Here is a 288,358-nt window from a genome sequence, read left to right on the forward strand (position 1 = left end):
ATTGGTCTACAGACTAGTCTGGAACATTTTCTTAATTAGCCACTAATGTGGGAGGACCCAGCCCATTGTGGGTGGGGCCTCCTCTGAGCAGGTGGTCCTGGGTTGTATAGGAAAGCTGGCTGAACAGGCCATGAGGAGCACGCCAGTAAGCAGTGTTCCTCCATGGTCTCTGCTTCAGTTCCTGCCTCCAGGTTCCTGCCTTTAATTCCTGTCCTGACTTCCCTCAGTTATTTTAACATGAAGTAAACCCTTTGTCCCCAAGTTGTTTTTGGTCAGCGTTTATCATAATGACAAAGAGACCTGACTAGGATACACATCATAATGGAGTTTGGAAAGAATTTTTAATATTAGCATTAATAATACTGAATCTTAAGCAGAGAATTCAAGCCATGTTTAGTGGCTTGAAAGGATCACACCAGCAGTTGTGTAGAGACTGGCCCAATGGGGAGCTGGAAAATCACAGAAGGCCTGTCAAGGGGTTAATGACCCAGGGTGGGTGGCAGCAGCTTGGGCTGGGATGAGAGCAGTGACAATGGGGAACAATAAGAAAACTCTACCTGTGTTGTGTAGGTTAGACATGCCAGGATGCACCAAGGAGATAGACACAGAGTCAGAGAAAAAGACAAGCCCCAGAGAATGCACAATTTCCTTGGTGTTGAAACATTACATCCTTGGGGAAAGCTCCTTAAGACTCAGGAAGGAATAAACAACTCAAAAGTCTCAGGAAGTCCCTGACACTTATCAGAGGTGTAAAGCTCCTCCCTCCACATCATTCTATAAACAGTGAGTACCATAGAGGAGAGAAGGTGCTCCAAACCATTGATCTGCCTGCATGTCGTGCAGAGAGCGCTAGTGTGACAACTTTCATGAGGCAGCACCCAGGCTGGAGTGGGTTTTAATGCAGCTGCCTTTATGTAACCCATGCTCCTGTAGATATGCTCACCCATGCTCCTGTGGATATGCTCACCCATGCTCCTATAGGTATGCTCACCCATACTCCTGTAACTAATGCCCAGCTAACTCACTGGCTCACCAAATTGCACATTGGTGGTATGGTTATTTTGATCTGTTGTCAGTCATCTATCTGGGGTGACAAGATATTTGTTTATATCTCCCCCAGAAATAGTGTCATACAACAGAGCCTCCTGGGTCTGTGATCAGAATGATTCTATAGATGGCTGAGACCATTTTGCCAAGATATCCAAGGTCAGGAACAAATGAAGGAGGACGACTGTTCGTAGAGAGAAAGGGCACATCCCCTGGAACGTTCCAGAGAGCTAGAATTGTGCTTTATGATTAAGTCAGTTTTCAAGAGATGCATCCCAATCCAAAACAAATTCTTCTGCACAGTTCATCAGAGTTAATTGGCTGGAATTTCATTGTAACAGAGGCTTGTCCTCACACTCACAAATGATGACATTTGAACTAAAGCTCATGCTGGAATGACTGTGTCATCAGCCATGGATCGGGAACAGAAGGCTAAATCAATAGGCAGTAAAATGAGAATGAGCCCCTGGTGAAAACGTGATGCTTCCTGCAAGGGACTCTCTAATTGTTAATCAATTGCAATAAACCTTCTGGTCAACCTCCAAGGATAAGTTGTGTGTCCCGCCTGAGACTATGCTGACAGCATGGCCATTTGGCTAATGCTGCTGAGGATTCTGAATAAAAGTCACATTGCCCATCCTTTCAAAGAGCTGCCCTGTTGCAGGAAAGACCCCAAACAAAGGAGATAGGGGCCCTCGGATTATGTCAATCACCATCTCAATGGATATTATAGATTTCTCTCTGAACTAGGATGAGATACAGCAAGCTAAATGGCCAAAGGAACATGATGGCCACAAACCCATCATCCTTAGAAGATAGACCTTGACCAGCTAGTATTCGGGGTCACAGCATGTATGCAGTACTTTTCTCATGTCTGTGATAAAATATTTGACAAAAGCAACTTAGAGAAGGGTTTGTTTTGCCTCATAATCTAAGGGTACTGTCCAGCATGGCAAGGGTGTCATGGCGGCAGGTCACGTTGCATCTACAGTCAGGGAATAGAGAGATGAATGTTGATGCTCAGCTCATTTCTTTGTCTTTCCATTTCATTCAGTCTGGGACCTCCATCCCATAGAATGGCACTGCCCCATTCAGAATGTGTCTTCCCTCAGTTAACCCTCTCTGGATATGTCATCATGGGTGTGCCCTAAAGAGTCTTCTAACTGGTTCTAAACTCAGTCAAGTTGACAGTGGAAATGATCCACTACATAGCCCAAACCAAACATGATCTGTGAGGCTGCAGGAAGAAAACAACTGAGAGAGAGAGAGAGAGAGAGAGAGAGAGAGAGAGAGAGAGAGCCTAATGGCTGACAGAAGCCTGTCTGGTGGAGGTGGAGGGCATCCATACAGGAGACGAGAGAAAGCATACCAGTTCCTTCATATCCTTCATACAGGCAGGTCACTCAACTGTAAACAGAAGTTTTTCTGCCCCACCCCAGCCCACAGGTGCTTCCAAATAATCACTCTGAGGCTTATATTATTGTAAATGTTGGGCCAGTAGCTCAGGCTTATTACTAGCTAGCTCTTACACTTAAAATTAACCCGTATATTTCATCTATACTCTTCCACATGGTGTGGTACTTTTTCTCAGTAAGACATGCCCATCTTGCTCTCCCTGCATCTGCCGGTGACTCACTGTCTATCTTTCCCTGTCTCTAGGTCTGGCTTTCCCGCCCAGCCTTATTCTGCCTGGCTACAGGCCAAATCAGCTTTTGTTATCAACCAATGAGAGCAACATACATTCACAGTGTACAGAAGGGTCCTCCCACAGCACTTAACCTCTCTGTAACTCATCTATTAAATAAGGTATTTTCAGTCCCTATCTCATGAGTTGTTTTGCATTCTAAATGTTCAACAAGTGTCTCTGTTGTGTATCTCTGACCATATAACCAAAGAGCACATATCTGGTCTAGGTTGAAAGCACCATCTTAACTCTTGATTCCAGCAGGGTTCTTCACTGCTAAGTTTCTCCATGTTCAAATATCTCAGGTCAGAAATCTTACTGTCAAATGAAATCCCTCGAAAATAAAATGCCTCATATGTAAAATATGTGCTGGATGGGTCAAATAAAACACAGGGACAGGCCAAGGCTGTGATTTCACTTGTCATTTGGGTGAGGCAAGCATGTAATCTGTGTGCTTAGTTGGAGGATCAGCAGAGTTCCTTTTCTGTTCATTGCACACCAAGAACACTGACATGTCCTCAGGGACAGATAGCTATGACATATCACAAATGGGAAAGTCAGAATCAGAAATGGGCAGCGACTTGCTCAGTTACCTGTAAATGGCAAGACAGGGGTTTAAAGTCAGGATTCTCTGAATCCAGATACAATTTTCCTAACTTTGATGTGTATTAGTTACTTTGATGGGGCTGAAATAAAGCATCATGACCAGAAACAACTAAAGGAAGACAAGTTTATTTCGACTTACATTTCCAGAGGGAGAGAAGCATGCCAGCGGGTAGCAGGTAGCAGGAGCAGGAAACTGAGAGGTCATGCCTTCAACCAGACACAGAAAGCAGAGTGAGTAAACTAGAAGTGGGGCCAGACTAGAAAACCAGAAAGGCCACCTTCAAAGCCTATCTCCAACTGTGTATTTCTTCCATCAAGGCTCCACCTCCTAGAGGTTCCACAGCCTACAGAAACTATGTCACCACCTGGGGAAGTAAAGATTCTAACAGATGAACCTATGGAGGACATTGCTTATTCAAACTATCACATTATGTTGCATGCCACCTGCTGCTTCTCAAGCAAACTTACTGCTCACCCTACCATCCTATCAGCCAGTGGGCAACTGGACTTGCTGCCCCTATGCAGTTCTGCAGTCTAACTGTCCTGCCTCTGCTTCTGGTGCAGGCAGTGATGAAATGCCTTAGCTTGCTGTCATTCATGCTGGCCACATGCCTGCTGTGGTAGTTTGAAAGAAAATGTCCCCCATAGGTCCATAGAGAGTGGCACCATTAAGAGGTATGGCCTTGTTAAAGTAGGTGTGGCCTTACTGAAAGAAGTGTGTCACTGTAGTGGCAGGTTTTGAGGTCTCATATGCTCAAGCCATGCCCAGTATGACAGTTTACTTCCTGTTGCCTGAGGATCAAGGTGCAGAACTCTCAGCACCTTGTCTAACTGCATGCCACCATGTCTAATAATGGACTAAACCTCTGAAACTGTAAGCCACCCCCAATTAAATGATTTACTTTATAAGAGCTGTCATGGTCATGGTGTCTCTTCACAGAAATCCTAACTAAGACACCTTCTAAGTATTAAGTAGAAGCTGCTGTGCCCTTCTGGACATTTCTGTTTGCATTTATATACATCAAAGTGCTGCATATAGAAAACAAATTTAATTAAACATTGTAAGCTGGTTAGAAATATCCAAGCAGCTATGGTGTTATTCCCCTCTCCTTACCAAGCTTCCTGCTAGAATTGTGCAGGGATGTGCTACCCAGATATATTACCCTACCCCAGTCTGATGATGCTGTTAATTTCTGAGGATACAGGGCATCATCTCATACTCTATCCATTATCTACCCATGCTTCCTTAACTGAACTGAAAATAATGACTACAGAAAGTGTTTCTAACTATTGGCTAAAAACATCATAAGGCTTATGGTCATGTACTGGCACAGCCAAGTATCAGTGAAAGGTGCCATTCCATGGCAAGGGCTATATCATAGTTTGATTCCTATTTCTGTGATAAACACCATCATCAAAAGCAATTTGGGGAGGAAATGGTATATTTCAGCTTACATCTCACAATCTATCATCAAGGAAAGTCAAGACAGGAACTCAAGGTGGGAACTTGGATGCAGGGACTGAAGCAGAGGCCATGGATGAACACTGCTTACTAGCTTACTCCCCATGGCTTGCTCAGCCTGCTTTCTTAAAAACTCCAGGACTACCAGCCCAAAGGTGGCACCACCCATGGTGGACTAGACCTTCTCACATCAATCATCAACCATGAAAATTCACCACAGGTTTGCCCACAGACTGATATGGTACAGACATTTTCTCAAGTGCAATTTCTTCTTCTCAGATGACCCAGGCTTGTATCAAGTTGACAAAAGTCCAGCCAGTCCAGGCAAGCTATCAAGAGGGACTCCAGCACACAGAAGGACACATGAATCATACAGAGGTGAGGTATGAGGAATCATACAGAGCTGTGGATAGAGCTGATGTGGAGCTAGAGATACTGGTCCAATTTATTTCTCTGCCATGGTGTTTTCTTGAGAAAAATTGTGTGGATTCAGATTTCTGTTATAGTTCCCTTTTAAAGGATTTATTCTGTTCGGATGTCAACTGGAGATTTTCTTAATAGCAAACTCCTTTTCTTATGGTAATATCCACAGGTGATGAATAGATTCAAAGAGTAGTTAAATGTTCCTGGCATAAGCTGTGCTCACATAGGCTGGAGGGAATAATAACGAAGAAAATACCTGTGTATGCTCAGCATAGATTAAGAAGGATAGGCATAAGCAAGTGTTTATCTCTTTAAACACCATGCCACATTTGCAATTACTTCTTGGGTTTCTCCCCACACTCTCCTTTCTCCCTCTTCCTCTTTCTACAGATAAATAAATGCCAGAAAACATGCTTTTATTTTGAGAGACAGGGTCTTGCTATGTAGCCTAAGCTGGTTTCAAACTCTTAGAAATCCATCTTGCCTTAGCCTCCTAATATCCTGGTATTATAACCATGAGACAAGATGCCTAACTTGAAAAAAATAAAAAAAAGAAAGAACAAAAAAATAGTAGTACTTGTGTGGGGCTGGAGAGATAGTTCAACAAGTGGATATACTTGCTGCCAAGCCTGACAACCTTAGTGGATCCCCAGAACCCATGTGATGGAAGGAGAGAACCAACTCCTGCAGCTTGTCTTCTGACATCCAAACTCACCTTGTGAATCATGAGCATGTGCTAAAGAACACACACACATACAATAAAGTGACTAAAATATTTTGAAAACATATATCAATGCATTGCTTTATGACACATTACATGTTAGGAAAGTGTTCGTCACCACAGCCATTGCTCATTGATGTCAGGTGAATGTGGGTCCACCCAGGCTCCCTGTTTCAATGTCTCCATCAATGATGAGTCTCAGGTCTCATCTCTATGGGATCTAAGTAATCATGTGACACATCTATTAACATTTTTGGAGCTCTTCCAACCACCCAGGGGAGACCTCTAAACACTTACTGCTCCCTCAAACTGAGTATCATCATAGTGGCCCTGGGATACCCAAGGATGGAGAAAAACACAGTTTAAGCTTTCCAAGAAGGACACTGTCACCTAACAACCACCCACAAGCATTGTAGACATACTCTTCTGTCTTTCAAATTTGTTCACTTTGTTTCTTAAATGAATTTATTAATGTTTGTTGTGGAATGCTGTCCTCGGGGCATGGCACACTCGCTTCTATCAAAGAAATCAAATCAATTGCCATTGCCCACGGGAAAGCCTCATGAGATTGGGCCCACCAACAGGCTAAGTGGAGAAGACAGAAGGGACCAAGAGTACTAGACACATAAGGCTCTGCCTCCCTGTGGGATATATAACTATTTAGTTGTTGTGCGGGATGAAGGAGCAACATTTTCTTCAGGGTTGTAGCTGCCCATAAGTTGCCTATGTTCCTAGAAGCCCTCCCCCACACATACTCCTGCAAGTAACCTTCCATTATGCTTTATCTTACTTGTTTTTAGGTTTAGGATTTTTTAAATCTATATGTGTGTTTTACCTGCATGTGTGTATATACATCACACATATGCAGTTCCTGCAGAGGCCAGAAAAGGGTGGCAAATGCCCTAAAAGTAGATTTGTAAACAGTTGTTAGTCACCTTGAGGGTGCTGGGAACAGTGCCTGGGTCCTTTTTAAGAGCAGCTAGTATTTCCTAATTGGTGAGCCATCTTTCTACCCTGAAGATTTTATGTATGTATGTGTGTGGTGTGTGTGTGTGTGTGTGTGTGTGTGTGTGTGTGTGTGTGTGTGTGTGTGTGTGCATCTGTGTGGGGGTATATGCACATGAATACAGGTGCTCATGGAGATCAGAAGAGAGCACTGGATCCTCTGGAACTGGAGTTATAGGCAGCTGTGAGCCTCAAAACATGGAAACTGCGAACCAAATTTGGGTCCTCTGATAGAGCATCAAGCACTGTTAGCCACAGAGCCAATAGCCACCATCTGAAAAACCCTGGTGGCTCTGATCAGTCAGAGTACCAGTCCCACACAGAAACATTTTGGAAGCAGTACCCACACAATGTCCACACAGGAAAGTGCTCTGGGGCTCTCTGTCCTCTGTCTCCCCTGACTTCCCTCCCACCTGCCCCATTCCACTTATCTGTGTTACATGCCTGCTCTCTGACCAACTTTTATCTAATTATTTTGGACTATATGTGAGGCCCCTCAAGAATTTCATAGACATTTAGACACAGACACACCCTCGGGAGCACATGGGACATAATCAAAACCAGAACACCAGAAGTAACCACAGAGCAGAATGCTTCCCTAGAAGAATGGCCATGCCCATTGCAATTTGGAAATTAAGAATCAGGAGTCCTATCTGGGAAAACTATCTTACAAATTAATACAAGCTTCACCTGCCAAAGACATTACAGTAGTTTGTACTGTTTATTAACGCCTGGTTCTCAAGTCAAAACCCTACCCAACCAAATAGCAACATGGCTGACCAACTGAATTGGATCTTTAGATCCCATGTTAAGTTTGGAGAGAACTTTCTCTACAAAGCTGTTCTCTGATCCCCACGTGTACACTGTGACATTCACATCCATATTCATACACTCAATGCATGCACTACCATGCTTCTGCATATAATAACAAATACAATTCCTTTTATAAAAACCTGATACAGTCATTGTTGAGGGTCATGCAACCAGACCCTACTCCTCAGACCTTGACCAGACAAAGGAATAGAAAGGTCAAATCCAAAGCTAGATGTCTATCTAACTGTGGAGGCAGCCTAGTCAAAGCCACACTCCAAATGCATCACACTGATTTTACATGGATGCATCTGAAATGTAACAATTAAAGAGAAACTCTAGTGTGAACATAAAATCACAACAAAGAGACAGAGTACACTTCTGAGATGTCAGACCATATCATGTCACATGAAGCTCCTACACCTTGGCAGCTGGTAGCATTAATGTACTGCTTCCATCTGCAAGCTCTCCTCCTTGGAGGAAACGTAGGGTCTCTTAATCATTACTCATGAGTGATTTACTTCATTAGCCAAGGGTGGAACAGTCTATAATCAGAGGCAATTCTGAGGAAATCAGAAGGGTTGACAAATCTGCCTGGAACTCCACAGAGTTCTCTGCCTAAAATTCTTAGAAATGCTGTTAACTCCATTCATCACAGAAATCCTCAACACACAATAATAGTATAGGGTCTAGAAAAGAATGCACTGCTGCTGGCGAGGATGTCTGTGAACATCACACTGAAAGATGAAGTTCAGTGGCCGGGTATTGGGGATGTGGCTCAGGTGACAAAGCCCTCCTCTGGCATGTACCATGTCCTGGGTTCAATCCCTGGGGCTACATGAACTAGGCACAGTGATGTACATGGGCAATCCCAACATTCAAGAGGTAGAAGCATGAAGATTAGAGGCTCAAGGTGAGTGTGATACACACACACACACACACACACACACACACACACACACACACACACAACGTATATCAAATCCTGAGGTCATCTGAAACTACAGGAGTCCATGACCAGACAGACAGATAGATAGACTAAATGATAGACAGATGATAGATAGATTAGATGACGTATAGATAGATTAGATAGGCAGATAGATAGATAGATAGATAGATAGATAGATAGATAGATAGTAAGATAGGTAGATAGGTAGGTTAGGTAGGTTAGGTAGGTAGGTAGGTAGGTAGATGGTTGGATCCCTCCAAAGTAGGTACACAGAAGCAGGTATATCTGGCTGGAGTCTGTAGAAAGATTTCTCAACTTTTAAAATATTTTTAATTTACTCTGACAATTCCATAATTGATACAATATGTTTTGATTCTATTTATCTACTACCACCTCCCTCCAAATTTCTCTAGTGCCCCCACATCCTTCCCAACTTAATGTCCTTTTTTACTGTTATAGAAAATCCCAAGGTCCAATTAGTCTTTTCCATTTGTGCACAGGTTTGGGGCCATACAGTGGGGCATGGGCAACCTAACAGTGGTCACATCTCCCAAGGAAAGAGTTTCTTTCCTCCCTCCGAAGCCATCAATTTCCAGTAGTGCCACAGCAAGGGGTGGCACCTCGGGAGTCCCTCCCCTAGCCACACTGAAATTGTGATTGGTTTGGTCTTGTGCAGGTAACCATGACTGCTGTGAGTTAATGTGTGCATCATCCACATCGTGTCCCGAGGCCAGCATTTCACAGCTCTCCTGACTATCCACTGGCTCCTTCTTCATGCACCCTTTTCCCTGTAGAAAGATTTCTCCAAGCCCAAGGAGTTTGTGAGCCTGCTCAGGTAGAATATTCAGTCTTTATTTTGCTGAACTCTACTTGAGATTGAGTGCTCTCTTTCAGTGATGAGTGGAGGCACATCGAGCCTCGGTGGGAAGGTAACAACAGTAACCATACCACATCAGGGAGCAAATGACCTATGTCTTAGTTTGCTTTTCTGTTACAGGGATCAAATACTGACCTGAAGTAACTTAAGGAAGGCTCACACTTCCATGTCACAGTCCATTATCAAGAGATGTCAGGACACGGACTCGAGGCAAGAATCTGGAGGCAGGAACTGAAGCAGAAACCATGCTCACCAATGACTTGCTCAGCCTGAACCACTAGCCCCAGTCTGGCACCACCCACAATGGGTGGAGCTCTCCCACATCAACCATCAACCAAGAAGATGCCCCCACAGACTTATCCACAGGCCAGTCTAATGTAGGTGATTCCTCATGCATGGTTTCCTCTTCCCAGGTGACTCTAGTTTGTGTAATGATCCCCATCTATAATCTTTTTCTCCTCTCTGCGATAAAACACCTTAATAAAAGCAACTTAAGAAAATGTATTTCTGTTTTTGTTTGTTGTTGTTGTTTTGGGCTCAAAGTTCAAGAGTACGGTCCATCATGATGAGGAAGGCAAGGAAGCAGGAACATGATGCATTTGGCCACAGTGTGCCTGCAAGTCAGGAGACAGAGAAATGAATACTATTGCTTAGCTCAAGTTCTCATTAAATTCCCTTACATTAATGAGTTCCCTCATTAAATTCATTTGTATTCATCCTAGAACCCCAGAATATGGGATGTTGCTACCCATAGTTAGGGTAGGCTTTCCCACCTCAGGTAATCTGATCTAGAAAGTCCCTCACAGATGTACCCAGACGTGTGTCTCCTGGGTGATTCTAGACCCTGTCAAGTTGAGAATCAACAATGACCATCTGGAGCCATCTGAGGATGCTGTCAGGGCTCAAAGAGGAGAGCCCATTGCTGTAGGCAGTGATAACTGCTGTTTCATAACCATTGTCTCCTCCTTGCTCACCAAATGCCCGCTCTGCAGCCTCTCAGGAACACAACACCTGTTGAAAAGAGGCCACAGGCCAGTGTGAGCATGCAATCCAGTGGTGCCAAGGAGAAGCCAGGGGACATCCCTAAGAGTCTCCTGGAGTGCCCCTGCTTTATGAAAGCAACACTTACAGGTACTACCACTCCATCTCCCCTTCCTTAATCCAACTACTGCTGTGTGAGGAAATGCTGAACACCATCTTGCAGCATGAAGTAGCAATCCTGTCGACAAAAGAAAAAGTCCTGAACATGTAGGAGGAAGGGAAAACAGACATGCCCTCCTCCTCTTCTTTTCGCACAGTGGTAGAAGCAGCTAACCTTGGGGAAATCTCACAATGTTAAGTTCCCAGGAGCCCACTCACTGAAAGGTTCACTTCTAACTACAGAAAAGATCCAGGTGAGACATTGACTGGCATGTCAACAACCCAGTGTTCTCTTTGCTATGTTTTCAGTTGTGTAGGTGGGTAATCAGAGAGTATTTTTCCCAGATACTTCAAAAGGTGCTGCTAGTGGGCTGGCATAGAACGGTATTTCTATTACTGTACTGTTTCAAATAAAATAACTGTTTAAAGACTAAAGATTTAGCTTAACACCTAGGCTTTCCAGTTCTGGATGCTCAAAAAATGACTATGTGAGCAATATTTGAAGCCGAGTTTCAGAGTGGGACATCTTCCTCTAAGAACAGATGGACTTTAAGAAATAAGTAGAATGACTTAGGGGCTTTGAGGACAGCTAAGACGGCCGATAAGAAAATAACTCAAAATCAACAAAACATCACCAGAACCATGAACCTTCACCAACCAAGACACATGCTCTTAAAATAATCCCAGAGCCAATTTTCTAGGTAAACTGAGCGGGGCATCAAAACAAACAGGTACCATTCCCAGCTTCCTCAAATGATAATTAAGGTCATTAACCAATTTTCTAACTCTGTTTCTAGTTTCTCAGTTTGGGTAAGAGGTGTTCTAACAACCATGGAGATTAGAAGTGTTAGGCAGGTAAATCCTGTGGTAAATGTCTCTGTAAATCTGATTTTATGAAGAGGCTAGTAATGGTCTCCATGTCCACATCTACCTGGTCAGTCACCATTTGGTCTCCTCGACTTTAGCAATACCTTCTAGAACAATCTCCCAGCTTCTACTTTTGCCCCAATCTCAGCATTGTCTCTTGATGCAGAAGCCAATGACCCTGTTAAAATCTGTTATGTGGATGAGGCTGGGAAAATGGTCATTCAGTTAAGTGCTGGCTGTGCCAAAATAAGAACCAGAGGATGCACCTGTCATCTTAATGGTGGGGAGGGTGCCTGGAACTCACTGGCCAACTTAATCACTGAGCTCCAGGTTCAATAAGAGATCCTGCCTCAAAAGTAAGGTGAAAACGTATGAAAAAGACATCTGATGTCCACCTCTGCCTACTCTGATCCAGATACTCTGTCCTTTCTACTCCCCTGGCACCAGGCAGACTTGGCCATAAGTATTAACACTGCTTAGCCCCAGGGTGGATCACTTTCCTATCTATATACTTGCCCCAATGAACCACTCTTCTGTTTGATACTCTGTTACTTTCCTCTCTGGGCAACATTAATGTGATTCCCTCTTCCATAGGCCACTCTCCTCTAAGATTTCTTCTCCAGTAGCCCATGTTCTCTATAATACTCTGATATCTTTGACCATAGGCCATTATCCTCTAGCATACTCTCTACCATGGGTCACTCTTCACTAAGAAACTATGATATTTCTGCACCATGAGCACTCTGCTTTAAGGTATGATACTATCTTCTCCCACCGATGAAACTTCTCTGTGACACCTTCCTTTGTGGACCACTATTGTCTATGATACTTCCCCCACAGAGGACCATTCTTCTCAATGATTTGTGCTACCTCATTTCAGACACCACTTTTCTTTTGATAACTTTCCTGTTGTGTTTTCTCCCTTCCTTCAGCTTCTATGCATACCGTCCTTCCTAAGTGAATCTTGCTTAACATCTTCCCTTAAAGCCATGCCGGACAGTCCCTGTGTTCTCTACTTTCTCTTATTTTTTTTTCCCATAGAACTTGACATCTAACACAAGATATATCTTACTAGTTTTGCTATGTGTCTGCCTCCTAGGTACACAGTTTCATAAGGATGAGTGGTTCATCTATGCTTGCTATTGTTTCCCAATAGTCACTAGTGTGAAGTCAGTATTATAGAAATATAATGGATGGATGCATGTATGCATGAAGTAAGGGATGGATGAATGCATGCATGGATGAATGGATGGATGGATGGATGGAAGCATGGGTTAGTAGAAAGATGGATGAATAGACGGGTGAATGAAAGCAGGGTGGATGGATGCATGGATGGAATAATGGATGGATGCATGCATGAATAGATGGGTGGATGGAAGCATGGATGGATGGGTGGATGAATGAAAGCATAGGTGGGATGGATGAATAGATGGATGAATAAAAGCATGGATGAAACAATGGATGGATGGATGCATGGATAGATGGGTAGATGGAAGCATGAATGGAAAGCATAATTGTAGACAACAGTTGCCTCTTCATGTGACCTTCTTGTCTTCAAGTGAACTGATTTCTCGACTCTTCTGCACAGTTCTTTCTGGTTTCCAGCCCTTATGCAAGATTCTTCATCCTTATCTTCTTCTCATGGCTCCCTCATGACCTTCCCAGATTTCTCTGAATTTTCAGGACTTGGCAGTCAGTTCTCATCCCCACTGAGTTCCACATTCCTTCCAATAGGGGCAGAGATTTGCTTTGCCCAGGAGAAGTGTTGGGTGGCAGAGTCAGGTTACACTGGAATCTCAAATAGTCAAATATAGGTTTCTGCCACTGTTCTTCATTCCTCTCCATGCACCTGACTCAACAGTCTTCTCAGGAGGCAGTTAATAAGCACCTGCAGAGCACCACACTATCATTTTTCTTCTTGAATCAACTTGCTTTAGCATGTAATGTTTGAAACACCATGAGACCCAAGTTGACTGAGGTTGTATGTTCAATTGAGAAGCAAAGACTACATCTGGTTTAATCACTGAACTCCCGCAAGTTTTGTGATAGAATTGTGCTTATGAAATCATGGTTAAGTTCAAAATTAGATTGCTCCATTAATATAGCCATACTGGAAGAATTCTTATGAACAAAGGAAATGGCTTAAAAATCAATGCCCATCAGTGAGGCAGACCAAAAAGTGCCATTTCAAAAGGACTTGTAGACTAAGTACTCACAAAGAGAATGACGGTGACCTGGGTACCAAAAATAGCAGGGGCCACCAGCTTTTCCAGGAAATAAGAGCTCATAGCAACTTAGAAACACTCATAATTGGGCTAGGGAGATGGTTTCAGCTTGTAGTGTGCATGCATGCAAGCATTAGGGCATGAGTTCAATCCCCAGAACCTACGTTTTTAAAAAGCTGGATGTGGTGGAACGTGCTTGTCATCTCAACACTGGTGCGGTGGAGACAAGGGGAATACCTGGGGACCAGCAGCCAGCCAGTCTAGCCTAACTCAGTGAATTCCAGACTCATGAGAAACCCTGTCTCCAAAACTAAAGTGGAAAGCATCCTCAGAAACTGTGCCCAAGGCTAACCTCTGTCCTCCACATGAACACACAAGCATGCAACCTGCATACACACCTACATACACAAGCATGCAAACCCAGCTCCACACTGCACACACAAAATAATGGAAGCACTAGTAATCACCAGAGATCGAATTCCAATAAAGTAATGAAATGTTAGTCCAAGAGGAAAAGGTAACATGAGTATATATACACATATACACATGCACTCTTTTCTTTTAAGATTTATTTATGTGTGTGTGTGCTTTGCTGTGCACCACCTGCATGCAATGACCATAGAGGCCAGAAGAGAGCATAAAGGGCTTCCCTAGAGCTAGAGTCACAGAGAGCTGTGAGCCTCCATGTGGGTGCTAGGATTTGAACCTGGGTCCTCTGCAGGAGTATCACATATTCTTACCTGCTGAGCCATCTCTCCCACCCCTACACATATGCTCTTAGAAACATATGCCCTTCTTCGGGAGCAAGAGCACAAGTGAACTATTCAAAGCATATGTTTTGACCGACCTCCAGGTGCAAGGACTGTGGGGTTACACCAACATGCCTTGGAACTGACTCCAACCCCCAGAAGCTGGGGACGTTAGTGAAGGAGATGCAGTTGGGTCATAAGCGAGACAGTGCACTGAATGCCATTTGAGTCAAAAAACCAAATCAGACTCCTTATAATGTTCAATTAACCCGAGGTCTCTCCAACACTTCTCATCTGGGCAGTAATTCAATGGAAGGGATTTGCCGGCTCTTACAATCTTGAAGTGTGTAAATATCCCTAAGTGAGGGACTCTTCTTGGAGAGACGATCAGGCTCCAATTAATGGGAATCCAATAATTCAGCCATATCTCCTACTCGACTCACTGTTAATTACAAAAGATTCAAACTTTTCCTTTCAGGATAAGGGTCTTCAGTCTGAGTACTGACAGTTTAGGTCAGATGCCTCTCTCTATCTCTGTCTCTGTGTCTGTCTGTCTGTCTGTCTGTCTGTCTGTCTGTCTCTCTCTCTCTCTCTCTCTCTCTCTCTCTCTCTCTCTCTCTCCCCGTGTGTGTGTGTGTGTGTGTGTGTGTGTGTGTGTGTGTGTGTGTGTAGCCCAGAGGACAACCTTGGGCTTTATTCCTCAAACACACTTTTTTTTTTTTGCAGTGTCTTTCACTGGCCTGAAACTCACCGAATAAGCTAAGTTGACCAGTGAGCCCCAGAGATTTGCCTGACTCTGCCTCCCCAGCACTGGAATCACAAGCATGTTTGTTTCCAGACAGGGTATCATGTAGCCCAGAGTAGCCTCCAACCTTCTGTAAAGTCGAAGGTGACCTTGAATTTCTGATCCTCCTGCCTTCATCTCCTGAGCTGGGTTTACAACTGTGTGCCACCATGTCCTGTTAATTCGGTACTAGGGGTTGAACCCAGGGCTTTACACAGCTAGTCAGGTTCTACAAACTGGGCTACAACCCCAGCCACAGATAGCCCTTTTTTGTAAAGAGATTGTCCCTAGGCATGTACCTTTTTAGCATCCCCTTTAGCACCTTGTCACTAGATGCTGTAACACAGCAGTTTCTCAGTAGCCCATGGAGACAACATGCTCCTGTCTAAAATCACTGGTCTAGGAAAATTATCTAAGGTATTCAATCTGACCCCTCAGTTCTTTCCATAAATGTGATTTCTCTTTCTTTTGCTCATGGTACCCATTCAAGTGCTCCTGGAATCCTGAGTAGAAAGTTGTGCCCATTTCTCCACCTGCAATAGACTGAGGAGAATATATATGAACTGACTCCGAGTCATTATGTACAGAAATGCTTGTAGGAAGCCTCTTTTCTGGGGTCTGCAACTAAACTGCCTTACCCAGCTGTAACACCTATGAACCATGACCATTGCCAGCATGTCAAGATATGCATAACGGTGCAAGAAGTGGTACTCACATGCCAGTGGCAGCCAACAACTGTCTAATAGGACTTAAGGCCGACTCAGCAGGAGAGAAATCATGTCTGGTACTGGAACCCTGGCCAGTTTCCCAGGGCTAGTGGCATCATGGACCTTAGAAAAGAATCTACTATGGTCACTTTGCTAGACTGGCATAATTCCTTACTACATTCTAACTCTTATCCTGACACCCACAGATAAGTATAGGCTCCCACCCCCTCATCAGAGAAGCTTCTCTCCTACAGCAGATGAGGACTCTCATGGAAAGCCCCAGCAGAGCACAATACAGAGATCAACAGATCATGGGGAGTTCAGCCCCAGTGGACACACCTACACCACAGTTCCTGCAACTGGAGCTCAAGGAATCAATGGAAGAGTGGGCAGAAAGCCTGTAAGAGCCAAAATCTGTGTTGAGACAGTCTTTTCCAGAAGTGGCGGGATGAACAAGACTGGAGGAGTGGCAATATCAATAGAGATATTAATATATTAACGTTAACATATTAAACTTCCATGGGATCCCACCCTAGACAAAGAACTATAGGTAATAATGACTGCTGGGAGAAGAACTCATCTCTCCTGTAGAAAAGTCCTCTTATTGGTTGTCCAATGCACGGCAGTCAGTCCTGAAATTGTAGACACAGAAACAACAAAAGCAGACTCAGCAGGTTGTATGTATATATTTATGCCCACACTTACATATATATCCAGAGATGTGTACATAACAATAATAAAGAAAAGGAAGCCATCAACTTGAGGGTAGGGGGCATGTATAGGAGGACAGAGATGAGGGAAAGTGATCTAATACTGTTGCAACTAAAAATAACAGTTTAAGAAGTAGCCCATGTTGGGGAATGGACTTCATGTTTGTTATCTGAACACTTACCTCTCTGACCGGGACAGTGTAATGAATCCAGAACTTAGCTAGAGTTATCTGTGAAGACATCCTGGGGTACAAAAACCAAATAGCTTGGAAGTCACATCCCTCTGGGTAGCTAGTCCTCTTTCTCCCATCCCAAATCCTGCCACTCTTGGTCCTCCCATGGGTGGGCAACACAAATAAAAGCCAAGGGACTTAATCCAGCCTGAATACATTTATTTGCCCTTGTTTTGTACAAACTAGAAAGGATCTCAATCCCCAAAAAAGGCAAGTAATAGAGAGGCAGGAGTGTGTACCTCCCAATGTCCACAATGTGTCTTCAAGGCCCCAAAGCCAAAGACACCGTTCACCTTCCCAGGACCTTGGCTAAGGAACTAGTCTTTTGTCCCAACAAGAATGGACTCAGAGCATCAGGATGAGACGTCAAAGTCTAGTAGCACCTGTGAGCTTTAGAGTAATCAGGAATGAGCAACTGCCTAGGGCTTGTTTCTCTCTCCTCAGGAAATCACACCTTAGTGACTGGAGTCCTTCTGAATCCCAAGTGGTACCCTCAGGGCTCCCCTACCCCAGGATTAGCCAGACTGATTTTTAAATCACAGCAGATGGCTTGATCTCATGCATTTCTCTGCTGGAATGCCAAGCCACTTATCTCTAATACATGCTGGGAATCACATTCAAAATGTGATTAAACGCCACCAGCCAAGAATGGCTATTATGTTTAACAGACTGATTATCAAGGGAGGGTGGCTGTGAACTGCACTCGGGGTAAATGGAATGTTTTAAATGATGCTAGCTGGTCTATCTCCACTTCATTTTTAGGGCAATGGTTTGTTACACGTATAACTAATAATGCCAAATAATGGAACGAGGAGCTTCAAGTCTTAATGGGCTCATTTAAATTAAATTTGTATTTATCGTCATTCTAATTATTTTCCCAGCATCTGGGCAAGACCCTTAGATATGCCATGGTGAATGGCCATCTCCCTACCGCAGGGCTGGTAACAGCAGACACCAGTTCTTTGAGAAGTCAAAAATGGTGGCTGTAGGGAACTTGGCTAGACACTTTCGGTTAAAAACCATTTTTCCTAAGACCAGATTCTGAAAATAGCTTAGATATTTCAAACCACTCATTTCAAATACCTCTTACATAGTTGTTGGGGTTTTTTGCAGTATTACAGAAGGCTGTTTTCTTGCAAATATATATACTGCTCTTGTTGCATACACCCATACCTCAATATCCTCCTCTTTTTCCTCCTTTTCCTCACTTAGTGCCCCTTGTTCCCCTAGACGGTCTTCTTTCTACTTGATGTCATAAAATCATATGTATTCAAGTATCTATATATGTATCTATGAAATCTGGGACCTACAAATGAGAGAAAACGGTGATACATGTCTTTTTGAGACTGACCCAAATTGCTTAACATGGCAATGTCCAATTGTATCTTTTCCTGTAAGCAACATGACCTCACTCTTCTCTATGGCTGAAAAACCCATTGTGTTCATGAGCCACCAATTCTATATCTCTTCTTCCATGTGCCCCAGATAGATAGAGAATATATATTTTAATGATGAGCATAATCACCTCCAGCAGACCTCACTGATGGGTCCTCCTTCCCTGTTTCTGTCCAGATTCACATAAGTGCTCCCTGTGGTCTTGACACCAGCAGGTACCGTAAATAATGCACTTTACAATGCAAGTCTGGTTGTTACAGGTTGCTTCAGTGTGCCCATGCTGGTTTCTGACTGCTTCTAAGCACAATGATGCTCTCAGCCCACTTAGCATAGATGTAGCTGTCTATAATCCCCAGAGACAAGAGGGAACAGCATCATTTGTGGTTCCTCCAATAAAAATGTTCCAACCAGGGCAAAACTGTGCCTGATCCGGGGTGGGAACAGAGTATCACCTACAGTATGATAGCATGGGAAACTAAACAAAAGCACCCTAGTCTTCTTGAGTTCAGAGACACAGGGAAGAGAGCTGGGAAATGACTGGGGTTGGCTGCATGCAGACACTGTTGGAAAATGAATCTAGTACAGAGGGAAGGAGCTGGGCCAGAGCCAGGCAGTGATGGATAGCCGGGACTTGTTTGTGACTCTGAAACTAGCTAACATGCTCATTTTTGTTTATTTGCTTAATGTCGCCTTTGTTTCCTAGACTGGTTTTAAGATCATAGAAACAGAAGGTAGGAAGTACAGAGTTCCCACATGTGCCCTCCCCTCCCACCTTACACACACAGTGCCTACTCTCTGCTAACAATCAGAGCCACAGTGGTATACCTGTTACAGTCAGTGGACCCATGCTAACACACCATTATCACACAAAGCACAGTCTCCATAGGGACCTCTCTTAATGATGTAAGCCATGGGTTTTGCCAAATGTGTAAAGGCTGTGGTATAACACCAATAATTATTGCTGTAGAAGACTTCTCCACTTACTGTTCATTTTCTCTCCTTCCAACTGGTCCCTAGAAACCACTGATTTCATGATCTCCCCAGTTTTGCCTTCTCCGGAATGGCATGTAATTAGGAACATAGTATGCCATTTTATTTTCTATGTATTGGTGTTTTGCTCACATGAATACATGTACACGTGTGTGCAGTACCTGTGGAGGCCAAAAGAGGGCATTGAATTCCTTCAATCAGAAGTTACAGGTGGTTGTGAGCCACCTTATGAGTGCTGGAGACAAACCCAGGTCCTCTGCGAAAGTATCCAGTAAGTGCTTTTAACAGCTAAACCACTTCTCCAGACCCATTTGGCTTTACTGATTTTTTTTTTAATTTGAGATGGAGTCTCCCAGTGTTTCTGAGGCTGAACTGGAACTCACTATGTAGTCCATCTGGTCTTACACTCATGATCTTCCTGTCTCAGCTTTCTGAGCTGGAATTACAGGTGTATGTATCCACACCTAGACATTATTAAATGGTTTCTTCCACCTTAAAAATCTCTGATGGATGAGTTAAATTCACTTCGATTTTGTTTAGGTTTTGATAAAATTGTTATTTATGTTTACCATTTAACTACTTGCTCTGTTGCCCTTAGATTTTTTTTGTGTTTGTTTTGTAATTTAGGGCATTTATGGGCCTGGGGAGATGACTCAATGGGTTCAGAGCATGGGCTGCTCTTGCAGAAGACCCAGGTTAAATTCCCATATTTGCAACCGTCTGTAACTCTCCAGTCCTAGGGAATTATGTGCCCTTTTCTGACCTCTGTGGGCACCAAGCACCCATGTGGTGCATATACATACATACATACATACATACATACATACATACATACATACATATATACATATATATATGCAGGCAAAACACATACATAAAAATGAAGTGAACAAATCTAACAATAGAACAATTACTTAAGAAAATTAAGACAAAATGAAATATTGCCATTCAACTCAGGTGTAGAGAGGAAGACACTGTTGCTCCACTGTGCTCCCCATACACCTCCTAAGCTCCTCTATCACTCCCTTCTTCCTTGCTCTGCTCAAAGAGTAGAGCAAAGGTCAAGAAAGAGAGCAAAGGTACTTCTGCTTCCGCAGTCTCAGACTCTGCAAGGACAAAGTCGTTAATACTTGCCTCACTCTGTTAGACAATGCATGAAGCAAAGCTGGACCCAAAGTCAAAGCTCTTGCCTGTGTCCCTCACTTTTAGCTGCAAGAGCTGAGGGGACAAGTGACAATTGTCAGCAGATCTGTCAACCACAGCTTATTAACCAAATAACCACATAGACTGGACACAGAGTTGATATCCCATAACTATGAATTACAGATGGAACCACAAACGTTGGACTAAAGTCATACTGAGCACACAGCTCCAAATCTGATCCAAAATAAAATATTATATATTATCATTTTTCAGTAGCATCCATCAAAATCAATAGTGGCCATCTTTAGAAGAAACACAGAATGTTCACTATATATCTTTCTTGACTATAAGAATTATGAAGCTATTTTCTTACACAAGGGACAAGCATTGATATAAATATCTACTGGAGTATGCTAAGCACTGTAGCACCCACAAGTCCTGTGTAGATATTTAAATGTAAATTAATTAAACAAGATGAAACAAATATTAAGTTCAGAATGTATCAGCCACATTCAGTTGTCCATCAGTCATGGATGGCTCTTGGCTACTGTGCTAGATGGCACAGATATTGAATGTTTACATCATAGTACAAAGTGACCTGACCCCAGGCATCACAGTTTATGGTGACTGGCTTCTCTCCCATCATCTCCCTGCACTTGTAGGGATAAAGGTTATTGTAAAACTCAGCACTGCCTCTTAGGCTAACAGTTTGGCTTCAGTTGCTAAGACATTACAGTCTATCACACATCTCATAATTAGCTTGTAGTGTGTTTTAGTTAATACTTAGGGGTGCTGCAGAGATGAGTCATTAGTGAAGTACTTGCTGTAAAAGTGTGAGGCCTGAGTTCAGATTCCCCAGAACCCACATAAAAGCAGAGTGTGGCGGCATACATCTCTCTCTAATCCCACTGCTCATAAGACAAGACCAAAGGCCGGGACAGGAAAATCCCAGCATCTCTCAAGCCAGCCAGAGATGTATGGTGTATGCACTGGTAACCAACAAAGAGATCTGCCTCAAAAAAGATGGAGGATGGGGACCAATATCTGATGCTGTCTTCTGACCTCCACATGCACACAGTGACATGAGAGCAAGCACATGTGCATACACACACACACACACACACACACACACACACACACACACACACACACGAGAGAGAGAGAGAGAGAGAGAGAGAGAGAGAGAGAGAGAGAGAGAGAGGAAAGAGAAGGGGGGACACAGATGCACACAAATAGACATTAAAATAAGTCTTTTAAAAAAGAGAAAGCAATGGGGGAGAAATAATGGCCATAAAAGGCAGATCGAAAACAATATAATGTATATTGTAAAGGGGTGAAAGAAATAGAAGTAGCATTTAAACTAGTAACCAAGTAGCAGAAGGCTGGAAACATATCAGAGCATACCCACCTCCTAGGACTTGCTGCTGTCTAAAACTTGATTGTCTCATGCCTGTCATTCTGTGGAAAAGAATCTGGCAATCTTCTCTAATGCTGTGTATCTATATCATGTAGGGATTTGGTCAAAATGGCAAAGCATAATTTGTGTGGAGCATCATAAAACCAATCTTTCTCATCACACACACACACATATTCATTTGTGGGTAGATGGGAGTTTGCTATGCGGAGGGAATGAAGGGTGTTTGAGAGAAGCCTCCACACTTAAAATCAGACCCTGGGAACATGGCTCTAATTCTGATTGAATACCAGCTCCATCAAAAGCAAGCTCACATCTACACTGCACAAATGATAATGTATGTCTTAATGGCCTAAGCATTTTACCTCCCTGTGGTTTTTTTTAAATCAAATTCAACTCCATGTCTTGCTTTTTTAGACTACTATATATTTTAGTTTCACTTATGGGCAGCTGCATGAATTAGAAAAAGCCTCCAACTCAAAAGGAATCCTATCTTAATTTTTAAATTTTATTAGGGAAAAAATAAATGAGCTGTCCGGCTGCAAAGTGGTGCCGTTATTCTGATGTGCACTGCACATTCTGTCTCATTTAGCCCACCCTCCTGCCTTGCAGAGAAGAGAGAAGTCAGCTGAATTCCCCAGGGGAGGTCATTTTTCCTCACCTTTCTCTTTCTTGGTGAAGCACTTAATTTGGGGGTGTTAATTATACTTCTCATTGAAATTAATTTTTATTTTACTTAAGGTCTTCTGGTTCCCGTTAATATTAATCAGCTATTGGGGCATTTGGTAAAAGATAATTAACTGATTTTTAGGGCTTTAATTTGCTTCTCTTTGATGTGGATATGGTGGGTTTGCTTTTGTATGGTTCATGGTTCATAGGTCAGAACATCTGAACCTAACAGCATGAGAGGTATAAAGAAACCAGAGGACATACTGGAAACATGCAGAACTCAGTTATGGAATCCACAGTGGTTGTAATAATGACTGAGGTAGTTCATATAAATGATCAACTTGACAGGTTCTAAATCACCTAGGAGATAACCTCCAGGCACATCTATGAGGAATTATCTTGATTCAGTTCATTGGGTTGGGAAGACTCATTCTAACTACGGCTTGCACCGTTCTTTGGACTTGGGTTCTAGGCTGTGTAAGACAGGGGGCGGGGCTGAGGGGCTGCAGAAAGGGCTCAGTGGTTAAGAGCACTCTCTGTTCTTGCAGAAGACTGGAGTTCAGTTTCCAGCACCATCACTGGTGGCTCCAAAGCTTTCTAACTGCAGATGTAGGGGATCTGACTCCCCCTTCTGGGCTCTGTACACACCTGCGTGCACATACACATATAACACATAAATAAAAATAAATTTCTTTTTTTTTTTTTTTTTTTTTTTTACAAAAGATAAAAAGAGCAAGCTAGCCAAGAGCAAGGATTCATCATTTTATTTTTCCTAAGCTACAGATGCCATGTAACCAGCTGCCTCCTCCAGCCATCTTGGCTTCTCTGCCATGATGGGCTGTACCCCTGTACTTTGAACAAAAAAAGAAAGAAAGGAAGGAAGGAAGGAAGGAAGGAAGGAAGGAAGGAAGGAAGGAAGGAAGAAAGAAAGAAAGAAGAAACCTTCATTTTTGAAGCTGCTTTTTCTCAGGAAAGGTAACAAAGCGAATGCTCCAAGTAAGCCTGGCTTTGGAGACCTGAGAGGAAGGAATTCTAGGAGCTCATAGAACATCCAATGCTCTCTTCTCCTGAGGCCATTCTGGCCAAAATAGATGCAACAGCCAGAGAAGATATCTTTTAATCTCCTAAAATGCTAAGTTCTTTCCCAGCTACAAGGAAAACTCTAATCCAGCTATGGTAAGAACAGTGAAGCCACATCATGTGGGAAAGTTACAAGCAGCTGAAAATTAAGCAAGGAAGCACAGTCATATTTTCTTCGGGTTCCTGTAATATCCCTTTCTCTACATGTCTCTCCATACCTCCTACCACAGAACTGTAGGGTGGCGCTCTCTCTCTCTCTCTCTCTCTCTCTCTCTCTCTCTCTCTCTCTCTCACATCTGCTGTGCTGCACTTTGGACCATTAAGATGCTGTGATGACAGCAATAACTGCTTTGTAAACTTTGGTCAGCTTCCGATGTTGACCCTTCAAATGTCACTTCAGAACACTGTCTTCGGAATACAACATGGCCTCTGAGCTCACGAACTCACACCAGATGTAGTTACCATCACAAGACCCGCACAAGATTGAACTAACCAAAATTCCAGCACAGCTTGGGAAAGAGACCCACCCCTGACTTAGGAGCTATTGGCATTTGATAGCTTCCGAGAGAGGAAGGATAATTCTTCCTTAGGAGTACAGATACTGGTAGTTTCCCACCTATGGATGGACCCAGACCCAGGTACCCATGGGCAATGCTACATGGACTTGGTAGGTTGTTGAACAACAAGAAGAACACCATCGGCAACATGAGGAAGACATGGTGATGAAGTTGGGAGGTGGACATGAGGGAAGATGTGGAGAAATTAGAAATGGGTGTGAGCGGTGGATATGATTGCATTTCATTGTCTCCATGGATGAAATTCTCAAAGAATTTTTAAAGCACTTCCTGCTTGTAGAGCAGGAATCAGGCTCGTTTCCTGTCTGGCAGAAGGCATGCCACTGTAACTCCTCGGTCTTGACACTTGCCTTTGGGTGGAAGCCTGGACTTCAGGGGGTGCTGAAGAAATGTGGAGGGTGTGGCATATGTTGGACTCTACTGGTGTTCCTCAGTTGCTATAGAACACAGCACTGACTATGTACACCTGAGGAGCTCCTGCTGTTCCAATACAGAGATGGCACCAATAGACCAGAAAGCATCTCCAGGGGCAGAACTGAGCACCAGGCCATCCATGCTGAAATGACAGGAGACGTGGCTGGATATGAGCAAATATCTAAAGAGAGTATGAATGTTCCCTTTTTTGTTTTTGGTGTTACATAAATATATCATTTATCAAAATTAATTGGACTGAATGGTCAAGAAAGAGGAGGGACTGCAAGAGCATGAATTGTTGAATCCAAGATTGCAAAAAGCACAGGACAAATAGCCAATTGAAAGAAAGCACATGAATTATGAACCAACGGCTGTGGAGCCCCTAGCTAGATCAGGCCCTCTGGATAAGTGAGACAATTGAATAGCTTGATCTGTTTGGGAGGCACCCAGGCTGTGGGACCAGGACCTGTCCTTAGTGCATGAGCTGGCTGTTTGGAACCTTGGCTTACACAGGGACACATGCTCAGCCTGGAAGGAGGGGACAGGACCTGCCTGTACTGAATCCACCAGGTTTAAATGAATCCCCAGGGGTGTCTTGGTCCTGGAGGACATGGGAATGGAGGGGAGGGGCTGGGGGAAGGTGGGGGTGGGGGCAGGAGGGGGGAGGACAGGGGAACCCATGGCTGATGTATAAAATTAAAACACATAATAAAAATTAATTAATTAATTAATTGGACTGACCACCAAATATGAGTGGATTTTTCTGCATATAATTTTTTGTTTTGTTTTTATTTTTTGTTTTTTGTTTCTTGTCCGTTTGAGCCAGAATTTCACTATATAAGCCTGCCTGGCCTGGAACCTCCTATATAAACCAGGCTGGCACAGATTTCTAGAGATCTGCCTGGCCCTGCCTTCCAGGTGCTGGGATTAAAAGTGTGCCCCACCATGCCCAACCTCCATATGTAATTTGTAACCGAACAAATTATAATAAATTATGTAATAAACAAAAATGGATGAAATAGACAATCAGCCCCATGATTCTGATATATTTAGTGAGACTTTCAGGTGTCCAAAAATACTGTTGTAAAGGGAGAGGCAGCCTCGGATTACACTGTGCTCTTGTTCCTATTCATGCAGACTGAGAACCTCACAGCTCTGCAGCTACAACAGGCCACCAATCAGCTACATGTTGGTGGATTTGTGCCTTCTATGGATGTGCAGCATGCAACCAGCAGGACTGTAGTGGGTGGTCCTGCATAGAGTCCTTTATTGGAAGGAAAAAGAAGAGAGACTGTATTTCTAAAGCCATCCTCCTAGGTTAGAGACCCAGATGAACTTTGCCGGACAACAATATTTGTCTGAGTTCCACCAAAAAGAAGGCTTGAAGGCTCACAGGGTTACACTGTAGCTTAAGGTACCTTCTGCAAGCAGCACCCGGCATCAATATAAAATGGAATCCAAAACAAATGAGACCTACTTGAGATTGTAGATCCTGTAGGAAACAGTACTCCTTTGAGCCTACGACTGCTTTTGTTCCTTTTTTTTTTTTTTTTTTTTTTTTCCCTTTCTGGCACACTACTGAGAAAATGGAGAGACCCACTTCCATTCTTTGGACCTCAATTGTGCTATCAATAAAGATGAAGGGGGCAGAGTAAATGGAGTCTGTGGCCCCTGGGAGCCCAGCTTGTCTTTGGAGGCAGAAAATTGAAGACTCTGCAGTGAGACTTAGGAACCACATCCCAGCATGCCAGCATCTTCCCAAGACAGCTGTGTACCAGACATTGCTGACTGCCCACAGCCAATCAGGGACAGAGTGAAGAAGCATCATGGGCCACTGTGTATAGTCATGGAGGTAAAAGGGGGTGGTTTTCTCTAGAGTCCCCAGACTCCCGTTGCACATATAACCACAAAGGTCACCAAGGAGAGATTCTGCTCATGACATCTGAGAGATTAGCTGGCCACAAGGTTAAATTATAACTCTGCCTACAAGCTATTCCTGACAGCAAGTGTTTAATGTGCCCAGTAAAAGTCATGAAAGGTCATATGGTTACTCTCTGGTTCGGGTACCTTCTCTAAGTAGGTGCCCAAGATCAAATATAAAATGATATGTAAAACAAATGGGAGGCATTTGTTCATTGGATGACAGTTGCTTGGAGATCTTCCCCCTCCAATGGGCGGAGGAAGTGGAAAACCCCAGTGTCAGGGTTTTAAGAAGCAGAAAATTCAGAGATAGGGGTAACACTAATGTCATCTTGACATCTTCCATCAAGACAAGCCATGTGAATATATACTGAACCCCTAGGACTATAGTTCCCCAGACTGGTTAATGCTTAGATAACATCTTATCACCTACTTAGTAGAAAGATTCTCTAAGAATCTCTCTCTCTCTCTCTCTCTCTCTCTCTCTCTCTCTCTCTCTCTCTCTCTGTGTGTGTGTGTGTGTGTGTGTGTGTGTGTGTACTCTACTAAATCCATTTAACGTTGCTCATATGTTCATGTGTTTAATATAGGGCTGATTCCTCGTGGTTGAATAACCCATCAAAGAGCTCATCCCAAGGAAAACTGATTCTCCTTCTCTCGGCAACCATTGATTGTCTATCTGAAAAAAAAATTGTATCTAAACTATCAAAAACAAAAAACAAAAAACAGTCAACGCAGAGAGGGAGCAAGTGTGAATCCACTAGGATGTCCATTGCCTCTCTTGTGATTGGCAGGTCAGTGGCTACCATCTTTTCCTTGCAGCTCCTCCCAGCCAGCTCTTGCTCTCCAGTCTCCACTAAGACCTAAAGATGCTGTGCATAGGGGACCCTGGCACAGTAGCTCTCACCCAGAGGCTAGAGGAGAAACAAAGACGTCTATTTGCATTTCAGATCTGTTTACACAGCACGTTCTACTGGAGTCTAACTCCACTCCAGGGGCAGGCTCACCATTTAACTTAAGCATGCCTACCAGAGATGGTGGTTGAGAGAGACGTAAGAGGATGTTTCAGTGCTGGGGACTTGCAAAACCATGCCTGTTTGGGTTACTAAACACTGCTAGAAAGTGCTTCCCGGAGTATTTTTGGTTTCATCAACTGAACAAAGATCTTAGGGGACCTATGGATGAAAGCTCACGGCTGTACCGCGTGGTGAATGATACCGAGCCGCTCAAAACAGCACAGGAGCCAGCAATTCCCAGAAAGAATTAAAAGAAAAGATAATGTGCCTTTCACGTCTGCACAAACTCCCCCAAATTCTAGACAGCTGTTTTATTAATCAGGAACCGTTAAAGGGATGCTATGAAAAGATGAGTTGAATTAAAACCAAAAGTAAAATATATATATATATATATATATATATATATATATATATATATATATATATATATATATATATATATATATCATGATTTGGAAGTACAAGTGTCATGGGGGAGAAAGAGAGGTCCTGCAGTGCTTGGTACACTCTGATTTTTGTTACTTTTGTTCAAGCCATTATGTTCAGCCCTGGCTTCGTATGTGAAGTCCTGTCACTCTGGCAATTGGAATCGAGGCTCTCCAAGAGGGGAAGGCAAGGCCCAGGATTGTATTAAAAAAAAGAAGGGGGTAGTTTCAAGATTAATGACCTTCCTCCTCACCCTTCAAGACTCAGTGTAAGACTGTAAAATCCAAGTGTGCCACCAAGCTGTGAGGACACCAAGAATGCAGACCCTGCCGTGCACAGTTGTAGCCATATCACCATTTAGCTTTTTCAAATACTCTGTTCCATGTTTCATGCGGCTGCCATTTTGCAGAAGCCCCTCCCTCCACAGGACAGTGGACAGTATGGTTTAGCATGAATAGAGATAGGGTGCCTTGCAGCCCCCTCCCCAAACACAGCAGAAAACTCACCAGAATCCAGGAACCAGGGATCCAAACAGCCATAACTGCACTTCTCCTCAAAGTGGTTCAATCAGATAATTCTTAAACCAAAAATCTTATTTGGAATTAATTATTTTGAAGGCTAGGTCCCCTGTGGGTGGGTTATTCTGTGATTCAGGGATGGGAGAAAAAGTTAATAGCTTTCTAATTATATCAAGTTTCCATTTTAAAAATCTGGTTCGCATTTATGAGTCTGTCAGGGGATTGTCAAGCTAGTTGGTCTTTGCTCTTAATTCATAGAACAAGAATAAATTAATGTGGAGAATAAGGTCTTACTCCCTTAAATTACTACCTTGTAAGTTGAAGCAGTTAAGCTCATTTACTTTTATTGAAATTGTTAATAAACCCATTTATCAGAAATCTAACTATCTATGAAGGATTCAGTAGTTTTCACAAAATAACCTAATGAAGATTGGGCACCTAACTTACTTTATCAGCTACACATGAGATTAAAAACAAAAATGAATACATTCATCACAAAGTATTCCAAGTTTAAATTCATAGCCAGTTTGTTCTTGAATTCAGCAAATCTTTGCAGATTTATTTTTATTTTATGTGTATAACTGTTTTCCCTGCATGTATGTGCATCATGTGTGTTCAGTGCCCACAAAAGCCAGAAGAGGGCATCAGATCCTCTAAAACAGGAGTTACAGAATGTTGTGGGCCACCATGTGGGTGCTGGGAACTGAACCCAGGTCCTCAGAAAGAGCAGCCGATGCTCCCTACCACCAAGCAGTCTCTCCAGCTCCAAATCTTTATTTTTCACGTTTTTAAAATGTCAACCAATCACCACTCTGTGGATGGATATCATGGGGAAAGCTCTGCTGTCCCCAATCATCATTACTTGTCTATCCAACATGGAGTAGGGCATGCTATGCTATGTTGGAGGGAGGGGTTTCCCATGGCTTGGAAGAGATGACCGATGGTCTCTCAAATCCTAGCTCAACTATACCTGTAGCTGTTAGGGGTTAAAGCCAGCCTCCTAGGGAATGAGCAAAGGGGATGAATACCTGTCTGCACACACCTACCTGTGTAAGGATTTGATATTCTCCTCACTGCTATGACAAGATGCCTGGCAGAAGTAGCTTTTTAAAAGAAGGGTTTATTTTAGGCTCGTGGTTTAAGAAGTCATACTGTCCTTCGTTGAGGAAGGAATGAGGATGGGAGCTTGAAGTAGCTCATCACATTGCACCCATAGTCAGAAAGTAGAAATATTTACCACTAGTTCCCTTCTGGATCCTTCCTTTCTTCTCCTTTTTTGTTCAATCCAGGGACCCCCAGACCATGAAACAGTGCCATGCAAATTCAAGTTGAATCTTCCCTCATAAGTGAATCTTCTCTCGGGGGACATCCTCATAGACATGCCTAGACATGAGACTCCTTGATGATTCTAATCCACTCAAGTTGGCAGTTAAGTTTAACATTCATAGGATGCATCATTGTATTGTATGTGCCTTCAACTGTGTACATGTGAACGGAGGGATTATACAGATGGGAATAGAAAGGAAATGTAGCGTGAATTGCTAAATGGTCTTATAAATGAAATTAAACCTGAAGCCAGGTATTGGGGTGAATGCTAGAAGATCAGAGAATCAGAACAAGCCACAGCCACCTCTCTTCACCAGTTAGTTCCTCAGCTGATCCCGTTTCCTCAGATTGGAAGCCTCTGACCTTCTGCTTCCTTCCTTCTCATTGGCTCTAAGCCCAGCCATATGTCTGCCTGTCTATACAGGCCTCCAGGTCACTATGTTTGGTACTGGGATTAAAGGCTGGTGTCACCACACCTGGCAATTTCCAGTGTAACTTTGAACTCACGGAGATCTGCATGGATCTCTGCCTCCGGAATGCTAGGATTAAAGGCGTGTGTGCCACCATTTTCTAGCCTCTGTATCTAGTGGCTGTTCTGTTCTCTGACCCCAGATAAGTTTATTAGGGTGCACAATATATTGGGGAACACAGTATCACCACAAGGAAAAACACGGCTGTTGCTCTAGTTTCTACTGCTGTGATAAAATATCCTGACAAAAAGCAATTTGGGGAGACACGTGTTTGCTTTGGCTACAGTTCCAGGGCTGTATCCCGTCATTAGACAGTAAAGTCAAACAGCTACATCACATCCACAATCAAGAGGAGAGAGAAACAAACTCAGGCATGCTCATGTGCTTGCTTGTGCTGAACCTAGTTTCTTTACTCTTCTCCAGTTCAGGATCCTCTCTGCCTAAGGAAGGGTGCTACCCAGGGTGGACTGAATCTTCCCACAACAACCAACTTAATCACAACAGTCCCCCCAAAGACGTGCCCACAGACCAACCCAATGTAGATAATCCCTTGTTTTAGACTCTAGATTTAGAAAGGTCAGCAATTAAAGGTAACCAGTACAGCTCAATATCTGAAGAATCCTGGGGTGGGGGTGTTGTTGTTTGTTTTGTTTTCAAGCTGAGCATAAGCCTTACCTGAGAAGCATCCCTCTCAACTTTTGCTCTGACTTATTATTCGCCTCTCTTGACTCTTCCACATAGTCGCCTCAGCACTGACACAATGAAACGTGATGGGAAACAGTGGCATGTCTCACACATCCAACAAATACTGATTGAGACCCGATGCTGCCCAAACACTCTTCGAGATTTGGGAGGTGTCAATGAATCAAACAGCTCTGCTGTCAGTGGACGTTGCTTTATCACAGAATGGGCCGCCGCAGTCTGCACAATAAACAGATGGGTGTGTATCAGGCCTGGAGGCGGTACATGCCATGAAGAAGGATTGCACTGTCAGTAGCTGAGGGTCTTTCTGAAGAGCAACTAGCATTGGTGGAGTGGCATGTTGGTCAGGGTTCTCTAAGGAACAGAAACAGTAGAAGGAACATATATGGCAAAGGAAATTATAAGACTGGCTTACGCTGAGTAGTCCAGCAGTGGCTTTCTGCATAAGAGGAGCTGAGAACCCAGCAGTTGTTCTATGTATATAGCTGGATGCCTCAGCCATTCCTACGTGGGTGCTGAGGCTTGGAGGATTCCTGGAGAGATACTGGTCTTCAGTCCACAACAGTCACACTCACCAGAAGGATGCAAAGGTGAGCGAGCAGCACCAATTTCTCCTCTGACTTCGTTCCTAGGCTGCTTCTAGACAGTGCCAGAAGGTCTTTCTCTGCAGGGAGGTCCTCCTTCCCACAATTAATCCATCCTGGAAATGCCATCACAGAGATGTCAAGAGGCCTGTGTCTCAGCTGATTCCAGACCCAATCAACTTGACAACATTCACCACCACCACAGGTAGTCAAAAAAGAAAGGAGGGAGGGAAAGAGTGTGACGTCATTTCTGGGAGCAGATAGTGTGGCCTGCATCCTGTCATTGACCCAGCAGCAGCCACTCAGTGAGACAGACTTGTCCTCTTCCCTTCTGCAAGGCTACAGAAGGAGGAGAGACAGATTAGGGGCTTACAGGATTATAGTTTGGGGCTGTTCCTACCAGAGAGGACTCATGGGTCAAATACATGAGCCTAAGGGGACATTTTTTATTCCAAGCACCACAGAGAGTTCTTGAGTGTCAACCTTGCAGAAAACGATGTTCATGTCAGAATGTCAAACAGTAGACACGCCCAGTCAATGCATCACAGTTGATCTATCCAAGGATATCTTGGTCGCTACCAAATATTGGCAGTTGTGGATGAAACTGAGATATATGACTTTCTCAAGGAGAGGTTCTTCTTCCTGAATTAATTCATCCTGGAAATGCCCTCACAGAGATGTCAAGATGTGTTTGTCTCAGCTGATTCCAGACAAACATACACACAGGGGGTAGAGGGTGGGGGTTACAGGTAGAGATTTTGTATAGACATACATGCATACATATATACATGCATGCATATCTTGGGGTATCTGTGTGGATATGAGTTTTCAACTCTTACTTATGTGTCAGAGGACCCAACTGCTGGAATGTTTAATAAGTTTATAGTTAGTTTTGTGAGGAAACAAAGTATTTGGACCACTTTTTCATTTCCATCCTCAGCAAACAAGAATTGTTGCTACCCTACATCCTCGTCAGCATTTGAAAACTACCACAAAAATTTTAAATGCCATAAATACTTTCATTATCTGATACATCTCTCAGTACAATTGTTTCTCAATATGGTCTTCATCCTTCATCTGGATACTGATTTTTTTCCACACCAAAACAAATTTATAATACGATTTTCTGTGAAAAAGGAAAACAAGCCAATTTGGCTTACTGTAGTGTGACTTGTGGAAATTTGAGCATGTGTGTGTTTGCTTGGGGGCATTGTTGTTAATCTAGACAGGATCCATCTGCCAAACCCATGATTTGAACTATCATAGGATTATTGTCAAATCAAGGCAAAGCACTCTCAAGTCAATTCAAGTTTTTCCAATAGATTTGAAAGACACGGAAGAATTTGTTTTCTACATAGGGCTGCTGGCTTCATTCATTGCTAGTCTCACGCACTGTTCTCACTACCCTTATTGCAGAAGTGGGGAGGTGGGGATAAGGCTGAAGCATCGAAGTAAAGAGAACATCTTAACTCAGAGCAAAGAAATGAACCCCGGGTGAACACTGACTGACTTTAGAAGAAATGAATTTTATCACTTGGTGGCACATGAAGAGACCACTGAGCTATACTATTGCCTCTGTCAGGAGTGTCCCTCATCCCAAATTTCTAAAGCTGGCTCCTTATTATTAAAATTTGTGCCCATATCTGGAGCAGGAGTCCTTGCCATCTTCCTTACAATAGCTGCTCCCAAGAATTTCTCAATTAAATTACATGATTTCAATAGCCTGATAAAAGCATAGCTAGCCTGAGATGTCCCCAGGACACATGCTGCTTGTCTGTCTTTTTTTTCTTGTATACACAATATGTGTATTTTCATGTATGTCTGTGTGTGTGTGTGTGTGCGTGCGTGCGTGCACACACACGCATGTACAACTATGTGTGCACTTTTCTCAGTGAGCCAATGCCGTTTGTGATAGAACATGGGCTGGGATTGCAATGACCTTGCTCAGGTCACATAATCAGAGCCACTACACAAAATACAACATTTGATCATTACTGTATTGGGTTCATGAAATTCTGCTGTATAGCATTAACACGTGGGTTCTTATTGTTTGATTAAAACTTAAATATGGATCATGTGTACACAGAGAAACACCAAAAATACATTTGCCCACGACCGCCAGGCCATTGAGTCTTGCACCCAGGAAAAAAAAATTAACATTAAGAATTTTCCGAAGCATGAATGTTTTTCCTCCACAGAAAGAGTGGGGACTTTTCTCTCCCACAAATGACACGAGCAATTTAGAAAATGATTTAAAAAGAAAAGGGGCATCTTACAATATTGCCAATAACAGTTAGCAAATCTCATTAATGAGATACACTGATGGGGAAATCACTACAATTCTACTTTGCAGCAAAATACTGTAATTAAGCCATTGTGTGTCTGTGTTATTTAGCAAATGAATAATTGTACCGTGCCCCTGAGACTTACTGCTACTTCGGAGCATCAGGCTAATATCCTCGCCGTCTTGTCTGCAGCTCACTTAATGAGCAATATATTCTGAGCCATGTCCAAGCCAATTGACTACTTTATACGGGCAAATACCCCAGCAACAGAAAAGACCCAGTGTGCTGAAAGCTATAAAACACTGATATAGATTTAAATTACATTTAACTCTGAAAAAGGGATGTTGTTAGTTTGGAAAGGGTCACTGGGCATCTTGTATCTGCCAGGATTCATGCTGAATGATAAGGGTCTAAATACTGCAGTCCTGAGGCTGGGAAACTACAAAGACATCATAAAATCAACTTGGACAAAGGACAGTGTTGGTGTCTGGCAATGTCTGCCCATCGTGCATAACTTCTGTTCTTTCCACATGCCAAAATGACTCTATCAGGGACATATCTGACATGCTGGGCTTCCTTTAAAAAAAAAATGGAGGAAGCAAGTACCTAGTTCTTGGGAAGTTCAAGAGCTAGGATTGAAAACTCGGAACCAACTAGTAGCATGCGGGGGTGGTTCAGAAGGCAAAGGCATTTGCTACCAAGCTAACAACCTGAGCTCTCGTCTCCGAGAGTAGACTCACAACAGAGAGAGAACTGACTCCCCAAATGCATCTTCTATGCATCATGGCATGCACATGGGCATGTAGGTTCACACACAATAAAAAAAAAATGAATGTCTTTTCAAAAATTATTCATCTTGTTGTTTTAATTATGTGTAGATGTGTGTGTGTGCGCGCGCGCACACGCCTGTTGGTATATGCATGTGAATGCAGGTATCCATGGAGGCCAGAGGCATCAGAACTCCTGGCACTGGAATTATGGGTGGTCTTTTTGTTAAATTTATTTATGGGGCTGGAGAGATGGTTCAGCAGTTAAGAATACACACTATCTTCACAAAAAGAAAGGGAGGGAGACAGAGATAGAGACAAAGACAGAGACAGAGACCAGCTAGGCAGCAGTGAATTCCAGGCTAGCCTGGGCTGCACACTGAAACCCAAGAGAGAAAGTGAGAGAGGAGGTACGGGGGTGGGACATCTTTGCAGCTAACCATGGTTCTTCTTCCTTTGTGTTGACCCAGAAGATCCTGAGGTCAGAATGAGGGCAAATAGCTTGGGGCTCTGCTTCGTCAGTGGAGGCATGGTAGTCTGATCTTCTAATAAAGTCAAGGTTGGATTTCACTTTCCAACTCTTTACTGAACTACCTAAGGCTGAGCACCAGGTAGCGTGGCCTGGAAAGAAAGAGTTTCCTTCAAAGTCCATGTATGGTAACTCCAGCCCCTAGCTGGATCATCTCAGGCTCCTTCCTCTGTTGACTTGTGACTCTCATATGGAGAAGTCAAAATGCAGAAAGGGTTGTACAGAATTTTCCAGGAATGACTTATATTAGAGAAAGATGATGTCAGTAAGGAATAAAAAATAATGTGCTGGTCTGTTTGGCAGACTTCCTCCTGGGGATCAAAGCGAGCACAGAAACCTTATCAAGCACATGCTATGGGGTTTTGAACCCCTGACTTCCATTTCCAGTGCTTTGAGCCAAGAGCAGGGTTCTTACCTCAGCAAGTGCAGGAGGTCTGGCTAGATTTGGACCACAGTTACCCACATCAAGTACCCAAGACTGAAATACTGTTTCCTTACAATGCTGCTTCACTATGTGGTTATATCTAAAATAAGAAGCTAAGCATGGAGCCCTGAAAGCTTTAGCTACCCTCATAAAAGCCCAGGACTAACACAGAGGCATAGAAGGCAGGCATGCAGTCAAGGGGTGGGACTGTTTGAAATAAGGGGAGCCTTATAGCTGGGTAGTGATGAGGCACACTTTTAATCCCAATACTCCAGAGGCAGAGGCAGGTAGATCTGTGTGAGTTTGAGGTCACCCTGGTCTATGGAATGAGTTCCAGGACATCCAGAGCTGTTATACAGAGAAACCCTGTCTAGGAAATAAAAAAACAGGGGCCTTATAAGACTTCCATTCTTTGATTCAGATTCTACCCTTGTTGTGAGTTTAAGGATCTGCAAGCAATGGCTAAGTGAAATCTATAGCACTGGTTTGGGGAGGCTTCTGATTAGCTTTTATGGGGTTGTGCTTGCAGAGAGCTGATGCACAGAGTTCTGGGTTTCACAATGCCATCCAGAGGCTATGGGGCAGAGGTCTTGACCTAAAAAATAAAGAAATCAAGGCAGGCTCCTGGAAGAGATAAGACCTACCCATGCATGACACATCCTTGTCACACAAGGGGACTCTTATCCAGAGAGTTCCAAAGTGCTTAGGCCACTGGGGTCTTTTTATGGCCAGAGTTAATCTTGTGCATGACAAGCACATACTGAGCCTAGCTTTAAAGGGTGCACAAAGCAGGACGGTCCTACCTAGCTGAAGATCTGTTTAGTTTGAGTTTCTATTTAACATTTGTATTGGAAACCAAAGAAACTTAAGTTTGGCACCAACAAGGCTAGGCTCAGCCTACTGTGAAATAAGCAGCCAAGGGATAACAGACAGGACTTCCTTGTGTAGGGGTCCTTACCATGGTTCCTTGTGATTGTCCACCTGACCACAATCTAGAATCACCTCGAAGGGAGTCTCCATAAGGGATTGTCTGGATCAGGTTGGCCTGGAGGCATGTGTGTAGGAGGTCATTTTGATTGAGTCCATTGGGGTTAGAAGACTTGCCTACTGGGAGTGGTACCAAGCCCCAGGTGCAGAAAGTGAGCTGAGCATTGCCGTGCACACATTAATTCATCCCTCTCTCATCTGGATAGTGGATGTCATGGAGCCAGTTCTCTCAAGCTCCTGATGCTATAATTCCTCTGCTCTGATAAAATATAACCTGGAATTGTGAACGGAAATAAACGCGGCCCCCTCTTCCCTTTTCTTTTTTACTTGCATTGCTTTGGTCAGGGTGTTTTATCCTAGCACCAGTGAACAAAACCAAGACACTCCCCTAAACTGCATGTCCATGACTGTTCATTGTCTCGTCTCTTCCATCTGAGGTCTTGGGGAATGAAATTGAAAACCATCCTATGAGACAGATAGCAGGGTGTATTCACCTGGCGCACTTCCTGCTACCCTGCACACCCTGCCACGATGGCCTCAACCCTCTGAAACGTGGAGCCAAACTAAACTCTTTTCCTATACATCACCTTGGTCCTGGTGTCTTATCACGGCAGCAGAAAATAACAAACGTGGTGCATTATGGGAAACCTGTAACTCTATGCGTCCCAGTCTATTAAATACCATCACTTCCAAGTCTTTAAAAATAGGCTCTGTTCCTAGGTCTCCCTAAAGCACTCAGAATGGAATTGAATCTTGAGGAAGAGTTTACCTCCCTCAGTGTACATAAGGCAACAATAAAACAGCCTATTATTAAATCTACCTTTGAATATACCCTAAGTCAGAAGTAAATTATATAATGCACACCAAAGGATAATGCCTCCTTGCCATAAGGAGAGAGTAAGTAGCTAGCTTGTTTGCAAAACTCACTGTGTGCTAAGCAAAGAGAATCTGAAAGCCCAGCTGTGGATAAGAGATGGATGGTTCTCACCTGCCTCCAGCCACAGAGACAATGAGTTTGAAATGCAGAAGGAGATTTTAGCTGACATATTAAAAACCAGGGTTGATGTCCACAATGGTGACTTACAGAGAGCCCGTCATCTCAAGTGGCAGGGTGAATTTTACAGACTCAGAGTCTTGTATGCCAACTAAAGAAAGGAAGTCTTCATGGCTCCCTATTGCCCCCAAGGACTGGGGAGACACCTTTGAAAAATGTAACAGCGGGTTAAAAAGCATATCACTCACTAGGAAGATGCCATAGGCTGTGACACATTGACACCTAAGATATGGGACACCAGATTGTTAACTTACACACATAGGGATTCTCTGGGTTAGTAGAAGCTAGAGAGATGGTTCAGTGGTTAAAATGCTTGCTACACAAGAATGGGATCTGAATTTCAGATCCCCAGAAACTGTAAATATGGGGTGTGCATCTTAGCCTATGTAATTCCAGTCTTAGAAGATGGAGATGGTATTCCCAAGGCAAGCTAGCTAGAGTTTAACCATATCGGCATGTTCTTGGTTTGATTGAGAGACCCTGCCTGGAAGAGTGGTCAAGGAGATTCCCAGCATCAACTTTGGGCCACACACACACACACACACACACACACACACACACACACGCATACACGCATACACACATATACACACACATACACACACACCACTCCTTCACACACACACACACACACACCATCACACACGCACACACACACACACACACACACATGCATACACAAAAAATGTGTGTGGGGGGTGTAGAATGTGTTTCTGGATATAGGGGTTTCTCTGTGCTTTTAGCCTCTGTCTTACCTCACCCTTCAGTTCTCAAAGCAAGTAAAGGGGATAAAATAAAAGAACAAGGAGTTTCATTTTGTTTGTAATTGGTGTACATTCACTGTGCGTGATCCTGGGTTTCACGTGGACATTTTCATATGCATATGTAATGTAGTTTGACCGTATTTCCCCAACCCCCATCTCCCTTTTTATTTCACTTAGTATAATAATCTCCAAATGCATCTATTTCCCTGTATATGACATAATTTTACTCTCCTTACTAGCTGAATAAAATTCTGCCATCTAGCTAGACCACATTTTCTTTATAGGGTAGTCTATTGACGGACACCTAGGTTGAGTCTTTAGCTTGACTTTTGAGGATATTACTGCAAGAAGCATGAAACAGGAAGTATCTCCAGTATGTAGAGTTGGAGTCCTTTAGGTAAATTACAAGGAAAGAGATTGCTGAGTCATGTGGTCTATTTTCAGTTTTCTGAGAACCCTCCACAATGATTTCTGTAATGTCTAGGAAGTCCTCACTCCAGTCCTCCACACAGAGCTGGCGCCGGCAGGCTGTATTGCACTGGGTGACTTGTCTCAGCTTCTGATTCTTGGAACCCACCAAGTCTTGAAATTCTACTTTTCACCCAGCTAGATACTTAGAAGGATTCAAATGTATACATGTTTCTCAAGAGACAGAAGTAAACATCCTTCCGGCACGCAACAAGCCTAGGTGTTCTGGTTTTCTTTCTGTTGCTAAGACAAACATCATGACCAAAAACAACTTTGGGGAAGGAAGGATTTTCTTTCATATCACAGTCATCACTGGGGCAAGCCAGGGCAGGAACCCAAATAGGAACTTGAAGCAGAAACCGTGGAGGAATGCTGCTTGCTGACTTGCTCAAATGTTCGTGTTTACCTAGGGTCTTAGTTAGGGTTTTATTGCTGTGAAAAGATACCATGGCCACAGCAACTCTTATAAAGGAAAACATTTAGTTGGGGTGGCTTACATTTTCAGAGGTTTAGGCCATTATCATTATGGCATGACATGGTGGTTTACAGGCAGACATGGTTCTGGAAAAGGAACTGAGAGTTCTAAATCTTGATCCTCAGGCAGCAGCAGGAGTCTGTCCCACTGAGTGTGGATGAGTATGTATGAGACCTCAAAGCTACCCTCCACAGTGACATGCTTCCTCCAACAAGGCCGCACCTACACCATCAAGGCCACACCTCCTAACAGTACCACTCTCTATGGCCAAGCACTCAAACACACTAGTCTATGGGGCCCCTATCTATTCAAACCACCACACCTAGCTTTCTTATTCAGCACAGGACAACCCGCCTAGGGAATGCTACTTCCCACAGTGGGCTGGGTCTTCCCACATTAATTAACAACCAAGACAATCCCCCACAGACATACCCACAAGGCAATCTGAGGCGGACAATTCCTCCATTGAGGCTCTCCTCTCAGAGGATCTAGGCTGTGTCAAGCTGACATCAGGTGCATTTAAATTCCATCCACAAGCTCTCAGCTTCCAAATCACACGTCCAAATCCGACCTTCACAATGGACTCTGGATTGATATGCCCACCTGTCTTCCTAACATTTTTATCCAGATGTCTTGACAGCCTCTCAAGGTAATGATCTTAAATGGACTTCTGGGTTTCCTTCCCTAAACAAGATGATTTCCTCCTTTACAAACGAGCTTCCCCTTCTTCCCGTCATACTGATCAAGGTCATGGCGCCACATCTAAGCCCTTCCCTCTGCCACCCTCCATGGCTAATAAGCTGTTGTTCCTGGCAGCTCTTTGCATGGTGGCATTCATATTCTGACCACACCCCTTCACTCAAATCACCAGTGCACTCTTCCAGGTGGGCAATTTGGAAGAAAGGAGATTTGAAACCCAACATGTGAGCAGAGCTTTGGACAAAAGGACTCCATTTCCCTCTGCTTTATGCTATTTCCTGTGTCAGAAATGAAATCTGCACACTGCAAGAAAGGGCATGTCCACATCGAGATCGCACTAAGAGTTAGAAGAGAAAGTAAATTGCCTATGCCTTTGTTTCATTAACGACCAAGGACAACATTTGAGACTGACATTGGCATTTTCCTATTAACGATGAGCCCCCAGGGACTGTGGGATGTAACCTGGAAAACCTGAGGGACAGTCAGAAACAGCCAAGGAGTAGACCTTAAATGGGCTTGCTTGGCACCATCCCCTTCTCTTTGGGAAGAAATGAAGATGTGATGACAAGCATGTCAGAGAAACACACGGGGAATATGTAATGTTTACCATGTGCCTTCTCCACAGCAGGAGCTATTCTGGAGCTGTGAAGTCATGTTCAAATGCAGACTTAGCCTCTTGTGCATCTCTGATCCTCTACCTTTCTCCTCTGTAGCCATAGCTGATGTTGTTGGCTTCACGTGTGTGTGTGTGTGTGTGTGTGTGTGTGTGTGTGTGTGTGTGTGTGTGTGTGGTGTGTGTGTGTGTGTTTTGTTTGGCTTTGCATGGCTTTGGGAATAAAAAGGGTCAAACATGAGGACAGCTGGAATACTGTCACTGATGGGCCGGACCTGCCTGCCACCTGTTAGAGTAAATAAAGTTAAGCTAGTATGGTTATGCCTGTTGATTTTCTTCTTACATCAGTGCACTTACTCACACTGGGGTGGCAGAGTTACAACAGACAGGGACATGTTATTGAAGCTTATAATATTTACTCTCTAGCCTCTAAAATAGGAACTCTCTCAACCCCTGATGTCTAGCATGGGACGTGCTGCCCACAAAGGGCTCAGCCTCTCAGCTGGGACTTGAAGGATGAACAGCTTATCTTTGGGCTTAGATACTGTTTGTCTATGACTCTCTTGTTTTTTTGTTTGTTTGTTTGTTTGTTTGTTTTTCCTTTTTTTTTTTTGATTTTTGGGTTTAGTGTGTTTGCTTGTTTGTTTTAGCTTTATCTGCAAAAGTCTTCAGAGTAAACCATCCAAAGAGATGCAATGGATGAAAGCAGCAGGCAGACTCTGCCAATCAAAATGCCAGTTTCATGCCCCTCTAATACAAAGAACAAGAAGTACGTAGATCACAACACCAATGCCCTTCACAAGGCTCCTCAACAACATGTTCAGGTATAGGTCATTAGTCACACAAGGAACCAAACTCAAAATGCATTCACCCCCACTCATCCACAGTCTCCACAAGATCTGCCCTTTGGGGTATTCCTGGTAACCCCACAGGGCTAAGCCTAGGTGATTATCATCTGCAACCCTTCTTTCCAAATTCATATGTTAAAGCCTTGTTCCCAGTGTATTTGGCGGGACCTGGGGAAAGTAGTTGAGTCACAAAGTCAAAACCTTCGTGAACAGGATTAGGATTAGGTCTTGTGGTGGTCTGAGTAGGAATGGCCCCCATAGACTCATGTGTTTGTGCTTGGTTCACAGAGAGTTGCCCTAGCAGGAAGTGTGGCCTTGTTGGAGAAAGTGTGTAACTAGGGGGTGGTGTTTGAGCCACAGAAGCCTAAACCAGTTCACTTCCTGCTGCCTATGGATCCAGTTGTCTCAGCTCCTTCTCCAGGACCACATCTGCCTGCATGCTGCCATGCTTCACATCATGACAATAATGGACTCAACCTCTGACCCTGTAAGCCAGTCCAATTAAATGTTTTCCTTTATAAGAGTTACCACTGTCATGGTGTCTCTTCACAGCAATAAAACCCTAACTAGGACAGGGTTTTATGAAAGGCACCCCCAGAGAGTTCCCTGGTCCCTTCTGCCATGTGGAAGCACAGATGACAATCTATGATCCAGGAAGCAGATCTTCAACAGACACCAAGTACACTGGCATTTTGGCCTTGAACTTCCCAGCTATGGGGGTGAAGTATAGATTCCATTGACTCTAAAATACTTAGGGATTTGGATTCTGGAATAGAGTCCAAAAGAACTCAAATGGGATGTATACCACTGTTAAATATTTCAAAAGAAGAGGCTGGACCTGGGGAGATGGCCCAGTGGTTAAGAGCACTTGTTGCTCTTGCAAAGGACCTGAGTTCAGTTCCCAGCATTTACATCAGGCAGCTCACAACAGTCTGTAATATCAGCTTCAGTGGATCTGGTACCCTCTTCTGGTCTCTGTGGGCACTATAGGCACACACATGCAACACAAACACACACACACACACACACACACACACACACACACACACACACGTACAAAATTTTAAAAAAAGAAAGTGTTGCCCTGCCATTGAGAGTAACTCAGGAATAACATCCCAGGTGAGTTCACAAAGGATGATATTCACTGAGTTCCTAAGTTCCTAAAAGAACAACCCTTAAATGTTGACAGCTATAAAACATTCCTACGACAATGACAGTAAGAAAGGGAACTGGTCATGAAGAAGCATCAAGTTGCAGACTTTCGTGGCTCAAGACTATGAAGGAACCAGCCAACTCCGAGATAGACCAGCAACTGCAGAGGAAGCTGGAACAAGGACACAGAACAGAAGGCAGCATCACGGCATGTCACCACTCCCACGGAGAGAATGGGGCAGGTCAGGAATGAACAGGCTAAGCAGATTAGCTACGCCCCGTCCCATGCTCATCGACTTCCCAATCTCCCCTGCCTAAAAGAAAATAAAAATTTGCTTTGATTCCTTGACAAACAGCAAAGAAACCAAAGTGTGGTAAGTGTAGACAATCCTAATGAGATTTTTTTTAAGGGTTAAAAACCCAAAGGTGCTAAAACAAAATCCCACTACATATGAAGTAAATGTAAATAATGACAGACCTCCCCCCAACCTCAGATTTCACCCACGTAATTCTGTCTGTCTCTGTGTCTTAGTTTCATTAATGCTGCTTTGGGTATAGATGTTAAACCTCATCAGAAATTTAATAGAAGCAAATAATGAGAGATTGGGTCTGTTTAGTTATCGTCTATGTAATTATGCCTGTCTCGGAATCTTACTTTCACTAGACATTTTTTTTTGTATAGTGTTCAAATTTTAATTGCATAAGAAGCGATGTGTCTCAAATCAATCAACGGCATAATCACAGCCTCCCCTCAATTGCTTAGGATCTCTCCTGGATTAATTAATGCATGTAAATAGAAATTCCCAAGAGATTGGGTTCAGATTTCTGAATGCAACAGCACCCCCAAGCAGAACTTGGTAATCTTAATTGCATCTTCAGGGGGTGGTTTGGACAAGAGGAAGTGTGTGGTCTCCTTGAGGAGTTTGTATTAAGGTTTTGATATTCTTCTACACTATTAAAAAAAAACAAGCTTTTCTCTGTGGCTGTCCTCTGTACTTTTCATTCAGTCTCTGTTCCCTTTTCTGGGTCAGGACTGACTCTGTATGAAGGATTTTGGTCCCATGAGGAGATACGATTTGTTTTCTCAAGAAAATGGTTTTCAGGGACACAGACAAAATCACCAAGGGAACAAGAACCACCCATGAGGTCTAGCTATCTTCTGGGTGGATATGATTCCTCAGGCCCTGGGTGCCTGGGAGAACCCTGCCAACCTTGTTAGGAAGATCTGCTCTTCTTTTTCTTCTTGCCACACAACTCTACTGCACAGCGTAGACCTTAGTCATCTCTACTTTTCCATGATGACAACGCTTCCAAATATTCAAAGTGAAGAGGTCTTTTCTGTCTTCTCCACAGAACCCATTCAGACCCTCCATGACATTTTTGTAATTAAGAAACTATTTTTCCTCTTTGGTTTATTTTTAGTTTAAGTGATTGTATGTGCTTTTTTTCTTTTTCTTTGTTTTTTGTTATTTCTTCTATTCTCTGACATTATAATATGATTATCTCATCCCCCCCACCATGCTTCCCTGTCTCCCACCAAATTCTCTCCTATGCCCCCTTGCTCTCTTTCAAATTTATGGCCTCCATTCCATTGTTATTGCATTCATATCTACCTAAATACATAAGTACATCATGCTTAGTTTGTATAACACTACATGTGTATATGTTTACAGCTATGGCATCTATGAACCACAGCAATGACCAACATGGCCAGATAACCCTGAAGGCACAGTAGTGGCACCCATATCTTGTTGCTATCCAGCAGCTCTCTAGCTGGGTTTATGACCTATTCAAAAAGAGGGAAATCATGCTTGGTACTGGAAAACTAACCAAGTGCCAAAAGCTGGTGAAATCATGGATCTTGGTGGACAACTTATAACTACCACTTTAATGAACCAGAATGATTCCTAATTATACTCTAAATATCTGTCCTTATGCCCACAGATAAGTGTAGTCTTTGCCCTTTATCAAGGAAACTTCTTTCTGCAATAGACAGAAACCATTACAGAGGACTACAATCAATCAAGACGCAGAGATATGGAGCCCAGTACCAATTGACACATCTACAAAACACTCCAGCATCTAAGGCACAGGGAACATGGGGAAGGAGGGTATGGGAAGATGGTAAGACCCGGAGAGTAGGGGGATTTGCTTGAGACTGTGTCTTCAGGAATGTCAGAATTTACACCTGTAAAGTCTTACCAATATGACTGCCTAAATGTGAATTGAACAAGAACAATCGTATTTGTTTTTTATTTTCATTGCATACATTCATTTCACAAAATACCAAAATTATATGATGGCATTTTGTATGAGTATATATTAAATGATGAGCATATTCATCCCAAACCTCCTCCCCTCTCCCTACCATTAGTTTTTGTTCACCTAGACAATATATGTCTATTTTTATGTCATATATAGATATATGGTTTTATATATCAATTTAAAATCCAGGAATCATATATAAAGGAAAATACTCAATATCTGGCTTTCTGAAACTGGTTTGATTCACTTAATTATAATATCATTCACATCCTTTTTTGGGCAAATGACATAATCTCATCCTCCCTTTAAATTGATTTTTAGATTTACTTATTTTATTTTTTTAATGTATTTATTATTTATACAGTGTTCTGCCTGCATATATGGCTGCAGGCCAGAAGAGGGCACCAGATCTCTTTACAGATGGTTGTGAGCCACCATGTGGTTGCTGGGAATTGAACTCAGGACCTTTGGAAGAGCAGCCAGTACTCTTAACCACTGAGCTATCTCTCCAGCCCCAACTTATTTTATTTTATGTATGGGTGTTTTGCCTCTGTGTGTGTGTGTGTGTGTGTGTGTGTGTGTGTGTGTGTGTGTGTGTGTATACCATGTGCATGCAGTGCCTGATGAGGCCAGAAGAGGGCCACGGATCCCAGGAACTGGAGTTACAGTTTTGAGCTGCTGTGTGGATGCTTGGAGTCTTTTGGATAAATACTCAGTAGTATAATTCTGATTTATCTAAATAAATGGTCAGAAACGGAGCATTCTTATATTTCAAAACTTAGACATTTGGGGGTGGGGTGGGAAATAGTCCTCCCAGATACACTTTGCACATTGTATTAAAACTCTAATCTTCTCACAAGGGACAGAAGTCAGGCTCTGTGGCCTGTGTGGTGCTTAGCAGGGGACATTCTGTCAAGCACATGTTGTTGTTCTATGGGCCTCCCATCCCTCCTCTCACTTGACAATCCAACCCAAGGAAAACCAATCTGCAGGTAATTATTTATTCAGTTTTAGTGTGAGTTTTATAAGAATATTGGACAAAAGAGAAGTAATTCAACAGGAAAATTGTGCTTTTGACCACATAAGCCCAGTAGGAAAAAATATTTTTTTTAATTTAATTTTCTGTGTATGGGTGTTTTATCTGAGTGTATGTCTGTGCTGCATGCCTGGTTCCCCCAGAGGCCAGAAAGGGGTATTAATCAGATCCTTGTAACAGAAATTACAAACTTTTATCAGCCACCATGTGAGTTCTGGGAATTGAACAAGGGTCCTCTGTGCTCTTAACTACTGAGACATCTCTCTAGTCCCCAAATAACTATTTAGGAAAAAATAAAGATTATCCCATATTTTGGCATGTCAGTAGGGTACTCCTCCCCTCCCCTTCAGAGGGTTAAGCCCCTACAAGACGATAGAGCCCCCCACAAGACAGTAGAGCCTGCCAGCATCTTCCTCCCAAACTTTCCATCTTCCAGAATTATGGGAAAACAAAGGTCTCTTCTTTGCAAATTACCCAACCTGGGGTTTTCTGAGCGTCACTGATAGAACTAAGACCATCTCTTAATGGCACTGCTGTGTTGCTAAAATAACTAACCAGGGAGAAGCCCTGCCTTTGTATATTGCAAAGGAGAGATGCCCAGAAGCAAGGCAGGTCACACACATAAAGACACAGGTACAATGGATGCTGAACAGAGATCCCAGCCTACACAGGGACCACTTCCTTGTCCAGTTTCTCCCTCTGAAATAAAACTTCAAGTGGAAACAGAAGAACTCTCAAGAGGGTCAGGTTCCCTGCAGAAGAAAAATGGGAAAGGAGATCTCCTGAGTGCTGTGCAATTTCTTATTTATTTACTCATTCATCCATTCATGCATGCATGCACGGAAGGTTCATTAAGTATCTATTTTGTTTCCGACTGTGAAGCTCAAAAAAAATGTATGGTCTAGAGAAAAGAGAAAGACAAGAAAGCAAATAAATCACCTGGTGCTGACATCAGGCCCCAAATAGTGAGTGAGCAGGGGTTGGGAGCTGGAAAGGACCACACTAGGGCAGTCAGTGGGCCTACGGATTATAGCAGTGCCCAGAAGACACCTGCTCAGAGGAGACAACAAGGATAAAACAATCCTGCCCCCCCCCACCAAGGCTAATGACGGCGTTCTGCCTGATAGATGTCCTCACGCAATTATGTCAAGTTTTTCTGCTTTCCAATGGGTTCAAAGTCCACAAACTCCAGGAGTGACCTTCAAGACAGCAGAGAGAGGATGCCAGCCAACCAAGCAAACCTTGTCTGGCTGATCCTTGGAGTCCTGAGATAGGTCAGTCTCAACACAGGATGGGCATCTAGTCCAGTTGTTAACATCTGTAAAATGAGCAGATTTAAGCACAAAGGACCAAGCACCCAACAGCCCACCCTATGATGGTGTTTGCTTTTGTTTCTGTTTTGAGATGAGATGCACATCTTGTACTTGACTGTTCGATCATTTCTCTTTACTTTTCCATTTCGGTCCTTGACTCTGTGCTGCAAAAGATAATCACAGCAACAATACTTTAAATATATTCTTGTCTGAACTTCTCTGTGACAAATGCTGAGAAGGGGGATAACTTTGGTCACCTTAAATCTAATTAGGTCATTAGCCAATGAGAGGCTCACTCAGGCAGCCTGCGATGCCTCCCCATGATGGGGCCATTCAAAGCCTTTCAAGCTGAGCTCTGATGAGGAGCTAAAAGAAAGACACATCACCAAGAAATTGAGAAGCAATGCTTTATAAATGTGTGAGGGCTCATTATTCCCCTGCTAGGGTTTGCAGGTAACCCTGTGGCCTCAAAGATTCCAGCACTCTCTTTTTCTGTTTTGATAAGAAAGGGGAGGTGATGGTCCCCATGGAGGAGTGTGGCATTGTTTAAACCCAGCTAATTGCTGCTTCCTCAGGCACTTCCTGTGGTTCCTTATTGCTGACTTTACTGTCATTGTCTTAGTGCATGCCGCTGTCTCCACTGCATCGATTGGCAGCGGCCTCTGTGAAACCGTTTGGATCCAAACCGGTGGCTGAATGCGGAATGCAGACTGGTCCCCAATGAAAAGTGGCCTTGATGTCTGCCCTTTCTCTAGAGGTGAGGAGCTGTGCAGTGGACAGCTAGTGACTTTGCCTGTGAAAACTAAGCTGGCCTTGGGTTTTGAAGCACCCTGCCCAAGGAGACCCAACACGTTGCTGTTTTGAGAAGTCTTCCCCTGGGAAGACATAAACAGTGTTTACTGCCTCCTCATAAGACCTCAATGACAAACCAAAGTATGAAGCCACCACAATTCAACCTGGGGAACAAATGAGTTTGTTGAGCTTACCTAAGAGAGTAAGGATAAGGGGTTGCCAGTGGGAGCATTGGTGACCCCATAGCAGCCACTCTAGAAAGCTTCACCTAGCCTGGATGATGGATGGCACCCCTTCTGTTAACCTTCCCCATCCTGTATTCTTCCAGCACCTATATGGTGGCACCAAGGACATGTACAGTTAGGACAGAATTGCATACAAAATTTTGGAAGTATTGGCTGGAATATGAGGTGAGGGTCCAAGGACCCTACCCACTCCCTCCTTCTTTGAGGGAATGTCAACAATCAATAAGTCATTAAGAGGGTAGTTGTAGAGTCTTGTGAACAGGCAACAGCTGACCCCATGAAGATGGTGTCTGTTTTGCTCAGAGGGCCTCATTCTATAACTTTTGAGATAGGTGATTGATTGATAGACAGATGATTGATAGATAGATAGATAGATAGATAGATAGATAGATGATAGATATTTAATCTATGTATTGAGACCTGACTCACTTCCTACTACTGAGCCTGGTGTGATGTAATAAGATAGACAGATCTTGAAGAACTTAGAATCTTCCAAAATGCTCCTTGCCTAGGGCAGAGAAGGGTCCCCACAGGGTAAAAGACAACTGTGAAGAGCTGAAGGGCTGTGTAAGCTCAGGAATCACTATATCCAGGAAGCCTCTGCAGGGACTCAGCATGAGAAGAAAAGGATAGAGACGCCTGGCCCTCAGGTGTTTGAAAAAGCAAGCACCACTCTGGTCTCTCAAAAGAACCAAGATCTGGTGTTCCACCTTGAGAAAAAGCCAGGAATACTCACCAGGCTGATCAGGCCCCTTGTTTTCAAACTAATCCTACCCAGAATGTCTCCCGTGTGACAGAAAGGATGCCTCCAGCTACCTCCTCTAAGATCAGCCCCTGGATTTGCCTCAGTGGAGCAGATAGGTGAGGAGACCATTGGTAGGTAGCCATGGCCATGGAGTGCCCTCTGCCTGGTGAGCCTTAATCAGATACCCCAAGAAAAATGCAGCCGCGCTTGGTGAGAAGTTTCAAAACAGACTAGCTTTTCCCTGGTGGCATGGAAGGGCTCTCCCTTCACATCTTCATCCGCATTAGTGTTGCAGAAGGCTACTCCCTTGGTTCTTTGGTCCTAAGCACATATTGGGAATCTTGAACTTGACTGTTGACAAAGAGAATGCAGAACAGTCTTAGACATTCCTAGTGGGAATGAGTGCAGGTATCTCACTGGCTCCTGTTAGTGCCTGGATTCCTGTCCAGAATGTGACAGGAAAAGTGTTAGGGTGCGAGCCCAGTTTCTTCCCAGCTCCAAAATGAGGTTATGCGTGGGAGCAAACGCTGACCCTGATCCCACCCATCCTTCCCAACCATGTCATGTTGCACAGAGCAACACTTTCAGTCTTGAATGTGAAGTCATCAGTCATGGTGGAGAAGGCATGGAAGAGTCCATGGCAGTGGGATCAAATGGCTGGAGGTTATTCACATCATATCAATGCTGGGTTAGTTTATATCAACTTGACACAAGCTAAAGCACCTGGGAAGAGAGAATCCTAGTTGAGGACTTGCCTCCATCAGATTGACCTGAAGCCTTGTCTGTGGGGGCATTTTCTTAATTATTAATTGATGTAGGAGGGCCCCAACCACTGTGTGTTGGGCCACTCCTGGGCCAGTAATTTGAGGTTGCATAAGAAAATAAGTACCGTCCCTCCAGTCTTTGCTTCAGTTCCTGCCTCCAGGTTCCTGCTCTGGCTTCACTTGCTGATGGCCTGTTACCTGTATGCTAAAGAAGGTCTTCCCAGCCCAAACTATTTTGGGTCAGTGTTTTATCACAGCCACAAAAAGCAAAGTAAGACAGCCTGCCTCTGTTGATCTACTTCCTCCAACCAGGCTCCACCTCCTCAAGGCTCTAGGGAGCCTCCTGTAGTAGCATCACTCACTGGGAAATATGCGTATGGAGGTGCAAGCCTGGGGAACATTCCTAATTCAAACCAGAGAAATATCTTTAGATCCAAAACAAAGTCCTTTTTACACATGTTGGACTCAGATTCCATTCATTCCCATGGTTTGCCATTGGACAGTTAAGTGACAATTAAGCAACACAAGCTCCAATGCCATTAAGCTTTAAATGTGTATTCTGCATCATCCTTAAAGTTTCCCATTTGTTTTCCCATTTAACCCTCTTAGATATGGTGACAGAGATGTGATTATTACTCATAGCCTCCAGATGAAGACACTCACTTGAAATGCCACCCTGTAAACAGAGCAGACGACGCTGAGGAAAAGGGGTGGGATCCCCTGCATAGGGCTTATATCCATTACTGTTCTGTTTCTATGATAAAACACATGACCAGAAGCGACCTAGGGAAGAGTTTACTTGGGCTTATGGTTCCAGAGGTCGAAGAGTCCATCATGGTGGGCAGGAATGGCAGCAAGCTGCAGGCAGAGAGGTAGGAGCCGAAAGCTGAGGAATCACATCTTAAACCATAAGCATGAAGAACAGAGAGAAGTCCTGAAATGGAGTATGACTATGAGCTCTCAAAGTCCATCAGCAGTGATGTAATTCCTCCAGCAAGGCCACACCCATATACCCTCCCAAACGGCATCACCAACCAACCGGAAATCAAGTGTTCAAAGGCATGAGGCTATGAAAGAAATTTCTCATTCAAACCACTACAGTACTGTAATACTTTATGAACCTATTATTAGATTTATTTTCTGAATAACAATAGGTATTTTTGAATATGTGTTTGATGAAATATGCAGATGGGCCAGCCAAAATGTTCCACTTTATCCCACATATTCTGCCTTCAAACCTAATAAATTTCTTCACCATTATGAATCACTTTCAGGAAAAAAAAATAATAATGGCAATGACTGATATACACCACTAAAAGCAAAATATGCACAGCCTTTTGAAAGGAGGGCAATGCTGCCCCAATGGTCAGTTTTGCATACTGAGAATCTCACATTCTATTTGTCCCTCTGGAAGATCTCCATTATCCAAGGATTTTCTTTTCTGACCCCCCTCAAGCCACCAGGCTCCCTGAGATGGAAAAGTCAGTGCAAGAAACATCCATTTTGATCTGACCACTAATAAATTTGTTCCAGGAGAAAGAGAGTCACTTAAAAGGCCTCTGATATCTTCACAGGGCAGGCTCCATCTAGCTGTCAGCCTCAAGCAGGGCCGATCGATCACAACACACCTGGTACAGCATGTGGGATCTCATAAGGTCAGTAAAAGAATATCGAAAACCCCTGAGAAGCTATTGCAATGGGACCCAGCAGGATTCCGTCCATTATATAACACGCCTACATGAACCGTTAGCCAAGCAGAGAACAAAGGAGTCAACAAAAGTGACTGCTGAGCACAAAACCTTCACTGGAATGTCAGGACATGTTGTCCCATCCCACTCCCGAACCCCAAACCCCATTCTAGCTCCTTATAACACGGGAGACCAAGATGCATCAGGACATTTCAGTGTGGGTGGATCTGGGCTGCAGTTCAGTGTTGCTGGAGAAAAGATGCTCCTTCCACGGTATAGCTTGTCCTCATTCACCTAGTTGCTCCTTGACTCTTTCGGTAGCCTATTTTCTTTTTCTTTTGAATTTTTGATGGCTTCACTCTTTCTGCTCAAATTCTTCTCCCTCATCCTTAAGCACTCCATTCTAGGCCTGCTCCCAAGGCGAAGGTGTCTTCACGCACGGAGAGTTTAGAGCTACCTCTCTTTCACGCCCCACCATAGCAAATTATAATTAGATAATTAGCGATTTAGTTGTTGGTTGAACACTCACTTCGCACCAAGGCTATGTTTTCTGTAGCACCCAGAACCACATTGGCCTAGACCATTGTTATGTGTCTCCTTTTATATTCAATGTAGGCTTAATGGCAGTAGAAACAGACCAGATGGAGCGCTGTGGATCAAAGCCTGAAGGATGGTGGGTACCACACAAAACCGAATCCATCCTAACTCCTCAGTGCTTTCTCTGATGCTACCCTAGAGGCTGGTGTGATGTACACTAAATTAACACATTGCCATTTGTTGTTTGAACTCATTGACTCTGAAAGTGGGGTTTCCCTCTGTCCCATCTGAGATCCAAACATACTTGGTCCGAAGTGTCTTCTGAGGTCACTTGTCTGGGAATGGATGGGTCCCCAACTCTGTAAGAGGGAGGAAAAGAGGACGGCAAATGGACCAACAGTGAAGTGACTGTGCCTTTGAGAACAGCCAGAAGGCATTTCCTACAGAGGTCACGAGTGCTCACGCCATGATATAAAAGTGTCTACAGTGGGAAAGGGCAGCTGGAGGTTCAGCTGTGGGGAGCCCAGCAGTGGAGAAAGAGTTCAATAGAAAGCTCCAACTGGTAGCCCCAGCTTCCTGTCAGTTTCTGTTAGATATTGGGAACCTCCCTCCCCAACCCCACCTCCAATTTGAGGACCCCACCTCTCTCCACTGCCTTTTGTTCTTTCACTTGGTAATCTCACAGAGGGAACATCTGCTCTGCCTGGGACTCTCTGTTGGGGACTCAAGCAGGCTGCCTTCAAGGGGCTTCCTTGGTTTGACTCTGTTGAGTGTTTTGAGCATCTGATTTGACAATGCTTTATGCCTCCCATTTGTTATGTAATAAACTCACCCATTCAAATCCAAAGCTGTGCCTATCCTACACAGTTCTCCATACAGAACAGCTGGATATATAGATGCTCCTTTTCCAGGTACTTCCAATGAGTTTCTAGAATCACTTCGCTCTCCTGATAAACACAAAGACTACCATGGATGTCATTCCCTTCCACACCATTTCTACTTGGATGTGGCCACACTTCTGAGGACAGCAGAGGCCCAGGGATCCTGGAGAAGATTTTGAGTCAGTCTCAGTGACTTCAGAGCTATTTTTTTCCCAGGGCTGCCAGCAGCCATTTCTCCAGGTATCTTGCTGAGTGAAATGGTAAAGGCTTTTTGTTTAAGGTGCTGGTGTTTTCTGTTCTTTGCAGGCACAGCATTTTAACATAGAAGCAGAGCATGTTGCGTAGACACATCCCCGTGCCCTGTGTCCCCATTTCTTCATCTGGGAAATTGGAAAACAATCAGGCATCACTCACATCCCAGGACACCAAAGTGGGTGCTAAGGCAATTTATACACTAGAATCTGTTAGCTTGAAGAGGGAGGAGAAGGAGGAGGAGGGTGGAGAGAACAAGAGATGAAAACACAGTGGCCCAAAGGGCACTCTAGTTTGTGTGCTGGCCTCAGCAGAAACAAGCCTGTCAGTCTCTTGTTCTCCATCGACATCCCTGAATAGATCTGCAACAGGTAAAACCTGATGAGGTGCCACAGGGTGTGAGCCAGGCTTCTTCCACAGCTGTTCCAACCCTGACATTAATTATGGAACTCACTGAGCCCTGAGCTTTTGATTCAGTGTCAATTCATTTTCTTTAGACTCTTTTATCATAAAGCAAAGTACATTTCTTTATTCTATGAGAACATATAATTAGCTCCCAAAATATCCTTTATCCATATACAAGGCTTTTTATAGTCTTTGGGGACATCAATGGCGGAACGCAACACACCTTGGCATGGGGTTCTAAAAGTTGCTACTAAAATTGGGGCATTGCCTGTCAGTTCTCTCCTGAAACTCATTCCTACTTCCCAGGCTTGGAGTAACTGCTCCATTTTCCAGACAAGCTCAACCTCTGGCTGACAGATCTTATTTGGATTCTGAAGCCAAGGTCTTACAGACATCGAGAACGCTCTTAGGTATTTAGGATCTACACATGCACACAGGACAACCTTTGTTTATATCATAACCCAAACATCACAGTGCATGATGCACTAACGGCAACCAGCTTCCTATTGTGTGAAATTCACAGACAAATAACAGACACGCAAAGCTTCACTTCTGCATCGTGGTCTACAGTTCTTATGGTCAGCAAATCCAATCAGGTTTTATCAGCCTGCTCAGTGGAGGCAGGTAAACACAGGGAGGGCTTATCCACCTAGCACTTCAGTATCAGTCACAGATGCTACATAATTAAGAATGCAGAACTCACTGGTGAGAAGGTGTTAGCACAGATGCCATGGAATTGCCTTCAAGAAAAAGAGCAAAATATGTAAAGAGGGGACATGCCTGGTGATGTTGAGAACTCACAGAAGGTCCATGGTATCAGGACACAGGAGCAAGGAGGGATGACTTCAAGAAGTCGGAATGGGAATAGTGCCATGGAGACACTGCAGAATGTTGGCCACACCCACTCCAACAAAGCCATGCCTCCTAATAGTCCCACACCACACCCACCATGACTTCCAAATTCACAATCAAGTCTTCCTCAGATATGTAGAGGGAAATCTTAAAGCCTTTCTTATTTACACCAAATGAAAACTCCAAATATCAAGAGCATTAGGAAATCACTACCAGGGATGGCTTTCCTGGATCTTAAGGTAGGACCTGTTTCTTGTTTACTGAGAAATGTACATGACTGTTTTCTAAAATGGCCATAGTAATTCATTTTCCCACCAACATAGTGAAGACGGTATAGACATGATGTAAAGTTTCTTCTTGGTATCTCCAGCAACACTGGCCACCTTTCCTGTTTTGGTTAACAGAAATAAGAAGTCTGGGAGCTGACAGATGTTAATTGGGCTTATTATTTCTTCCCACGGTCTATCTATGATACACTAGATAAACATCAAATTACGATTCTCCATCTAAATCCTTAAGGCCAAGAGTCCCATGCTCTACAGAAGGAGCTAGTCAGATAACTGAATCTTTATGATTTAAAAAAAAAAAAGGATATTAAACAATTCCAGATGACTGCATTTTTTTCTTCCAGATAGTACTTCCTGACGTGGTTGCTAATATCCTAAGCCACGGACAGATGAAAAGTGCGTCCAGCTAAAGTCGGGGGAGTATAAACACTCAATCAACATTGCAATGTCTACTGAAAGGGGAAGCTCTGATACAGTGTTTTTACTTTAACTGAATATTTTTCATACAATATATTCCGATGACGCTTTTCCCTCCCCCAAACTCTTCCCAGAACCTCCCCAACCACCCAACTCCGCGCCCTTTCACTCTCTCCCATTAAAAAACAAACAACAAAATACCAAGAAACATACATATACACACAAAAAAGAACACACACACACACACACACACACACACACACACACACACACACACACATGCAAAAGACAAAAAATGACTAAACAAAGCAAAATGAGACAAGACGTCTACAAAATACTATTGAGTTTGTTTTGTTTTGTTTTGGTCAGCTACTACTGGGCATGGAGTCTACCCTGAAGTGTTCTTAATATACCAAATAAGACTCCATTGGAGAAAACTAATTTTTCCTTTACCAGCAGATATCAGATAGCTTCTTGGTTGGGGTGGGGACCCATGTCTATCCCACCTCTCAGTGCTGGGTCCATGTCTGGCTTGAACCCATGCTACCAGAGGAAAAAGGCAATCATCAACCCAGCTACAAACACTGTGATTGATCTGTTTAATAACAGAAAGCGAGTGCCCTTCCACCATGAGGACAGAAATCCCAACTCAGAACCCTGAGGTAGGTGGAAAAGTTTTAACACAGTATTTCAAATTTAATTCAAATCATCTACTATTTAATGAAGTCTAGCAAGCTGTCAGTCCTGTGCAGAGGAGGCAGGGACAGTCATTTGCTGACTGTCTTCCAAAGGCTCATAATCAAAGTGACAGATATTGCTTTAAGTAAAGTGTGAAGAGAGCGAGAGAGCGAGAGAGCGAGAGAGAGAGAGAGAGAGAGAGAGAGAGAGAGAGAGAGAGAAGATGAGGCACACACAGTTATCTGAAAGAGCTCTGCCAATTGAGGTCAAGAAAAACACATGATTTTATGAAATTAAAGTAATGTAATTTAATATTTATGAGCCACAAATTATAACAGGACAGGGCATGTGTTCATCTTGCTTATTATTCTCCTGAAGTACAGTTTGAAGTCTTCTGTCTAAAAGACAGTGGGCTTCAGTAAACCCCAAACACTGCATAAATATACTTTTAATGGAATTAATCAAAGGAAAGGGTGTACTCCATTGGCAGAAGAAATCCGAGGGAAGTGTTGCTAAGCCACCCCACTCCTGTGAGGGTAAAAAGGCTGTGGAGATCCACTGGGCTCTAGCTCAATGTAGTAGGCCTGTGGAAGAGCTGATGCTGCAGTCCATTGCTAAGCAACCAAACCTTCAAAAAGTGGGAGAGGCGATTCAACCAGGAATCTGCAAATGAGGAAGATGAAAGACCCACTCAGAAGACTACTACTTTAAAAACAGTGAAATCTTCTAAGGTGACTGGCACTTTTGCTAACTCCTCAGCACAAGCGTGAAGACTCGATAGCAGGTCTTCCCTGACCCCAGAAGTCAGCTTGTCCTGTGCTTCCTGGAAATCCACATAGGAAGCCAGTTATTTCTCTCAAATCCTCAGAAAGAAAATGTGTCTGTATCCCCAACCTCACACCATAACCCTGCTCCAAGACCCTGGAGTTCAGAGTCACTTCTGCCTTTATACAGGGTTGGGATGCTACCAGCCCTTCTAAACAAGGAAAACTCTGACTTACACTTGAAGCCCCTCTTGGATTGTAGGTTGCTTCCTTTAGTTTTTCGAAACCAGTAAGCAGTGATCCTCATCAGTTTCTACCTATGCTCCCACATGAGTTCCTGCCCTGACTTCCCTCAATGATCAACTGTAACCAGGATGTATAAGCCAAATAAACACTTTCTTCCCCCAAGCTGCTTTCCAGCATGGGGTTTAACACAACAGACAGCAAACTGGAGCAGATGGACCATCCCCAAGCCTGGCTCCCTCTCTCTTCCCCTTCCATCTTCTACCAAGGACCACCTCGCCTACATTTTATCTTCTGACCAGCTCCAAGACCACCTGAGCCCTGCCAAGCCTCCTTCATGAGTCTCCAGGGCTTCCTGCAATTAGGTATTAGCTTTGTAAATTTATTCATAATTCTGCTCACATCCTGAGTTTCACATGACAGTTGGTTAGGTAGATCTTGAAAAGAGGATGTTGCCAGCTGGCCAACAGGGGGTGACTTCTGTATACCCCACACAAAATCAGACCTTGCTCAAAGTGCATTGCTGGTCACTTACCAATATGCTGCTGCCATTGAACTGTCCCAGGCTGCTGATGAGGAAACTGAGACTATGAACAGTCAGCTGACTTGTCCATAATTATTCTCAACTCAAAACAGAGCCAAAGACAGAGCCTCCCTGTTCTTTGAAGTTGCAGCACACATCGGAAACTTGTATCCCTCTCTCTAACAATTTCTTGAAAGATGACCAATTCTCTCAGGCCCCGAAGAAGTTGCCCTATGTGAATTCACAAAATCTTTACTAAATTTACATTTTCATCTTCACCTACCCAAGGCTCTCATTGTCTAGAATTGCAGAGAATCCTTATCCCTAGGCTGCGCTGCCCCTTCCCTCACACACGTAGGGAAGTTGAAGTTCAGGGAGCTACTGGGTGGCTTGTGGGGACCTTGTCACCTGTAGGATAGGGGCTGGAAATATACCTGCTCTGGGGCTTGCAAGATTGTTCAGTAGGTAGAGTCACCCACCCACCGCTCTGCCTGATGACCTGGGATTGATTGTTGAGATGTTTATGGATCAAGGAGAAAATTAATCCTGTAAGTTGTCCTCTGATTTCTACACATAGGCCATGACACACACGCACCCATGTATGCAAGCACACCATGAATAAATAAATAATAATCTTAATTTTTTTTAAATGACCTACTCTGTTAGCAGCAGTCTACCAGCACAAGGTCAGTGACCTCCAATGTCCACCCCAGTACTGATCACCCACCTGTCTTGGCATCCTAATAAGTTTGGATGGTAGGTATCATCCCCACCTCTTAAGTCTCTGAGAGCCACAGATGTGTCATTTGTATAACAAAAGGAACTTGGCAGCTGGGATTGAGATGGAGGGAGCCTCCTACATCATCTCCACAGATATCACCACAGAAAACCATCAAGGAGAAAAGGAAGGACATAGGGTAGGGCATGGTGATTGAGTAATGATTAGACAAGATGCAAAAGAGACAGGAAGTGTGGCAGGCACTCTGGCCACCCCTCCTGGCTTGTAAGGGTGAAGAGGGGCTGGCAAGATGACTCCTTGGGTTGAGCACTTACTGAGTTTTGATACCCAGAACCCAAAGGAGGTGAGACATGATCATACACATCTGTAATCTCAGTGCTCCGAAGGGGTGTACATGGAAATAAGCAAGAAGAGACCTAGCTTCAGACAAGGTAGATGAAGTCTGATATGAGATTGTCCTCTGACCTCCATATGTGTGCAGTGTGCACTGATAAATACATGTATATATACATGCTTATGCACAAATTTTTTAGATTTATTTATTATGTTTACAATGTTCTGCCTGCATGTATGCCTGCAGGCCAAAAGAGAGCACCAGATCTCATTACAGATGGTTGTGAGCCACCATGTGGTTGCTGGAAATTAAACTCAGGACCTTTGGAAGAGCAGCCAGTGCTCTTAACTACTGAGTCATCTCTCCAGTCCCCTAGCCCTTTTTTTTTTTTTAAGATGAATTTTTTTTTTAAAAAGAAGATCACAGTAGGACAGGAGAGGTGATTTAATCTGTAAAGTGTTTGCCTCATGAGCATAGAGATCTGAGCTTAATCCCAGATTTTAAAAACATTTTTAAAGTATCAGACATGGTCTCGAATGCTTGTGATTCCAGCTCTGGCATGGGGGAGGCAGTAGGATCCCAGTTGAATTTAACTAATGAGCTCCAGGTAATGACAGATCATGTCTCAAAGGAAAAAATGGCATTCCTGAAAATAACGCCTGGGTTTGTCTTCTGGTCTCTACTTGCATGTATACACACATCCACCCCCACATACAGCAATGTGCACACATAATAGAAAAAGAAAGAGGAAGGAGAGCCTGAGACCAGGGCTATGGGCATCCTCTAGAATCTAAGTGTGGCCTCAATGACCACAAGCAAACAAGGACCTGAGCCTAAAAGCCAGTTTTCGCAGAAAGCCTCTGGAAAGGAACACAGCCATGCTGACATCTGGATTTTAGCCTGGTAAAATTCATAGTGGTCATAAACCTGTGAGGCAATAAATGTGTGTTTCCAGGCTCCGTGTTTATGGTAATCTGTTATGACAGGGATAGAAAAGTAATTCCGATTAGACAGAAAATAATGCTTTGCCCAAATGACAGCTCTTGTCAGTTTTAGGGGTATCTGATGAGTGGCTAAGTTTATATCTGTGACGAGTCCCCAGGGATGGTAGCAGGTGCCTTCATCAATCAGACACTACTTGATTGGCAAGAGCATGAAAAATAGACAAGGCATGGGCTTCTGCATCATCTTAGTTCACGGCAACAGATGTGATTGTCCACCTTGGAGAAATAAGCTGGGCACGAGTGCATGTGAAGGCAGTCATTGAGTTGAACAAAACCACTGGACAAACTTGAGAAGGAGCCTTCTATTTCCCTTGAGAATCTAGGCCTGAGGCAGAGGAGAAAGGCTGGGGTCACCTCTGAGGAGTGAGGAACAGCTTGAAGATCCACTACAACGCCACCTAACACCTAGTACCTACCTCCACCCTCATTGGTAGAAAGTCCCCCGTATTTTTGTGCTAAGAAACTGCCTTGATTCAAGTCAGCCCATGTGGTTTGAGAGAAGATCATGACATCATGGCTGTGTTCAGCCAACCAGAATGACTTCTGTGTTTCATCAGTTGGTCCAGGAATGAGCAACACTCTTAGGAGGTTCCATATGTCATCTGCATGGTGTTACTCTGCCAGGACATGCAAGGGCTGGATCTTTAGGGGGACTCTGTCTACAGAACCCCACTGAAACTCCTTCTCTAGTCTCACTTGTGCTGAGAATCATCTGTATCATGTCCATCTCTTTCACTGGGCATCTTTGTGACCTCTTCCAGCTATCCCTTCAAGAGCATCCTTCTGCATCAGGTATGGCTTTCTGGGCCTTTCCACCATGAGCAGAAAAATGAGAACACTTATTCTATATGCTGTTAGGTTTTCTATATGCCAGTTTCAAAGCAGCTCACCCTCCCTCCACCCACCTCAGTACAGACTCTCTTGAAACCTGTTTCCCCAAATTCAATGACAAAACTCATGTGCAGTAACCCTGATAGGATTTGCATCTTTGTTTTTCATAACCAAGACTTTGTAAATATTTACTGCCTGATCATTCTTGAGCATTTTTTGGATAAATGACATAAAGATGCAAATGATATAGATTGTGTGTGCACACATAATCTGTGTGTGTAGACTTAATTATGACTGTTCTATGAATGGGCAGCTCCTTAAAGCATTTGAGCAGCAGGTAACGTAATTTTACTTGAAGTTTCTATTTTCTATAAGCAGACTGTGCAGGTGTTATCAAAACAGTATAAGACACAATTGCAAAGACTGCTGCAAGTTTTGTAGAAGTCTTCCCAGGGTGCTTTGTGTAACTCTTTGTTACCTAGAAAATATGGCATCTCATCATGTCCAAGTATCTCTAGGCACAGGAGTATACACAGGTGGCCATTCATGGTAATAAGCTGACTGTTAGTGAAACATTAAGACACATAGTCAAGTTTCATGAGATGGCTCAGCAGGTAGGAAAAGGTGATTGCTGCCAAACCTGAGAACCTGAGTTCAATTCACAGAATGCACACAGTAGAAAGAGAAAACTTACTCCCTCAAGTTGTTGGCCCCCACAGGTGCACCATGACAGACACACACTGACACACATATCCACACAAGCATGTGTGCACACAAAATCAGTAAATAAATATAAAGCTATTAATTGACTTTGGGTGATTTTAATGGAGATACTTGGGAGTTGTGAGTTTTAAAAGAAGAGGAGGGGTAGGAAAAAGGGAGAGGAGGAGGAAAGAGAGGGGAGGGGAGAAGGAAGGGAGAGAGGAGAAGGAGAAAGAGGGAGATAGGAAGAAGGGGAGGAAGGAGAGGGAGAGGGCCAGCCTAAAGTTAGCGTTGTAGCCATGGCAGCCTCATGGTGACTTTAGCAAGGATAAGGGACAAAGGTAGCTTTTGTGCTCTGAGATCACATTGTCAGCTGCTATCCAATGCCTGCCTCTGCCATCCTAGTCTCTGCTTGAAACACAGACCTTGGCTGTACAGATCCATTGACTTCTTCCATGCTGGGCTCAAGACCGAGAAACCACCTGCTTACTGTCCCAATTGGCATAAATAGAGCTCCAACTCCCCTACAAACAGAATTAACTCATCTTACAGAGATATCCCTTCTATCTAATTTGAACGCCGTGTCCAGTAAGAGCTAACTCACAAGTGGTCCTTCTTCTGAGATGGTTTTACATCTGTTAATTCACTAAATCTTCCAGGCACCCCTCCTCGCAAGGAGGTTCCAATTTTTCTAAAGTTGGGGAATCTACTGTGAAAATGTTAATTTTCCATAAACCAGTAACTGGGATACACAATTTGAAGTCTGAGAACTTGGCTGCGGAGTCTATCCTTCAAACAGTAGACCTCAGCCTCTCTCCAGCCTTCCTCAGAGATACAGCCTTTAATCTGAACTCATGCCAGGATGCTCCTTTTTGGTAAACCCTCCTCTCTGACAACCATGTATGGCTATCTTCTCCCAACGGGATCACAGAGGCCTTGCTAATGTGGGTTGGAAGTGTGTGTGTGCGTGCGCGCACGCACACAAGTACACACACACACACACACACACACACAGAGAGAGAGAGAGAGAGAGAGAGAGAGAGAGAGAGAGAGAGTCTTATCATGAAGAAATGAATTAACCTCAAGTGCAGCAGGAAGAATAATGCCTTACCTGATACCCACATGCTAATCTCCAGACCCAGTGAATAACGGCATTGTTCTCAAAACCCAATGATAAACTGAGGAAGTGGTAGGTGATAGGCTCATTTGTAAAAAGACCTCAATCCAACACAGTAGCCCCAAGTATTATAAATTCTATGTCACAGATCTTAAAGCCAAGGAAGGCTCAGAGAGGTCCAGTTACTCCCCCAAGATTACCCAGCCGGTGACAAAGCAGGACTCAGACCCTGGGTCTACTTCTTTGAGGACGAGGCAAGATGATCTGCTCTTTTCTATGACCTCATTGAAATAGGATTTTATACACCACAGGCATTTCCATATTTACCACATGTTTTTACTATAGTTTCCTGTCCAGACATCACAGTTAAGCCAAAACATGTGGAGTGAACAGAATTCAAAGCCTGCAGAGCCTTTGACATCTGGTAGAGCTCCTGGTCCCATGGGACATCCATACTCTCGCAAGAATCAGACGACATCATTATGACAAAAGCCAATACCGGCAGCCTATGCAATCCCCACTCCCCACCAACGGGTTGATATGTAACAATTTCCCATCAGCACAAACTCAGTCTGGACTTTCAGCTGCCAGATCAATATTGGGAAGTGGAGCTATGAAGCTGTGACTCAGGACTGCATTGATTTAATCGGGTGAATCAATTATACTTTACTGGTGCCATTGTATATGGGACTCATTGAGTCTGGCTTTTCACAACAGAAGGAAAACCAGCTCTGGTATGAGCATCAAAAGTCATTGTAATATGTCTTTAAACCTCAGAATCTTAAATTCAATCACAGGAAATTTTTCTTGTTCGCGTGTACTGGTTACTGTAAGCCACAAATGTCACCTGGATCCCAAAGGACCTGAAGCTGCCAACAGAGGTGAGGTCTCCGGCAACCTTGGGCCTTGCTTCTGGGATCTGTCAGCTTAAAATCCAGCTCCTGTTCCAAAGGGAATAAATAAGAGATAGTCTGTTCTGAGCGGAACGTGAGTGAGCCTGGGCCAGGAGCAGGCATTCAGATGACCCCACATGCTGGCCAGCAACTTTACAGCTGACACCCCAGCTACTAAATGAAGGAATTTTAATAAAGGCTTCAGCCCAAGGAATAAAAGAATGTCATGTGCTTAGAAGAAAGCAAGACATACCCAGGTGTATGGATGTGGGCTTCTCAAGGGAAAGTCATGATTAATTGTCTCATCATTAACCAGATACACCATTTTTGGTGGCTCTTAAATTACATCTCAAGAGACTACTCAGATCTCTCTCTCTCTCTCTCTCTCTCTCTCTCTCTCTCTCTCTCTCTCTCTCTCCCTCTCTCTCCCTCTCTCTCCCTCCCTCCCTCTTTCCTTCCCTCCCTCTCTCTCTCTCTCTTTCTCCCTCCCTCTCCCTCCCTCCGTCCCTGTCTCTCTCTCTCTCTCTCTCTCTCTCTCTCTCTCTCTCTCTCTCTCTCTCTTTCTCCCTCCCTCTCCCTCCCTCCGTCCCTCCGTCTTTCCTTCCCTCCCTCTCTCTCTCTCTTTCTCTGTGTTTCTTTATCTCTCTCTCCATCTCTCCCTCCCTCTCTTTCTCTCTCTCTGTTCTTCTTTCTCTGTTTCTTTCTCTGTGCCTCTCTGTCTCTGTCTCTGTCTCTCTGATAGTGAACAGAACTATAATCTGACAAAGTATAACCAGGAGCCACTAGGGCTACACAGGGGGAGCTAGTACATGCTTTCCCCGTGACTATGGTATCTGGTGACATTTCTAGAAAACTACAGGTTTACAACTAGGAAAGGAGAAAGGCCTTAGGCAGCTGTTAATTGTGCTGGGGTTCTCACTTCTCTGCTGCCCACAGACTTCAACTGCATTTCTAGATAAGGTGCCCCAATCCCATCGTGTGACCCTAAAACTTTCCCTGTCTTAGGCACTTTTTTTTTTCTGTGAAGAGACACCATGACCATGGCAATAGTTATAAAAGAAAGCATTTAATTAGAGGCTTGCTTACAGTTTTAGAGGGTTAGTCTATGATCATCATGGTGGGAAGCAGATTGGCATAGTGCTGTAGCTGTAGCTGAGGGCTTTACATCCTAATCCACAGACAGCAGGCAGAGAGACAGAGAGGAGAGAGAGGAGAGAGAGAGAGAAGAGAGAGAGAAAGAGAGAGAGAGAGAGAGAGAGAGAGAGAGAGAGAGAGAGAGAGGGAGAGAGAGAGACTGGGTCTGATGTAGGTTTTTGAAACTGCAAGCCCCACCCCCAGAGACACACCTCCTCCACCAAGGCACACTGAATCCTCTCCAAGCAGTTCATCAACTGGATACCTAGCATGCAAATATAAGAACCTATAGGAGCCATTCTTGTTCAAACCTCCACACTGTCTTTCTATCCTGCCTCACCCATGTCAATCCTCACCAGACCCACCACTGGGCAAGTGACCACATTTCACCACAAGTCTGTGCACCTGGAACTCAGAACCTTCATCCAGTGGCCACTATCATCACAGCTGTCATGGTGACAGCCAAGGTAGCTCCCATGGTCTCTCTTGTGACAACCTGAGCATTGCACATTTTCTACACTCATTTTCTCAGTCTCTTAGGCTTTGATGTCTCCTCTCATTGCCAACCCTAGACCATCCTGGCCCTGGATCATCGTTAGTGCTGGACCATCCCCAGTCCTAGACCATCCCAGCCCTGGACCATCCTTAGTCCTGGACCATCCCCAGTCCTGGACCATCCCAGCCCTGGACCATCCTTAGTCCTGGACCATCCCCAGTCCTGGACCATCCCAGCCCTGAATCATCCTTAGTCCTGGACCATCCCTAATCCTGGACCATCCCAGCCCTGAATCATCCTTAGTGCTGGACCATCCCCAGTCCTGGACCATCCCAGCCCTGGACCATCCTTACTCCTGGACCATTCCCCAGTCCTGGACCATCCCAGCCCTGGGTCATCCTTAGTGCTGGACCATCCCCAGTCCTGGACCATCCCAGCCCTGGATCATCCTTAGTGCTGGACCATCCCCAGTCCTGGACCATCCCAACCCTGGATCATCCTTAGTGCTGGACCATCCCCAGTCCTGGACCATCCCAGCCCTGGATCATCCTTAGTGCTGGGCCATCCCCAGACCTGGACCATCCCATTCCTATCCCCAGATAATCTTCAATCCCATCCACATCCCAGACCTTTCCCAGCCCTGAACTATCCCCATCCCAGACCATTGCCAAGACTGGACCATCCTCATCCCTGTACCATCCCCATCCTTGTAACATTATCATCCCTGGGCCATCCTTAACCTTGGACCATACTCATCCCTGGACCATATTCATGCCTAGACCATACTCATCCCTGGACCATATTCAACTCTGGACTGTACTCATCCCTGATCATTCCAGTACATACTCTCCTTCCACCATGGTGTGTGGCTGCTATGAGCAAGGATCTGAGTCTCTTAGGGGTATCAGGTGAAGTTTCCAAACTCTAGTGTCTTGGGCAAAAAAAATGGACCCGAGACACATGGTTAAAAATATGAATAGAGACAGCTTATTAGGGAGGGGGTGCCAGGAGGCTCATGGCCCTTTATAGGTTGTTTACATAATATCAGCCTTTCTGGTGTTTACATATTAGTCTTATAGATGTGAGGAGAAAGATAACCAATCCAAATCATCATGGCCAAATTAATTAAAGCAAACTTTTTCATTCATGCACACAGGTTGTCTCTCCCTAAAGTTGAGGTTCACGAGGTTTAACATTGGACATAGGGAAGATCAGGGTTTTTATAGTTTTGGAGTAAGGGGTTTCCAAATGGGGGAATTGGCAGGCAAATAAGCAGGGTTGCCAAAGCTGAACGTAAGCCTAACAAGTTGGTCATAACAGCCTCTGGAAACAAAGGCGTGGTTGCTGTTTCCTGGAACAGGCAGTACGGAATGAACCCTTTGTAGTTAAGATTACAGGTGGGGCACAGCCCCGTCCTTGAGAAACAGATTTAAACATAAACAGGACTGAACCCAGTTTGTCTTTACTGCAAGATGGCTTTCTAGCCCAAGATGAAGGCAGGCTGGTTCATCATGTACAGCACAGGCTTTTCTCTTTGTCTTAAGAAGCCCAGATGGGGAAGAGCTTTCAATCTTCCTCTGCTACCCGGCTTCTTCCGTTTGTCGACCTTGCTGTTACTGTCTCCCCCGACCCGACCCTCCTTCTTCATATGTCTACACATCCATCCCACTGTGTTCTTTTGGTCCGAAGCCTCCAGAGACACTTTCTGCTGCTTGGAACCAGGGTTGTCAAATTTGCACCAACCTGGGAGAAACAGACAGATGGGGGTTGTCCTCTAGACTTTTCCTACAGGAAGGGAAGGGAAGCCGGACTCAGACTGAGGTCAGCTCTACTGTAACAAAGGCTGGAGGAGTCTTTGAAAGCTAAGACTGGGGATTGGGGCAGGGGTTTCCCGGACCGTGTCTTTACTCATTGGCCGTGTTTGATTTTGCTTAACAGACCAAAATAAAATGAGTTTCAAGTTTCATTGTGATATTTGCAAACATACCATTAAACAACTGTTCTTATTTGCCGCTCCCAGGCCTCGTGTCTTCCAGGTCTTTTTCCTCCCCTAAATACCCTCCCCTTCTGCTTTCATGGTGTATTTCTGTTGATCTGTCCTGTGCCTCTATTTGTTTGTCCTTTCATTGCATGTGTGTGGATGTGCACATGTGCAGGGTGAGGTGGGGGGGGGGGGGGATCTAGATTCTGCATATGTGAGAAAGCATACAGTATTTCTTTTTCTGACTCTGGCTTATTGCTTTTAGCCTTCTAACCTAACAACGTCCAATTCCATCCATTTATCTGAGACTCTCATAATCTTGATCTTTAGAGCTAAATGTGCTTTCAGGCTTTGAAGGTAAATGTCTCCTGTCCTGTGATTCAGAGAGAGGCCTCTGTACCCAGGGTGGTCTCCTTTTTTCCCACAGGGGCTTTACTTTCTTAGATGGGTCCCTCTCTGCAGGATAGCTCCAGGTCCTTAAGAAGAATCTTAGGTTGTAAAAAGGAAAAGAGGCTTTTAACCGTATATTTGCATCTCAAAGGCACAGGGGAGGTGAACAATGACAGACTTTCTAGAGTAAAAGCTGCTGGTTAAATGTTCTAATGCTCCTAAGGCCAGGGTGAGAAGGGTGAAGGTGTGGTTACAGCTTTGTTAAAGAGAAGGAGTGGGATTGAGCGGGGAAGCAGCTGTAGACACTATAGCCCTGTAAATCTGCCCTGGCTGACCTTCATTCCCACATGGGGCTGTCTGCACCCTCTGTGACAGTCAGCTTTACAACGCTGTAAGAAACATCTGAGAGAAATAAACTTCAGAGTTCACAAATGTGTCCAGCTGTCTGTCTTGTTTCAGAGCTGTGGCGAGGCAGGTCAGGGTTGGGGCAAATCAACTTGCCCCCATGCAGCCAGCAATGCTAGAGAGAGACAGGGGTGAGGGTGGAGAAAGAAACCATGATAGGATGTAGCCCCAAACACCTACTTCTGCTGTGGATATTGCTCTGTGTAAATAAAGTTCTGATTGGCCAGTGGCCAGGCAGGGAGTATAGGCGGGACAAGAGAGTAGAAAATTCTGGGAAGTAGAAGACTGGAGGGAGACACCGCCAGCTGCCGCCATGAGAACCAACATGTAAAGACACTGGTAAGCCACAAGCCATGTGGCAAAGTATAGATAAGCAGAAATGGGTTAATTTAAGATAGAAAAAGTAGATAACAAGAAGCCTGCCACAGCCATACAGTTTGTAAACAATGTAAGTTTCTGTGTGCTTTCTTGGTTGGGTCTGAGTGACTGTGGGACTGGTGGGTAAGAGAGATTTGTCCTGACTGGGCCAGGCAGAAAAACTCTAACTACATACTTCCTTCAGCAGGGCCTCACCTCCTTTCTCTGTCTCCTTCCAGTAGCCCATCAAATTAGACATAGGTCCTGGTCAGAGTCCTTATGACTCAATCACATCCCCAAATCCCATCTCTGAACACTACTGTGATTGAGACCAAGCCTTTGTCAGGGGTATTTCAGGTCCAAACTGTGACACCCTCTAAAACAATGATTCTTGACCTCCCTAATGCTGAGACCCTTTAATACAGCTCCTTACATTGTGGTGACCCCCAACTATAAAGTTATTTCATTGTTACTTCATAACTGTAAATCTGCTACTGCTATCAATCATTATGTAAATACCCGATATGCAGGATATCTGATATGTGGCATGCCCCAAAGGGGTTGCAAGCCACAGGTTGAAAACCACTGATCTATAGCATGATGCTAAAATCTTGGATGCTTCAGCGCTTTGTTGGCTGTATGTTATTGATGATGTATTACCTCCTGAAAGCTCGTGTGATTACATCGCATCTCCAACTGATTGCAGAATTGTCCCTGTAGGAGACGTGGCTATTTGTGGACGTTCCTCTCAGTTGTTAGATTTTTGAAACACATAAAGCCAGGGGTGAGATGCCATCTTCTTACTGTCTGCGCCGCTGGTTAGTTTTACATCAGCTTGACACAAGATAGAGTCAGCTGGGAAGACTGGAGGCCTCAGCTAAGAAGAGGCCAGATTGGTCTGTGGGACATTTTCTTGATTAATGGTTGATGTGGGAAGACCCGGTTCACTGTGGATGGTACTACCCCTGGGAAGGTGGTGCTGGGTGCTATAAGAAATCAGGTTGTGTAAGCCATGAGGATCAAGCCAGTAAGCAGCATTCCTCCAATGGCCTCTACTTCAGCTCCTACCTCCAGGTTCATGCCTCGGCATCCCCTAATGAAGGACTGCAAGCTGTAAGCTGAAATAAACAGTTTCTTCCCCCGAGTTGCTTTTGGTCATAGTGTTTTATCACAAAAACAGGAACCCTAACTAAGACATCATACGTACCCAGCATACAAAGTTCAAACACATGCAGAAGAGTCAACACTCCTGAACATAACAAAGGACAATGAGATCTATAAGGAATCGCTACCCCACAGATACTCTGAAGTAGAGCTAGGACTGTAAAGGAAGACCCTTTATTAAGACTGAAGACTGGGATGCTGAGAGGGTCTTGCTTTGCAAGCTTGAGGACCTGAGTTCAAATCCCCAGCTCTCATGTAAAATGCAGGCAAGGCTACATGTGCCGGTAACCCCAGCGTTGGTGGAGCTGAGACAGGGAGATCCCAAGAGCTCACTAGCCGGCTAGCCTAGCCAAACAACAAGCTCTGGTTCAGTAAAAGACACTGTCTCAGAGGTAGCAATGCAGAGTTATTGGGGAATATATCTGACATCCTGTGCATGTACATGCATGCAATATGCACAACACACAACACACAACACACACACACACACACACACACACACACACACACACACACACACCAACAGACCCAGAGATAATTCCCAGTGGCTCTCAGTTCTACATTTCAGAGTGGAGAAGGCATTAAAAAACCAAAACATATTCCTACAGCTGAGTTGCTTTCCCATCTGGACAATTTGGAGATGCAAACACTGTATTTGATTCCATGTTGGTTTCTCTCTTTAGATTCAGTATAACAGTGTGGCTGTTGATATAGTTATCTCCAGGTCTCAACACCACTGGTGTTCACTCCATTACACAGAAGGCAGAAGCATCAATAATATCTCTTACAGGAGACAGAGCCTCATGGGCTCTGTAGAAGCCCCCTGGTTTAGGAGATAGATTCTAAATCTCCTGAATGGACCTTGTGTAGCTGACCAATCATCCACAACACTACATTTGAGTTCTGTGGGGCCCTACCAAATGTTCTAACAGCCAAACCAGCCCTCCAGTTCTATCTCAACCCAGCATTTTCCTGGTCACATGCTGCTTCTTTGCTTGGGAACCATTTCAATGTTAACACAGAGGTCAGTCAAAAGAGAGGCAGAGAACCAGAGTCCTGGCTTCCTTTCCCAACACTTTGCCCTCATTTGACTCTTTTCTCCAGTAAACCTCACAGCACCTTGTTTGCATGAGAATGGCTCCGGCTGGATTGCCAACTGTACACCCACCTCGCTTCCCACACGCCTGCAGATGGGACAGGATGCTGAATTCCCGTAGGTTTGTAGTGAGGCTCCCCCTTCTCTGTTCCTGATCATTTCACCTCACTCGCCCCCGAACTCTCTATGCCAGATGTCAATGATAGTGCATTCAAGGGGGCCTCAGCATCCCACACACCATTCAGAGTCTTTCCAGTCTCTGCTTCCACTTCTCCAAGCCAACTCCCAAATTCTTAGTTTTCTCTACCAATAGCACCCCACTTTCTTGTGCTAAATTATTTGGGTTTTTTTTTATTGCTCCTCAATAATCCTCCTGAAGCAGATGAAACCCTAACTGCACCATGCCATCATTTCTAGAACACCTTCGTTAGGTGCTTGTCTGTAGCTCGGGGTCTTCTGTGGCGTGGTTGTACACAGCTGAAGTCATCTAAGTTTTACCAGCAGGTTTGAGATCTCACCTACCTGCACTGGAAAGAACAAGCTGCCGTGTTCTTGGCTTCCCTGGGAAGAACTCTGCGAATGTCACAAGGCAATGAGATCTATGGCCACAGCCAGGGAGGACTTTGCCCACAGCATTCTCAGTTCAGACCTGGCTGGGAGCAGAGCTGGGGAGTTGATGCCTGGGGGATGGAGGTGGGGGGAGATGTGTCAGTTGGGGCATCTGCTGCCTGAGGGTCTGCGGTGAATAAAAAGCAAACAAAAGAACTCCTTAGAATGAAAGGAAAGCATCACCAAGGGGTAACTAGGTCTTCAGGCAGGTTCCCACCGGAGCTATCTGCAGAGCTTCCCCTTCCTTCGTGCTGGCCAGGGAAGGTGTTGCTCCTGTGTTATGGAAAGGCATGGAGTGTAAAGGCAGCTTTTCCTAAGGTACCATCACCAAGGCTTTCAGGAGGAAACAGATACCCACGCAGATTGGGCAATTAGAAGACAGTTAAGTAAGGGAGCCCTTTGCAAGGCAGAGATATTTAATATGGCCAATAGAAAGAGACAGACAGATGGGAGGGGAGGGGAGAGGAGGGGAGGGGTGAAGGGAGGACAGAGGAGGAGAAGGGGGGAGGGTAAGGGAGGGGAGAGAGGACCAGGGAATAGGGATTAACAGTAGAACACAAGCTAAGTGCACACATAATCTAAAAATCCTAATATTCACACACACACAGAAAAAAAAACAGCAATTTTTAAATTTCATTTTAAGTTATGGTCTCAGAGTATTTAATGTGGATTATAACAGCTAGCATGGCTCATACCACAGTGCTAAAGATTCTTTAAAAAACTGATATTCAAAATAACGAATTTGACTCACAATAAAGACTCAACAGGGTATTCTTAAGAAGGAAGAATATACATACATTTTGTGTGTGTGTGTGTGTGTTTTGGGTTTGTTTTTTGTTTTGTTTTGTTTTGTTTTGTTTTTCGAGGCAGGGTTTCTCTGTGTAGCTTTGTGCCTTTCCTGGAACTCACTTGGTAGCCCAGGCTGGCCTCGAACTCACAGAGATCTGCCTGCCTCTGCCTTCCGAGTGCTGGGATTAAAGCTGTGCGCCACCACTGCCCGGCATACATACATTTTTAAAGGAACTTATTCTTAAAATACTTTCCCCACCCCATCCCAGACCCATCCTGCTTCAGTGAGCAATATCTCAGTGGTCCATGTGAATCAGTTGTCTGGATGGTGAAGACCTTAGGCATCTCTTGAGCATTGAGAGGAAAGGCAGAGCAAGTTTCTAGAATTAGAACAGGATGGCTGCATGAAGAGGGTGTCTATCAGAAGCTGTGACCTTTGGTGGGGAAACAGTGTTTCCAGTGAGTCTAAGACAGGGAACTGTGGATCGCAGCACCCAGCTCCAGGTTTCCTACCATCCTTTCTCTCAGCTGTGTCTCTTCTGGGCAGGAACCAAACAGGAACCCAGAGGACAGGACCGGGAAGTAGCGTCTAGTGCACGAAGACCAGCCTCTCAGTACACAGAGAGCATGCAGAGGGAAACTGATCCAAAGGGCAAGTGGAAGATGCTTAGCACTCCCTCGGAGTGGAGAGACCACTCCCCACACAAGAAATAAGCACAGTGGCCAGAAAGGTAGAAATGACTCTAGCTGGATCCTTAGCAGCAGGATGTGCATATGGCCAGCCATCCTAAGAGCTCTTCCCACCCAGGCCTGTGGCCTCTCCCCGTGGACGCAGGCCATTCCTGTCCTCTACCCCATACAGATGAGAAGAGCACAGAACCCTGGATGGCAGAGCTGCAACTACTAATGACTAATTCTAATTTCACTGTCAGCTAAATCCCTCTATAAGGTGAGGGGGTGAGGGCTGGGAGGAGAGGGAAACCACCCATTAGCTTCTCAGGATGGATGGGGAAGGTGTTCACTCCAGAAAACAAAACAAAGCATCAAGATCAATACTGACTCTGAAAATCGCATTTGTTTGTTTTCAAGACAGGGTTTCTCTGTCTAGCCCTGGCTGTCCTGGAACTCACTCTGTTGACCAGGCTGACCTCGAACTCACAGAGATCTGCCTGCCTCTGTCTCCCATGTGCTGGAATTAAAGGTATGTGCCATCACCCACTACCCAGCAAATTATGTGTGTTTCTATTCTTGTGAGGGAATGTGCTTGTTGCTGTGGTCAGCTCACACCATGGGACGCCTTCAGGAATTCATACCACTGGGGAGAACACCGACACTCCTGACAGCTTGTCTGTTCACACTCTGGACCATTTATAAATATCTAGTGGGAGTAGTGATGGAACTGCTCCCCATACACACACACACACACACACACACACACACACACACACACACACACACATTTCTCAGTTGAAAAAATAAAAATAAAATTTACTAAATTACATATCACATCATACAGCATAGAGAAAAAAGTATTTCTATTTTCAAAATAAACATCCATAGAAAAGGTCACAAAAATAACAATAACTTGTACAGAAATGGGGCAATGAGCGGATATGTTTTCTTCTTCTTCCTTGGATACCACAGTTAAACATTCTGAAAGAACTTTCACTTTCAGTTGTGTGTACTTGTGGGTGTCGGTGTGTACTGGAGTCCAGATGCCTGCAGAGGTTGGCGCAGGCAGATCCTCCTGGAACTGGAGTTACGGGTGGGAATGAACCACCAGACAGCTTCTAGGAACTGAACCCGGGTCTTCCGGAAGAGCAGCCAGGGCTCTCAACTGCTGAGCTGTTTCTCCAGCCCGGAGACTAAACATTTTTGACAGTGAACATACCTTGATTTTTACAACTTGAAGCAAACACACAAACAAACAAAACTCTGATAGTTCTCACTTCACTTAAGATGGCTTACCATGTGGTAATCTTAATACAGTGTCTGCCAACACCAGATCTGACATCCAGGTCTCCCCAAATGCCGAGGGCACTCCTCCTAAACCCCTGAATTCCAGGCAGGGTTTTGACTAGGATAATGCCCTTTATTGTTCATGGCATGGCTTGGCAGTGTTTCTTCCCTCCAACCAAGAGGGATCTCAAACTGACTGTTTTGACAACCGCCACCCCAAAACATTTGATCATTTTCAAAGGTGCTAAGAATCCAGCTCACATACACCGAGTTTTGAGCAATTACATTTGTTAATATGCAATAACAACTTCAGCCAGGCGTGACCTTAACTGCTAAGCATTCTATCACCCCAATCAAGATAATTATTCTCTCACTCAATGAAAGGCTCAAATTACCCAAACACTTTAGAAGTGAAACACAGAAGTGGAAATGGAGGAGAGAGATGTACCACTTCCTTCCTGATAGGTTCTTTCTGTTAGGGTGCCTTGTGCCAGAGCCAATGGCTACACTGTTTCTAAGGAGACTGTCTAGTTTTGTGTTTTATTTAGATTTATTTGTTTTAATCTTATGTGTATGGGTGTTTTGCCTGCATGTATGTATGTACATCACATGTGTGCAGTTCTCTCAGAGGCCAGAAGAGGGTGTCAAGTCCCCTGGAACTGGAGTTACAGGTGGTTGTGAGCTCCCCAGCTCCTGGATTTGTGTTATATTAGAGAGTTATGGAAAGGACTTAGGATATTGCTGTCAGCATTTAAAAAAAAATGAAATGGTCTTATTCTAGCTGTGATGTGTAAATAAGTTGCTAATCTTACATCTGGGCTATCATACTTGGGGAAATTGTTCTAAATCTCAGAATGTTCCACAATTCCATGGCTTAGATGCTGGATCAGGATCCTCCCTGGGTTTTTTTTTTTTTTTTCAAAAGAAATTATCACTCCATCAACTTGGAGGCCCTCAAGCCTTTGGATATGTTTTTCCTATATTCTACTTGACTATGAGAGATGTGCAGTATCCAGTGTTCAACTATAAACACCCTTATGTTACGGATATTGTTTTACCTGGACAGAACTGAGATTCTGTGTCATGTAACAACTAATTCCTCAGTTCAATCTGTTTGGAGAATTAATAAACAAAGTGAAAGTTATTCATAGTCCACTGGAGGTAATCTTTCTTTAAATGTTAGCTCTCATGGTCCAAGGCCATGGACTGTCAACATTGAGCCCAATGCCGGCTCTTAGCATAGAGTTGAGGGGGATTTAAAAGCTGAGTTGTACAAGCGCGAGAAATGTAAAGCCAAAATGTTAGATTTGCTTTACAGATTAGGAAGGAAGTGGCATTTCCTGTGCTTTCGGAAAGAAGGGCTTAGTAAATGGAGTCCCCAGGCTAGAGAATGTGTCTGCTCTTTGCATTCATAACAATCATCATCCTGAAAGCATTCTCTTTTCTTGGAAGAGGGTGTCAGGAAAGACAAGGGGTGGGCAAGGAATTTAGAAAGTTGCACACGACTACATAGAAGTCACAGACAATGAGCAGGATCTTCTCCAAGTGGCTTCCTTCACATTTGTCCTCCCCAATTCCCTGCTGCCCCCCTCCTTTACTTCCTGCCTTCTTCCTCCTCTACTTCCTGCCCTCCTCTGTAGCAGGAATCTTAATAGGTCTTTTTAATAAAATCAAACCTGAGGCCAGTTATTTGGGTGAACACTGGAAGATCAGAGAGAACAAGCCACAGCTTTCTCGCCTCGCCAGTTCCTCAGTTGATCCTGTTTCCTCAGACTGGATGCCTCTCAGCTGAACTACTGCTCCAAAGCCTAAAAGCTTAACCAGCCAAATGCTTCTAGTTTCTGGCCCTCACACCTTATATAACTTTTTGCTTTCTACCGTCACTCCCTGGGATTAAAGGCGTGAGTCACCAAGCTTGGCTGTGTCCTTGAATGGATGGATTTCTGCCTCTGGAATGCTAGGATTCAAGGCGTGTGCTACCACTGCCTATCCTCTATGTTTAATATTGTGGTTGTTCTGTCTCTGATCCCAGATAAGTTTATTTGGGTGCACAATATTTCGGGGAACACAATACCACCACATTCCTCTTTTACTTCCTGCCCTCCTCTGACTTCTTGACTTCCTCTTCTTCCCATCCTCTTCCTTTACTTCCACCCTCCACTACTTCCTGTCGTCTTCCTCCTCCTCCTCCTCCTCTTCCCCCTCCTCTACTTCCTGCAGAATTTATTGTACATTTGGCACCCTGCCATCCTACCTTTCAGCAACTTGGTGGCAGCAGCGGTGGTAGCAGCATGCATCAGCAGTGCAGCACATTTCCGTTGTCACTACCAGTTGCATAGAATTGTGTAGCAGCATGTGCACCCCCTTTAAAGGTCCGGGCCAACCCAGATCACTCTCTACATCTAGTTCCTTCTCTCTGCCTCCCAGCCTCTCTGTCTCTCTGTCTCTTTGTCTCTCTATCTCTCTCTGTCTCTCTCTCTCTCATGTCCCCACTCTGAGATGTGACTTCTTCCTGTCTTGATTGTTGCCCAAGCATTATGTTACCTACCTTCTATAAACCGTAAGTAACAAATACCAGCTGGTTGTGTGAACAGCCCTTGCAAGAGAGGCCAAGAGCTGTACTAGTGAATGAGCTCCTGAGCTAACAGGGTCTGAGATGTGTTTTCTTCATTTATAAAATGAAGTTGGGTGAATGATGACCAAGATGACTTCCAACACGGGAAGTCTCTGACTCTCATGTTCACATCTGGGGTTTGGGTCAAGGCAACTAGGCATGGGATACAGTGTAAAGTAAGAACAAAGTGTCATTTGCTATATCTTCCAATACACAGAAAAGATTACCTGGAATCAAGTTTTAAATATTAAGCTGCCTGATGTAGGATACTATCTCAAGTTGTTCATACTCTTCTTATCATTACATGTAGGAAAAGGGCTAAATAGGTGTCTTAGTCAGTGTTCCATTACTGTGAAGCAACTCCATGACCAAGGCTAAAAGAAAGCATTTAATTGGGTGCTTGCTTACAGTTTTAGAGGTTTAGTCTCTTATCACTATGGTAGGAAACAGGTTGGCACATGTGACACTGGATCAATAGCTGAGAAATACATCCTAAGGTAGAGAGAAAGAGAGAGACTTTTGAAACCTCAAAGCCCACCCTCAGCCCACATTTCCTCTACAACCAAGCTATTCCTCTTAATTCTTTCAAAGAGTTCTGTAGCAGGAAGTTTCTCCCATCCCACCTGGCCTTGTGGCCCCATGTTCCTCTGGCCCTGCCTGGCCCCACGATCTCTCAGCCATTTATAAAATAGTCATTCAGAGGCTTACTATTATTTACAACTGTATGGCCTATGGCAGGCTTCTTGCTAGCTAGCTCTTTCATCTTGCCACACGACCATAGTGTTACCAGTTTGCTGGCATCTTGCTGCTTCTCCTTCGGTGGCAACTGGCGTCTCTCCCTCCTCTCCTTTCTTCTCTCCGAATATCTGCTTGGAGAGCCTGCCTGCCTCTAAGCTGCCTTGCCATAGGCCAATGCAGCTTTCTTTATCAACCAATCAGAGCAACGCATATTCACAGCGTTCAGAAAGACATCAGGCAACAGAGTTCCACTCCCTGGTGACCATTCAAATGTATGAGCCTATAGGAGCCCTTCTTATTTAAACTGCCCCAGTAGTCTACGCAAAAAGAAAGCCCTGTGGGCTGGCATCACGAATGGCCACTTGAGAATGGGGGTAATACTTCAATGATTCTAAACTTCAAAAAAGGAAAGTAACTTTATAGTAAGATATCTCACGTGGTATTTTCAATCTGCTAGACAAATAGCCTTGTTTATCTGAAATTCACATTTAACTGGTGTCCTACATTTTATTGTCAACCGTGCTCAAAGTCGAAATGAGAAAAGTTGCAAAGATGCTGTGCTTGGTAAATGCTGCTTTTCTCTCACTCTTTGGGTCTCCCTTTTCAGAACAACCCAGTAGTTTAATTTCTTAATCCATGTGACATAAGACAGCACAGAGCACACTTCCAGTTCTCTAACAAAGTATTTGCAGGGGCTGGGAAGATGGCTCAGCTGGTAGGTAGGACTTGCTGCCACATCGGACGACCAAAGTTCAGCCCTCAGAACCCGCATAATAGAACCAATTCCAGGATTATCCTCTGACTCCTACACAGGCACTATGGTACACTGTAGCAGGAATCGTGGAAGGACTTATTAGTAAAAACAAACCTGGAGCTGGGAGTTGGGGTGAATGCAGGAAGATCAGAGAAGCAGAACAAGCCACAGTTACCTCACCTTGCCAATTCCTCAGCTGATCCTGTTTCCTCAGACTGGAAACCTCTGAGTCCTCCTCCAGAATGGGTCTCAGCTGAACTGTGCTGCTCAAAGCCTAAAAGCTTAACCAGCTCTAGTTCCTGTTCCTCATGCCTTATATACCTTTCTGTTTTCTACCATCAAATCCCTGGGATTAAAGGCGTGAGGCACCATGCCTGGCTGTTTCCAGTGTGGCTTTGAACTCACAGAGATCCAAATGGACCTCTGCTTCTGGAATGCTAGGATGAAAGGTATGCGCTACCACTGCCTAACCTCTATGTTTAATATTGTGGCCGTTCTGTTCTCTGACCCCCAGATAAGTTTATTGGGGTGCACAATATATCAACCACAGTGTGTGTGTGCGTGCACACACACACATCCTATGCCCCCTAATAAATAAATCACTGTAGTAGAAAATATTAGCAAAAGAAAATCTCTCTTTACATCATTCACACATGAGAAATTATTTTAAAGCAGTTTTCTAGGGAAATGATTTAATGCAGTGGATACAAATATAAGATGCTAATAAATAAATACACACACACACACATGCAATACACATGAAAGTGGTTCTGGATTAGAAGTAATAGTCAACTGGTATTGACAAACTTTAAATTCACATAGATAAAAGAAATATGACAGGTCCAGTAAGTAGTGGAGCATCATAAGGGACAGACCACCAATGTGTTAGCAAACAACCAGCTCCATATCATTATGAAAATAAATGTCCACACAGTAACATAGCATGTTGGTGAAAAAGGCAAGGTGCATATAAAACAGGTGGCATTAGCCTCCTACATGCACAGGAAGAGTGTATCAGGCAACATAATATAAATATATATAAACAATTATAGATAGATGGATAGATATGAATTATGAACCAATTCCCTACCACGTAATGAGATAAGATACATTCATGGATTGCATCTAGAGAAAATGACACTTCAGTAAAACTCAGTAGAGATCGGTGGATGGAAATAACTCTAACAAGATCCCAAGTTGATGAGAACATGGGCTTGAGGGTAGGGAGGTGGAGGTAAGTAAGATCTCCCCAACACAAGCTCAGGTGTAGGAACATGTGGTCCCCAGCAGGTGGCACTGTTTGGGGAGATTATGGAATCTTATGGAGGTGGAGCCTTGTTGGAAGAAATGCATCACTGGGGGCGGGCTCTGAGAGTTTGCCAGTCCTCACTTCCGGTTCTCTTTCTGCTTCCTGTGTGAGGATGAAAATGTGATCAACTAACTTCCTGTTCCTGCCACCATGCTGTGCCCTCCCCACCAGGAAATGAATCCTTTCTTCCTTAAGCTTCCTTTGTCGTGGCTTTTCATCACAGCAACAGAAAAGTAACTAATGCTTGTGCAGAAACAAAAAACAAAAACATGTCATTAACAGTTAGTATAGACCACAGCTGGGCAATGGTGGCGCACGCCTTTAATCCCCAGCACTTGGGATGCAGAGCCAGGGAATCTCTGTGAGTTCAAGGCCAGCCTGCTCCACAGAGCGAGATCCAAAACAGGCATGAAAGCTACACAGAGAAACCCTGTCTCAAAAAACAAACAAACAAAAAAATAGTGTAGACGAAATAAGGAAGAAAATGGAAATAATTTTGGAAAAATCAGCCTACTGAAGAAGTTATCAGAATTTCTATTAGTGTCTAGAGCCAAAGAACACTGTGGAATTAAGAAATATAAATAAAACCTGTAAAGAAAACAGAATAAACTCTATATAAAAAACTTTGGGGCTTTGTGTTTTTGCTATTTGTGTTGAGAAAAACACCAGAATGGAAGGTTTACATCTATTCCTTTACTTCAATGCCTTTGTTTGTATTTATTTGGTTGCCTGAAGCTAACAACACTAGCCCCCTCCTGAGACTCACTATTTCTAGCTCACACTGAAGGTGAGAAGGGACTGCTTGCTTTAAAATTGGAATTTGGCTTGCACAGATCTATAAGAATAATTTCTAATTCTTTTTTCTTAATTAGTTGGAGAATGGCTTGCTTGTGACGGCGTGAGTGAAGAGGTCAGGAGATAACTTGTAGGATCAAGTCTGGTCATCAGGCTTGGCAGCAAGTGCCAGCAAACCATGTCACCAGACACAAGAATTTTAAAGCAAGTTGCTTTTAGGAAACGTTGGCAGGCATGGCTCAGCTTGATGAGGCAGATGCTGACAATATTTGATAAGGCAGATCGATCGGAAGCAAGATGTAAACATTATGATGGCAATATATAACATTGCTGTATATTTCTCATTCCAGCCTTGTGTGTCTCCCTCTCCTTCCCTCCCTCCATTTCCCTACACTACCCCGCCACCACCACCACCACCCCCACTTTCTTTCTCTCCATCCTCACAGCAACCCTGGCCTCTAGGGATGTACTTTATTCAGAAAATGCCATTTAATCTAAAGCCCCAGCCCTGGCGTTGCCAGGCTTGTTTCTGAAATGTCTAACACGAGGTCATGAAAAGATCCCTCCTCCTGCAAAAGTGGGCTTTGCAAGACGTTTCTTGCCTCAGCTCTGACATGTGCCCTTGAACTGGTTTCTTTCTTTCTCTCTTTAATCACTGTCATTTAGGGGACAGACAACCATTACCTCGAAGACTCAGACTCTGGCAAGCTGGAGCTCGCCACAGAGTCACCCTGAGTGGGATTCTCCGTGTGTGATGTCCCCCCTCACCCTCTGCCGTTACCATGGGGGCAACTCCCACCCACTGTTTCCAAGATGACAGAGTTCTTGGCCCATTTTGAAACATGCTCTAGATTCTCTCCTCTCGACCCTGCTTCTGCTCCCCCCTCCCCGTCTCCCTCCCTACCCCCTCTCCCTTCCCTTTTCCTTTACTTGGCTCTCCTCTCTCTCTCCCTCTCCTCCCCCTCTCTCCGAGTAGTTGAAAACAATGGTGTGAGTAACCAGGTAGATCATGACCCTATAACCCTGGAGTGAATGGAGCTGATATCATCGTCCTAGGACAGCAAGAAGGACATCCACAGGAGCTCCTCGAGTTACCTGTTCCTCTATGCTCAGCAGGACTGACACCTATATCATCCAGATCCAGTGCCACCTTTTCCAAGAAGACTTCCTGCCCTGGTTAGCCTGGGTCCAGTCATTTATAGTCTTTAATTTGCTTCACCTTTCCTTTCTTATACTATTAACATCAGTGTTGGCCTACCAACTTCAGCTACAGAAAATGAACTGAAAATAAAGAACACCAAAAGAAATAAGCACGTGATATTAGTGAGTTGCATGTCTGAAAAGCGTAGTGTGTTGGTCACAGGTTGTGCTTGACCGAGGTGTCACTGGGGGACTCAAGGTCCCTTTTACAGGTTCTTGTCCTTTATACATAAAAGAACAGACTCCAGACTCGGTAGCTCAGTAGGGAATTCAAAGATGACTTATTTGGAGTTACAAAAAACAAAACAAAACAGGAGTTGGTGAGATGGCTCAGTGGGTAAAGCTCCTGCCATGCAAACATGAGGACCTGAGTTCAGATCCCCAGAGCCACACAAATCCAGACTTAATAGCACACATGTAATCCCAGCTCTTTTAAGTGAGATTGGAGGTGGAGACAGGAAGCTCACTTTTCACTTAGCCTGGCATTTGTGGCAGGGAATAAAGGAAAAGAGATCTTGTCTCACAGTAGAAGGTGAGGGCTGACACCACCAGGGGTCATCCTCTGCCATCTATGTACACTGTGGTTTGCATGAACCTGTACCCACTCATGGGAACTGGTATACACATGATCTCTCTCTCTCTCTCTCTCTCTCTCTCTCTCTCTCTCACACACACACACACACACACACACACACACACACACACACGATTGAAGAGAGGAAAAAAAACAGAGCAAGAAGCTGGAAAGGAGGGAGCTGGAAGGAAGGAGAGAGACCATCAGACATTTTGAGTTAGAACTCTCAAAGGTGAGCAAGGCTCAGTCCTGTGGGTCTGCAAACAGCTGCCCGAGGGAGGGTCTTCTACAGTACTTACATTCATTCCTCATTAATGGGAGAATTAATCCTCCCATCTTCTTATCACTTCTCCGGGCATCAGTCCTTCCCTCCCTCCAGTAAGCCTTGGGGGAAGACGTTAACTGCAGAAACAGAGTGCAGTTTCCACTGCTGGTCAGTAAAGCGAGCAGAAATTAACCTCCCATCATGCCCCTCTGCTGGCAACAAAGAGTTGCCTGATACAAAGTCAGCAAGCCTAATTCACCTCCCCTGAGTCTGGATTCTTTGTGTATTTGACTATGCTGTTTTTGACAACATCTATGCACCTGACTAAGGAAGGCCGCTGCCATTAGACAGCTTTTTGTTTGTTGTTTGTTGCCAGCACATGAGCAATGGCATAAATGGTTCTTATGGAGGAAAATAGTCTCCTTGTAACTCTCTGGTCATTTGCTTTGCCAGGAAAGAACTTGAGGAAACACTGCCAAACCTAGCATGCAGCGAGATGAATCCCAGAGTTATCAGAATTACTACTGAGAACGTCCTGGTATCTTCGCACCTTTTAGGTTGTCTATAGAGCAAAGTATGAGTTGTGGAACCTAGGAGTCTATGCAGCCCTGTGTGTGTGTGTGTGTGTGTGTGTATGTGTGTGTGTGTGTGTGTGTGTGTGTGTGTGTGTGTGTGTTTGTGAGCTTGTGCATGTGGTACAGGAGTGTTTGTGTATGAGTGTACATATGTGTGTGTGTGCATGTGTATGAGTAGGGAATATGGTGTGTGTGTGCATGTGTGGGCATGTTTGTGAGCTTGTGCATGTGGTGCAGGATTGTCTCTATGTGTGAGTGTGCATATGTGTGACTGTGTGTGTATGTGTATGAGTAGAGCATATGGTGTGTGTGTGTGTATGTGTGTGTGTATTCCTCTTTATCTTTGTAACTTCATCCTCTCTGTCTAAATGCAAAACCCCCTCCTACAAAGGGGCTGCAAATGTCAAAGGCAATGTTCTGATTATTTGTGAATCATTAGAAAATGATCATTATCATTCTTGCCTATTTTAATTTCCTGAAATCTACTGAGCCATGTGCACTCAAGATTTGAATGTCACATTCAGGTCATTTACATACAACCTCCAGCAACCCACAGCTGTCTCTCTGGGGGGGGGAGGGGTGCTGGGAGGGCAGGAGGGAGGTATAGCCTGAGATCCAGAATCCTGCAGCCCAACTTCCATGCAGAAGTACAAGCTTCTGCTGGGCTTCCACATCTTCTCTCTGTCTGTTGTATACTAATGATTGGCATGGTTTCTACCCTCACCATGGTCCTATTCTTAATGTCAGTGCCAAGTTCTTGCAAGGCTGTGTGTGCCTTTGCAAATGTCCTTCCTGCTTGAAATGGTACCTCCCTTCCCTTCCCATCCTTCAAGGTTCTGGTCAAGAACTGTCTCTTACGAAGCTGCAGGGACATGCCTGGGCATCTTTGTTTGAAATGTGAAAGAAAATCAGACCGAACTTGTTCAGTACAAGGAGATCACTTAGGGGCTCATTAAACCACATGTCAGAGGGGGACCAGCTGCAGCTAGAGCTCAGTGGGGTCTGGCCTGGGGCACTACTGATTCATAACCTCTCCTCTATGCTCCTGTTTGACCAAACCTCTCTCTCTCTCTCTTGGGCTTGCTCCTTCCAGCATCATAAAGTGTAGCTACAGCTGCAGACAGACACCCTCTCTGCCCTCTGCCAGGCTTCATGCACAGAACAGGGTTCTGTCTCCACTACTCTGACCAACCCCTAGCAAGCAGAGACTCCAGACAACAGGGTCTTCTGAAGGTAAGGAACCAATTCACGCTGAGGAGAGGACGCCACAACTGGTAATTATCCAAAATCTGCCAGCTGAGTGAGTCCATTATATCAAACTCATAGCTTGATCAGGTAAAATTAGTCAAATATGAAGAAATAAATAAAAATGAAATGTTTGGTGTTCCCGTTAGATGGAGACAATTGGTTGATTAGCTCACTTGTCATTCTCCAACCAGTTTACGATCAATCATGAAAATTCATTTGTGCAGTGTTCTGTCATTATGGAGAGCTTTTACGTGGACTCGTGAAATTTTTATACCCATTAAGCAAGTGAGCAGCCTCTGTATTCTTCCGGCTATGGTATGGCCACAGGCTTGGACAGACAGGCCTAGGTGTGAGTGCAGCCCCAGGCACACCATGTGGAGCATCATGGGAAGTTTCTGAGGTCCAGGTCATCGATGTGTCGGCTGCTGCTCAGTGGAGGCGGCTGTAGTAGTTTCCACTTCAGATGTGCTTAAGGATGCTGGTACTGACAGAGCAGCAGGCACAGGGCTTGGCCCAAGAGCCAACTCCCTGAAGAATAGTGAGGAGGCTTCGGACAGCAAAGGTGTGCCTCACAGTCCCTCAGTTCAGATGTCTGTCTCACTGAAGTGGACCCCCAGGATCTTCAAGATGGTGTTCCCTGCTCCTATGCCTGCCTTGCCATGACGGACTCCATCCCCACAAAACATGAACCTTCCCTGACATTACAACTAACTTCTTTATGTCAGAATATCAGAATATAGAATACCAGCAGCTCTCTAGGAACCCGCCCACTCCCTCCCCCGACCCCAGGCCTTCAGCACCAGATTGGGACTCCTGAGACATACAGCCCATGGGCTAAACTACTACTAGACATCTCCAGTATGGCAGCCATTGTTGGACCACCCAGACTACATCCCTTCAACCAGTCCAACAAATTCCCTCTTAATGCATACATCCATTCGTGGGCTCTCTCTCTCTCCCTTTAGGGAAACCTGACTGACAGATCTACCATTTGGTTTCAGTGCTGTAAGAGATCTGAGCTCAGTTTGTTAGAGCCACAAACTCCTTTAATCAAGCTGAGGAAGACTACATCGAGATCACTCTTTTTTTTTTTACCCTGATCCCCCCCTCTTTTTCCCCAATCCTTTCATTCCTGACCCTGGAGACAAGCGCGAGGAGACGGTGTCTCTTTGTTTTATAGCCTTGTTTTCCTTGGTTGGTATCACACCATTAAGCCAAACGTACATGTTGCCCTTTCCAAACTCCAGCTCAGCCTGCGCTCCAAAAATCTCTGCAGATGGACGAAGGTACGAGGAGTCAAGAGGTGACTTAAAATGAGGTCCACTTCCCATCAGCCCAGGGAAGACAAACGGCGTCAGTCAGTGGCCACCAGTCCACAGGGTCATTAGCATTTCCCGTATTTGAGGACTATGACAGGTGCTTCCTTCAAGGCATTTCCTGTGTGACATCCCTTCAAGTTCCTGCTCAGCTGTCTGGCACCAGAGCAGGGAGGGACCAGTGAAAGACAGCCATTGCCCTGCAAAGATCACAGTGGCCGGGTTAGATGAGACGCTTCATTTGCTACGAAGTGTCCCTCAGATGCGGTGCCTCAGATTTTATCCTGGCTGGAATGTTCTTAGAATTTAGATTTTTATTGGGTTTCCCGTCTCTTGCTAAAAGTCAACTTACTTGTGACTCAACTTGAGCTTTGAAAAGTATGTTCGCACCTGTCCCCTACAGAGTAGTTGGTTTAGTACTCTATTCTTCCATATATCCATCCGTCAGTGCATACGGACAATCCCCATGGCAGCAGGTCTCATCCACATTCCTTGGCTTGCCCCTGCCCTGGTGGATACCAGGATGCTAACTCCAAAAGACTCATGAATCGAACACTCATCAGTCATATGGCTCATTACATTCTCCCAGAAACATGGACAGAGAGTTCAGGGATGGTATTGGCTACTTTTTCTTTCTTTTTTTTTTTTTTTTGTGACCAAAGAAATACCTGACAAGAAGAGACTTAAGGATTTATTGAGGCTCATGGCTTGAAGATATAGTCCCTGATGGAAGGAAGGCATGGCGGCAGGAGTGGCTTGCCGCTCCGGCAGTGGGAGCTTAAGACTGCTTGCTCACATGTTTATAGACAGGAAAGCAGAGAGTGAGAAATGCCAGTTGGCTTTAGTTTGCTTTCTGTTGACCAAAGCAACCTGGGGCATACAGGGTTCATTTGGGCTAACAGGATACAGTCAATCACTGAATGAAGCCAAGGCAGGAGGAATTCAAGACAAAACTTGAAGCAGAGACTATGGGGAACCACCACTTACTGGCTTACTCCAGGGGGCCTACTCAGCCTGTTTCCTTATACAGCCCAAGTTCACCTGCCTAGAGATGGCACCACCCACAGCAGGCTGGGCTCTCCCACATTAGTCATTAATCAAGAGAATGCCCCACAGGTATGCTCACAGGACAATCTGATGGAGGCCATTCCTCAATTCATAGTCCCTCTTCCCAGGCGACTCTATGTTTGTGTCAAGTTGGCAGCTGAAGTTTACTATGACACCAGTGCCTGATCAGCTCCCTTCCTTTCTCCTCCTTTATTTAGTGTGAGTCCAGCACTTGGGATGGCGGCACTCATATTCAGGGTGGATTTTCCCTCCTCAGTTAAATTCCTCCCAGAAGCCTTTGTTGTAGCAGATCCTATTTGTATCTCATAGCAACACACTTCTTTTCCGGGGACATAATAAGATGCTGGCCCAAAAGAGCTCCTGACTGCAGTCTGTCACAAATACAGCGACACTCACATAGTAAGTGCAAAGTCACAGGAACACGGACAGAGTGTAGGTAGAAGACACAACCTCAGTTGAAGAGAGCCGTGGAAGGTTTTTCATGGGAAGTGATAATACAACTCCCTACAGAAAGGTAAATGAGACCTGCCAAAGGGGGAGGTGCAGGGGGGGGGGGGGGGCATGGATGCCATCACTAAGTAAATCACAGGCAATATGTCTAACTTGTAAAAAGCAAGGAGTACTTGGGATGTGGTAAGGGGGTCTGCAGATGGAACTCAGGACTTCCAGATGGGTAAGAAATGGCAGGGGTAATGTTGCCAGAAGTCATCCAGGCCATGGACCTGGCCCAGATTAGACAAATGCACCTGGCGCTAACCAGGTATCACTCACATGGTACACAAGGAGGCCAAGGGTGAGCTGTGGTGAACAAGTGTTAGCATCTGCTATGGACAATACCAGTGGCCCACCATTCCCTGGTGTTCCTCAGATCCTGTTAAATGGTGTTAGAGCAGCAATAAATGCTCATTAAGAAAAAAAATTCCTGGTCAAGAGAATAGAATCTCTGGCTTGGGTGGAGATCTGACATTCCAGTTACAGCAAGTCAATCACTTGGTCAAAAGACCACCCCTGGCCTGGGAAGGCATGCTCACCTTAAGCTTTGCTAAAGAGAGGGGTGGAATAATTAGTCCTTTAATGAGATACACTACTTTTCCTTCCCAGAATTCCCACCTCTAACATAGTGGCAGACCAGGTTGCAGCAAGTAGGGCCATAAGTCAGAAAAGTATAACTTTCACCACCCTCCCATCTCTTTCCTAGCCCCTAACACTTTGGGCATCCTCCAAATCCTAAGCTTCCTTACTTTTTCTCACCTCCCCCCACCCCATGTCTGACCTCCATGCCAGCTCAACTCTCAAGACTCTCTTTTCTTCTCCTTTCCATCTCCCTCTGGGCAGCTGCTGAGGTGACAGCCTGCCTGCCCTGGGATTTTTTATTTTAAACTTGTAATAAAGCTGTCCTTTAGCTTCCGTCCTGTTACACAGTTTTCTAAAAAAAAAAAAAAAAAAAAAAACTAATGTATGCCCCCACCACCCATTCACTCCTCAGTGATCTTTAATCACCTATCCTGTTGCACACACTGAGCTACATCCTGCTGGAAACACTAGAGTGAGCCACCAGTTTTCTCAGTGGATATATTCAGATAGGAGGAAAACATATCACATACCAGCTCTAATGGGGTACTGTGTGGGTCACAGAGAGAGGGGGCATGTCTGTGAAGCTATGAAGTCCTAGAGTGAACCTAGGATAACTATTCTTAGTTATCAACTTGACTACATCTGAAATTAACTAACAATCCAAGTTCCTGCCTGGGCACACCTGTGAGGAAATTTTTACTTAACTGGATTATCGGAGGGAGGTGGGAAGACTCACCCTATATCTGGGTCACACCTTCTGGTGGCGGCCTACATAAAGAACCTGGAACAAGGAAGCTTTTGCTCTTTGCCTGCTTGCTCTCACTGTTGCTAGCAAGTCCATTCCTTCACTGGCATTAGAGTCTGTCTTCAAGAGGTCAATGTATATTGACAACCGAGCTGAGACATCCAGCCTTGTAGACTTTCCATTGGGAGACAGCCATAGTTGGACTAACTGGCCATAGCCTGTAAGCCACTAAGACTATCCAGATAGATAGATAGATAGATAGATAGATAGATAGATAGATAGATAGATAGACAAATAGTTTTAGTTAGGGTTTCTATTGCTGTGAAGAGACACCATTGCCCACAGCAACTCTTATAAAAGAAAACATTTAATGAGTGTCTTACGTTCAGAGGTTCAGTCCATTATCATCATGATGGGACATGCAGGCAGACATGATGCTGGAGAAGGAGCTGAGAGTTCTACATCTTGATCCTGGGGCAACAGGAAGTGAACTGTCACACTGGGTGTGGCTTGAACATATATGGGACTCAAAGCCCACCTCCACAGTGACACACTTCCTCAAAAAAGGCTACACCTACTCCAGCAAACCACACCTCCTAACAGTGCCACTCCCTATGGGGGCCATTTTCTTCCAAACCACCACACACACACACACACACACACACACACACACACTCATTCTGTCACTCCTGTTGCTATGTATGTATCAATTCTATCACTTCTGTTCCTCTAGAGAACCCCCTTACTAATACAGAGCTTGTCACAGATTGTGCTCATTCATCAGGGCGGGGGAATTCTTAGGTCAATGAGCAAAAGTGGTCCCAGGAAAAAAAAAGTTATTTATTAGTATTAATTTTATTTTTTATGTATTAGTATTTATTGGCATTTAGTTACTAGTAAGCAGCATATAAGGTGAGGTAGAAAAGCATTTCCTCAAACATTTCCTGACCCTCCCACTCAGTTCAGGAACTCTCACAGCCCAGGAGCCACTGCCTCTTTTCACCCCTGTCTGTGCTCACCAATCATTCTGCACTCTCTTATTCTGAGTTCTGCAACCCTGGCTTGTCCAGCCACAGCGAATTTGACAGACAAAGGCTGGCTCATCCACACTCTTATCTTCTCCCAAGTGGCAAAAATCACAGGCTCCACGGCTCTGCTGATGAATTAAAATGGATGGCATGGTCCTGCAAATGAGTGTGAACCATAGGGAGCGGCTCAGCAAAGCCCTTGCCCTGGGCTCTCATTCATCTGATCACACACTGCAACTGTCCTAGTCAGAGCCATGCACACAGCTGCTGAGAACAGTCCTAGACACAAGCCAGGGGCACCTCCTCTTCTGTTGATTGAGTCGATATATCAACGAGAGGTGGAAATCGTTCCTCAAATGGAAAGAGAAGTTTCAGAACATCTTAGCTCTGAAGTTGGCAAATGTTCTCTATATTAAGTCCAGTACTAAACACTACACTTGCTCCATGCTGGTAGACAGTGAAAGGTTTAGGGTTTGGAGACACTTATGTGTCCTTTGGGGTAGGAGATTTATTGAAAGGTATTAATCCCACATACAGAGGGACAGCCGCATGCATGAAAGGATGCAGGAAGTGAGGAGGCAGGTGTGCTGGTGTGGTCCCTTTCTTGAGGTCCCAGAAAAAGTGAGACTGGGGGGTTGAGGAAATGGTCCCTCCCTACAGGTCTCAGAGGAAGGAGAATGTTTCCTTGCACCATGTGGTTGATGATTGGCCACAGCGACCTGCAGTCAGGTTGTCCCAGATTTTTGGGTGTCAGGGAAAGCCAAAGAAATTTCTGGAATAGACAAAGACTGAGGATGGCAGGGTGGAGCGGCATATTTAATTAAGCCAATTATATGGATGTGGGGTGTGTCACCACCACTAAGCCTCAAATATCCTGGAGTATGATGACCTGGGGTCTGTAAACTTTCTTGGGGAACTAAGGATGGTGTCTGTCATCCTCCCAGAATCCAGGCACCTGAGGAGTGTTAGAGGGTCAGAGATGTACAGGTAGCTCATGAAACAAAACAGGAACAAATACTTCCCAAGTTAACAGGAAACCAACACAGGAAAACATAACCCAAAGGCTCAGAGTTCTGTTTGCGGCTCAGACAGTTAAAAAAAAAAAAAAAAAAAAAGACGTTCCTGTTTGCCCCGTGTTAAATCCTAGGTAAAGAACAAGTTCTTGTTTGTCTTGTGTTAAGCCCTTGCTAAATATGGTTTCTATTTGTAATTAAGAGTAAGTTTCTGCTTCTTGGGTCTGATGTAAACTGTGTGTAACCTCCATTCACTTGATGTATAGCCTTGCCTTAGTTCCTTCCCTTTTTATTGTATCCTTTTAACAATGTATGATCACCAACCATCTTGACCTAGTGAACACCTTGTCTCTTCTATAAGAGGGACTATATGTGGGCGAGGCAGCCAATTGTCCAGTCCCTGGTGCACCCCAAAGTACAGCTTGCTTTAACTGGACTTTTCTCCTCAATGATATCAGGTTTAACAGGCTTTCAGTAGGGGTTTGTCAGAAGCTGTGAGTCGAGAAAGGAAAAGGGCTGGAGTGGGAGGGGAAGAGCTACTGCAGGGGGCAGGTCCTGTAGCTGTAAACAAAGTTTGTTTCTAATAAACCTTTATTTATAGACACTGACATTTCAATTTCATATCCCTTTCAAATGCCACCCAGTGATATCTTCCTTTGATTTCGTTTTCACCGTTCAGAATGTAAAACTCATTAATTCCTGAGTCAGACTGAGCCCTATGTGAGGTTGGACTCCACTTTCAGACCTCACATATTGCAGAGACCTGTGAAGGGAGTCTTAGTTTCCAGAACTCAACTGCATAGTAGTTACTAGAGCTAGGGGCCAGAGCCTGAGCCCCGAGTCTAGTCCTGAACAAAGGAGGTCGGACTCCATATCTTCAATGGTCCAATTCAAGTCACACCTAAGGAAAGAAAGAAGAAAAGGAATACAATGAGAACATACTGTGACCTCCAAGTCCAGCGCAGGGGTCCTGACATGAGGTTTAGGTTTAAATAAAAGACAAGAGATGTGGGCACAGCTAAGCAGTCTGGGTCAGGGTATGGTCCCGCCCATCATCTTGTCTACATTCCATTCTCTCCTACAAGGTGGTCAGGCAAGTTGTCAGAATTGTGGGAATTCTTATTCAAGGAGATAAGCCGCACCTCACCCTCTGTTGCTGTCCCCTCCCCTGCCAAGGTTCAGCCCCTTCCTTCTACCAGTGAGAGACTGAAGTGTCTCTGGCCAGCTTGAGCATGGCCAGCATTCCCATGCCTTGCTAAAAAACCATTAGATTACATTCCTAAAGCTAGCCACCAAGGTCTGCTCCCTTATTTGGGCATTTCCTCTTCCTGAGGCTGACTACCAAGGTGCAGCTATTGAAGTATTGAAGTCCAGCAATCAAAAGCCCCTTTGACTCAACTAATTAACATGCCCAATTAAACCTGAATGCCTCATTAGGTTGTTTCTCCCTTTACCTTAATAAACCACCATTTTCCTATGTGCCACCTCTGTCTCCTCTCTATCCAAAGGCAGTCCTTTGCCCCTCCAGGGCAAATATCCCTGCCCCCTCTCCCTTGTTCCCTTCCCCTTCTCCCTCATCCTCTATCTCCTGTCTTTGTCTCTTGTTCCCTGCCCTCTGCCCCTCTGGGGCAAATAAATCTCCTTTGTGGGGTCCTGAGCTGATATCTATCTCTTATAGGGACTTACTGTAGGATAATGCTCTTGTACACTGTAAAGACTTGTCACTCGAATTGGCTTAATAAAAAGCTCATTGGCCAGCAGCCAGGTGGGAAATGTAGGCGGGGCAACCAGACTAGGAGAATTCTGAGAAGAGGAAGGGCAGAGTCAGAAGTTGCCAACCAGGCACAGAGGAAGCAAGATGAAAATGCCCTACTGAGAAAAGGTACCAAGCCACATGGCTAAACATACCTAAGAATTATGAGTTAATTTAAGTATAAGAGCTAGTTAATAATAAACCTGAGCTCCTAGCCAAGCATTTATAATTAATATAAGCCCCTGAGTGATTATTTGGAAGCCTGATGCAGGACAGGGCAGAACATAGAAAAGCCTCTTGATATAGAGACTCAAGGAAATTCCAACTTCTTGTGGTTCATTATTTCAGTAGTTTGATTGCTAAGGGGAGAGACACATGTGTTTCTAGACCATCCTCATTTTTGCTAGGCACTTTACAGAATGATGCTCACCTGTTGCTGCTGACCTTTGTCCCCTTAGCAGGTGAACTGAAGGGGTGTGATCTGCTTCGATGCGCCTTGGAAGGCTCTCCCACAAAATTCCCGCTGGCTCCTCCAGGGGAGCAAAAATCTTATCAACACTCCATAAAATACCCCAGACCCTTTCCATTGTTATTTACAGTTCACACAAAAAGGTTGGGCTTGCATAACTCAGGTGTCCTTCCTGAGAGACAATGGGCTCTGGTCACACAGACACGTGGTCAAAATGAAGAAAGAGGTACCCAGAGAAAATGTCGGTCCACTCTCACAGTGACCAGGGAGCTGGTGAGCAGTTGGCAGTCCCGAGAAGCCACCAAGACATCATATTTCCAAACTATTCTAAAGCGTTCTCTCAAACCACCCCTGGGAAAGGTTGGCCTTGAGTTGCTCCGTGCTCAGAATGCCATCTCTGCAGCCCCTGAACACAATCTTTATAGGACATTCCTTCTACTCATTATAGATAGCATCATAGCCATGACAGTAGGAAAGTACATGTTGCTAGGGCAACCTGCTGGTTCTTGGAGGTAAGGTAGTCAGCTTCTCACATCTCATAGGACACAAAAAGACTAAAATCCAGAGGTCATGTTCTTCCCCTTTCCAGAGTATTTGGCTTAGAAATGGGCCATAGTTAAGTTTCTCCTCTGCTTTTGGCGTGTAGATATTTCTTTTAAAAGCTTGTTCTCAGTTTTACCACCTCAGGCTCTACTTCCCAAGGACCTGAGAGCCCTCCACTCAGCTGGATCCCCAAAGAAGTTAAGAGGATAACCTCCTTGCCTTCAGTCTCCTGAAGTAAAACATCCTCCCTGCCAGAAAGACCTGAGAAAGTTTGTTTTCCCCCTGGGCAAAGTCAAAGTGATGGTCTGTGATCCTTTCCACTTTCAAAGACTGTCTCACTTGTGTGTACCAGGCTTTTTCTTTTGGACCATCAACCAACTTCCAGATCATGACAGGGAGACTTCTTATTAGTTATGACTGCTCAGCCTTATCTTAACTCTTACTTTAATCTGTTTCTCTTGATCTATGTTTTGCCTTGGGGCTTTTTACCCTTCTTTCTGTATATCCTACTCTACATCTGTTGACTGGTGGTTGCCTGGATGGCTCCAGGCATCTCCCTCTCTGTCTCCATCCTTCTCTCCTTCTCTCTATTTCCAAGCCTAGATTTCTCCTCCTACTTATTTCCTTTGCCCACCAGCTCTGCCTATCCCTCTCCTGCCTAGCTATTGGCCATCCAGCTTTTTATTAGACCAATCAGGTACCTTAGGCAGGCACAGTGAAACAGCAACACGTCTTTACATAATTATATCATTAAAAAATACAGCGTAAACAAAAGTAACACACCTTTACATAATTCAATAAATGCAGGATAAACAAATGTGAGACCTCTTCGCCTAGTTAAAATAATATTACATAACACTTGTATTTCAGAAGAACTGAGATTAAACCCAGTCCTGACCTTTCTCCTATTACATAGGCCTAGACTGAAGTCTTTCTTGACTTTAATTTTAATTGCAGTAGAAATTTTGCTTTGACTCTGGCTGTATTTCCACACATGAAACAATCATGAGTGGCAATTCAGTTGCACCCATGTCACAGACTGCTTTTATATCAGGGAGGATCAAATCTGCTTGGCTCAGAAATCACTCAGGGCACCTGAAAACACTGTCATGCCAGAGACCACCTTCACCAATAGAATCAATCCCCAGGCCAAGCATGGTTGCCCACACATTTAATCCCAGCATTACAGGCAGAAGCAGACTCTCTGTGAATATGAAGCCAGCTTGGTCTACAGAGTGAGTTCAATGTCTGTCTGGCCAACATAGTATGAATCTGTCTTATAAACAAGCAAATAAACAACAACAAAAAATGGAGATCCTTGCCTTGTGTGTGTGACATGATCAGCCTCCTGAGTTGCTCATACGTTATGCCTACTTCATTTCAGTCACTGTCTTGAAAACTGTTGTTGACAATGGTGGTCCAAGAACTGTAAGGCTTTTCCAATGGCCATCAAGATGCTCTTCTCAGAAATGAAGAACTGATGCCTAGAAGCAATCGTACAGATCACCACAAGGAGGCAGAATATGCCACCTTCCCAAGAGCCAAAAGCAACAGGAACCTGTGTCCTGTGAGCTGCCTTTAAAAATGATGAAGAGAGACAGAAGAGCATCTATAAAAAGGGAGTGAGGGCTGGAAGGATAGCTTAGTTGGGAAAGTACTTGCCATAAACATGAGGACCTGAGTATGACCTCCAGCATTGGGGAGGCTGAGATGGGAGGACCCCTGGGGCACGTTGGCCAGCCAGACTAGCTGAATTGGTAAGTTCTGGGCCAACAAGAGACCCAAAGTCTAAAAACAAGGTGAACCATGTCAGTCTGAAAACACCTGAGGACCATGTCTATGGTTGACCTTGGGCCTTCACACATATGTATGCATGCACACCAGAAAAAGGAGAAAGAGAAGAATGATGGGGTGGGGGGGGGGGGAAGAGAAGGAGGAGGAGGAGGCAGAAGGAAGAAGAGGAAGAATGTAGTGGTATTGTGTTCCCCAAAATATTGTGCAGGCTAATAAACTTATCTGGGGTCAGAGAACAGGACGGCCACAATATTAAACATGAGGATAGGCAGTGGTAGCACACGCCTTTAATCCTAGCATTTCAGAGGCAGAAATCCCTCTGGATCTCTGTGACTTCAAGGCCACATTGGAAACAGCCAGGCCTGGTGATACATGCCTTTAATCCCAAGAAGTGAGCCTTTAATCCCAGGGAGTGATGGACAAAAACAGAAAGATATATAAGGCGTGAAGACCAGAAACTAGAAGCATTTGGCTGGTTAAGCATTCAGGCTTTTGAGCAGCAATTCAGCTGAGATTCATTCTGGATGAGGACTGAGATGCTTCCAGTCTGAGGAAACAGGATCAGCTGAGGAACTGCTGAGGTGAGGAAGTTGTGGCTTGTTCTACTTCTCTGATCTTCCAGCATTCACCCCAATAACTGGCCCCAGGTTTGATTTTATTAATAAGACTCTTTAAGATTCCTGCTACAGAAGAGAACATGGAGGAGGAAGAGGAAGGGAAGGCTTAGGCAGATGCAAGAAGCATAAAGCAACCACATACTGTGATACAGACTTGTTCTCAGACTAAAAGCATTTTCAAGATCACCTGATTAATTTTAGCAGCTTATATCTTGTGAAATAAAATAATGACATTTTTTTTTCATCCCCTGGATTTGCTGGGAATGAAACTCGAGCCACCACATAGACATGCAGGCTATTGGCTTCTCCATTGGGTTGGCTTTGCTCCGTGAGACATTTGTCTCCTTCATTACATGAGTGTAAGTGTGCTCCTGGGGGGCAGCTGGAGGATGCTTTACTGCCTTTTCACAGACATCCATCTGCCTCAGCTGGCGTCTGCACGAGCTCCAGCAGATCACAGGAGATACTGGTGTCAGCACAGCCCTAAATTCACTCAACATATCTCTTGGAAGAGATTCCTCCAGGACACATAGATGTCTAGAGTGATGCTTAAGGGGAATGCATTGTCAATTAAGTCAGCTCCTTGTGTAGATGTAACACGTCACCAGGCTTTCACATAGCATGGGTTAGCGGTGCTGGTCTCAATGATGTGTGAGTCTTTGATGTAAAGAACTGAGGTCAAGGAGAAAGCTCAGGGGGTTCTGTTATCTCCATTAGAGCAAGCTCATCCTTGTCTCTGTCCAGAGTGATTGGCTGGGAGGGGGCACTGAGTTCTGACCATGGAGTGGGATTCTCTGAGAGATGACCACACTTTCACTGTGGCCAGAGACGTCTGTGGATAGGCTGAGTGGAAAGAGCCTTGAATGATTTCAGAGATGGTCCAAATGAAACCCACAGCTCCTCCTCCACTAGTGATACTGGCATGCCTTGGTGCGGGGAGGGGCAGGGGCATCAGAAATTACAAATGGAAAGAGACTTCAAGATTCCAATAAACCCATAGTCTATCTCCTCACTCTAGAACCCCTCCCCCCTTCTTGATGCTTGCTGCAACTGAAGTGGTAGGGTAAGCCATCTCCTATGTCTGGCTTCTCTCACTCAGCGGTGAGCCTGAGATAAAGACACAGATGAAAACAAAGGTAAATTAGCTTGGAAGGGGGGCCAGGCATGAGTGAAGGAACTGGGAAGGTAAAATAGAAAAGCTGATCTAGAGACAAGGTACAAAGGTCTTTACAGTGGGACAGCACCAAAGGGTCCTTGGAGGTCTTCAGAAGGACATGAGGCTGAATCTCGGATTAGCTCCCTGTGCTCTGATTAGCAGAGGGCTTTACATGGAGGAGGTATCACCTATGCATTTCATTCTTACCTGTAAATGAGAGCTCAATACGGTCCAAAGCCTTTCAGCAAAGCCTGAAGGCAAAAGCACCAAGCCATAGCACACAGCTGAGGAGATGTGGAAATTGTACTGGTCTCCTCCACCTGGACTTGCTCCCACTCCCACCCCATCAGTTGAGACTGAACCATGAAATGTGCCGAGCAGTATACCAGTCATCTCAGTGGGAACATCACTCATGTCCACACTCCTCAGTACCTACACATGTTCTTTTCCCTACAGTAATTTCTCAGACCTTGGTAAGTAATGCAAATACATTTATGGATAAATGCAAAGTTATTTCACGGTGGGAAGAAAATTATAAGCAATTGGTGTGCTAAGTTTAAAAAGAATGGCTGGACGGGATGGTTCACACACCTTCAATTCCAGCACTCAGGAGGCAGAAGCAGGTGAATCTCTGAGTTGTAGGCCAGCCAGGGCTTCGTAGTGAGAACGAAAGCCTGTCTAAAAAACATTTTTTTAAAAAAGGCGTCTGCCCTCTTCTTACTCAATGTGTTTGAAAATGACTTCAAAAACCTAAGGTAGATTACAACAGAGATTCACGGGCTTATAAAGCCATCTTGCGAAGCAAGAACAAGCTATGACCCCAAGACTCCCCAGTTTCGCTCCCCTACTTGATAAATACTCAGTATTAGGGTATTTTTTTCTTTTTAAGTTTTATTTTAATTTGCATGTGTAAGTGTGTGTGCATGGTGTGTGTGTGTGTGTGTGTGTGTGTGTGTGTGTGTGTGTGTGTGTGTATCTGTGAATATAGTTGCCCAAGGAGGGCAGAAGAGGATGTGGGATCTGCTAGAGAATTCAGTGCAACTGTGAACCACCCTATGCTGGCTAGTTTTATGCCAACAAAGCACAATCCAGAGTCATTTGAGAAGAGAGAAAGTCAGTTGAGAAAATGTCCCCACCAGACTACCCCTGGAAGAGCCTGTGGTGAAGTTCCTTGATTGATGTGGGCCTAGATCACTATGGGTGGTCCCAATGCTGGGCAAGTAGCCACGAATGCCATAAGAAAGCAGGCTGAGCAAGCCACGGGAAGCAAGCTAGATGGCCTCTGCGTCGGTTCCTGCCCTGATTTCTCTCAGTGACCCACTGATACCCAGATGTCTAAGGTGAAATTAGCCCTTTATTATAGCAATAGAAACCCTAAGGCACATCCCTCAGAGTGCAAGGCTGCACTTGGAGGATTTACATCCATCCTGTTTAGGAAATGTTCCTGTTTGGCCTGTGGTTGGGTGGCTAGTTGATCAATAAAGCCCATAGTATAAGAGCAGATGAAGCTTGTGAAGGCAGCTACGTGCTGCTATTTGCCCTCAGTGGAAGAGGGCTCCCCCATGCCTCCCGCTCGCACTTCCGGCCTGCCCTTGGAATACGTAAGCTGGATCGATAGCCCCTCGGTGTGTTTTTGCCTTTCAGCCTATTTGTACTTTTTCACCTTCAGAGACAGGCAATCAATCAGACATGAGTGATCGCGGCAGCCTGTATCGACCATTTGTTTTCTAAGCATTAACGGTTTGGAGGGATCTGCGCAGAGTTACTTAGTCATGTGTTGAAAATTACTTCAGTTCTCAGTGTCCTTCTCTTACTTTCGGCTCAAGTCATGTGTGACTCAGACTCTGAATCTGTTAACCCTTTGTGAGCAATGGGAACGAAGGACATAACAACGACACATTGCGATTTTTAATTTTGTGTGTTAGAGCTAGAGAGATGGCTCTGTGGTTAAGAGCACCGGCCGCTCTTCCGGAGGACCTGGAGTCAATTCCAAGTACCCATGATGGATGATGATTCGCAACCCAGTGTAACTCCAGTCCCAGAAGACCTGATGCCCTCTTCTGGCCTCCTCAGGCACTGCACTTACACATAAGCACATATATTTGTGTGTTTATGTGTATATATACTTATACAAAATTAAACACAATAAAATAAAACCTGACAAAGTGAAGAATCTGCTGATTCCCTCTTCAGCTCTTTCTCGGTGGCCAGTTCTGAGGTTACAAGCCAGAGAACCAGGGATGCTAACAGCTGAGGGCCCGCGTCCTCAAGGCACAAAGAAAATACTTCAAGTTTCAAAAAGAAACGGAAGCTCTTTTGTTTGTTTGTTTTGGGAATAATATTTTTTTTTGTTTTTTGTTTCTTGGGGTTTTTTTTGCTATTGATTCTTGGTCTTTTTTGATGACTCTTCCCTCATCCCAAAAGGGTTCTAGAGCCTATATACCCAATTAAGTAAAATAATTGAAACAACACAGGAAATAGCCATGAGAATTAGCCAACACGATTATATAAAATTAAACTGTTTCTTCACAGCAATGGAAATCACAGACTACACAATTGGAGGGAAACCTATTTGCTAACTATACTTTGGGATAGGACTTAATATCTGGACTCCGTACGGAACTGAAAAATGCCAACCCCCAACATTCCAATCAATAAATGGGCTAACTGAATAGACAGTGAAACACAAATGGTCAATAAATATTTTTTAGAAGCAGTCAGCATCCTTAGCCATTAGGAAAACACAATTTAACAGCAGATTCTATCCACTCCAGTCAGAATGTCTACCATTAAGAAAACAAATGGCTGTAAATGCCAATGATGGGGAAGGAGGAGGCCCCTGTTCACTGTGGGTGGACATGTAAATGGTACAGCCACTGTGGAAATCAGTATGGAGGTTTCTAAAGAAAAAGAACTAAGTCAGGAGTGCTATGCAACCTAGATATTCTATTCAGGCATTTACCCAAAAGACGCTAAGTCCTACCACAGGGGTATTTGCACGTCCATGTTCCCTGCTGCTCTGTTCACAACAGTGAGAAAATGGAACAAGCCTAGAACAATAGAGAAATGAATGAAGACAATATGGCACACATACACAAAGGCATTTTGCTCAACACAAAGAAAAATGGCATCTGCGGGAACATGGATGGATCTGGAAATTACTGTTCTGTGTAGCAGCTGAGGTTCTGAAAAAGAAATTCAGCCTCTTATATGCAGATCCCAGGTTTTCATTTGTATGTATGTGTGTGTGCTTGTATGCATGGGGAGGTGTGGGTCATGTGACCAGAAATGGCACCGTGAGAGGTTAAAAAAAAAAAGAGGTCCTAAGGAAGAAAGGAAAGAAAGTAATAATGTACGTGATGTGCAAGTATAAGGGAAGAATCTAGGAAGGAAATGAAATCAAAAGAAAAAGGGGCCATGGGGTGGTGGTAGCTCATGCCTTTTAGTCCCAGCACTCGGGAGGCAGAGCCAGGCAGATCTCTGTGAGTTCGAGGCCAGCCTGGTCTACAGAGAAAGATCTAGGACAGGCTCCAAAACTACACAGAGAAACTTTGTCTTGAAAAACCACAACAAAAAGAAAAGAAAAGGAAAAGAAAAAGGGAAAAGGGCCAGGGATGGACAAGGGGTGTGGGGAAGGATCAGCATGTATGAAATATGATGATGAAACTCATTACTTTGCATGTTATTTTTTAAATTAAAATTATGTCAATGCATTGAAATGAAATATAACTAAAACTTCCAATTTCCCAGATAAGCGAACACCCCTAAGTTCTTCCTAACTATATGTAGTTAACAGTTCATCACATTAGCAAATATGAATAATAAATTATTTCCTCATCTTGGCAAGTTACTTTGGGCACCTACAAAGTGAGACCCCTACCTGACCGCTCTTTTTTAGGCTCTATAGTGTAGGAGGTGCACATTTGAGCATGCAATATGGGAGACCTCTCTGGGGAACTATGTCCCCGCCCAGCAGAACCACAGGGCAATGTGGCCAAGGTTTAGAATGCCCATTACACTGTAGAATAACCAGCTAATGTCCGGTCTGCAATCCTTCCTCCTTCTGAAATCTAAAAATCTCCGAGGCTAAAAGAACTCTGATTTGTTGTTACTGATTTGTATGTTTAAAGCCAAACCTTGCTTGGTAGCAACACCCAATCCAAATTATCAAGAGGTTGTCTGTTCATTTGTTCTGTTTACTTATGACACTGGGTGTAAATTCCATATGTCTCACTGCCCCCAAATTAATGGGTTTGATTGTGAAGTCCTACCCCAGACCTCAACGGGATATGTTAAATAAGACACGGTAGATAAATGTGTTACCGGTGTGTAAACTCCAAACAATGTTTACATTCTGAAACACATCTGGACCCACGGGGCTGGGAAATCAGATTGTGAATCTGTATTAATCAGCAACTGAAAAGGAATAAATCAGGTCTACATTTATACGCATGGATAATAAAATGGTTGGAAGAAGAAATGAGTCAGAATAAAATAGCATGGTGTTGGCTCTGCAAATTAAAGAGCCTTTTCCCTAAAGTATCCCTGTTGTTGTTTATTTTGGTTTGTTTGTTTGTTTGTTTGTTTTTTGACACTGGTGTGTGATACTGGTAGGTGTAGGAAGCTAGGGCACCTGGGTAGTATCTTGTGGGCATCTATAGCACAGGGTGTGTGTAGGACCCCAGATAGAGAGTGGACAAGACAGAATACCTCCTCAAGTGGTGTGAAGCTCTGACAAAGGTCAGTCATGCATGGAGGTTCTGTTGGTGGCACTAGCGCATTTCTGTACATTTATGGTGTAAAAACCAGCACATAAATAAACAACCCAAAATGAGTCACAACATCCTAGTTTTGAGAAGGCCAAGTGAAAAATACAAGGTCCCTACCCCTAACCAAGAAGCCATTTGCAGCTGATACCTTCTGGGACAGGGGAAACCAGTTTTCTCCAATGGAATGTCAATGGGTATATCGATTGCACTCCAGGGCAAGCTCCATGCCCACCAGTAGTTGGCCGACAAAATGAACTCAATGCTTTTTGTGCACTTTTTGGTTTTGTATTGCTTTGATAGTTTTTGTCTTATTGGTTTTGGGTTTTTAGTTTTTAGTTTTGTTTTTATTTTGTTTGAGAGAGAGAGAGGAAGGGAAGGGAGAAGAAAAAGAACATGAAATTTTCTGAGTAGGGAGATGGGAAGGAAAAAGCATATGATCAAAATATATTGTATGGAAAAAATTATAAAACCATTTAAAATGTGTCATTTCTTATGAGATAACCATTTACTGCAAACCCCAGGAAGACCTCCAGCCTCTGTAATGGATCCTGAATTTCGGAATTGGATTGTAGGCATCTCCTGGACCCCCAGTACTCTCCCCACCCCACTGGAAGACATTGCCCACTCATTTGTCTCCTCTGGTGGACAGTGAGCTCCTGTGGCCTCTGCAGCGTTCTCTAAATCTGAGGGTGTATGAGAAACACCGGACCACTGCTTTTTCTCCCCCTGTGTTTATATCCCAAGCAAACATCACATCCACCAGGGCTGGGTGGGTCCCTGTAAAACAGGGAAATGGTAATGGACAGGGGTGGGAGGTTTGATCTTTCCATATCTGCCAAATAGAGGTATTGACCATTTCTGGAAACATCCCTCACCACCGATGGCAGAGTCATCCCTGGACCAGCAACCTCAGTGGGGACATGTTGAGCACAGCCCCTCAGAAACTGGAGTGCATCCCAGAGATCTTTGCTCTCCCAAAGCGGGCTTTGATGCTGAGAACCACTGGCTGTTTTATTTGAATTGGCAGTTAAAGGAACATAGTGAAGATTGCATGAAGCTCTTAACTAAAGCTGCTGTAGACAAATCTAAAGAAGACAGCAACTACAAGAAAACCAGGAACCCCAGGGTCTCAGGGGCTGTGAAGCCCACCCCCAGAGGGATCTCAATCCGTTTCAGCCTGTGAGGGGTGGATTTGCATGTTGATTAGAATAGATTAAAATGGCTGCTGTCCTCATGCTCACTACAAGCAGACATTAGATCCAGAGGGAATGACCCCAGCTAAGAAGAAATGGGACTGGCTAGGAAGGAGAAAATGAAGATGAACTAAGGGAATATTATACAGTGGCTAGTAACAGCCCCCCAAATCCAAGAGGACCAAGCAACTGCTTCCCCAAAGCCATTTCTTGGAGTAGCTTGCCTTGATGGCACTGTCCCCAGAGTGCTGAAGAATTTCCTAAACATGAGCCCCAGACCCCTCTCACACTTACCTCTTCTCTTAAGTTTGGAAGCTGAGGTGGTTAATATCGCCTGTCAACTTGACTGATGCTCAAATCACCTATGAGACACTGTTCTGGGCACAGCTATGAGGGATTATCTACATCAGTCTTTGTGAGTGCTTGTGAAGAACCATCTCGATTAGGTTCAATAAAATGGGAAATCCCACCCTAAATGTGGTCAGCTCCATCCCATGGGCTGGGGTCCTGGACTGAATGAAAAGGGGGAAAGTGAGCTGAACACCAACGTTCATCTCTCTCTGCTTCCTGGCTGTGGATGCCACATGACCAGCCGGCTCAGGCTCCTGCTGCCACGCCCCACACCATGATGGGCCACACTCTCCAAGTGTGAGCCAAAATGAACCCTTCCTTCCTTCAGATAACTTTTTCCAGGATATTTTATCACAGGAAAAATTATCTAAGACAGAAGCGAATGAGACCACATCCAAAGCTCACTGCCTTCTTGTCTCTGCCTCTTGGGCCCTAACCCATCCTAAAGAGGCACCACATACACACCTTATCTGTGGGAAAGCCTGGAAGTATGAGGAACTTCATCACCAAATAGCAATTATTTTCTGGTCACTCACCTCCCGGCAGGGACCAAATTGTTTTTGTAATTTCTCATTAGACAGGAGCTGATTAAAAATACAATTAGTAATCATTTTAATTACAGGCAGCTCTCCCAGAAAGGACTTAAAACACAGGGACAAAGGAGGTAACCAGATAAAGAGAGACCAGGAAAGCTTAAACTAACTCAGCAAAGACTCAAAAGTTAACACACAAATAGAGGGTGGCCAACATTTAAAGAGAAAGTGGGCATTTCTGCACGTCCAAGAGGATGAAGCTTCCTTTAAAGTGTTATGCTGGGCGCTGCAGAGACGGCTCTGAGGTTTAGAGCATGAACTGCTCTTGCAGAAGACATGGGTTCCCAGCACCTGTGTCAGGGGTTCACTAATGCCTGTAACTACAAATTCAAAGGATCCCGTATCCTCTTCTGGTCTCTCCAGCTATCTGCATGCACGTATGTGTGCAACACACACACACACACACACACACACACACACACACTAAATCTTCAAAAATGATTAAAATTCAATGCTGACTTTAAAATCAACAAATCATTACATTCTTGTACAAAATAGAGTAATTTATGTATGAAAGTTAAGATGTGTGGTAAGCCATATTCAGAGTGAAAAAGTACATTTCGACTCAGAGACGAATTTTCTAAGCCTAATAGCAGAATGTCCTTGCTATCAACCCAGGATTCCACTCATCTAAACTTTGTGCAATAAATATGATTTGAGAATTGTGCAAAAAAAAATATAATAAGCTATGGAATCTGACATTTGCATATAAATAGAAAAGAACTCCGAGCCTGTCTACAAAGAGAAAAATGATTTCGGCATTCTTACATAATTTTTAGTACATTCGCTTTTATAAATGTCCTTGTCATGTTGTTCTAAAAACCAGGGCTTAATTCAGCGGCTTCTTTTAAAATAAAAATGGAGGGAATTATTTCCAAGAAATATTTATAAGATGCAGTTGAAGGAGGTGCGATTCTTTTTGTCCTCCAATCCAGACAATTAAAGAGAAAAATCAGTAATGATTATCTCCCATCTCCTGACTTCAGGGATTTCATCTAAGTCTATGAATGTTCACATAGAACACTGTTCACATTCAGGTATCAAACACGGGGTGGGGGCGGGGCGGGGGCAGGAGGGGGCGGGGCCGGGGGAGGGCGGTGCTAGTTAGTTTTTGTTAACTTGACACAAACTAGAGTTACCGGAAGAGAGAACCTCAGCTGAGGAATTGCCTCCATCAGATTGGCCTGTAGGAGTGTCTGTGGGGCATTTTCTTGGTTAATGACTGTTGTGGGAAGAACCCGGCCCACGAGGGGCCATGCCACCCTTGGGCAGGTTGCCCTGTGTTGTGTAAGAAGATAAGCTGGGTCTGAAGAGCTGGCTCAGTGGTTAAGAGCACTTGCTGCTCTTGCACAGGGCCCAGGTTCAGTTCCCAGCACCCACATGATGGCTCCCAACCAGCTGTAATTCCAGTTCCAGGAACCCAGTCCCTCTTCTAGCCTCTGCAGGCACAAGCCATGCGTGTGATACACTCATATATGTGCAAGCAAAACGTTAATGCATATAAAACATAAATAAAACTTTTTCTAAAAAGGTAGTGAAGAAAACCATGGGGAACAAGTCAATAAGCAGTCTTCCTCCGAGGTCTCTGCTTCAGTTCCTGTCTCCAGGTTCCTGCCTGGAGCCCCTGCTTTGGCTTTCTTGCCCGGTGAAGGACCGAAACCAGAAACCAGTAAGCCCTTCCTCTGCAGGCTGTTTCTGGTCAGTGGCAAACAGCATAATCAGAGCACAGTCTGCTCTTCCCTTCCATAAAATAATTGTACCTGCTTTCTTAGCGTCTTTCACCGAGTCTGGCTCCGTGCTGCATATGCATGCAAATAACTTCAAATCCAGAAATTATCTCCTTATTTACAACTGTCAACCTAGAAGAAGCAAGGCAGGGCAGGAAGACAGAGAAAGGTGAAGGAGACCTGGGAAAGGAACAGAGTTCCTTATCCTCACCCACATGCCCATGCCCTGACACGCAGGTTCAGTTCCCAGCACCCACATGGCAGTTCACAACCATCTTTGCCGACCTTCACTACCTCTGTGGTCACAGACCACGATGCTTTCTGGACGGTTCTCTAGAGACCAGTGGGACACTCAGAGCTTAGCTCCTTCCCACTATCCAGGGTCTCCTGCTGATGACCCCTTGTAAAATTTTGATATAGCTACCTGGGGATTTCCTTAGCCAAAATGTACCCAGAAGGAATTCTCTCTTCCAGAAAACACCATCAGCTAGACCATTAAGACAGCAGGGAACCATGCCCAGGGCAAAACCTACGTTTTAGAGAAACCTTGTTCTGTGGCTTGTGTATGATTAAATTACTTTGGCTTTTAACTTTTAATTTGTTTTTATCTTAATTGCATTTCTTCCTCATATATAAAATTGGTCAGAATCCTATCATTTCACTATTTAAAAAAAAAATCTCCAGATCCTTTTGATGAAGAAGTGAATAGACCAGCATATTCTTTTCTCTTCTGAGTTATAAATCTCCTTTTTTAAATGGCATAAGCTCTCAGAGCAGTTTAACAATGCTAATGCCCAGACCTGGCATTCCTTGATCACACCCTTTCTCCAAATTAATAAATTTACTGAATTTTTTTTTCACTAGTTCTGAAATTTTGTTTTGGGATTAAAGTCAAGAATCCCAGGTAGGGGCTGGCGTGATGGCTCAGCAGTTAAGAGCACTTACTGCTCTTTCAGAGAACCCAGGTTCAGTTCCCAGCACCTACATGGCAGCTCACAACCACCTTTGCCCGCCTTTACTACCTTTGTGGTCACAGAACATGAGGCTTTCTGAAGGGTCCTCTGGAGGTGCTTCTCTAGAGACCAGTAGGACCCTCAGCGCTTAGCTCCTTCTCACTATCCAGGGACCCCTGTCACTGAGACATTTGGTTTCTGAGTAGATATCTAATACCCAATTAAAGCAGCCTCCAAGATTTAGTTATCAAAGCAAGGTGCAGACGAATGGATTTCCTTTGGTCCCTGCCTTGACTGAATATAGTATTCTCCTATTAAGCCATGGATGTGTGTGTTGAGTTTTAATTTGGAGTTTAATATGCATTCATCTGTTTGCATGTTACAAGTGGGTCTGGGAGCCCAGGAAAATGACCACACAACCCAAGGTATTTCCTCCTCAAGGGAAAGAATTTTACTTCTGCAGAAGTGTGCATAGTCATGGTAAATCAAGCCACGGGAGACCTGTGGGGATTTTCAGGAAGGGTACTGGTCCTCGCTCTGAGTGGCCGGAGACTGACCCCACACTCTGAAGGAATACTAGCTCAAGAAATTGCCACTGCTGTGCAAACTACCACCTTGGAGAAGATGCAACCCTGAGCACGTATTTTGATGTCAATAAAGAGAACTTAAGTTTAAATCTCTGCCAAGTGGCTTAATTACGATTTTTAATGGAGTCTTGTCTTATTTAACCCTTTGATAGAAAAGACAATTTTTCTTTTCATTTCCCACAGTGTGGGAAACCTTCCAGCCACAGCATTCAATTCACCTGGATTTAAAGGAAACCTTTGAGGAGCCATTTGAAAGGTTTTGAGAGCAGAGAAGGCCGTTGCTAATTCCATCTTGGGACTCCCCCAGAATCAGGCCTGAGGAGTGAGGAGATCATGATTCCTGGAGTATAGAGAGGAGGGTGACTTGGCCTAATTGCTTCAGTTTGGGAGCAAAGCAAGCAAGAGGCCTTGCAGTGAGTCTCACTAAGCAAGCTGCTGGTAGTGATAAGCAAGCTGTTTAGTTAGTTCTCCAGCTAATCTCTCAGGAGCAGGCATTTTCTGGAACAAGACTCTAAATTACTTGTGTTTGGTCCAGGGATCACTTAGCACAGTGAGGAAGAATTAGGGTGATTTGGGTGCATTCTTTTCCTTTTCCATTTCATTCTCTAAATGAACTTTTTTTTTCTCCTTTAAACTAACACAGGACTTTAATTTTTTTAAGTGAATGCATCATGCATAAGATGTAATACAGATGACATTCTTTGTATTTGTTTTTATGTTATCTACTCAGAGCTAGCGCCATCCAACCAGATAAATGGAAAATGGAATCTGGTAACTTTTCAGGGGACTGTCATGAGAATTTATAGACCCTTGGTACTCTTTCAATGTAGACATGAGGAAATGCATTGGTCTTCACTGTGGCTCCCAGGGACATCCAGTGTAGCATTCACCCAGAGACACTGGCTCCATCCTGTGGGTAGCAGAGAGATGCTGCCTTAGCACGATGGGCTCCCACCTGCCTTTCCTTGTGCCTTCACCCCTCAGGACACTGTCCTTTGGTTGTTGGCCCGACCAACCATCCCATCCTGCTCAAGACTCTACTGGTTTTGTCTTGGGTACCACCGAAAGTTGGTTTTGTAGCAGAAACCAATGGGTTCACATCCCAAGGAGAAGTGCTAAGTCAAAACAAACACTGCTCAGACATGGGAGAACTGAGAAAGATGGATCACCTACAGCAGACAAAGAGAGCTCAGGAGTCATTTGCAAGGCAGTGTCCTCCTGGAAATGAAGAAAGCCCGGAGGGTTTATCTATTGGGGGAGCCTATTTCTATTTGTATGGAAAAGCAGTACAGGGCTGAACATAATTGGTGTGATGTCATGGAACATATGTTGAAAAAGTTAACGTGACAGATGAGAACACTTCCAAGCACACCCAGGTTACAGCAGAAGGATGGCAGACAAGGATACATACCTCTGGGCAGCTTTGGTTTCTATTTTAGCTGATCAAAATGGAAGGGTACACTGAAGCTGCGTTCCCCCAAAAGGTGCCGGACTCCTTTAGCAATGAACGGTTACCCTAACCCAGCTTGTCTGCTGTTTTTCAAACTGGGTCACTTCCCTTGAAGATTTCTCCTGGTCCTTCCCTTTATACAAAACTCTAACAGCCATCATGGAAAAAAAAAAAATCAGGCTTTTTGAAAGTTGAGTTTTCTTCTTTATTTCTTGAGGCAACATAAAATAGACTTATACAGCACAAAGTGGCAGGAGCAGGTTATGTCTCTTCTTTTTCTGTTTTTAAAACATGTATTATTTATGTGTGCAAGAGTGCATGTGCATGTGCTTGTGCATGCGTGCGTGTGCTTTTGAATGTGAATACAGTGCCAAGGGAGGCCAGAAGAGGGCATCAGATCCCCTGCAGCTGGAGTAACAAGCGGTTGTGAGCTGCCCAATATGGATGCTAAAAAACAAACTTGATCATCTGCAACAGCATTAAGCACACTGGACTGCTAAACCATCCCTCCAGCCCCAAGGCTTATTTCTGGGGAGTAGATTCTGATCACATCTGCTCTCTCTCAAGATCAACTTTCTGCCCATAAAATGAGGATGGCCATTTTCTCAGTTGAGACATTCTAGGGAACAAGGATATCTCTTTGTAAATGGTTCTCAACTCTAAATAGATGTGAGGGTTTTCTGGGGACTAGAAAAATTCCTGTATGCCTGGACCACACTCTTAAGTAAATATGTTATGAATTTGTAAGGTGTTCACCGGCATCAAGGAAGTAAAAACACTTCATATTTTAGGGGAGGTAATATTTCTTCACTACAGAACTATGTCAGCTGAAGGCAGTACAAAAGAGTATGTGTCCTGAGGCATCTACTCACAAACACACTCACAACTGCTTTCAAATGACTACTGTTGACTCCATCTGTAATGTGACACTTCTACATTAGTTTGACATATTTACAAGTGCCTGGAAAGATTTCTCAGATAACAAGCACTTTTGTCATGCCAGAAGATATTGAGGTGGCCTAAATGCTATATGTAACCTTTTCTTTATTACTGTTGTGAGTGGAAAAATACGGGAGCCATTTAAGAACTGCTGAGTGTGGGAAGTGGAAGAAGTGAGGGCATCTTTGCTGGCTGTTTAATTCTAACTAAATAGTTTAAAGAGTTGGAACAAAATATACGATAGGAAATAAAATCATCTGGATGATGTTCAAGACCCATGTATTATTTATAACCAGGGCAGGTGAATCAGAATATTAATAAGGTTGCCTTCATCCAGATTGGTTCAAAGGCAGGCTATTGTGAGCTCCGAGTCTTGAATCCAACACTCCTTAGCCACACACCCTTGAGGATGGGGAAGCTAGGGTCTGTTGTCTGGGTCAACCAGATCTACAATAACCTAGAAGGTGAAGGGACCCACATCAGGTGTGTCTCTAAGAGCATTTCCAGACCATAATGACATGTGGAGCTGTAACAGAGGGAGAAAGAACCATCCTGAGGGTGGTGGCACCATCCAACAGACCAGAGGCCAGGATGGGAAAATAATGGGGTAAGGAAGTAGCCAGTGTACGTGTACACACCCTTCTTTGCCCCATGGCCACCTACTGATGCTTTTGTGGACCTCCAGGCATCTGGCTCTATTCAGTGTCCTCAACCTGCCAGTGTGGACTCAACACCAGCAACACTCCAGGGAGCATCTGTCTCCTCATCATTGCACCAGGCCTGCATCTTTGATCCACATTGGTCCCTCCTTGTTCTGAGGCTTTTGATTTCTTGCACTGAAAAGGTTCTGGATTCTTGGCTATCTTGGCTATCCAACATACTGGCATCCCCCATAGAGTGACACCCAGTGAAAGCTGACCTAATAAACTCTTTTGTGTTGGTTTTATTCCTCTAGAGAACCCTGACAAACAATCTCCAGGGAAATGAGACACTTTGGGCTAAATGGCCTTTTCAAGGACTCGGTACTAGTAAATAGCAGGTCAGCCCAGCTTTTGTCCGATTCAGCTCTTGCTGATGCTGTTATACATCCTCATAGGATAGAACAAACTTCCTTCCAAACACATGTCAAGGCAGAGCTTCGCACAACCAGTTTCTCAGCCTCAGATTCACAGTGTAATCTTCTCACAGGGCTGATGATACTTAGAGAAGCTTACAGAGAATTTGCTTGCCCAGTGGGCACTCTGTAGGAGGTGGACGTCTACTCTGCAGGACAGTGAATGTCACCCTCACTCACTTTCCAGGCAAGAGTGTGGTAAGTCTCCATGTCTGTGTAGTCCATGCTCTATACAATGACAACATCAGATGCTTGATTAGCATGCCAACAGCTGATGACCTGAAGTTGCCTGTGGCTGACAGATGGCTGACCCAAGGGAGGAACTGGGTCCACATATAATCAGAATTGGCATGGGCCTAGCGCCAGCGATGTTCTCTGTCCTCATTTTGGTGGTGTATTATGAAACACAAAGCCACAATGTAAGTGTTAGATGGAGGGACAATGAGACAGGGCAAACAGTTTGTCAAGTTTCTTCTGTCACAAGTGATGGAAGTTCAACTCAATTGAATCCTTCCCTAAGCAGGAAGGCCATTAACCATTTGACAAAGCCACAGTGTACATGTGTAGAGTTCCTTTCAGGTGTGGCTTGACCCAGGGGTCTTCAGTTCCCTTTGGCCATTGCTTGACTTGGTTTGTACCTTAAATTTTGCTTTGCTTCCTTAAAAATGTCTTTATAATACATGTCTTAGTCAGGGCTTCTGTTGCTGTGATGTGGCTTGGGGAGGAGAGGGTTGATGTGGCTTACACTTCCATATTACTTTTCATCTTCAAAGGAAGTCAGGACAGAAACTCAAGCAAGACAGAAACCTGGAGGCAGGAGCCAATGCAGAGGCCATGGAGATGTGCTACTTACTGGCTTGCTCCTCCTGGCTTGCTCTTCCTGCTTTTTATAGAACCCAGGACCACCAGCCCAGAGACAGCCCCACCTACAATAGGCTGGGTCCTCCCCCATCAATCACTAATTTAAAAAATACTTTAAACAGCTGTCTATAATCCAGTCTTATGGAAGCATTTTCTCAGTCGAGGTTCCCTCCTCGTGGATGACTTTAGCTTGTGTCAAGCTGACATAAAACTACCTAGCACAATGTGTTTTCCAGCTAACCCAACCCCTAATCCCACTCCTCCAAATTCTCCCTTATATCCCCCACACACACTTTTCCATTCCAACTTCATGTACTTTGCTTTTGAGTACATGAGTCCATTTGGTGCTGCTTGTGTGGATGTGGGGGCAGGACCATCTGCTGGAGCATGTGGAGCCTCTCTGAGGTCACATCCCTGAAGAAAACTAACTGATTCTCACTCTGCTAGCAGCCATCAATTATCTTGGTTCATTTTTTTTTCCAAGTTGGTTTGATCTATAGAGACGTCTTCATGCCCGCCATGGCCCCAGCTTTATACTCTGTATTGCAGCTGCTTGGGGAAGGGGTGGGTGGGGGGTCTCTTACCTTCTACAGGTCCACAAGAACCTTCTTTACTCTAATTCCAAGAAAATCACATATCCATTCGTAAACCAGCCACCGAGATCAAGGAATTTGATCTCCGGGTTGGCTAGACTGAGTTCTCCTAATCTCTCAGAACAAGATCCAGAGAGCACAGGGGTGTCAACAGGCTGTCAGGAGCAACAAATGCTCCACACAGTGGATAATCACCATTTGGAATACTGCACATGTGCAGGGGTTTGCCAGGCTGGAATGTCTTCAGTCCCAGTGAATCAAAGCAGTGAAGAAAACACAGGTTTGGAATGGGAGGAGCCACTATACCACCAGGCTGATTCTGTTTCACCTCCGGACTCCAGACCAGCAGCCATGTCAGATTTTCAGGTCTGCATTTTTTCCTTCCCAAGAGATACAATCTCCTTAAGTAGTAGTGGGCCTGTGGTCCCTGCAGAGGGGAAGCATAGGCGGGTTAGATATGTATGCTGGGAAACCAAAAGGACCGTGGGACCAGTAGCGTCTACCCACAGGAAATCTTAGGATCCAGTTATTTCCAGAACCACTGGAAGACCCTGAAGGACTTGACACAGTTACATGCTGTCACTTATTCACATCACCTGACTGCCACACCCAGCACAGTGTAGGTTTCCTGTACATACATTCTGTCAATCACTCCTTCCTGATGGATACAAAGAAGTCCCACTGCGTGCATGTCATGGCGCCAAGTGTTACGTCTTTAACCTCTTTCCCCCATTTCTTGTTTCTTCAAGCTACCCAAGGCTTGTGTGATGGGGAGACTTTAGTACTAGGTGAAGGAGTGACCCTCTAATATCCGTTCTGACTGACACTCTCTGTGTTCAGGGAGACTGGGACCGTGGTGGAGGCTGCCGGCAGGCTCCTTGACGCATCATCCAGAGTACGTCCAGGCTTCAGAACCCTTACGTGGCTTCTCCCCATGTCCTGGAATTCCTCCCATCACCAACGGACGCCTCAAAGGATAGCAGAGCACAGACACTGCAGCCGCCCTGCATGGCAGGCAACTTTAATGTCAGTTGCAGAAATCGCCCAGTGACAGATTTACAAATCCACCACAAAATCAATAAACAGGGAGTAAACAAGAGCTCGTTTTGTTCATCTGGGACTTTGCCCCACTCGGCAATTGTCCTCTTTCTGGCTGAAATGAGTCTCTTCTGGGGGAGGAGGCAGCTCACCTCCTGCTCAGAGGGGTTGGTCAGAAGGGCAGGTGAGTCACTCCTGCTACCTCTCCCCACTCTTACCACTACTGTTCACAGGAATTCAGAACAGAGCCAAGTGATCTAATGGTGAGGACTCAGATGTCATGTGAGTACAAAATAAGAAAGTAGACCAGATCCGGGCGGCGGTGGCGCACGCCTTTAATCCCAGCACTCGGGAGGTAGAGCCAGGTGATCTCTGTGAGTTCGAGGCCAGCCTGGGCTACACAGAGTGAGTTCCAGGAAATTCTCCAAAGCTACGCAGAGAAACCCTGTCTCAGAAGGGGAAAAAAAAAAAAAAAAAAAAAAAAGATGGTAGACAAGGACATAGCTCATTCTAGGAGAAGTCCCCTGAAACTGACTTTTGAAAAGCTATCTAAAAGATGAGCAGGGTTGGGTACCCAAGCAGGTGAGGGTGGGAGCAAAGAGGAGTAGGAAGAAGGCAGGAAAATGCACAGGAACCCGACTCTGCATAGGGAGAGGAACAGGCACAAGGAGGGTGAAGATGTATGGAAGGGGCTGTGCAGGAGGCTGGGCACATGTGAATTACATGGAAAAACATACTGTCACACTGTCACAGGTTAAAGTGCAACACACATGTGCAGATTAGACCAGGGAGATGCTGTTGATAGAACTCCAAAGAGTTATTTGTAATTCAAAACAGTAATGGCTGCTGTACATACGCAATACACATGGAGTATCTGAACACACACACACACATATCTATGTAATTTTTATGTCCTTTGAACTCACGATTTTTGTAGTATCTAAACACGTGTCCCACAGGGCAAGTACCTGTGAAACAATATTTTAAAAGATAAACATAAAAGCATACTTACAGGACTCTGTTGAGAGCAGGTGAAGTAGGTAAAAATGAAAATCCATGTGGCGGGAACTGAGTTAAATTATCCGTGGGCTAACATCCAATGAGAGGCATTCACCTTCAGAACAGGTGAACTGATGGGCAGGTGCAAAAGAAATATTACCAATGGTGACAAGCACAAGCCATGTCACCCAACTTCCTCACGGGTGCACACACACAAATAAAAAATTAAAAAACAATTTTTTTCTTTTTAAAAAGCAACTTTCAGGTGAATTTATCAACACACACACACACACACACACACACACACACACACACACACACACTGCACAAGGGTATGTTCCAAGTTATAAATGGTTCATCTAAGGTGATAAGGTGAGGACATGAAAGGGTTTTGCTTCCTAATTTTATTTTATTTTTCACTTTTTCATGGTGCTATTGTGATAAATAAGTACCAGAAAATTGCAACCACTTGGAAATTTCATGTTTTTAAATAAAACTTGAATTTTGAAAGGAAATAGACAATGGGTTGCTTTTACAAGCTTGGTTTTTAACATGTTCCCACAAGGAGCTCAGCCTTCTTCTTTGCTTCCTACAATCCAAGTGCAAAGCCTACAGGACACACAGCCCAGTGGCTGAGGTTGCAGGGAGGTGTACAAGTGTGTCCCTGATCCCAGACGTAAGGCTGCTGCCAAGACTAGAGTGCAAGAGCCAGGCACCCAGCTCCTTCCCAGCAGCTTCTGGGTGGAAATTAGCAGAGTGTCGGCTCTGCCGTGTTCACATCCTCTGCTGCCCAAATATGACCGGTGGAACTTTCTGGAACTGGAAGCACCTCGTGTTCCCTCTCTGGGTGTGTCACTTGCTTCCTGCACATCCCTGAACTTGACTCCCTGGCTGACCACAAGTGGAAGCAGACAATTCTGCTTTGCTCACTCATTATATTCTCTTGATTGTTCAGGTGAATGAGTGCAAAAAAGTGCCGTGTAAGCTGTGAGGAGCTGTCTGTGCAAAGGAGAAGCCTTGCTTGGCATAAGGAGGGTTTTCACCTAGTTTGAAGAGAAAACGACAGACCTTCGAAGGCTGAGATAATCACACTTCATTTAGTAAAAGAGGTTAAAGAGGGTGTCTCCCTCCCTCCCCCTCTTCGGGGTCTCTTCCAGACAGTGTAATACACCCAATGAAGGTTTGAAATCACTAGACAAGGTCACAAAGCCCCCAAGCAGTGATTACTGTAAACCCTGAGCTTCAGAATTGACAACGGGGTCTCCACAAAGATACACTAGAGACAAACACGGGGGCAGGACAAGATGAGCGAAGTTTAGGTTCCTCTTCCTTCCACATTATAAATGTGTGCAGCGCCTGCTCACTGGTGTGCCGTGTGCAGTCCCCCATTTACTCAGTGCTGAGGGGTCACTTCCTGGCTGAATGCTCTGGCTCCCCAGCTCTCATCCGGACGACTGGGCTTCAGGAGATGAAGATTTTACACATCCAGTTTCTTAAGTAAGTTTTAATGAATTGGTTTAGCTTTAGCAGAAAATTTATTTAAATGTATTTGCTTGAAGTAAATATTTAAATATCATATTCATCAGGGAAGGAAGAGGCTTATTTAATTATGCCTGGTTGATTTACTTGGAGCGGCTCTGCCTCCCTCCCTTTAGGTTGATTAATCATCTTTTACAGTACACGATCTCCTGTCCTGGTGGGGCCACATCAAAGTTAACCATACCCAAACAATTTGCTAGGGCAGGCCAGGAAAATGAGCATTCAGCCACCAGTAAGCTCAAAGTTTCTATTCAGGCACCAATATGCTGTGTATCATAATAGTACCGTAAATATTAGATAAGGTGTGCACCCCCCCCCCCAATGCTTCCTTGCATCTGATTTCTTCCAGGTTGGTATCCCTCGGTAGGACCAAAATATGACTAATTCATCCGATAGTCCATCCTGAGTGTGAGGATTTCACAGCTGGGTGCTGAAACACTAGAAGGCACCTGGCTGCTTCGAAAGGGGAAACAATTGCAACCCTAAGAACTTGTGCCTATTAAACCACAAGATTTTTAATTCACACACAGACAATAAACAGGGAAAGTCCTATGAAAGTGAGTTCCTTTAGAACAGATAAAGAGCCTCCATCCAGAGGGCAAAGTGCATCTGGGGGGAACATCCATGAAGGTCGGCCATTCTCACCCTCTCATCTTGGCTCTAAGGGGTGATGTTGGGGTGATGGGTCCCCCAGATGGTTTGAGAGCTATGAACCAAGAGAATCCTGAGTTCCTCTTTCCAAATGATTGGCACCAAGTCCCTCACAGTACCTTAGAGTGAGGTGGGAGAGTGAAGTCAGCCCCACATGAATTCCAGGTAGAGTCCTGTGCTCACGGCTGGTGTGGGGAGACATGTCATAAGATGTGGGATACACTGGAAACCTAAGAGTGGAGCTACCATGTGACCTAGCCATGCCATTCTTGGATCCCAAGACATAGAGTTTTTCAGTGGTCCACCTGGGAAAACCCATGAACTACAACATTGGACATCCCATGAGCAATCATCATCTGTCAGTGTCTCTGATTAAGGCTGTCCACCCTCTCCCTGCAATGTGGCATAGGGGTGGGGAGGCAAATGTGGCACATGTACACAATGAAGGTGGGTATTTACTTATTTATTTGCTTGTGTGTCTGTGTGGGGTACACATACCAAACAACACACACATCCTTACCTATGCCTATGACAGCTAGAGGCCTCTTCCTCTCTCATGATCCACCTTATTATTGTTATTATTTTATAGACAATATCTTTCACTGAATTGGGAGCTCATCGATTGGCTAGACTAGTGAGGTCCTGGGAGTCTCCTGTCTCCAGCCTGTCCCCAGAGCTGGAGTTACAGGAGCATGCTGCAAGACTGACTTTTCCGTAGGTTCTAGTGATGGAGACTCAGATTCTTATCCTTATGCAACAAACACTTTATCCGCTGAGGTTTAGTTAGCCATAAAGAAGAATAAAATTTCTTCATTCAAATAGTGCAGACTCAGAAAAACAAACAGTGTACGGCTTCCCTCTTGTGTAGCATCTAGGGAGGAATAAAGAAAAAGAGAGGAGCATCCAGGTTCCCAGACACATCCCAGATGATGGAAAGATGCAAAAAGGAGCACAGAGTCACCCAGAGACGTCGGAGGAGTGGAGCTAACTTGATGGGACCAATGGATGAAACGCACCATGGGAAATTAGCTCAGCGAACCGGCTACAGAACTTGGGCCATCATGTCATCCAAATGCCAACAGACCATGGGCAGTAAATAACCCCAGTGGCAGAGAAGGAGGCAGGCTGCCCTGTGCACAAAGCTGAGAATAGCTTTGCCTTTCAGAGCTTGGTGGTTACATTTTTAGTAAAGTCTTCTCTGCCATAGCAGCCGGTGTACTGCAAAGAATGAGCCCACCCAGGAAACCAGAGACGTGGAACCATGAACCAAATTTCAGGGTCTTTGCATCAAAGAGTGCGGAGATGGGAAACACTAGAAATAACCTGCCCACTGTTTCCTTGAGTGATCAATCTCATCTGGGCTTTCCACTTTCCTTTTCTTGTATTTACGTTTATTATTCTATAATATTTTATTTTTAAAATGGTTTAAGAAATAAGGTGAAGAATAATTACATATATTTATGCTGTAAAAGTATAGCATATTTTGAAATATGCATACTTCACTAACTTTGGCTAGTTAACATCTATGCACGAGCTCCCATATATATCATTAAGGATGGGTAAGAAAACTTAAAATCTGCTCTTATCAACTTTTTTCTTTGAATAATTTTTTAGCTTTATTTTTTTACTTTATATGTATGATTGTTTGCCTGTGTGTAGTGTATGCATTTGTACCATAGGCGTGCAGTACCTACAGAGGTCAGCAAAGGGCATCAGGGCTCCTGGTACTGGAGTTACAGACCATTATGAGCTACCATATGGGTGCTAGGAACTGAACCTGGGTCTTCTGCAACAGCAGTAAGTACTAACTGCTGAGCCACCTCTCCAGCCCTCTTTGGAGATTAGTTTTATTTCTAAGTATGTGTTTTATGTGTCTGAGTGTGTGTGCACATGAATGCAGTGCCTACAGAAGCCAGAAGAGGGCATCAAATCCCCTGGGAGCTGGAGTTACAGGTGTTTGTGAAGCCTTCCATGTGGTTGCTGGAAATGAATTAGAGTCCTCTGCAAGAGCAGCCAGTGTTTTTAACCACTAAACCTTCTCTCTTGGCTTCTTATCAACTTTCAAGAGCACCATGCATCACCATTGGCTTTAGACACCATAACAAGTGACAGATCTGCTGAACTCATTCCTTTCATATAACTGAGGCTTTGCGTCCTCGGGGAAAGCCTTTTTGTCTCCCACCTCAGTTCTTCTCCATGGAGCTTGCCTTGGACAACTGACTAGTGAATGCAGAACTGTTTATTTTCTGGAGAGAATGCAGCTCTTGGTTTCTGTGACTCCCCTCTCAGTCAGCATACTGTCTTGTTCCATGCGTGCTTCTGTTTAAAATCTTACAGTTTACTACATGCTGTTGATTGACTGACACCAGATTCGTGGCCAACAGCTATGACACCCTGAGCCCAAATGAGGCATCTTTCTTCTAGCCAGAGGGCACAGGACTGTTTTCCTGTGCTGGACAGACCTGACCTGTCAAATCCACGTTAAAAAGTAAAATCATCCATAGAAATATAAAAATGCAGAGAAATTACACTAAGTACCTTGCAAAAAAATAAAGCTGTATTATATTGTGTGACCTGAAATAAAAGTGTATGATGTCATTTAGTCCAGCTTAGAGGGTAGTGTGCATGCAAGAAGATAAGAATTTTTTAATCGATCTGCCCATGTCACACACAAACCTCAAATCATCAGCAGCACCAGTTTTGAGAATCTTAATAGATGTCTTTCACAGTGATGAACACCTGAGATCAATGATATAAAAGAATAAAATATATATTTTGGTTCATGATCTCAGAGATTTCAATTCCCAATCTCTGGACTCCATGGCTATGGGCCTGTGGTAAGTAGAGCATCGTGGTAGGAAAGACATGACAGGGCAGAGTATCGCTCATGGCAGCCAGAAAATGGAAAAGAAAGGAAGAAAAGGCCCAGCCCAAGTTACAGCTCCAAGCAAGTGACCTGCCTCCTTCAATGAGGCTCCACCCCCAAAAGTTTCAACCACCTTTCAATGCTATCAAATTATAAATCCACCTGTGTATTAATTCCTTGATTAGGTCAGAGTGCTCAGGACTCTATAATCTCAGTGATGGATCCAGTAGCTAAGGACCAACCCCTGGGAAGGCCACTTCATATTCGATCCATAACAGGGCTATAGAGAAATTTTACCAAGTGGGTGAATCACAAATACAGAATCTAAATAATGAGACTTGTGGCCACGCAGAGTGGCTGTGTTTCCATCACCCAAGTCAGACCACATTTAAATAATTCATCATCCTGTATCACTCTCAATCTTCGACTGAAAGAAATAACTGATTGGGATAGGCACACCCAGGAAAGCATGTGCGATGAATTTTAAACTAGCTGACAGAGAAGATTTTAAATGGTTGGCACCCCAAGAAATGGTTGATACTAGAGCTGCGAAGCATGCTAATTAAAGTTATTTGATCATTGCGGAATCACAATGCACACCTGTACCAAATAAATATGTATGATTATTAGTTGTCAGTTAACATAAAGCCAACCTTTGCAAAGGTTGTGTAATTTACTAAAAGAAAATGAACAAAAGTAACCATAGATGAATGTGGGAAATGCAAAAAGTCAAGGTGACTATAAGGAAAGAACCAGTGTGTGGGCTGAGGCACCTTAGCCTCTGCATCCCTCAGGAGTTACCTCACTGCCCCAATGTCAGGCTCTCTTCACATGCTTCGACACACAAGTGAACCAAGGTCTGTCTATGCAGGGCCAAAAGCCCACTGGAGAAGAATTTGTAAGAGGTCATGCCAGAGTGGTACATGAACATAAATGCCAGCCAGGCAAGGGTAGAAGGGGGACTTCAGCTCTCTCTTCTGCTCTTCCTTAGGCACATTGGACACAGGTGATGGATTTCCTTGACTTGGGTGGCTAGTGATAATCTCCAGTTGTATAGCATTTGCTTAGTATCCATAAAACCATAAATTTAACCTACAGAGGAAGGAAAGAAGAGGAGGGGAGAAGGGAGGGAGATAGGAAGAGAGGGCTGAGGGAGAGAGGGAGGAAAATTGAGGTTCTATCTGTCATGATAGAACCCTCATCCAATGACTGATGGAAGCAGATACAGAGGTCCACGGCCAAGCCCCAGGCGGAGCTCCAGGAGTCCAATCGACCAGAGAGAAGAGGGATCATAGGAGCAAGAGATATCAAGACCATGATTGGAAAGCGTACAGAGACAACTAGCCAAACTAGTGGAAACACATGAGCTGTGAACCAATAGCTGAGGAACCCCCATGCAACTGGACTAGGCCCTCTGGATAAGCGAGACATTGTATAGCTTGAACCGTTTAGGGAGCCCGCAGGCTGTGGGATCAGGACCTGTCCCTAGTGTATGAGCTGACTTTCTGGAACCTGAGGCCTATGCTAAGACACTTTGCTCAGCCTTGGTGCAGGGAGGAGGGGATTGGACCTGCCTCAACTGAAGGTACCAGGCTCTGCTGACTCCCCAGGGGAGATCTTGCCTTGGAGGAAGTGGGAATGGGGGGTGGATTGGGAAGGAAGGCTGGGAGTGGGAGGAGGGAGAACAGGGGAATCCTTGGTTGATATGTAAAACAAATAGAAAATCCTTTAATAAGAAAAAATTTAATTTAAAAATAAAAAATTTAAAATTTTATTTTATTTATTTTTATTTTATTTTGTGTATATGAGTGTTTCGCCTGCATGTATATCTGTGCACCATGTGCATACCTGTTTACTCATGGAGCCAGAAAATGATGCCATAGCCCCTGGAACTGGAGTTAGACCGTTGTGAGCCTCCATGGGGGTCCTGGGAATCAAATCTAGGTCCTCCAGAAGAGCAGCAAGTGCTCTTAACTGCTTAATCATCTCCAGCCCCCAAAACAAATCTTTATAAAGAGATTTATTTATTTTTATCGTATGCATGTGAGGGTTTGCCTGCATGCATGTCAGTGTGCCACATGTCTACAGTGCCCGAAAAGGCTAGAGAGGACACCAGATCCCCTGGAACTAGAGTTAGAAACAGCTGTGGGTAGCTATGTGGGTACTGGTTCAACCTTGGTCCTCTGTAAGAACAACACATATTCTTAATCACTGAGCTATCTCTCCAGGCCAGGAAGTGTTTTCTTATGCTCACTGCATCTTCTCTTTTCTCATGTTTAGCATGGAGATGCGAGGGCTGTTCACAAGGTTTTGAATATCATTGGAGGTGAGATGCACGGCACAGTGCCCCGTGTACAGTAAGCATCATTTTCCATTTCATGCTTACAATGATGCATGGCGGCAATAGCAGTTCAATTGTTAGGTGGCCCCTCTGACCCCGCTTGTGCTGGGCCTTTGAAGACTTTAACTCTCTAAAGACATTTTTGGTTGATAGAGACCCTGTTACTCGTTTAAAGAATTCTGCTTTGTAGGGCTGCAGAACAGAGAAAAGGGGCCTTTGAGAAGCCTGGCCTTGAAAAACAATTTTTCGATCAATTCAGACTTTTTTTCAATACGCTTATGTTTTTGCCATCTTGTTGTAGAAAAGAGCGGCTGCTGACCTTCTTGTTGCATAGACACCTCTTGACCACAATCAAGTAGTGAAAAGAGCCTTTTAGCAATGGTTTTCGGCAACATAAACCAGACAGAAGCACCGGTTCGGGCATTTATGTCATTTATGTCTCTCCTTTCTCTCACCAAAAGTCCCAAGTCATCTTTCAATTAAACCAGAAGGTATTGTGCACGTTTGTATTTGAAGACTGCTATGAACAGAGACTCAACAACCTTTGAGCTTCTGTGCACACACAAGCCTTCTTGCTTCTCCTCTTGAGCACACGGCTGACCTGCACTGCAGACCTGCACTGCAGAAACTTCCAGTTGCCAGTGAGCAAGGAGAGCAGGGAAGATGGGCATGAGGTCCAGATCTGGCCAACAGAAGATCCACAAGTGTTGTCAGTGCTGTGGCCTGGAGCCTTGGAGGATGGTCAAGTTTTATGCCAGTCATGAAGGGAGGAGAGGCTTGAGCCCCAGATCATGGCTTGATGAACCATTCACCCAAGCAACATTGGACTGACCTTCCTATTGGGGTTTATCATGTTGTTGCTGTTGTTTTTTCTACATGGGAGCATGGAACAGCATTTAGCAATACAACTGGATTGCTTTGACCAGCGTTCCTTAGATCTTCATCTACTGGTCCCAGCGGTTGCTCTGACATGTTTGTAGATATTGTAAATGTTGAACTTATTTCTGGGATCAATCCAGTGGTTCTGATAATGGTGGAAGTATATTCCTCCTCATTTGGCAGAGTTTCTGTTGAAATCACAGTACGTTGGATTTCACGTTTAAAATCACACATGTGCTACCCTGTTTATTTCCAATGAGGAGGGTGCCTCCATCACCTCTCCTTTGCATGAAAGCTTCCCCGAGCTCACTGTCATGGCTGGCTAGTTATTTCTAAAAGGCCAACAGTCAATACGGTGGGGAGAATATGAAAAAGCGAAGTGTCAAGTGCAAGGCACCTGCACTATACCTGAAGAGACACGCCAGCCTCACCTCCAACTGTGGACTCTGCCCCTCCACGCACTTGTGCCCACTCTCCTCATAAATAGGTGAACACCCCACATGACAGTGCTCCAGATGGCCTCATTTGTTTAAATGTCTGCTTTGCATTGACGAGAGAAATGCAATCCAGCATCTCTTATGAGGGACAAGAAGTTTGGAGAGACCATGTTGTGCATTCATACCAAGGCTGCTGTGGTTCTGAGTGAACAGCAAGTAACATCAAAGAGACAAAAAAAGGGGGGGGGACAGACAGGAGGAGGTGGAAGAGGATGGAGGGAAGACAGAGGAACAAAGGAAGATGGAAGAGCGGGAAGGGTAGACAGCAGGAAAAGGAGAGAGATAGAGGGACAGAGGAGGGGAGGGGAGGAGAGGAATAACTGAAAGAAAGAGTCAATAAAGTTGTCAGCAACCTTCAGATGCCCCTAGTAGTCAATTAGCAAATGTGTTTGCTTCTTTTTATGTTTGGGAAAACAAGAGTCCTATACAATTATTCACATAAAAGTGGACCTGAGGCGTGGAGGGTGTGGTCAGAAAATGAAAATGCAGACTTTTGTCACATAACTTTTAAAAGAATGCACAAGTACTCCTTTTTAAAAGATTTATTTTTATTTTGCACGCATGCATATTTGCCTGCATGTATGTCTATGTACCACATGTGTGCATTGCCGGCAGTGCATGCCAGAGGAGGATGTTCCATCCTCTGGGACTGGAGCTACAGAGATGGTGAGGCACCTAAGGATAAGCTGAAATGCTTCTCCTCCAATAGAGGTAAGGGAAGTGATGCTGCCAGACTTTAATGAGGTCTTTTGCTAAACAAAGTAAAGTCAAAAAGACTTGAAAACTCAGAGACAGAACACCACTTCAAGTGGCTGAGTTGGGAGAGGACTGAAGGAACAAAGGGTACCAAGTATGTACCCCTCGGCAGACGCTCTGGAGGGAGAGAAAGCAGGTCCTCAGAGAAGAGAGAGCTTGTGGCTTGTGGGCAGCTGCCAGAGTCTGAAGGTCTGGACAGAGCAGATTTTTCATGAAGCATGGGCTGTTAGTGTGGACCTCCCAGTCCTGGGGAAGGGATCCTCGTGGTGTCTCCATACTATCTTACATGTTACAGTTTGCATGTGGAAATGCCCCCACAGGCTCATGCATGGAACCCTTGGTCCTCTGCTGGTAGTGCTATTGGAGGGCGCTATGGAAAGGTTAGGACCTGGGAGGTAGCCACAAACACATGGTCCTGGGGAAGACACTTGACCTCCACATCCTGGCTCTAGTTCTGGCCCCTACTCTCTGATTCCTGGTCCTCTGAGATGTAAGCAAACCATACTGCAAGCTCCTGGCTGCTATGAACAATGTCACCTCCATCAGGCTTTCCCCTCCACACTATTGACTGTAGCCTAAGACTGTACGCCAACAGTTCACTGTCCGTTCTTCATTTGCTTCCTGTCTAGTATTTAGTCATGAAGATGAGAATTGTTGCAGTGTCTAATGGTACAATGGCCACTTCAACCCAATGGGCAAGACCTCTATATCCTTTTTCTAATTTCTCTGCCTTACACCCCCAAGCAGGGGATGCTATAGGCACACCAGGAGCGTGGCTACAGGTATGTGATGTTCAGTGTGCAAAGAGGGTGTGTAGAAGGATATGTAGGATGGAACTCAATTCTCAGTTCTAGTTCTACAAGCCATCTTGATGGAGGAAGGTTTTCCTGGGTTATTCCCACCAAACTGTGTCAACTCACTCAAAGGTCAGGGCATGTTTCCTAATGTGCATATGTCCTACAGTTGAGTTCTATGAGGGTTGTGTAGAAGAAATACAAACAGGCTCGAAATGAATAGAGAGAATAAAAACCTGCATGTGGATATTCTTCCAGCTATCAGAGAGGAAAATATAAATACAGAATTTGTCAATGGTGCACCAAGTAGAAACACTTGATGCCAAGCCTGAGATTGGTCCCTGGGACCCACATGGTGCACATACAACAACAACAATAATAATAAATAAATAAAATGTATATAGTATACATACATATGTGTGGGTGTGCATGCGTGTGTGCATGTGCGTGTGTGTGTGTGTGTGTGTGTGTGTGTGTGCGCGCGCGCGCACACGCGCACGCACGCGCACGCACATATAATTGGTTTGAGTACTTCTTAGCATGCTCTGGGCCCTGGGTTAAATCCCAAGCATTACACACATAAGTGAATAATATAAAGAGAACACATTCATGTGTGTATGTGCATGCAAGTATGAAGTGTATTTTTACTGTGTGACTTTCCTAAGGTTCAGAGTTTATGAAATATGACAGCAATATCCTTAAACACTCACATAATCTACACTATGACAAAGTATAACATTCTATACTCCTACTATGGAGACTTTCGGTAAAACTAGGCCTGGTGGCCACACTGTGATCCCAGAGCCTGGGAGGTGGGAAGAGAAGCAAACCCTCAGGTCTCTGGCCAACCAGTCTACCCTGATTGGTGAGTCCCAAGCCAGTGAGAGGCCCTGTCTCAAAAATCAAGGTGGATGCAGGGTGGGAGGAGGGCAGAGCTAAGGAGATGGCCTAAGACTGGAGTTTGGTTTCCTGCACCAACATGGCAGCCCGCAACTGTCTGAAACTCCAGCTCCAGAGGATCTGACGCCCTCTTCTGGCCTCTGCAGGCACCTGCACTGACATGCAAATGTTCACTCAAGCATGTAAAAATAATAAAGTAAATAAATGAATCTTAAAAAAAAAAATGTAGGTGTCTCCTGAGACTACAGTCCAGATTAACTTCTAGCCTTCATACATACAGACACACATGTAAATACATGTTTATAAACGTGTACACACACATTCACTTGCGGCACAGGTGCACACGTTATGTGCACACACATATAGGCCTTCACGAAGTGGCATGTTTCTGTTGGTCTCCCTTGTGACCACTTCCTAACTAGTCTACTAACAAAGCAGTCCTGACAACCGTCTTGGCTTTTTTCTCTATTGTAACTGTCACGCACACCCAGGTATTTCGTTTGCTAGGTAAGCAGGCTCCGTTCTCACCAAACAGGACCTGAAAATTCAGCATTGCTCACACATCAGTGATACGAAATGTACAAGCACAATTTAAGCTTTTGTCAAGCCTGGCTACATTTTCATCATGAAGTTTCAAATCAAGGACCGGGTGTCTTCAGCAGTAACCTCTTTCAAGTTTGACTAGCATCAGGAGTTTTGAGGGCAGTTCTTTAAAAAACGTTTTCATTCTTCTGTGTTTGTTTATGTCTCTTTTAAAAAGGCAAGTGTCACCCATTGCACTTCCATTCATCTCCTGCTTTCTGACCAGGCTCTTAATTATCAGAAGCGTTGATAGCAGACCTGCCTCCTTTCAGCACAGAGGCAGGCACCTTTGCAAAGCCAGCATGTCTCTGGAAAGCCTTCCACTGGGGCATCAATTACTATTCAGAGCTAAATCCTTAGTGCCTGGAGATTTTTGTCTTCCTGGAGGCTTGCCTGTCATCGTGACTGGATTAGCTGGCTATTCGACTGAGTTCCCTCCAGCATGTCTGCCCTCTGAAGACATCACACTGGAAACCTAAGAGATAGGAAGGCAGGGGGATTTCTGTAAGTATAAATAGGCATGAGCAGATGGCAGACTTCCTCCTGACAGGCCAGTATGGTGGTCAGTTAATCTGCAAGTGCCCCTCATGCCCCTCTTTGCTGGACACTGTGAGAATGTTAGCAAGGTGCCAGGGGCCTGGGAGAAGAGGAGTTTTAGAGTTTGGAGTTAAACTGATAAGTTTATTTTAAGTTGTTTTTTCTCTACTTTTTTTTTTTTACATTTTAAGTGTTTTTAATATAAAGATTTGTTTGTGTGTATGTGTGTGTATAAGAGAGAAATAGAAAAAGATTATATATATATATATATATATATATATATATATATATATATATAGAGAGAGAGAGAGAGAGAGAGAGAGAGAGAGAGAGAATACATACTCAAGCACAGGTGCATTTAGAGGCCAGATTTTAAACCAGCTGATGTGGGTGCCTGGAACGGAACTCTCCGATCTTCTACAAGAGCAGCAAGTGCTCTTGACCACTGAGCCCTCTCTCTAGCTCCTTATTTTGCTTTTTGGGGTTTTTGTTGTTCTATTTTGTTTTGTCTAGGGAGGGTACATTATGACATTTTCATACATATTTTGGTTGATTCCCTCACCACCACCCATTCCTCTCTCCCATCTCCCCGACCCTGCTTCATAGCCTGTTCCTTTCCATCCCCAGCACTGCCCTTTCCACTTCCACACAATATGCATTCTGTTACTTCCAGCCTCCTTCCTTAAAGCCTTTTTCCCCCTCCTCTCAGGGATCCACCTTGAGTTTCCTGGTCTGGACCCTCACCTCTCACACATTAATGCACAAGATTAAAATTAGAATCTGGTATCTCCACTTGAGCGAGCCTGTCTGAGAATAAACACTATGTTTTCTGCTTTGGGTTGGACAAAGTCAGATTAGCAAAACCATGAACTCTAAGGATGGGAAGGGAAGGGAAAACACATTCAAGAGGATGTGGGGTGACTGTGGGTTTTCTGTTTGTTTGTTTTCTCTCTCTTTCCTGCCTTTACCAACTGTCAAATGATGCTTGATAGACTAAACTAGAACAAAACCCAAAGTGATCCGTGTTGTTTTGGGTGCCCTGGCTCTGGTAGGTAAGACCCAACCAGCAGAGCTCTTCCAGCGAAAGGACATCAATCATTCCTTTGGCAGAGGCAGGCTTCGGAAGCGGGTAGTTCTGTGACATTCGTGATGCCTCATGGGAATCAGCGTGTCCATCTTTCTTCTTCATCCCTTCTGTGTTTACTTTCCCTCCTCTTGGCCATCATCTCTTGGTCACAAGACAGCTGGACCAGCTCCAGATCTTACATCTGTGTCCTACGCTGGAAGAAAGTAGATGACAAAATGGCTTTCATCTTGAGGGTCCCCCAGAAAATACCCACCTATAGTACATGAAGGACAAGAAGGGATCCGATCAGAATCTGTGGATAGACAGGCTGCAGCCCAATTTCCCTCCTTCCAGCCTTTCCTCCCTTCCTTCCTTCTTCCCTCCCTTCCTTTCTTCCTTCTCTCTATCATTCTCTCCCCTATCCGATCCCTCCCTTCATCTCTTCCTTCCTTCCTTCTCCCTCCTCTCTCTCATCTCTCAGTCTTCCCCATGACCTTTATTTGTTTTCTCTTCTTTTGTAGATTACCCTCTAGACACACAGAGGTTTGGATAAACCAAGCATTTCTTTCAAAGTAACACTGGTCCATGTGGAGCCAAGCATCCCTACTTGAGCCAAGCCTGTAGGCACAGACCCAGAACTCGGCAATTAGTATTCAAGGCAGGAGGATCCTGAGTTGGAGGTCAGTGAGACCCTGTCTCAAAATTAATTCATTACTTAAAAGCTCTATTTAGTGATGGTGGTGTTTTAAGATCCTAGGTCTACTCTGGTTGGTGACCTGTTCCTGGTCTCCCGACAGGTGTCAGACTGGGGACATAGACCCAAGAGTCACCAGGACACAGACAGCAGTTGAACATCAAGAATGGGTGTGTGAGCGAAGGAGGACAGCCAGCTGAAGTAGGGAACATTCTAGCTATCTGCCGTGGAGCAGGATCAGGGAAGAGAAAGACACAAGAGAATAGACAGGGTCACTGGAGGTCTTAGCACCTTGGAAATTGGCATAAAACAGAGAATCACTGGGCACAACACCTTCTGTTATCAAGATAAAGTTTCCCTTAAAAGTAGCCTGAGCACTGCAGCATCCCACGGGGTCCTTGGCCTCAGGTCCCCAGCACTAACTCAGCTGAGGGACTACAAGGCTACCTAATAAGTATGAATCAATGCAATGTACGTGGAAAGACGTCTTTGGGTTCAGAGGTTAAGAATGGATGTGATCCATGGTGACCAGAAGACTGAGGCAGCTGGCCTCATTGAACACCCAGTCAAGGAAACAGAGGTGAATGCTTGTGTGCTCTCATGGAACGGTACTGACCACATTCCTTCCACCTCAGTTAAACCTTTCTGGGAAGGAGATTCAAAGGTGTGTCTCCTAGGCAACTCTAAATCAGATAAGGTTGACAAGATGTAGCTGCCAAAAACCAAGACCATTAACTAAATATCAAAAATCATAGTAAAAGATTATTTGAACACATTTAATTTATCAAGGGTATTGGGCTATTCCATTAGGGGATAAACTTTGATTCATAAGGGAGACTCAAATAGGTATTTAATTTAAATAAATATGTATTCGTGAGTGCATGCATGCATGAGGAAACTTCTCTATTAATTATATGTCTCTCTGTGTGTTAGGAAATGAACATCAATCATAGAATTTTTATGTATTCTGTCTGGCATTTAGGGTCTATTACGTAAGTAGAAAAGAAAATCCATTTAAATGTCTTTTAATTTATCTAAGGAAATTTAATTAATTTGGTACTGAATGCTCAATGGCCAGACATTTTTTAAGCCTCTGTGCACATACAGACTAAACCATACACAATCTACTGTGGGTGTTTCTCTTTCCACACTCCTGAAACCTTTGGGGGAAAAAAATCACTAATTCAAGCCACCATATGGCTATGCATCTTGTGTGTGAAAATTAGAGTTAATTATAAAGTATTTCCCCCCAGAGATCCTGGATTAATAGAAACTCAGTTTGAGCAGAGTCGAGCACAAGTAGGCAATGTTGATTTGATCTGACAGTACACATGGACCAGGCTGGGCTCCACAGAGCTGTCAGCTGATTGAGCACTGAGGCAGGAAGGTGAGGACAAAGGGCCAGGATAGGATGCCACTGGCCCGGAAGAGTGCAAACCGAGGTGTAAGCAGCAGACTCACAGCAAATGCTCTTCTGGGTATCTCAGAGAGCAGAGGAGTATACAAGTTGCATAGAAAAAAAGTGAGTCACCATGAGTCAGTCACACCGAACTTGCTCCTTGGGAAGAGAAGGCTCCCTCAAAGAACAGCTACTGAGTGACTTGTAGTACGTGTCTCAACCGGGACCTTGTCTCAATCAGGAACAGCAAGCATGTAAAAGGACCATAGCAAGGCCTTGTAGGTGATGGTAAAAGCACCCACTTCTTATATTTTTTGTTGTTGTTGTTGTTGTTGGAAATGGCATTTACCAAGTGTGGGATTCTCCTGAGCTCGTTTGCTGGTGGAGCTCGGACCTCCTGGACTGGTCAGCTTGATGCCACTCTCCCGTGTCCATGGTAACACTAAGAGAGGGGGAAAATGGGAGCTTTTGTCCCTGGGAACAGCAGTCACAAGAGTCGAAGGGTCGAAGGCTGGTGAGAGATTCACTACAACAGAGCCCTCATCTCTAGGTAGTGACAGTTAGTAAAATATGCTAACCCAAAGACACAACCTGCTGTGGTTCCTTGCCTAAAAATCAGATCGTGAACAGGGGAACTTGTTTGCACAGTAAGTTATATTCTAAGAGTGCGTTTCCCCTTGGTATCTACCATTTCATAGTAACGATTATATTCCTGTCACTCTGCCTTTGTTGGTGCTACGGTTGTAACGTGCCTGTGATTGGCCAGTGATACAAAAGACATCTTAATCCGTCTATTTTGGGTTAAGAAGGCTGCCTATATGTTTAATACCCCCACTAGTGGCTGTTACTTGACTCCCTGGCAGAGTTTGATAGTGAGTGAGCCTCAAGAAACACATCTCATGACCAAAACGAAGTCTGTCTTTTCATCCGGTTTGATTTAATGAAATCACCATACCGCTGCTTTGTTATAAAGATTTGTATGGTGAGTGGAGGTTTTTTCTGTTTTTTTTTTTTTTCTTTTAGGTTTGCTTCAAAATACAAGGTGACAGCCGTGCTCAAACTTCACAGGCGCTCTGAGGACTCTGTATTAGGCTCACCCAAGCAGAACCAAAGGGAGAGGGTGTGAGGCAGACATTTCTAAAGAACGCAAGGTTCAGACAGAGTGTTGCCAACAAGACCAAGCGCAGCATTCTCCTGCTTTGTCAGTTCCAAGGGAGCTGCTGCATGGCCCTGGTAATACCCCTGCTGGGCCCTGGGACTGTTGGCGACAGGGATCATTAGCCAGGGCTGAGGACCAGAGGTCAAATGATGAACATAAAGGTATCAAACACTCGAACTCCTTTTACAAGGCTTCAAGTTCACACACAGAGAGGCCAGACCAGAAATTCAGACACAGGCTCCTGATGGTCACACACTCAAGCTGTGGTCCACCCAGCCCCAGCAGGTCATGCCCACTCACGAACAGGCCTTCCTTCTAATTATAAGACACTAATAGTCTACATTTTCTTGTGAAAATATCCAGGTTTGTTTGTTTGTTTGTTTGTTTGTTTGTTTGTATTCTACTTAGGCAACTATAGATTAGAAAATTTGATGTGAACTGAGAAAATAAGACAGCAGGTTGATTAAGGCTGTTGACCACTATTGTGCTGTTATGGTTTTTTGTTTGTTTGTTTTTTGTTTTTTGTTTTGTTTTTTTAAACCTCTGCAGGGCATCATAGCAGGTGATATTTGTGTAAGACTTGGAATTTGAAAATGTTGCATTTACAGCATAACTGGGTGGTAAGAAGCATGTGTGGAGTATAATAATGTTCCTTGTTCTGGAAAGCTCTGTGGTTTAACACAGGCATTAAAACAAGGAAACTTCCCTGCATGGTATAATAAAGCAAGGTGAGCAAGCCATGGGGAACAAGCCAATAAGCATCTTCCTCTACTGTCTCTGCCTCTAGTTCCTGCCTCTAGTTCCTGCCTTGGCTCCCTTCATGGATGAACTACAGCCCATCAGCCAAATAAACCCTTTCTTCCCCAACCTGGTTTGGTCAGTGTTTTTCACTGCAGCAGAAAAACATATCAAGTCATCTCTCTGACCACAATGCATTTCTCTCCTTTAAAAAAAATTTATGTGTATGAGTGAGTGTTTTACCTGGATATATGTATGTACACCACTTGTGGGAAGTCCCTGAAGTGAACAGAAGAGGGTGTCATATCCCCCGAAACTGAAGTTACAGGTGGTTTGAGCCATCATGTGGGTGCTACGAATCAAACTTGGGTCTTTTGGAAGAGCAGCTAGTGCTCTTAATCCTTAAGGCCTCCCTCCAGCCCCCATGATGCATTTCTTTACATGGGTGTTCTGCTGTTCCTGTGCCCTGGTTTGTGTCTGTGTGATAAGTGTGTGTTATCATATATTTAATCTTTACATTTAAATACAATCCAGGAAAGAAAATCTAAGTGCTCCCATTTAGAAAGGAACAGCTGTGACTTTACGGCTGTAAGGGCAGTCACAATCCTTGGTAAAAGCAGAAGGAGCTTGCCGAGTATTCCTGAACACAAACCGGGGCGTTCAGATACAGATCCACCCAAGACACAGGTTGACAACATGGCTGCAGCATCTCTCATACAATAGTGTGAAAGTTGTCTAGTGACATATTTAACGCAGGTATTTCCATGGCTTTACCACATTCCCGAGCCCTGGGGGGATGCTGGTTTGAGGGGTTTCTAATTTGGCGACATCCACCAGGTAGGACTTTCTACACGAAAACACATTAGCATAAGCACACCCCACACACATACACGTGCAAAAATAAATAAGTAAAGCAAAATTAAAAGTTGTATTTCCCACAGAGCTTCAATCAGAGAAACCGAGAAGCTATCTGAGAGACCTGTCTCAGCAGCCAACAAGTTCCCTCAGTGACACTTGGCCCTGTACGAGTGAGAGTCCCTGGCCACTTCAGCTACATTGTAATTTGCTTTCAATTTTAAGCCCTTGCATGAGTTCTCCATAGAGGCTAGTAGAAGTCTATAAGCTGGATTACTTTTATACCTGCATGCCCCCATTTGCAAGTAGCCCCCACTCTTCATTAAGAGAAAAGCTGATTGGGAGTATCAGAAATGCTGCTGTGAATCTCTGGACTCTCTCAGGCCCTGAAGTTCAACTACAGATCAGTGTAGTGCAACACTTCATATCTAATTACATAATTAAAAACCAGTTGAAAACTCGTGAGGTTAAGGGGTTAGGAGCCCTTTGGAAAGTGAACTTTTTTTTATTTTATTTTTATCTGTGTATCTCTGTGTGAGTACTGGTGTCTTCAGATGCCAGAAGTGGGTGTCGGAGTCCCTGGAACTAGAGTTACAGGCAGTTGTGACCTGCAGATGTAGGTGCTGGGATCCAAATTCAAGGACTGTGGAAGAGCAGCAAGAAAGAGTGGAGGAAGAGGAAACTGGTGAAGATGTAATGTATGAGAGAAGAAGAAGAGGAGGAGGAGGTGGAGGAAGAAGAAGAGGAAGAAGAAGAAGAAGAAGAAGAAGAAGAAGAAGAAGAAGAAGAAGAAGAAGAAGAAGAAGAAGAAGAAGAAGGAGAACTCACAGCTACTGATGTCTAGTTGGATGGTAAGGCAAAGATGTTCAATTTCTTGTTTTATCATTAATATATGTTACTTATTTGACTCTATTAAGTATTTCATAATCAATGAAAAATATAAGTTAAAAAATAATTCCTAATTGCCAAGCCAGAAAACTTCCAACCCTAGAAAAATGAACTTGTAATAAGGACTTTTCATAGTGGATTTTTCATCAGCTCTTCCTGAAAGATTCCACTGGGATCTTGAAATCGTCCATCCTGCTGCTGGTGGTAAGAATGAGTGTGGTATGGCCACTGGTAGGTTGCCCATGCCTATTGGATGACCCCATACCCAGGAGCACATGGGTCACACTAGTTGGGCTCAATGAGTTAAATAAAACAAGGCAGGAAGTTGGGAGGGAAAAGTGTTGGGGAGACCCTGGGGAGACAGAGTGGATAGGGAGGGAGGATATGATCAAGGTACCTTATATGCATGTATGAACTTCTCAAAGAATAAATTAGAAATGTTCCTTTCAAACAGAGAATGAATGGAAGTGCGTCTATTATCAGCTTAAACAGTTCAGGGAGGACACACTCACACACTCCATGCCTGGGGGACACAATTCTCTCCAGAACACAGGCTTACTGCAGCATGACCAAGTCCATGGTGGTTTCAGAGCTTGAGACAACAGATGGTCATGACTTGAACAACATAAAAACTTTAAAAATCCTCAGTGTTTCTTAAGTACCATGTAAAACAAACATCAATACAAATTCATTTAGTTCCTTTAACTCTCAAAGTCCAGTGGGAAAGGTGTGGACTGGAAATGACAGAGACAGAAAATCCTAGGTCCTGTTGACCTTAGTGTTGCAATGCATAACCAGAGCTTGAGACATCTGCATCCTATGATCCTCCCTAAACATCAGCTAGAACTTTCAAAGTGACTGTGAGCTCGAGCCAACCCCACCAGCCTATGGTTTAGCTCCTTCCCAGGCAGCTTTGGGTTCAACTGGAGTTTTAAATACAATGACCAGTGGGTTGGGGAGAGAGCTCAGACCACCCAGGACCCACACTAAAATGTTGGCCAGGATGGCATGTACCATTAATCCTCACTGAGGGAAGAAACAGTCAGAGCCCCATAGTTGATCCATGGGGCCTGCTGGCAGCCACTCCTGCTGAAAAAAAAAGAAGTGAGTTCTAAGTTCAGAGAGAGCCTGTCTCCAAAAACAAGATGGAGAGCTACAAAGGAAGGTATATAAAGTTGACCTCTGATCTCCACATGCTTCCCCTCCCCCTCCACACACATGAATACACGCACACTCGTGATAAACAGCCCAGCTCACTTTTAGAATGACACTTGTCACTGAGCAAGCTTGCATGTCCATGTGGCTCAACTCTGATAGTATTGGCTCCAAAAGTGACAATGGGCTGTGAACCAAAAGCAGTGATTTTGTATTTATATCAGTCTCACCATATAGTCTCCATCTCCCATTGGCATATCTTAATTCAAAGTCAGTAAATGATGACTATCTTGATGGCCGAAGCTGCAGAAACACGTGCTGTGCAAATACAAGCATTTCCATGTCCTGCTTCAGGTGATGGGAAGTCAGGGCTGGCGGCTGGGATGAGAATAAAGGAAACATGAAGGAGAAACCTGTACTCCAGGCTGTGTCCCAGAGAAGTTGGTTAAAGCGTAGCACATGCTTGGCAAACATTAAGCGTAGAATATAGATTACACGCATATCCATTGAACAACTGTTCCAGGTGGGCTTTCCTACCATCGGGCAGACTTGTTTTCTGGGTCATTTCACAGTGACTTCATTTGTAGTCATTTCTGCAAACATTCCCAGGGCAGTTCTGCTAGATTTAGACAACAAGGAATAATAAGCCTTTTGAAGGCTGTTTTCCCCCATAGAAGCAGCTTTGACAATGACTCCCCCGAAGAGAAAATTATCTCTAGGTGCAGGCTGTCTCCACTACCTGAGGACAGTCATGGGTAACAACCTGAGACTGGGAGGGACATCCACCATGGCAGCTCATTCCTCATGCCTGCCTCTGTTGAACAGAGCTAGAAGATGATCCTCGAAGCAATTTAGAAGTCTATGAGTTTTAATAAGACATGAGTCATGGTTCAGCCATGAATTCTTCACACCTTGCTGCATATCTACTGTCTACTGGTTACTGTGCAGACCAACTGCCATGCATCAGGGAGGGACATCCTGGGACCCTGATCCACACAGGGAAGTCAGACTGAAGAACCAAGGATGGCAACAGCCCCACTGCCCGTGTCTTATCTGTACAGCTGTGGGAGCTGGCAGCGACTGTCCCTACTCACCTGTGCACCCACTCACCAGGCTGGCAGTCATCCCAGGACCTCAGGATGTTCACTTTCTCTTTGGTGTCTTCTATATTCCTCAAGAAAGGGACTCCAGTTGCAGTCTGAGGAAGAAGTGGGCTTAATCAGATTAAGGGGAGCAGGGGGTGCCTTCCTGAGGAGGGGAGCATACCCATGACGGTTGGTTTGAGCATCAGTTTGACAGGATTAAGGGATGCCCAGGTAGCTCATAATTCAGTAATCGTTCATGCTCAGTGGGACTGAACCTGATCCTCTGCTGGAAAGGGAATATATGTGGTTTGAAATTTGATTAGAATGATTGAGCTGCCCCCAGGGAGTCTGGGGGCATGTACTTGTGACTTACTAGAAAGCTTTACCCTCTATGAAGATGGACACTGTCTATCCAGCTAGCTGGGGTAGGGTGAATGTAACTATGAAGTAGAGGCAAGAGATTATTCCTTCCCTTCCAGGGAGAGCCCACCTTATCTTCTTGCCTTAGGCATCTGGGTACTTTTGCTTTGGGACTCTGGGACTGTGTTCTAGTCTGCTTTTCCTACTATGATAAAATACCATGAGCAAAACCAACTTAGAGAGGGAAGGTTTATTTGGCTGATAGCTCACAGTCTATTACTGAGGGAAGTCAGGGCAGGAACTGATGTACAGGTCATAGAGGAATGCTGCTTACTGGCTTGCTCCCATGGCTTGCTCAACCTGCTTTCTTATAGCACCCAGGACTACCTGCCCAAGGATGGCACCACCTACAATGGGCTGATCTATCTCATATTCATCAGTAATCAAGAAAATGCTGCCCCCAGACATAACCACAGGCCAATCTGATCAAGGCAATTAATTCATCAGTTGAGATTTCCTCTTTCAAGCTGACTCTGAGTTTGTGTCAGGTTGACAACTGAAGCTGATTATGATGCTCCAGGAGCCCACCCCCCTCCAGGCTGTCAGACCTTCAGTCTTGACCTGAGAGGTGCACCATCTGCTTCCTGGGCATTGAGGACTTGGGATGTCCCCATTCTCCAGCAGGCAGATGACCTATTAGAGATTTCTCAGCCTCCATGTTCACCAATTCTCTTAACACATGATCACATCTATCTTTGAGCATATCTCTGATGAGTTCTGTCTCTGGAGAGATACTTGTGTAAGGTAAGGTCTCCAGGACCTCTGGACAAGAGTTACCGGATAGCTTTACCAGGGAGTGAATGGACCTTGAGGGATGAGCTTCGCACAGACGTCTCTCTGAGCCCCTGTGTAATTTTACATTTGAAGCTGCACGTTCATTTCTTACAAGGTTCTCTGATGTAAATTCTTGAGACATCACAAAACCTAGACCCACGCTGGAAAGTACCAAGGGAAATTGAGATATCAGATGACACCCTTGACCGTCATGGCCTCACCTGAGTGAATAGCTTGTCTTAAGTCCAAAACCCAGAGATAGGGTACAATCCAGATGGCTAAGAACAGCGAAGATGGAATGGGGCAAAGACACAGTCCCACATGCATTTCTCTAAATCCCTTCCATTCCACTCCCCCAGTTCAGCTTGCAGTGACTCCAGGGACAGCTGTTTTGGACAGCAGAGTTGGGAGAGACATGTGTATGTTGGGGACTTTTAACTGAGTGGCCCTGGGGGCCTAATTAGATAATATTGAAGTTGAACTGATGCCTGTACCTGTTCCCTGAGGAAGCCTAACCCTAACCCTCCCCCCAAGGATGCAGAAAATGCAACACACACACACACACACACACACACACACACACACACACACACAGAATCCAAGACATCTGGCTGCTTCTGTCCTCCATATATCTGGTCACTTCTGATCGTGAAAAATAGCATCTATATTCTCAAAGCCTAGACAAATTGACTAGAAATTCTCATACCTGTCCCCTAAGTCCCTTGCACAGCACATCTTGCTTGTCGTGTGGCACTTCCTTGCCTCTGTTCATGTTGTTTTCGCCTCTGGTGTGCCTTCTTCCATCACAATGCTCTTCTTCCCTCCCACTAAAGTCACATGTCACTCACAGTATGGAGCTGCCCAGTGGTAACAGTTTAAAACCCGTCTCTCTTTCTGACATAATATAACAGAATATATCCTGAAATGTATTGAACTGCCTGCTGTTTTAGTCAGAGATCTATAGCAAACAGAACAAACAGAAATATACACAACATAATATATACCATTAAGGGGGATTTCTTTGATTGGATTTGCCTAAGAGAGTCTGAACACAATGGCTATGTGCATTTTAGGAAGGAAGGGAACCAGGTTCCCAGTCCAGGAAGCCAGATGTCTCAGAAATCTTGTAACCCAATGTGGGAAGGTTGGTAAGTCCCTCGAGAGCTGCTGGTATCGAGTTCACATTCAAAGGTCAAAAGTCAAAGAAGCTGGGGTTTGATGTCAGCAGATGGTGTTGACAGTAATGAACACACTCAGGAGAGGGGCTCACATAGAGCTCAGTTCCTTCCTTTCATCTGGGCTGCGGCCTGCTGGAAGACGTTAACTACACTGACCGTCCCACCTGCCGGTCCTCCCTGGAGACAACCCCAAAGCACATAGAGACTTTTCACCAGTCCTAGACACCTCTTCATCCAGTCACCTTGACAAGCAAGACCAACCATCCTATTCACTTCCACGATCCCATTCACTTTGCATTGCATGAGACAAAGTAATGAAAATAATTATTATTTATCCTAAATGATGAGACAGGCACAAAGGTGATAAGACAACCATAGATTCTTCTCTCTGAAAACAGCATTTCTGGATGCAGCATCTTTCCCTCCCAACCTATCTAAAATAGGGGCTCTTTACCATCCACCAAGATTTAATTTTCTGTCCATTCACAACTGCTTAATGCTGCCTTACTTATTTATTGTGTCTCTGCACAGACTGTAAACCCCACAGAGACAAAAACATTATACCCCTAAATAGCATCTAGTATATAGTAGATACTCATGGAACACGCTTTTTAGCGAAGAATAAAATGTCTTCTATAACAGCAGGCACTCACTCAGTGCCGAAGTCTCACAGGATGGTGTCTCAGGCACCATTGGAGATTCCACAGAGGGATGCACATTCTCATCCTTCAAACAAGCCACCAGCCGGATCCACTTGTCCTTGCCCTAAGGCAACATATTCCATCTTCTTGGAGATCATAGACTAATGAATGAGACAGGTGTATCCATTCATGCATCCATGTACTCATGCTTCCGTCCACCCATCCATCCATGTTTCCAAACATTCATGTTTCTATCCATCCATCCAGCATCAGCTGAATGCTTGCTTTACCTCTGGTTTTGTGCTGGGCATTCAAGACAGAAATGAAGACCATGCCTAATATTCTATGATAAACCATTTTCTATTCATGACGTAAGTCTAGAGTTTAGCCTAAGTATAAGACTCCAGCCCCACCTCTTCATCAGCCCCTACTTCGACCTCTTCTCTGCACGGTGTCTGTGATACATGATCTCTGGCTCTCCCTAGGACTTGTTTCCCATCAGGTGTCCTAGCAACCAACTTTCCTTTCCCCACAGTCAGTAGGAACTGCCTACACTTCTGTGATTTAAAGCTTTCATTGGTTCCTTTCTGTAGTGTGGCCCACGGGTCCTGCTTCATCTTGCTTATACCTAGACACAGTCTGATGCCTCATTCTTCACATCCTTCCATCTAGCACTTCGCTGAACTCATACGGCATCCTCCAGCCTTGAGCCTTGTCACACACTGATCTCTCATTTGCAAATGCTTTTCCTAGCATGCCCTTGAGGTACTCTCTGTCAATTTCTTTGCCATCCCGCTAGAAAATTACTCTCCCTGTAGACATGAGACCTTCATCACTTATCAATGCCCTCTGTAACAACTCCTTCTGTCTGTTCTCAGGCTAAACTCTTGACTAATCTCATGAGATGAATATGATTTGTTACAGGACATCAGACATGGTCTTCATTTCTCTGCCCTATATCCCCAGCACAATACCAGAGATGAAGTAACATCTAGCGTATGATGGATGGATGCACGCACTATGGTGGGTTGATGGTCAGATACCTGGGTGCATGGGGTGAATACATGGATAGATGATGTATACATACATGGATGGAAAGATGGATGATGAGTACATGGCTATGTCTGGCTCTCTTATTAGTCTACAGTTTCCAAGAAGCTAGGATCCATTGCCTTATATAGTATTAATGAAGCAGACATTGACCCTGTACATCAGTGTCTAGGTGGGTGGGTGGGTGGAAACATGGATGCACAGATGGATGATGCATGGGTGCATGAGTGGATACAAAGATAAGTGATGCATGTTTGTATGCAAATATAGATGAGATGGACCCATGCATGCAGCATGGGTGAGTACAATGATGCATGGGTGGGTGGATAAATGGATACATGGATGCATGGATGGAAAAGTGGATGATGGTGGAGGACACGTGCATGCACAAACATGTCTGCCTTACTCTTAGTCTATGGTCTCAGAGAAGATGGATCTACTGTCTTGTGTAGTATTGAGGCAGACATTGCTCTAGTACAGGAGTTCCTAGGTAGGTGACATATTTACAGGGCTGGGATGGTTGGCTCAAAGCTTGTTGGTTGCACACAGTCCTCTCCACATCTAAGTGCTTTAAAAATAGTCTAGAAAGGAAACTTTCATCCACTGAGATGCTTTACAGATCTCCCCAGTGTACTCCCAATATCTGCCAACCCGAGATAGAGTAAATCCTGCAGCTGTCAGAGACCCCCATGGACTCCCATCCTTTGGAGTTCTCTGGCCCAGAAGGTCCCCTAGCACCATACTGCTGCATCTAGGCTCTTACATCCATCTTCCCTGGAGTTCCCTTTCCTCTTCCCCTTCTATCCATGTCTTAGAAGCAGTCAAGCCTCAAGATGATGTCATGCGGGGTCATCCCCTGCACGCAAACCTGTCCCACTGTCAACTGAACAAGTGTCTCCTTCCCTGTTGCCACCTTGTGTCAATGTCTCTCCCCCTAGTGAACCCTGAAATCTCTAGGACTCACTCTAGGGCAAACCTGTTACCACTGTTGCCCCTAAACTGTGTGTCAATGCTTCATGGTCCCACTGCTCATAACAGGGGCTCAGTCCATGCAACAACATGCAGGTGTGGATGGACGTGTCTCACATCATCAGTGTGCTCTCTGTGGAGCCCATTCTTTGGTATTTACCACCACTGAAAATCATTTGCTGCTGTCACCCTGAGACCCCTGGCCAAATGTCCTTGGGTCACACGTATGGAATCTGTCCTTAAGAGATGCTCTTACTTTGAATGCAAAGCATGTGCATCAGTTTGTTTTTACGTCAACTCGACACAAGTTAAGGTCTTTGGAGAGGGGGAGACCTCAATTGAGAAACTGCCCATATAAGATCAGGCTGCAGGAAAGCATCTATTAACTAGATTGATGTGGGAGAGCCCAGTCCGTTACGGGTGGTGCCGCCCCTGGGCTGGTGGTTCTGAGTGCTATAAGAAAGCAGACTGAGCAAGCTATGTAAGCCAGTAAGCAGCACCCCTCCATGGCCTCTGCCTCAACTCCTGCCTCCGGGTTCTTGTCTACCTTGAGTTCCTGCGCTGACTTCTCTAAATAGACTCTGATTCAGGATAGTTAGCTCAAATAAACCTTTTCCTCCCAAGTTGCTTTTAGTCATGGTTTTTCATCACCACAGTAGACACCTTAGCTGAGACTACATACATACCACCCAGAGGACTTTGGATGACGATAAAAACAAGGACAGTCTAGTACTTCCTGGATGACAGGAGCTCAAAATGTTAAACACAGATGTGTGGAACCCCTCCAAGGAAAGGTGTCTCTGCTCTGAAGCCTTCCGGCAGTGTCAGGAGCCAGAGTCTCTCCGGTCATAGAACGAAGTGTCTTATCTGTTTACAGACTCAGTTGAACCTCAGAGGGTATACCTAATGTTGTGGGCAGGCACAGGTTAAACAGAAAGCCATGGTTAGAGCCCCAGACCCAGGGCTCCCTACCAACACCGACTTCTTTCCACATCTCGCTGCCTGCACATCTCGCTGCCTGTGTCTCCTGTGTTCAGCTGACTCCTGGAGTGGGGGGGGGGGGATGAAGCCTTGCCACGCACCACAAATGCACAGGTGAGGAAGGCTGCAAGCCTGCAGCTTCCTTCCAGCACCCAGCTGTCGTCTCTGCACTGCTTTGAGCATTTATTTACATCAACTTCTTCATTATTTTCAGATTTGGTAGGTGTAAAACAGCACACCAGCTGCCGCAAAATATCTTCCTTCAAACCAATACAAGATTTGTTTAGGTTTCTTGGTTCGGGGCTGCTTTCCCTGTGAGCCAAATGACTGTCAATCACTCCCAAATTTTCTGTTATTGAATTTTTTTTTCAGATGATATATTCTGATCACAGTTCCCCTCCTCCTAGGTCCTTCCCGCCTTCAGAAATGGATGTTTGCTTTCCAGTGTTTAGAAAAATAAAATGATAACCCCCACATGTGCTGCAGAACACAGAATTCTCTGGGAAGAGAGTTTTAATAAAAGTACACTATGGTATCCCAACAATATAACAGCGTTTCATCAGGAGAGTGGAGCATCCGGCTTGGCTCTTTCCTATTGCGGAGGTTTGTATTTGTAGTTGGATTAGTTATTGTCTGTGCCCTCAAAGGAATAGATGCCCATATTGAGGTGCCCTGGACAGAGGAAATATATAGTTGTCTGGTGTTACAAGACCAGATCAACCGCAGAAGCACCATTAGCCATTGTCATGAGTGCAATTGCATCAGTGAAACCTTGGGAAGTCATTTCTGGATTCCACAGTCCTACATTGGCTTGCTTCCAGCCATGGACCTCTGTGTAGCACGCCATCATCACAAGAGAAACTGGAAACAGAAAAGTCCCCATCGGACTCCCACAGAGTCATTCACAGGAGTACTGTGCTTGGAACTCCACAACCCATGCTTTGATCTAGAAGAGCCATGCCCCTAGAGAAGGCTTTCTGGCTAGTGCAACTCTTGGCTATGACCCATAGTGTTAACGAGGGTGAAGTCCGTTTTCCTCCCTATGGTCATTTCAACATGATGGCTGGAGGAGGTAATTATTTCTCCCTTCAAATTGAATTAAGTGTTTTAAGGAGATGGAACCTTTGTCTTTGCGTGAGGAAAATCTGCCTCTTCATTATTTGCCAACCCCAGGACCCTTTCCCATGATGTCTTGGTGTCTCGTTGGATTTCTTTATTTAAAGCTTCCCTACTGCAAAAGCCCAGCAGAACCATCTGGCCGGAGGGATTCTGAGAGAGGTTTTCTCTGGAAGCAAAGGTCATGGAGGCATATGACACATAGGGCTGCATTCAGAAATGCATATAACAATGCAAGGCACACAACAGCCAGCTGTGTAGGTACACAACTTGCAGAATGAACTAAAGGGGTGGGAGAAGTAATTCTGGCTACAGAAGGAACTTACCAATAACTTAAGCATAAACATCCAAAGGTATGTGAAGGTACGTGCTGTGGGATCTCCATGTACCACCACGGTTTAATATCCAGAGTGTGGGAAGATGCCTATCATGGGGAAAAAAATTAGCAGTTAGAATTCTAAGATTGGCCTTACCCCATCCACATCAGACGGTTAAAACAAAGTCTTGAGGCAGCCAAGCGTTTCAGATGAAAATTAAACTAGTGGATATGCTTCATGGATTCATTCCCCAGGCATCCCGGGTTCCCCCCAGAATTCTGCCCTGGCTGGAAGCATCCATGTGCCTTATGGTGGCACAGCAACTGTCAGAGAACATTGGGCGGGTGCTGAGAGAATCCACTCACTGCCATATGGCACCTGTGAGGGAGTGGCCTTCATCTGACATCAAATGCAAGTCTTGCAACAACCCAGATTTTCTAAGCATCAGTTTCTAAATGTCATCTGAGTAGCATCCATGGGCCCAGAGTCTCATGGAACACAACCTCATATATGTCCTAACAGAATAAGGAAAGGAGTTTCTCAGACGCATCCATTATGACAAACCGAGGTACAAGGGTCTCCAGTGTGGGAGGCTGTCCCTGAAACTAACCCTTGAAAAGGATCTAGTCAGAACAATCTTTTTTTTTTTTTTAAGCTCCAGGACAATTTAATGATCATTTAAAGGAAAAACCTCAGGGCAGACAAGCTGGAAATCTCAGCTGCTGCCTGGAGAAGGAGGAGAGAAGACAAAGGCCAACCTGTTTGGGTGAAGACAGCATGGATGGCAGATACTTGACAAGCAGGAATCCACATATCTGAATGGATATAAGTGGAAAGAAACTTAAGAGAAAGAGTAAGAAAACTCAAAATACCAGAGAAGCCCAAGGTGTTAGGGGAAGCATGCTAAGAAAAGAGATAGGGAATTTTTAAAAAGTTACTTTTTTTATAAGTAACTCAGAAAAGTGGGCACATTCACTAAGCTGCATGTATGTGACCCTGTAAGCCACTGATCTAGGGAGAGGAATTCTGGGAAGGAAAAGTATAGTATCTCATTAAAGGGATAATTATTCTGCCCATCTCTTTAGCATGGCTTCAAATGAACCAGTTGAACAACATTGAGAAGTACACAGTAGGATCTGATGAATATTTTAGCTCAATTCAACTCTGTAGGACTGATTGGAAATTCATGGAGTCCACCAAAGTTTCAAAAGAGACAAAGAATTGAGTGCCTGTGTCTTTTCTTGTTGTCTCAGTCAGGTGTTCTGTGGCTGTGAAGAGACACTATGACCACAGCAACTCCTACAAAGGAAAACATTTAACTAGGCTAGCTGACAGTTTCAAAGGGTCAGTGTATTATCATCATGGGGGTGGCATGCGGACAGACGTGCTGAGAAGGCACTGAGAATTCTACATCTTGATCTTCAGGCAGCAGGAAGTGAACTGACCAGAGCTTCTAAGACCTCAGAATCCACCCCCACAGTGACACACTTCCTCCAGCAAGACCACATCAACTCTGACAAGACCACAAGCCCCAACAGTGCCACTCTTTATGGGCCAAGCATTCAAACATAGGGGCCATTTCTATTCAAACCTCCACAGTCACTAACCCTAAAGGTGTGACGTCTCAATGTCATATCAAGCCTTGAGGGTATGTGCATGGACCTGCAATTGTGGCATTCCTTGAAGATGCTATCCAACTATGGGGCCTATTATTAATATTTAGCTCCAAGCACAAAAGACAATGTCCACCAAGCTACAGGAAGGCTAGTGTCTTACACAGCCATATCCACATTCTCAGTCACAGGGTCCAGCTATTGTCAGCCAGCCTAGAAACCCCAACAAAGGTGATGAAGATGATGTCAAAAATAAGAATGTTCACAGGTTGATGCATGAAATATGGCTATAGCTGTAAACATACACCTATATAAATTATTATATAATTATATTTTCAAATATTCTTTATTTCAGAAAGTACATATTTAAATTGACACCAAACCTTTGTATTGAAATTAAATTTGTAGGCAAATTGATAGAACTGAGAAACACATTGAGTGAGGTAGCCTAGACCCAGAAAGGTAAACGTCTCATGTTTCCAACCATATGCAGAGCTTAGTGTCAAATCTTTTGTTTTGTGTTTCACTCAGAGAGCCTGCAGATGCCTGGAAGTGGGGCAGGGGGAAAGAAGTAGGGAAGAATGGATAGTAGAACACAGATAATATGAATAGAGAAGAAAATAATGGGCAAGTTCAAGGGGTCGAAGGGTAAGACAGAGGTGTGGATGGGGAATGAATAACTAACAGTAAGGATGTTTGGAAAAGCCACATGGAAGCCTACTATTTCATCAACTCTCTCTCTCTCTCTCTCTCTCTCTCTCTCTCTCTCTCTCTCTCTCTCTCTCTCTGTGTGTGTGTGTGTGTATGTGTGTGTGTGTACATATGTATGTATATATTGCTGGGGCTGGAGAGATAGCTCATCAGTTAAGAGCACTGGCTGTTCTTGCAGAGGACCAGGATTTGATTCCCAGCACCCACATGGTGGCTCACAACCATCCGTAACTCCGATTGTAAGGGATCTGACTCCCTCTTCTGTCCTCCTTGGCCACTGTCCACGCATGGTGCACAGACACATGCAGCAAGACAGACAACCATGCACGTAAAATAAAATGCAGAAAAATCTAAAATCAAAAGTAATGCCCAGTTCCAAGTGTAGGATACTTCTTGCATTGTTGGTCAGGGGTGTCCTAGAGACCCTAAAACAATTTTAAGGACTTCTGTGATTAACATACTTGTACATAGTGTTAGGCTTCATAAACATGGCTCCTTCGGAATGCATCGTATGTTTTGATCTCATTTACACTCATCCCTTCCTCTTCCTTTCATTCCTCCCCTTTTCCTCTCCCCCCTAGTCTCTTTTCCTCCCCAAAGTTCCCTGGCTTTCATGTCACATACACACAAACACACACACGCGCACACACACACACACACATGCACACGCGCACACACACACACACACACACACACACACACACACATATAAAAGACTTATAAAGAATTTAGAAACCACAACTGGGAGAATACATGTACTATTTGTCTTTCCACATCTGGCTTAATTTCCTTACTATAATGATCCCTGGTTTCTTCCATTTTCCAGAAAATTATAAGATTTCATTTTTTTCCTTACAGCTGAATAAAATGCCCCCATCAGTACACAGTACACTCCCTGCATCTGTTCCTCTGTTGAGGGGCACCCAAGATAATCAGTAGCTTGTGAACAGTGGTGCATTAAACATGGATGTAGGAGTATCTTTGTGATGTGTTGATTGACTTAGCATCGAACAACATCTTTTATAAAATCCTTCACTAGACAATTAGCTGGTCACATTAGGTCTGGGGCTGCCTGAGAGTTGGGGACTTGGTTCTAATCTATGTATACCCCTTTGGATGGGTGAAATGTCCCAGTGTGATGTAAAATGTCAAGAGAACACAGCCGGGAAAATAAACAAAGCCTAACCTGTATCGTGATCTAGCGGGACCCAGAAATTAGGTTTCACTCTGAGAAATGATGCCCTTTGTTCTTCCCATTGTTTTAAAATGTTTGGATGCTGTATATCATGTCTAGGGTAAGGGGCATCTCAAAATAATAATAATGACATGAGAACTGGACCATATTCACCCAGTCCAGAAAATTCTGCCGAAAACAAATGATGTCCATCACATTGGAACCACAGAGACATCTATGTGGCTATCTTTCCTTCCCTGACTCCCAAATACTTCTACCTCAAAACAAAGTCTCAATAAACCATACGCATATTGTGATGGAATATTTTCAGAGCAACAGAGACATGTGCTATGGAGCCATGATAAGGAGAGGAAGGTCAAATGCACACCTGAAAAAGCCATATCCCAGAAGATTCCAGTGACATGGTATTCTGGAAAAGGCAAAAGTATTCAGGTAGTAAAGACCAGTGGCTTCCAAGGAACTTGTGTGGCCGTGAGATGGCTCTCTACAGTGCTATGATGACTGGTCTGTGTCACATATCTTTGTCCAGTGCCTAGAGTGTACCCTCCAAGATGACTCCTCCTACTGACTTTTGATCACACTGATGTGCCATTGTGGCCTCATCAACTGTAAAGAATGGAGTCTCCAGCAGGGACACTGACAACCAAGAGAGCTGTGCGTAGGGGATAATGGGCATGCAGGAACTCCTGATGTCCTTCTCTCAAGTTTTGTATGAACCCAAGACCACTCCAAAAGTAAAACCTTTACAATTACAATACCTTTTTTTGTATTATAAGTATGTATACATAAAGGAACCTGCATGTATACACTGACAACCACTTTGAACAAGCCCATCTGCCCGCAGAAAGAGGTTTGATGACCTGAACAGGGAAGGCTTTGCGGCAGCTGGCTTGAAATGAAGGTTGTGGGGCACCTCTAAATGAGACTGTAAAGGGTAAGAGAAGAAAACAGCGGGGGGACCCCAGAATAGCAACCCCATACAACCCTTAGTCCTCAAAGCGGCTTGCCTTCAACCAGCGGTGACTATTTTATCTGTGGCTCGGGATACGAAAGTGGGACAGGCTATAGATCAATTTTAAATCATCCACAGTGACAGCAAATACATTTTCTGAGCCTCTTTGAAAATGGGGTAACATGTATTTCCTCCATTACTTTTAACAGCAAGAGATAGAAGGTCACGTGCCTCTCGGAGACTTCCCTCCCCAACACCACGTTTGACACAAAGGCGTCAGTCTGAGCCAATTACAGCGATGGGAACGATTCCATCTAGTAGTAGAGAATTGAATTGTAGGTATTTTTTTTTCTTTTCAAGCATATTTTTATGGATTCTTTGAGAATTTCATCCATGGCTACAATGTATTTGGATCATACTCACCTCCCTACTCCTCACCCTACCACCTCCTATCTCCCGGCACCTTCCCTACATCACATCTGTTTTGTTTTGTTTTGTTTTTTAATATCCCACTGAGTCCAGTTCTTGCTGCCCAGCCGCACAGCCCTGGAGCATGGTCGAGCTACCAGGGAACACACCCCTAGAGGAAACTGACGCTCCCTCCCCTAATAGCTGTTACCTGTCTGTCCACAGCTCCTCAGCTAGGGTGGAGGGCTTGTATGCCCCCTCCTCCATCTGTGCTGCAATGTTCACTGGCTTGCTCTTGCAGAGCTCACCACAGCTGCTGGGAGTGCAGTGGTCCTGAGGTTGTTTGGGAGTTTGTTCGTTGAGAAAGGGTCTTACTATACAGCTCTGGCTGACCCGGCACTCGTTATCTAGACCAGGCTGGCCTTAAATTTAGAGAGATCCACCTGCCTCTGCCTAACAGCTCTGGGATTAAAGGTGCATGCCACTGTGCCTAGTCTATTTCTTCTGTATACTATCTGTACTATACTAAACTAAAACAATTTTAAAGCTGCCGCTCATTAGCTCACACTTACTAATGAAAAAAATTTTTTTTCTGTTTCTACCCCCTTTTGGAAGGTAAGAGAAAGGAGGATGTAAGACCAACAGTCATCAGTAACATGTGTTCTCCTGGCAGTGGGACTGGGAGCTTATTCAATGGCACCTACTCTGCAGAGAAGGAGGCTGACCATATTATCAGATCTAGCCACCATTAAGTCCCCTGCCTCTACTGTCCTGTTCCCACTTGATAGGAACCCAGCTGGGCCCTGGGCTCCCTTCACCACAGCCCAGGTGATCACTTCACCTTCTGTTCACTCACTTGTGTGGATAACTTTGTTCAACACCTTCCTAAAAACTGGTGCAGCTGAGCTGTTCTGCAATGTGAGTTGTTTGGATAAAACCCAGGGCTGAGCACCAGTTATGCCGATGCCATACCACAAAGCTACATCCTCCGGATGGTTTACTGAAACTTAATTTAGGGCACCACATCTGCATGACAACTCGAAAGCCAGATGCCCACTTGCGGGGCGTTTACCCACCAACCCCACAGTTCCCCAGAGTTTTCTTGAGTGCAAGCAGCAGGAAATAATAGATAGAAGGATTTAGATTGTGGAGATAAACAGAAAATAAAGCACAGCCTCAAGAGGGCCTGGAACCTATTCCAACGAGGCCTGACTATCTCTGCCCTAAGGCATTTATAGAAATGCCAAGGGGTGGCCCAAAAGACCTCCCTCCAGCACAGCCAAATGCAGACCATCTCAGACATAGACACCTGCACTCAGGTCCTTGATCCTAATCATTCTCTCTATGCGGACCTGCTGGGTAAAGCTACAAGGAACCTGAAAATGGGCTCCCATACGCACTGCCATCTCAGTGCCTGCAGTGGTGGTGATGTGAACTCTATGTTGGGTATGGCATTGGCTTGTCTAAGACACGCAGTCATTTCTGCTTTCCCAGCTTCGCTTCAACTAGATCATGTGAGAGCTGGTGACACACGGGCACCTCGTGACACACTCTGCATGACACAATGGCTTGGATGGTAAGTATGGCAGGGACAGCCCATTCCAAGGACAGTGATGGTCAAGGTCCGCAGGGTGAAGCTAGCCAGGTTTCTCTATATTCCAGACCCATACCTCCACATGCTAGCACACTAAGGACAAAAGCCAGCAGCAAGGGCTATATGCTAGGCCTTTGGAAAGCTGGCTAGGCAAAGAAAAACTATTTGCAGTCTGGGGAAATAAATTAGACTATGCAAAGCTTATGAACACAATACCATTAACTCAGAAGATAAAAAGGTGCATAATTTGATAAGCCAAACATAAACGCCCTCCCTCAACTTCCCAATTGCTACGTCTTTTCTTCCCACCACAGTTCATCATTTTTATTGTGGTCGCCATAGCTTGTGGAAAGAGAAAATAATCTATATTTATAATGGGAAATGATTTGCATGTATCTTGCTTGCTATTCACAGTAACAAGGCCTTAGCGGAAGCCGATTCCAGCAGCTCCATATGAATGCTGGCAAGATAATCTGATATGTACGCGCTCATTTTGCTGATGAAAAAAAAGCTCCTTCTCTCACAGAGAAATCTCGGGCAATTAAATAGATATTTTATTCTAATACTGATCAGTTTTCTCTGTCATAGAAACCTCCCCATCCCCTTTAAGTCTAAGCTATTTTACCATGAAGGAGTTGAAAAGGACCACCTGTTTTTGCTCCTAGGTGGCAAAATGTATTTATTTAGACAGGAGAAAAAAAATTACATGGGGCAGAGGTTCAACTTTAGAGACCACAGCCTTTCCCACTTGTTTATGGTAATGAGGATTCTAACGGTCCTTAAATCACATTTAAGGCTGGACAGTGGTGGCGCACACCTTTAGTCCCAGCACTAGGGAGGCAGAGCCAGGCAGATCTCTGTGAGTTCCAAGCCAGCATGGGCTACAGAGTGAGTTCCAGGACAGTGAGGACTAAACAGAGAAACCTTATTTAATTCATAATTTCAGCCCAAGTACAATTCCTAGTAAACTGCGTTTTAGCAATCTGATCTTTGTGGATCTTTGAGTTTAAGCAGGGGGTCAAAAAAATGAATTTAGGAATAAGTTGGCATGATTACAAATACTCTCTGCTCCTAGCAAAATATCAGAACCATTCCAGTTTCTCCCCGACCATTGTTACAGGGCCTGGAGCAGCAGAATGGTAATTTTACAGACAAGAGACCACCAGTCACCAGGACTCAGGGAAGACATCTGATTGGAGACTTTTTTCCCCTTCCATACATTCTAAGAAGACAATACGCCCAGTAATCGTGTTCTAGATAAATCACGTCAAGCCATCAGTATCTGAGCGTGGGCTATGAAGGCACAGTTTCGTCTGTTATTTTTTACTTGAAAAGGTGTGAGGCTGATTGAAAGGAAGGGTACACCAGGACCGAATTCTCAGCATAAAGAGGATTTACTGGAGGGAGAAAGAACTGCCTCTGTATAGAGAGGAGACATGTTCCATAGACAAATCGCAGTTTATAATAGGAAAAATGGAACCCCCGTGTTAGGATGAGTTGGTTCATTTGGATAGATCACAATCATTAGGGTAGCCCAAGGGGCCTTTTGAAAACTAGACCTCCATAGTTAGCCTCAGAAGGAGGACATGGCCAAATAAGGGAATGGACCTTGGTGGCTGGCTTTAGGGATGTCATCTACCTGGCAGAGTGAATGGGGGAGAAGAGCATGAAAGGCAAAACCTGTGGGCAAATTGTTTGCCATGCTCAGGCCTGTGTTTGCCGTGTTTGGGGCTGCTAGAGCCCTTCCGTTGACAGTCACATTTAATTTTTGAAAGGTTAAAAAAAATTAATGATAGTGTGGCATAACAGAAAACTACACATGCCAGAAGCAACCACCTTAATGACCGATCACAAGGTGATTCACATCCCAGATCACACAGAAGCCGAGGAATGTCGCCCATATCCTGCGCAATCCTCAGAAGCCCCGCCCCCATTCTCCCTGACCCCAAGATCCCACATGCTCACATTTTGTGCTGGTTTTGTCTGCATTAAACCTTGTGAACCTGGGAAGGTGTTCTGGTCATATTAGGCAGGTAGGTCCACCTGCCTGCCATCCGCACCATGATACACCCACCCACTCTTGTTGCCTAGAGTCTCTCTGGGAGCCCAAAGTGCGCTCTCCACTCTGCCAATCAGTGCTTTGGGTCTGTGACTGATTTGAATCTGTAAGAAACACGTGGCTGTCCATTTTCAGTAGGCTGTGTATGGAGAGCTCATGAGAGAATCACAGACAAGCACAGGAGGCATTATGCTCCTGTCTTCCTCCACAGGCGGCTGCAGCTGGCTTCACTGGTCCTCTCAGTTCATCCTAGAGTTAAAAAGGTACAGCCAATCGTCACTCGGCTGAACACAAGGAGGGAATTTCAAGCCCAGGGTATAAGTTAGTAAGGCTTTGCATCCTGAACCAATGGGATAGGGAACATAGGGAGGGAGCAATACTAGACACCAAGGGGATTGTACCTCCATGAAGAACTTGGCCAATGAGGAATATGGTGGGTGTGCCAGCGTTGGGGGCAGGGGCCCGGATGGGGAAGAGATTGGGAGTGGGCTGTGTATGTGATTAGCAATATAAGAGCCAAGGTGGCACACGCGCTGTTTTTGCTTTTTCTCTGAGATGATGTTGGACTGTGCTACTTTGAGTCTCCCAGGCTCTTATTATGAAATAGGGACTCTTGTTTCTCACAAACTCACTTTAAATGATGTAATTAGTTACTTTTTCCCTCTCCTCCCCCTTTTATTCTTTTCTTTTCTTTTTTCCAGTCTTTGTGTGCTCACATGTGTGTGTGTGTGCGTTCACGTGTTATACACCCATGTGTGTTTTCACATGCTTTTAAGACAGAGGTACATGTCAGTGCCTTCCTTGACCACTCTCCACCGTATAAATCAAAGCAGGGTTCCTCGCTTGAACCCAGCTGACTCAGCTAGTCTAGCTCCCAGCTTGCTCTGGGACTTCACACGTGTCTTCTCCCCCTGACCACGTGGATTGCCTGCCCAGGATTTTCGAGGGTACTGGGAGCCAAACTCTGCCCCCCACCTCCACGCTTGCACAGAAAGCTCCTTATCCACTCAGCCACCTCACTAGCTCCCTTTTACTTCTTCTTCCCACCCTCCCTCCCTCCTTCCCTCCCTCCTCCTCATCTTCTTCAGTCTCCTCCTTTGTCTTCTTTTCTTCCTTCTCCTCCTCTTCCTTCCTTTGGATGCTAGAAACTGAACCCAAGGCCTTATGCAGGCTAAACACACTGAGTTACACTACCCTACTCCGGAATAACTTCCATGCATGTATATTTTGGTTCATACATAAACTGGCCGGGTCAGAGTTTCATAACAGTTCATTTTAAGGGATAATGCCTAATCATTGCCCACAGTGCTCGGTGTGGTTCTCATCCCCACCATTGCAGAATAATTTCTCTCACCCTGATTTTGCACCAACAGTAGATTTTGTCAGGCTTAGAGATGATTAGTTGTTTTGGGTGGGCATGCAGACAGATCATTATGGATTTAGCACATTCCCCAGTAACTAATGAAGTTGAAAACATTTTGAGGCACTTATTGATTCTTCAGAATTCAACCACTCATTCCTCAACTTTTAAAAGTGTCTCCACATAACCTTTGACCTTACAGTCTGTCCTGCCTATGGGGCGTGCGGGGATAAGAGTAGCCTAGAGATTGAGGGGGAGTGGTCAATCAAAGACTAGTCAGGCCTTGCAAGTAAGCCCACCCTTGACACCACCTAGAGTACCAGGATCCACCCTTGACACCGCCTAGAGTACCAGGATCCACCCTTGACACCGCCTAGAGTACCAGGATCCACAGGCTGGATGACGCAGAGACCCAACACGACTGGAGAGGAAAAAATGTTGGCGTAATGATGCCCAATGACATTCTGCTATACTCATAGACTGAGTTTATCAAATGTTACTGGACTGGACATTATTATAGATAATGGAGTTTTTCACCTGAATCTGTCAAATGTTAATGGACTAGACATCATTAATGTAATCTTGACTGTGTATATTGTATATACTTATTGGATATGATTTTTCTTGTATTAGTTATAAGCTTTTTTAAATTTTAGACAAAAACAGGGGAAATGTGGTGGGTATTGTATTCCCTAAAATATTGTGTGTTCCCCGAAATAAACATATCTGGGGTCAGAGAACAGACAGCCACTAGAACAAAGCCAAAAATGGTGGCTAGAAAATGGGAAGAGTAAGCCATAGCAGAAGTTGGGTGGTGGTGGTGCACACCTTTAATCCCAGCACTTGGGAGGCAGAGCCAGGTGGATCTCTGAGTTCAAGGCCACTTTAGAAACAGCTAAGCATGGTGACCCACACCTTTAATCCCAGAAACCCAACCTTTAATCCCAAGGAGTGCGGGCAGAAAGAGAAAAGTATATAAGGCATGAGGACCAGGAATTAGAGGAGAGAAAAGCATGTATTTAGTTAAGCATTTGGCTGGAGAAGCGTTCAGGCTTTGGAGCAACACAGTTCAGCTGAGAACCATTGGGATGGGGACTCATAAGCTTCCAGTCTGACAAAATAAAACCAGCTGAGGGACTGGCGAGGTGAGGAAACTGTGGCTTGTTCTGTGTCTCTGATCTTCCAGCATTCACCCCAATAACTGGCCTTGGGTTTGAGTTTTATTAACAAGTACCTTTAAAATTCCTACTACATGTAATGATGCCCAATGATATTCTGCTATACTCATAGACTGGGGTCTAGCCCAACTGTCATCAGAGAGGCTTCACCCAACAACTGATGGAAACAGATGCAGACCCACCACCAAACATTAGGTGGAGCTTGGGGAATCCTGCAGAAGAGGGGGAGAAAGGATTGGAGGAGCCAGAGGTGTTGAGGACACCACAAGAAAACCCACAGAATCAACTAACATGGGCTCATAGGGACTCACAGAGACTGAACCAACAACCAGGGAGCCTGCATGGGACTGACGTAGGTCCTCTGCAGTTTGTGTGGCTTATATAGCTTGGTCCTCCTGTGGAATTCCTAACAGTGCAAGAAGAAGCTGACTCTGACTCTTTTACTGGCTTTTGGGACCTTACTCCTCATACTGGGTCTCCTAGCCCACCCCTCATATGTGGGGAGGTGCTTAGTCTTACTGCAACTTAATATGCCATGTTTTGTTGATACCCATGGGAGACCTGCCCTTTCCTAAACAGAAACAGAGGAAGAGTGGATTGGGGGTGGGGTGGGAACAGAGGCAGGTGGGAGGAGGGAATGGGAGGAGAGGAGGATGGAGAAACTTCAGATTGGGTGTAAAATAAATAAATAAAAATAAAATGAAAAGTATCTCTTCCAGTATTTTGCCATTTTTCCCCTGATAGGTATAAATTTCCTTTGTGTTTTTGTAAGAAAATATATTTATGAGGTAGAATTTCTCTATATAGCCCAGGCTGGCTTCAAACACAGGGTCCTCCTGCCTCAGCCTCCTAAGAGATGGGGTCATAGATGTCCACAGAGTGCCTGGCTTATAGTCTTCCATATACCCTGGCTAGGAGGCGTTTATTGATTTCATATGTGGATGTATCTTCCTCCAGTCTGTGCTTTGCTAGTCCACATTCTCAGCATGGTGTTTTGATGAATAGAAGTTCTGAGTCTTCACAAACTCTACTTCATCAGTATTTGACTCTGTCTATTGCATTTCGTGTCTCACATATGAAGTCATTGCGTACTCAAATATTGTTCCCTAGAAGTCTCTCATGTCTCATCTTTTGAATATAAAATTTATCTGAAACTCGCTTGTGTGCAGAAAGTCAAATTATACATTTTCCCCTGTAAGGATACTAAATGACACAGGACCATTTCCCACTGCCCAGGAGGGTACCAGTGCCATAGATCAGCTGCTTGTAGACCTGTACCTTTGTTACTCCAGTGCAGACTCACACAGGCCCTCATATATGCTATGATCACTGCAGACTCCCATCAGATCCAATGAATTTCTCCACATTCGCATCTCGTGGCTACTTCTCACCTGCTGCATTTTCATACAAATTTCAGAGTCAATTTCGATGTCCTCTGAGGTCTTGGTTGGAATCACAGCTCAGCTGTATTAACAGGTTCACGCCGTGGTGAAGTTTTCAATTCACCAAAAGCAATCTATCCAGCTCCTCATCACCCCTTTAATTCCTCCCAATGAGGCTTTGTAGCAACCTCTGCAGAAGTCATGGATAGCTCTCATTAAACGTAGTCGTCTGTGTTTGAGTCTTTCCTTGCATTGTAATGGCATCATTGCTTCATTTAATTTCTGGATGTCTGCTTCTGGGGGAAAAGATGCAAATGATTTTGTAGCCAAGTCTCTTTACTGAGCTCACTCATTGATTGAAAAGGTATCTTTGCTTTTTAATAGTTCCCTCGTATATCATCATGCCACCTGCCCACAAGGATGGTTTGTTTCTCCGTCTTCAAATATTTTTCTTCTTTCTCTCCTTTTACTAAACTGGCTGGGATGCCATTCAGTATGCACAGTGTGTCTCACTTTGCTCTGTGTTTCATCATTTTTGGTGTGATTTTACTACAGATGATCTATGTGCTTGTTCTATAATAAACTGCTCCCCCTTCCTTCGACTCATTTTTAAATTTTATCTTGAAGAATTCTAGGGATTGAACTCAGGGCCTTCCACATGTGAATCAAGTGCTCTACCACCAAGCCATATCGTGGCCACTCCTGTTACCTGCTCAGGTAAGATTTATGGAAACAGGCGCTGGAGAGATGGTTCAGTGGTTAACAGCACTGGCTGCTCTTGCAGAGTGTAGGAGAAAATGCAGGCATGACCTGGCGGTCAGCATACCTGGCATGCTGCACTTCTAAATAAGAAGCATGGCACACCATGCTCCTAAGTATTCCTGGAAGTCAGAACGCTGAGTTCTGAAGTAGTGTGAACAGCCTATAGCTGGCCTGATGGTGAGTCTGCACTCTCTGTGTCTCCTCTTATGTGCTTGTGCATAGAGACCCTGGTGGTGTGAGCGTTCACTGTCCAATCCAAGGTAATATGCTAACCAATCACAGTCAAAGGCTTCCACTATGTAAGTAGTTGTTCGTGTACAATAAAGCAGACACTGTTCCCTGAAACTGTCTCTGGAGAGGTTCATCTCCATACGATCCACGAGCTCTGCAGTCTTGCCGGGGGACACCCTGGTAACAATGGTGGCAGAGATCCCAGGTTCAGTTCCCAGCACCATATGGTAATTCATAACCATCTGTAACCACAGTTCCGGGGGGACACAGTGTCCTCTCTGGTCTCCTCAGGCACTAGGCATGTGCTGAACAAACATACATGCAGGCAAAACAGACACATAAAATAAAATAAAAATTGGTTAGTTACTTTCAAGATGTATGTAAACAGAAGGAGTTGCTCAGAGGTAGAGTATGTGCCAAGGCTTTGGGTCCTAGGAAGTTAGAGAAACAGACTCAGGACTAGTGAACTCTGGAGACAAGGTGGGGAGGGATCAGGAAGATTCACATTATAAATTAGAGTTTGGGGACTGTGGAAATGACTTAGCAAAATTCTTGCTGTGCAGGCATGAGGACCCCAGTTCAGTCCCCTGCACCCAGCTGAAAAAGCCAAGCATGGTGATAAGTGCTTGTCAGTTGGAGAGGCAAATACAGGTAGATCCCCGGGGTTTACTGGGCCAGCTGTACTAATCTAATCCAGATGCTCTTGTGAGAAATTCTGACCAAAAAAATTTCAAGATGGACACACCACAGCTTAACCTCCAGCCTCTATGCATTTGTACCCCAACCCCCAAACACACCAAATTAGAGTGTTATCTCTTTTTTGTTTGGTTGGTTGTTTTTGTTTTTGTTTTTGTTTTTTTGTCTGTTTGTTTTGGTTTGGTTTGGATTTTTTGTTTTGTTTTTTTAAGATATCTTTTTTTATTATATTTGTGTTTTAATTTTACACATCAGCCATGGGTTCCCCTGTCCTCCCCACTCCCGCCCCTACCCCCACCTTCCCCCTAGCCCCTTCCCTCCATTCTCATCTCCTCCAGGGCCAAGACTCCCCTGGGGATTCAGCTCAACCTGGTGGATTCAGTACAGGCAGGTCCAGTCCCCTCCTTCCAGGCTGAGCAAAGTGTCCCTGTGTAAGCCCACGGTTCCAAACAGCCAGCTCATGCACTAAGGACAGGTCCAGGTCCCACTGCCTGGGTGCCTCCCAAACAGTTCAAGCTATTCAATTGTCTCATTTATCCAGAGGGCCTGATCCAGTTGGGGGCTCCACAGCTTTTGGTTCATAATTCATGTGTTTCCATTAGTTTGGCTATTTGTCCCTGTGCTTTTCCAATCTTGGTCTCAACAATTCACACTCTTATAGTCCCTCCTCTTTCTTGACAATTGGACTCCTGGAGCTCCACTTGGGGCCTGGCCGAGGATCTCTGCATCCACATCCATCAGTTATTGGATGAGAGTTCCAGCACGACAGTTAGGCTGTTTGGCCATCTGATCTCCAGACTAGGTCAGATCAGGCTTTCTCTCCACCATTGCCAGTAGTCTACAGTGGAGGTATCATTGTGGATTTCTGGGGACCTCTCTAGCACTTTGCTTCTTCCTGTTCTCATGTGGTCTTCATTTATCATGGTCTGTTATTCCTTGTTCTCCCTTTCTGTTCTTGATCCAGCTGGGATCTCCTGCTCCCCTAAGCTCTCTTTCCCTTGAATCTTGCCCTTCATTACTCCCACTGTCGTCCAGGTTGTTCATGTAGATCTCATCCATTTCTCTGTCATTGGGCAATCCCTGTGTCTTTCTTAGGGTCCTTTTTTTAGGTAGCCTCCCTGGAGTTGTGTAGCAGTCTAGACCTCAACATAAATCCAGTTACTCTGAACCTAACAGAAGAGAAAGTAGGAAGTAGTCTTGAACGCAATGGCACCAAAGATCACTTTCTAAATATAACACCAGTAGCATAGACACTGAGAGAAACAATCAATCAATGGGACCTGTTGAAACTGAGAAGCTTTTGTAGAGCAAAAGACACAGTCAATAAGACAAAGCAACAGCCTACAGAATGGGAAAAGGTCTTCACCAACCTCACATCTGACAGAGGGCTGATATCCAGAATATATAAAGAACTCAAGAAATTAGACATCAAAATGCCCAACAGTCCAATTAAGAAATGGGCTATAGAACTAAACAGAGAATTCTCAACAGAGGAGCTCAAATGGCTGAAAGACATTTAAAGAAATGCTCAACATCCCTAATTATACAGGAAATGCAAATCAAAATGAGTCTGAGATACTACCTTATACCTGTCAGAGTGGCTAAGATCAAAAACACAGAAGACAGCTTATGCTGGAGAGGATGTGGAGCAAGAGAAACTCTCCTCCACTGCTGGTGGGAATGCAAGCTTGTACAGCCACTTTGGAAACCAATATGGCACTTCCTTAGAAAATTGGGAATCCATCTCCCTCAAGACCCAGCTATAGCACTCTTGGGCATATACCCAAGGAATGCTCAATCATACCACAAGGGCATTTGCTCAGCTATGTTCATATCAGCATTGTTTGTAATAGCCAGAACCTGGAAACAACCTAGATGCCCTTCAACTGAAGAATGGATAAAGAAAATATGGTACATATACACTGAGTACTACTCAGCAGATTAAAACAATGACATCATGAGGTTTGCAGGCAAATGGATGGATCTAGAAAAAAATCATCCTGAGTGAGGTAACCCAGACTCAGAAAGACAAACATGGTATGTACTCACTCATAGTAGGATACTAGATGTAGAGTGTTATCTTAAGGATATTAAAAGACACTTCAGAGGATGGGCACAATGTCTGTTATGGGTGGCGTGTGAAATATACAAGCCACAGGCACGTGCTCTAAAACACTTTTCCCTAGTTAGTGGGGCTATATAGGAGGTCGTGGAGCCTGTAAGAGATGAAACCCAGTTTCCAGAAGTAGATCCCTGGGGTAGATCTTTAAATGATGTAGCCTCTGGCAATTCTCTCTCTGGCTTGTTCACTCTGCTTCATGATTGGCCTTGATGTGAGAGGCCAGTGACAGCTGCTCCTGTGACAATGGAAAGAGCTAACCCACTGATGAGTCTCCTTCAGCGTGAACTATGACTCCTGGAAGTGGTGAGACCTAGTAAACCCTCACTTTTAAAATTTTCTGTCAAATGTTTCATCATAGCAACAGAAAAATAACTGATACGTCACATCGGAGAAAAGCACCTGCCAGGGATGGTGTGGAGGCCCAAGAGATGTGGACCCACCAGGTGGGGGTGCTGGAATATGCCAGGAGCTACTCAAGGATGACTCTGGATTAGAACTTCAGGCAGAGTTAAGAAGTGAAGATATTACCAGGCATGGCCGGTGTGTGTTCCTGTGACAGACTCATGAAAGAAGCACATTAATGTAGGAAAGATGTGGTTTCGTGGTTTGCTACATCCAGCATGGCCAAGACTTGATCTGTTTAAGGCAGCAAGGAATGAAGAAGGGACAAACACAGATGCATATACAGAAAGGCTGGGGTCAGATGGGCTGTGCAACACTCTGATGGAGTGGTACCAGCCCCCAAAGCAACCTGGAACTTCATCATCTATGTATTAAGCACAGCATGGAGCGGGGGAGAGAGTTAGCTAGCTTGGGTAGGAGGTGTCTCTGGCTGTAAATACCCAGGAAGAGGAAGCTGTGGTTGCTAGTTTTTGCACACACTGGTCAACCAGTAAACACTGGTACTTGGAACAGAGGAAGGCTTTGTCTTTCTGAGCCTGACCCCAAGGAAAGGCTTTGCCAATTTCCTGTGGCTCCAATGCCTTGGTCCTTGACATAGCTGTGCCTGAGTTAACAGTACACATTCACTCACAGCTTTATCCACATTCACTCAGGCCTTCCTCCACTCTTTACATACTTCCATGGGGCTTCCCCAGCATCCCGCAAGGGTTCCGTGTTTTCTATCCCATGGTTGGCTGGCTCCATTGTTTCCAGACAGTGGTGAGGCAGAACAATATTGTGGAATAACACAGGGGAAGAGATCTGCTCACCTCACAGTGGCCAAGAAGCAAGGAGAGAGATGCTGAAAACAGAGACTAGACCCCTCCAACCCCGCAGTGACTCACTTCCTCCAAGCAAGCCCCAGCACCTCCTATTCCCACCAGTTCCCCAAATAGCATCAGCATCAGGAGACAGAATTTGCTGGCCTTTGTGGCCAGACACAGAAGGTGGGAAGGAAGAGGAAATCAAAGACAAAGACCTACATCATCTTCCTGAGGAAGCATGTGTGAAGGACCCAGGGCCGGCAGAGAAAACCTGAGTTGAACTGACCCTCCAACCAAGGCCAGTGGGCTGAACAGCGTTTGTGGATGTTCAGTCTGCTTCTGTCATCACAACCCTGTCCATCCGCTGTACAGCACTATCCTTGAAGGCAAATTATGACCAACTTCATGAACGTGGCTGCTTGCAAAATAGCCCAGCAGGGCTTAATAACCATGGATGTCCCCTAAATAGAAGAGGGTATCCAGCCACTTCTCATAGCCAGCCATCCTAATGCATGTTTCCTCAGGGGCTCATGTGGAAGTTAGAGTACATAGGCTGAGGGAGACTAAGGAAAGGGTCATCATCAGTGCAGCCATAGGGAAGCCTTCATCCCTACTGGGCACCAACTTTCCAGTGAGGCTGCTTTAGGATCATCCGAGCTCCTACCTGCAACTCCTCACCCATGCCCTGTAAGCCAGCCTAAGGGACTCATTGGTTCTCCAGGGTGAGCCTTGGTGGCATCAGACTTTGTTGTTATTGGTTTTGACCAGAGAAGGATGGAGATAGACATTTGCTTAGCACTGCCCCCAGGGAGAAAGTTCTCATTAGGCTTTCCTGACTGGTACTCATAAAACATGGATTCTGCATTTGACGTCCCCCTGAAGGACTAACCAAAGGAAGGAAGAGGGGGAGGAGAAAGAGGAAGAAGAGGAGAAGCTGTTATTGATGTTGTTTAATTGAAGAAACATTTGGAGTTAGTTATGTTCTTGAAGAAGGAGAAGGAAGGGGAGGGGAAAAAAGGAGAAGACATTTATGATATTAGCTTTATTTCTTGAAGGTTTCACATCACGTGACCTACTTTCCAGGGCTGAGACAAGAGATCAAGTGGTAGGGAAGCCCATCCCCCACCTGTGCCATTCTCACACTGGCACCTGTGTGAAAATCAGTGCCTTCATAGATCTTGCACCCCGGATGGCTAGCTTGTGTGCCCTCTCTGCGCCAACACCTTCCTTGAGTTCAAACAGCCCTGTTATGACTCCTCAGATCACTGGTGCCTCCAGAGCCCCTCCACCTCACCCCTGCCCCACCCCCACCAGCTTCAATACCTGCAGGAGGAGAGCAAAGACTTTTATTATTCCCTCATCTCTGCCCAAGACTGGACTGATCCGCCCTTAGCCTGCTTCTTATCTCCAGGCCACCGTGTTAGAAGGTTTCTTAAATCTCCACGGAGCCAATTTCCTAGCGATGGTACCAGTAATAGCCACTAAAACCCACTTCATGAAATTGCAGAGTGGAAGCCTGAGCTGTTAAAACATTATTCTGGGTCTGTGAAATAGCTTGATTTAGGGACAGTCGGGGCTCTGGAGTGACTGGGGTACCCTCTTCCTGCTCAGCATTGTGCCCTCTCAGCTTTTGAAAACCTGCAGCTGATTTCAGCAGGGTTAGAGTCCCTCTGATAACTCTGTCCTTAGACAGGGAATAATCATGTGTGAGAGAGGAACCTGCTATTTGATCCTCACTGCTTGTCTGACACTGGGCACCTTTGCTTCGAGCCACCTCCTCATCTCTGCGAGGCTCATCGCTGGCACTGCTGAGGGGACAGTGGCCAAAATAAGCAGGTGACAGCTGCTTTCCTAAGTGCTTTGGTTTTAATATTGTCTCCCTCCTCCCTCTTCCCTCCTCCCTCCTACCCTCTTCCTACTTCTCTTCCTCCATTCTCCCTACCCCCTTCTCCTCCCTTCCCTTCTTCCTCCTCGCCCTCCTCCCCCTTCTCCCCACCCTCCTCTTCCCTCCTCTTCTGTCTTCCTTCTCCTTCCCTTCCTCCTCCCCCAACTCCTCCACCTCTTCCATCTCCCAGGCTGCTGTCCTTCCCATCTCACAGATGGAACCTGCTCTAGTTCCCTGTATGTTGCTGTGATAAGACACTCTGACTAAAAACAACTTAAAGAGGAAAGTGCTTATTTGGATTACAATTCCAGGTCACAGTCCATCACTTAGGGAAGTCGGGGAAGAAACTCTAACAGGAGCTTGAAGCAGAAGCCATGGAGGAACACTGCTTGCTGGTTTGCTCTCAGGCACATGCTCATCTACCCTCCTCATACAGTTCAGGACCACCTGCTCAAGGAATGGTGCTGCCCAAAGCGGGCTAGTCCCACCTACATTAATAACACCCAAAGCAGTCCCCCATAGACGTGCACACAGGACAATCTGATCTGGGCAATTCCTCAGTTGAGACTCCCCTCTCTGATGACTCTAAGCTGTGTTGACAGTGACAGAGTCTAAGGCAGTCTACACTGTTCCACTATCAAAAGACAAGCTATGGATAAGCCAGGGCTCTTCTTTAGACGTCCATGTTCCATCCCTGCCATAAGCAGACTTGTGTGTTGTAGAATATTATTTTAAGGTGTGTTCCACTTGTTTATGCTGTGGAACATTTGTTTGATGATGCAAAGATGTGTTGCATTCTTTTATGTTGCATTCATTTAACTCTCTGAAGCTGTGTTACTTTGCTTGTCTAAAACACTTGATGGTCTAATAAAGACCTGAATGGCCAATAGATCAGTGGGAGAAAGGCTAGGTGGGACTGGCAGGCAGAGAAAATAAAAAGAAGGAGGAATCTGGGAGGAGAAGAAAGAGCAAGAGAACAAGGAGAAGAGGACACCAGGGGCCAGCCACCCAGACACCCAGTCAGCCATGGAGTAAGGGTAAGATTTACAGAAGTAAGAGAACAGAAAAGCCCAGAGGCAAAAGTAGATGAGATAAGTTAAAGTTAAGAAAAGCTGGCTACCAACAAGCCAAGCTAAGGCTGAGCATTTATAATTAAGAATAAGCTTCTGTGTGTGGTTTATTTGGGAACTGGGTGGTGCCCCACCCCAAAGAACAAAGAGCCAAAAGATTAAAAAGTTAAAAAAAAAAAAAATGAATAGCACTTGTGTGCTAGAATATGTTCAATGATAATCTTCTAAGTTACTCTGCAATCAGAGTTTATGAGTCAGCACAAAGTCTTTCCTCTTCTGAGTAACAGCAGCTCCCTCCTCATGAGGGAAACAAAGTATGATGGGCTGGAGAAATAGTTCAGTCTGCAAAGTGCTTTCTAACGCACACATGAGGACTTGACTTGGAACCACAAAGCCCATATGTGTGATGTTGTGTGCTTGTAATCCCAACACTGGGGAAATGGAAACAAGCAGAGCCTTAGGACTTGCTGGTCAGTCAACCTGGCCTATTTGATAGAGCCAGGGAGAGACCCTGACTTGAAAAACAAATACCTAAGAAGAAAAAGGGATTGTCCTCTTGTCTCTAGTTGTAGGTACACACATGTGCAGCTGCACATGCCTGCACACCTCACATGTGAACATGCACACAAATCTATATGTACAGATATTAAAAATGAAGGAATAATTTTAAAAGACGTACTATTTCTATTTGTTTTGAACATTTTACTGAGAGAGAGAGAGAGAGAGAGAGAGAGAGTGTGTGTGTGTGTGTGTGTGTGTGTGTGTGTGTGTGTGTGTGTGTGTTACTGCAGTACTTGCAGCGGCCAGAAGAGGGCATCAGATCCTCTGGAGCTAGAGTTACAGGAGGTTGTAAGCCACTCAATGTAGACGATGAGAATTAAACTCAGGTTCTCTGCAAGGGCTTCAAGTGTTCTTAACCACTGAGCCATCTCCCCAGCCCCTTGGAAGTTTTAACATCCACACAGTTATTAACTCCAATTGATTTTAGAGTAGCTTTGAAGAGTATCATAGAACACATCCTCTGCTTGGGTTCCTGCATAATTTTGATCAGTGATGGACTGTGACCTGGAAGTACAAGCCAAATAACGCCTTCTTCCCCTAAGCTGTTTTCAGTTAGATCTATAGAAATAAAAATACAAAACAGAGAAGAAAGTGAATGCTGAAATGCCTACACAGTTGAGAAAAAGATAAGCCAACTCTCATGCATGGGAGCAGAGACCTCTTAGCTGTATTTCCCACAGTTAGAGTCATCGCCTTCTTCCTATTAAGCCTCTGTGTTAACATGGATAAGATGTAAGCTCTGAGAAACAGGGAAAAATGATTTGAGATTTGTTTCAATATATTATTCATAAGTTGAGCTTAAGCAACCGACACAGAGAATGTTCTACCGCCTACAGAAAAACTCAAGGGCGGAAGAGCATTTAGCTGAAGTCCTGAGAAGGCACTCCCACCAGGCAGAATCCTTGCGGCATTTGTGAAATATTCATGGCCAATAACACGAAATTTCTAGAGCACATCCCTCTCTTCCTTCCTGTGGTGTGGGGAGCTGAGGATGCCCTGAGTGAATGTGTATTGTTGACATGAGCACAGCATGTCGAGGACCCTAGGGCCTCAAACCCACGGGGGATGGCAAAGTCTTCCCCAGATGAGGCTCGGAGGGAGGGCAAAGCCTGAGTGGAAATGCTGACAGTGTATGTAGAAACCATCAACCACAGCTTCCTCCTCCAGATGATTACAGTACTAAGTATAGCTGAGCCTGCCTCCTTATTCATCTGTATACTGTAAGCCCACCTTCTTGATGCACATTTACAAAATCAATGTGCTGAGGTTCCAGGCTGCTGGTGCCTTCCAGTGAAGCAAACCCACACTACCTGACATTTCTGTCCATGTGTCTGGCATTTCTCCTTTGCATCTGACCTTTTTTTCACTCCCATGTCACACCAGGAAGGTCAATCCCTGAAGTCATGTAGAGTGCAATACCACGGTAAGGAGTGCTTTGTCCTAAGCCATTCTGAAAGACTTGTGTGTGGATCCCACTCCTAATTAGAGATGGGACATCGGGCACACTGCCTAAGAAGCTGCTGTCCTTCTGCATGGGCACACAGCATGGTATGTGCTCCAAGCCGCTGAATTTGTGTTCTCTTATGTCAGCAACAGGAAGTTGACAAGCGTGTTGTCCCTCATTCCTGGCCCTCCAAGACATCACGAGTCATAACCCTGACAATGAACCCTTACCCTGATGAGACATTAGGACCTGGCAAAGGCGCCTGAACTCTGATCTGGACAAATCCGTAGTGAAGTCCACCATGCAAATGTACCCTAAGTTTGTAGTGAAGGATGGGTGCTGGTGTGTGACAGTCATTTGCATCTGTGTATTACTTTACAAACACCGCTTCAGGGTTGATTAAGGGGGCACATACTGATCTTGTAGAGATCCCGAGTTCTGTTCCCAGCATCCATATCTAGTGGCTCACAACAGTTTGTAACTCTAGCTCCAGGAGTTCCAACCCAATTTTCTGGCTTCTCAGGGTCCCACAACCATGTACATATACCTATACACAGACATACACATAAAGAAAAATAAAATAAGTCTAAAAAACAGCTTCTGTGTACACAACTCATGCACATTCCATATTAATACCTATTTTATAGGTGAGGAGGTTGAAGTCATGATAAATAGGGGGAACCAGGTTTCCCCACTTGGGTCCAAATGCAAAGAAAAATTGTACTACCTTCTGAACTCTTCTATAAGTCCAAGACTTTGAAATCCTTCTTCTAAAAATGAATTTAATTTTACTTAATCCAACATTTGCTAAATGTATTTGAATGTAGGCTTTTCTTCTAGAATCTCTACAAATATCCCATGAGAAAAAAAAAAACATTTTGGAATGTTATTAACTGGTTGAAGTAGTTTTCTAATGAGAATTCTTAAGAGTGTGATTATAAATGAAATACCTAAACTTTTACCGTTGCCTCTTAACTTACTAATTTAATTGCATGTGTGCATAGAAAGCAAATGACTAAAATGGTAACAATACCAAAAGTCATCTTTCTCTTACAATTCTATTAGATTGTAGTCGCCAAGCTGCATCCAAAGTCCAGAGTTACTGTTCAGTCCCCAGGGTCACATGCCAGGGATGAACCCAGGTAGGCTGCCCCTTGCTGGAAGCTCCTTCTTAGAGTAGCATCACTACAGAGACCGGACAAAGCAGTCATTACTTGGGAGCTAAGAACACTTAACAGCTGTGAGTGAAATGCCAGCCTGTGTCCATGGTCCTCGGAAGTGATTTGCAGTTACAGAATCTGCCAGGGGAAGAAGGCTGGTATGAACAGCTTGCAGAATGAGAGGTTTGCAAAATACCATTAAATTGCTACAGGCCAACTGTTCTCAAAATTATGTTCAATAATTCCACAATGCCCGCCCAAGCCCAGAAAAATATAATCTCCTTATACAAAATGCATGCAATTAATAAAAGATGAACATTTTACATCCCTGCCCTTCTCAACACTCATTATGTTATCTCCTTTGATTCACACACAGTTTATTTTCCATAAATGGGATCATGGTTTGGTACATCCTGAACCAGCCCTTGAGGAGCAACACTGACCACATTTCTTCAGTGGCGACCCACCATGCATTTTATTAGAGCGGGTTCTGCACCAAGATTTGCCCACCGAATTGCATCTGTGACCGCAGAATAAGGCCATATGCACACTAGGTACTTAAAAAGTTCACAGGTATTACTGCTAGAGGGGGAAACATCCCATTTCTGACAGTGAGTGCTCAGAGGTCATCGCCCTCATTCTCCTTTTCTGAATCGTACAGGGAAAAGTAATAGCAACATGCAGGCCTTGCAGAAACAGCTCCAGCGGAAGAAAAAGACGCCTGAAGGGCCATTGTGAGAGACCTTGTTAGCACCACAGTCATTTGGCCAGGTGTTGTGCTCTGCAGAGCCCACCTGTACTATCTTGTTCTGGCGGTGTGACAATTACTCATTATGGTGGTGGAAATGCCCCTGTGGAGGCAAATGGCTTACCGCAGCAGCCCACAAAGTGCAGGGTTAAAAGACAGCACAAGGGAAATCAAGGGTGGTAGTCAGCTTCCCGCTGATTAAGAGTGGTCATTTGCAGTCAATCCTGCCTCTCTATCGGTATTCTTTCTAATGACCTATGTTGTGCAGAAGGCTCTGTGGGGAGTTTCTCAATTGACCCTATCTCCCAGGGGCTTACAGGAAAGTTTCCCTTTGGCCTGGTACTTTTCGATGACTCTAAGATCCTTCTGGGCAGAGGTCACACAGAGACTAGCTAAATAAAGACAGCACAGCACACTTTTAGTACATTTGTGTGTTTGTATTCATGTGTCATGGTGCATGTCGAGGTCAGAAGACAATTTGCAGGAGTTAGTTCTCGCCTTCCAACTTGTAGGTGTCATGGTGCATGTCGAGGTCAGAAGACAATTTGCAGGAGTTAGTTCTTGCCTTCCAACTTGTAGGTCCCATGGATCAAACTCAGATCCTCAGGCTTAGCACCTTTACCTGCTAAGTCATCTCGTTGGTCCAGGATTAATATTTTTTTCCTTAGGCACAACAGCAGGCATTTATTTTCACCTGCCTTTGAGACATACATTTGTCCCAGAGCCAGGACATTTAAATGCAGACCTATAAAGAGAAAAGCAATCCAGGGAAAAGTGAGTGAAATCACACTGTGCATATTGTGAGTTAAGTTTCAGAACGAAGTCAGCGAGGAACATAACTTTTCTGTCAGAGTTGTCTCCTCTTTGGCACATGTGCAGCACATCATTGATTATCAGCATGGTATGCAAACTTCCTAGACTAGATTGTAAGAATCAAGAGAGCAAAGACTGTTATGTGACAGCAAGCATATTGGAATGTTAAATATGGGAGTTAGGTGGATGACTCTGGGGATTAAATGCTAGCTACAAAAGTGTGAGGACCTGAGTTCAAATCCCCAAGACCCATGTAAAAAACTGTACATGGCTTTGCCTACCTGCATTCTCAGTGCTGAGGGACAGAAACAGGAGGATCACCCAGGGCTTGCTGTCCACCAACCTAGCTTCAAGTTCAAGGAGAGACCCTATATGATGGTTGAAAGAAAATGGCCCCAAAGGGAGTGATACTATTAGGAGGTGTGGCCTTGTTTGAGTAGGTGTGTCTTATTAGAGGAAGTGTGTCACTGTGGAGGTGGGCTTGAGGTTTCATATATGCTCAAATCATGCCTAGTATCTCAGACCACATCCTGTTGCCTGCAACCCAAGATATAGGACACTTGGCTACCTCTCCAGCACCATGTCTGCCTGCGTACCACCATGCCCCACCATGATGATAATGGACTAAACCTCTGAACTGTAAGCCAGCCCCAATTAAATGTTTCTCCTTTATCAGAGTTGCCATGGTCATGGTGTCTCTTCACAGCAATAGAAACCCTAACTAAGATACCTTGATTCAAGGGAATAAGGTGGAGGGTAATAGAGTAGGATGGGAAATATCCTTCTTTATATTCATACACATATACACGTATACATACACATAGACCACTTACACATACTCATAAACATATATACACATACAAACACCATACACACACTCACACACATACATATACATATACTCTTATAAGCATATGCTTACACTATACACACATATACATATACCCCACACACTCACAAACACCCAGACACCACACACACACACACACACTCTCACATACATATACCACACACATACATATACAACACACATATACATATATCACACACACACAAACACAGATGCCACACACACATACATATAGCACACATACATATATACCACATGTACAAACACGTACATATACATACACAACACACACATACATACACTACACATACACACACACTACACATACATATACCACACATACGCCATACATGCACACACACACAACACACACACATATACACATACACACACATACACACCATGGACTCACATACAAGCACTCATAAAAATATATAATAAATGTTCAAAGTTGAATACCTAAATACAATTTCAAAAAGATTTAATTCTTAATAATAATTAAGATTAAGTCTTAATTATTCTCAGAGTTTCCGTTCAGCAAGCGGTTGGTATTACTTCTTGACTTAGTGGGAAAAAGGGAAACAGAAAATACTTAAGTATCTCACTCGAGTTTATAACAGTAACAAATTTAATTTAATTTAGTTTGAGCTTAGGAATGGACAACATCCTCGTCTTACAGAGGCTGGACAGATCTAGTCCAGAAGATAATGCAAAGATAACCCTCCCCAAGGGTGAGGCAAAGGACCTGAAGAAGACCAGAGGCCCTCATTCAAACTGATGGAGAAGTGGGTTGCACCTCTCCTCCACCAAGCAGGGACACAAACCCAAGTAGCATCCTCCATCCTACGTACCAGAGACCAGAGACAGTGAATTCTAATAAGACAAGTTGTGTTTACATTTCGGCTCCATAACTTTAGCACATGAGTGACTTTGGCAAATTGTTTCTCTTAGCCTGAACTCCTGTAAGAGGTTGAGAGGGTCCATAATTAACCACCTATCCATAAACTTGTGGATTTAATTTTGAAACATCACCTCTGGCTGTGTGAATGACCCTACTACTTCTTGGTTAGTACTTACATGTACTTTGGCTTAGCTTCTGTCATTTGTATTTCAAATGTGTTTCTTGTGATTGCCATCCCTGGTATTTTGGTTTTTTTTTTTTCTTTCCTTTCTCAATTTGACTCAAATTGTAGCAAAGCTCTCAACAGCAATTAACTGATGTCCCTAGAAGTAATAATGCCAAAGGTTAAGTAGTTACCTTGTGAACATCTTAAGCTGTCCATTCTCGATGACTCCTGCTGCATTCTCAAGTTCATCCAGCAGACCTTGACTGAGTTTTGCTCCATCCCAGGCTGAAAGAAGGGATAGAGAGGAGCAAACATCAACCCTGTACTCATGACAGGATCCATGTGCACCAGCTCAGCTTGTCAAGGACAAGGTGCCACTACATGGTGCTCCTGTAACCACATCCCTAGGGAGACAATATTATTCTTTTATTTTTCACTAAAAAAATTTAAAGGGACTAGAGAGATGGCTCAGCAGGTAAGAGCACTTGCTGCTCTTGCAGAGGACCTGAGTTTAGTTCCCAGCACCCACATCAAGTGGCTCACAATAACCAGTAACTCCAGTTCCAGGGACTCTGATGCCCTCTCCAGGCTTCCTGGGGTACTGCACTTATCTGCAGATGCTCTTACACAGACACAGACACACATAATTTAAAAAAAAAAACTTTAAAATTCACACATAGGACTTTCTCACTAGAAAAAGAAATCACTTAAATCTTGTCAATTATTTTTGATGGCGTGGGAAGATATATCTATTTTCCCCATTCTACACTTAGAATTTATCTCATGAGAATTCTGGAAAATCAGCCTAAGAGCCAAACACCTTTTAAGAAAGGCTGGTACATGGGATGAGACTGCTTTCTGAGTATTGACCCTACAACCAGTTTTTTTCATTCATTTTACCCGTTACTAGTTCTACCAGCTTATTATTATTATTATTATATTATTATTATTATTATTATTACTATTATTATTATATTTTATACCTAGCCAATCATAACAAAACATGGAGAATAGTTTCTTGTTTGGATTTCTCTTATTTTCTTGCTTTATGATTATGGCTGAGAACTCCAGGGGCGTAGTAAAAACAGGATCCTTGTCTTCTTCCTGATCCAGTGGGAAGTTCCCATTGTTTAGTATGGTATTGGCTGTCTATTGGCATAAACACCATTTATCCAGCTGAATTCCTAGCTTTCTGAGATTTTTTTAAGATGAGGAATAGGTGTGAGATTTCACTGGGTGCTTTCAGTACATACGGAGTTGATTGCGAGCCTCCCGCTTCTCACTTGGCTAATTTGTTCAGTCATGGAATGGTTTCCAGGGATTAATCCAACCTTGCATTCCTGGGACAAACTCCACTTCGCCATGTGTATGCTCGTCCCTGGACTATGTGGCTATGTTACTGAATTCTTTTTGCTATATCTTAGCATTAGTTTCTGTATCTAGGAGGGACTATTTGATCTTTAATCTTTTGTTTCACCTTTTAATATTCTGGTATCAAGCTGAAATGTGGCCTTGGGAGATGGAAAGGCTAAGTGGCCCTCCTTGCACAATGTCAGCGATGTCCTCTAAGAGTGTCCCCTGCAAATCTCTCACACCCTCTCCCCCTCTATGTTGGCTGTTCAATGCTTGGATCTTCGTCTCTGCAAGCCCTCCAGACCCCACCTGATTTCCCAGACAGTACCTGGCTCCTCCTCTCTAGGCCACAGTGGGGAAGCTGCCTCCAGAACCAGTTGGAACAAGTCGAGGGTCCCCCTCCTTTGTTTCTTACCACTCACAGTTCTCTGTCCCCTGTTGCCTGATGCTCCCACCAAGTCATATGCCCTGTGTGATTTGTCAGTCATTGGGTGTTGGGGGGGGGTGGGGTGGTAATACTGTACCTTCCATTTCATCTCAGCAACAAGCAGAGTTCAGGGTCTAGAATGAGAATCTCATAACCATTTTTTTTTAATGAATGAATATTTCTCTGCAAAATAATGAGCATTCCAGAACCCAAAATATCCCAATGAGGACAAGACCGTGAGATGCAAGGAAACAGTCCAGAAAAAGAACACTTCAAAGGCCGTCCTACCAGTGATGCCTTTTCATTTACACTTCAGTCTCGACCTGGAAGCCATGCCACAGACACACAGGGAAGGGTCCTTCCCAAAGTGCTTCTCGGTGTTACTCCTAGGGGACATTTCTGGTGGCAGAGGAGTAAGTATGCAATACAATTTACACAACAGAGGAATGTTTGAAAAAGCGCCATTCTGTCACATCTGCTGTTCTCTCTCCTTGAGTGTCCTTCTGGCCCTTTGGCCCCTTAGCAAAGCAAACCTCAAAGAAAATAAAGATTTTTATTTTTTCCTAATATTATAGATCGTTGTACTAAAGCACTAATTAGGATTGCTTAATTACAACTGGTTTAATAAAGCCAAAGGCAGGGGCCAGAGAGAAGACTCAGCTGTTTGCTGCTCTTGCAAAGGACTGGATTTTAGTTGCCAGCCCCCACCATATTGGGAAGCTCACAAGCCTCTATAACTCCAGTTCCAGGGGATCGAAGGGCTTCTTCTGGCCTCAGAGGACACTGCACTCACACATACACACACACACACACACAAAAAAAAAACAAACAAACAAACAAACAAACAAACAAAAACAAAAACAAAAAACCTCTATACTGACCTGATCCACAGTGGATTGAATGGTCCTACAAGATCATTTGTGCACATCTTGTGAAAAGTTCAAATCTGTGACAGGAATTCACCTGCACATGTGCAGAGTGTGTCCCAGAGACTCCAGTGAACACAGTACACCAAGCCTGTGGTTGGTTTTTGCCAGTCATATGCCCAGTAAGCTTACCCCACCACCACCCTGGTCACTCAATAGAATTCAAATCCTGCTCTGATGTCCATGAGATTTGGGACAAGCTCATTCTTTATTAGAATGGGCCTAACCGATGTAACGGTGTATTGGTTTGCTGTCCGTTGCTGTGACAGACACCAGAGCCAAAAGTGGTTAGAGGAGGAAAGAGTTCATACAAGCTTGCAGTTCAGACTCCATCATTAGTGGAAATTGAGGCAGGATCTCAGGGCTGGAACTGAAGCAGAGACCATGGAAGAACACTGCTTATTGACTTGTTCCTCATGGCTTGCTCGGGCTGTTGTCTTATATCACCAAGAACCATCTGTCTAGAGGTAGAACTACCCGACCAATCTGTTGGAGGAAATTACTCAGCTGAAGTTCCCGTTGGACTATAATTTCGGTCAGGCTGATGGAGAGTAAAACTACCATCACATGTGAGGAGTAGTTCCCATGGTTTTTTGTTGTTGTTTTTTGTTTGTTAGTTTGTTTGTTTTTGTTGTTTTTGGTGGGGGGTTTTTTTGGTGTTTTTTGTTTGTTTTGTTTTTGGGTTTTTTTTTTTTTTTTTGGGTTGGGTTTTTTGTTTTTTGTTTTGTTTTGTTTTGTTTTTGTTTTTGTTTTTTCAAGACAGGGTTTCTCTGTAGTTTTGGTACCTGTCCTGGATCTCACTCTATAGCCCAGGCTGACCTCGACCTCACAGAGATCCGCCTGGCTCTGCCTCCCAAGTGCTGGGATTAAAGCGTTCACCACCTGGCATTCTTTGGTCCACACCCAGCTAGGTGATTTGGAACTTACTAAGGAGAAGAAGAAAAACTTGCTGGTAAGTTCTCAGGATGGATGTCTTTTCATAGAGAACGTAGAGATTCTTGGAAATAGATCCCTCTACCTGTCCCTGCAGATGTTAGATCTCAGTACAACACCATCCACAGCTGCAGCATCCTCTGCCTACATGAGGATGCGGGGAATGCCCAGAATGCTGCACCAGGGAAACAGAGAGAACCTGGCTTGGAGAATTCCAAGTCTTCAAGTCTACTGACTCTGATGCTCCTTGTACAGGCCATCCGTGTCACCCAGCACGAGGAAATTCTTCGTGGTTCAAGATTCTCTTCGTGGTTCAAGGTTGTATGACTTTCATTGAAATGGCCCAATCACATAAAAACTGGCCATGTGTGAATGGATGAAAAAGGAGCTCAGATGCCACCCTGCCCAGAGACTGCTCCTTAGGGTCAGGAGTAGGCATCCCATTTGGTTTTCCTATGTTCAGTTTACTGAGAGACATGAAAAGGAGGGAGACCAGAAGGGATATCTTTAAATAAGATGGTGGTGAGTGATGGAAACGAAATTGCACTATCTACTGGTAGGATTTTTTTTTTTTAAGCAGGAAAGATCCCATCTAATCCTTTATGCTATCTTTTTCCTAGGCTTCGGTCTGGCCCTCATTCCAGCTGTTAGATTGAATTCTCAGAGAGGAGATAAATTGAAAAATGGGATTCTAACACGTTGTTCTTCTTTTTTTTAAAAAAAAAAAAACCTCCATCTCACATCCTGTTCTTCTTTCCCTCGACATCTCCAATTATCTTCCAGGTCTTAGGAAGTGAGTTTTTAAAAACTTTCAGCCCCTTGATACGTGCAGTTCCCAGGTGGTCCTTGTACAATCCACAACAGTCTGTTATTTCTACATGGAAATAATTATCCAAGGTCCAGGCTTGATGTTGCTTTGTAAGTTTCCCAGTTTACCCTATTATCTTCTGCAGGTGTGCCCAGCCTTCTGAGACTGCGACAGGATGCCATCTAAAGTTGAGGCTCAACCAGTAAAAAATTGAGAGGAAAAAGATTCCAACAAAAAACAAATATACCACCAGGTGGCGGTGGTGCACGTCTTTAATCCCAGCACTCGGGAGGAAGAGCCAGGCAGATCTCTGTGAGTTTGAGGTCAGCTTGGTCTACAGAGCGAGATCCAGGACAGGCACCAAAACTACACAGAGAAACCCTGTCTTGAGGGGAAAAAAAAAACTGCTAATGTTTTTAATTAAGTTAATTTTTTTTTTTTTTTTTTTGGTTTGCCTTAATTCATAGTTACCCTTAACAACATACGTTCCATGGGCTACAGGTTGGACATGAATGCCAGAGCATTCTAACAAACCCCTTTGCTCACCCAACATCTCTCTTCGACCCTATTGCTGTGTGGGTTCAAGACTATGTCATATCAAGCCAAATTTCTATTCATCCTTCTCTGCCTTTGGAAGAGTTCAATCAGCAGACTTCACGGGAGTCCTCATCCTATGAATACCCTCTTTCTTTCATTTTTTAAAAGATGTTTGTGTGAGTGTGCAGTGCCCACTCCAGGTCCTCTGAAGCTGGAGTTAACAAATGGTCAGGAGCTAGCCTATAGGTGATGGAAACAGAACCTAGGTCCTCTTTAAGAATAGCCAGTGCTCACTGGGTGGTCGTGGCGCATACCTTTAATCCCGGCACTCGGGAGGCAGAGCCAGGTGGATCTCTGTGAGTTCGAGGCCAGCCTGGGCTACCAAGTGAGCTCCAGGAAAAGGCACAAAGCTACACAGAGAAACCCTGTCTCGAAAAACCAAAAAAAAAAAAAAAAGAATAGCCAGTGCTCTTCACTGCTGAGCTGTCTCTCCAGCCCCACAAGACTCACATTATTTGTGAGTAGATATTCGCAATCAATAACTCTGGGGAAGGGAGAGTTGGTTTTCTTTAAGGATGTGGCTATGGGAGGCTGACACATTCAAGAGTATTTGGGCAGCACACATTGGACTTGATGGGTAAAAAGGGGGGAAAAAGACAAAGTTGAGTGGGATGATGAATCTGGGAGGGGATGATGGGATGAATATGATCAAATCACATTGCATGAAATTCTCAAAGAACTAACAATTTTTTTTTAGACAAAGTGCTTTCCCTATAGTGGCCCTGCCCTTGGCTCAGCCCCCTCCACAGTGAACCATACCCCTTCCTTTCTCTGAGCACGTTACCATCTGGAACTGATAGATCCTAGCAGAACTTGGAGCTGAAGAAATCCATGGCTTTTGTCTGTTCGATTAAAAGTTGACATTTTTTTCCCTCTCTTCTTTTCATTATATTGTCAACTGAATCAGTGGCCTTCATGAGTCTATTTAAAATCACTAGTCCCCATAGGAAACATTACAGTGATCTGGTGTCTTCTCTGATGCCTGGGACTTAGGCCATTTAGAAACTCAGTTCACATCTCTAACTCCAAGCATCTCATTAGCTTAATGGAGGCCTGTCTGGCTGGCTGTCATTACCAGATCATGCTTCCAGCTTCTTAGGAAATGGGCTTCTACTCACTTCCCCCGCCCCTGGCTTCCTCTCTCAATTTGTAATTCAAAGCTGGGGTTTGAATTCCTCATAGTTGAGACATCAGCAGAAGGGGTGAAGACAGCCATCTGTATTAGGCTGATAATGTCCCTAATACACTAGGACACTGTGTGGGCTGTGGTTTACGATCAATTAAGCAGGTTCATTCTTCTATGCCTCCTGGCTCAAATGTGAGGTCCATGTATTAAGCAGCAAGAGTCCACCCCTGTGGAATGGAGCAGGGAGAATTGTTAAAGACCCTAAGCATTAACAACAGACACTGGGCCACCAGCCACTGGGCACAAGACACAGAACTCTTCTGTACAGCTCTGATTCCAAACCAAGTCTGAAGTTTTAACTTCATGTCTATAAAGTTATATTGATTCCCACAGGCCTAATTCTGAATCTCTTTACTTCCTTCAATGTTGATCTGCAAAACAATAAAAAGTGAGATTGAAGTCATAGCCAGTCAAATTCTAGATTCCTGGCATCTGTTTAAAAAGATGTCACAATGTCCAGCCAAGGCTCTGAGCAGCATTAATTTATGGGTATAAATATAAATAGATGGAAGGCAGTTGGACACCATTTAGAAAAAAAAAAAAAACAATAACAACAACAACAAAACAGTAATGGCTTTCCCTCTCCCCCAGAGTCTATGATCTCTCAAGCTATGGGCTTTTGATCAGGTTTGCAGTACCAGAATTTCCTCCATTAAGCAGGCCTCAGAGCCAAGCAGACAGTGGTTGGTTACCGCCATAACTTTCATGGCACTGTTACACCAGTGATTGCATCTTGTCTGACATCTAGATGTTGTATCATGTATGGTCCAACGCTGAGTAACACCTCTTTGTGGCAGTGGCCATAAAGAGACTCCTGAGTGACCAAAGGACAGAGAGTTATGACTGTTGAGTGCTCGGTCATACATGAGACATATCAACCATACACACACACACACACACACACACACACACACACACACACACACACACACAAGGCTCGCTGACCATCCAGGAAGATGGAACAGAAAGACTGTAAGAGCCAGAGGAGGGGAGGAGAGCTGTGAAATGTTGTCTTCTGGACATGATACGGCCAGTGCACTCATGAGCTCACTGCAGCTATGGTTACCTGCCCGAGATCAAGTCAACAAAGTCAGTCAACATCCCAGCAGGTAATCAGACTCAGTAGGAAGCAAGGAAGAAGGAAAGAATGGAAGGAAGGAAGGAAGGGAGGGAGGGAGGGAGGGAGGGAGGGAGGGAGGAAGGGAAGATAGGAAGATGATGTGTTGATAGGTTTCCAGGAGTGTGGAGGCTGTTGGGTAGGAATGATCATGATACATTGCATATGTGCATGAAATTGTCAAAGAATAAGTAAAAGATTTTTCAAAAACCCCTCAGATTATCTGATTCTAGAACCACACAATTCTGTGACAAGCAAGCAGGTTCCTCCCTTGCATATGTGACATCTAAGCCTGCCTATCCCTACCTCCCTGCACCTGGCAGGCACTGCAATTACCAATCCTAATTCTAAAGCTTGACCCAGGAACAATTTTAATATTTGCACATCTAATTGCAATCCACTGGTTCTGCAATGGCATCATCGTAAACAATGCCTTCTTTCCAACAAACACTGGAGGATGCTCACAGCATTGCCTCCTGCTGCCAACTGCTGCTCCTGACTCTGCAGACCAACAGATGATGTGAGTCTGCACCCCACAGCCATGGGACCCCACTCTCATCTGCTTTTTATAGCTACAATCACTTCTAACTACAGTTGGAGCCCATCATCTACGCATTTGAGTAGCCTCAGACTCTCACTTTTGATCTTTGAGTAATGACAGTGTCTCCCCACTCAAAGCCTATGACGCCTGGCATAGTACCTTAGTGCCCCTTGTCTCCATCTTATTTCATGGTTTCAAGCACACGGACTTTCATACATAAATACTTCTATGATATGCACCATGCTTTCTGTGCCACAGGGGCTTGCTTATACATGCTATTCTGTGACTAGACACTCTCCCCTCCTTGTTCCACATCTGGGACTTCTACTCAATCATCCCTTGACATCTCAACAGGAGACTGGGGAGATATCCCAGTCAGTAGTGTCTGCTGTAAAGAATGAGGATCTGAGTTTGATCTCCAGAACCCACATAAAAATATTGGTATGAAGTGACATGCTGATTATTATTGGTGAAATTATTAAGGCCACTCCACGTAGTTAAAAGGGAGGTTTATTCTCTGGAGAACTCTGCTTGGTCTACCTCCAGCGTCCAGGGTCCTGGAACCAAGAGAAGCCTCTCCTCTCGATCCTGGGTCTTCAGCGTCCTCCCTCAGCCCCGCCTTGTGGGTGTGACCATTACCGAAGCCTCAATGGGGGTTGGAACTTCAAGGCCAAGGTTGGAATGGCTACCCACTACAGATTATCCCAGCACTGGGGAGGTGGGGACAAAGGATCCCTGGGCCTCACTGCAGCCTAATTGGTGAGTTCCCAGCCAAGGAGAGACACCGTCTTGAATCTCGAATGTGGATGGTATTTCCCAGGATGACACCTATGGTTGTCCTATAGTCTCCATTTGCCTTCATAAGCTGGGCACATTCCCACCGAGGCCTCTCAGACCTTTTGACAGGAATATATCTCCATCCTGTTGTGTAAGGAAGCCCCCCACGCCTCTCGTTAGAAGCACTTCTCATTAGAAGACACTGCCTATTCTCTCAAAGAACTCGGAAGCAGAAGCCAAATGAGGTTTCCATCCCTTCGCATCCCTAGCACAGAGCAAGGGACCAGAAACTTGGGGACAGAGGAACAGTTGGCACCGGATGATTCATATTCAATTAAATTGGTTGATTTCACTGAAGTCCCAAGGTAACACCCTTTGTGATGCAAATCAACCCTGATTTATTTGTAATGTTAATTTCATTTTCATTTCTGCAACTCACGTCGTGACCAGTGGTAAATTAAGTGGCCAGTGCTGGGGCTTGGGACCATCGATGAAGAGATCCTGGCTTCACTGGGGTTTCTCAGCTCAAAAACTAATCTTCTTTCATAAGTCATTGACAACCTTAAACGCCACAACTTTGTTCTGAGTTCATCCGGAACACAGTCACTTTATTCAACATGACTTTCTTTGGGGACAATAATTCCTTTCTTATTCTCTCCTCAGTCTAATGTCTGGGTCCCGTGATGGGCTAGCACAGCTGACCACATCCTTGCCCCTAGTGTCTCAGCTGAGCCTTAGGGACCATGTTGCCTTATATGGAAAAGAGGCATCAAATTTCAGATAGAATTAAGGTCTTGATCAACTGACCTGGAGATGGGGATTTCTTCCAGGTTTATCCTTTATTTCATGCGAACCTGATGTAATAAAAAAATCTTTAATAGCTGTAAGAATCAGAAAAAAAGAAAAACAAGTTTAAAAAAAAAACCCACCTCAGAAGTATGACTGGGAGGTAACTGGCTCTGTAAGTGGAGGGGTCCAGCAACCCAGAATCCCAGGCTGCTGGGACTAAAACACCTAAAGAAGTGAATTCTCCCCTCTGATGTCCAGAAAGAGGCACAATCCCGCAAACCATGTATCTAATTGGTGAGCTCCAAGCCAATAAGAGACACTGTCCTGAAGCTCAAAATACATGAAGGGTATTCCTAAGGACGTCGCCTAATGACTGCAGCTTCTGATGTGCCTACACATTCTGACCTTCAGAGCTTGTTGCTGTGATAAGACACCATGACCAAGGTGGCTTATAGAAGAGTTTATTGGTGACTACAGTTCCGGAGGGTTAGAGTCCGCCATGTTGGGAGTCGTGGCAGCAGACGGCAGGCAGCCGTTGGCAAGAACAGGGAGCTGAGCACTGAGCACTCCCAACTCACCACCAGCGTAAGTCAGAGAGAGGGAACTGGAAATAATATGAGACTTTACACTTTCAAATCTGGTAATATACTTTCTCTAGCAAGGCTGCACCAACTAAACTCCCTGAAGCAGGCCTCCATTGTCTGGGAACCAGCTGTTCAAGCGCCTGGAATGTGGGGAACAGTTTTTATTCAAACCACCATAGAAATCAACGTGATAATGTAACGTGGCTTGAAACCACCACATACTGGTGGAACATCAAAGACTTTGTGAGCTGAACTTCCGGCCTTCAGCAATGCTCTCACCAAGGGATTGAAGTCAGAGGGTGTAAATTAAGGCAGGATGGCAAGATTCGGGGACTGAGGGAAGCATGAGAAGGTAGAACTACCCAGTCACCTTCAGGTCTAACTGAAGCCCCCCTCCAACTGAGAAGCAGAGATATCCAACACTGTTGACAACAATCACTGAGAGGGCTGCTGACATTAATGTCCCTTTCATATATAGACATTTTATGCTAAAATAGCAATGAGGCCAGGCCTGGAGCTTGAATGTATATGACCTTGAGTGAGGTCTCATTCATTTCCCCAGAGTCTAAGACAAGATCTTTCACAGTAAAGACAGCCTACCTTCCTATATCCACTCGCTCTCCAAGGCATAGACCCTTATCTACTGAAATCCTATGAGGTGCCCCTCAGAAACCACCCAGTGTTAAGATAGTCACTTTAAACACCACCAAAGTCCCGTATATGCTGGCTGTAAAAGAATTCCTGGTACCCAGTTTGAGATACCCATATCCAGGCTCTCAGGTGCGCCTTACTTTTTTCCTGAGTGTCTCTATTTCTCTTGATCCTCCAGCTTAAGCCTATATTAAAATGTCTTTAATCAAATCTCTGCTTTATTAGATATAGGCTAGTATTAAAGTCCCTTTCAGCACGGAAACCACAAATCCCAATGTGACCTAGGTGGAGGTCCCCAAAGGAGAAATGAAAAGAAAGGGGGCAGGGAGAGAAGGAAATGGGGGGGAGGTGATCAAGAATTTACCACATTAATTTTTATTTAGGTCTTTTTTTTTTAGTTTTCTTATTTTATGTGTGTGAATATTGGCTGGCATGTATGTGTGTATGTATGTGCACCAAGTGTGTGCCTGGAACCTGATAAGGCCAGTAGAGGGCGATGTATCCCCTGGAATTGGAATTACAAATAGTTGTGAGCCACTATGTAAGTGCTGGGAAGTGAACCCAAATCCTCTGTAAGATTAGTCTGTGCTGCTAACTGCTGAGGTTCACCACATTTTTAAACAACAACAAAAAGGGGAACCTGGAAAAGAAATCTAGGAGTGTCAGGCGGTGGTGGTGCATGCCTTTAATCCCAGCACTCAGGAGGCACAGCCAGGAGGATCTCTGTGAGTTGGAGGCCAGAATGAGTTCTAGGAAAGGCACAAGGCTGCACAGAGAAACCCTGTCTCAGAAAAAAGAAAGAAAGAAAGAAAGAAAGAAAGAAAGAAAGAAAGAAAGAAAGAAAGAAAGAAAGAAAGAAAGAAAGAAAGAATCCTAGGAGTGTTATATTTCAGCTCCTGTAAGAGTTTAGGGATTATTCTACAAAATTCAATTACTAATTCAATTAACTTAGATCTATTGAATATTCACGGTGTGTCAGTCAAATTGGCTCTTGAAAGCACAACCATAAAGAGAAAGGTCACATTCATGACCACATTTTTCCATGTGGATGCTGTGGAAAATGGGTGCCTCTTTGGAAAACTAGAGCCTCTTGCAAATTCTGGCTGCACATCTGGCAGGTTCTCTCAGGCTCTGATGCCATGAGAAATACATTTCAGTACTTACAAACTAAATTTTTTAAAAAGATGGTTTAAAACCTATTTGCTTCCATGCTTGACTTCATTGTCAGCTGGTCAAGTGATCAAAGGGTCTGTGAAAGGAGAAATTTCTGAAAAGGATTTTAGGTGGTTAGAAGATTTGATCTTGGGGACTTGTAAAAGATGAACCTCACCTTAGCTTTTGGCCAGTGTCTGCTCCTTCACTTATCAATGATGCCTCTTTCAAGCAACTAATTTGCTATATGGAGCATCTCTGTCCCAGGATCCAAAAGACCAGGATTTGGAATGGAGACATAATTACTCATTGTCTTAAGCCTGTCCTTTTAAGATAAGCCGTCATCAAGTGCAGTTACGTGGTTGAGATAGAGACTCCACCCAGATCTTCTGAGGACATCTCCTCATGCTAGCCATTAGTTAGAGAAAGCACAAGTGAGTGTCACCTTCCTAAGAGAGCCAGGATGAGCACCTATGAGGAGAAACCATGGATCCCAGGTGACCATGTGTCATATAAGTCATCAACTGCAGCCACCTCCTCCTAAGTGCTGAAATTGGGCAGTATACACATGCACACATGAATGTGTGTGTATGTGTATGTATGCATCTGTGTATCCACACCTGTGTGCAACTGTGTGTACTAGAGTTTATATAAACTCTCTGTATTTTTTACACAGGTCCTTTTGTGGGTTTGTGAAACTAAAAAAAAATGGCCTAACTAAGAAAGTTTCTTAATTTTAAAAAGAAAAATGTGGGGCTGGAGAGATTGCTCTCCAGTGCTTGAAGTGTTTGTTGCACAAGCAAGAAGACCTGAGTTCAGTCCCTTGCACCTGCATTAAAAAAAAGCTAGGCACAGTGGCTAGTACTCATAACACCATTGTTGGAGAGGTTGAGACAGAAAGATCCGTGGGGCTCGCTAGCTAGTCAGCTCGGCCTCCTCAGAAACCCCAAGTCCCAGGGAGAGATCCTGTCTCAAGAAATAAGGTGGATAGTTCCTGAGGAGTAACACCTGAGGTTGACCTCTGCCCTCCTCATACATGTACACACACATGTACCCTAATACACGTGTAGAGCACACATAGACACGCAAAATAAATACATTAATTTTTATAGTTGAAAAATGATAGTGAGCCCTGGACTAACATAACAGAAGCATACTAATTCAAACTTTGAAAGCGCAAAAAGGGTGAAGACAGATGGGAAACTCCCAAAGGGGCCGATTGGGGAGGGAAGAGAATGGCTCTAGGCTATAGTTTCCTCTGTCTCTGTTTACTGGGACCATCACAACCTGCGGCACAACACATGCTGCTTGGGCTCCGGAACTGTGAGCATCCATTCCCCGCCTCCCCTACTCATTTGCAAATGGCTTCTGAACATACCATTTACCAGCATGTCCCACAGATACCTGGGTTGCTGAGGTGAGCAGGGGGATGCGGTCCCACCCTCAGGGAGAGAAGACAAGACAAGCAAACAGACACATACACTACACCTCAGGTACTGGGGAAATGCTGCAGAAAAAAATAAAACCCGGAGACAGCTGTGTGAAGACCTGATGGGTGAACATTCGGCTGTTGGGTCACAAGAACAGAATCCCGGAGGCAGCTCGTCCCTTGGTGTTTGCTGCGGAGAAAAGGTCAGCGTGAGATGTGGCAGACTGTGAACTTGGCAAAGGTGATTCTCCTCATTTAGTGTTTCCAACAATCCTGTGCAGCAGGTATTCTTATCATCCTTGTTTCGTGGATAGGAAATGAAACACGGTGGAGGGCACATGTCTTCAGGACAGAGGCGAGAATCGAATTCAAACACGACCATGACGCCTGCTGCTCTGCACACACCATCTCCCTTACAAACGAACATCAACAAGCCAAAAGGAGGTGGACAATGGACCCCTGTAAAACAAGACATTGCTAATCAGAGGAAGATGACATCAAGGATCCATTCTCAACCACTGAGGGTTGAGATCCGGTCATTGCAGAAGCGACCACATTCTTTTTGTTGTATTTGTTTTTTGGGTTTTTTGTTTGTTTTGTTTTGTTTTCCCAAGACAGGGTTTCTATGCATAGCTTTGCTCCTTTCCTGGAACTCACTCTGTAGACCAGGCTGGCCTCAAACTCACAGAGATCTGCCTGCCTCTGCTGGGATTAAAGGTGTGTGACTCCACTCCCCGAACCCAGGGCCTTGTGCTTGCTGGGCAAGTGCTCTACCACTGAGCTAAATCCCCAACCCATTCTTATGTGTGGCCCAGGCCTAAGGAAGCTTAAGCACGGGAAATGCTGGCAGAGCTCTACAGCCTTTGTCCTGCACACTCTGCAGTTCTCACAGTGGTTGGGACTTGTCAGCCCTCAGACTCCATAGCAAGAGGTTAGAGACACAGACAAAGGTACCAGTAGGCAGAGAGGCAGTAACTCAGACACAGAGAGAAGCCCGCTGATAATCAGGAGTGACCCAACGCCACAAAACAGGAGATCATTGTGATCTGTGTTCATCTTCTATTCCTTCTCCTTAATCCTTAACGCAATGAGCATTCCCAGGCTGCTTCTCAGGAGCATAAAATATCAGCATTTGGGGCTCCAAGTGGTGAGTTCTCTGCCACCCACCAGACATTCATCTGTCTGACCCAAGAAGCCGGCTGCTCATTACGCAGACACACATTTCTCAGGTCCTCAGTTTAAGGCAGAATCTGGCAGAGCTTTGGGAGGAAACAGAAAAGGAGCCCTTTGAACAAAAATTCCCAAGCAGTGAAAATGGTATCTATAGAATTTCCGATTACCTGGAATTGGCCACTGTTCAGACTTTCCTGGCATCCCTCCTTGGAGAATCATCTGCCAAATTGGCTTTGGTATTGTGTGGCATGTGGAGGAAGAATATTTTGAATTAACCACCATAAGAACTCAGCAGGGCTTACAGCCATCCACAGGAACTGGAAAGCAAATTTGGATTCATAGCTGCCAGGAAAAAAAAAAAAATCAGGAGTTGAGGGGCCTGAACCCTGAAGAAAAACAAGGCGGAAAGATGTGATTAGTGCCTTTCAAATTGTTCTCCGAGCCTTAACAGGTCATTAAATAGTGTAGGGGGTATCCTGAGGAACCATATTAGAAAGCTACTTAAAGGCCAAACAAAGTTGAGAGCATCCTTAAAGGGGTAGGGAAGGAAAGACTTGGAATAACAGACAGTCAAGGCTAAATATGAGTGAGGGCCTCTAAGGGAAACTACCAAAGAGAGATAAAGATGATTTTCACACAGAGAGAACTCGGGATGCATTATCAGGGTGCACCTCTCCAGAGCTGCTCTGATATTAAAGACCAGGTCCATGTGGCCCATCACTGTTGTAATATGAGTTTTCTGGGGTTGGTTTTTATTTGGGGTGACTCTTGATGAAACCTCTATCTCTACATATTCCCAAAGAGCATTGTTGTGGCTCCTGTCTTCCCTGGGGCTTCAGGGCCTATCTCACACCAACAGGTATCATCAAAGGGTCTCCTGAGAGTGAGGTATGAGAGAAATGTCAGCATTACTTGGCAGTCTCCCAACTGAGGGTGAATGGTGGGAACTCCCAGGCCTTTACCTTCACTGTTTATGATGACACCTATCGGTCTGTTTTAAATGACCGTCTTTTGTTTTCTTCTATCTACGACACATTGACAGAAAGATTCTCAATGATCCATGTTGTTGAAATTTAAGAAGGAACATTCATGGGGTTGGGGAGATAGTTCAGTGGGAAAAGTGTTTGCCATGTGAACATGAGTCCCATCTGCAGAAAACAAGTAAAAAGCTACATGTGGTACAGGACATATACCCCCAGACTTGGGGTAGGGGGTAGAAATAGGAGGATCTTGGGCACTGTCAGCCTGCCAGTCTAGCAGAATAGGTGTACTCTCGGTTTGGGAAGAGACTCTGTCTCAAACAATAAGATGGAATTGAGGAAGAACCATCACCACCTTCAGAGTTAACTCTCCTGGAATCTTCTTTTGTTTTTGTTTGAATAAGTATTTACGGAGTATAAATATGTCACGTTAGCTGAGCTAAATAAGCCAGGGTGCTGGTTGCTGTTTTTATTTAGGCACTTAATCAATAAGTAAATTACCCACTAAATAACTTATGGAATTAGCTAATTCATTCCAAAGTGGTTGTAGATTTGGAAAGAGACAAAGAGTCACACTATGATTTGACCAAGGGTTCCTCCAGCATATCTGGGGGACAGTGATGCAATACACAATCTCACAGCCAAACTCCTGCATTCCATATTAGGGATATACTGATGGGTCTGTGCTCCTTTTCCAGAAGGTTCAGAGCCTTAAAAACTGTATTTAAAAAACAAAAAATATCCCATTAACAGTTGCCAGTTTGCCATTAAGGAATTCCAAAACTCTACCAGGAAACAATAGGTACTCAATTTTAAGGGGGCCAAGTTATGTGAACTATGAAACCATCTCAAAATCAAACATGATTTATAACCTTAGAATCTAATACACGACAAGATAGATGGGTTCAGACAACAGCTACCTCATCTCATTTTTTATGAGAAGTATGTGCGGAAATGAGATAAGTTTTTTTTTTTTTCCATTTTAGTTGGGCCTGATGCAGAGGTTTATTCTCACCTACCTTTTATCGATTTCACACTAAAGATAATTCTGAAAATATAATTGCATTTAGAGATCATACAAATTAGTAGTTCAAGTGTGCTGAGGATTCTTGAGAAGCCCATATTTGCTCTGGAGTATATACTTTTTCCTGTAATAAAACTTCACCCCAATTCTTTTTTTTTCTTAAAGATGCATTTATTTGTTTTTATGTGTATGTGTGTACATGCATGAGTTTGTGCACCATGTGTGTGCAGGAGCCTGTGGAGTCCAGAATAGGGTATCAGATAGCCCGGAACTAGGGTGACAGGCAGTGCTGGCCACCGAACCTGGATGCTCTGCAAGAGTATCAAGCACTCATGAAGCCAGCTCTCCAGCCCTGTTGAGATCATTACAGATGGAATGGTCATTACTGCCTTAACTGTGGCTGAACTGCAGTAATTTGCCACACTGTAAAGTAGGGAGTGACCGCACAAGTTCCTTCAACCCACTAAACAATTCTTGCAAGAGAGAGAAGTCAAGACGGAATTCTCTCTCTCTTTGTGATGACTGTGTCCATCCTTCCTCCCCTCCTCTTCCCTCCTTCCCTCAGCCTCCCTTGCTCTGTCTTGGAGGATGACTCACCTCTTGGTCCTGTAGCCCCCTGGGCTCTCCTTTTCCCTCTGATGAGACAGAGCCCATAGGAGACCAGGAAGAACTGTGGGAGGGAGGAGTCTTCACTCCTCTCATTCCTTCCCTGTTGAACGTGGTTGGATGACAGCTGCTCCTCTGGGATGGTCATTGCATGGCCACTGCCCCAAGACTACAGCTCTCACTGGGTCTGGTAATGCTCCCACTGTGCCCTTCCAGCCTGGAGCTGAAATGGCATCAGGAAGCAGGCCTCGGTGTTTTAGTAGATGTCATTCAGTTTCCTTCATGTTCACCACACCCAATCAAGTATTTCCTATTTTATGTGGTACCTGTAGGGCGTTTACCCACCAACCCCACAGTTCCTCAGAGTTTTCTTAAGTGAGAGCAGCAGGAAATATTAGATAGAAGGATTTAGATTGTGGAGATAAACAGATAGAAAATAAAGGGTAGCCTCGAGAGGGTCTGGAACATACGATCTCTGACTGTCTCTGCCCCAGGGTATTTGTAGAGACGTCAAGGGGTAGTACAAAAGACCTTCCCCCAGCACAGCCAAGTGCAGACCATCTCAGACACCTGCACTCAGGCCTGTGGTCCAATCATCCTCTCTATGCAGACCTGCTAGGCAAAGCCATTAGGAACCTGAAAACGGGCTCCTACAGATACCTTTTGTGTGTGCTATTTTTTTTCCTCTAGAACCCTGACTGATATGTCCTTCCCAATAGTTCCAGCTGCCAGCCTGCCAGTGTCTATGTGATTTAGAAACTCCTATTATCAGCCATGTCCTATTCCCAAAGAAATCACAGCCCAGCAAGGTTTTGTAAATAGCCCAAGGTCACACAGCTATTAAATGACAGATTTCAGTTTGGCTACACCATAAAAACTTTCACACTCTTGCCCTGACCTGTAAACTCCACTGGGCTGCTTCTAAATTCTCCCAGAGAGTTGCCCGACCCAGCGGCTCTTCCTATTATCATGTCAACTTTGGGATTTATTGTACTATTTAGTTTTCACCAGTCACTGGGAAAGTGTGACGTTCTCCCTCAAAGTCATTAGCCAATGGCCTCTAAGCCATCAGGTGACACTTTCAATTAATCCACTAGACAAGCTGTACTGGCTGTGTCTAATCTGCTCTTGTTAACATGTCATTAGTGTGACACAATGTCCAACTTCTTTGCTTCGGAACAGTGCAAAACGAGGCAGGAACAGTGATGATTTAGGCTTAGATGAAGCTGAAATGGTCTTGGTGAGCTTACTTTTGGGCTGGTGGGGGAATGCAGCACTGTGCTACACCCACCACTTTTTAGGGTAAAGTCAGGAAGTCATGGCTCCTATTTGTTACCATTCAAAAGCTACCTGCAGCAAGCCCCCCTGCTCAGAGGTGTGGGATGAGGTCGAAGGACACACAACACTAACAGAAAGAAGCCAGCTCCCCATGCCACCCATGCTTATTTTAATAAGGACCGCCTCATCATTAGAGCTTGCTAAGGGTAACACTGTTACAAAGGTCTCTTGGAAGGGATTTGGTCAAGACACAGTTTAAGCAGAAGTTCATTTAGCAAAGCTAAGCTAAGCAAGCACTCTAAAGAGAGGTTGGAATGAGCTGCCCCAAAGTGGGGAGCCTCCCAGTGTACTGAGGATTTTAAAGAAGGTTTATGAATATTTATAAGCTGGAGGGCACAGTCACAGGGTATAGTAACCTTTTATTGTCCTCAAATTAAGGTCTCCCTTTAAGGGTATATTTTTTCTATGATCCTCCAGAAAAACCTGTATACAGGAATGAGGTTTATTTATTCAGTTTATTACTTTTTAAAATCACACACACACACACACACACACACACACACACACACGCGTGTGTGTGTGTGTGTGTGTGTGTGTGTGTGTGTGTGTGTGTGTGTATTTGACTGTGTGGGTATGCGCATGTGTGCATGTCACCAGAGTCTTGAAGAGGGTGCCTGGTCCCCTGAAGCTGGACTTTCAGAAGGTTGTGAGATACCACTTGTGGATGCCAGTAATCAAACTCAGTTCTTCAGGAAGCACAATAGGAGTTCCTACCTACTGAGCCATCCTCCAAGCTCCAGGCTTGGGGGTTCTAAAGACATGTGGGGACTATTAATAGACCCTACTAGATAACGCCTGAGACACAGAGAGAGTCTCAAGTAAATGGAGATCACTTGCCTGACTCCAAAGACAGAGCTCAAATCCTGGTTCTCTGATATCAACCGCTCTCTTGCTTCCCTACTTGGCTTGATGGATGGATAAGCCCTACACCCACCAGCTTCAGCAGGGTCAGGGCTGCGAACTTTCTCATATCCATGGAAAGAAAATGCTCCCATTTGGGAAGCTACTCTGCCACAACTTGAAACAAAATAACCAAGAACAAACTCCTTATGGTTTTCGTCAAGTCTTCGGCAAGTGCACATTCCTGGGCTTCAAAACAGAGCCCCAAACTATCACACTCAACATCTCAGTTAGGCAGTTTGATTATAAACCACACTTTATCCAGCAAATCAAGCAGCTTTTGACACATGTCTCTTGGTACTACTTTTCAAAGAAAACAAAGTCGAGACGGGATAGGCGTGTCTAAAATCAGCCTGTAGAAAACTTGTACGACTTTCTACCAGCAGAAAACATGTCCATCAAGCATCATCCTGCATCCATGGGAGACAAGAAGTTGCCAAGAGTGGCAATTATGTAACTCAAGTGGCCCCAGCGGGTCAAAGTACCCAGGCTTCTAGGCAAGATGACCCTGGATCTTACCCTGGGGAAAAAAAGCTCCCCGACAAAGTCCGGGCAGTTATTAATTCTGGAGTAGAGGGGGATGGGGAGAAGGAACATGCCAGTCTGTGCTTATCTTTGCTCATAGGGGAAACTGAGGGCAGAAGATTCTGTAGGGGCATGACTGCTTCTCTTTTGTTCTTTTAAAAGTAACCTCTTCCAGGTTGGAGAGATGGTTCAGTGGTTAAGAACACTGGCTATTGAACCAAAGGACCTAGGTTCAACTCCCAGTACCTACATGGTGGCTATCAACTGTCTGTACCAGTTCCAGTGGATCCTACGCCTATTTCTGGCCTCTGTGGGCATTGCACACACACGATGCACATACCTACATGTCGACAAAACACTCAGCACATAAAATGAAAGTAAATAACTCTCTAAATGTAACCCCTTTGCACAACTTTAGTTTCCAGACCACAGTAATGATACCTCCAGAAGTATCTCTAGGTTGTGTTTCTGAGATTCTTTACTTCTGTGTTCATCTGACTTCCTTAGTTTTCAGGACATCTCTTGTAGGTCTTGGGAAGCCCTCAGCCATCTTCCCCACAGAGCTCACTTCCAATGTGTTTTCTTCCTCTCTGCTCCCTGAATTACAAATACTCAAATGTTAGACCTTCTAAATGGCCCCTCTCTGGTATGTTTCACAATCTGCATTTTAATCTGTTATTCTTGCTTATTTTTTTTTATTTCTCTTTGTATTTTCTTTTTTCTGTTTTTTTTATTGTTTTGGGTTTTGTTGTTGTTGTTTGTTTTTATGGCCTCAATGTCCCTTCTAGTCCACCAATTTCTCTTCAGTGAGGAATCTGCTCTTAAACAAGCCACTGGGATTTAAACTTCGTCTTATTTTGGTTCCTTCTAGCTTAGAATTTCCAACATTCCTTTACAGATTCCATTTCCCTGCTGTGGTTTTCGGTTTCATCTCACCAAGGATAAATGAGGTCATGAGGTCACAGCCAGGCCTAGCAGCACCAGAATGGGAGGTACTGTAAATTGTATCTGTTTATTTTAAATAATTTTTATCAATAGTGATTTGTTTTCTGTTTGTTTGCTTTTTAAAAAGTTCTGTGCTGTGGTAAGTGAGTATGTAAAATTAACCGTGAATGGGCTAATACTGTGTCCTTCTAGAGGGGAACTCACTCACCCTGCTGTCACTCACCTGTGAGCACTCTCAAGCTAAGATGAGCTTTATCCTGCTTCTGTATCAGGGTTGTTTTGAACAGGGATGCCTCCTTCTGGTTCCCATTTAGTCCAAAAGTACCACCCCTGGAGTCCCAAAATACAGTGGGCCAGGGTTCCCCAGACTCCCATCCAGTTGTCAAATGCACCTGATTGACCCCAGCATTTCAGATAAATTTTCTGGGTTTGTTTGGTGGTGGTGGTGTTGCTGTTGTTTTGTTTTGTTTTACTGGTGAGAGGTCAGCTGATATTTGCATTTGTTCTTGTCCTAAATGGGAGCATGAATTATCCTAGAGTCACCCTGGGATGACCTGACCTGCCCCTGATGTGAAATAAAAAGCTTCTCATTGTTCCTGCATTTACTGGGGGGGTCAATCTGGGAGGGGGGCCAATGATAAATGAGTCTTCATTTGATTGAGAATGGTTTCTAATCTTCTCTTCTAAGAATTGCCTTTTTTCTATACGGCCTTGGTTCATGATACACACACCCAAAAGTATTTTAACCCCTCCTCTGTCATGTCTCAGCAGATACAAATATAACCAACTCATCTGGCCCATGACAGGAAATGTCAATTATGAAACAGAGAGTCTAAGTGAATCTCTGCATATGTGCATGTGTGTGTGTGTGTGTGTGTATGTGCATTCATGTGTGTGTGTGCTTCTGTGTAAGCATGTGCATGTGTGTGCACATGTGCACATGAGTGTGCATTTACATGTGTGTGTGCATGAACATCCATAAGTGCACACAACGCAATCTTACCTGTCACTCTTCAAGCACCGCCCACCTTGGGTCTTTGACTGTCCTGTTCTTATTAATAAAATCAAACCTGAGGCCAGTTATTGGGGTGAACGCTGGAAGATCAGAGAAGCAGAACAAGCCACAGCTTCCTCACCTCGCCACTTCCTCAGCTGATCCTGTTTCCTCAGACTGGAAGCCTCTGAGTCCTCATTCAGAATGGCTCTCAGCTGAACTGCTGCTCCAAAGCCTGAAAGCATAACCAACTCTAATTCCTGGTCCTCACACCTTATATACCTTTCTGCTTTCTGACATCACTTCCTGGATTAAAGGCATGAGTCACCATGCCTGGCTATTTCCAGTGTGGCCTTGAACTCACAGAGATCCATGCCTCCAGAAGGCTAGGATTAAAGGTATGAGTGCCACCATTTTCTGGCCTCTATATCTAGCAGCTGTTCTGTTCTCTGATCCCAGATAAGTTTATTAGGGTGCACAATATTTTGGGGAACACAATACCACCACAGTCCTGGAGTTCAACAAGTAGAACATGCTATCTGGCCAGGGAACCCCAACAATCTGCCTATCTCCACGTTCCTCAGTGACGGGATTATAAACATACACCATCACTCTGGAATTTTTTTTTTTTAATGTAGGGTATGCCTGGGTGGTGGTGGCACATCTTTAATCCCAGTACTTAGGAGGCAGAAGCGGGCAGTTCTCTGTAAGTTTGAGGCCAGCCTGATCTACAGAGCTAGTTCCTGGATAGTCAGGGCCACACAAAGAATAGCAAATAAATAAATAAATAAATAAATAAATAAATAAATAAATAATAGGTTCTAGACATTGAACCCAAGTCCTCACGTCTCAAGGCAAGCACTAACCAAGAATTATCACCCCTGCCCTGAAATTCATTTTCGAAAGGATCTAAACTCCCAAAGTATCACACAGTTCTCTGCCCTAAGTGTCGGGTTCCTGAAAGCAGGTCTTCTTCCTGTTTTCAAGTGTAGGCAAAGCACAGTCAGTGACATGAAAAGATCCCTAACAGTGAATGCAAGCCAAACCTATGATAACCCTGCTGCCTGCTTAGGATCTTTAGTGCACTTATATCACCAACCCACCAGCTCTAAGAAGCCTACTTACTCTCTGGGTCTTGCCTCAGGGCTGATGGGTGGAATATTAAGAGTTGGTTGGGCATCTGAAGGGTTAAAGAGATTGCTGACTCTAGGAAGAGAACATGTTTAAGGCTAAATGTCAAGCCAACTCAGAAAAACCATCCCAAGCTCATGGATCGATGTCCTACCTCCATGCTGGTTGCCTGAAAGCTTTCATATAGGTCCCTATAATTGATTGTGACCTTTAGACAGCTCTTCTCGTGGGGACAATACTTGGGTGTGCAATTAGGAAGCAAGTTGGACTGCAGAGGCCATTCCTCTCCTCGATTTGGGCATCGGGACCAGCAGCCTGGAGGTGGACATTGCTAACCACAGTTCCCCACCATGGGCTTAATGGAGGCCTTATTCCCCACCCCACCCCACCCCATGCAACTACAGCAGAGCTCAACCTGGATTACACACCTTATGAAGGGACCTTTATGGTATTGTTGCACTTGCTTCCTGATGCAGAGGAAGACTTCATTTCCAATGTTTCTGGGTGTCTTACGGCTCCTTTGATAAGTTGAGAGCAGCATTTCTGCTCTAAAGAAGGTGTACCCGTCTTCATTCTCCATGGAGCAAAGATAAATGGCTTCTTGTCACCAGTCCTCTCAAGAGGAGCTCACGCAAGGCTGGAGGCTTGTGAGACACACCTGTATCTTCACTCTGGCATTCAAGAGCTATCCGAAGAGATGGTGAAGCTAGGTCTGCGTCTCTGCTCTTCCTTGCATGAGAGCATGCTCAAGCAATGTACACGGTAGGACACTGCTGACAGTCACAGACCCTGTCATGCTTGAGAGTCTCTTCAGGCTCTCATGATTTCTTCTAGCCCGTTGTTTTCCATATACCAATAACCTGCTGCCCACCTCCGGGATGTTCTCAGGAGCTGTCGATTGCTAGTGTTTGGGAAATAAGATTAAAATGTAAAAGAAATCCCTCACCAGACTAGAAAAACATTCCCACAAAAATAAGGAATAAAAGAAAACAGTTTTATGTCTATGCAAGTGTTAAGCTGGAATGTGGGGCGCATCTCAGGCTATCAGCTAAGAGACAGAAAAACTGAAAGAGAGTGCACTCAGGTGGATAAATCACGCCACCTCTGTCCTCTCAAGACCCACAGTAACCAGCCCTCAAGGGAGAGGTGTAAACACAGCCACTTGTCAAGCATGGTCCATCCGAAGATCCCCTGGCAACTGCATTCCAACATGTTTTATCGAGTTCACTTTTACTTAATTATTTTTATGTTGGTGCACCATGTGTGTGCAGTGCCTATGGAGGCCAGAAGGAGGCGACAGATCCTCAGGAACTGGAGTTCCAGATGGTTGTGAGCTGCTATGTGGGTACTGGGAATCAAAGCCAGGTCCTCCAGAAGAGCAGCAAGTACTCTTAACTATGGAGCCACTTCTCCAGCAACACTCCCCCAACACACACACACACACACACACACACACACACACACACACACACACACACAGTTTTTTACAGAGGAAGGGCACATTTATCCTATCTTTAAGACAACAGCTGGTTTTGCAATCTGGAGTGAGGTGCTGGAAAAATTTGGTTCTTGCCCTATTATCCATTCTTGGTGAAGAAATGCCTAAGACATGATCCCAGCATCTTCATGAAAGGAAATCCCAGGTCATAAAGCTAGCAAGAGGCATAATTAGCTTCTAAAGTAATTGCACGTACACGCACACACACACAGTAAAGCTTTACAATTAGGAATTCTCTAGAGCAGCTGCTCTATGAAAAGGGAGGAAGTATCTCTTCACTTACAGGGAGAACAAAGTCTCATTTTTAAATGGTTTTTACTGCACTTAATACCTGCATGGATAGTTGTTTACTATTTTAATGCAGTTTGCTACCTTTTAAATATAACTCCATCCTAAGCGTCCATCTTCAAAATAATAGGTTTGGTGTATTGAAGGTATTTTTAACTTAGAATAGAGCTGTCATCATCAAAGAACAAATCCCGCAGAGACACACAGACCAGTCTTCAAACAGCAGAGTCCAGAAAAGAGGGGGCTCTGCTCCATGCCCAGGCAGCTCCTCACAGAATCCCAGAGGAATAGCATACTTCCACTGATGGCTCTTGCCAATGGGGAGTCCCAACAGTGCAAGCCATGCTCCTCCAGACCCTGCTCAAAAAGGAAAGAGGTTCTGGTGGGTCCTACAGAACCCCCCAAAAGAAATAGCCAACTTTGAAGTTGGTACTGGAGGATCCTACCACCAGGAACTGCAGCCCTGGGGTCTGCAAACAGGAGGCCAACCAGAAGGTTTACAAACAGGAGGCCAGCCCCAAGGTTTTCAAGCAGGTGGCCAGCCCTGGGGTCCACAAACAGATGGCCAGCCCCAAGATCTGCAAATAGGAGGCCAGCCCCAAGGTCTACAAACAGATGGCTAGCCCTGGGTTCTATAAGCAGGTGACTAGCCTCAAGGTCTGTGAACAGGTGGCCAGCCCTGGGTTCTATAAGCAGGTGACCAACCTCAAGGTCTGCAAACAGGTGGCTGCCACCTTGGTTCTCTTAGAACATCTCCAAATCTGACAATAGAGTGGAAGAACCCAGGTTCTCAAGACCTCCTTGCAGATATCCTCGGTAGAAGGGTCTGGAGACCAGGACAAGGCCTTGTCCCTCACCTGTTGGTAACTGCAGCCAGGTGACCATGACTCTTCAAAAGCTACCAAGAATTAAACAAGGGCAGAGAGGAGACAATATTGTCTCCTGTCACCTGACCTATCCTAAGGTTCCTATTGATGTGCAGAGTCACTGACCACAACATTTTTTTTTCTTTTCTTTTCTTTTTCTTTTTTTGGTTTTCTAGACAGAGTTTCTCTGTGTAGCTTTGCGCCTTTCCTGGAACTCACTCTGTAGACCAGGCTGGCCTCGAACTCACAGAGATCTGCCTGTCTCTGCCTCCCCGAGTGCTGGGATTAAAGGCATGCACCACCACCGCCAAGCTAGTAATTCTTATAAAGGAAAACATTTAATTGGGGCTCACTTACAGTTCAGAGGTTAAGTCCATTATCATCATGGTGAGGAGCATGGCAGCACACAGGTAGACGTGGTGCTGGGGCAGTGGCTAAGAGCTCTACATCTGGATCCTAAGGCAGCAGGAAAAGAGAAAGTGATACTGAGTCTGACTTGAGCATCTGAAACCTCAAATCCCACCTCTAGTGATGTACTTCCTCTAATGGAGGCCACACCTACTCCAACAAGGCCACACCTCCTATTAGCACCACCTCCTGAGTCTATGGGGGCCACTTTCATTAGACCATCACATGACCCAAATGTGGATGTTCCAGCTCAGTCCAGGAAGCCTGTCTCCCAATTACTTTCACATTCTCCCTCTGCCACCAGGCTCTTCTGTGAATGGAGGATGGTATCATCATCAACAGCTCATTCCCTGTGAAGAAAGGAACATTATTATCTTGCTGCTGTAATAGAACAATATTGTTTTATTTTCATGCCACCCATATTTTATAAGCAAAGAGATTAAAACTATATTTCCTTTTTGTTTGTTTGTTTTTGTTGTTCTTGTTTTTTGTTTTTCGAGACAGGGTTTCTCTGTGTAGCTTTGCACCTTGCTTGGAACTCACTTGGTAGCCCAGGCTGGCCTCGAACTCACAGAGATCCGCCTGGCTCTGCCTCCCGAGTGCTGGGATTAGAGGTGTGCGCCACCACCGCCCGACTTAAAACTATATTTCCATGTGCAGTGATGAGATAAGCTCCCTGTGAGATATTTTTTATCAGAGTTTTATAAACAGAGCCAGCATAGTGGTGCACACCGATCATCCCACCACTCAGGAGGGGGAAGCAGGAGGATCAGGTGTTCAAAGCCAGCCTGGACTACATGAGACCCTGTCTCTAAGAGCAACAAGAACAAAGTACTACAAGTAAACAAAAAAGCAGGTCATTGCACCGAGGTAGAGTACCCATAATACAGACAATAAGAAAGTTCTAGAGTAGCTGGAGTTAGAGGGAGGCCATGCTTCACCTGTCCCAGTGCCTTAAACAGAAATGATCCGCCAGTATTTCTTGAGGCCTTGCCTGCTTGGCACCCTGTCGGTGTATCTCCAAGCTTGTAAAACGGAAGCTCAAGAGTGCCAGGGCTCACAGCTGGGACTCTGCAATTAGATCCACGAAGGATGGAGAAAAGGAGGAAAGGGTGGAATGCAGCTTAATCTATGTAGTTGGCCATCACCAGCTCTGGTTTTAGCTGACATAGACCAGACCCTTGGATGGTAACTCAGGCTGAAATCACAGCCATGGGAAGAGAGGACAGAGAAAGGGTACAGCCACATTCTCACTCACGAGTTAAAAAATAAAATAAAATAAAAGGCTATCGCTTTAGTATCAGTAAATGTGACGGAGGGTGACAAAATGCCTTTCTGTCTCTGCTGGCAAAGGGTTCACAAGGAGATGGCAGATGGGTGTGCAGGAGCAGGCTGGAGACAGCAGGGCCATTGCACAGAGAGGTTCACAGACGCGTTTGCTCAGGGAACCAGCAGGGAAAAGACGGAGAGAGACGGGGGAGGAAAAGAAAGGGAGATGGAGAGATGGGGGAGACACAGAAAGGGAAAGTGAAGGAGAGAAACAGAGGGAGACCGTGAGGGGGAGAAAAGTGAGGGAGGAGAGATGAGAGAGAGACATGAAGATGGAGGGAGAGATGAGAGGGAAAGATACTGAGGGACAGGAAGAGAGAGAGAGAGAGTGAGAGAGACAGAGAGACAGAGAGACAGAAAGAGACAGAGACAGAGAGAGACAGACAGAGAGACAGAGAGAGACAGACAGAGAGACAGAGAGAGACAGAGACAGAGAGACACAGAGAGAGACAGAGACAGAGAGAGAGACAGAGAGAGACAGAGAGAGAGACAGAGAGAGACAGAGAGAGACAGAGAGACAGAGAGAGATCCATCTCCCTGTCTCATCCAGAGCTGCAGAGGAGCTGGTCATTAGCAGACTATTAGTGCTCACCAACCCACCCCCCAGACAGACACACACACACACACACACACACACACACACACACACACACACACACGCTTCTGTGTCTCTTCACATGCCCATCCCTGGACTGTCTAATGGAGCTGAGCACTGACATTTACCGAGGGCCGGGAGACAGAAGACACTAATGATATCTTGTTAGTTCAACATCATTTTCATGCAGATTGCAAATCAGGCTGCACTCATCCCAGGAGCCAAAGCGAAAGGCTTTTCTTAAGAGTTACTCTGCAAATGCCTTAGTTCATGGAAACCAAAACAAGCTAGAGATCTTTCCCCCTGCCAACCTTGACACTGGACAGACCTACCATGAACCCCGCCGCAGCCTTGCCTCTCATGCACATGGTCTCTAAAAGCCAAGTAAACCTGAAACGCAACACTGGACAGCCCCAAGATTATTAATCCTGTTTCCTAAGGAGAAGTCGAACACAAACTCAAAATAGCTCAGAAGTAGCTGGAAGCAACCTAGCCTAGAAATAAATGGGTCCTTCGCAGCCCTTGCTTAGAACAAATAACCTCTGCCTACAAATGCCAACTATGTACTCGTTAGTAGCCAAATTCATGTGTTCAATAAAATGCAGGTTTGAATCAGGGTCTGGAAGCACACTGGATAACATGGGGCAGTGGCATCTTTTCCCCTTTAAACCTAACATCAGCCTTGGAGACAAATAAAAACATGCTTTTGTTCAGAGGACCAAATCAATGTCTGCTTGAAACAGGGTACATGTTTAGACTGAGTCTTTCACCCATATTTAAATCAGAATTTTCATATATATATATATATGTGTGTGTGTGTGTGTGTGTGTGTGTGTGTGTGTGTGTGTATGTGTGTATGTGCGTGTGTGTATATATATGTATGTGTGTATGTGCGTGTGTGTATATATATGTATGTGTGTATGTGCGTGTGTGTATATATATGTATGTGTGTATGTGCGTGTGTGTATGTGTGTGTATGTGTGTGTATGTGTGTATGTGTGTGTGTATGTGTGTGTGTATATATGTATGTGTGTATGTGTGTGTGTATGTGTGTGTGTGTTTTAATCAAATCTACGCCCATTTCTCTCCACTCCCTTTACTCCTGTCTCTCCCTCCCAGCATCAATGATTTATTGAAATCCACTGAGTCCCCTTACTGCTGCCTGTCTGTGCATGGGTGTAGGATTACGTGGAAGGTTCTAGTTACACTACCAGGAGCGCAAAGGATCCGAAAAAATCTCACCCAGTTATGAACCCTGTGAGCTCCAATAATGATCAAGCTAGGAAGATATGCCTATTACTATAACAGTATATGAACGGTGTGGCAATAACCACTTTTTTCTTGGACTTTTAAAAAGCCCTTTCCACAAGACAGAACTCATGTCTAGGACCGTTAACTGGGCCAAAACCACGTTACTGGCTAGGCCGTAGGTTCTAGGCAAAAACCTAATACCGTTATTCTGGTTAAAAACTCAGTATAGGGTTGGGGCTTTAGCTTAGTGGTAGAACACTTGCCTAGCAAGCGCAAGGCCCTGGATTTGGTCCTCAGCTTAAAAAAACAAGCACAAAACAACTCAGTATATCACATGTACAAATGCAACTTCCTTTTTCCAGAATTGGATCGTATTATTACATGCAAGATTGGCCCTTTCTTTCTATTGAGGCAAATACCCACCGGTTAAAGAGTGGTCTCTTTCTTCATTCACCTTTCTGGCTAATATTGTATGGAAGGCTATGATTTTGGAGGATGCTTGTATAATTTATCTAATTACTTCTACAAGGGAAGAGTTAAAAGGCATGATGTATGGAGTGAATGGCTCTTACATAAATGGAGTCTCATGTCCCAAACCCTGAGGTGCTGGCAAAGTTAGGTTTGCCTGAGATGTTGCCCTGATGCACCAGGCAGGCCAAATCTTTGCTCCACTGAGTCATACCAACAGAAGTAATTTCAAGTCCCATTAAATAACTATTCATCTTTGCTTGGTCATGTGCCTATGAATGACTGGGTCTGCTTCAAGAGTTCTGTGTACACAAGCCAGATGCAACCTTCTAGTTATGGCAAAGATTTTGAAGCTTGTGTTAAAAAAAGTATCCTGTGGCAAAGAGTGATGTCAACCCTGATAGTTTAACTTTGATCAAGATACAAAGCTATTAGAGTATTCAATTACCCAAATGTGACAACGTTACAAGGCAATGTTCCCCAGTCTGGCATATTAATCTACTTGACATTCAACACATTAGGCTGTGTTTTTATAGAGTGATAGCCATTTCAGAAGGCCAGAGCTTCTGCCTTCCAGCCTGGCACTCTGTATGCCCTGACCGCTTCCATTAATGTGCTTATTATTGATATAAAAGAGACACATTTAAATGTCTCAAGGAAAAAAGTACGTGGGGCTTTCAGGAGAGTTAGCTCAAGGTCAAAGATGTGTACATGATGATAAATCTGCCTTCCTTTTTATTCCATTCTGAATAGATGGATTTTAGATGTTGGTAAAATTACCTCATCTTCAGTTAAAACCTCAACCCAAAGCTGCTTCCCCTTTAAGTGGGCTCCCTCCTTTAACCAGCTTTGAAAAAACACAGAAGCAAGCCCAAGGCTCCTGCCACAGGCCTCCCCACAGACACCTGCAATCTCATAGGTCACACACCACACACCTGAAGCTTCTGTCTCACCAATAATTGGTTAAACAGCTTCCAGGTGTGAGGCACAGTGAGGTGAGCTTTGTGTAAATTATCACATTAGCATCGTAATAAAGGTAGGGACCAGCAAACCTTAAGAGTCTCACAGACAACACTTGGTTTGTTCCATTGAACACGCAGGCCATGTGACTCCTCTTGCCCTCCCTACTTAACTCATTAACACTTCATCAAGTTACTTTTCCCCAAATCAAACAGGCTTGTGTGTATTTTCGCATGTGTTTCATGTGTACCTGTATGCACATGCTTGTGGAGGTCACAAGACAACCCCAAGTGTTAGTCATCAGAAAGATCATCCATTTTATTGAAACAAGGTCTCTCACTGGCTGGGAACTTTTCAATGACTCTAGACTGGCTGGCCAGCATGCTCAAGGGAATTCTCCTGTCTCTGCCTTCCAAGCTCTAGAATTACAAACACATGCCACCATGCTCAACTTTTTCATAAGAGTTTGGGGGCATCCAACTCAGCTACCTGTGCCTACACCACAAACACTGTACCAAGGAAGCCATCTCCCTAAGTGCCCAAACAAGCTTCTAAACCCTAGAACTAACAAACAAAGCCTGAGTAGGTACCCACGTCAATATCATCTGCCATGGCAGTGAGCCACAAGAGGTGCCAAACAGTCAGTCCTCAGATGTGGCATCTTTACCCACCACCCTGGTACAGCTGCATGAGAAAGAGTCCAGTGAACTATGTCCATGACAGACGGTAGGCAGTTATCTGAGGCCATTAAGTTATACTGGGTGTGTGTGCATATAACACTAATATACTGATTTTCCCACTGAAGGACATTATGCAGAGTTGCTTTGCCAAATATTGGAGAGAGAACAAGTTCAGACTTCTGGAGCTCAGTTGCCTTTATCACCACAGGTATAACTCTCAGTGCCCTTGTCTTTACCAAATGTGCTAGAACATTCTGTCTCAAATGCACATAGTATACCTTCAAAGCCATCGGCCACGAAGCATTCAGTATACACAGGCAGATAAGGAGTGCACATTTGTGGAATTCTTTTTCTAAGATTTATTTTCGTGTGTGTGTGTGTGTGTGTGTGTGTGTGTGTGTGTGTGTGTGTGTGTGTTATCTACATAACTCAAGTGTGCAGTTCCCACAGGGGCCAAAAGAGGGCATCAGACCCAGTGGAACTGTAGTTTGGTAGGCGTGAGCCACCTGATGATGGTGCTAGGAACCAAACTCAGGTCCTGTGGAAGAGAAACAAGCCATCTCTGCAGTACCGTGTGTGTGTGTGTGTGTGTGTGTGTGTGTGTGTTGAAGTATCAACATTTTGATCCATCCTTCTAGTTTCTAATTAATGTGCATCACAATTTATTCACGGAGAAACCTAAAAGTCTATTCAGGAATACTGACAGTGGGCAAGAACAACACAAACACCATCTTCCATCAACCTTCAACTAGCTACATTATTTAAATTAATTTGGGAAACAGATTTGATCTTGAGAGCAAAAGATTGATTTTCTCCATGGTATAAACACAGAGCCCCTCCAGTAGTCATACAGGGCGAACATACAATGTACAAAGAATGGGGATTGCAACCAATATTTGCTACAAACCCAGCAACTGCCACTTTTGCTTCTGTGATGTTGGGAATGTTTTCTTTTTCTATAAAGCACAACTTTATTGAATTTAATTCACATGAATTAAGTGTTTAATTCAGTGGGTTGGAGTCTATGTGCAGATTTTCACACCCATAACTGTGATAGCATTGGGAAGGGGGGCATACTTTAAAAAGTGGCAGCTGTTTCTCCTTCCCTTTGGATATCAGACCTTTGAAGTAATGAACCCCCTAAATTAAAATTTTCTCAGGAATCCCATGCTTGAAAAGCTGGATTCTGGTGCCAATCAAAGGGGACTTTGTCTCCCAGGAAAAGTATCTACATGATTCTGACAATTTGTCAGCCAACTTTAGAGGACAGACTATGATCAGGACCTTGACCAGGACTGTTTAATTATGAATGCTTGCATCTTCTATTTAAACCTAAACCTCACGTCAGAACCCTCAAATACAGACTTGGGGCTCACAAGACCCTTTGTATTTGTTCCTTTTCCCATTGTGGATGGCCATGTTGAATAAATCTCTGTTTGCTGCTTTTCAGTATTACTTGTATCTAATAGGCTTGTTAAAGGTGCATGCCCAAACTCAGCTTATTGGGACTTCCAGAACACATATTTTCACCTTAAAAACTCCAGTAACAACATTACCAGTTGCTTATTATTTTCATAACTTCTAAAAGAGACTATACTTAGCAGCTATCAATTCCCACTTTTCATGACTCTCCCCTCAATCCCTAGAACAACCAATCTACTTTCTTTATGGATTTATAATTTTGAGGGGTTTTGTTTATGAGAGATCACATGGTATTTAAAGTGACATGCCTGGCTTAGGGGTTGAATAATATTCCATCATATTGATATACCACAGTGTGTTTACCCATTTGGGCTGTTTCCACTTTGATCTGTTAGTAATACTGCCACTAGAATAATTTATATGCAAGTTTTATATAAAAGCACATATCCAGTTCTATCAGGCATGTTTCAAGGGGTAAAATTGATTCTCGCTCTCTCTATGTCTCTGTTCTCCCATGTATCCATGGGCAGGATAAAATACCTACTTTATGAGGTCGTTGTGAAGATTCAGTGAATTCAATCTAACAAAAAAACAACTTGTTTTTCAAGACCATAAACGTTGAATCATTTCTCTTCCCATCATAGCTTGGTTGGCATTTCTTCACTCTCCTTCATAGACTGGTGCACAAGCACTACATTGGTTATTGATTGCTTAGAATTCTGAGCTTCTTGGCTCTGAGCTTACTTTTCTTTTTCTTTTTCTTTTTTTTTTCTTAAATAGAAGCCTCTTTATTCTACCTATTCTTGGCTAGAAGTTCTTATCTTTTTCTACTCAACACAAATGTCTTCTTGGTGGCATCTTCTCTGATCCCCTATAAAAAACAAATTCCTTCCTTGCCCATTGGCACAGCTTCCCTGTTATTTCTGCCATGACTCCATAAGAGATACCAACAACCACTTCACCTGTTAATATCCACACACCCCCAGCGCACCTAAACAGTTGGACATAGTACCTACAATGTTCTTACTTTGATCTCCTTTATCAGGGACTTTATGTTCACTTTATGCCCAATAAATACTATTGAATAAGAAAATTGGCAAATTAAAATAATTTGGGGTAATAATACTTTATTAGATATAATTTTCTTAATTTCAACAATTATTTTATATTTAGTTTTGGTCTTGATTCTAATTTTACCTCTAATGAGTATATGAAGGTATTTTGACAAATCTACTTTGATATTCTGATAGATCAGTGCATAGATCCAGATGATACACACACACACACACACACACACACACACACACACACACACACACACACTTTTAGTGTTTTAAGAAGAAGTGAAAAGGAGTAAAAATCTAAGATGGTATAACACCGGAGCTGTTGATCCAGGGACAGTTAGTTCTGGGAAACATAGATTCACAGGACCTTGAGGAAGTTTCAGATGCAAGTCCTGTATTAGGTTCTGCAAAATAAATAAGAAACCTACATTGCTTAAGTTCAGCTTGTCCCAAGCTTGTCTCTGTGGCTCTAACCACACTGGTCCTCACCAGCAACTGAACCCTAAAAAATATGAGTATCTGAGGAAATTCTGTGATATATAACATCTAACAAAAACTTTCTGTGCATAAAAATGTTAGATTTGGGTGCTGGGAAGCTCTGTGATTAAGAGCACTTGGTGCTCTTGCAGAAGACTCCAGCTCTCATGTCATTCATCTCAGACCATCTATAACTCAAACTCCAGAGGGCATCTGTCCCATATTTCCAGCATGCACTGGCAACTATATGTATGTGCATACACACCACACACACACACACACACACACACACACACACACACACAAATATATGATATAATTATTGTTAAAAATTCAAACAGCATTGAAGCATTTGTGGTAGAAAATAAAATAAACTTCTCACTCACGTGCCATTGTCCTTACTCCAGGATCACAGTGGCAAGCATGTCTTTCCCTACCTCCAATAATCAAATTTTAACTGCAAAAATAGTAGTTGCAGAATGGGCCTCTTTACAGCCCACCCCTTGTTTGAGTCTGCCCATTCTGAAATATCGCTCCATCATCACGGAATTCAGGATCACCCCTCTGGCTATCTCTTTTCCTGCTTTTGTTTTTCATCAGAACCAAGTCACTGCCTATCATTCTAGTTATGTTTAATTAATAGCTGTAATTACTAAACTTTATAAAATAGGAGGTTCATGAGGGCAGACTTTACCATATGGTCAGCTCCCCTATCCCTAGCACTTTAAGATGGCCAGTGTTGGGGAACAATTTCCTCAAAGTTGAAACACTTTATCATGGAGGGAAGCTCCTTAAGAATCAGGAAGTGAACAACTCACAAGTCTCAGGAAGTGCCTAAAACTGACCAAATGCACAAGGCCCTCCATCTCCAAGGCTATTCAGCAACAAGGACTACTAAGGAGACTTGAACCAGGAAAACTGCTTAGATGAGAGTCCTGAAAGAGACTCTTGACTGTCAAGTACTTCAAATAGTAAAGAGCTTCAGATTTCTTGAGTATTTACCCATTCTGTGGTAGGTTTTTGGCAATACAGCTATCTTTGAGTCCTCTATTCTTCTGTAAGTAACTCCTCCACTCATATACCTGTCAGAAGCCTAATAAAGTCATTAGTTCACCAAGCTGGACTTTGGTGATAGCATAACTTTAGTCAGTTGCCAGTTTCCTATCTGGTGTGACACTTGTTCACATCTCCCCAGGAATAGTGCCACACAACAGCCAGATGCAATGAACCCTGAAACCATATCTGCTGGAGGACCAGGTAGTAAACCATTTGAATGCTAGTTTACACTCTCTTTCCCTCTTTGTTCTGTCACCCATTGCGACAGATGCTATAAGTGACTCTGGACAAATCCTCCTGCTGCTATGTCTGGTCATGATGTCAGGGCGCAGCTAAGCATGGCTGTAGATTTGTATAACCAAGACACCTCTGGAAGCTTGGAACTGCTCAAGAGTTTTCAAATCGCCTCCCATATCATCAGAGGCCAGCTCCAGAATCAGAAGAGCACTAAGAACCAGGGGAGGAGGCTGGAGAGATGTCTCAGTAGTTAAGAGCACTGGCTGCTCTACCAAAGGACAAGGGTTAAATTTCCAGCGCCCACATGGTGGCTCACAATCAGCTGTAACTCCAGTTTCAGGGGATCTGATGCCTCTTCTGGCTTCCAAAGGCACTGAATATATACATACAAAACATTTGTGCATATAAAATTTAAAACATGAGCAGAAAATTCTGCACACTATATTTGTGAGGGTTGATTGTAAGAAGGAATGTATCAACACAAGCCTAGGGTCAATTTCATGGAAATCAATGAAATGACACTGGCAGAAAAACTAATGTTCCCTGTGCCCCCTTACCACCATTACCTCTACCCCAAGAGAAAAGATAGAAAGGAATGGAGTCCCTACCCAGGGTTTGATGTGAAAGGGTTGCTGGGGACCCTGCAATAGACATACACACTTGCATCCCACATCTCCTTCTACAGGTGCACTTGCTTCAAGGGACATTGCATGGCTTTCTGGAGACAACAGTCCAGGCCAACCCCCTCCTAGAGGTCCTGGTGTAAATGTTTTGCTCCAGTGACGGGGATGGAGCACTAGCCAACATGTCAATAGGTCTTGAAAACCAGAGAGACAAATAAAAGAGGACCTGAAGTCAGACAGAGATGGAGAGCACAAGTTATGAAATTTTTGAGCTCATTTTTAGCATCTACAAACTTCCCCATAAACTCTGTCCCAGGTGGCTGGGCAAACACTTGAGCCTTGAAATGAAATCTTGGAGTTATCCCGTCACTCACACAGACTAAACCCATCCTGAATTGTGTAATAAACTTTAGCCTTTGGCACTTTATGATTTTGAGACTCATATTGCCCTACTTGTTTTATAGTTTATCTTCTAAGCTATTTGTGTTTTCTTTATATTTTTTGTGTCAACTTTTTGAAAAAGAAGCATTACATAAACCTCACAGTGAGGGGACAGTGTGTGTACTGTGGTTTTATTATATGTAAATAAGAATTAAACTCTGTTTCATGTTTTTTATTTTCTGCACTATTTCCTAGAGTGCTATTTTGGATAAAATGTATATATACTATCTTATTTGGTGGAAAATACCATTGTTTTGTGGCTACCCCCAGAAAGCTATAATTACACAATTATCATTCTTACAAAAATATTTTCAAAATCTTTTTTATGTGTATTTATTTTAAATTTCCAATGTGGACAGGGGGCACAAGGCAAGAAAATGAGTATAAATAATTTACAGGCCCAGAGAAGGCTCAATGTGCATTCTCTCCTGATTCCTTCTACTCCAAAATGAATATGTAAATCTATATTTATAGATCTGCATGCATGTGTTTATGGATGAATGTCTAAGTGCCTGTCAGCATATGTGGAATATCAGTGTGTACATATCTACACAAATAAATACACATACATATTGGTAACCATATCCTCCAATGTTTCCTTTATTTTCTTCACAGAACATGATGAGCGTCTTAATTTCTCTTTGCTTTCGAACAATTCTCCAAACCTGAGGGTCTTGAGAAAACAAGAACAACAAGGAATTATTGACAGCATACTTCATGGGTTTCATTATCCTAAATGCTTCTTGAATGACTCTGCCCCCTGCTTGTCTATTGTTTAACTAGTTTTAAGTGATGCATGCCTTAATGAAAGATGCTTGGAGGAAGGACAGGTGTGACAGACGTGGTGGCTGTACTGGCTCTACAGAGGGGCTGCTGAAGGTACATAGGAGACATTCGCAGGGGATTCAAGATTTCCAAACAAATCTTGTGCTTCTCTATGCAGCATAAGATTCCATAGAAGTATCAAACTAGATTGCAAAAAAGCAAAACAAAAGAGAAAAAAAAAAGAGACTTTAACTAATTAGAAAAGTTCTACATTCAAATAGTGTAGGGAAAAGGGACTGGATAAAGAAATCAAACCTGACCCTGGAGCCCAGAACTGGGGAAAGATGGCTCAGATAAGGCTAGTGAAAGAAACACAGTTTGGTTCAAATCAGAGCTATCTCTGCCCCTGATCAACCAACTTATGAAACCAACCAATCACAGATTAGCACCCTGGGCCTGGGCTCAGTGAGATCAGAGCCATTTCTGCCCCTGGCCAACTGACTTGTGAAACCAACCTATCACAGAGGAGGGCAATAGAATCCTGGCCCTGGGGCCCAGGACCAAGGAAAGAAACACAGCCTGGGTTTGGGAACTGAGCCATTGAGAAATGAACACTTTATCCCCAAACCCAGGACCAAGGAAATATGCCAAAATAGCACTCTTGGCTCCTAGAATCAGAGTCAGTGAAAGAAATGTGTCCTGGCCTTAGAGGTAGTGTCAAAAAGCCAAGAAAGGCCAGTGAAAGAAAAACAGTTTGGCCCTGAAATCAGGGCCACCTCTGTCCCTAGCCCACAAAACTGGCCAATCCCTGGGCAGAAATAAAACTAACCAGTCACTGGTTGACTCCACCCACAACACATCCTATGTAAACCTCCCTGCCTGGTCAGTTGTGAGCTGTTCTCTCCACCCTGGTAGAGGCAGCTACTCTCCTGGACTCCTTCCCAAATAAATCTCTTTCTCAGAAGAGTTTTGAGTATGAAGATCTTCATTCAGTGGCGTAGAGAAGATCCTTGCTGAGACTTCCCTCAGTAGACAGAGCAAGGAGGAGCTGAACAGAAGACCCTTGATGAGATGTCCCTCAGTGAACAGAGCAAGGAGGAGCTAAAAGAGCTGAAAAAGTAATGCTTTTCTCCTGAGTCCAGAAGATTGCTACATTTTTGCAATTTCTTAGACCAGAGAAGCAGAGCTCTGCTAACAAGTCCCCTTAAGTGGGGACTTAAGCAAAGCTCAGCTGTAGTGGCTCTCCAAGAGAGGAGCAGGATAGCTATATCCTGTGGGAAGACCATCCCCCTTCACACCAGGTATAGCCTGACTTTCCCAAACAGTCAGGATACCCTTCCCTGCTTATGTAGTTCTAGGCATAACTCTCCTGAGCAGTCAGGAAATTTCCTTCCAGAGTTGGGTTGCTTCTTTGTAGCTCCAGCTGCCAGAGCTGTGTTAAAAAGCTCCCAGTGTCCAGGATACCTCTCCCTCCAGGGTTGGGCTGCCTCTTTGCAGTTCCAGCCACTAGAGCTGTCCTAAGCAGCTCAAGGTGTTGCCTGACTCCCAGGTAGTCAGGACACCTCTCCCCAGAGTTGCAAAACTCACATTTTGGTGCTGAAACCAAACCCACAGAGTTGCAACTTACTTACAAGTAATAAGGCCAGTGGCTAGCTGTTCTGGAAACTTAAATATTAGGAAAGGCCCAGAGTGGATATGGTGGTGCATGCCTTGGATTCCAGTGCTTGTAAAGTGGAAGCAGGAGACATGAGAGCTCAAGATCAACTCAGCTACAGAATGAGTCTGAGGCCATCCTACACTGCAGGAGACCCCATTTAATAGAGAAAAAACTACCCATACTTCACAACTTGAGAAAAACTTAGGGGGAATGTTCCAAACATAGTGAAGTTAAAATCTCTTCAGCACATTCTGATTGTGACCTCAAACCTCCTATTTGTACCTCTGGAATCTGTGTATACTCTTATCTTCTACCCTGTAAGGAGCTATTGACTGGAACCATAAACAATAAAGCACATACACATCACCTTATTAAATGTGAGGTATACATCAGCAAAGTCATCAGTACCATCCAGATGATTCAAGGGTCCTCGCCTAGGTCTTGGTGGTCCTTCTGCCCATCTTTATCCATCTACAGGAAAGCACAGATGCTTTTTTCATACGTGCAACTCCACATCCATTTCTTACCATTGGTTGCAGATGGAAACCTGCTTATATTTTCATTTGTCTCCTTTCACTCAGCACAGTAACCTTGCATTCTCATTCTTTTGTGGGGAAGCTTATTCCTCTGATTGGTGTGATATTTAGTCACAAAAGAAATCCTTAAAACATTTAACCATTCAATCATTAGCTAGCCATTTGGCTTGTTTGTTTGTTTGTTTGTTTGTTTTGAGACGAGGTTTCTTTATGTAGTTTTGATGCCTGTCCTGGAACTCACTCTGTAGACCAGGCCTGCCTCTGCCTCCCGAGTGCAGAGTGCACTGCCTGGCTCATTTGTCTATTCTTCAACAAAAACAAACAAACAAACAAAAAACAACTTTTACTTTTCACTTACCTGTGTCACTGTGGGTAAAAAGAGGTTACGTTTTCTTTTGGTTTTTGGACTGGGTCAGTGCACTTGCTGTCATGGCTGAATTTAATTCCTGAAACTTGCATGGTAGAAAGAACTGTCTACAAACAATTGTCCTTTGACCTTCACATACACACTATGCACACATTTTTAAAAAGACCAGGCCGGGCGGTGGTGGCGCACGCCTTTAATCCCAGCACTCGGGAGGCAGAGGCAGGCGGATCTCTGTGAGTTCAAGGCCAGCCTGGGCTACCAAGTGAGTTCCAGGACAGGCACAAAGCTACACAGAGAAACCCTGTCTCGAAAAACCAAAAGAAAAAAAAAGAAAAGAAAAAAAAAAAAGACCAAATGGAACAAAGAGAAAATTTGTTTTTGTTTTTGTTTTTTTTAAAAAAAGAACTCCTGTGTTAATAGTAATCTTTGAAACTGAAGAAATTATTCATCTTAGGGTTTAGGTACATTATTTTATTTCATTTTATTGTTTTCTTTCCAGTTCCCATGTTTCTGCTTCCCTGTAGGTAATTTCATTTTTTTTAACTTTCTTTTGTTTTATCAGTAGTGTTACTCAGAGTATTTTTATGTAATAAGTGTTTCAAACACTTACATAGTCTATGTATTTTGCTGATTTGAATTTAAAGTATGGAAATCTTTACTTTCGTGTTTACAGGTAGTTTTGGTGCGGGTATGTCTGTGCATCCTGCACGTACAGCACCCATGGATACCAAGAAGAAGGCATCAAATGGTTTTGAGCCACCATGTGGGTGCTGGGAATCCTCCAGCTCCCCCTAAAAATCTTTTCTTTTTAAAGATTAATTTTATGCATATGAGTGTCTGTCTACATATGTGTATGTGCCAACACAGACCAGAAGAGGGCATCAGATCCTTGAAACTGAAGTTACAGATAGTTATGAGTCGCCATGCTGGGAATCAAAGCCAGGTCCTCTGCAAGAACAGCTAATGTTTTTAACCACTGAGCCATCTCTCCAGCCCACTGAAGTATAAAAACCTTGCGCCTCATTAATCTACCTCATTGATAATTAACTGTCTGAAAATTCTATACACCTAAGATCACATTAGACAGTGCTACTATTTTTTGCTTCAGTGGTCAAATTTAATTTAGAAAACGCCAGGGGTGTAGTGGGAACTCAGAGTTATTTACCTGCTTGCAACTCATGTTTTCAATTTTACTTTCTGATATTGCAGAACACCTTCTTTTGCCATTCCCGCTTTGTCTAGAGGAGCTTGCACAGGTCTTCCTTTGAGGGTATTTCTGCAGAAGAAAACTTCAATCAGTTTTCCTGTCAGTCTGAGACAGGATGAATCATCCCTTCAAGCCTGAAGGGTTATTTTCTGGGGATAAAGAAAGATCCCTGGCTGGATGGCTCTCTTCCTTTAGCACTTACGGAACCGCACCACTTCTTTCTAGCTTCGGAGACGTCCCCTGTCATTTGAACTGCCCCTCCCACAGGCAAAGTCTCTCCTGTTCCAGTTTTCCCTCTTCCTCTCAGTCCCCTTCAGCCTTTAGAAGAAGTCTGACTGTTTTGCCTTGGTGTGTATTTCTTTGCTTCCCCCCCGCTCAGGGTCTTCTCACCTTCTTTCCACTCTGAAGATTTCTGGATTGCTTGCTTGCTCATTTATTTGCTTACTTTATTTTGTTTATGACCAAATTTGGAAAGGTTTCAGCCACCGTCTTTAGAAATCTTCCCAACACTACCCTTTTCTAATTCCCACCTGACACCACAGTGCCACAAATGCCCTGTCTTCTATTACCAGCCAGTCTCTGATCCTGTTGTGGTGTAGGTCTTTTATTCCAGGCTCATTTATCAGGGATGTTAATAGAAGGCATCCTAGTTGAGTAAATTGGTTGCATCTCTGTGGGTTTGGTCCCTGGTTTCAGCACCAACACTGTAAGTAAATTGGTTGCAACAACTCTGGGGAAAGGTGTCCTAACTACCTGGGGGTCAGGCAAAACCTTGAGCTGCTTAGGACAGCTCTGATGGCTGAAGCTGCAAGGAGGCAGTTCAGCCCTGGAGGGCGAGGTATCTCAGATACCTCAAGCTGCTCAGTACAACAGTTCTGCCCTGAAGGTGTCCCAGACACCTGGAGCTGTTTGGCACAGCTCTGACAGCTGGAACTGCAAAGAAGCAGCCCAACCCTGGAAGAGAAATTTTCTGACTTATCAGGAAAGTCATGCCTGGAACTGATGGGGGATGGTCTCCCCACAGGATGTAGCAACCCTGTTCCTCTCATGGAGAGCTGCTACAGCTGAGCTTTGCTCAGCCCCCTCTTAAGGGGGCTTCCTAGCAGAACTATGCTTATCCAGCCTAAGATTTTGCTTCTGCTTCACTCTGCAAAAGGGGAAACCCTTGCAGAAATGTAGCAATCTCCTCCAAGTCCAGAGAAAAGTGTTACTTTTCATCTCTCTCTTGCTCTGTCCACTGAGGGACATCTCAGCAAAGATCTTCTGTTTAGCTCCTCCTTACTCTGCTCTTTTAGCTCTCCCTTGTTTTGTCCACTGAGGGATGTCTCAGTAAGGATCTTCTCTATACCAGTGAATGAAGATCTTTACACCCAAAACTCTTTTGAGAAAGAGATTTATTTGGGAAGGAGGAGTCCAGAAGAGTAGCTGCCTCTACCAGCTCTTTTTTTAACTGACCAGGCAGGGCGGTTTACATAGAAAGTCTTAGGGGTGGAGTCAACCAGGGGTTGACTTGGAGCCCAGGGTTCTACTGTCCTGCTCTGTGATTGGTTGGTTTCCCAAGTCAGTTGTCCAGGGGCAGAGATGGCTCTGATCTGACTGAGCCAAACTGTGTTTCTTTCTGCCCTGATCTGAGCCATCTTTTCCTAGTTCTGGGCTCCAAGGTCAGGGTGGGTTTCTTTAGCCAGCTCCTTTTCCCCACACTAGTTTCTGTGTGGGCCTGTGTATGCTTGCCTGCAGCATGTTGCTTATGTACGGGTGTGCCTGAACTCACCTGTGTGCTGTCATGTTGCCTGAACATGGCCCCTCATCTGCATGTCTTATGGTAAAGTATGTCCTATCTGCCCACAGGTCCTCAGAATCCCTTCAAGAGATCTTCCCTCTAGGTATCAGAGCGTATGGAAGAGTTTATTTTATCTCAAGTACCAGAGGGAGAGGCAAGAATGGTGAAAGAGGCATGGCTGCAGACAGCCAGAGCAGGAAGTTGAGAACTCACATCTTTAACCATGTGCTTCCAAGCAGGGAGAGAACAACAAATGAGGTAATGAGGCCACAAATCCTCAAACAATGTCCCCCTCCCCCAGCATTGTACTTCCTCCAGCAAGGCTCCACCTTCTAAAGGTTTCATAACAACACCGCCAACTGGGGACCACATGTTCACACATCTGAGCCTGTGGGGGACATTTCCCCCACTATATCCTTTATATTGTTTTATTTCTTTTCTGACATGTCTAACTTGTCAGCTTGCTCCTGATTGTTCTTTGAAGCATTATCAGTTCTATGTCTGCTCATTCTAACCTTGCACACTGTTGTTATTGACATGTAGATGAATTGCTAAATGGGCTTATTAAATTAAAAACCCAGAGCCAGATATCGGGGTTAAAACCAGAGAGATCAGAGGAATGGGAAAAGCCACAAGCCAACCTCACCTTACTAACCCTCAGCTTCCAAAAGAAACCTACTTCCTGTACACCCATGCCTATATGCCTTTCTGTTCTGCCATCTCATTTGCTCTCTCTGTCCAGCTACATCACTTCCTCTTCCTGCCCAGCTCTGTCACTTCTTGTCTGTCTGGATGGACCTCCAAACCTTTATGGCTAACTAGTGTTGGAATTTAAGGCATGTGCCACCACACCTGGCTCTGTTCCCAGTGTGGCCTTGAACTCACAGAGGTCCAGACAGATTCCTGCCTCCTGAATGATAAGATTAAAGGCATGTGCTACCATTGCCTGACTTCTATGTTTAATATAGTGGCTGGCTTTTTCCTCTGATCCTCAGATAAACTTTATTGGATTGCACAAATAAAATATCACCACATTGTCGTGTGGTTATCTTTTTTTTTTTCACTCCAGTTAAGTTATTTCTGGTCCTGGTATGAGGAATGATGGCCAACTGAAAACTAGGCATTTCAATTATTGTGTGAATCATCTCCCTTAATTCTTCTGTTTTGTCTGGTCTCATCTGATACCCCTCCTATGACAGCTGGCAGTGGTGCATCACAGCTAACAGATAGAGAAGGAAACCCCATCTTTTCACAGTCTTGTTAATGTTGGACTAGGACAGGCATTCAAACTCCCCACTTAAGCTTCTACTGATAGTACCCTTGATTGGAAAGGCAAAGACAGTTGTCCACAGTGGTGCTGTGGTGGGTAAGAAAGCCTATACTCCTGGCTCAGGTAGAAACTTAGCCTCCTCAATGGCCTGCACTGACACCATGAGAGTGAAAAAGACTTATTATCACTGAAAAGATTATAGCTCTTAGCTGCTGCTCAGTCTTCTCTGTTGGAACCACAACAAAGAGTGTTGTGTCACTGTTTAACAATCTAGTGAGCCACAAGTCCAGGCACCATATACACTATGCTCAGCATAGTGGCTTTCCTCTCTAACACATGCCACCTGAATAGCATCAAGAGTCAATATGTGTGCTGGACAGAACTAACAGGGCTACTTGAGAGAAACAAGATGACTGAGGGTCCCCCACTCTCTGAGATTTCTTCTAGAGCTTCTTGCTTGTCTCAGCCACACCAGTGGGGTGCTGTATTCCCATTTTCAAGCCCCCTCAGCCAGCTATCAGGTACAGCATTATGAAGTAGAACAGAGCTCACGTCTTCTCTGCCCATTTGTTAGGTCCATGCTCAGAGACTGCTGGATTAATGGGGGGTGGGGGTTCCTAAGCAGATGGCACAGAATTAGGGCTATCTCAGGATGGACCACTCACCAGCTGACATATTTAACAAACACAGGGATTCTCAGACCCCAAATGATGTTTTGTGTTGTTTATCAATTCAGCCCAACAAGCAAAACTCATATAGTTAAGATTACTGGAATATCTGGTGACAGAATCTGCATGCTCCCTCCCCTTTACATCTTTAAAAATGAGGAGTCTATGGCTTTCTAGGTTCTGCAGATTTTCCAAGATGGGTATAGGCAGCATCGGGAAGCCTAGGCATCTGTTTGATGATGACTTTAATAGGCATGTTTTCAGAATTGACTAGGAACTCCAAAGAAGGGAAACCTCCCTTTTCTGTATGTTCATTAACTTGACTCTTCCAGGAAATGGGTTTTCACCCCCACCATGCTTGCATTGTTTCTGTGCTAGTCCCACAAAAGTAAAATGTTCACCAAGGCAAGTGACCATATACACTCAGAAACCTACCAAACAAATATCAGAAGCCTGCTTCAGAGGGAGGCTAAGTGAACCAGCACAAAATTCTACAGTCAGCCCCAACCACATTCTTCACAGCCTATAACAGGGGCAAGATGTTATATATATATATATTATATATTATATATTATATATATATATATATATATATATATATATATATATATATATATATATATATATATATATATATATATATATATAATCTAGGAAGAGAGAAAGCTGAGAAATAGGGTGTTGGAGAGACCTGGAATTCTATAGATCACTGAAACATTCTATGTGACTTTTTGTTGCCGGTAAAAAGAATAGTTAAGACACACAGTCACTGCAGCTCTGTTGTCATAATTTAATTATCTTCTTATTTGGCATGTGTCCATCAAGGTGGAAGGTCACTCTCCACTGTTAGCTCTTGGTAAATGCGCTGGTGCCATAGATGAATCTGGTTCTTGGCTTTCTCAGTCCATGAAGAACAAGATATAAATTGTCTTTGGGAGAGTCAGCAGCAGCCATTTTCTTTGGCTGGTGGATGTCATTGTCTTCAGGATCTGATTGAAGAAATAAATGTCCTTCAGACTGTCTGAGAACAGCATGCCTCCATCCAGCTCTCTGGAGGATGGTCCCCAGTTTCTACTCTGTGGAGAGGAGATAACATTTGTGAGCTGCCTGCTCTGTGCTGGGGACTGAATCTAATTGCCATGTCTTATTGATGCTAACGAAGAGCTGGTACAATGGACCTTGCAGTCTCTGATTAATGATTCATGAACTCTGGAGCTCAGCAAAGAGAAGTGTATCATCCAGGGACACTCAGAAGTGACAGCAAGGTTTACATTTAAGGCTTAGGGACTCTGAAATTCACACGCCTTTTTCTCTGTGAGAAATTACTTACTCCTGAGCACTAAAGACATTCTTTCTCTGTCGTTACATCATTCAGGATGTAATTTAAGAAAAACAACCAAATTAAGTCACACACACACACACACACACACACACACACTTCTGTGTTTTTATCTGGTCTGACTAAGCTCTTGATTCACATCATGTTTAGAGCAGGAGCAGGATCCTGGATTAGTCAATCTGGAAAGAACTTCCAGTGGGTTTTCTCCTGTTTCCATTGATGGATTTATTTGGTGCCCATCCTGTTCCAGGCATTGAACTTGCAACAGGGGCCTCAGAATTAAATCAGACAGCATTAGTTTCAAGGTTCTGTTGTTGTTTTTTAGAAGGTCAGGGGGTGTTTCTGCAATGCAATCTATAAGCAAATTATTGAAATACATAGTACTGGACTTTAATTAAAAAAATGTACACAGAGATGAACAAGGACCGTAAGTGGTATGTGTCTTATGAAGAAGAAAAAAGGTGTGTGTGTGTGTGTGTGTGTGTGTGTGTGTGTGTGTGTGTATGCGTGTGTGTGCACACGCATGCATATGTGTGTGTAACTAAAAGATTTGGGCTGATAGAAATGCAAAGCCATATAACCATCTGTAGGGTAAAAAGTCTGAGCTCACTTCCCTGTTTCAAAAACCCACCAATCCCTAAGTTTGAAATCCCACCAATCTCTGAACTTATCCCAAGCTCAGGACTTGAAATCCCACCAATCTCTACCCTGGAAAACTCTGCCCCCAAGAAACTCTACGTAAGTCTGCTTCCCACTCAGTTCTCTGCTGCCTCTCAGAACAGAGGCAACCACCTACTCATGTCATTCCCAATAAATGTCTTGTGTGAGGTTTGTTGTGTGGTGTGATTTTGTGATATTCCTTGGTTCTCAACTACCAGAATCCCCTTCCTGTCAGAGCTACAATACTTGTATTGGAGAAATCATTCCCTTCAAAGCTATAATACTCGTGTTGAGGAAAACATTCCCTTCAAGAGTTACAACACTTGTATTGGGGAAACCTCTCCCTGTAGTTGGGATTTTCTTTATTAAATATGGAAGCTCATCTGATAGCTTAGGCTTATCCCACTAGCTCTTATATCTTAAATTAACCCATTTCTGTTCATCTACATTGTTGCCACATAACTCATGGCTTTGACCTCTCCTCCTGCATGTCTGTTCCCTCTGGATCCAGTCGACAACTCCTCCTTTCTTCTTCCCAGAGCTCCCTGTCCCCAGAAGTCCCACCTATACCTCCTGCCTAGCTATTGGCCATTCAGCTCTTTATTAAACCAACCACAGTGACACATCTTCACACAGTGCAACAGAATATTCCACAAGACTTCCCCATTAGAACTGTAGCACTTCCATCATCCTAGAAAGAAGAAAGATATTCCAAAAAGAGACAGTTATACCACTGACTACCAGAAGAAACCATCCCAAAAGAACTGGAATTTCAGGTTGGGGATGTAGCTCAGTTGTAGAGCACTTGTCTAGCAAGCACAAGGCCCTGGGTTTGGTCCTCAGCTCCGGGGGGTGGGGGAAGAACTGGAATTTCTCTTGGAATCTTATGTGGTTGGGAAAGAAAAGCTGAAGCCTAGTACCAACCAAGTGAAGAACTCGTCTGCTAGGAAGTGATGTCACACTGTTCTAACAACTGTCAGACCACCTTGTAAGAGACCAGAACCTAAGGAGGGAGGAGAGACCACACCTTGACCAGGACAGTTTAGTGATGTATATGTCTATTTAAGTCTAAACCACTGGTCAGAACCCCAAGGATGGACTAAGGGGGTGTCTGGACCTTTTATTTATTCTTCTTCCCAAGTTTGCTGGCCACAGTAAATAAACCTTCTTTCTCTGTTTTTCACTACCAGTGTCTGTTTAATTGGTATATTGAGAATGGGCAGATGAGCCCAGTTTGTTAGGACTTCCAGAGGCTAAATATCTTAGTTAGGATTTCTATTGCTGTGATGAAACACCATGGCCAAAAGCAACTTGGAGAGGATGGGATTTATTTTAATTTTCATTTTTTTCTTTTTTTCTGATTTTTCAAGACAGGGTTTTTCTGTGTAGTTTTGGCGCCTGTTCTGGATCTTGCTCTGTAGACCAGGCTGGCCTCAAACTCAGAGATCAGCCTGCCTCTGCCTCCTGAGTGCTAGGATTAAAGGCATGCACCACCACCACCCAGCTTAGTTTTCATTTCTAAGCAACACTCCATCATCAAGAGAAGTCAAGGCAAGACCTAAAAGCAGGAACCTGGAGACAGAAACTGATGCAGAGGCCATGGAAAAACATTGTTGATTGGCTTGCTCCCCTTAGCTTGCTCAGCTTTTTTTTTCTATACCACCTAGGACCACATTCCTGGGGCAGCATCACCCATAATGGGCCGCACCCTCCCACATCCATCATCCGTCAAGATAATGTCCCCATAGACTTGCCTACAGTCCAAATCCATAGAGGCATTTCCTTGATTTAATATTTCTTCTTCCCAGATGACCTTATCTTGCTTCAAGTTGACATAAGAATTGCCAGCTCATTGTAGAAAGGTTTCATCAACCTTATCTTGACCCAATACTTATGAGTGTTTCACAGTGGGCACAATAGGATGTGACAAACAGAAGGAAGCAGGGCATAGCTATATGCCATGTGTTCATCTATCCCCTAACTCACAGACCCACTGGGCACTCAGAACCTCCATATTATTATCAATTGGGGTATTTCCCCATAACCTGAACTTCACCCCAAGAGTCATCCCAAGGAGTCTGTGCACCAACTCAGACATAAAATTAGAATCAATTAAAAAAAAAAACTTGCCTTGTAAACAAATAGCTTTTTGTCTTTTAATCTTTAAAGTAGTCTCAAACAGTGCCCAAGGTTAAGAGCTGCTATTGTTCTTGAATAGAGAGGGAATTAAAATTCATTGGACACAAACATGAGCATGATTAACACTAGACTCCTGTTTCCAGAACTGGTCACTTTCCACTCACACCTATGCCCCATATTTGTGATTGACAGAGAGTCCTTCTCACTACCAGACCCCTGTCCTAACTTAATTTTGAGAAGGTTTGTGCATGCAGTCTCAGCTCCCATGAGGATTTTTTTTTAACCAAATGAAACACAAGCAGAAAATGAAGCAATGATTCTTGCTACTCATGAGCTGTGGTGGCCAAGTTCACCAGAGAACAAGCGTGACCAGAATATAAAGAGACCAAAGTGACCACAAAGATATAGCTCACATCCAGCTCTGGCTACCTAGAGTTGATGGCACAGAGAATGTGTACAACCATCTATACTGAGCCATTATTCAGTCTGTGTCACTCATCACATTCTTTTGAAGTTCCTATGACAGGTACCCCAGCAGTGTGCTGACGACCATCAATATTTCTCAGTAAATTTGGATTGAGTTCAATTCCCTGTACCTTCTATTTATTCATCTTGTACACTTTTTTTTGAATAGGTGCCATCTAAATAGGCTCTTTTCTAAATACTGAAAATGCCTTGGTAAATGCAATGAACAAAAATCTTTCCCCATTGTGAATCTTAAACTCTAGAGAGAGCCAATGGTTTTTGTTTGTGTGTGTTTCTTTTTTGTCAAACTAGTTTTAATTTCAAAGACTCTTTTTTAAAGACTTATTATTAGTATTTTCATGTCTGTGTGTATGCACATTTGAGTGTAAGTACCCGAAGAGGGCATCAGACGCCCTGGAGCTGGAATTACAGGCAGTTATGAACTGCTAGACTTGGATGCTAGGAACCAAACCCATGCTCTCTACAAGAGCACCAAGAGCTCGTAACTGCTAAGCCATCTCCCCAGTACCTCAAAGATTCTTTTTGTCTCTCCCTATTGCCAGAGGTGAGGAGGTTTTGAGACAGAATTTTATTAAGCATCCTAAACTTGCCTCAAACTCTTTAAAAAAATGTTTTTATTAATTCTTTGAGTATAGATTTAGGAGGAGTTAATAGTAAGAGAGACTAATATGATCAAAAATACACTGTGTGCATGCATGAAATTTCCAAGAATTAACAGAAACAATGACTTTTTAAGACAATAAGTGATGGACTTATTTGAATTTGATTCAAGATGCAGTAGCAGTTGGTTTGGGGTACTTAGATTATCTTGTGCAATCTCTACTCAGCCACTGGGTACCTATAACCCACATGATAAGCATCTCTCCAGCTTGTTTTTGAGGCCAGATATACAGTAACCCAAAACCAGCCTCAACCTCCCTAGGTAGGCATATTTGTAATTTGGCACTTGCTATGATAAAACACCATGACCAAGGCAACTTCTAGAAAAAAATGTTTCACTTGGGCTTATGCTTCCAGAGGGATAAGAGTCCACAATGGCAGATCAGAGACATAAAGACAGGTGGCTGGAGCAGCAGCTAAGAACTCACAACTTGAACTTCAAATACAAAACAGAAATCTCTAGGCCCACCCCCAATGACAGGCTTCCTCCATCAAAGCCACGCCTTGTAGACCTATTCAAACAGTGTCACCAACTGGGGACCATGAATTCAAACATCTGAGCCAATGAGGAACATTCTCATTTAAACCCCCACTGTGGCTGATTTTAAACTGGTCCTTCTTGTAGGGAAAAGGGGCTGGCTAAAGAAACTCACCCTGATCCTGGAGCCCAGAACTAGGGAAAGATGGCTCAGATAAGGCTAGTGAAAGAAATACAGTTTGGTTCAAATCAGAGCCATCTCTGCCCCTTCCCTGGTGCCCAGGGCCAGAGAAAGAAACACAGAGTGGGTTGGGACCTGAGCCAGAGAAATGAACCAAGGAAACATGCCCTGACTCTGAAACCAAAGAAACACTCTTGGCTCCTAGATTTAGAGTCAGTGAAAGAAATGTGCCCTGGCCTTAGAGGTAGTGTCAAAAAGCCAAGAAAGACCAGTGAAAGAAAGGCCACCTCTGTCCCTAGCCCACAAAACTGGTCAATCCCTGGGTAGAAATAAAACTAACCAATCACTGGTTGACTCCACCCCAACACATCCTATGTAAACCTCCCTGCCTGGTCAGTTGTAGCTGTTCTCTCCACTCTGGTAGAGGCAGCTATTCTCCTAGACTCCTTCCCAAATAAATATCTTTCTTAAAAAAGTTTTGGGTGTAAAGATCTTCATTCAGTGGCGTAGAGAAGACCCTTGCTGATACATCCCTCAGTGGACAGAGCAAGAAGGAGCTGAACAGAAGACCCTTGATGAGATATACCTCAGTGAACAGAGTAAGGAGGAGCTGAAAGAGCTGAAAAAGTAATGCTTTTCTCCTGAGTCAGAGGAGATTGCCACATTTTTGCAATTTCTTAGACCAGAAAAGCAGAGCTCTGCTAGGAATCCCCCTTAAGTGAGGGCTGAACAAAGCTCAGCTGTAGCGGCTCTCCAGGAGAGGAAAAGGATCCTGTGGGAAGACCATCCCCCTTCACACCAGGTATAGCCTGACTTTCCCAAATAGTCAGGATACCCTTTCCTGCTGAAGCAGTTCTAGGCATAACTCTCCTGAGCTGTCAGAAAAAGTTCCCTTCCAGGGTTGGGTTGCTTCTTTGTAGCTCCAGCCATCAGAGCTGTGCTAAACAGCTCCAGATGTCCCAGACACCTCCAGGGCAGAGCTGTCGTGAGAAGCTCAAGGTATCTAGAATACCTCATCCTCCAGGTTAGGGTTGCCTCTTTGCAGCTCCAGCCACCAGAGCTGTCCTAAGCAGCTCAAGGTGTTGCCTGGTGCTGAAGTAGTCAGGACACCTCTCCCCAGAATTGCAAAACTCATAATTTGGTGCCAAAACCTGGGACCAAACCCACAGAGTTGCAACAAGTTTATTTACATTGTTGGTACTGAAACAGGGGGTTGACTCCCTCGGTGCCTGTGCTCTCCCCCTTGTTGTCTGAGACATACAAGGACTCTATCCCTTATCTCCAGTCCATCTGCAACAGACTCACTGATCACTCAGCATTCCATCCAATAGTGGCAATTAGGTGAGTTCCCCCTTTTGGTCAGTAAACATTTCCCTGGGTCTGAGGAAGTGACCATTGAGTGTCCAGCATCCCTCTAGTACTCTTGGAAGTGGAGGTACCCCCAGCCATGGTCTTTAAGGCTACAGCTGGCTCCCTTCACCTGACCACACTCCCCTATCCTCAGAGCTGCAATTGGGCAGTTATAAGCATCCCTCTCTGTGCTCTCCCATCTTCCCACAAAAGGAGCCATAAAAGTCGCCCTTTTCTCTGGATGTGTCATTCCCCCTAGAGCTTAGTTTTCTCTCACCCTCTCGCTTCTACAGAAGCCCTGGTACCAGGCACCTGAGTCTCTCATTGGCTTAGCAGGCTAAGCTGGACCCCCGTTGAGTTGGGTGATGACCCTCTGAATTGCTTGGTCCCTTTTCATTCCTCCATGAGTCCAGGGGATACCCACAACTACAGGCTGCAGTAACTATTTACCTCACCTCTCATCCATGGGAACTCTACACTCCATACCCTTGGGATGCCTCCTAGAAACCTGGCACCTGATTTGAAAGGTTCTAAACTTGTTTGCCTGTGCAATAAAGTTTGGCCTTATTATCCTTTAGATAATCAACCTAAGTGACTGCATAATGGCACACTAGATCCTAATATTATATGGGACCTTTACAACTATTGTGAGCAATTGAGGAAATGGATAAAGACCTTATATGTAAAAGCATTCTCTTACCTTCACTCCAAGCCTTCTCTCTGTGCCTCCTGTTCTCCCACCCAGCTCTTGCTAGCTATGAAGTCAAAAAAGGATGAACCAATTTCCTTTGATCCAGCTAATGAGCCTCCCCATTATAAACCAAAGCCAAAAGCCCACAGCTCCCTCTCTCCCAGTCCCTTCAGTTTCCCTTTCTCCCTCCTCAGAAACAGGTCATCCACCAGGCAGCCCAGAGGTTTTGAATTACTGACCCACCCAGGACAAGGGAGAGAGCACTGAACTTCGGGTAACTGTTGTCAAAATAAGAAACCAATTTGAGAAGTGGGATGCGACTGCCAAGAAAAACCTAGAGTGTGCGCTCCAGTGTGGACCTTAAGAGTCTCCCTGTGCTGAGGGCTTGGTCACCAACGTCTTGCACTTCTGCCTCCACCAGCTGAATGCTGGGATTACAAGAATACACCACTATGTCATTTTGGCATAGTGCTTGGAATTGAACCCGGAACCTCCTGCATTCTAGGTCAGTAATCTACCAATTGAGCCACTTCCCTAGCCACAAGCTTCTCTGTGTTAACACGTCATCCATGCTGTTTACAATAAGACACCCCGACCTGGGTGTTTGAGAACACCGCCCAGTGGTCTCCCATCTCTGTCTAGAGACTGCATGGCTCTATGTGGATGACTGATGGAAACTGGAGTAAGTTAACACTTGCTTTCCTCACCTGCTTTCTTGTCTCTCCAAAGCAGCCATCCATTTTCATTCTGAACCGTGTCTCCCTAGATGGCAATGATGGACAACACTCTTCCTTCCTGTTCATCTTCTCAAACATTTCTTTCCTGATGACCCTCCCAATTCTGTGTAGTAAGAACACCATTGTACATTGCACCAAGAACCCACTCATACACACTCACACACACAAACACACACACACACACACACACACACACACACACACACACACACACCGCCACCACCGCCGCCATCATCATCATATTCATCATGTTCCAGACATATGATAAAGTATTTCACATCTATTTTTTATCTAATTTTCTTATCAATCTCACAAAGTGTGTCTGTGATTATTCCCATTGGACAGCCAAATAGACAAGCCTGGAGAGCTGTATAAACTTTCAGTGTTCACAAAACCGGCAAAAGGCAGTTAAAACTTGACTTCAGAGAGAACACTTTTTACTCCACCTAATGTTCTTTCAATACAGGCTTTGTGTAAACTTTCTTTTCTTTTCAGTTTTTACAAAAGCCCACACTGTAAAGTGAATTTCAACGCTAGGTATATTTAAAATAAAACAGATGACCTATGATTTTTTTTTCAACATGGTAGTAGCACACACAGCAACTTAAATGCTAAGAAAATGGAAGTGAGCACTAAGGTAGGGGATCCAGTTAAAGAAGTGATCAAGACCTCCGGTCTGCAATGAGATGAACTGGGCTTGAATCCAAGCTCTGCAGCTCACTGATTGTGACTCAGGGCTGGCTGTTCAACATATTTGAGCCTCAGTTTCCTTGTGTGTGAAAATACCTGAAATGGTTGTTTGAGGACTTCGCTGGTGTTCCAGTTTGATTTCCATTGCTGTGATAAACACTGTGACCCAAAGCAACCTGAAGAAGAAAGAAATCATTTGACTTACACTACTTTCAAGTCACTGAGGGAAATCAGGCAGGAACTCAAGCAGGAGCGGAGGCACAAGCTCTGGAGGCATACTGCTTACTGGCTTGCTTCCTCTGGCTTGCTCTGGTGTCTTTCGTATACAGCTCAGGCCCATCTGTATAGGGATGGTAACACCCAGGGTGGGCTGGGTGCTCCTCCATCCATTAGCAATAGAGAAGATGGCTCACAGGTGTGGCCATGGACTAAACTGATCTGACAGTTCTGCAGCTGAGGTTTTCTCTTCCCAAGTGACTCTAGGTTAGTGTCAAGTTGACTGCTGAAGCCAGCCATGACAGCTGGTATTCTGAGTATGAGATGCTCAGCCAGCATGCAGCATGTGGCAAAAGATGCATAAGCTCTGTGTAAAAGTTCTAGGTTGGGGGGTGGGGGCAAACACCAACACTAAAAGTCAAGCTTGCCTCAATCAAGTCTGGGAAGCCACAGGGCCTGGAAAGGGCAGGGTATCAACCACAGAAATCGGTGCCAAGGAAGAAAAGAAGCTGCGTGGGAAAACTCGAGAAAGAAGCAAAGTGGAATGTGCTAGATGCTGTCTTGATGCTATGACAACACACCTAGTAAAAGCAACTTAAGGAAGAACGGATATATCTTGGCTCACAGTGTGAGGGCACAGTCCATCATGGCGGGGAAAGCATGGTGGCAGGAGCATGTGGTGACTGCTGGTCGCACTGCATCCACAGCCAATGAAGCAGAGAAATGAATGCTGGGGTTCATCTGCACAGAAAACAGGATGGCACAGAAGAGGGAGCAGGATGTAAAGAGATGATGCTTTTGATGAAGGAGAAATAAAATCCAACACGTTATAGGTTCTCACTGGTTCTGTTTTATTACGTGTGTGTGTGTGTGTGTGTGTGTGTGTGTGTGTGTGTGTGTGTGTGTGTGTGTGTGTGTGTGTGCGTGTGTGCCACAGAGAGCTTGGGAGGCTAGAGGACGTTTAGAAATAGTTGGTCTTCTCCCACTATGTGCATCAAGATGGACCCCAGTTCATGAGGATGGGCAGCACGTGAATTCACCCACTGAGCCAGCTTGCCATCCTTTCATTGGCTCTCATTTTAACCGTTGTCTCTCAGGAGGTCTACCTGGAGTCCAGCACAGACAATGAGCAGATAATGTGTATCAGGGGGACTAGCTGCACTGTTGTGATTGGAGGAAAAGTACAGGTCTGGCAGCAGGCAGGTGTGGACTGTCACACAGTTCATCAGAGGAAGAAGGGAAATGATGGATTTGACGCTTAGCTTCAGTGGAGGGACACTTTGCTCATAGCTGCTAGCCTTGGAAGCTTAGAGATTCCCTTTTCCTAGCATAACCCTGCTGACCACTATTCTGTTCCCACAGAGGAAGGTGTAGCTGACAGGTGGAGCCGTGTACTTAGCTCCCTTACAAACATTTCTGAATCGCTGGCCCTGCCAGGCCGCGCCCAGCACTTAGCATGCAGGTTGACCATTCATTTAATTCTCCCTGTGAAACCACGGCACAGGGACTATGATTATGGAAGGTGTATTAGCATCCCGTGGTTTATATGGATGTTAAGAATTCTCTGCCATCCAGACAAAATGGATGTGCTCAAATGAAAAAAAAAAAAAATAGGCGTCCTATAATTCACACCTGCTTCTCTTTTGCTGATGGATAAGCATCCTGAGAATACCACTTGGCCACTTACTGCTCTGTCACCAAGAGTGCTTCTGTACTCTCTCAAGCATCACTGTGGGCAGAGAGCCACACCTCACACAAAAGGGGCCTCACTCAGAGAAGCAGATGAGCTTGTTGATGAAGGGGATGGAAATTGAAGCCTTAATGAGCTACTGTATCATAAATGAGTGCAAATTACATTGTCAGTCTATTTACAATTTCACATGGCATGAAGCCTTGTAATTATGTCTATTCAATTATTGCATTCAGAGGGCTTTTCGGTATGGGCCTCTCACTATGGCCAAAACCCACCGGGAAACCTCTGTGTGCATGAACGTTAAAACCAGCTCTTCTAGGACCTGACATCTACTATTTAGAAGTGAAAATGTAGGCAAGGGGCTGAGGGAGGGTTTATGTCAGAAAACACAAGCATAGACCCAGGGAGATGGCTCAGTGGGTGAAGGTGCTTGCTGCCAAGCCTGGCAGTGTGAGTTCAATCCCCAGAAGCCACACAGTGTAAGGAGAGAACCAACTCCTACAAGTTGTCTTCTGACCTCCACACAGACACCACATCACACATGCATGCCTCACAGATTGACAGATCAGATAGATAGATAGATAGATAGATAGATAGATAGATAGATAGATAGACAGATAGATAGGCAGATAAATGGATGTTAGAAAAAAAAGAGAGAGGAAGGAAGGAAGGAAAAGCCTTAGCAAGGATCACATTCTCAGACGGGTGAGGTCATGTGTGCCTGGCTGTGCTTAACACCTACAGACATTGCCAGTCTCTTCATTCCATTATGCTTCCTTTCAGCTGAGCATATCTCCATAATAAAGTTTCCCCTTCCAAACTATGGGTACCCTTCCATTTGAGCTCAGTTTCCTACAAGATTTAAGCCACAGGTTTCAACAGACAAAACAAGGCTTTGTTAGTTCTAGGAGCTGGATTCTGTCAGCAGAGAGCAAGGGCTGAAAGATAAAAGGCGGGCATTTGTTATAAGTGGGCATAAAGCTTTAGCTACGGGGATGTGGAGACCAACTTTGAATGCAGGGGGATCTCATCCATGGGGCTGTCCGGGCCTCTGAAATCTTTCCTAACTCAATTGTTCCCACAGGGCTTCTGGAGTGAGATATGCACACACTCTGGTCCCTGAACAGTCATCTGGGTTTTGCTCTGTAGTCTCCTAGATTCTCGAGTTCTTGTGATCTCTGTTGAATGGATCCATAGCACAAAGAGATTGCAGAACACAGGCAGAGGCATGAAGGGGCACACACTCAAGAGTTGAGAGTAGACAGTGGCCAAGGGAACCATTGCCCTGACCTATGGTCCATGTGGCTCAACACTCTATCCTAAAGTCTAGAGACAGGCTGGCTTTTCCTGAGGGGTATTTTCCTCTCTAGGTGATGATTGACAGGTCCATTTGGATTTCTCTTCATTTTTTTAAATTGTATTATTATTGTGCGTATGTGATGGGGGGGTCATGCTGTACAGCATACACATGGAGGTCAGAGGTCAACTTCATAGCGTCACTTCTGTCCTTCCTCTTCATGTGGGTTCCAGGGATCAAGTTCAAGCTGTCACCAGACTTGGGCTAGTGTTAAGAACATGTGTCGTGGGGCTTGAGAGATGGCTCAGTGGTTAAGAGTACTGACTGTTCTTCCCAAGGACCCAGGTTCAATTCCCAGCACCCACATGGCTGCTTACAACTCTCTGTAACTCCAGTTCCAGGGGATCAGATACCTTCACACCAGTACACATACAATAAAGTTAAATACATCTAAAAAAAAGAGAGAAAGAAAGAAAGAAAGAAAGAAAGAAAGAAAGAAAGAAAGAAAGAAAGAAAGAAAGAAAGAAAGAAAGAAAAAGGTGTCACCATGAGTAGTTTTTTTAACTGGATTCTGGGGCTTAAACTCAGGTCGTCACGCTTGCAAGGCAAGTACAGTGTCACCGAGCCACCTCTTCAGACTGCTTCTTAAACAGATGAGAGATCTTCATGATTAAGAAGTTTTGAGTGCTCTTTGATCACTGACTCAGGTGTTCTGTCCCACTGAGCTTGAGAGGTAGGTTTCCCCTTTCAAAGGAGGTAACTGAGACACAGAACCCTTTTGGGATCCCCCACTATTGAGAGACAGAGATGGGGTTCAGACCTGGTGCCTGTTTCTAGAGTCTGAGCTCTTATCCTCTGGATGTCCTGGTCACGTGACCGGGCTAAGTCACCATCCCTTTAAACCTCATTTTGGCCCAGTGAGCATCAAGAAGATGGGAAATAGTAGGGAGTTGGCATATGCTGTAACAATTCCAGAATGTACAAGTTAATCATCCATTCATGTCCGGCTCAGGGGCATTCCTGACCACTCCTGGTAACTTCTGAGCTCCATGTCTTTCTCCTGTTCTGTATTTGTCTCGATTTGCCCACTTGACTGGCTTAACACCTTGCCGTCCCCACCTCACCATGTGCTGACCAACCAGCACAGCCTGGGAATCCACCTATCTTGACTCCTTTTTTTTTCTATTGCTATGGTTATAGGTACATGCAGCCCTGTGGGACTCTAAGCTCACGTCGTCATGTTTTGTAGCAAGCCGTTTACCCACTGAGCCATCTCCCAGCCCCAGGACTTCTTCCTATTTGTCACTGAGGCTGGTTGGGGACATCTCCACTCTACGCAGCAAGTTGAGAGTTTCCCACAGAGTGCCGCCCACTGGCATGGGATCCTTAAGTCAGGCTAGCCGGTGACAGACTGTCATGAAAGTTATTCACTATCACGCATTCATTACAGACTTTATCTTCAGGGTGCTGGAATTCTGACTGGGGAGGTTCATAGGAAAGGAAAGCACTCTAATGAGTTTTTATAACCATGAGGATAGTTGAAGGAAATACAAACAACAGAGAGAAAGCAATGTGGCATTCAGTCTCAATGGTGCCCCTCCCCACCTCCCAGTCTCCTACAGCTGTGGCTTATGTGCTTGTATTTCCTCCAGCAAAGCCATCCATCCTTGGAGGTAGGAGTGTATTTTACCATCAAAAGTCTCTTTCTGTGCTCCCAACACTTACAATCCAATTTCCACCAAAGGTGGAAAGAGTGTTCCCACCAGCCCTGTCGCTGCTGATGAAGGATGGCAGTCTCTAATATCGATTTCCCCCTCCCGCCTCACTTCTTCAGTTCCCAGAAGCTGTGTGAGAAACAGGGCTCACGTTCCCCTCTGACAGTTCCGCACCCGTGATGGAGTCAACAGTAAACAGTCCTGTGGGGAGGAATGGAAGTAGCTTTTAAGGCCAAGACCGCAAAAGACCCCAACGACTTAATATATATGAGGAACAGCGGGAATCCAGCGTGTTCCGAGGAGATGTAGGACTTCTTAACTAACAGTCAGGCTCATCACAAAATTCTTTATTTCTTGAAAATGGAGAAGAGAATCACCCATTATAGAAAAAGAGTTCTGTCCAACTTGGAAGGCTTTTTTTTCCTCTCTCTTTTTTTATGACCAGGAAAAGACTCATCAGTGAGAATGTCCTGTTCATAGCGACTGTAATTGTCATAACTCAGGTGGGAACCAGTCCAGATATTTTCTACCGTGAATGGTTAAAGACAGAGTGCTGCAGTAGTTGGGGAGCTGGCTTGGCATCTCCTGCACAAACAGGAGGACCTGAGATCAAATTGCCAGCAGCTACATAGAAAAAAAAAAAAGATAGGCATGACCATGATGGTGTGGGTTGGTAATACATTGGGTAATAAATACATTGGGAAATAGATTAGCAGATCTCTGGAGCTCACCGGAAACCAGCCTAAGGCAACTGGTGAGCTCTAGGTTCTATGAGAGAGTAAGGTCTCAAAATATATAAGGTGAAGGGGAGGTCTGGTGAAATGTCACTGTCTGATTATTTGAGTTTAGTCCCAGGAGCCCACATGGTAGAGACAACTGAAGTTTGCAAGTTGCCCTCTGACCTCCACACACGCACTGTAGCACACACCTGCCCCCACATATGCATAGGCACGTGCACAAGCATGCACACATACCCACATTCTTTAAAAATATTTTTAAAATATAAAGTGGATGGCAATGAGGGGAAAAAGACACTGGACGCTGACCTCTGGCTTCCACACACATCTGTACACATACAGTGTTAAAGGAACTCTAAACTACCAGGGCGACTCTTCCATGAACTCAAAATAAATACTTAAAAAATAGATTCATCAAATAAAATACTTTTATCTTTAAAGGTAATGTACCCAGTAGTCCAGAATTAAATAGGAGATCAATGCCCATTCGGAGATGAATGGCAAAGGGTAAGCAGGGACTCGCTTGGCCCTGGTGTGCCTGGGATTCTGTTCCAGTCTCCTGTGAGAGCCACCAGCAACTTGTGATGTCTGTTCTCTGGAAGACAGTTTTCTTGTTTGAAGAGCAGTATTTAGGGAGCACTAGGCAAAGCTGGCAGTAGCTTTGTGAATTAGAACCAGAAGGGGAACACTTTAAAGATAGCTTGCTTGATGGGTTCCTGTGTGAACAATGAGAAATTACAAGCTGACGTGTTTACTCTGAGCATGAAGGCCAGGCTGCGTGTTTAACCAGAAATGTTCTCAGTGTACTGCCCTCTGGCACCACCGTAATGGTTTATAAGGGAAGGAAGTTAGATCTTCCTGTCATGCATAGATGGTTCAGAACCTGAGAAGGGGTGGGGTGGAGGGTTGGGCTGAGAGAAACAGTAATAAGGAAATATGTGTGTGCTTACTGCCTGCTGGTTTCATCAAAAACTGAGAAGGACATGGAAGTTGTAGGGCATGATTTCAAATTACCTCAAGAACAAATGCCAAACATTTCTGGCCTACAATAAATGTACATCCTTGGAGGATCTAAGTCTACATTTAGACAGAATGAAGAAGCCTTTTAAAATTTGCTGGGAAAAACAGACTGAGATGAAATCATTTCCTCAGGTTCCACTTGCTTGCTTTTTGTTTGTTTTTCTAAGATTTCCATCATTTTTATTTGTAGGTATGTGTCCGGGAGTGCAGATGCACATGGAAACCAGAAGAGGACATTGGATACTCTGGAGCTGGAGTGACAGGTAGTTATGGGCTACATGATGTGGATGCTGGGACCCGAGCTTATTCCTTCTGTAAAAGCAGCAAGCGTGCACCAATAACTTTTTAACAACTGAGTCGTCCCTCCAGCCCCAGGGAAGAGACTCTTAATGAAGAATTATCTAGATTGAGTTGCCCCTGTGGGTATGTCTGTGGGGAAAGGGGTTGTCTCAATGATGTAGGAAGACCCATCCCACTATGGGCGACACCATTCCCTAGGCAGTGAATGGTGAGAGCAACAATAAATAATGTTTTCATTTGAAGCCTCTGACTCTTAATATTCCTGGCTTTGACCCTCAGAATTATCTGAAAAGTCATCCACTATCCCCCACCCTCTCTCTGTGGTCTCATATAGCCCAGGCTGGCTTTGAATGAACTCACTGTGTAACAGACAATGACCCTGAACTCTGGATCCTCCTTGCCTCCCCTCCAGAGTTCTGGGATTACAGCTATGTGTCACCACATCCAGTTTATGGGAATGAACCCAGGGCCCCATGAATGGTGAGCAAGCATTCTGTCTCATGAGTGACATTCCCAATCCAGGCTAAAAAGCACCTTTGCTGATTTGGTTTACCGTAACCCTAATTGTTTTTGTTTGTTTGTTATTGTTGTTGGGTTTTTTTTTTTTCAGCTTTCCATGGTGCCTCACAGCCTGAAGCGATTGTTTCATCTGGTGTGATTTTCAGTGACATGAAATTCATCTGGAACAGGATGCTTAATTTAAAGTCAGCAGGAAGACCATTAAGAGAGCTTCCATTTCAGAAACACCACAATACCCAAGAGAGGGACAAGAAGAGCCTCCTTGGGGAAGACCTTACAGTGTGCACCCCAAAGCCAAGGCTGACTGAGCCTTGATAGAGCTTTGATCCAGATAGGGTCCTACCCAGATAAACACACTTCCCAGAGTTTCTGAAACATGCTGCTTCAAAAATATGCTCTTTCCTCCATGCTCATTAATTGTATTTTCAGAAATAGAAGAAATTGGAGGTGGAGAGCTGGCTCAGCAATTAAGAGTACTTGCTGCTCTTACAGAGGACCAGAGTCCAGTTCACCGCTCCTACGTGGTAACTCATCACTGCCTGTAACTCCAACTAAAGGGGATCCAGTGCCCTTTTCTGGCTCCTGTGTGTATTACACTCAACATGTGCACATTCCCACAGAGACACACATACATAAGCATAAATAAAAATAATAAACTTTTTTACTTAAAAAATAAAATTCAGCATAATTTTTTGAACATAGAAAATATATTCTAACTGGTATGAATTACAATAGCTCTAATTATTTAGTGACATCTATAACCAACACTCACTTGGTTTAAATGACTGACGGAGTGATTGTTTGCTTGACTCGAAGCCTCAGTACTTCTCATGTTGACCTGATTCTTTTTCCGCATCTAACATTCTTTGATTGAATATTAGACAATGAATTTTTTACTGTGTCAGCGGCTAGATATTGGCACACTCTCAGAAATACACATTTGTTCTAACATTCAACTGTTATTTAAAATTATTTTTAATTCATTTAGGTCCTGATTTTAAGATTGGTTTAGCTGGACAGGAGAAGTACTCACGCCAGAGTTAGGGGTTCCCAACCAACAAGGGAAGACTCTTCTGTGGACGCCACCAATACTGACGGCAAGGTGAGCTTTGCTGATGGAGGCCAGCACCATTCCCAGCAGCCTTTACATCAGGCCCTGATAGAGCTCATTCTCCACTGAGGTTCTTTTCTGGATTTCAGGGGGTGATTCTCTCACATGTATACATTAACAGGTACTTCCTGGTTTCCTCAGAGCTGGCCTCTGTCCAGCTCTCTCCCGTCCGGTCCTTTGTCCCCCAAACTGTAGCTTCCGCACTCTTGCTGAAGTTTGTGACTCCCTCCTTAAGATGGGTTGCATCTCTGGGGACACACCCAGGTTTCCACCCCGTGCCTGCAAACTCCAGACAATAAGCTACAAGGAGCGATGTGCTTCTGCTCATCTGACCCTTTTCTTTCTGTCCTTTGTTGGTCTATTTTTGGTTTATTACCAATGATCTTTCATATATTTTATCTATTCTTGCTGTTGTTTCAAGCATGTGGCTAAAATTTGTATCTTGTAACTTCGTTTTTTGTTAGACAAAATATTTGCTATAGATTTTTTTTAACTTGAGAATTCCTTCACGCACTTTTGAGAATGCTTTGATACCGTAAATGAAACACTCCCACTGAGGCCCAAATTAAAAGATGCTCTGTTACTAAATCACATCAGAGATGCAACAAAAAGATTGAAAAACTCATTTTAAACTCATTACAGACTTCCCCAAGCCGGCAGGGATTGCTAACAAGTAGCAGCCTGTAGCAGCCTGTGTTCTTGATCAAAGCTGCCATGAACTGTCTGCAAAGCAGGCTATTTTGATGGCAATGTCTCCATATGCACTTGAGGTTGGCTTCAAATACAAGCAAAGCCCCCACTATATTCAAGCCAATCACAGGAGAAACTGTAAGAATTGACACCATCAAGGTTGGAGAGGTGACTCAGTGCTTAAGAGCATTGGCTGCTCATTCAGAATTCAGTTACCAGCACTCAAGTGGGAGCTCATATCCATGTGTAACTTCAGCTCTGGGGGAATCTGTCACCCTCTTCTGGTCTCCCTGAGCATCTACACTCAATTGTGAGTACATTATCAATAATTTATGTAAATATAAGCTGATTGCTAGTGCTGGGAGCTTTGAAAGTCTTGCGCACTGCCTAACTTAATAAAGGCAGTCACTTTTAGAAAGGTATCCTTTCATTTTTTTTTCTACTTCCAGAGGGCAAAGTTGGGGAACTAAAGAAAATATCTATATACCTGGCCCCCAAGCCCCAGAGAATATAACAGCAGGAAAATTGTAAGACTCTGAGGGTGGGAGGAAGTTGTGAAAAGCTATCTTCTGAACTTGACATAACAATTGTATTCATGAACAGGTAGCAGGTGAGGTCACCTACATAAAACCTGTGTGCACACCTGCACACGCACAAGTTATGGTGCTGGAGAGATGGTTCAGAGGTTAAGAGCACTTCCACTTTTGTGTTCCCAGTACCCCCATCATGCAGTTCACAACTTCCTGTAACTCCATCTCCGAAGGATCTGACACCCTCTTCTTGCCTACACGCAGAGAGACAGGCACACATACACATAAATGAAAAATAAATCTTATTTTAAAAAGTAGAATGGGGTAAAGAAAAAAATGTCAGCAGGAGTTCAGGAAAGATAAAAGAGGATAATGGGGTAAGCATTACCCGCCCCCGTTATAAATACAATTAATAGCAATATTGAATATGAAATTATCAGGACTAAATAATTGAAAAGAGTAGCTGACTGTGTCATCCTCAGATATCAAGTAATCGACGTGAGAGTCAAAGAAATTCTGGCTGCAAATTGCACATGAGCAACCTCTCCTCTGCTCTGCCTACCTGGGTAAAGAGAGACTCGGGGTGTGTTAAAAAAAAAAAAAACTAACAAACAGACAAACAAACAAAAAACCCTTTTACACACTGTCCTCACACGTGTGCTGCTCTTTGCAAAAGAACGAAACCGCTTTCCTACCTGCCTCTTAGCCACCTTTTAAGTCGCCAGTGGAAATCGTGCTAAGGAGGCACATATGAGCAATAGCAGGTGCTGGTAAAAATCAATATTCACTATAGATCACACGGCATAAACACTGTGTAGCATATTAGGATGAAATGTGAGCTGCCAAAGTCCACACACTATGGGGAAATTATCGAGGCAAAATAGACTCAGTAAATATTTACTGGGACCGTGTGTACCTGGAGCCATGTCCAATATCCTATCTCAACTCGTGTATTAGTCAGGGTTCTCCAGGGAAAGAGACCCAGTAGGGTTTATATAGGTCTATAAAGGGAGATTTATTATGGGAATTGGTTCATGCCATTACAAAGGTGGAAAAGGCCCACAGTATGTCATACTTAAGCCAGAAAGCCAGAAAAGCCCAAGGTGTGGTTCAGTCTCAGGCTGAAATGCTGTGTGCATAAGGTAAGCAATGACAATAACAAATGAAGAGCTCTCATCTCCTCTTATGTTTTTTTTTTTCATTAGTAAATCAAAAAGGATTTTACTCTGTACCAAAATGAGAGCTAATCTCTTCCAGAAACACAGCTGAGCATCCTAAACCCAAGCAAAACCTAGCAGAGTTAAACAGCCACAACTTGGCATGAAATTAACCAACTACAAGTTGACACAAAAATAACTAATCCCAAACTGATACATGTGCTAGGTAGATTTTGTTGCTGTAGTTAATTTGGCATGAGCTAGAATTATCTGAGAAGAGGGAGCTTCAGCTGAGGAAATGCCTCCATCAGACTGACTTATAAGCAAGTCTTTGGGGGTATTGCCCTGATCAATGACTGATGTGGAAGGGCCCAATGCCCAGCTCACTGTGGGCTGTATTAGCCTGTACAGATGGTCCTTGATGCTATAAGAAAGCAGGCTGAGCAAGCCATGATGAGCAAGCCAGTAAGCAGCATTCCTCCATGGCCTCTGCATCAGCTGTTGCCCCTGGGTTTCTGCCCTGACTTCCCTTCTTGATGGAAGTGATGGGGACGTGGAATTCAAATAAACCATTTCCTCCCCAGGTTACTTTTGATCATGGTGTTCATCACAGCCATAGACATCTAACTAAGATAACACACAAGATTAAACAGCCATTGCCGGGCAGTGGTGGCGCACACCTTGAATCCCAGCACTTGCACTCGGGAGGCAGAGCCAGACGGATCTCTGTGAGTTCGAGGCCAGCCTGGTCTCCAAAGCGAGTTCCAGGAAAGGCGCAAAGCTACACAGAGAAACCCTGTCTCGAACCCTCCCCACACTGCAAAAAAAAAAAAAAGCCACAAGTTCACATACACACATGCACACACACAAAAATCTCAATTGACATATAAAATTCACTAACCTCAAGTTGACACATAAAACTCATAAAACCAATGGTCATAACTATGAACTCTAAAATTCTTTTTCCTTAATCGTTGTTTTATATACATGTGTGTGTATTACTCCTAAATATATCATTATGACCTGCTCGGTCTGTATAATGTTACTTGTATGTGCGGGTTCAGGACTGACTATTTGGTATTGAATAACCAATTAGTGTGCTCCTCCCTAGGGAAGGCTATTTCTCCCACTCTTAGCCTTCTTTGCTGCCCGTAGTTCTTGTCACAGGTGGAGAGGCCCACCTGTCTTCCCCGGCACCCACACTGACCCACATGCTGAGACTTTCAGCATATCTTTCTAGACCAGTGCACCTGACTTCAAGTGGGATGCTCCATGACACACTGGGTTACGCTCCTAAGAACATTTCTTGGAAAGTCACGGACCAGCATGTGTAGAATGGCTGGGAAAGCCGCTGAGTAAAATGAGTCTCTCCCTTCCATCAGTCAGCCACTACAAAGCCCACTGATGTTTACTACACCCATTCCCCATAACATGTTTTTAAGTTGGATTTTCCATCTGTCTCATATATGAGCCTTCGCCAGCACAGCTGCGGTGTGCATGCTCTTAGAGGGCACGATGGCTTGCTTTCCTACTTACTCCGTGGGATAATTTCCTTGGAGTAGAATGTCTTAGCAGGAAGGGATTGACTACACAAGGCTCAACAAGGGTACACAGCATCTTCCATTTCAGGAGCTGGGTATCTTCCCTCGCCTCATGAATTATGGGTGCTTACTAGAGTGAACTTCTCTTCTCCCACAGAAAACAAAACAAAATAAACAAACAAAAAAAAGCAATGAACTAGATATGGAGATTGCCTTTCCTGGTTGAAGACAAGCCTCGATTGTTGGATACCTCAAATCAGGCAGGGAAGGGCTAGGTCCAGAAGGAAACAGAAGAATCAACACATTGTAATAGGAGATGGGAGTGGAGGTCTGCACTATAAAGAAAGTAACTTAAAGCCTTCTTCTTCTGGGGTATAACACAGTGGAAGAGCGCTGGCTGAGCACGCATAGTGTCCTTGGCTTCAATCCCCAGCACATACAAAAAAGAGTTTAATATTCCTAATCAGAGGAGGGCTGGTGGGTATGGAGGCACATAGGCCACTTTCTGTCACCGTGGTTGAAGCAGGCACAGGACCGCAGGCGACGTGCACTGTCCCTCCCCTTCTCTCTGTTGAGCACAAATGCCACTTATCCTAGATTGGACCAGACTTCCGCTGTCTACCTCCAGTTCTAAGAATTAAAATTAAGATGTCAGCTAAGAGATGTATTCCCAACAGAATGTGTGCCTGACAAGCCTTTCCTTCATGGGTGAATTAGAAAGATGTATTGCTCAAAAGATGACTGCCAAATCCTCCCAGACAGAGCAGGTCCATTTTACCTGCAAGACCACTGCCTGCTTCAAGGGTACACTTGTGATCCCAGGACTGGAGAGCTGGAGACAGGCATATCCCTGCGGCTCACCAGCCACTTACCCCAAACGATCAGTGAGCCCCAGACCTGTGAGAAACCCTGTCTGAAAAACCAAGGTCCTGAAGAATGACACCAAGGGTGGTCTCTGGCCTCCATGCCTGCATGTGCACACACACACACACACACACACACACACACACACACACACACACACAGGCACATACAGGAGCATGCATGCAAACATAAAAATGAAATCATAAGTAAATAAAAATAAATGTGGAAAATGTGCTTTGTTGGTTGTCTGGCTCCCGTGACGGTGTGCACCTGCAGACAACGCCTAGGTCTGTGATAACATCAGAGGGATAAGCCCAGGCAGGGGCTGTAGTGAGAAGCCACTATGTCAATCACAATTTTGTCTTTCTAACTCTGTGCTGTTTCCTAAGCTCTGTACAGGGATCATGAGAAAGGCATAGTATGTAGACACAGTAGGCTTTGGGTAAGTAAATATCGAGTGAAGACTGCCAACCCAGTGCTGTTTTTGGTTTTTTGTTTTGTTTTGTTTTTAAGTAAGTGCAAACAGAATAATAGGTTTATAAAGAAAAAGATGCTGGGCAGGGGAATGGACTATGTGAGCCCAAGAACACTGGGCAGCCCATAAAAGGGACTCAGGAAGGAAGGCACTCCATGACTTTCCAACAAAAAGACTTGTAAAGGTTTTACTCTGGCTTGCCAATCACCCTGATATGTTACATATAGCTTTTCCTGCATCCAATTATCCAATTATACCCCATATGTACACGTGATGGTTATTTGTCAATTTAAATAAAAAAGGAAACATTGTAATAGAAATTCTCTCTCACCAGAATGAATCTTTCCACCCTGAAACAGACGTGCACTGATGGATACAACAGAATTTATTATGTAAGAAAAGAAAATAAGGAAAGAAAGGCACATTGTCATCTGCAAGAACGTGGATGAATTCAGAGGACACAATGCTAAGTGAAATAAGCCAAATCTCTGGAGGACGTGTCAAGCACATTTATAGAAAGAGAAGAGAATTGTGCCTTCCAGGGGCTGGAGGTAGACAGGAAGTCACTGTTGAACAAGTATAGTTTCCTTTGTACAAGATTAACTTCTACAACTCTGCTCCATGGCTGGGGTGAGTTCACTTGATGGAGGGCTAGCCTAGTATGCAGGAACCCTGGGTTCTGTCCCCCAACCCCACACAAATCATGCTTGTAATCTTAGCACTAGGAAGCAGGAGGACAAGGGATGAAAGACCATCCTTGGCCTCCTAGCCAGCCTGGGTTCTGTAAGACCACATCTCATGAAGGAGCAAGAAGGGGGGTCCTGCTCTGTAACATAATGAATGCTCTTGAGTATGTGTGGTGTGCTTAAAATATCAGAATACACACCCACTGTTAAATGTTCATACTACACTAAAAGTTTAAGTAGCTAAACACACACACACACACACACACACACACACACACACACACACACACACAAAATCAAATAGCTAAAAATAAAAAGAATTTCTTGACAACAGTCTCGCTTTTCCCCCAGGAAATTCCAGTCATTTTGACCTGTGATGGGATTAGTTACTGAGTTACTGAGGGTTACTGGTTACTGAGGGCTGTACTCTCACTCCCTTTACCCTGAAGTCTGCTGTAAACCTCGTCTAGTCAAAATGGCCAGACACCCAGCAATCTCCCACAGCCATCATAGCAAGCAGGCTCAAACCAACAAGTGTTGTCACAGATCTGATATGCTTGTAGTAGACACCTGTCATGGTTAATACTGATGATTGTCAACTAGAGGAGCTCTTGAGTCACCTAGGAGACAAAGTTCTGGTGTGTCTCTGAAGGGGTGGCCAGGTTTACTTCTCTGTTGCTGAGCTAAGTACCCTGACAAAAAGCAACTTGGGGAGGGGAGTGGATATTTGGCTTACACACCCCAATCGCAATCCATTATGGAAAGACGTCAGGCTAGGAACTCAAGGCAGGAGCTGAGGCAGAGGCCATGGAGGGGTGCTGCTTACCAGCTTGCTCCTTATGGCTTGCTCAGCCTGCTTTCTTATAGCACCCAGGACCACCTGCACAGGGGTGGCACCACCCACACTGGACTGGGTCCTCCCACATCAACCATGAATCAAGACAGTGCCCCCACAGACTTGTCCACAGGTCAATGTGATGGAGGTAATACTTCAGTTGAGATCCTCTTTTCCCAGGGGTCTCTAGAATTACATCAAGTTGATTAAAAAAAAAAAACTGACAGGGAATTTCTAAACTAGGTTAATTAAGGAGAGCGCACACTAACTGTGGGTGGTACCATACCACAGTCAAAAGTCCTGGTCTGAATTAAAATGAGAGAATGAGCTGAGCACCAGCATTCACTTCTCTCTGCTTCCTAACTAGGGGTGCAACGTGAGCATCCTCTCCCCACACCCTTGCTGCCAAGCCCTCCCCACAAAGATGAACTGTGCCTTTGGATTATAATACAAAATAAACCCTTCCTCCGTTCGTTTACTTCTTGTCAGATATTTGGCCCCAGGCACAGGAAACAAAACTCACACAACCCACTGCAGGTCACCCCCAAACACTGATGTCATCAGACCCCTTGCTGCTACCATGATTTTTTTCTTCCTGCTTTCTCAGTCCCCAGAACACACTCCCTACCCATGGGTCCTTAACCAATCCCATCACTTCTTCTCAACGATTACCAAGAAGCATCTGATGCCCCCCAAGGGATATTTCCATGAGGCAAAATTAGAGACTGCCGTTAGCTATTAGGCACTTCTGTTTGGCTCTAAATATCTGCTCAGAAGTGCCAATTTGCCAGCGAGCCATGGAATCCAGCCCGAATGAGTGGTAAAATCCCAAGGCTCTGAGTCGCTAACACAGCTAGCCGCAGGGCTCAACTCTCGGCATCTGTCAAGATCATGCGCGTTTTCTGCTGGCGCCATTTGAGCTATTTAAGTGGGTGACAGCCAGTGCCTAGAACAGCATCTATAGTGAGTTAACATCAGAAGAGCGGAATGTAAAATGTCAGCACAGCTTAGCTACAGCATGGGGGAGGCTTGGAGTTAGCACTTGCTCTCCCCACCCACATTTTAAAGATAGGGATATATAATCTCTGTCTCCCACACTGGCCACAGACTCTCCGTAAAGACAAAGATGACCTTGGGGTTCTGCTCCTCCAAGTAACAGGTTTGTGTCCTCTCACCATCCCTGGATTATCCCTGCACTGGGGATTGAACCCAGGGCTATACACATGCTAGACAAACATCTACTGAGCAGCATCACTGTATTCAGCATATCTCTTTTTAAAGATTTGTTTTATTTTTATGTATATGTGTGTGAACACATCTTTCATTTCTCTCTGTGTACACACACAACTGTAAGTGTATAGCAATGTTACTTATACTGACTGATACACATATGCCCAGACACTTGTTTACTTAAGTCTGTCTGTAAACACGTTGCCTTTGTGTGGACTTGGTTCTTCCTCAACATTGAGATGATCAGACACCAAGAGCTATGCTTTCATATTGACGGACAGGTGTCCCAGGGGATGGGTGGCAGGGAAGAACAATGCAAATATAGAATGCACATGTGGCTGGCACTTGCTCACATGGAAGCCCCCACCCTTCTCCTTTCTGTCTGCAGAGGTTGTTTTTAGACTCTTGGTACCGCAGGAGTCATTTGAAGGTAAGGCAAAACCGACCATCATCTCTATCAACCAAGGTTGCAATGCTAAGGATAGAGAATGATGGCAGACAGGCTACTCATTACCAGGGCCCCCTGCACTGGTGTCTGGAGAGAGCAGAAAAGGAAACAGACGTAACGAAATAGGTGAAAGGTCAGGGAAATGCCAGGATGTCAGACACCAGCCCCAGGAAGTATTACGATCTGCCCTCTGTTCTGGATTGTACATATCGTATGTATGCATGTGTTACATGTGTTACAGTATCATGTGAAATAAATGGAAATATAAAGAACATATAGAAAATAATACAACCTATAGAGTATAACATAGTATAAAATAATAAATTGTTATTTTTGCACTTTGGGGGGGGGAAATACACAGAGTGAGTGCCCATAATATTTCATATACATTTAATGTAGGTTGCATATTTTTATATACTTCATATATGCCCTCATGGAACAGCTCATTTTAACTTGTCACCATGGCAACAAAAAATAATTATCTCACTAGAGAAACTTGAGGAGTGAAGTTTGCAGAAACCCAGCTCCATTACCAGGCTTACCTTAAAGGCTTGCTTTGACATTCTAAATATGTATGGAGTCATTTAATAAATCATTAATAAATGAGTTTATTTGCACTACCAACATGACAAGGCAAGGAAAGCTGGAAAGCTGCTGTTCACCTTAGGGTGTGTGTGTGTGTGTGTGTGTGTGTGTGTGTGTGTGTGTGTGTATGTGTGTGTGTGAAATTAAACTAAATTTGGCCTGAAGATACCTCTATAGTCCTTATATAGGACTCAGTCACTGATGCACCTGTAGCTGACTGCCACACTGTAACCAGCTAAACTATCCCCCACCACACCCCTGTTGCTGTTTTTAGTTTTCTTTTTTAAATTTCTTTAAGATTTATTTACTTATTATGTAATGTATGTAAGTATGTGTGTATATATGTGTTCTTCCTGTGTGTATACCTGCAGGCCAGAAGAGGGCACCAGGTCTCATTACAGTTGGCTGTGAGCTGCCATGTGGGTGCTGGGAATTGAACTCAGGACCACTAGAAGAGCAGCCTGTGCTCTTAACCGCTGAGCCATCTCTCCAGCCCCCTGTTTTCAGTTTTCTGTTGTCTGGCCCTATTGCCAAACAGAGTCCTTGAAACCCACTCTGGCTTTGAGGGGGGTTCATTTTCCTAACCTTTCTCTGTTGAAGTAAACCACCAACTCTGCTGAGACATCAGAAGGTTATGCTTTTCACTGTTATTTCCCCTCTAGAGCAAGAGATAAATGAAGCTCTGACTGTGTGTGTGTGTGTGTGTGTGTGTGTGTGTGTGTGTGTGTGTGTGTGCTCGTTCCAAGATTCACTGAGGCAATGCTGGTCCTGTCCCAATTCTCATTTCTTCCAGAATGTTGGCCTCAGCTATGCTCACCCGTGTGCTGGTGGGCTATGTGCCAGGGCTCAGTTCCTTGTTTCAATACATGACATGCTCAGCCTTATCTTTGGAAAACCAGCTATGGAGAGCGTGTCTGGACTCACCCTAAGGTAGCATGGATACTGATGAAGGGGGAATCAGTCAATCCATGAAGGGGAGGCTTGCAGACACATCTTGGGGAGCCAATCAGATCCATCTTCCCTTCTGTTTTATTAAAGCCTGGGGAGTCACAGACAGGAGGATGGGTGCCAGGTCCACTGTGCCTGCCTTTCTCACTCTCTGTTGGTTTCTGGACTTAATTCCTTTCGTTTCTCAAGATAGATGAAAATCAAAGGCAATATTTATACCCAATCTGGGAGCTCTCCCTCTTTCTCCCTCTCTCCCTTTCTCTCTCTCTCTCTCTCTCTCTCTCTCTCTCTCTCTCTCTCACTCACACACACACACACACACACACACACACACACACACACACACACACACACTCACTTCTGCCCACCAGGACCAGCCTCATTGTAGACCTCAAGCAGGTTCTGTCTGTAATTTATATCTGTTTCTTTTGGTGAATCTTTGTTTATCAAAAGACCCTTCCCTTTGTGTTACAAAGCTGTTTTCTTCACATTTATTCAGGAGTTTTCAATCTACGTGTTGCATATGCTCATGTGTTTTGCTGACCCACCCTTGAAAAAGTAAATAGGACTAACATTTTGTCTCTTTCTGTGTGCACATGTGCATGAGACCAGAAGAGGACATCAGATCATCTGGAGCAGGCATTACAGACAGTGTGAGCCACCTGATGTGGGTGCTGGAAACTCAAATTCATGTCCTCTGCTAGGTCAGCAAGTACCCTTAACTGCTCCATCCCCCTCTGCCAATGCTGATATATGTGTGTATCCAAAAATCTCATAGCACTTCTTATTGCTTCATTAAATTTATCTAGAGACACAGGACCAATAGAGTGTGGGAGGAGTGGGTGTGGGTGGAGAGATAGGGGGTGATCCCAACCTTTCATTGAGTATTTCATTATGATTATCTCTGGCCATCTTAAACACAGAAGACTCGAAGAACTCCCCTATCCCATCCACTCTCCCATCTCCTGGTCATTACTAGTTGCCAGGTGCTGGCTGGGCACAAAGCAGAACCTTGGTTCCATCACAAAAAGGATCTGTGTGGCCTGTGGAAGCCCCAGCAGGGAGGTTGAAACCAGAAGCTTAATCTGCAGGGTTATAACTAACTGCTTCTCATCCTGTAAGAGCCAAGCAGGTGGGATTGGCTCAGGATAAGAGCCAACACTACAGCATCCTGGTTCTCTTCAGATATAGAGTGATTGCTCTCACAGCACAAGGCTGACTGAGATGTGACAAGAGCTGACCAAAGGGTTTCTACTTGAGTAACAGAATAAGCCTTCAACAAACTCAACCTGTTTCCCACAGCACAGGCAGCCTGAGCCACCAGCCATGGAGACCAGCACTTTCACAGTGTCATAAACTTTTAAAATAAACGTTTATTTATCCTTTGAGAATTTTCACACATGGAGACAATTAACCTTATCATAGTCATCCTGCTCCCCGACATCCCCTCATAGACGCCCCTCCCATCCTCCTCACACTTTCATGCCTTTATTCTAATTGTTACATTTTAATTTTCTTTTAATTCCTTTAACTGGTTCCAACTGGTGCTTCACCATCTGTACGTGAGTGTGGTGCTATCCACTGGAACATGGTGCACTTACAAGGGGCCACATCCCTGTGGAAAACTGCCTCTCTCCACAAGTGGTTCTAGTAACTCCTCAGCTAGGGGTGGGGCCTTGTAAGCCCTTCCCCCACATTCTGTGCTGGAATGTTGACTGGCTTGATCATGTTCAGGTCATGTGCAGGCAACCATGGCTGCTGTGACTTCGTGAATGCTATGATCCTGTTGTGTCCAGACTGTGTGGTGCCTGTCCTCCCTGACTTCCGGCACTTACCACCTAATGTTAACCTTAGCAGCAAGAATTACAAGTCTGACCAGGTCCCCCTCTCCTGCTGAGGATAAAACAAACCATCTCAAGCTAACTAGAAAGAGCAGCCCTTGGAGTTTGCGTACAACATGTTTTCAGCTGATATTTCAGGGTGATTATCATCATCAGACACCCAAGTAAACGCTCCAAATGCCGAATGCTTGTACTAAACAATAATAAGTGCTCTCAAGAAGAGAGAGTCGAGCATGGTGGCACACGCCTTTAATCCCAGCACTCAGGAGGCAGAGGCAGGTGGATCTCTGTGAGTTCCAGGCCAGCCTCATCTACAAAGCGAGTTCCAGGATAGTCAGGACTGTTACACAGAGAAACCCTGTTTCAGAAAACAAACAACAACAACAAAGAACAGAGAGGTGCTTAATTAACTAATTAATTAATCAGATAATTAATCTAATGCATAGAGTGCTTGAAAAAGCTCAGGAAAGGGTTGGAGACATAAGAGCACTGGCTGCTCTTCCAGCAGATCCAAGTTTGACCCCCAGCACTCACAGGACAGCTCCCAATTGCCTGTAGCCCCAATTCTAGGGGAACTTATTCCCTCTGTAGGCCTCTGAGGGCACCCAGCAACATTCAGGTGGTGCACAGTATTTCAGGCAGACAAAACGCACATACACATAAAATAATAACATAAAAATCATTTTAAAAGCTCAGGGAAAGTCTAAAAATAAAGTTTACTAGGATTGAAAATTGACGGAAAAGTGTGAAGTATTGGAACCAACAGGAAAAATATTTTTGTTGTCATTTACAAAACATGGACTGGATTCTGAATGAGAAGGGATTCAGTGGATTCCACCGAGGGGGAGGCACGTTTGTGGGGTCTTTCCAGATGGAACTGTGGGTTGGCCACAGCAGGGAGTGGATTGCAGAGGGGTAACCCCCTGAATAAGATCACAAGGAGTTTGTTTGTTTTGTTTCCAGCTACCAAATTCTGCTGCTAAATTCACTGCCTCCTTAAATACTCGAGAAGAAGAAAGGCAGGAGATGTACAAGACAGCTGAAGAAAGGCAAATAATTGAGTAATTGAGGCAATGTGAGTTCAAATTAACAATTTCCAAACCAGGCAAAAGTGTCATCCTGGTCAGGAACTGCACAATCAAAAAAAAAAAAAAAAAAAAAGGCAAACCAGAAATCTTCAGCAGAAATCGAAAGACCATCTGAAATACACCAGGAAACACATAGGAAAACTCCCAAGAAAGTTACCAAAGGATGACTTTGCCACATCCCAAAGGAGAAGATATATTCTCTAAGGACAGGAGAGCATCAACCAGGAGTGGGGAAGGGGTGCTGGAGAGATGGCTCAAGAGCTAAGAAGGAGCACTCGCTGCTCTTCCAAAGGAACGGAGTTCAGCTCCGAGCATCCACTTCGGATGGACCACATCGATGATGGGATGGAAGTGTAAAATGAGATACTCCTTCCTTCCTCAGGTTGCTCAGGTCTGAGTCTTTTATCACAGAATCAGAGAAGCAAGCTAGAAAAGTGCTTGTTATTCCTGATGCGGAATCCGCAGGATGGTGGCCAAAGCCAGCTCCCACAGGCATCTCAGATAGAGTCCTGCCCACATTCATGTCTAAATTCCCCCACATTCTATGGCTTGCTAAACTTCTGCTACAAATCTGCCCTCCCTGTTAAAATGTCCTCTCCTCCTCTGCCTTAGGTCTCTGCAGGAATCTGTACTCCTTGAATTTACACAGCCCATACCTCCCTGCCTTTCAGATTTCTGACCCACACACTTTTTTCAGAGCAGTCTTGTCCACCACTCAGCTAAAGAAACACCCAAGTCCTAGTTCACAAAACTGATTTTGTTTTATCTTTATAGCTCATAGAACCAACTGACATTCCCCTGCTATAGATGGATTTCATGTCTTTGTCTTATCTCTGACATTTATGCTTCATATGAGCAGGGTCTCAGCAACTTTCACTGCTCTCCCCTGTAACCAAGTGCACTGTGGAAGGAGGAATCTGGTCATGCCAACACCGTGCACTAGGTGGACCCCCAGTGTGCAACCATGGAAACAGAGGCAGAACACTGAAGGGATGTCACATGTGGAAAAGTGACAGAGTTGGGGTCTGAACCAAGGACGATTTCACACATCAACAGAACCATCTGCCTGCTCCTCGTATCCTGCTTCCTGTCCAGTTTCAGAAGAGGCATCTCCCAGGGCAAGCCAGCCTGAGTCTTATCAGTTCAGTAAACATACCTATAAAACTAAAAAACACACATCTATTCAAGGAACAAAATCCTATCTCCTTTAGCACACACATATTTTTTAAATGATATTTGTATTTATTCTTTGAAATCTTTATCCGTGTACAAATATATTTTGATAATATCCACCCTCCACTACCTCCCTTCAGCTACTCCAGTGACTCCCCAACCCATCTCCTTCCCAATTTCATGTCTTCTTTTTAAAAATATTATTATTAATAACTTCCTGAACATAATTAGTGATAAACATAGGTACAAGGGTATAGGGTATTATATTTGGTATATTGTGTGTGTCAGAAAGCCGCCACAATTAAGACACAAGGCATTTTCATTGTTCCCAAAAGATGCCTGGTGTCCCTGGCTAGTCAATTCTCACAGCCGTTCCTGGTCCTAGGTTCATTCTGATATTCTCTTTGACACAGTAAATTAGCTTTTCATCTCAAGGAAATGAAAAGAAATGGACTCAGAGGATAAGGACTACTTTGTTCCTGGCTTCCTTTAATTATTATAACGATATGGAGATTTCTGAATGTTGACACAATTATAAATGATTGCTTGCTGTGCTGAGTAGTATTTTGTTATTTATTTATGTAACCATTTTAAACATTCATTTTTTATGATGTGTATTATATGTGTACTATGTGTGTGCAGTGCCCACAGTGGCCAGAAGAGGGTGCTGTATCCCCTGGAACTGGAGTTACAGATATTTGTGAGCCACCGTTTGGGTGCATGGAATCAAATCCAGATCCTCTGAAAGAGACTCTTAACCTCTGCAAGTGCTCTTAACCACTGAGCTGTCTCTCCAGTCCCTATGTAACATGTTTAGTATCTTCACTCAAGCCATCACCTTACCCCTGGCTCGTTGGAGAGACGGGACGTTTCTCTATTGTTTGCTTCTCAATCAGTCCTAGGTAGAGTCTGTACCCTCAGGATCTTGGTGTTGGGTTGCATGGGTCTTTCCTCCTGTGATGGCAGTCAGACTCTGCCCTTTGCAACTGGACTCTTGCCAACATGCCTTGTCAATGTCCCTCTGGGAAAATGTTCTACCTCTCTTTAGCATCAGCAGTGGGTCTTACTCTGTGTCCTGGGAATGGAAGTGCTGGAGGGAAGGGGCATGGGAGGGGTTGGAGGGAGGAAAGGGAAGTAATTATATTTTAATTAAAATAAATCAATCAGTTAAAATAAACCTGTTTTTATCAACAGATAAATGGATAAAGAAAAATATATATCATATATAACTATACATATACCTATATATCCATATATATGGATATATATACCTATATATCCATATATATGGATATATAATTCAGCTCTAAATAAATTACAAATTTTTTTTTGAAAAATGGGTGGACTAGCTGGGTGGTGGTGGTGGTGGTGGTGGCGGCGGCGGCGGCGGCGGCGACACACGCCTTTAATCCCAGCACTTGGGAGGCAGAGGCAGGCAGATCTTTGTGAGTTCGAGGCCAGCCTGGTCTACAGAGCAAGATCCAGGAAAGGCGAAAAGCTGCACAGAGAAACCCTGTCTCGAAAAACCAAAGGAAAAAAAGAAAAATGGGTGGACTTAGAATAGATAGGTAGATAGATAGATAGATAGATAGATAGATAGATAGATAGATAGAACTGCCTTGCAGAATCTAGCCAATAATTTATACCCATATGTAATCAAACATATGGGTACAGTACGACATGTAGAGAAGAGAAGAAAGAAAGGCTAAGTTATACCTCAGGGTGAGGAAGAACCGAATTTTGGCAATGGACATGAGCTATGGAGGAGGATCTAAAGCCAACTGTTCTTCTAGTTCTAATTCGGCCAGGGACTTTTCAGTTTTTTAGTGATGGATAAAAACGTATTCTACGGTGCAAGTGAAGCCCCACAGCTTCAACATGGCTCTTCCAAAGTTCACCTACAACAATAACTTCCAATTTGGTGTCATGCTGCAGTGCCCACAGGAGGCTGTTCCAGAAAGTTCTATGGATAACAAACCCCGAGGGTGCTCCAGTTCCTTATGGGAAGTGGCACAATAATTGCATGCAACCTGTGACTATTCTGCCGGATGGTCAAACCACTGCTAGACCACTTAAAATTGAGATATATATAGACTGTGGGTTTGGTTCTTTGAGATGCTTATTTATTTATTTACTTATTTATTTACTTACTTACTTACTTATTTATTTATTTAGGTTTTTTTGAGACAGGGTTTCTCTGTGTAGTTTTGGTGCCTGTCCTGGATCTCTCACTCTGTAGACCAGGCTGGCCTTGAACTCACAGAGATCCGCCTGGCTCTGCCTCCCGAGAGCCAGGATTAAAGGCGTGCACCACCACCGCCCAGTGTGATGTTTATTTGAAAGTTTTTATAGTAAAGTTTATAAAAATAAAAATACATAAGGTAAGCTTTTTTTTTTTTTAAAGACAAAATTTTGGTAAGGCTACACTGAGCACACCTTGGTGCTCCAGGGAAGTGGTCCACCCATGTGTGAGTATCTTCCTTGTGCCTAGAGCTTGGGTCTCCCGCTGACACTAGAGCTTGTGCACAGTTGGTCCTCAGCCCCTCATTGTGAGTTCAACATGTATTCCTGCCACCTGCAATGATGATCCCATAGTCTAGCAAAGGTAAATCACCCTGGGGTCCTGTAACCCTTTGAAGGGTCTGACCCTTCTCTACAGCCCAGTCGATCCCATGGCCTTGAAACCTCAGTTCCAAGATAAATACAAGAATAGTTCTCATAATGGGAATCTTAAAAGGTCTTATTAATTAAAAAGAAAAATGGAGCCAGATATGGGGTGACTGCTGAAAGATCAGAGAAGCAGAACAAGCCACAGCCAACCTCACCTCACTGACTCCCCAGCCGATCCTGTTTCCACAAGTTTTCAGATTGAAAGCCTCTGAGTCCTCACCCCTGAGGGTCCAAGTTGAACTGCTGCATAGTTCCTGTCTCCTCACGCCTTATATGCCATTCTCCACCCAACCACATCACTTCCTGGATTAAAGGCGTGTATGCTTCCCAAGCAAAGATATGAGACCTCAAGTGCTGGGATTAAAGGCGTATGCCACCACTGTCTGGCCTCTATGTCTAATCTAGTGGCTGGCTCTGTCCTCTGATACCCAGATAAGTTTATCAGGGTACACAATATATTGGAGTACACAATATATCACCAGAGGTTCTACCTCTAAAATGTTGATCCAATTCTCATACAGATGCTGGAGTCTATGAATTTCAAGTTCCAAATCTTGGACTATAACAATGAGAATATTGTTTTACAACATGTAGTATCCATGCAATTCAGTATTAATCTGTGCCAAAAAGTAACGTTTTATGTGTTCACTACAGATTTATAAAATTAAAACCCCACATTTTATAAAATATAATGAACACCAAATAATCAAAATTAAAAGAGCAAAGGGCACAAAAATATGATGCATCAAGAAATAAAATACAAATGAAGGGACACTGGCTACTCTTGTAAATGGCCCATGTTCAGTTCCCAGCATCTACATCATTAGGTCCAAAACCATCTATAATTCCAGCTTCAGAGGATCTAAAGCCTTCTTCCTGCATCCAAGGGCACTACCTGTGGTGCACGTAAACACACACAGACACACATCTACACATCAGTTAAAATAAACATTTCAAATTTTTAAAGAATACAAAAGAAAAGACATTCATGACAATTTCAAAGTTCGCCTACAACAACTTCTAATGGATGTCATCTCACAGCACCTATGAGAGACTAGGTACAGAATGTTCTATGAATAACAGACCCAGGGGCAGAGGATCCTCAAGATCCTTACATGAAGTAGCACAGAAATTCAGTGTAACCTGTGACTATTCCGCTGTATGGTTTAACTATCTCAATTACCTAAAATATTCTGTAGTGTCATTGCTATATACGCACATGCACTGTACCATTTAGAGAATGATGACTAAAAATACTTGTTTGTGCTCTGCGTGGATGCAACTAAAGATATATTTTGAGAAAGCTAGAAAGCCAAGTGGTGGCTATACAAGCATTGATGACATGAGTTCAATCCCCAGAGCTTACATTTAAAAGCTAGGTATGATGACGGACACATGATTATTACCTCAACAATGAGGAGGAGAGATAAATGGATTCCTGGGGTGAATAACCAGCCTGGTCTTATCAATGAGCCCCGGGTCCCAGTGAAAGACCCTGTCTCAAAGCACAAGATAAACCATGCTTGAGGAATGACACCCAAGGTTGACCTCTGGTCTACACGTGTGTGTGCATAAATAGGTGCGCGAGCGCACACACACACACACACACACACACACACACACACACACACACATACACATGTCCCCCCCACACGCACACATACAAGGATACTGAGGGAGAGAAAAATCACTTTCTTTGGCAGTAAGACTGATGGTATTTCACCCATACACCAGTGATGGCCTCATACCCATGCACAAATGGGCAACACTCATAAGATATGAAGTTAGAAGGGAGACCTATTGGGAGACCCAGATAGGAGCTGGATGGAAGGAGTGGAGGGTGGATATAGTCAAAATACATTATATACTTGTGTGAAATTTTCATAGAATAAATAAAAATATAATTTAAGGACTGAATGTGGTGGTGCTTTTTAATCTAAGCATGTGGGAGATGGAGGCCGGGAAATCTCTATGAGGTTATCCTGGTCTATGTAGTGAGATCTTTTTCTCAAAAACATTATGTAATAAAAATATTTTTTAAATTTTTATTGGAAAAAATTTTCGTGCCATGTATTCCAATCATACTTTCTCCCTCTCTCAACGCCTCCCAGATCCTCCTCACCTCCTACCCACCCAATTCCATGCCCTTTCTTTCTCTCCCTCACTAAAAAAAACAATCAAAACCCAAAGAAACAACACACACACACACACACACACACACACACACACACACACACGAATAACAACAAAAATTCCACAAAAATGGAAAACAAAATATACAAGTAAATGACCAATAAGACAAAAAAAAATGCCCAGTATGAGGAAAAATAGTCTACAAAAATGCTACTGGGTTCATATTGTGTTAGCTGTCTGCTCCTGGCCATTGGGTCCACACTTAAGCATGGTTTATATATCCAGTGAGACTCCTTGGAGAAAACTAACTTTTTTCCTTTGCCAATGGGTATCAATTGCAAATAGCTACTTGGTTAGGGATGGGAGACTGTGTCCACATCCCCTTCTTAGTATCGGGTCCTTGAACATATGCAGGCCCTGGGCATGCTACCACTTTTTACAAAAATCCCTGTGTTCAGAGCCCCATGGATACAGAGGACGGCTACCCATACATAACAAAATACTAACTGCACCTGTGAAATTTTAAATACGTATATCAAAAAGGATACCTTAACCTGAGATAGTTAGAAAGGGACAGAAAATCACATTTGTTGCTGGGAATTTTACAGTCTCTGAGAGCTCACCTAGCAACATGCATCAGCAACTCAGAAAATATACACACAGGGGTGAGGCTGGGGCTCAGCTTGTCAAGTGCTGTCCAGCATGCACAAAGCCCTGGGATCCTTCCCCAGCACTGAATAAGCCAGGGGTGGTCACACATGCTGTAGTCCCAACACTCAAGAAGTGGATACAGAGGGTGCAGAGCTCAAGGCTGTCTTTGACATTATAGCAAGCTCAAGGCCAGTTCGGGCTGCCAGAGACCCTGTCACAGAAAGGGGGGCAGCAAAATATATGTAACACAATCTTTGATATGTTTGCTTCATGGGTTGAGGCTCACTCTGTGGGGTTCATCACAAGTGGTAAGTAGTGCTATACCTCAAATGTATTCACTCACAGACATTGAGCAGTCTATGCTGACCAAACAGGACCCGTTCTAACACGCAAATGAGAAACCTCTGGGGGAAATTTCAGAAGCTTTGGATTTTAATTTGGACCACTCAGAGAAGTAAATAAGATCTGAATTAGCAGTCAATAACAAAACGGGTTTTCCGGAATGCTGTCTCCTCTTTGGAAAGCCAAGGAGACTCCAAACAGCGTGTTGGTGTGAAACCATGATAATCATTTTAAAACATACAAAGAGGGTGCTGGGGGGACAGTTGAGCTGCTCAAGAGCAACTGTTCTTCTTGCAGAGGAGTTCATTTCTCAGCACCCAGGTCAGGTGGCTGAGAACTGCCTGTAACTCCAACTCCAGGGGATCAGACACCCTCTTCTGGCCTCCAAAGTCACCTGCACTCACATGCACATACCCACACACAGACACACAGAAATCTTTAAAATTACAAAGAGAACTTTTATTGTAGCTATGTAGTAATTTCCCGTTCAGAACTCCCCACCCCTACTTCATCCTCCTCAGGTTTTCTATATTCTTTCTTTACCCGTCAGAGTCCTGTGAGCATCCAGATTTATGACAGTGGAGTTAAATAACCAATAATGAGGGTGTAAAATGGAACAATGAGTGTCCACCAAACCATGTAACAAGAGCATCTCCGTCACAGTGTGCAGTCCTTCTATTTGATGTTCCTGTGTTATTTTTTATGTTGCATGAAATTATCACAAAATCAGTGATTTGAAATATGTGAGGAGCATTGTTAGTCCCTCTGCTTAGGTCTCGGGATGTCCAGGCTGGATCTCATTTGAGACTGTATCTTCTAGGGATTTTCTGTTGCTGTGGGATTAAAGCCTGGGTCCTGGTAGCCCTGATGAACCTGGCTCACTCACCAACCCTAAATACACTAATTAAGGAGGCAGCAACAGTAAAAACCAGGAAAAAAACTGATTCAGTGTGATGACAGTAGGAAGAGGAACTGAATAAAGAGATCCAGTGAACCCCAAATCTAGCCTCAAGGTCATAACATGAGCTTTTAGTTCAAAAAAAAGGCAAGAGGTACACATCACCAAGCAGACCTGGTCCAAGTGGAAACAGCCCATCACTGACCCCTCACTGTCCAGGTTTCAGTCTGTGCTGCAGGTTGGACTGACAAGTCAGAACTATGTGATGCCTCTTCCTGGGAGACAAGGTTTCCCTCTGGACAACCCTAGATTCAACAATATCCTTCTCCCAGTATAAAGTTCCTGGGAAACTTTTAATTCTCTGGGGCTCATGGTTTCAATAGTTCGGTTGTCAAAGGAAGAGAAACAGAGATTTCTCCTTCACTCCTGTCAGGATGATTTCTTCCGGCTTGTGACTAGAATTGTGATAGAATTCCTTCTTTGGGATCTTGTGTCTCGTCTCCAAACTCAAGAATTTTTTTTGGTGGTCTTGTAAAAGGCTCAACTTATCAGAACCAGTGCACAGTGGGAATTTCCTCTTTGGATTAAAGCAAGCAGCTGTCCTGCACCTCAGCTACAAAATCCCTTTGCCTGAACCCTATGCACAGATAGACCCCTCTTATATAGAGAGTGCACATACCGAGGGACCAAGGAGGCTGACAGCATTTGGGCCACCAAGATCCTGTATGCATTTTTGCAAAGAGCAAACACTTGAAAAGTCATGCACTGAAATTGTCACCCTGGTCTCGGCATATTGAGATGACACATCTATTTCCTCTTTGAAGCTGCCTCCGTTTTTTAAATCTTCCCCTCCGTGGGAAGATGGACTTCTGCAGTAAGAAAAATCAAAGAGGTTATGAAGTGATTAGGGTCTTGTGGATCTGAATAAGCTCCAAGGACTCATCAAGACTGAAGCTTTCAACTTGAACATGGGCCCCGAAATTTGCTCTTGAATGTTAACCATTTGGAGGGCTAGGTAGTGACCTGAGTTGATAAAGTGCTGGACCTAAGTTAAATCCCCACACCCACGTTTTCAAAGAGCCAGGCTTGATGGAGGCCACTGGGGAGGCAGAGACAGAATGATCCCTGGGACTTAATGGCCAGTGTAGTCCCTAATCATATAGACAGATCCCAGGACAGTGTGAAACCCTGTCTAGAACAACGAAGTAGATGGCACCTGAGGAATGCTGTCCTCTTGTCTGTATATGCATATGCATACTTGTGTGTCCATTACACACACACACACACACACACACACACACACACACACACACACACATAAACATACACAAATATACATAGACAGGTATAAACATGCATACACATAAATATGCACATGAACACATGTATACATAACACAAACACACACACGCACATATATAAACATACACAAATATACACAGATATAAACATGCATACACATAAATATGCACATGAACACATGTATACATAACACAAACACACACACACGCTCATATATAAACATACACAAATATACCTAGACAGATATAAACATGCATACACATAAATATGCACATGAACACATGTATACATAACACACGCACAAACACACACACACTATATATATGCCATTTACTCCCTTTCTCAGTCAACACAAACACACACACACACACACACACACACACACACACACACACACCTATAGGCTGTGTCATTCACTCCCTTTCTCAGTCACAGCCTGTGCTTTCCACCCAGCATTTCTGACATCGTATTTGTTTTAAAATTTGACCTATTTACCATTTCTAAAGTGGCCAAGGGTTCACAGAGGTGGGTCACCTCGGCACGCATCAGGGAGGAAGTGGCCAAGCAGACAGCTAACCGGGCGCAGGAAAAAGGGTTGCTTCTCTGAGATCATTATCCTGGACCTCTCCATGCTCTGAGGCACTGACCAAGGTGACTTTCAATAAGGGGTGGTCTGCAAACAGAGCCAAGGGCCAGGGGCGGTGACTTAGGGTTATTAGGGCTGTGATGAAACACCGTGACCAAAAGCAGCTTGGGGAGGAAGAGTTTATTTCCCTCATACTTCCATATTCCAGTTCATCACTGAAAGAGGTTAGGGCAGGAACCCAGGACAAGAACCTGAAATGCTGCTCAGACTGCTTTCTTATAGAATCCAGGACTACCAGCTCAGGGATGGTCCCGCCCACTATGGGCTGGGTCCCGCCCACACGAATCACTAATTAAGAAAGCGTACTACAGGTCGCCTGCAACCTGATCCCTGTGGAGGTATTTTCTCAATTGCAGTTCCCTCCTCTCAGATGACTCTAGTTTGTGTAAAGCTGACATAAAAGTAGCCAGCTCGGGCAGAGTCACAGCATTACTGTAGAAAAAAGGAGTTGAGAGACAGCAGGCAGACTTTTAAGCAAAGTCCTGTATTTCAGCCAAATCTGTTGGGATAAAAGTGGGTTTCACCGAGGTTGGTGCTAATAAACTGACTTCAGGGGACCTTTCAAAACAGACACCGGCAGAGTGAAGGTATTCAGTGGCTGGCACGTTCAAGATGGGTGTTTTCAAAAGAAGGGTGGTAAGTGGGCCAGTAACTGCTCTGCCTGCCTTCTACGTGACTTGCGCTATCGCAGACTTCGGACCATGGAGAAGAGAGCTATTTCCTAAGGATTGTTCCCTTCTCCGCTAAGAGAAGAGCACGTATTTGTCTTGCATGTGCAAATAATTTCATTTTCAATCACTGGAGTGCCATAAAGAAAGAGCTAGAGCTTTGCAGAGAAGCCTGGGGGTCGAACAGCGTCACGTCCCACTTCTAATTATCGGTACCATAATGGACTTTGCTTCGGTCTGAAAAACCTGGTGTCCACGGGCATCGGCTGGCATTCACCCAGAGCAAACCACAAAGCCGTTGCTTCTCAGATTCCTTCTCCTTTGACCAGCCTTCAAATGGCAGACTAGAAGAGATTCTTAGTCAACTCCCCTTCGTGGGCGACTGAAAATTACCCATCCTACAGTTTGGACAATAGATATTAATAAACGCAATATTATTTTCAAACTTCATTATCCACAAGGGAAATGTCTCTTTAATCACCGTGGTGTTGAATTGCAACCCATGGATTCATTTCTATTTTAATTAGAAAACTCTAAAGAGTTCCTGTGCCAGCAACACAGGGCTGTTGCTTGCTAGACTTTGCCGGCCACTGGCAGGTGGCGAGAGCCTCATTATTCTGCGCAGGTCCTTTCCCTGACTGTTTTAGAAGGAACCACTAGGTTCTTTATCCTGCTTGTCAGTGGGTTATGCCGCAGCTGCGGATTATGCTAATTCTTGCTTACTTGCAAATAGGCCTGTGTTTATTTTGTGCCTCACCAGCTGTCAACAAAGACATTTTGGAAATAATTCCCATATTTAAAGGCAGACTTTGTTCAAGGGGTCCTGCTGCGAGTGTTCCCGGTATCTGGACGGATTCTTGGACTACCTCTGAAGTGGGAAAGCTGGGTGGGTGTGGCCAACCTACCTGTTTAGTTTCCTCTCCTCCTATCTCTGTCTCCTTAGCCGTAAGTTTTGTTGGAGCCGAAACCCGGCCTGGTTTTTCTGCAAGAAAACTAAAATGTTTCTCTAACCGGTTCTCCACGGATTGGGAGGAAAAAATCTCATTTTATGGTGGTTAGGGCGGCTGAAGTTTTCATTGCTTTCAAATCAGCATTTGAGCAAACATCCTCTCAAATTGGAAACCTAACACTTCAGAGAGCCTGCCTCACTGTCCCCGAGGCTTTGAAAGCGTTCCTACTTAACAATCGCAGTGGAAAGCAGGTGACAGTCTATAAGCAAATAATTGCGTACCTGATCTCTACGCAAATAGGGGTTATATCCTATTTACGGGTTCTTTTCCAGATTTTATTTGATTTGATTTCATGGAAGAAGCAGAAGAATGTTTAATTACTTTTTTCAACAAGTATTGCTTTTCAAACCAAGTCGGGAAAAGTCAGCAAATAAAAGAGCATTTAATTTCCACCAGGTGTTTTTTCTTAGAACGGTTTTTCCACCCAGCCATCTTTTCAGTTAATAGGCGAATTCAGATGAAACAATCCGTGTGTAAGAAACACTCCCACCCACACCACTGAGAACACACTTTTCATTCCTGGTTTCCCAGAAGGCTTAGCTCATTGTTTAAATTTCTCTCAAGTTACATTCACAGGCACCAGCAAAACATAGTGTAAACAAAAGAAAAATTCAGCACACTTAAGATTCCCCTGAGCACTGGGACAAACTCCCTCCTGTCCAACAATCATGCAGACCTGATGAGCTGCTGAAAGGTGGGAACTTAATACTGAACCCCAGTTATCCCCAAGCCGCCTCAAATGGTCCAGATGCCAGCATGTAGTCACTGTTTACCCATCAAGCTTTGTACAAAACTTGAGTGTTCAAGGAGCAAATTAGCAGGATCTGTTCCTGAAAGGTTTAATCGGGGATATGCAAATTAATACCAGTTTGCCCTTGACCTTTTGGGGGTGGGTAATGAGAGTAACTTTCAAGTAAGTGAGGGCAGAGAGAGGGGAGGCATCACACTTCTCGGAGTGTTCTGTGGGAGTTACACATGGAGAAGACACCAGTGAGGAACATTTCAAAGACAGCTTGAAAACTGTTTAGAGAACCTGGACATAACCACTGTCATGGGTTCAAATCCCACCACTGCCGCTCATCAGCTGTGAGTGTGTCAGTGTGTGAGTGGCTGCATGGTGAAATATCCAGACCGTGGAGTGTGACACAGTGCTGCAAAGGGATGAGCTAACAAGTCACAAAAAGAAAAGTGGTGAAGGGGATAAAAAACGGTGAAAATCGATGACAATGTTGATAGTTATGGTGATGGTGGTAATGATGGTGATAACGATGGTCATAAATGGTGATGATGGGATGATGGTGGTGGTGGTGATAATGATGGTGACGTTCTAATAATAGTGGTTATGATAAGAGTGAAAATATTTATGAGTAGTGGGCCTGAAATAAATCACATTGCCATCCGTTCTCAAAGTTCAATCATGAGGCGGCTGGTGCTTCGGCTTCTCGATATCTCTCAGAATGCTGAGAATCAACACTTCTTGGGGGAAGGTGGCACCCACTTGTCCTGAGTGGCTGGCATTGCATTTGGGGGAACCAGTAAAGTTTCATGGCATGGGCATTATCACCTACAGACAGAAATGGTCCTACGGAGAAAGCATCACTCGATAGTGAGAGGAAACACAACACTTTCCCTCGTTGCCAGGGCAAGGTAGTGCTGCATTGTTAACAGGCAAGTATGTCCATACATGAACTTAAGTGTTCATTTTTTAAAATTCTTTGCATGGTGGGTTTTTTGTTTGTTTGTTTGGTTGGTTGGTTGGTTTGGCTTTTCAAGACAGGGTTTCTCTGTGTAGTTTTGCACCTTTCTTGCTCTGTAGACCAGGCTGGCCTCGAACTCACAGAGTTCACACCTGCCTCTGCCTCCTGAGTGCTGGGATTACAGGCATGCGCCACCACTGCCCCGACTTGCAGGGTGTTTTTTGCTTGTTTGTTTTGAGATAGGGTTTCTCTGTGTAGCTCTGGCTTTCCTGGAACTAGCTCTGTAGACCAGGCTGGCCTCAAACTCAGAGATCTGCCTACCTCTGCCTCCCGAGTGCTGGGATCAAAGGTGTGCATCACCATTAAACGTTCAATATTATTTCTCCTGATGGCAGAGTTAGAATTAGTGGTATTCACTTTTCCCACGTGGGTTTACTCCTCCAGGTATAGACTCAGAGGACCAACCAAGTCTTCCTGCAGACCGAGGCTCAACCATGTTCAACACAAAACTTCAAGTTTCCTGTGCTCAGCTGAGACAAACAGCTTGAAGGGCATGAACATACCAGATGGCAAGCCACAAATTTGTAAGGGTATCAGCTGGATAAGGCTCCCATGGATTCTGTTCTCATTTAGTTTCCTAATCCTCAGATACATGGCCATACCGAATAAAGTCACCCAGTCATTCAGGATGAATATGTTTAAAAAGTACTCACCAAATAGTTCCTGCTACAGATGAATGGCAAGGGACAGTCTCTAGTCCCCACAGGCCATATCTGATCTACTCAGGGTGTGTCTGCTCCTCTCCACATCCTTCTTAGGAGCCCAGTGTCTTGATTCACTTACTACTGCTGTGATTACCAAAATGACCAGAAGCAACTTGGGAAAGAAAGAATTTATTTCAGCTTACAGGTAACAGTCCACCATGGAGGAAGGCAGGGAGAGTGGTAGTTTGAATGTTAATTGGCCCTCATAAGCTCATAGGGTGTGGCCCTTTTAGGAGGTGTGGCTTTTCTGGAGTGAGTGTGGACTTGTTGGAGGAAGTATGCCACTGTGAGGGTGGGCTTTGAGGTTTCCTTTGCTCAAGCTTCTCTTAGTAGCAGCTCCTTCTCCAGGACCATGTCTGCTTGTACACCCCCATGTCACACCATGATGATCATGGACTAAAACCTCTGAAACGGTAAGCCACCCCAATTAAATGTTTTTCCTTTATAAGGGTTGCCGTGGTCATGGTGTCTCTTCACAGCAATAGAAACCCTAACTAAAACAGAGATGAAACTCAGATCAGGAGTGTGGAGGCAGGGATGGGCAGAAGCCATGAAGGATGCTGCTGACTGGCTTGCTCTCCATGCCTTCCTTAGCCTGCTTCCTTAAACCATCCAAGATGACCTATCCAGGGGTAGCACTGCTCACAGTGGGCTAAGTCCTCAGCACATCAATGATTAATCTAGAAAATGCACCACAGGCCTATCTAATGGAGGCAATCCCTCAACTGAGATGCCCTCTTCCTGTGTAACCATAGCCTGAGTCAGACTGACAAAAGACTAACCATACACCCAGATAGAATGCTTAATTTAGAAATATTAAACCGGACTTAGAAACACTAAAAATATTCCTCAGTCCCCAAGTCAGAAAGTGTTAAAAAAATAATAATAAACTCTTATAATCACTAGACAGCATTTTGGCATGGTTATATGGCACAACTCAGTAATATGGCACAACTCAGTAAGGTCTGTGTTCTCTTTCATCTCAAGAGTGTATGAACAAACTCCATGTCACCCTGAACTAGGAGGAGCTTGTTACTCACTGTGCTGGCTAGTTTTATGTGAACTTGACACAAGCTGGAGTCATTGGAGAAGAGGTAGCCTCCACTAAGAAAATGCCTCTGTAAGATCAGGCTATAAGCAGGCCTGTAGAAATGTAGAGCGTTTTCTTAATTAGTGATTGATGTGGGAAGACCCAGTGCACTGTGGGTGGTGCCACCCCTGGTGATCCTAAGTTCTATAAGGAAGCAGGCTAAGCAAGCCATGGGGAGCAAGCCAGTAAGCAACACCCATTCATGTCCTCTGCATCAGCTCCTGCCTCCAGGTTCCTGCCATGTTTTGAGTTCCTGTCTTGACTTCCTTCTGTGATGACCAGCACTGTAGAAATATAAGCCGAAGAAACCCTTTCCTCCCGAACTTGCTTTCGGACATGGTGTTTTATCACAGCAGTAGTAACCCGAAGACATTCCCTGATTTTCATTGTATTTAATTTGTGCTGTGCCTTCATAAGCCCTAATTTAGATTTAGACAGAATACATTGTGGTCTCCTTTGTAACCTTTTAATTATTTACAAAAGATTGGCAGTTGTCAGTATTCTATGGGCATTCTCGGTTTATAGGCTTAGCCTGAATGAATTCTAAAATATAAATTTAGAAAGCCGAGTCTAATCTGAACTGAATTTATGAGGTTCACAATCTTCATTTTCAAAATTCACTCAACACCCCCCATCCCCTGAAGTCTACCTCCTGGGAAGACATATGTGAGCCATTCACAGACCACCTTGTCGTCTATGTTCAAAGAACTCTGTCACAGTCAACCTGTTTCTCATGCCCTTCTTAACGCTGAAACTTTTCTGGTTTAAATGGATGAGAAGCAGCGCATAAATCTCACTCGGAAGAGACCTGTAAATGAATAGAAGAGAAAAAAGAAAGAAAAGATCGTCACAGGCTGTGAGCGAGAAAATTGTAAGAGAAAATATCAAAAAAGAGTTGTCGTGAACTAGGAGAGCAGAGGATATTTCTAACCTTGGTCCAGACACATCTGAGGGTGTGAGTGAAGAAGGGTATATCCCTAAGACATCTTTCCAATTGCATCTGAGTAAATTCCACGTCCCTCAATGGTGGGTCCATGACTGTGTCATCATGGATCACCTGCTTAAGCCCCATGACTGACCACTTCCTGTTTGCCGGCATCCTTCTCTCACACAGTTTGTTCCCAGGCAGTTGTTAGAACCAAGCAGAGTAACAGAGGTAGTTGTTGCTATGGTTTCCAGAACTGACTCATACAAGCCATGAGGAGAATTGGCTTCTCCACTGATGCCCACCCTGAGGCTCGCTAAAATGGAATTGTATTCCAGTACCCCTGGTTCCCCAGTGAGCTGTTGAACTCCAGGATCCTAGCAGCCCTCAGCAAGTGAACTACATTGAAATACTTGAATAGAGTCTTTTTTTTTTTTTACTAGTTTTTCATTTTAGCATACAAAGAAATAGGTCTCGCTATGGCATTTCCATAGTGTCACAGCTATATGTCAGGAGCATGTGGCTTCAAGGATCATAAATAGAGGATTGGGGACAGAAAGAGGAGGCACACTAAGTTCTCACAACCCCAGTTCATAAGTGACAGGAACCATTCGCATTTATAAGTCATTGGCCAGAAATAGTCTGTAGTGGATAGCCATCCCAGCATTGGCCTGGAAGTTCCAACCCACATTGAGGCTTCGGTAATGGTCACGCCCACAAGGCAGGGCGGAGGAGGAAGCAGAAAACCAAGGATAGAGAGGAGGTCTCTCTCTTGATTCCAGGACCCTGGATGCTGGAGGTAGCGCTATACCTTTGCCAGACCCTGCAACCTATCCCTTCATTTGTAAGTTACCCCACAAAATAAACCTCCCTTTTAACTACGTGGAGTGGCCTTAATAATTTCACCAATAATAGTCACATGACCTCAGGGAAATGCGCAAAACTTAGGTCATACATAAGATATTTGAGGAGTACAACTAGCCTCTGCCACGCACTCAGACATTGGAAGTCTTATCAACACACCTTTGGATAGCTCTCCTAGAGCAATCGTAAGATCTGATTAACATTTATTAATTATGAGCGGAGTATTTTACACCTCAGCTGCCTCCACATTTGTCCTATCAATTTGAGTAGAAGAAAACAAACACAAGCAGGAGAATAGCATCAGAGGACATGGGGGGAGGGTCAACTTTATTCAGCTGTATTAAGCACTGTTTTATATGCCTCTTCCCTGGAGTTTTCTTCTTCTTCTTCTTCTTCTTCTTCTTCTTCTTCTTCTTCTTCTTCTTCTTCTTCTTCTTCTTCTTCTTCTTCTTCTTCTTCTTCATCTTCTTCCTTCTTCTTTTCTTCTTTCTTCTTTCTTCTTTTCTTGTTTCTTCTTCATCTTCTTTTCTTCTTCTTCTCCTCCTCCTCCTCCTCCCCCTTCCCCTTCCCCTCTTCCCCCACCTCCTTCTCCTCCTCCTTCTTCTTCATCTTCTCTTCCTCCTCCTTCTTCTTCAAGACAAGGTTTCTCTGTGTAGCCCTCACTGTTCCTGGGAATCACTCTGGAGACCAGGCTGGCCTTGAATTCACATTGACCCACCTGACTCTGCCTCCCAAGTACTGGGATTAAAGGTGTGCGCCACCACCACTCAGCAAGTTTTACTTCTAATAGGCCTTGATCCATAGTTTTTATTGGAGAGCTGAGCTCTGAAGCCTTGGCCACTTTGTGAGCTTTAAGAGGAAAGTTGTTTGAGCAACAGGCTTCCCTGACCTCCATGATTAGTAGCTCTTCTGTGTACTTGGCTTTCTTTCACTTCCCCAGTGGCTCTTCCACTAGCCCAGGTCAGATGGAGGCTGAACTCTGCCTCAGAGAGTTTAAGGGTTAGTCCAGGTGGGGAAGCCTTGATTAGATCTTAATCCCTGCCCCCCTCCCCTTGCCAAAGAGCCAGGTGCTGAGTCAAAAGCCTCATTTCTCCCCAGATCCTCATGTGGCAAAGTGAGGTTTGCAACCTGGGGTGATATGCACAGAGCAACAGGGGTTTTATTACTTCCTACACTCACCACAAGCCCATACATACTAGTCCTTGCTGTTGCCACTAAGTTCTGAACCCATCTCTCACTGGTCCTTTGCTGTGGCAATGCTGAGCAGAGACTACCCCTGGGGGTCCTATAGATCCATGGAATTGTATTTCTAACCTTAAGAAAACACTTGGGAAAGAGCAAAATATGGTCCAGACAGCAGTCCTTATAACAGTGCAAAAAGAAGGCTAACAAGCTTCATTTCAATGCTATTAACGTGATTTTAAAGCCTTGTGTTTTCTAAATATATTTAACTGCATGGAGAGATGCTTCTAGTGTATTGGTTTTTAATAGATGAATGAGTCCAATTTTCCAAAAACAGTGAAATAAAATCTGCTTCTGAAAGTTCCCACCCATTACTTATGAATACATTTCTTTGTTTTATGCCCAATACAAACAAGAGAAGGAAATAAATCAACATATTAACATGGTTATTTCTACTGGAAACATAAGTGGTTTTTCTTCTTTTTATGATTCTTAAGTTTCGTTTCTCTGTAATAAGCATATATAACTTCATAGCTATGATGCTCCATTAGTATATTGGATCGGTTAGTTTTTGTCAACTTGATACAAACTAGAGTCGTCTGAGAACAGAGCCTCAGCTGAGGAATTACCCACATCAGAGTGACCTGTAAGCAAGTCTATGGATCATTTTCTTGATGTGGGAGGGCCCAGCACACTGTGAACAATGGACAGGCTGAGCAAGTCATGGGAAGTAAGACAGAATCAGCATCCCTCCACGGCCTCTGCTTCTGTTCCTGCCTCCAGGTTCCTGCTCTGAATTCCTTCCCTGACTTTCATCCACTGATGGAAAACTGCAAACTGAAGTAAACTCTTTCATCCTGATGCTGTTTTTTGGTCAGTGTTTTACCATTGCAACAGAAAAGTAAAGGATGGTATAGATGCAACTTGATAGTTGACAGCGGAAAAAGTTGCACCTGATAGTTTATGTCAACCATCCACACTTCAGCCACAACCTGGACCTGTCTAGAAACAGCTCCCATACAACCTCAAGGCAGGGTAGAATGCAAACCTTGGTGCAGGACAATATACTGTGTTGTCTCTCAGGTGCCAACAGTCAAAATTATCACACTCTCAGTTTCTTTTTCATTGCATTTAATTTTGGAGCAGAAAATCAGGCCCGATTTATCAGGCTCTTTTTTATTACTGATTAGCGAGGCATCCAGTGATAGAGAGGCAAACATCACATGTGCACTCACTTCCCAAGCAGCGGCTCCATCTTGCTGACAGCGCGTTTCCTCTCTGTCCTCATCAGATGCAGCTCCAAGGTTCGTCTCTGTCACACACAGATGCCAGATGCTCTTCCTGATTTGAATTTCAAGCACCATGGCAACAGTCACCCAACTGTGCCCATCCCTCTCCCACAGGAAGGTCTAGACCCTAACTCCATCTTAAGCTCTATGGTGGCCTCCAAGTCTGACCTCCACAGCTGCTAGCCTGGCCAACCATAACTTGGGAGGTTATTTTGAGTGTCTTCCATTGCATGTGATGGTGATGTGATTATATATGCAAATGGCCAGCTCTGTGGGGATGGGATCCAGAGACCCTGGGGACAAGCCCTGGTCATGCCCCTCTGTACCAGGCTTTCTTTTTGGGGGCCACCAACCAGCTCCCATATCATGACATGGAGACTTATTATTAGTTTTGAGTGCTGGGGCTAGTTTGGGCTCATTTCTGGCTAGCTCTTTTAATTTAAATTAACCTGTTTCTCTTTATCTACCTTTTGCCTCAGGGCTTTTTACCTTTCTTTCTGTATGTCCTACTCTGTATCTGCTGTCCAGCAACTGCCTGGCTGGCTCTAGGTGTCTCCCTCTCTTTCTCCCTCATTCTCTCTTCTTCCTCTCATCCTTTCTCTTAAGCCTAGATTTCTCCTCCTATTTATTCTCTATGCCTGCCAGCCCCACATATCCCTCTCCTACCTAGCTATTGGCTGTTCAGCTCTTTATTAGACCAATCAGATTTCTTAGGCAAGGTGAAACAAATGCAATACATCTTTACGTAATTAAACAAATGCAGCACAAACGAACGTAACACATCTTTACATCATTAAGAAAGGCAGCAGAAACAAATGTAACATACCTTTACACAGTGAAAGTAATATTCCACAGCATAAACAAAGGTAACACATCTTTGCCTAATTAAAGTAATATCCATAACACCCCCCTCCTTGCTTCTGCCTATCATCATGGTTTCTCTGTCACTATCACTAGCAAGCTCACCTCCTGAGATGGGAGTCAGACATGGAGAGGGAGAGTGTTCTCTAAGGAGTTGTTGTATACAAGTGTCTTAACCATCAAGACTTTTCACATGTTGACTCTCCTAGGAATAATTCATTGTTTGGATTGAATGCTCATGTTCATTCTTCCTTCAAATTCTCATGTTGAAAACTCACTCCAGAATAGCAGCATTTGGAGATGAGACCCATATGGAGATAGCTGAAATGAGATGCAGTCCTGAAGGGGAAGCCCAGTACCTAGCCATGTGCCCAGTGATGTTCCATATTCAGCCTGAGACTCAAGAGTGAAGGCAAGTCAGAGGAAAATCCCAACAAGTTTTGTTTAATTCATAAAGTGTTTATCTATACTATATTTTGTGTTTATCTAATTGTCCTAGTTGGTCTTAATTGTCAGCTGGACACAGCCTAGAGTCATGTGAGAGGAAAGACCTCCATTGAGGAATTGCTTAGATTGGGTTTATCTGTGGGGAGTTGTCTTGATTGTTATTGATAGAGGAGGGCCCAGCCCACTATACATGGTGTCATTTCTCAAGTATGAGGTCCTGAGCTATGTAAGAAAGTCAGCTAAGCATGAGCTTGAGCAAACCAGCTAGCAGTGTTCTTCCATGGTTTCAACTTGGAGTTCCTGCCCAATTATGACCAGTAATGGGCATGACACAGCGAGGAGTTGTGGGCTCTAGAATGCTTCTATCCATCTGCTCATTTGCTTGATTTTTTTATAACAGTATTATATGGTGACAATGTTCATTAAGCCTATTGTTCAGAACAACCCCAAAAAGTAGAACATGGAAATTAAGTCATTCCAATGTCACAAAGCTGTTGTGGGGAAGAGCCTGACATCCCACCCAGTTCTTGCCATTGCAGAAGTCACTGACCTAATTTCGATGCCTTTCTCATGACCCATCAGTGAGCCAAGGTCACTCAAGGACCTTTCTGCCCATTCAGACCAATGGCCATCATTCTTAATAACCCAGTCAGCTTCTATCACCAACAATCATAAGCTAAGTAGCTTACAAATAACATAAACATACCTGTCACTGTTCTTGAAGGTGCTGTGAGATTCTGTCCAGCTAGAACTGCTTTCTGGTTCACAGCACATTCCTGCTGTGTCTTCATGTATTGGAAGGTGATAGGCATCTCTAGGTTCCCTCCTACTCTCTTTCTGATCCCTAGAGGCTCATGGCCTACACAACCCTGAAAGGACTTCCTAATACCATTGTTTTGGGGTCAGCAGCTAAACATATAAATTTGGAGGATTCTGAACACCCAGCCCCATTGGTACCTCAGAACCGACTGGGGCTCAAATTTACCGTCCACAGAAAACTCAAGGATGCATCGCACTAAGGCTGAATCGCCAGGGTGATTAGGGGTCCTGGCATCATCATGATGATGCTTTCCTTCTTCCCAAGCTGAAGCCACAGGATTCTATTAGCAAATGTGATACTGGAGGCAGAAGGGCTGAGAGACAGTGCCCAAGGGGCTGAGGAAGGTACTGCCAATTCTCCTCCTTGCACAGACCCAAATAGGCTTCCCATCTGTGCTGTACAGCCTCCCCCAAGCAAGAAAGTGAGTGTAGACTCTTCTGATTCCCATGGAGAAACAGAATGGATGGGAATCAAACCTGAGCTGAGCCCTGGTTTTCCTCCCCCGCCATTGTGATGCTCAGGTTATTTATCTTCCCTGGTCCACATATGTAGAGCATGAACAACCATGCCTCTTAAGAACAGGAACTAAGCCCTAGGGTCAGCACACGTAGCACATAGTGGGAGGGTGTCAGTATTTGACTTTGTCAAGTATCCGTGGGTCCATCCTGTTCCCAGTGCTTCCTCTGGGAAAATGACCAAGGCCCTTGACTTTCTGGTTATGGAACAACATGAGGCAGCCACCACCATGTGCAAAAGGACACCAGTCCACCAGTCAAGACTTAGAAAAAGCTATGTGCATGTAAATGCCTGTGTGTGTGCATGTGTATGTGTGCCTATGTGAATGGATATTATGCATGTGTGTACAAGCCTGCACATATGTGCATGAATGCGTATGCATGTATGTGTGCATTTGCATGTATACCTTTGTGCATCTATATATACATGGCCATGCACATAGATGTGTGCACATATGCATGTACATTGGCATGTGTGGCACTTGAAATCTTCTGAAATTGAACCAACATTTCTTTGTTTTCAAGTTTGTTGAGGTCTCATCTCTTACAGTGTCCCCAATGTGGTCCCTGTAAGCACTGTGGTTATTGAACACTCAAAATGGATCTGACCTACATTGAGGCTCTGGATGTATGTATTGCACACAGCCACTGGGTTCCCAAGATCTAAAAGAAAAAATGAAACGTTATATTTATATGATCATATGCTGAAATGAAAACATTTAGCTACAGGGTGAAATTGTATATAGCAATAAAAATAATTTCACCTGTTTATGTTTATATTTTTTCTACTTATATATGTGACTCACATTGAACAACACTGTCCCAAGAATATGTTTCTTGTGAAACAGAAATTGCATAAACAACTCTTGTATCTCACGTTTAAATTTCCAAGAAGGCAATTCTGATTAGCTCAGCTCTGACCTAAGAGTCTGTTTTGATTGGAACATCTTAACTGCAGGCCTAATGACCTGAGTTCTCTCCACAGGACCCACATGGTAAAAGGAGAGAACAGAGTCCTGCAACAAACACACACACACACACACACACACACACACACACACACACACGCACACGCACGCACACACACGCACACACACACACACCAATAAAAATACTTTAAAAAAATAAAATTCAATTCATGGGGCTTCAGTTTCTTGAAGAACCAACCAGATAGTCTGATATTATTGTTCATCCCCCAGCTTGGCCAACAGACAGTCATCTGAAAAATAGTTGTCGTATCCAAAGTTAAGCAGGCTAGTGGGTGCTGGTTGGTATCTTCTAGAAATATGTGTATATTCTCAATGAACAAGTAGCAGTGACATGTTTGTGTTAAGTCATAGGCCTTTTTTGGATGAAGAAATTTCAAACTTTTTAATGTATGTGGATATACCCACTTTTTAATGGACATGGATATAGCCACTTGCTCAGTCTCAGGACAGAATGCCAAATACACACTGTCCTATCACAACCACTTGAGAGGTCTGAAGAAAATGTGCTGCATCCACACCTCAGACACATGAGGACTGGGGTTAGAGCTGGAAAAAAAAAAGAAAAGAAAAGAAAAAGATTATCACCCAGTGTTTGCAAGGCCCTGGGCGTGACACCCAGTATAGCAACAAAAATAATCAAAATTTAAGAGATTGTTGTGCTCATCTGATTGCTCTTTGAGACCCCAAGAGGCTTAGAACCCTAATATGTAAGTTCCAAAACACTTCACCAAAATGCACAGTGTACAAAGAGATTCGAAGTGGGCTCCAGTAATTTAGTAAATACTGAAGAAAATCTGTTTTCCCAGGTGGCCAGCTATTAAGAGCACTTGCTTCTCTTACAGAAGACCCGACTTCAGTTTGCAGCACCCACCTAAGGAGGCTCAAGGGAATCTGTCACCCCCTTCTGGCCTCTAAAGGAATCTGCAAACACACACACACACACACACACACACACTTAAAAGTAAAAAAAAAAAAAATAGAGCTTAAGACAAAATACACCCTTACACCCTTACATCCTCAATAAAAAATACTACTACTCCACAGTGTAGTGGTCATTAATTTGAATATATCATTGAAGGTGGCCAGAAAAGTCTCTGTTGCCTTATGCCTAGTAAGGAGCAAGCATGTTTCCCTGTGTGCACTAAGGCAGAATCTGGACCATATGTGGAGATAATTTCCATTGCAACCAATACACTTTGGTAGCAGGGGTGGAGGCATAAAAGCCTTTCCACTCTCTTGATGCAAATATTCTCATCTCTCTGCTATGAAGTCACTCATTTCTGTTCATTCTAATTCTTTTTTTTTTCCTGGAGTGTTGCTCGTCTATTGTTAGATGTGAGTTTTACTGTTGCAGAGTGCCCGAGTTTTGAGGTGGTTATTAACATGGTACCGATATAAATTACCATAGCGACAAACACAAATTCATAGCCCAATTTATCCTGTGGGGGCTGAACTCCGCTACAGCTCTTGACAGTGCAAAGCATGGAGTGAACAGCTGCAGAGACACTCAAATATCCATCCCCGTGGACTGACATTAAGTCTTCAGTAGCAGTCTGCGATGGACCACACAGGCCATTTCTTTGGATGGACCCTCATCTTCAAAGAGCTGAGTGTGAGCGCAGCGTTGTCTTCACCTGCATGGCACAAGTCTTTGTTTCTCATGAGCAGGCTGCATCCTGATGACCATCGGCAAAAGTAGAGTCCCCAACACAGCAAAGGATGCTCTCTTTTATTTATAATTACATTATGTATGACTCACAGCCATGGGCTCTCTCCCCTAGTAATAGACATGAATGTAAATAGTATAAAGGATAGACACGAAAAGAAAGACATGTCACTTGCACCAGACAGCAAATACATAAACATAAATGATGGGAATATATGGGTTTGGGGTATAGGGGGGGCAGTATTCTCCATCTTGTCCTTGTTTGACAGGCACATAGATTTCTTGTTGCTCCCTCATCCAAATTCAAGAGTTAAAAATAAGAGTTAACACCTGTGTTCTTCAGCAGACTTCTATGCTGACAACGGCTTTCAAGGGAAGAGTGTATTTTTGGTTAGGCACACTGAGACATCCCTTCAGGAAAAAAAAAATAATACTTAGGAGGATTTAGATTTGATTCCAACAGGAGAGCATTCGAATTTTTCTCCTTCTTTGTATGTGACTGTGGACAAAGTTATAAGGTAGATTCATCCCCTGAATGTCCTTTTTCCCAAGACTTCATTTTCCACCTAAGGACCATATGCTCATAATATCAAGTGCTCATGGGTCTCAAAGCATGAAAAATCCCACTGATTTTCTAGGTATGAATTTAGAAGGAAAAGTTCATCTTGTTCCTATCAGTGTTTGAAAGAAAACATTATTTTTATTTATTTTTGTATGTGTATGTGATGTGTGTGCATGTGTGTGTGTGAACTCGTGTGTTTGTGTGTGTGTGTGTGTGTGTGTGTGTGTGTGTGCACATGTACATGTGTGGTTTATGTCAGGTATCTTTCTTGATCACTCTCCACCTTACAGATTGAAGGATGCTCTCTCCCTAAACCTGGAGCACACCATTTTGGCTCCTCTGGCAGCCAGCTTGCTCTGGAGACCCACTGTCTCCATTTCCATTGCACCAGGATTGCAGGTGGCTTTTAAATGGGTTCTAGGGACCCAGTCTTCTGTCCTCATACATACACAGTAAGTGCTTATCCATGGAGCCATCTTCCCAGTCCTAAAAGAAAAAAAAAATTAAGTGAAGTGTTACCTTTCTTGCATTGACTCAAAATAACTTTTGGTTCCTCATACATGTGGGCACACTTTCAAACACTAGAGATTCAGAATATAAACAAACAAACAAACATTTTTGGATGTTAGAGAGAAAAATGGCTCAGCAGTTAAGAGCACTGACTACTCTTTTGGAGAACCCACCACAAAGAGCAGAAGGTGGAGGGGAGGAAGAGGGGTGAAGCAAAACTGACATATATATACATTTGAAAAATAGGGGGAAATGTTTCATTCGTTTGGAGGGCTCCAATAAAGATTTTATCAAGCACACACATGGTGACTTTAAAAGGCTGTTGAATGATATTGAACGACTAGTTATAACATAGGCAGTTTTTTCAAACCAGATCTTTCCACCCCACCCCTTCAGTCTTGCTCTGAAAGGTGAAGAGGGAGATCTGGAATTAGAGCAAAGATAAAACAGGCGTCTCAGGGAAGCAACCCTGAAATAAGAGAGTCAGAGAGATAGGAGAGGGTCTTCAATCTGCATCCGCTGAAATCGGATGCTCCCGTCCCTCACCAGACATCTTGTAGGTTTTACATAAACCACAACACTTTCCCACCGAGTGATATTTTGGGGTGCATCCCTGGTCCGGGTAAGAAAAACAAGGCTTCAGTGCCCCTCCGTTATAACTCAACTCGACATGAAACACCTCAATAAGCAGAGACAACATCAGCCAGAGCATAATTCTCTTTCCTGTGTAGAAGTGCCAGCAGCCAGTCTCTTCAAGCACACGGGGAAAGCAGATGAAGAAAAAGAGAGTTGGGGAATCTCATGCAGGAGAATGCTGCTTTTGAGGGAACATTTATTTGCCTGCAGCTTGGAGGCAGGTAGAAATGTAAGTCTTTCTGGGAAAGAAAAAATCAGTCTTCTTGATGGAAAGATCCATGACTGTAGGCACTGGGGATATATCTCTATAGATAGAATTCTTGCCTAGCATTGAGGAAGCCCTGGGTTTGATCTCCAGCACCAATTATACACTTCAGGCACAGTGATATAATCCCAAGACTAGGGAGTGGATGCAAGAGAATCAGGCTGGGTATGGTGGTGCATGCCTTTAATCTTAGCAAAGGCAGGCAGATCTCTAGGAATTTGAGGCCAGCTTGGTATGCATAGTGAGCTCCAGGAAAGCCAGGGCTATGTAGAGAGACCCTGTCTTAAAACAATAACAAAAAGAATCAGGAGTTTTAAGGTTATCCTCAGCCCTACATTAAGTTTGAGGGCAGCCTGGGATACATAGATGTCTGTCTCAAAGAAGGAGAAGGAGGGAGAGGAAAAGGAAGAGGAGGAGGAGGGAGCCTTGAGACTTCTGAGATAGTAAAAGGCTTTCATTAGCTAGGGAAAGATGGAAAATAAGCTTGAGGGTCCAAGGACTGTGGGCTGGAGTATTTTAGCACACATTTTTCCCTTTCAATGTGGCATGAGGCAGGATTTCTCTCCTTGTTCTCATTCAGGGCCAATCTGTCACCTGAGGTATTATGTCATAATCCAATGGGGTGGCTCACCTTGATTTCAGCATGGAAAAAAAAAAAAAAAAGGCCTTTTCCATGCTGCCTCCCTAGAGGGGGAAATGGGTTTGAACTTATGACATGCAACAGAGTAGTCATCTTGCTGAGTGATGGAAGGTGGCAAAGGTTAGCAAGGGCAATAGGAGCCCGTGCTTGCATTGACTCTGCAGGGATTTTATGGTTCGTTCCAAACCTAGAGCATGGATATCCCCACCGGGTAAGAATCAATATTGCATTTAAAAAGCATCAGCTGTTTGGGAGTGAATGTAGGGAGACTGTACGTGCCGAAAGAGGGGCCCCTGCCTGGAAAAACATTATCCACCTCTTTCCCCGTTGGAGGGAGGAAAACATATCTTCAGTCTAGCAAGAGTTTGCAACTCTACATTGGAACTGTAACTAGGTTCCAGTTCATTAAGACTGATGCACAACAGTCACAATTGATTAACTAAGGGCAGACATTTACAGCTGTGTGGGCAATGCAAGAAACAGGGAGCATTCTGAGCTTCCTCTGGGCGACTTTTAGGATGTTTTATTGAACCGGGGTGCTTGGAGGTTCCTCCTCGGAGGCCCATTCTCCAGTTTTCCTGTCGAATTTGAGAACCAGCCACTTGGTATTCCTCCCATCCCCTTTCTCATTGCTTAAGAGAGCCATGCATGCTTTCTCTAGCTTGGGCCGAAGAAGCTTAATTCAGGCAGTGAGTACATCCATCATCTGGTCAAAGGAAATAGATGCCCCATTCTCAAAGCTCATTAGATGTTTCAAGGTCCAAAGGGGGAGGAACATCAGGGAAATGCATTATCAACATGCTGTAAAACTGGCCCTAAACCTTTGAAGAGCAAATCTGAACCAAAAAAGAGGCCATTTTACACCTGATATGATGATTTTTTTCTGCCCTGTTCTTCCCTCTTCTAATAAGAAGTATTGAGGCTGTTTGTTTTTGTTTTGTAATTTTATGGGAGTCCATTTCAGATTTTTAAAGAGATGTTCAACTTTCAAAGTGTTAGATTCTTCAAAGACTATCGAACTGTTAAGCTAGACAGTGTTTTATATCAGGATGAGACTCTGGGAAACCATGAAGGACGTGTTATGATGTAGCAGTGATGCATTAGGCTGGAGAGATGGCTCAGTGGTTAAGAACATGTGTCACCCTTGAAGAGGACCCATCAGTGGTTAAGAACACTGAGTCCCAACACCCACATTGGCTCACAACCTCCTGTAACCCCAACTCCAGGAGGATCTAACCCCTTACTTCCATGGGCAACAACTGGGGGGAATGGGAAGCTGGGGCATTGGCAGAAGGTCTCCAATAGAGTTCTCACTAGAGCATACCTGTGGATAACTCAGGAGGCCAGAGGAAAGGGGCCATCTGGGATGATTAGTGCAGCAACAACACCTGCTGCTCACATGCATCTGGGAATGGGATCCTTTGAGACTATAGAGTGGAAGTCACTGTGGGAAGCTGCCATTCACCCCAGTGGCATTATTTAAATGAATGTGGTCCCCCACTGTGTGCGAGTGGTGCACCCAACCTGGATGAAGCAAAGCCACACAAAGAACTTGACCCTTAATGGATGCCCTGGTCCAACACAGACCGAAGGGACCAAAGGCTAAAAGTCAGGCAGCATTGCCCATGTGCTTCTAATATCCAGCCAATGCGCAGACCCTCCGCTTCTGAAATTCATTTCCTGGACGGCTGATGTCTAAGCAGGTCAGGACACCCTAGGTCCAAACATTCTGCTTCTTGTTTACTGCTGAGTCCCAAATCCTCTGGATGGATAGGAGATCTGTGGCTTCTCCAAGTCTTCCATTTTTTACCTGCATTCATTCTTTGGATAAATAGCTGTATGAAATTTTTTATATTTTATTTTAATTTCCTCTGTGTGTGTATGTGTATGTGTGTGTGTGTGAAAGAGAGAGAGAGAGACAGACAGACAGAGAGAGAGAGAGAGAGAGAGAGAGAGAGAGAGAGAGAGAGAGTTTTAATACTCCATCATATAGTTTCCAGACTATGTTGTTATAAAAATGATCTATTCTGAAGAGTCATGAGTTATGAGACACCTTCCCTAGGTACACACACACACACACACACACACACACACACACACACACACACACATCTACTCACCCTGGAGAGGGAAGCCATGGCAAACCAAAGCAATAGTTGTACACAAGTCCAGCTTGGAGGACTGAATCTTTACCTGGGTTACCTACAGGCGCGGGGATGACACAGATACCGCCAGGCGAGCGAGCGTCTCCTCCCCCAGTGCACACTGACTACTACTAACACTGGAGCCAGTCCGCCGGACTCCTGTGGGGTTCAGCTTTCCCAGACAGTGAAGTTGGCGTGTCTCCCAAGGCTTGGGAGTCGCCCTGCTCCTTCCCGAAGGGGAGCGTTTCAGTCCAGAGGAAGCTGCTCCACAGCATGGAGCAAGGTGGTGTGCAAGACATCACACTCACTTCTCCCGGGTGTCAACCTCAGCACACTCACTGACATCACACTCACTTCTCCTGGGTGTCAACCTCAGAGCACACTCACTGACATCACACTCACTCCTCCTGGGTGCCAACCTCAGAGCACACTCACTGACATCACACTCACTTCTCCCAGGTGTCCACCTCAGCACACTCACTGACATCACACTCACTCCTCCTGGGTGCCAACCTCAGAGCACACTCGCTGGCATCACACTCACTTCTCCCAGGTGTCCACCTCAGCACACTCACTGACATCACACTTTCTCCCAGGCATCAACCTCGGCACACTCCCTGATTTATAACAGAAGGGTTGGTGTTTGTAGGTGCTGTTCAAAGCATCCTCCACTTCCAAAGCGGCTCCGTCCCACACACGGTTGACTTTAGCACAGCAAGCGTGCTTATTAGTTCCTCTGCCCTGACTTTAAGCTGCTGAGGTCATTGTTCTTAGTGAAATATTGTATATCGCAGCTATTATTCTTTGCTGACCATGGAGGAACAGGGGTGCCATCCATCCTGTGAATGTCAGGAGGAAACCCTGCCCATCCATCCTTCATCTCTTCCCCTCACTGGAGACGCTGGTCACCCTGCCCGAGGGATCGATCCTTTCCTCCTCACTTCCTTGTGGGCTCCTCACCCATGTCCACACCTCTCAGACATCTCTTCTCACAGTCTGTGGTGAGCTCCCGAGAATGAAACACCTTGAAGAAAACAAAACACAAAAAATAAGAAAAATCTATGCTGGGCTTTCCGTCTCCACAATTCCTGTGCTTCACAGAAAATAAAATTATATATATCACAACTCTAGTAGTCCCCTAAGGGGCCCAGGTTGGTGTGTCTGCCTTGTATTTCTCTCTCTCTCTCTCACTCTCTCTCTCTCTCACTGTGTGTGTGTGTGTGTGTGTGTGTGTGTGTGTGTGTGAATAGTGTCTGTGTCTGTCTGCGTATGTGTTTGTGTACATGTTTGTGGGTATGTTTGTGTGTCTATATGTGTGCATGTATGTGTATATATCTGTGTGCATGTTGAGTTTGTGTATATGCAGAATATGTGTGTATATGTGGGTATGCATGTGTGCATGTATGTCTGCATGTGTATGTGCATGTATGTGTGTTTGTGCATGTGTGTGAGGTATATATGTATGTGTGTATGTGTGTGCATGTATGTCTGTATGTGTTTGTGCATGTGTGTGTGTTTGCGTGGGTGCTGTGTATGTATGTGTAATGTGTATGCATGTGTGTGTGTGTGTGTGCTTGTATAGATGTGTTACACTCTGAGAATTTGTACTCTTAGGAGATTGTTCTCTGCATCACTGCAGGGGTGCATCCTGGGTAACGAGGCTCTCACCACTGCACTGTTGGCTGAAAACATGAAACCTACCGAGTCTAAAGCACCCCAATCAAAGCCCTGCTGGGCCTTTTATCTCCACATCAATCCATACAGGTTGACAGAAGTGTGGGCTGTTCCTGGGTTGTTCACAGAAAGTCCACATTCCTCCCCAGGAGCACAAGCTGGTGTTTACTCAAGACTCCAAGGAGAAAACAGACACTGTCTTTACAGAGAGTAAAGGATTGTCGATATTTTGAGCTTAACGGAAAGAACACTGCGGCGTGCCTGTCTGACCACATGACCTCAGCAGAGCCGGGCTGGCTGTGGGTTTGGCCCTGCTGAATTTAGTGCACAAGAAGACTGTCTCTGACAGCAGGGAGGCTGGGATGAAACTGTAGACCTAGGTTCACCGCACTTCTGAAAAAACAGAAATCACACGCGGGACCTCTGACTCCAAAGCTGTGGACTAGTCTCTCTGCTAGTCACCGCCTCCTACAGGCCCCTCCTAAGGTGTCAAAATGGTGGTTAAATAGAAATTCATTCGTTATCATTTCTCTCTTTCCCTCTTCTCTGTTACTCTCTCTCCTGTCTCGACCCTTCTGTATCTCTCTGTCTTTCTCTGACATTCCTCTTCTTCTCTCTCTCTCTCTCTCTCTCTCTCTCTCTCTCTCTCTCTATCTATCTATCTCTATCTCTATCTCTATCTCTCTATCTTTCTCTGACATTCCTCTTCTGTCTCTTCTCTCTCTCTCTCTGTCTCTCTCTGTCTCTCTCTCTCTCTCTCTCTCTCTCTCTCTCTCTCTCTCTCTCTCTCTCTCTCCTCTCTCTCTCTGACTCTCCCTTTTCTCTCTTCTCTCCTCCTCCCTGCCTCCTTATTTCTGCCAATCAAAATAGACAATAAGCCATGAGAAGATACTGAAATGTCACAGAGTGTGCGCTGGATGGCACTGAGCAACACATGTGTAGGTGGGACCCTGTTGGCTGCATACACTGCAGAGACATTGGGGAGGAAATGGAGAGGCAGATCTGATTGGACTAGAAGACTTTTCTGTGGGTGACATGTTCCTGTCTTTCTTGTTCCCCTGGCAGATGCCCTTGGTGACCCTCATGAGAATGCTGCAGGCTGATGGATGGGGCATGGACATCATGAGCTGCCAGAAAGAGAAGTAGAGGGGTTCTCTGAGGTCAGCACAGACTCTTGGCTGTCCATGCAGAGTGCAGTGCTTTGGGATGAAGGATTTTCCAAGGAGAGACTGATGGACAGAAATTAATATGGCTGCTGCAAGGTCAGCCTCTCGGGAGGGTGTCCCTTCTTGGCGGGATGAGTATTCCTGCTTTCCCTTAAAACATCAGCCCCACTGTTGCTGCAAGTGGCTTCCATCACATCAGGGATAAGGATGTTGTTAGCTCATCAGCCAGCATTTCTCTGCATCCACTGGGGACTCTGTGTGTGTGTGTGTGTGTGTGTGTGTGTGTGTGTGTGTGTGTGTGTGTGTGTGTGTTGTGTGTGTGTATTTGTGTGTGTGTATACTCATGCATACACATGTATGCGTACATGTAGCAGCTAGAAGAGGTGTTGGTTCCTTTATTGGTCACTGGGTTATTCCATTAAGGCAGGGTCTCTCCCAGAACAGAAGCACTTGCTGCTCTTGTAGAGGACCCAAGTTTGACTCCCAGCACTCACGTTGGGCAGCTCACAACCACCAGTACCTCTGGTTCTAGAGGGATGTGATGTGCTCTTCAGGCCTCCTCAGGCATCGCACTCATGTGGCACAAACATGGAGACACACATAAAGTTAAAAAAAATTAAATCAAAATATTTTTTAAAGAAGGGGGCATTTTTCCCTCTCTATTTTCTTTGTAAGCTGTAGGTTCAGGACCCCTCACCCATTCACTCACCCAAAATTTTCTTCCATCTATAAATTATTTGGGACAAAGATCTCTCTCTCTCTCTCTCTCTCTCTCTCTCTCTCTCTCTATATATATATATATATATATATATATATATATATATATATATATATATATATCTTGTTTTAATAACACTGCAGAGAGTTCTTGTTCTTGCAGCATGGCACACTGTGAGCAGACAACAAAATCAATATCTATATTCCAAAATGAAGAAATTGTTTATTGAACTGCTTCAACGCTCTATTTTTGTAATAGAACAAAATAGAACCAAGCCAACTATTTATCTGCCTATTTATGTGGATCCTGTGTCCTCCCTCCAGGACTCAAGCTTCTACAGCTTTCAGCCTGAGTCACAATGTGACCCCAAATTACCTCCCAATCTCATCTTCTATCCTCCATGTACGATGTACACTTGACTCTTCCTCCTGATTCAATTGCTTCTTAAAGTCCTACTGTATAATGATAGTCCCTTTCTTTCTCTCCAGATTCCTTTGGCTCCCTTGCAGTCCCATTTCTAAACCTAACCCATCAAGATGCCAGTACTTCTCATCATAATCACACCATGAGGACTAGAGACCAGCCTGGGTTGTGGACAGTCATCCTTCAGGCCTAACATGGCCATCACAAGATTGGGCCCATTAACATTCACCTATGGAAAGGAAGAGGGCCCACCAGTAGATCATACAGCCTTTTCCCCATTCTCCCAGATAACAGTTAATGGAGGGGCAGAATCTTTTCTGTTAAAGGCTTAACTGTAATATGTCCCCCATAGGCTTCTAGCAGGTGGCACTGTTTTGGAAAGGTTATGAAACCTTAAGGAGGTGGAGCCTCAGAGGAGTGAGATGTGTCTTTGGTCCTGAAGATCTGGCAGCTCTCCTGGAACTCTTCTTCCAACCACAGTCTTCAGGCTCTCCCCTGTTGCTCCTCATAAACTTCCATCAGCTTCCCAGTCTCTCTTTGTCTCTATTTCTACATCCTTTCTTCTTTTTACCTTTGCTGCCCTCAATCTCATCAGCTGCTTCCTCATTTCTCTGACCCCTTCCATAGCTCTGTGACTGCTGCCAAGACAACTTGGGGGTACCCAACTTGGAGGCTGGGATTGCTCAGGAGCTGAATTGTGAGCAGAGGCAGCCAGGAGCCAACTCATGGTGCTGTGTTTTATCCCAGCAACAGAAAAATAATCAATACAGCAGTCAACCACTGCCAGCTCTTCATCTCTCAAATGGTGGGTACCAACAACTGAACTTGCATGAGGGAATCTGATGTTTGGAGATCAGAAGCTAGGATGCCCAAGGTCCATGCTCCATCAAGCCAGATCATTGGCTCAGCACACAGAACCTGTACTGGCTGGTTTTATGTTAAATTGACACAAACTAGAATCAACAGAGAGGAAGGAGCCTCTGTTGAGAAAGTGCCCCTATAAGATCCAACTGTAAGGCATTTTCTCAATTACTGGTCAATGAGGGAGGGCCCAGCCCATTGTAGGTGGCACCATCCCTGGGTTGGTGGTCCTGATTCTATTTAAGAAAGTAGGCTGAGCAAGACATAAGGAGCAAGCCAGTAAGCAGCACCCCTCCATGGCCTCTGCATCAGCCCCTGACTCCAGCTTCCTACGTTGATTGAGTTCTTGTCCTGACTTCCTTTGGTGATGAGCAGCAATGTGGAAGTAAGTGTAAGCCACATAAACCCTTTCCTCCCCAATTTGCTTTTGGGTCCTGGTGTTTTGTTGCAGAAATAGAACCCCTAAGACAAATTGGCAGCAGGATTGGGGAATTGCAGTGACAGACTTGACCATGTTTGGGGGAGGATGGTGGAAGGACTTTGGATATTTGGACTAGAAAAGTCACTGAGGACTGAGAGCTCAGTGGGACGTTCTTGAGGAACTTGAAAGAGAAGACTGGAGAGCAGTGCAGAAGATGGAGGCCTGGATGGTGAAGTTTCAGAGGGAAAGTTTCAAGACTCTATCAGGGATGTTGGCTATTTTGATTTAAGATTCTGTAATTCTTGTCATCTGGGGCTCTAGAGTCAGCTACGATTAACAAGAGACCAGAACCATTGAAGTGAAACCTTTGTATTACTGGGGCAATTGATGCTGGCTGGCTGGAGCTAAGAAATTCGTGGTGATTAAGAAGAGATCAACATCACTGAGGTGAAATCTTCCAAAGGGAGTGTTTCCCAACAGTACAGAGAAGCTGTGTTCTAGGAGCAGCCAAAGTTGTGATGTGTAAGAGTCACCCAGGTGATACTAACTTTGAAGACATGAACGGGTCATGGAGAGCAGCTGAGGCCTGGCACTATGATTGGTCAGGAGGGGCCATTGGTAAAGGTGCAGCTTCTGTGTCGGTTGAAGGCCCAAGATTGAAGGGGTCGTGCAGAGAAGTTGAGGCTTGGCATCATGAAGAGAGCCTACGAGAGGTTATCCTCTCAGATAACTCTAGCTTGTGTCAAGCTGACATAAAACTAGCCAGCACAGACAGAGAAGGCAGAAGAGGCTATCACAACCCATAGAGCAGTTGTGAACCATCTGCCACAAGTGTGTGCTCTCAACCAACGTTTCCCTAGACCACTGTAGTTCATTTGAAACAATCACAGACACTTATTCTCACCACTCACAGCCCTGCCCCTTAGAACCAGCTGCCAAGGTAATCCCTCCAACTAGAGGAAGTTCACCCCCTACTGTCCAAGGTGGAAATGACTCACACAGGTTTGTGATCCAAAACAAGTCTAGTTGAGTTTCAGACGGTCTTAGCTGAGGCTGTAGCCCCAACAGCCAGCCCATGTCTTTGCACAATTGTTGGGACATCTGTGGTGTGTTCTGCTGCTGGTATAGAGTTAGTCCCTCTGGTTGGTAGATTGATAATCCTTTTGTCTCTAGGCAGGCCAGAGAGCAGCAACTGCCAATTAGAATCAAACTACCCTATCCTCTCTGTCCTTGCTTATTTACAGGAAAACAAACATCAGAAGAAATGCTTGAAAGTATTTTTAGGCCTTGTAGTTAATGCTAACAACAATTCAGCAGATTTCGACAATGCTTTCACAATTCTTGACACCTGCACAATGCTCTGGAGATGTGGGGTCCCCTCATCTGTCTACAGGGGGCAACAAGGCCAACAATGAAGCCAGAGGTTTTCTTTTCATACATTCAGGGGCCTAGTCACCTGCAACCAGAGGAGTCCTGATGGGTACCATCTTCTCTCATGCTGCCTCTATCCCCATGACCATCCCATTTTCTTCCTGCTCACACTCTCTCCTGGACCTGCCTCTTTTGGAATGCACCATGCCTATCAGAGAAAAGCAAATCTTCATCCATTCTCCAGGCCAAATGTTTGCTTTGTCACAGGTCCCCATGGAGAGGCCAGCAGATCCCACTCCTGGGATTCTGAGTCCTGGACAGACACCAGTGGATCATTTAAGGGATGGGAGTTGTCATTCATGACTGCAGACCCCACAACTTCCAACAACAGATTTGCTATATTGTACAGCTGCCATGTAACTTTCTGTAGGGACTTTGTTTCTTCCCAGACCTTAAAATGTCTGTAAAACACACTCCGCATCCCATCCTACCTCTGCTCCTTGCTTTTTCCTTTGCGACTCTGAATTATGAATTTGTCAAGGGGTGGGCAGAGTTCCCCTGTCTGCTGCCAGACCTGTGGGAAGATGAGCGGCAGAATCTTCAGTGCCTTGGCAGGAGGATCCAGAGAGAAAGACATGCCAAAGCTCCATCTGCTCTGACTTCACCACACTGAAATTTTAAGAGCCTTGATGTGACCTTCCCAGGTCTTAGAGGACAGCCATAGCTGAGGGGAAATTGGGGGACACTCATGGGTTTAAAAACACTTCCCATCACTGCTAGCCTGGAAGTACGGCATCATTGCATATATCGTTAATATCTAAGCAAGCCACGAGAAAGAGAAGGAGTTCTGGACACTCACTGCCTGTTATTCACAGGAAGCTGCTGATATGGTCCCCAGTGAAGTCACTTGGGTCAGACTGGAAGGAAGGATCTAAACATGGCTGTCAATGGGCCCTTAGATGATGGTGCTAAATTGTCTCTTGTGTGGGAGAAATAAAGTACCCTACATGCTAGGTATCCTAGGAAAAATCCTGGAACAGAAAGAGAAAATTAGACAAAAAACAAAGGAACAGGAGCTGGAGAGATGGCTCAGAGGTAAAGAACACTGGCTGCTCTTGAACCTGGGTTCAAATCCCAGTACCCATATGGCATCTCACAACCATCTACAACTCCAATTCCAGGGCATTCAATGGCCTCCATGAGCACCAGGCATGCTCATGGTACATACACCTGAATACTGGCAAAACACTCATACTCAATAAATGGTGTGTGTGTGTGTGTGTGTGTGTGTGTGTGTGTGTGAAAACAAAAGAACACGAATAAAAAATGGAGTGTGGCCACAGCAGTGTATCAATACTGGTTCATAATGACATACAATAATAATGCAGTAATCCCCCTTCTCAGTGAAGGACATCCTCCAATACCCCCAGTCGGTGCCTGAAACCACAGAAAGTATTGAACCCACATGCACCACTTTTCCTGAGTACATGTACCTCTGAGCAAGTTTAACTTATAAATCCCCACAGTATAAGATTAAGAATAGTAACCAGTGCTCACAATACAATACGAAACATGTTTTCCCCCTGACTGAGCTGATAATTTTTTTTTCTTTTATATTTTCACTTAAAGGAAGCACACTACACAGATGGCATGTGTGAGTCACTTTTGGATTTGGGAGATTCTTATTAAGCAACATGAGCTACTTTAGCCCAGCCATATGATAAATAAAATCACATTAATCTGATCCCCAAAATAGCTGCCAGATGATTAATGGGAAGGTAACATATACAGCCTAGTCACAGTGAACTTGGCCAAATTCTGATTGGGATGAAGGAGCACGAGGTGGAATTCCATCACACAACCAAGATGGTGCACTATTTAAAACTTACAAAGTTTTTTTTTTTTCCTGGAATGTTCTATTTAATACTTTTGGACTGTGGATAAGTGTATGAAAAACCAAAGAGAAGGGGTGACTGCTCCAAGAGGAAACTTCATGTGGATTGTATTACACAGGAACTTGCTGTATGACAAGAAGTTAAAAGAAACCTGTCCCAGTGACCTTAGGTAAGTTCCAACTCTTCCCCATCCCTGGGTCTGCAACATGAGTGGGTCACCTTTAATCACCTTACAGTAATAGGATGTTCATCAAAGTGCTCTTGGATGGTTTCTGCTGAGCTATTATCCCCTACCCCAGAGAAAGCTGGCAAAGTTTTCTTTCTGAAAATGACCGTTAGATTAGGTTTGTTTTCTTGGTGTTGTAACAAAATTTTTGACAAGAAACAAATTAAGAAAGCAAGGATTCGTATTGGCTTATAAACCAAGGGTGTGGTCCATCACGGCAGGGAGCATGGCTGCAGGAGCGTGAGGTGGCTGGTCATGTGGCATCCACAGTCAGGAAGCAGAGAGAGATGGATACTGGTGCTCAGCTCGATTTCTCCTTTTAATTCAGTCCAGGATCCCAGCCTAGGGAATGGCACTGCCCACATTCAAGGTGGGTCTTCCTTTCTAAACTGATCTAATCTAGAAACCCCCTCACAGACACACACAGAGGTATGTATCCTGGATGATTCAGTGTCCCCTGAAACTGACAAAGAAGATGAACCATTGTAACCATACAGCAAATATTGCCATTTTTAAAAACAACATGCCTGTCATCCATGCCCAACTCTGCCCTTGTACTGTGGAAGCATTTGTTAGGTTTGTGTGGCTGGGTCCCACTTCAGTTTTATTTACAAAACAACAGGTGACCCCATATTTGATCTGCAAGTCATAATTTCCTGATCCTCTGCTCCAGACTCCTGGTTTACAGTACCAGCTTTTAACGACTGGTCATTTGGGGGCTGGAGAGATGGCTCAGTAGTTAAGAGCACTGGCTGCTCTTGCAGAAGACCTGGGTTCAGTCCCCAGGACCCACATCTCACACCCTTTCTGACCTCCTTTTGAGCACATGTAGTACATAGACAAAAATGCAAACAGAAACACCCATTCACATAAAATAAAAACAAACAAATCATCTTTTTATGTTGGCAATAACATAATCTAAACATGATTTAATTTCTCTGGAGAGTCTCCTGAACATCCAATTTCTAAAATCCCCCAACAGAAGTCTAGTGTATGTACATTCATAGCTGAGCATCACATGTCCATTAGAAAGGGTTCAAGAGGATTTTTTTTTTTTTTTTTAGGTGTGGTGTAAGAACAGTAACTGAAGGTTAGATGAGGAGATTTTTGCTGTGGGTGAAATGGAAATAGAATTGGGATGCTGAGCATTCTAAAAATAGAATTCTATCTCTTCACATGTCCTCCCTCTGTTACTCAAGGCAAAAAACAGCCAGATCTAAAGATTCTATTCTAGGACCCATTGCACACATCCCCAAGGGGACAAAAACCTGAAGTGTATGTCACTGCCTTTGAATATAAGTTGAAATCTTCACAGGTATTATGATATGAAGATCTGTAGATGACCGTATCCACTGCACTTCCTAAGTTACACCTTTTTTTTCTTTTTTTTTTTTTTTTTGCAATGTTCTTGTCAGGCGCTTGTAGTATCCTTCCCATGTTTAATGTCCTGTTGTTAATAATTTTTATGTCTAGGTTTTTAAGGTCCTGTGTATCAGCCCCTCTGCAGCTAATAATCTCTATACCACAGATCTCTTTTAAAAAATACTTATTTGTATTTTATATGTATGAGCATTTGCCCGCATGTATGTGTGTGCACCACATGCATGCAGTATCCATGGAAGCCAGAAGAGGGCGTCTGACCTCCCGAAACTGGAGTTGCAATAGTTGTGAGCTACCATGTGGGTACTAGGAGTAAAACTTGGGTCCTCTAAAAGAGTAGCCAGCCCTCTTAACTGCTGGAGGTTCCATTGCATGGGCCAAGGTCTTGAGTTTTGTTAAAGGAGGAAACTGAGCTGAGTACCAGCTGCCTGAAGCCCCTGCCACCAAGGTTTCCACACCATGATGGTCTGAATGCTCTGGGAGTCCAAGACCAACCCTATCCCCTCGAAGTTTTTTTTCATCACAGTGTTTTATCACAGCAACAGGAGAGTAAAGGGCAAGATGCCCTCACAACCTGATTGTCATCCTGTTCAGTAAGTAAGTGGGGCACGGTGGCAGCTAGGTATCAAGACTTGACAGCCTTCGTCATGAACAAAAGGAAGTTGTTTTCTGGAAAGTTCTGACAAAATCATTACAGTGAGATAGGGTATCATGATAGCTACTATGGTTTACATGATGAGGTGGAAATTTATTATAATGGCAGTTATAATTTAACATGGTGAAATCACAATGTATTAGGATGTAATGTGATTCATCATGACGCAAGAGAAATTTGTTACGGTGCAATAACTACTTAGAATGTACTAGAAACTTATTGTCATGCAGAGATCTTGATAGACAATATGACCTAATCCTATAGTTCTGTATATATAGTAGTAGGTCATAGCAGATCTGATGGTTTTTCATGATGAAATGGAAATGCATGATAATGTAACACTTCACAACAGGTGCCATGGTTTATTGTGATGCCATGGCTCCATCCTTATCACATAAAAGGGAGGCGACTTCATCCTTATTCAACAAACTATTTTCTCCCTGTTCTAGAGAGGTAATTAGGTGAAGCGTCCTTGACCTGCAGAGCTCAGGCTTCCTGTCATTTTCAGTCAGACGTGAGGTAGTCACACACACTCAGAGGCTGGTGGCTTCTTCTAGCTCAGACACTGAACACATAGGACATTTCAAACCTACCACTCTCTCCATGCTGGAGAATGTCAGGCAGGAGAATACTTTGTGGAATTTCTGTAACAGAGAATGCTGCCTGAGGGGCGATGATCACACAGTGATGTCACCAAAATCCTCCCCCTGGCAAAAGTGAAAAGTTTGTGAGCCTTGTGAGAAATATTTAGCGTTTGGCTTTGGTTCCAACCTGGGGGCAGAACACAGAAAGCTACATTAGATTTTCCTGAGGCATTCAGTGGGAGCACTAGATGTCTGCCTGTCTATGGGCCCAGCTTCCTACTGCATTCCCAGACAGGTAACCCTTCAAAGATCACACGGCAGAATTAACCCCACTCCCAGACAACATTTAATCCAGACCAAAGCCTTAATGATTTTAACACTCCCCCCCAATACTAAACACAACCCCAAATCCCATAATTTGCCTTTGATAACACTTTCATGTTGAGAAAGATTTACAAGGCCCTGTGGCCTGTGTTCTCTCAGTTGATGCAAGTCAATAAACTCCAATCTGTTCAATAACAAGATCAAAGACCGGCCTCACTCTCCTGATCTCCAGGCTTTGTTCCTGGTGCTTAAATAAATTGGAAGCTCATTACTGGTTTTTATTTAGTTAGCCAGGCTGCGAATATTAAGTCATGTACATCTTTTCATCATTTAACTGGATTTCACGGAATCCTAGAGAAAGACCCTAGACAGCTGGACCACTCATTATTTTACTCATTATTGTCACAACCGCTCACAGATTAGGAGCAGTAAGTACTCACAGCAACTGCAACCCACCATGGAATAAATAGAAACAGAGAGGAGATCCAGAGATCGGTGTCTGAAGCTTTTCAATACCAAGAAATATAGGGACATATGAAGAGTGCTTGCTGCTCTTACAGAGGACTGGGGTTCCCTGAACCCACCTCAGGCTGGACCCAACCACCTGTAACTCCAGATCCAGGGACTCTGGCGCCCTCTCATGGTTTCTGCAGGTACCCACACTCACATGCACATACACTCATACATATAAGTGAAAAACAAAAGTAAAATATACATAAATTAGTAATAGGAGATGAATGAAGAGCTAGTAAGCCAGGATGGGAACCAAAAGCAATTGATGTCACAGTGAAGATTTTAAGAATAAAGAGTGAGCATCCTGCCCCGGTTTTTTCTCAGTGATCAAACGATAGGAATCATTGAGCCACACTGCCCTGTAGTCACCCACAAAGGACCATTGTGCCCAGTCTTGCTAAAGAAATGGGCTCCTCAGAAAATAAATATTAGAATGGGGAAAAAGCTCACCTTGATCTCCATCCACAAGCCCAGACACCACTACGCAGCCAGCCTCCTGGGATCTTCCCACAGAGAACATTCCAGGTGGCCTAACAGTCATGTCATTTCTTTCTATTGAGATAGAAGTCTGTCCTTCAAAAGAAGAAATGAGAATACACCCTGAGACTGAATTGGAATTTTTAAGGCCAACTGAGGAAATCCTACGTCCAGTCTTGGTCCAGCTCACAGTCCCTGGGTGAGCCATTCCATTCTGGTCCCAGAGTCTCCAGGTTCAAGGTGCCAGGGGTTTATTAGAGTGAAGGAGGGGACTATATAGTTTCTTTCTAATAAAATGAACAATCCTGAGCCCCACACCTGGTCTCTGGGCATCAATTTCCACTCAGAATTTAGCCCTGGGCTCAGAAGCTCTCATTTGTGACCAAGACTGAGACCAAGTAGATTTCATAATAATTATAACTTTTTGAAATAACTTAAATCTCCGGGGATGTCACAGGATCAGTAGCTGCATTGCAGGAAGCTCCAGGCTGGAGGGTTTTGCAAGGAAAGTCCTTCTTCATGCGAGAGTTCAGAGGTCATTCCTCCAGTGAAAGATGGACCTCTCCTACAGGTGAATAACAAACAGAGTTGACCACCATGAACAAGTGCCTGAGCAAACACATGCACACACAGGGACATATGTGAACACAAACACATGTATTGTGCATTTTGTACTTTAATGAAGATGAGTCTTCATGATGACATGGCTCTTTCTTTTGGAAGTGGGGGTGACAGGAAACAGGTAGTCACACGTAGAGTTTATGCTTAATGTGATCAGAACCAGCCAAGCCATTTCCCTCAGTGAGTCCCAGAATCCACACCCCACTGTCCGTGTGTCATGCTCTCTGTGGTAACCCTTGCTACTGTCAAATGTATCTTTTTCTTTTTGAAAACAGGCTTTTCCTTGTAGCCTAAGTTGACTTGAAACTAATGATCCTTCAGCCTCAGCCTCCTCAGTGCTGGGGTGACAGGTACACCATCATGACTGACCTTCAGTGTGGTGGTATTGTGTTCCCCAAAATATTGTGTGTTTCCTGAAATAAACATATCTGGGGTCAGAGAACAGATAGCCACTAGAACAAAGCCAAAAATGGTGGCTAGAAAATGGGAAGAGTAAGCCATAGCAGAAGTTTAATCCCAACACTTGGGATGCAGGCCAGGTGGATCTCTGTGTGTTCAAGGCCATTTTAGAAAAAGCTAAGCCTGGTGACCCATGCCTTTAATCCCAGAAACCCAGCCTTTAATCTCAGGGAGTGACAGGCAGAAAGGGAAAGATATATAAGGCATGAAAACCAGGCACCAGGGTGAGTAAAGCATGTAGTTAGTTAAGCATTTGGTTGGTTAAGCGTTCAGGCTTTGGAGCAACACAGTTCAGCTGAGATTCATGTGGATGAGGACTCAGAAGCTTCCAGCCTGAGGAAACAAGACCAGCTGGGGAACTGGCAAGGTGAGGAAACCGTGGCTTGTTCTGCTT

This window comes from Onychomys torridus, chromosome 22 (genome assembly GCF_903995425.1).
Source record: "Onychomys torridus chromosome 22, mOncTor1.1, whole genome shotgun sequence".
In the NCBI taxonomy this organism is placed as follows: Eukaryota; Metazoa; Chordata; class Mammalia; order Rodentia; family Cricetidae; genus Onychomys; species Onychomys torridus.